The sequence below is a fragment of the Ruditapes philippinarum genome, unplaced genomic scaffold (assembly GCF_026571515.1).
Source record: "Ruditapes philippinarum isolate M1 unplaced genomic scaffold, ASM2657151v2 ctg105_1_1_1_1, whole genome shotgun sequence".
NCBI lineage: Eukaryota > Metazoa > Mollusca > Bivalvia > Venerida > Veneridae > Ruditapes > Ruditapes philippinarum.
Window position 1 is genome coordinate 296,370 of NW_026866838.1, and position 254,288 is coordinate 550,657.

General features: G+C 32.4%; 14 protein-coding genes and 34 non-coding genes across 49 annotated transcripts; 37 read left to right on the forward strand and 11 right to left on the reverse strand.

Annotated features, from left to right (window-relative positions):
• Positions 1-12,216: 12,216 nt before the first annotated feature.
• LOC132733892 (uncharacterized) lies at positions 12,217-13,387 on the reverse strand. The gene has a single exon (XM_060720621.1). It carries the CDS (start codon positions 13,251-13,253, stop codon positions 12,588-12,590), a length of 666 nt encoding a protein of 221 aa, XP_060576604.1. The 5' UTR covers positions 13,254-13,387; the 3' UTR covers positions 12,217-12,587.
• Positions 13,388-31,082: 17,695 nt separating this feature from the next.
• On the reverse strand, positions 31,083-31,155 carry Trnar-ccu (transfer RNA arginine (anticodon CCU)). Its single transcript has one exon. It is a non-coding gene; the product is annotated as a tRNA-Arg (tRNA).
• Positions 31,156-37,992: 6,837 nt separating this feature from the next.
• Trnar-ccu (transfer RNA arginine (anticodon CCU)) lies at positions 37,993-38,065 on the reverse strand. Its single transcript has one exon. It is a non-coding gene; the product is annotated as a tRNA-Arg (tRNA).
• Positions 38,066-40,351: 2,286 nt separating this feature from the next.
• LOC132733895 (uncharacterized) lies at positions 40,352-43,346 on the reverse strand. Its single transcript, XM_060720624.1, has 2 exons — positions 42,518-43,346; positions 40,352-41,865 (listed from the first exon to the last, which is right to left on the reverse strand). The coding sequence occupies exons 1-2, from the start codon at positions 43,344-43,346 to the stop codon at positions 41,744-41,746; spliced, it is 951 nt and encodes a 316-aa protein (XP_060576607.1). The 3' UTR covers positions 40,352-41,743.
• A 658-nt stretch (positions 43,347-44,004) lies between these two features.
• On the reverse strand, positions 44,005-49,209 carry LOC132733896 (uncharacterized). The gene is made up of 4 exons (XM_060720625.1): positions 48,854-49,209; positions 45,590-45,647; positions 44,692-44,837; positions 44,005-44,079 (listed from the first exon to the last, which is right to left on the reverse strand). The coding sequence occupies exons 1-4, from the start codon at positions 48,923-48,925 to the stop codon at positions 44,005-44,007; spliced, it is 351 nt and encodes a 116-aa protein (XP_060576608.1). The 5' UTR covers positions 48,926-49,209.
• A 2,996-nt stretch (positions 49,210-52,205) lies between these two features.
• Positions 52,206-52,278, forward strand: Trnav-aac (transfer RNA valine (anticodon AAC)). Its single transcript has one exon. It is a non-coding gene; the product is annotated as a tRNA-Val (tRNA).
• A 530-nt stretch (positions 52,279-52,808) lies between these two features.
• Positions 52,809-52,881, reverse strand: Trnar-ccu (transfer RNA arginine (anticodon CCU)). The gene has a single exon. It is a non-coding gene; the product is annotated as a tRNA-Arg (tRNA).
• Positions 52,882-54,943: 2,062 nt separating this feature from the next.
• On the forward strand, positions 54,944-55,016 carry Trnav-aac (transfer RNA valine (anticodon AAC)). Its single transcript has one exon. It is a non-coding gene; the product is annotated as a tRNA-Val (tRNA).
• Positions 55,017-58,220: 3,204 nt separating this feature from the next.
• On the forward strand, positions 58,221-58,293 carry Trnav-aac (transfer RNA valine (anticodon AAC)). The gene has a single exon. It is a non-coding gene; the product is annotated as a tRNA-Val (tRNA).
• A 693-nt stretch (positions 58,294-58,986) lies between these two features.
• On the forward strand, positions 58,987-59,059 carry Trnar-ccu (transfer RNA arginine (anticodon CCU)). Its single transcript has one exon. It is a non-coding gene; the product is annotated as a tRNA-Arg (tRNA).
• A 3,959-nt stretch (positions 59,060-63,018) lies between these two features.
• Positions 63,019-63,091, forward strand: Trnav-aac (transfer RNA valine (anticodon AAC)). The gene has a single exon. It is a non-coding gene; the product is annotated as a tRNA-Val (tRNA).
• Positions 63,092-63,279: 188 nt separating this feature from the next.
• On the forward strand, positions 63,280-63,468 carry Trnar-ccu (transfer RNA arginine (anticodon CCU)). Its single transcript has 2 exons — positions 63,280-63,316; positions 63,433-63,468. It is a non-coding gene; the product is annotated as a tRNA-Arg (tRNA).
• Positions 63,469-64,783: 1,315 nt separating this feature from the next.
• Trnav-aac (transfer RNA valine (anticodon AAC)) lies at positions 64,784-64,856 on the forward strand. The gene has a single exon. It is a non-coding gene; the product is annotated as a tRNA-Val (tRNA).
• Positions 64,857-66,658: 1,802 nt separating this feature from the next.
• Trnav-aac (transfer RNA valine (anticodon AAC)) lies at positions 66,659-66,731 on the forward strand. Its single transcript has one exon. It is a non-coding gene; the product is annotated as a tRNA-Val (tRNA).
• A 164-nt stretch (positions 66,732-66,895) lies between these two features.
• On the forward strand, positions 66,896-66,968 carry Trnar-ccu (transfer RNA arginine (anticodon CCU)). Its single transcript has one exon. It is a non-coding gene; the product is annotated as a tRNA-Arg (tRNA).
• A 1,119-nt stretch (positions 66,969-68,087) lies between these two features.
• Positions 68,088-68,160, forward strand: Trnav-aac (transfer RNA valine (anticodon AAC)). Its single transcript has one exon. It is a non-coding gene; the product is annotated as a tRNA-Val (tRNA).
• Positions 68,161-69,774: 1,614 nt separating this feature from the next.
• On the forward strand, positions 69,775-69,847 carry Trnar-ccu (transfer RNA arginine (anticodon CCU)). The gene has a single exon. It is a non-coding gene; the product is annotated as a tRNA-Arg (tRNA).
• Positions 69,848-70,207: 360 nt separating this feature from the next.
• On the forward strand, positions 70,208-70,280 carry Trnav-aac (transfer RNA valine (anticodon AAC)). Its single transcript has one exon. It is a non-coding gene; the product is annotated as a tRNA-Val (tRNA).
• A 201-nt stretch (positions 70,281-70,481) lies between these two features.
• Trnar-ccu (transfer RNA arginine (anticodon CCU)) lies at positions 70,482-70,554 on the forward strand. The gene has a single exon. It is a non-coding gene; the product is annotated as a tRNA-Arg (tRNA).
• Positions 70,555-71,675: 1,121 nt separating this feature from the next.
• Positions 71,676-71,748, forward strand: Trnav-aac (transfer RNA valine (anticodon AAC)). Its single transcript has one exon. It is a non-coding gene; the product is annotated as a tRNA-Val (tRNA).
• Positions 71,749-71,920: 172 nt separating this feature from the next.
• Positions 71,921-71,993, forward strand: Trnar-ccu (transfer RNA arginine (anticodon CCU)). The gene has a single exon. It is a non-coding gene; the product is annotated as a tRNA-Arg (tRNA).
• An 861-nt stretch (positions 71,994-72,854) lies between these two features.
• Trnav-aac (transfer RNA valine (anticodon AAC)) lies at positions 72,855-72,927 on the forward strand. The gene has a single exon. It is a non-coding gene; the product is annotated as a tRNA-Val (tRNA).
• Positions 72,928-74,883: 1,956 nt separating this feature from the next.
• On the forward strand, positions 74,884-74,956 carry Trnar-ccu (transfer RNA arginine (anticodon CCU)). The gene has a single exon. It is a non-coding gene; the product is annotated as a tRNA-Arg (tRNA).
• Positions 74,957-76,910: 1,954 nt separating this feature from the next.
• Trnav-aac (transfer RNA valine (anticodon AAC)) lies at positions 76,911-76,983 on the forward strand. Its single transcript has one exon. It is a non-coding gene; the product is annotated as a tRNA-Val (tRNA).
• Positions 76,984-77,169: 186 nt separating this feature from the next.
• Positions 77,170-77,241, forward strand: Trnar-ccu (transfer RNA arginine (anticodon CCU)). Its single transcript has one exon. It is a non-coding gene; the product is annotated as a tRNA-Arg (tRNA).
• A 1,690-nt stretch (positions 77,242-78,931) lies between these two features.
• Trnav-aac (transfer RNA valine (anticodon AAC)) lies at positions 78,932-79,004 on the forward strand. The gene has a single exon. It is a non-coding gene; the product is annotated as a tRNA-Val (tRNA).
• A 764-nt stretch (positions 79,005-79,768) lies between these two features.
• Trnav-aac (transfer RNA valine (anticodon AAC)) lies at positions 79,769-79,841 on the forward strand. The gene has a single exon. It is a non-coding gene; the product is annotated as a tRNA-Val (tRNA).
• Positions 79,842-79,999: 158 nt separating this feature from the next.
• On the forward strand, positions 80,000-80,072 carry Trnar-ccu (transfer RNA arginine (anticodon CCU)). Its single transcript has one exon. It is a non-coding gene; the product is annotated as a tRNA-Arg (tRNA).
• A 1,195-nt stretch (positions 80,073-81,267) lies between these two features.
• On the forward strand, positions 81,268-81,340 carry Trnav-aac (transfer RNA valine (anticodon AAC)). The gene has a single exon. It is a non-coding gene; the product is annotated as a tRNA-Val (tRNA).
• A 141-nt stretch (positions 81,341-81,481) lies between these two features.
• Trnar-ccu (transfer RNA arginine (anticodon CCU)) lies at positions 81,482-81,554 on the forward strand. The gene has a single exon. It is a non-coding gene; the product is annotated as a tRNA-Arg (tRNA).
• A 1,792-nt stretch (positions 81,555-83,346) lies between these two features.
• On the forward strand, positions 83,347-83,417 carry Trnar-ccu (transfer RNA arginine (anticodon CCU)). Its single transcript has one exon. It is a non-coding gene; the product is annotated as a tRNA-Arg (tRNA).
• A 1,709-nt stretch (positions 83,418-85,126) lies between these two features.
• On the forward strand, positions 85,127-85,199 carry Trnav-aac (transfer RNA valine (anticodon AAC)). The gene has a single exon. It is a non-coding gene; the product is annotated as a tRNA-Val (tRNA).
• A 781-nt stretch (positions 85,200-85,980) lies between these two features.
• On the forward strand, positions 85,981-86,053 carry Trnav-aac (transfer RNA valine (anticodon AAC)). Its single transcript has one exon. It is a non-coding gene; the product is annotated as a tRNA-Val (tRNA).
• A 160-nt stretch (positions 86,054-86,213) lies between these two features.
• On the forward strand, positions 86,214-86,286 carry Trnar-ccu (transfer RNA arginine (anticodon CCU)). The gene has a single exon. It is a non-coding gene; the product is annotated as a tRNA-Arg (tRNA).
• Positions 86,287-87,452: 1,166 nt separating this feature from the next.
• Trnav-aac (transfer RNA valine (anticodon AAC)) lies at positions 87,453-87,525 on the forward strand. Its single transcript has one exon. It is a non-coding gene; the product is annotated as a tRNA-Val (tRNA).
• A 135-nt stretch (positions 87,526-87,660) lies between these two features.
• On the forward strand, positions 87,661-87,733 carry Trnar-ccu (transfer RNA arginine (anticodon CCU)). The gene has a single exon. It is a non-coding gene; the product is annotated as a tRNA-Arg (tRNA).
• A 1,730-nt stretch (positions 87,734-89,463) lies between these two features.
• Positions 89,464-89,536, forward strand: Trnav-aac (transfer RNA valine (anticodon AAC)). Its single transcript has one exon. It is a non-coding gene; the product is annotated as a tRNA-Val (tRNA).
• A 2,866-nt stretch (positions 89,537-92,402) lies between these two features.
• Positions 92,403-123,369, reverse strand: LOC132733872 (MMS19 nucleotide excision repair protein homolog). Its single transcript, XM_060720597.1, has 26 exons — positions 123,153-123,369; positions 121,289-121,337; positions 120,027-120,130; positions 119,172-119,257; positions 118,210-118,354; positions 117,317-117,504; positions 116,367-116,528; positions 115,494-115,571; positions 114,857-114,946; positions 114,360-114,408; positions 113,721-113,875; positions 112,549-112,627; positions 111,652-111,862; positions 110,930-111,027; positions 109,667-109,798; positions 108,902-109,130; positions 107,194-107,326; positions 106,634-106,674; positions 106,527-106,548; positions 105,687-105,819; positions 104,965-105,128; positions 101,130-101,316; positions 100,544-100,626; positions 99,778-99,945; positions 97,275-97,435; positions 92,403-96,121 (listed from the first exon to the last, which is right to left on the reverse strand). The coding sequence occupies exons 1-26, from the start codon at positions 123,229-123,231 to the stop codon at positions 96,091-96,093; spliced, it is 3,057 nt and encodes a 1,018-aa protein (XP_060576580.1). The 5' UTR covers positions 123,232-123,369; the 3' UTR covers positions 92,403-96,090.
• A 14-nt stretch (positions 123,370-123,383) lies between these two features.
• Positions 123,384-127,363, forward strand: LOC132733874 (ubiquitin domain-containing protein 1-like). Its single transcript, XM_060720600.1, has 3 exons — positions 123,384-123,541; positions 124,881-125,117; positions 125,622-127,363. The coding sequence occupies exons 1-3, from the start codon at positions 123,472-123,474 to the stop codon at positions 126,011-126,013; spliced, it is 699 nt and encodes a 232-aa protein (XP_060576583.1). The 5' UTR covers positions 123,384-123,471; the 3' UTR covers positions 126,014-127,363.
• Positions 127,364-136,887: 9,524 nt separating this feature from the next.
• On the reverse strand, positions 136,888-141,373 carry LOC132733882 (U6 snRNA-associated Sm-like protein LSm1). Its single transcript, XM_060720609.1, has 4 exons — positions 141,194-141,373; positions 140,140-140,208; positions 139,445-139,560; positions 136,888-138,071 (listed from the first exon to the last, which is right to left on the reverse strand). Exons 1-4 carry the CDS (start codon positions 141,237-141,239, stop codon positions 137,901-137,903), a joined length of 402 nt encoding a protein of 133 aa, XP_060576592.1. The 5' UTR covers positions 141,240-141,373; the 3' UTR covers positions 136,888-137,900.
• Positions 141,374-145,805: 4,432 nt separating this feature from the next.
• LOC132733883 (uncharacterized) lies at positions 145,806-146,451 on the forward strand. Its single transcript, XM_060720610.1, has one exon. It carries the CDS (start codon positions 145,888-145,890, stop codon positions 146,449-146,451), a length of 564 nt encoding a protein of 187 aa, XP_060576593.1. The 5' UTR covers positions 145,806-145,887.
• Positions 146,452-146,804: 353 nt separating this feature from the next.
• LOC132733884 (uncharacterized) lies at positions 146,805-160,875 on the forward strand. The gene is made up of 2 exons (XM_060720611.1): positions 146,805-147,813; positions 159,506-160,875. Exon 1 carries the CDS (start codon positions 146,856-146,858, stop codon positions 147,807-147,809), a length of 954 nt encoding a protein of 317 aa, XP_060576594.1. The 5' UTR covers positions 146,805-146,855; the 3' UTR covers positions 147,810-147,813; positions 159,506-160,875.
• A 10,387-nt stretch (positions 160,876-171,262) lies between these two features.
• On the forward strand, positions 171,263-178,825 carry LOC132733898 (uncharacterized). The gene is made up of 4 exons (XM_060720626.1): positions 171,263-171,302; positions 171,674-171,862; positions 178,301-178,432; positions 178,647-178,825. Exons 1-4 carry the CDS (start codon positions 171,263-171,265, stop codon positions 178,823-178,825), a joined length of 540 nt encoding a protein of 179 aa, XP_060576609.1.
• Positions 178,826-179,727: 902 nt separating this feature from the next.
• Positions 179,728-185,806, forward strand: LOC132733893 (uncharacterized). The gene is made up of 5 exons (XM_060720622.1): positions 179,728-179,839; positions 180,433-180,540; positions 181,503-181,699; positions 183,325-183,589; positions 184,901-185,806. The coding sequence occupies exons 1-5, from the start codon at positions 179,788-179,790 to the stop codon at positions 184,966-184,968; spliced, it is 690 nt and encodes a 229-aa protein (XP_060576605.1). The 5' UTR covers positions 179,728-179,787; the 3' UTR covers positions 184,969-185,806.
• Positions 185,807-190,925: 5,119 nt separating this feature from the next.
• Positions 190,926-193,844, reverse strand: LOC132733875 (uncharacterized). Its single transcript, XM_060720601.1, has 3 exons — positions 193,829-193,844; positions 192,892-193,091; positions 190,926-191,962 (listed from the first exon to the last, which is right to left on the reverse strand). The coding sequence occupies exons 2-3, from the start codon at positions 193,049-193,051 to the stop codon at positions 191,796-191,798; spliced, it is 327 nt and encodes a 108-aa protein (XP_060576584.1). The 5' UTR covers positions 193,052-193,091; positions 193,829-193,844; the 3' UTR covers positions 190,926-191,795.
• A 702-nt stretch (positions 193,845-194,546) lies between these two features.
• Positions 194,547-233,658, reverse strand: LOC132733899 (uncharacterized). Its single transcript, XM_060720627.1, has 11 exons — positions 233,018-233,658; positions 212,006-213,246; positions 209,740-209,912; positions 207,595-207,633; positions 203,080-203,163; positions 199,079-199,165; positions 197,497-197,664; positions 196,770-196,924; positions 195,817-195,957; positions 195,066-195,180; positions 194,547-194,563 (listed from the first exon to the last, which is right to left on the reverse strand). The coding sequence occupies exons 2-11, from the start codon at positions 213,034-213,036 to the stop codon at positions 194,547-194,549; spliced, it is 2,010 nt and encodes a 669-aa protein (XP_060576610.1). The 5' UTR covers positions 213,037-213,246; positions 233,018-233,658.
• Positions 214,282-222,643, forward strand: LOC132733873 (uncharacterized). 2 transcript variants are annotated; one of them, XM_060720598.1, is made up of 2 exons: positions 214,282-214,421; positions 220,305-222,643. In XM_060720598.1, exon 2 carries the CDS (start codon positions 220,306-220,308, stop codon positions 222,397-222,399), a length of 2,094 nt encoding a protein of 697 aa, XP_060576581.1. In that variant the 5' UTR covers positions 214,282-214,421; position 220,305; the 3' UTR covers positions 222,400-222,643. The 2 variants fall into 2 exon arrangements, with proteins under 2 accessions (XP_060576581.1, XP_060576582.1); XM_060720599.1 differs by lacking the exon at positions 214,282-214,421 and adding an exon at positions 215,499-215,561.
• Positions 233,659-250,842: 17,184 nt separating the features above from the next.
• Positions 250,843-253,989, reverse strand: LOC132733886 (uncharacterized). Its single transcript, XM_060720613.1, has 2 exons — positions 253,780-253,989; positions 250,843-252,095 (listed from the first exon to the last, which is right to left on the reverse strand). The coding sequence occupies exons 1-2, from the start codon at positions 253,937-253,939 to the stop codon at positions 251,929-251,931; spliced, it is 327 nt and encodes a 108-aa protein (XP_060576596.1). The 5' UTR covers positions 253,940-253,989; the 3' UTR covers positions 250,843-251,928.
• Positions 253,990-254,288: the final 299 nt, after the last annotated feature.

Genomic DNA, 254,288 nt, shown 5'->3' on the forward strand with positions numbered 1-254,288 from the left:
ATCACCATATTTGTCCTTCTTTGGATGTTTCTAAATTCAAAATTTTACCAGTCCATGTCAAATGTTGAATTCTGATAAATCCGGTGCTAGGGGGCATGAACGGTACTACCGTTCATGAACTGCTCAATAAAACCTCCTCGATAAATTGCAGTATGAACACATCCGCGGATTCAAAATTTAAAAAAAATACCATTCATGTTCTGCTTAAGTCGCGTTCTTAAGGGGCTACGGTTTTTCTATTTGATTGAGTCTCTTTTTCACACCGGTACTACTGTGCTGATGTATTTTCTGTTATTTCAGAAGCATTGGTCCCAATATCGCAAAGCTATATTTCATAAAATTCTCTGCCAAGACCTAAACAGTTTTTCTTTTTTTATTTACTCTGCTTGTTCTTGTATAAAGTCATTATAACTTCCAAATAACGTATACATTATAATCGCTCAAACATTTTGGCAACGTGCCCGTTAATTTAAGACAAAAGTGTTTATTTTTGTCACGAACTAGTTTATCAGATTAACCCATGCGAGGGGAATAACTTTGTATCTATATCACAATTGTCTTAACCGATCTGTTGCGATTGTTTCCCAGCAGTGGTCCCGAAGATTTACATAAGATAGACCTCTACCTCTGATTTTATGTAACACTTTGTTGAAAATAAGAACGATTTGTAACGCGGTAACATTTACAGGAAAGAACAAAACAAGATGGAAAATATGAAATGAAATAAAATAGAAAAGCAAATATGTGTCTATTTTAGATGATTAAGCACTTACTAAACTATATATCACTGGGATGTCTGAAGTGTACAATCAAAATACTTGTTAAAAGATGACATTTATAATGACAGGTACTTGTGTGTTAAAGACAGATATTTAAATCAAACACACAGACAAAAAATGAAGATTTATCAATAAATAACAAAATATGCTGACATAGGAAAGCTACTGCACATTACTTTTGTCTATAAATCAACAAATGTTTTGTTGATAGTATTTCAACACATAGAATAAACACGCCTTTTCAGATGTTTATGATAAGGTATGTCGTTAAGATAAGTAATAAGGCACCATGCACGTTCGTGTATAGGTGTCAGCTACTAAAGTAGAGAAAAACAGAATCCCTTACGAAAGCCCAACGACTAACTTGAAACTATTGCAGTCTCGGTTTGATTGAGCCTGTTCAAAATTGCAGCAACCGTTTATCCCTGCGTGATCGTAAGAGGCGACTTATTGGGTTTAAGTGAATTTCGTCTCTGAATCTCTTAGCTCCAGCAGTAGGTGTAGTATTGACACCTGATGTTGCTTTATGTTTCTAACACATGAGGATACCCAGGTGTTCATATTACCTTAATTGTGTTGGTGTGCCGTAAAACCAAACAAATAAACAAACAAACAAAAGCTCTATGTGATCAGATGAAGGTCACGTTTAAATTAGTTAAAATGGAAAAAAGGTTTTCAAAAGAATATATAGGTTGCCAATCAGAAAACATGCCACTTAGCATCGGCTTACAATGAATACGGCAGTAAAAAATAAAATATGGTAAAATAATAAATTTGAATACATCCACATGTCTGTAATCGGAATAAAACATATTTTCTTTCTGAAGGGTTTTTGAAAGTAGTTTTTTTATTTTCAAATGTCAAACACTTACTTTGTACACTACAGCTACAGGCAGCAGACATTTAACTTAAGAAATTTAGATAACTGCCCGATTTTAACTGCTGAAACAAGCTAACACCGATGATGATGCATCGTCTTACATACAACTAAAAGCAATGCAGGGTTCACAATAAATAAATTAATGTTCCCCAAATGAAAGTGACTGATACAATAGGTCATAGAGCTTATGCCTACTGGAAAGCAAACAGTCAGAATTTGCTACTTCATTTTATTTAATATTAACAAACAATTTCAAAATTTGATTTTATTACAACCGTAATAAATGTTAGAAAAAAACCGGATCTTTTCTTCGAAATAAACTTTAAAATAAAATCGCTTTACATTGCTTCAAATATTAGTGTTTTTTTCTCGATTAGTTATTTAATCAAAACTGTATCCGGTTTCAAATTGAAACGTCTACTCAGGCGAAATGTAGAACGATTAGAATTGAAAGTTTTATTTCTGAACTGTTTAAAGGAACGATAAGAAAACTAAAATAGAACAATTTAAAGTTTAATATGTCTAGCAGTAAGCATGTTCTCTTAAATTATTTTGATAAAAACTCTGATTGTTTTTAAATAAGTTTCGAGCTAGAGAGAGCTTTAATGTTTGCAGGTAAAGTGTTTAATGATTTTTTATAGCTGGTAACAAATGTTTGTTCTAATTTCAATAACATAATAAAATATTTATTTCAACAAACATGAATCAAATAAAAACAAACAGTATATAACGTTTTTGTTTAATGTTTAATAGTGTGTTATTATTAAATAAAATATACTGCGAATCTTACAAATTTAAGGATTAGATTCAAAGATTAGCACAAGAACGTTAAGAATAGTTTCAAACTTATATCCTTTATGGAACAGAAAGAAAGGAAATCTCTATAGAACGCCTGCAACGGCAAAACTGAAAATAATTGAATGAGCCTTTCATTGTCGGTATTTGTGAGTGCAAGCTACCGTCCATCCCCAGCATTTGTTTAAGCCAAGATATATTCAACAATTATACATGACTATGGTGATATTTTGAATTTAAGAACGTCCGCATTTGTGTACAGATGTGAGACATTCCCTCATATTTCAACTCAAAATAGATTTACAAGATCATTTCTATGGTATTATCATAGCAAGATTTTAAACATTATATTTAATTGATCAAGAAGAAATGTTGAAGACAATTCATTGAGGGAAAATGGTGTTATACTACTTAGTGTAATTACATGTAGTTTAATCATTATACTTTTTTGTGTGTATTTTAGCGCAATTGTAAAGCTTAAAAATGATTTTGTGCCCCCCAGTATTGTTGTCTTATCAGGAAACGTGGTTGTGATCCGAGTAGAGCTGTGTTTAAACCACAATTCATGGACCTTAACACCTATGCCACGCGCTGCTACCCCATGGTGCAGCTGGAAATGAATGTAACAAATAAAGTAATGCATTCGCGTGTAAGACTTAAATAGAAAATATCTCCATTGACAGTATATACTTCTGCTTACGTGAAATGTAAGAAATTTAATAGATTGCTCATATATACGGAACACATGGCTGCCAGGGTGATAGTGGATATTGTCAACCAGAGAACCGATATCTTACCCGAAAAGCAAACAAGCATAATTTTACAAATTCCTCTTTCAAAGATCTTTACCAAGTGTATCCATTTTAAATATATTTCCTAAAGTCCCAAATGAATAATTTAGCTTATTGCAATATTAAAACATATAAAGCACGCTAAATAAGGTCTTAAGGGATTCTGTTTTTCTCCATTTCATGTTCATTAAAATGTTAATATTGTCATATTGTCATATTGTCATAACACAACTGTTTCAATGACTTATGTTATATTTAGTTTAACAAAGAAGACAGCAGACCAGGTCATTCTCATCATCATAATACAGCTAGAAGAAATGAGTTATTGTCAATTTACATTGAACAATAAACGCTCCGCAGACCTGGCATCCCAACTTTTAACAAAAGATAAAAGGGTAAACTCGTTGCCAAAAATTGGTTTATCAGATTGATATGAGTGTAACATTGTGTTCGTACATCGATTGTCTTCAATGACCTTTCCTCCATCAAAGATGATGCAGATTTGCTGCAGATATACCTGTAATTTTACCTGGAGGAACCATTAGTATGCAACATTTAGAATGGTGTCCTATATAACAAAGTTGTAACAAAAAAACACAAAATCTAAATTAATTCTAGTCTTAAAAAAATGAAAATATTGATATCTTGACATTGCAAAAATTTAAAATTGAAAGATAATGATTAAGTGTTTCTATACTTCCAGAGTATGTTAGGATGAATCTAATAATTTGAGGTTATGTACAAGTTTCTCTTTATATTGTTTTCTAATGCAATTGTTTATTTAAATCAAATTTGTGAAACTGAAGCTGCCGAGATGAACATGTACATATAACATGAAAACTGTATTTATTATGATCTCTTTTGGACCATCAATCATTGTTATTCTCGTTAATTATCTTTAATATTTCTCTGTTAGTTACTTCATTTATTTCCTATTATGTCTTATTTTCAATTCTTGTTAGACTCAAATTGTAGTAAATATGCCCCCTAGCAAAAGTAACCATCTGAGGAAGTTTCTACATTACAAGCAATTAACATTTTGCTCCAAGTGTCTCAGTTGATCTATGTTTGATATAAATTTTATGTTTTAGGAATTTGGAACTCTGCGGAAACTGTTTAAAAAAATAACTTTAGCGCTATATAAATGTGCTTCTCGTAAGAATTGTTATGAAACTTTTAAATTAAATCTATTTAGCAGCAACCACAACAGTATTGAACCATATTCGTATCTATATTATTCCGTATTAAGTCTAACATTAACACGTCCATTTCAAACCACGATGCGTATATACATATTTGCATTATGCATACCAAACATACGTCTTTCTTTGTTTTAATTTGGTGTTGTCTTACTTGAATAAAGATATTTATTTTCATATATTTCTATTCGTTGTTTATTTAAAAGAAATAGTTAAGATAAACATGTCCTAAATATAGATAAATTAGTAAATATTTGACATGCAAGCTGATTATTATGGTAATTGTGGTGATACAAATATTTCATATATTGTTCAACAAAGGTCAATTTCTATTTGTTTTCCCGCTCATAGTGTTATTCGGCATTCCTGCATGCTAATACTGCCAATTTACGTATGATAAATTACAGGATTTAATTAATATTGGGAAGTTTAAAAGTTCAAAGATAATACACGTAAACAAAATGATGTATACTGGTAAAGATCAAACTTTAACAATTATTTATATCTGTATTTCACATATCATATATTTATTCAACATTGTATGATGCTCTACGTTTGTTACATCGCTTTTCATTGGATAATCGAGGCGTTTATATAAACTATATACACGACCGCTGCAAATTAAAAAATTTGAAGTTATTTCATTTTTTTTTTCAAATTAAAATTGTATAGTCAGTTTTGTGATGAAAATTCGCGGCATGTTATATGGCTCGGTATATATATGAAAACAACCGTTTATATAGGACCATATAACCTGCAAAAAATCATCTTCACATATTAAATACCTTCTCGACTTAAAAAATGAGAAACACTTTCTGCAATCTTGTAGTTCCCTGCACTGTTATATTATAGTGCAAAAATGTAAATCAAACTAAATAAATAATGTATTGTCTTATTTATTACTAAATATATTTCAAAAAATGAAAAAAGGCAATTTTGATGTCATTCTAGTCAGCTTTAATTCTTCATTTTTTATTTTACTGTATTTCAGTTCTTAATAAATATGCAATAAAAGTTAATGGGTAGGTGTAAAAATGTGTTTATTAAGATTATGAAACAAAATTATTACGTTTTGTACAGTATAAAAAATTCCAATTTGTTTAAGTCTGTAAGAAAATTAAATTTTGTTTATTTTTTACATTTTATTAATTCCAATATAGTATTTTATAATTTAATATATTTGACGGAAATATATTACCAGATTAATAACTATAGTGTTTAAGTGTTTTTATTTATTTTCCAGGTAATATTAGATAGATAAGTACTACACTATTGATGTTGTTCCTAATTTTGCTTTCGTGTTCACACCAGCAGGCGGCAATTAAAATTAAAAAGGAACATTTAATGGGCTTAGCAGTTTAATGTCTTGCGTGATAGATAAAAGTTGATAACATACAACTAAACGATCAGTTTTATATAAAGGTGTTATATTATGTGTGTGCCTGGAAACTTGTTCTGTTAAAGAAATTTGATTAAACAGATGCTGCTTATAAAAGGTGTTACGTTAAGAACACAGATGCGGCTGTCGATGAAAAAATAAGTCTGTAAATCTGAGAGGAAGATTTAACTAGAAGAAAAATAATTTAATTACCATTGCTATGATGAAAACTTTAAATACCAATTTTACAAAACAATAAAAATATAATTGAATGACTTATTCAAAATGCAACCGCAAGCGGTCATAAAACATTTTAAATGTCTACTGTTTAAATCCAGTCATGATGTTTTGTTTTATATGCGGTTCTAAAATTGTTGTTTTGACAGTGTCTGAAGGTCACATTTTTTTTTTATTCAATTATTAAAGATATTGCAAGATATTTATAAAACACAATAAAATGTTTTATATAACATATATTTTTTTAACTTGGATAGATATTAATTGGAATTGAAATGTCAAAGTTTTTTTATGAAACCCATTTACTTTTATATCTTCCGAAAGGAAAATCATCTAAGCAATGCTACATATGTATTAATTGTCTTCTTTAATGGCTTGTTTAAGGTCGTTTGGGGGCTGCTGCGTTCATTGCGTTTCTTTGTTGATCTTGTTGATCATATTTGTCGGTTTTTTATGATTTAAATTATTTATAAACACGCCCCGTCCGTGCGTCGGTTTGTATTGATTTTTTTGGATAATGCACCGTTCGTACTTTGGTAACGTGCCTTCTCCAACTTTGGTTTGGTGTCATACTGTGATCCTTGTCGATGGTCCTTTGCTGCTGATATTTGTAAGGGAATGCGTTCATTGAATGTACCTCCTTTTAGTATCAGTTTTGTAAAAAGTTGTTTCTTAGGCATTTAATTTGCAAAAGAAAAGGTAACAGCTTTATATTTCTATTATAACAACAGTCTGCGTAAATATGAACCAAAAATGTTTGCTAATATTAAGGACTAGCTTAAAGAATCCGTGTTCTTATGAACCTTTCACCGTCTGTGTCCGGTTTCTGTTCTATGGTCTTGGATGTTATCGGAGGCTGTGTCACGTGAACGTGCTCTACCTTTGTTTTTGTATTTACATTTTGAAGTTATTTACTCCGATATTACGTTTAAAGATTATATGTATAAAGATTTTGCAGACATGAACTTTCTTTAGGGATTCTTATTTTCTTTATTGTATAAAGAATCCGGAGAAAGGTTGGTGAAATGGGTCTCACGTAAGCAATGAAAAAATAGTATGTGAAAATTGAAACTTTTATGTTTGTTCCTTATGCAAAGCAAAAATCAACCAATCACTTTCTGCTTGTATTCTTTAAAATGTGCACATGCTACATTTTGATTATCGTTTGAGTTTTTTCTGTCTTCTCCGAGTGATATGTTCAACCTGTTAGCAGTTGCAGTCACGTAAAGATCTATTTACGTTCAATTTGGCATACACCTCAAAGGACTGTCTTTTCAATTACAGACTGCTACCTTTATACATAGCCTTTACTTACCTGCTTTTGTGTTCACATCATTTTTACACTGCTAGAAATAGATACCCGATATATCAAGATTACCCTTATCAATTATTAGATAGATTTTAGGAGGAAATGTGTTCAGTACAATCCGGATAATTTCTACATATTTATCAGGGTTATAACTGCCAACAATAATTATACAGTATAATATAGCTAAGCAGCAGCCAGTTGAAAAGTTCAAAAGATTTATTGAGAATATAATCCATGTTATTGTTATTTGATAGTAAATAAATAAGATTTGAGAAGTCGGTAATTTCAGGAATCTTGTTAGCTAAATGATGGCCAATATTCCTGTTATCCCGATCATCCTAGGCATGCGCACTATAAAACCACCGTATGAACACATCTGCGGATGTTTCTAAATTCAAAATTTCACTATTTCCATGTTTAAATGTTAAATACTGCTTAAGCCTGAGCTAGGGGCATGGACGGTAACTTGCACTTTCCAGAAGCATTCATGCATAGGCTCAGTCAAACCTATCCTGAATCATTTTCAATTTTGTCGTAATGGGCGTTCTCTTCTTTATCTTTTTTGTCAAATATTTAAGTATAACTTGCAGACAAAAAACAAGAAACGTTGACAACCGTATTGCTTTGGGCAAACTTATAACATGCCGAAGTGAAACAAAAATAAGTGTCAAGGTAATAGGCAAGCTGAAAGTCTCCATTCTCTTACTGTGTAGCAATACCACGTGACCATGACGTCATTTTCGGCATCATTTCCAAATACAAATATTGCTCGATCCGAAAAAGAAAATAGCTGCAAGTATTGTATTTATGCACCAATATCTCTGGAATTTGTGCCATTTTACGGGGAAAAAGATAAGCTCGTCACAGAAGTGTTGATCTCCTTCAGTATATGAGCCGTTTTGTCAAACACTTTGTGAAACCAAAACAGATGACGTCATGGTCACGTCGTATTGCTACACTGTCTTAAGAACAATATAATTCCCTTTGTAGTTATTTACTATGGACAGGTATACTATTGTCAGTATTTGCAGTTAAGAAGGGGAGAATTTTAGAAAGCAATAAAAACAAAAATGAACAGAAAAAAATTGCAGAGTTTAATTGAGTGTGTATGTTTATGATAAATTATAAAAGTTGTAACATCTCTCACGCCCCAAGCACCGACTATAGCACTGAATGTAAAGAAATTAGTGATCAAGAAGAACGAGAAAAATATGTCAACAATAAAAATGAAGAACGGGGCACTGTTCTCGGTACTGGAATGTTATAGAGCTAGATGTCATGCCGCAACGTGTTAATATACATTCTATTGAGAGAGGGGGCATAGACGGTAGCTTGCAATTGCCACTACATGCTAAATTAAATCAATATTACAACATTTTGTTTTCAATTTTGCCGTTTTGGGTGTTCTAAAGGAATTTAATTTTTCCTATGTTATATCCTTTTGACCCTGCAATGAATTGTATCTTTTTATCTTCCCATATTAACAAACTCAAACAGTGTGTTTTTATTGATAACTATTAATTTTCATTTTTTAGCTCTCAATGGATCTACTCCGGTTTTATTAAGCTTATACCCAACGTTTGACCTAAAATCATTTAGTTTTCACCACCAAATTTATGTTTGAATTACGCATATGAATTAATATTATTTATTTTTAAGGAGAATATCATGTTTTCCTTTCATTTTCCTAGTAGTTTTAGGTCTGTAGTATATCAGGTAGTTAAGATTTAGATAATTTCCTTGGTGAAGAGCAACACCTTAGATATAATAGATATTCATTGACAGATGCAATCTATCTGTAATATATCAAACATAACTGTATGGTAAATACTTAAACACATCAGATACAAACATATGAAGTATTATTAGAAATAGTTCCACGAGCTAGAGAACCTCTCCACGTAAATATCATTAACATGATAAATGATTGATATATGTAATCAGTAATAGCCTCATTGTCGGGGAAATATCACAGCCGGTTGTTTTTATATAATCCAGGGGAAAAGTTAGGTGTAACATTATTTGACTGTATAAAAAAAAAAAACAAAAAAAAATTAAAAAAAACAAAAAAACAAACAAAAAAAAACAACGAACGAAAAAAAAAACAACAACAACAAACAAAACAACAAAAAGTAAAGACGTTTGTAGACTGTTAGCGAATTGAGAACAACTTTTGAAACAAACAAAAAAAGAAAGGAAAACGTTTGAAGTAGATGCCCAGATTGCGTTTATACATCATTATTATATATCAACAGTCATGTTATTGATAGTGTGTTTAATTTTGATCTCATCGTTGTAAGTGTGGGACTTAAATAACCTACCATGAATTAGATTTTAACTGAAACGTTGATAGCAGCTGATACTGACAAATATACTATAGACTACTCCCTATACATTGATTTGAAAGCTAATTTTGTCTTGTGATAAAATAGAGAAAATAATAATCCCTAAAGAAAGCCCAAAACGACAAATTTAAAAAGTGTTTGATTGAGCCTGTTCATGGACAGTAATGGAAAGTGCAAGTTACCGTGCACGCCCCCTAGCACCGGCTTAAGCAGAATTCAACATTTAAACATGAAATGGAAAAAAATGAATTAAGAAACATCCGTAGATGTGTTCATACGGTTGTTATTTTGAAATCTTCAATATGACACGTTAGTGCCATTCCATGAACAGCGGCGTATGGTCCCAATTAAAAAATGTGTGTGCCCTAAACGAAAAAACAATTGGCGGAACTAAATAGAATTGAAATTTTAAAGGGGATCAGAGGTTATGAAGCCTGCATATCACAGATAAGAAGTCAAAAGATATAGTTAAAAAGTATGCAATATATCCTTAGGGCGATTCAACATTATTCAAGAAGGAATACTAGATAATGCAAATTAATTAAAACTAAAAAGTACCACAAACACAACAAAAATGTCGGGCTGAACAATCTTTAGAGATTGAAAATATACCATCTCTGATTGAATGTACGGGGCAACTTTTTGCAACCTCTGTTATTTAAAACCATGTAGATTTATGATTGTGAGGAAAATTAATTAAAATTCAACATCTCAATCAAAGTCATATATGTAAACAGAAAGCTTTGTTGGGTCACTTATATGTATATATTATTCATATGTTATTTCATTTTAATAACAAAGTAAGACAACCATTTTCAATTGCTATAGATATCATACCTTGATTTATCTATGGCTGCTGCGTACAGGTGAAGCGCGCTAGGGGGATAATATTCTAAATTGAATTTAAGAGCAAATCTACATCCTTTCATTATCTGTTAGTGCGTTGTTAAGATTTTGTTTGAAGTGAACCGGCATTTACAGGTAATTCTACTGGAGATTTAAGATAAAGTAAAGATTGTCTAAGCAAATTGACTACGAATGTTTGCGAGCGTGTGCTGTTTTATATTTTATCTTGATAGTGTAAGAGTGAATTTAACTACATTTCCTGATTATTCCATCAACATAAGTTTTCTAATATCAGCAAATTATCTAACGAAAGCTGTTAGAGAGACATCAAAAATAACTGTAACTGGCGTGAATACTGATAAAATGAGTGTGTTATAAAACTATAATATCATCTGAGTGTTTAATATAGCTATAAAGATATGTCTTACATTTCAAGATTTTTATTTTTATTCCATTTTGAAACGTATTAAAAGGTTCAATTTAGGATATGCCTGTTCAGTTAATTAATTTCTTATATTGTGAGAAATATATCAAATAATTATATCTTGTATAACAAAAAGAGGAAATAATTTCGTTTACAAATGCTTATATTTCTATAATCGTATATAAATTTGCTTGACTTATTTCTATAAAATAGGAAGCAAAGTAAAAGTAATCCAAATTATAATATCAGTGGTGATGATAATGATAATAAATTAAATAAATAGAAAAAAACACACACACACGGTAAAGTTCATGCCTTACTGAATATGCCTTATTTGAGTAAGCAAATGCACACACTTTTTTGGGGGAGCTGCATTCGCTATAAATGGTAAAATTAATTTGGTCTTTTCTTAAAATAGTCTGCAGGTTTTTAAAATAAAAAAATGTATTCGGTCGGCTTTTACGAAAAGTATGTAGAATATCTTCCCTTTGTGTAGCCAAGAAAATGTTTATTTTACATTTAAAATTACCGTAGGGAAACAATAAGTAATTTGAGAATAATATATCTTTAAATTAAAAAAAAAAACTTGTTAGATAGATATATGACACCGGGGACTGCGTGTTTATAAAAATTCGGGTTTTATTATTCTAAGGAGAAATTGATTTTTTATGCACTGAAATTTACGTTAAAATGTAACTCATTTATTGCGCTTAAATACTCTATAACTGCTCTATGTAACTTCATGCCTTTGAATTCACGTAACATGCTTCATGGATAAAATCATCAAATGCACTTATAATTGCGTATAATTTCTCCACTGCTCGAGATGATGCTCTTATATTCGCATATAATTGTTTTACCAGTAAAATGATGAAATGCTTTCATAATAACGGGATCATATGTTGTGCTTGTAAGATTTAACAAATATTTTTGATAAGATTTTATCATAAGGAAAGGTTTCTCTTTCACTATGTATCTGTAAGTACAATCGGAGATATACTTTTTTCAACTTCTGAAACATCAATAATCGCGCAGACAAAGACATAATTTATTGATAAATTTCAGATTCATAGTTTTATTAGAAACTGAAATAATTTTCCGCGTTGCAGTTATATAATGATTGATATCCAAAGACACGTTTTGGCTTCTTATGAATACAGGTGTAAGAATTAGGGAAAACATATACATATTGAAATAGTTTTATAGCAACAAATAAACAAACAAACCTGTATATCCATTTTGAAAAATTTAATAAACGTAAGATCCAAAAAAATAATTTAATCGATTAAACTACGAAAGACGTTATTGCTACGAAATAAATAACACGAAAATTAAACACGCGCTGGACTTCCTTTTGAAAACGTCTGTACGTCCAAGCAAGCAGCAAAAATTAGTGTGTATAAATTTGATATACATAGTATAAAACAGAATTAATGCTATTCCTGGCTAGAAGGTAACGTTAGCGATTGCAGTTTTGCCTCAGTAATGTTTCACCTGAGTGTCAAGTTAATATGTCACTTGATAATGTTTATATAAGAGTTGATAGTCTTTGTGACATCTGTAAATGCGGGTACGAAATATTTTACTAGCTAAAGACAAGCATTTCAAAGTTTGTATTCTAGCATCGTGGCGTATTTTGACTCGTCTCCCCCGAGATTGGCGTTCACGGTGATTTTGGCATCCTTGTTTTTGAAGGGATCCAGGTTTGTGTTTCCTTCAAAATGATTACCTTTCTTCTCAAGGTGGAACCATTCTCCATCGGCAACGACAGCAACAGCCTTGGCACCCGAGATTATAACCTTCCAGAATACATTCTTCAGTGGTGCTTCCTTGTGGAGCACAAGAGGCTCGTGCAAGTAACAGCCGTCTTTCCACTGTGCGTACTGCTTCGGGAATGGGAATACCGGATGGAGCGCCCTTACGCAGTTAATAAGATAGTTATAGACGTTTGGAAGAGACGTGCAATCATCGTCTGCTGGAAGAGCGAAAATCTGGAATTTGAAGTATCCGGACTCTGGAAGATTGATGATGAAGGTGATGGTGCCGTGATAGGTTTGTGTGAACACAAACTGTGAGTGATCACTATTATCCCTCGTGTTAATTAATTGATGTGTAACTTTGAGCGGCTTATTTATTTTCAATTTAATTTCTAACTGGTTATCGTTGGTGCGGATTTCTGGTTCAATTTGACTTAGACATGACATACCTAAGTCACTAAATTTCGGCTGGGCACCGAGGTAGCCCACGGGTAAATCCGGTCGCTGTGCCATTCTCACAAAAGTCCACCAAAGTATTTGGCACAAACGTTTACTACAAAGTCCAAATTTTCAATTTCCTGGAAAATCGACTTCCGCGTACCGCGACTCTTCCAAAGCTGTACTGCGCACAGGTAATGTACTAACTTGGACGGGTAGACAACGATCTGCTATATGTTAATACACGTATACAACAGTTCACAATATCTGTTCCATTATAGTCTTTGCAGGAATCCAAGTAGTGTTTCATATTAAATATTGAAATGGAGAAAATTTATGATTATCCAGCCAATTTATAAATGCCTGTTGTGCAAAATTTAAATAATGTATGAAAGAATATTTCGCTTCATACATATCTGAATAAGACAAAAAGCTGTCTTAATCCAATTCTAAGACTGGCCGTTATTTTAACAATCCTGCACGGCAGTCACGTTAATATGTATTGAACATAATTTACGGGTTTGAAAAGGTGCATACTATCTGTAGATAAAAAGTAACTGCAAAATATTTTTTTAAACAATGTCTGTTTTATGTTTAGGTTAATCTTTGTTAGTAAGCCTTAATTAAATTAATTATATCAAACAAAGCGCAGCCGGGCGACAGATTGCTGACTTAACAAACAGTGCCTGATACAGAATATTCAAACAAACAATTTATCATTACAAACATTTTGAACAGACAATACAGCCCATCTCCGTAACACGAGAGTATACATATGTTTATAAAATCTGAGTTGAACAAACAAATGACCAAACAAGTATGTAAAAAAATCTAAATTGTTTGTTTTTTTCGTTCAATTTTTCAAAATTACAAAATATACGTTTATGTTTCCACATTTCTAATGGTGAAAGTAATATATTTCACTAAAGTTTTTGATCAGGTGTTATGAACTGACTCTAACTTTAACTCATAGCAGGTTATGAAAAGGTCGAGTTTTAAGGGCGTGTTAAAAGTATTGTTTAAATAAAAATCCTCTTGTTTGACGATAACAAATCGATGAAATTTTACGATGTCGACTAAGGTATAAACATTCTGACTTTCACGGTTTAAAGATGATAAATCAAAAACTGACAGAAAACCTGATGTTTCATAGGTCAAATAACATAAAAAATATTTCCCGTATTTTCTGTATTGTATATAACATTATTACAATCGTTAAATTTTATAATTATAACATTATTATCAATATAAAAATATCATACTTGCAATCATCATTATTATCATCGTTAATACCACCACCACGATTATCATGTTCATTTTTATTATCATTTTTATAATCGTGATGATTATGACGTTGACGATGATGATGATGATGACGACGACGACGATGATCATGATCATGATGACGAAGACAGCGACGCCAACGATTATGATGATGACGACCACGACAACGACGACAATGATTATGATGGTGATGATGACCATGACTGCGACGACGACGATTCATAATCTTAATGATGATTATGACGTTGACGATAATGATGATGATGACGATTACGACGACGACGACGACGATGATGATAATGATGACGAAGACGACGACGCCAACGATTATGATGATGACGACCAATACGATGATGATGATGAGGACGAAGACGACGACGTCAACGATTATGATGACGAGGACAACGATGATGACGATGATGATGATGATGATGATGATGACCACGACGACGATGATATTGCTTATAAATATCAACAAACATTAATAAAACAAGTAAACCAACTTCGCTCTAAACATTGTTTATCTCTTTGATGAGGTGAACTAGCTTTTCCTTTCCGATAATAATGTGTAACGTAAAAGATAACGCTGAAGTGGTGGGATTTCGAACAGTTCTCAAGTGGTAACAAACTTAGATCTGTTAGAAAATGCTAAATAAACAATGTTGTAAGATGTATATTTATCGCATACATGTGCCGCTTTTGCGACTCCGTAAAAGTTGTATTACACGGTCGTGCATATTTGTCGTTACGTCACTTGCGTTATTGAAATATAGTGTTAAATTATAGGCTCGTCAATGAGTAAATGATTGTTTTAACTGAAAAAAAAAGTTTTTAGGCATGTGATAATTATATTTTATTCGTGTAGGTTCATCACTAAATTTATTTATCTCGTTGAATAAAGTAATAATATGCTCGTCAGAGGCTCGTATTATATAATCAACTCGTTCAATAAATTCAGTATTGAACCTACACTCATTCGATATCCTATATTTAGTATACAACCTATATGAAAGCACATATGGCAAATAATTAAAAGGGGAAAAATGATAGAAATGTCTGAACATTTTTATATGAAATAGATCAATCATTTTGAGTTAGTAAACGGACTGCGTGGCATAGTACAGTCTGTACCTATATGGTTGTATTCTCGGGAAATGCATGTATATCTTTTTGAGAATAAATATGATTTAATATTTATAGATTAAAAATCCCTGGAAAATTTAAGATAAATAGCTCCTTCTTCGCTTTCCCTGCACGAATGTAACTGTAGCTTAGACATCGTTGAAAGCCTACGGGCTTATCAGTTAGTTGAAATCTATATGTTAGCATATTTGAGGAGTGATACAAGTTTTCGCGATTACGTGTTTCATATACCTGCGATTGTTCGAGAAATTCTCTCGCGGGACTAAAAATAGCAACGGATTTCAAGAATCTTAATTCTCTTTGAAAATATTAGCATTGCTTGCTTGGAGGATAGTGTTTACCTGGGAAGTTAAATAGGATTTTCCTCCTATGTGATATGATACCAAACTTCAGACGTTTTATTCTCGAATAGACGGAACTGAGATATTGTATCTGTGTAAACAATTTACCAGAATAATTAAATTAGAAGTAGGCAAAAGGAATTTATCTTTGTTTATAAACGTATGTTTGCGCTTGGAAAAAACGAATCAATATGCACATGCGGTCTTCCTTCAGCAGTAAATCTAAAGAGTCAAATCTACAAGGCCATAACGTTGATTACTAATACGTGAAAATATTGCAAAACTATCTAAGCAATTCTACCATTCGGAGAATGTTAGTTATATGCCATTAGAAAGATATAAAAGCTAGAATTATGTGATGATAGAGAGTGCTGAGTTAGAATTACACAATAATTCCGTTTATCAGCAGTTCGTAAATCGTATATACCATGATAGCAGAAATAAAGCGAAACAAATAAACAAACCCCTTAAAAGATAATGAAAAATACTATTAACACAGCAATAAAATATTTACAAAATCTTGTTAACTAAATGACATTCTAGGGAATGAACAAAATAACCCACTAACAAATCGATTCGTTTAAAACATATTCCGGTTCTGGTCAATTTGGTAAAGAAAAACATTCATTGTTAACGTATTTTTTAATGCAAATGTGTCTTTATTGTCAAATATTATTATATATGAGCCCATTATTACCACGCTAAATATTTCTAAACTTCTTCCCTTTGAGCTTTCATTTTTACGAATATGAAAATTTATTCAGCATTAAACATGTTAAAATAATGTTTATCACTGATACAAATCTAAAATACAATGTGAACAAAGAAAAAACATAGGAAAAACAATACAACAAAATGTAGTTTTTACTGTATAAATCGTACAGTTATCGGAAGAGATTGTTTCACGAAACGTAATTTTAGTTAATGGAAAATATCATAAGGGATGATGAAGGCACATACAGTAAATGTATAATTATGTATGTTATATAAATCTAATAAATTATCTTATTCTTATGTCAAATGATATAATTCTCATTATGTTTGCAAAGTAAACTAATTTAGTTTAGTTACATATATCTTTTGTAGAGTTTGTTGATACAAAAGCCCTAAATTTGACAGTCGGCAACTGGCATTAATAGCGTTAAAACATTTATTTCTAATTTTGCTCAGGATGCCAAGTACAGAAATATAAGTCGTCTCTACATCAAGCTTGCACCGGTCAGTAACCGAACATACTACAGATTACGGCCATTCTCAAATAAACTAGAAGGTTATGTTTTCTTTTTCATAGAATATTCTATTTCTTGATTATTTATCTACTTATAAATATTAATAAATATTTCTATCCAATTCCCGAACTAATTCTAAAGTTAATGATTGCAAGCAATACGTATGCCAACATAAACGATAGAAAATGGCGAGCAAAGACATACAAACCATCTTATTTCTATTAAAGCCTTTCACGTTCTTCGTTATTTCAAGGCTTGATTCCCGGCCGCCTATTACTAATCAGATTCTCAGTTGGCTTTCGTACCTTTTTGAAATTGTAAATGTTAAGACGCCGCCAGAATTAGTTATTTCGGACTCCCTCAGAAGTCTTGTGGTTATCCAGAATAGCGAGAATCAATGGCTAGTTCTTTCTGAAACATATAAAGTGTTAAGAACCAACAAACGGAAAAACGGTTAAAAGTTTAAACTAAATGAAAATATGAGTTGAAACTCCGATCGTCGATCTCCAGACCTTTTGTAATTGCAATCATTGGGAGCTACCACTGGCCTACACGCTAAGTCACAACAACATTTTGTATTATCCGGTGTCACCACTGTAAGAACACGCCAACTAATCAGAACGTGGTTATCACTTGTCAACACGTTATTTCATCAAATTCTTAGATTTGTGTTACTCAGATGGGAACACTGGCCAATACACCAACTCATCAAAATCAACATTTGTATTACTCGGTGTTACCATTGGCCAACACACAAAAATATCAGAACATTTATATTACACGGTGTTACCACTTGCGTATTACTCGGATGTTGCTACTGGCCAACACGCCAATTTATCCAAATCTAGCATTTGGTTTACTCGGATGTTATCGCTTGCCGACCCGAAGACTCATACAATTATGTCATTTGGAATACTCTGTTTTATCACTGGCCATCACGCCAACTTAATAAAAATCAAATATTTGTATTATTCGGGTGTCATTACTGGCCAACACGACAACTCAAGATTGTAAGTCAGTGATTGTTGCCACTTGGTTACAGCGGCCATTCGTCAGATGTATGCATATTGTTTATGACTCTTTAAACGACTGGTTATTGAAATAAGAATAATATTTTCATGTAAACTTGTTTTACAATCAACAGTTCCAATTCAGACGTTAGGTATTGCAAATGAAATGAAACGAAACAAAATGCCAACTATTATTAAAGCCAGTTTTAATTTTGAAATTCATTAAATGTTATAACAACATAAAAAAACACTGTTACAAAATAAGATATGTTATATATGATTCATAGATTTAACTAATTTACGAATACTTTTTTGCTGATAACTTTTAATATATTTGACAAAAATCGGATGCCTTTAAGCAATCCCTTTTCACTGAAAATAACTTCATTTTTTCTTATTCAGTGTAGAGAAATGAATTTCTTTATAACTCCTGCTATTGCAAGATTCAAAAAAACATTTATTGCATATAAGAAAAAAATATGTAGCTGAAAATAAAAAGCTTATAACGCAAGGTTTTCATTGCGATGTTTTAGATTTAGTTTATATGTAAGAAAAAAGATCGCAAATTAAAATTTAATGACATTGCGAAAAGTTCATATTAGCCAACAAAAGACTATATAAATCTTATGCATAAATGTTCTGAAGTCATTTTTATTTTAATTGCAAAGCCGTAAGGCCCTGTTTCTAATCATTTTAAAAACATTGGAACTTCTTTTTTGTGTTAATTTCTTACATTAGCGCCTTAATACAATCTGTGTAAATGGGTGTAATTAATATACTCGGAACATGTTATTATTAAACGAAAAAAAATAGGGTATGACTGTTTTTATAGATCTAATTTGGCATTGCCACTGATGTACGCTTTCATAACATTTTACAAAAAAATAAGAATATATTTGGTATTATAAAATACGAGCGTTAGTTATCTTAAACAGAGCTTTCAACAATCACTTATTCATCTTAAAAACCCAAGTTTTATTTTATATATTGTTGGCCTTTTTGCATTATAGATGAAATATTTTATTTTTTGTTTTCACAAATTCATATTGTAAACTTTTTTTTTCAAGAAAGAACGTTATATTAAAGAGAGGTAGTCATGATATGAATCTGAATTACAAAAATAATTCAGCGACATGTTGAAGCGTTAATGTGATTTATTTTATGAAAACTGTTAATCAAAGCATGCCACCTGCACTTCAACACCTACATTTATAGCCTTCATTTTACGCTTCAATCTGCCAATAATTTGAAAACATACTTGAGACTAGAGACTAGAAATTTGCTCATTTTGAACGTTTGGGACGTTTATATAACAGATACGCAGACTATTATAATACCTATTTGAGATATTACCGAAAACTGTAATTATTTTATGTAAACGTTATGATCGTCATTCGTCTAGTAGTTTAATAGACGCTTATTTTGTATGCGAAAGGTACAGAATTTCCACGATCTTATAATATAGATATACCTCATAAATGTATATTAGATAGGCTCAATGTTTACAAGATATAATGAGATATTTTGATTTTCTCTTTGTATGTCAAATCGTTAAATTCACTTTAAAAAGTAATTGATCGTTTCTTATCTTGGTTTTTCAGGTATCCACACAAATAGCAATCTACTATACCCAGCATACCTGCCTTAAATTGACCTAAAATACCTTAAAAATGTAACAGAGTCTAATCAACAGAAACAGCATCAAGAAGTACATAAATGAAGGAGTGGTCATAATTGTGTCAAAACGAGAAGACGGCAGTTTTATTGGATTTTTTTTTCTTGTGAATATCATTTTTTGTGGGTTTTTTTTTCATAGCAGAAAATGTTTCTTTTTAATACAAAAGCACAAAAAAACATCATTTTAACATGTCATTCTGCTCATTTTATTGGCACAACAAAGCACATAGAAAATGTCTAAGTATGTAACAGTAAGATATATTAGTGGGTTGTCTAGGTGTAACTTTTATAAATTAAAGGTCGGTGAATTTATAGTTTGATTTATCACTTTATGTAAGATGTATATGTTATTTAAGTGATATAATCAGCATTTTTACATTGTCAAGTTAGGCTGAATTGTCAATAAATGAAAAGATTCATTTTGAACAAAATAATAAAAAGAAGTTAATTTAATTTTAATTTTAGCTTAATAGGAATGAGCGATACAATTGTCCTTGGTAATACTGAATTAGAACAATATCGTTAAACCACCTAATTGAAAAAACACGAGTGTATCAAACACATGTGTTTTATTAAACAACAACATAATACTTTTTCCAAGTTTATGTATCAAAAATGCAATGCCGATATATGCAAATAGACAGCGAGCAAATTTTCATGACCATTCGTTTATGAACAAACAAATACTTAATACATTTTGAAGACTAAAACAAGTACTTGAAATACTTTATCTTATCTTTTATTTCGTTCATGAACATTAGGCTTATTGGATTTAAAGCTGTGTTCTTCCGAGGCGTGAAGAAAGTTTTTTTTTTCTTTTTCTAAATTTTGTATCAGAAAAAAAGCAATCACGAGTTTGTTAGAAATACAAATATTCACACATAACTAAAAGTTTTACACGCTGTATACAGAACAAAGTTCTATTCAATATTGTACATCACTTTGGGCAACTACTGGTTATTTTTGTATATTTTTACACTTTCTATTAAATTTATGTGGGTTTCTGCAGTTTTATACTAGATTTATATTATTCAATCAATATACAATATCTGGACTGTTTTAGAATCTTTCTGCGTTATTATATAAACGACATGCTGTTATAACCCTAAATTTTACTAACGTATGGAATGATAGTCTGATTCAATGCTGTATTTGTTACATAATATATAAATATTTTTTCAATTTCTTTCTAAGTTAACATATCAGAATCTTAATTTCTATTTCATGATCAGGCATTCATCAATTAGTTGTTTACTACTAAATGCGTTGTGCTACCTAAATGATATCGAGTCAAACAAATCATGTTAAGAGTAAGTCATTTCGGAGATGCTTAGTGTATTTGCTAAAAAAGGATACGATTTATGAAACAAAATTTAAAAAAAAAAAACAGTTTCATACCTTTTCACCTAAAAGTATTGTATTGTATTGTATTACGTTCAATGACCCGATTTTAACGTATTCACTTTAACAAATAACCTACACCTTGCGAAGCTCCTATTATTTGTTTCAGCAATATTATGAAGTGTTTAGATTGTAAATTTCCAAGAATATACAGTTGGCTCCTGTTTGCCAACATTATTCTTCATATCCATCATTTCTCATAGTTTTACAAGTTTTAAACTGACATGTTTTCATAACATATCATTGAAAGATGCCACGCCGCAATATAATCTCAAGTTTTGACGCTGAAATATTTCTGGAGTGATAAAATTCTGTGAATACAGTTATTAAACAGAACATATATATGCAGACCAAACCTCTCGATGTTGTTAATTGTGGGATCTAATATCCAGTGAAATAATAACGTTCAACATTTAGATTTAAGTTGTACATTTTATGATCACCGCGCTAGAACAAGTCTGCGAATGAATCAAACATTGAAATCACCATTTTCAATATTATGCTACACGGCGTTAACGTTAGCTTGCATATAACACTGCGTTCATGCACAGGAGCAATAAATCTGCACTTGCAACATTTTTTTTTATTATTTTGCAAGGTAATTTCAAGCTCACAAGTTTGATTTTTACGGAAAACAACTTTTAAGATGAATGGTTACCTTGGAAAATTCCTTTTTAAAAAGTCTTACATAATATTATATATCTGTTATTTTATACAGTATATGCATATTTATACTATGAAACATTTCAAAAATTTTGATGAATTCCGAATAAGATTGTATTTCATTTTAAGGTGAACATACCACACAAACGTGTATAAGACCAAGACCGAGACAAAGACAGTTTCCCCCACAATCGAGCTTAAATAATAATGATTAATTTTATATATTACTATCCCATATAAATACATGAAGATATATATACTTTACTCTATGCGCATATATACATGTCAAAACCAAATTGGCAATGATCTGGCTAGATACAGGATATAAATAAAAATGTATTACAGTATGCTAATTTATGTGCACTTTAGATATTTATGAGAAAAATATTCTAAGGTGTCAATTTTATCATTCAGACATTTATTAGATTAACATAGCTGGCTGAATATTGTGCCAGACAAATAACAATAAATGCCGAGCATACTTGTTTCATTTTCCTAGCATATTAGCACAACAAAAAATCTAATGAAACCTTAATAGTAGTTTTTTTCTTTCTTTCGATGTGTGTGTGTGCGTGAGTGTTTTGTTTGATTTTTTTTGTTTCCGTTTTTTCTAGCTCGACAGGATGAAGAAAACATCAGAAGTACCTTTGTTAATTATTCAAGACACGAATGAGCACCTGTGTAGAACCACCGACGTTATGTAAGCTGACTGGATAGGCCCATCAAATGAAAGGATCAAAGTACCTAGCGGGTTTCGGACCCACAGTCGTGAGGGACAAGGGATTCCAAGTACATCTATGTTAAGCAGTACTTTGTGCTTCGTACACATATTTCATAATGTATGAGGTACATTGAACGTAATAAATCAGTCAATTTGGTAAAGTCCCTACATTTGTGTTGCGTTTTTTGATATGCTACTGTGTATTCTTACGGTAAGTGAAGAAGATTGCCGACATTTCACCGGCCAATGATTTCTTATGTTTCTTTTACATTTCAAATAAATGAAAGAAGTCAAGTGAAAATAGTAAACTCAAGAAAGTGACAATATAACGATAAAAATGTTTCCAAATAATATTTTAATTCAGTTTAGATATTATAGTATTTAAAAAGCAATATGTTGCCTGTTATACCCAAGCAGTATGTACACTTTAAACACTTAATGTTTGTGTACTTTAATAAAAGACAACATATAAGACGTGTCACGATCAAATATAACAGATATTCAAACTGATAAAATAATATGGTACAACACGTCAAGTATTTGTATACTTGTAACAAAAGCTTGAAAAAATAGATAAGATCTGTTTTCAATGTTTGCATTTAAGACACGCCCCGTTTATATTTTTACAATTACAACTGTATTAACACTTAAAATTGTTCACAGTGCTACATGTATAAACATATCAAAACATTAAAAATCATTAAATCATCTAGGGCGAATATCTCAAAGAAATTTAATGTACTTGAAAGTGAGAGATTTACATAAGAAACATTTCAACATGCCCATTAAATATTTAGTATCCCAAATATAAACATCGGCGCCCTATTGATCCTAGTAAAACACTCTTAAGATGGTTAGAGTACAAACTTAAACACCCAGATGAGTGTACTTATCAGTTACGAGACAAGTTTTGGGGTATATTTATTGTATTTTTATGTTGTCTTAGTTTACTTTCATTACATATTAGTTTCATGGAGGACATAAAACGGTACAATATGAGATATAACAGATACATATAACAGATTTGTTTTAAACCACCAAATATTAATGTGAGTTAAGGTCGACTTAGATGTTTGGTGAAATCTAAAATTTATTTAAAAAAAGAAAAGAAAAATAGATCGTTATTGGAATCTAAGATGCTTTTCACAAAGCAATTATTACCTCCCTGGCCACCATTTCGTGGAAATATTCCCTACATATCATATGCTTAAAATAAGAATTTTGCATCATTGAAAACAGATACAAATGTTTTACATATTGGTGTTTTTGCATATGTATACATTAATCAGCTGTATATATTAATCTTTTTGTCATATTTTGTCAATTATATAAATGAAGATAGAATATTAACACCCTAATTAGCTGCCACTTTTGGCAAGGGAGGTGAATATTGTAACAATCTGGATTCTATTACTTTTAACACAACAACAGCATCGAGTACAGACAAACCTTAGTTGTTTTAGAAGCATATGGTACTGTTTTCCTTCAAAACTTCAAAATTATTTAAAATACTAGTCTAGTGAAGTAGTTCCCACAGGAGCTTTGAACTCGGATGGTGGGATAAATTGTATTTGTCTTTTTAAATGTTTACGCTAGTCAAATTCACGGGATCCTATTCTTATTATTTATTTATATCTAGTTTACTTGACGTATCTCTTTTACATAATTAAGCTGTTACCGATGGTTTACATAAATAACACAAAAAGTAAAGATTTGTTAGTAATTTACTTTAAATAATCATTGCCTCAAAACAATAAAGAATAGACGTAAAATAACTGAATAATGAACATAAAAACCATTGCCAATGAATTATAAATTGACACATAATGATAATGGAAAGGATTTTTTACTCAATGTCATCAGTATTTAATTAAAAGGGATGGGCATTTTTATTATGGTTTGATTATTAACAAAAAAAGGGGCACGAAATGAACAAAGTAGTAAGAAAATTGCAAGAATTAACACGTAGAAATATACTGATAGGAAATCACTTTCCTGGCTGGCACTCGAATCATCATTATTCGAAGTATGTACAGTAAAAATAATAAAATGTAATTATTTTGTTACTGAATAGTTAGAAATAATATTTTGATTATACAGAATACAGTAAACTCATTGCCAGGGTATTTATTATTCTAGCGCAAACAAACATCAAAATAATTGGTACTAAAAACTGGATTCGTTTCAAATTATAAATATGCTTATCTTGCTGTTTTACATTACAAAATATGGTTTGTGCTAATAATCATTTGTGTATGCATTATGTTATATGAGACAATTATTATATAAGTGGTGCAAGACAATAAGACAATTGTTATTTTCTTTATTTGAAAGATAAAATGATAGATTTGAGACGAAACTATTTTCCAAAACTTTCCTATTTGTCCGTGCTACCCCTTGCCCCTTGGTGTGAGCACAGAGAGAGGTAGCACGTTTCTTGATTTGAAACTCCGGGAAAGAGAGCGTAGAAAGTAGACACGTAAGATCATACATTTTTTTTGTTATGCAAGCTTATTGTCAGATTGCAAACTTATCGTATTACAACTCGATTTACAATTTAAGCTTGAATTTACATGTCAAAACACTATATAAAAACACTATGTTAACATTAGAACTCACGTCTTTAGTAATAATTGCTTCAAAGTTATTTAATCTCTTTGTTAATAAGATATTTTAAACAACTTAGATAGTGATAGCTTTAATTTGTTATTTCAGCTTCATTCATCTCAAAAAGCAGGACCCCACAATCAGACAATTTATTAATTACTTAAATATATTTGTTTTCTATGACATTTTTCATACTAACACCAATAGTTTACTAGGGCAACACTTTTTACATTCTTGAAAGCGTCTGAAATTACCAATATAAGTGGAAAGCGAATGTGTCACCTTAAATATAGTTTTTATGCTATTCTTAAATGTTTAGTGTCGGTAGCTACAAAAAATTAATTTCCAGGAAATTTGTCATACAGTTTTTTGGTAATATCTTTAAACTATTGCTGTTGATTTTTTGACAATTCTGACATTTTTATTTAGATCGTTTTTATTAATGTATTCTATATCTGCTGACTTATTTAAGACTAAATTCATCATAGACACTGATGATATAATGAACGTGTACTTTTATCAGGAATTACCATCCTTTTGCAAAAAAAGATATTTTTTGTACAATCTATTTCTATGTGATATACTGTGATTTTATAATTATCTAATAAATCAGCTGTAACAGACATTTTCAATAAATCTTTATATTTATTATTCTATTTATAACTATCGAGTAAAGGTTATACAAGAAATAAATAATGCACGTAAAAACTTAATCCACACATACATATTAGAATAGATAGAATAATGGAAAGTCACATTATATTATACAAGATTAAAGATTGGAACGATCTCTAAGTCGATCTAAGAAATTCACCATCCCTTGCAAATTAGGAAAAAAAAACTAAATGAAGATGTCCAGAAAGTGGTAGCTCACTATTATGTAGGTGACAGAAGATAGCAAATATTTAATAAACGACTAAGATCACATTGCAGCTCTCCGAGAAAGAACATCTGGTTTTTTATTTCTTTAAAAAGAAACATAATTGAAAGCCTTTTTTTGCATATGTGGTGCAGTTGAAAATACAGAACACTTATTGCCTCTACTGTACCAAGATGAACCAACTGTCCTAAAAACAATTTAGGTCAAATAACAACAATACAAATAATAACTTAAGTTACACAGATTTTACAAATCAAAGAATAACAAAAGAATGAAATCTATCTTAAAGAAATAATACTGTAAACATGACTGTGTACAAATGAATAATTAAGAATTAATTTAATAGTTCCTTTACAATTATACATCAGAACACGCTGACTTATATACCCTTTTCAATATTAGTTTGCTTGTGGTTGTTTTCTTTTCAATGCTGTACAAAACAAAGGTCTAAAAATGACGAATAAGGGAATTTAAATTTCCGTCCCGAAAGTCCGGAAAAGAAAACGAAGGGGCCAATTGTTTCCCTCAACTCATTTTATTTGAGTTTCTAAATATTCACAGTGTTCGGGGTTGAAATAAATTTTACTATTTTAAAACCGGGGGTTGGGGAAAGTTTTACCGGTTTTGATTGTTTCTTTTCCCACGCGTGATTCCCCCTTTTCCCGGTTTCAATTCTGGGAAAGGGAAGGTTAACCCTTTCGGGGGAGTTTGGGGGAGATTGCCAATAAACCATTAATTTGTCATTAAAAACTCAACTACGGCCCAAAATTGCTTAATTTTTTAATTTTTAAAACCCTTTAAACGACCTTTAAAGGGTTTCCCTTTTTTTTCTATTTTTGCAGGCACGGTTTTTTTAAAATAAATTTTTCGGGGTTTTATTTTTAAACTTTTAAAAAACATATATTTATTTTGAGATTTATAGTTTAAAAATCAAAAACTTTACGCCTACTAAACTATTTTATAAACGATTTATGAGTAACATGTAAATTCTTTCGCCAAATGAAATTTATCATATTTATGTGAAAGAAAAGTTATAAATATCATTTCAGTTTTTCATCAAAATATTTAAAAACAATAGTAAAACTTGAAATGTTTCACAACGTGCTTTCGTAGTGCAATTATGAAATGCACTTCCAGCAAAAGGAAAGTACATTATTGCCTTATCCAGTAAATGCAATTCCTGGAATATTATCAAACATGTTTGTTTATCTCTTATATACATAATGTAACGAATTGTGTAGTTATTTTTACTTTTATATCATTTATGAGGAATTTATTTTATTACAATGACAAAAATGCCACATATTGTCAGCGGAATTAAGTTGTTATATTACAAATACGATGTTCATACATACAAAATATAAGAAAATACATTATTGAAAAAATGTAAGTACTTAAACAGTTTATTGATGTACTATCCCTTTGCCTTTGGGTTATTTTACCGAAAAACACAAGTTCAGTTGTTTTGCGGTAGACCACACTGATATTGCTTATTTTCCTCATACGTCTGATAATTCTATGAATATTTACGAAATGTTGGGCTTTTTAATAGCTAATTAACTATTAATTAAGTATATAGAGTGACGTATATATTAGTCCGTTATGTCTGTCCGAATGATTACCGGAGTAAGATTCCTAGTCCATTTAAAAAAAGTTTTCTTATTTATATACAGCACGTTCCGTTCATTACAGTAATAATGGTCCATTAAAGAAACATAACATAAACCCAAACAAAAATATCATCTTTTATGAAACCTACAAAAGTACAAGCACATTGTTTCCTTCCGAAAAAAAATAGTTGTTAGAAATATTACAAGAATTATCTGATTGTGATCGTTCCAGAATTGTCAATATTCTAGCATGAATGTCTGTAACATTTATTACATTAGCTTTAAAGTGAATCCTTTGCATTTCTGAGATGATTTTGTTACGCTCGCAAACTCAATGGCCTGTAGACATAAGTATGAGTCAATTAGTGCACCCCGATAATAGAGTTATTTATCCATTAATTTCTAGTTATATAAACAAGTTTTACATTGAAATTGTATTCGATATTTCAACATTGAAAAACATTTATATTCTGACAATAATAGTTTAAGGTCACGAAGCTAAATATTACACCCTATATATTGTACTCTGTATATGAGTGTAATTTACTTCATATTAAAATGATTACATGGTTAATGAAAATTCCAGAAAACTTTGAATTTCATCTAGCAAAGCATTGCTTTAGATTGTTTTAAAGTTATAAAGTTTTATTCACAAAATTCGACTAAGGGGGTCATTGCCTTATTTGTCAGACTTGGGAGGGTCTTATACCTGTTTATTCTCTTTTATTGCATGCTATAATTACTATCATTTTTACACGGAGACATTAAAAATATATTTGAATTACAAAACCCGCATTTGGTTATAATATTCATGACAAAGGTTATAGGTAAATTTAATTGTCTTGCATTCATAATTGTGAACGTACAGCAAGTTACGTCTGAAGTCATATTAACGTAAGGGCCTCTGTGACCTAACGGATAAGGCATCGGCTTATTACTATCAATAAAATAATGTTTTAAAGGAAAAAGCAAGAAATATGTTTCTGCTGAGGATTGAAGACATTCCGAGTGATAAAGCAGATGTGATAACCACTACAGCACGGAAACAGTTCGACGTCATCTGTTACAAAGTTACACATTGCCAGTTTGCTATAATTAATTATCAGTATTCTAGGCTTAATAAAGGTCCATCCGCCTTTATCCATATCTATCGATATGTCAACATGAGATAGAGATAATGATTTATCAAGGAAAGTGTTGATCATAAGTTTGTTAAATACAGCTTTGTCCCAGTTTGCTTTCCATTCAAATGAAATTTTGTTTACTAATTGAGGGTTAAAATCACTATTTGGTTAAGATAAATCTACTGGGTTCTTTGGCCAACATATGATTTCATTTCATGATTTCATGTGAGTGTTATACTAAATCATTTATTTTTTACCACTTTTAACATTGATATTTTTTATTGGATGGCACAGTCAAGATGCTTTAATAGAGCAGCTCTCCTATTTAAATGTAACTTTGGATTTGGCTCTTATTGAAATTACTCAGGGTGTTAGGATGGTAAACCACACAAAGAATTAAACTCGAGTGTGGTCAATTAATCAAGTAATGAGCCAGGAGTTAAAAGAAATAATATGTGAAATGCCTTCATTTTTTTTTCTTCAATGAATGTTGTTTAATAAGTCAGACATTTGTTAATTATAATTGCGATTTATTTACAGTACGATTATCTATTATTTATTTATTGTTCTGGAATTATTTATGTTATCCGTATTGACAAAGAAAGACCCCAAGGCATTGATACCTAAATTACAATGCAAAATAGAAAAAAATCCACGGCAATATAATTCCTGAAGGAAGAAATATTCAGATGTAAATTTGCTGATTGTGCAGTCAAAGTCGCAAAGCAGAACTGCTCACATTTGTTTATCAACTGACAAGTCTAATGACTTCAGATATAGCTGTTTAGAATTCACTCACATACTCAGTAGTAATTCGCTGTTTGTACAATGTTATTATTTTAAGCCCAACGTCAAGATAACACATACTATGCTTATAAAAATGTAGTCACCTTTTCTTTTTGCAACATACGTTTATAAAGCATGGAATCTAATTACATGTACAAAACATCAACGTAAAAAGTATAGCACAATAAAAGAACTATTTGCATATCATATAATCTTTTCCCCACAAATGATTATTACAGATAATGTAGATATGACATAAGATATGTCTTACCACAGAAAATGTTTCTATAAATAACAACTATGTTTGTAGTACATTCGATGTCTTAGACATTGTTTTAGCCTACGCTGAGATTTTTATCACTCATGCAAACTTATAAATACACATACGTACTAATCAACATTGCTATTTACGGCTAGACTGTGAGTTTGACAACATATTTCACGAATTATTCAAGGAATATTTATGTCAAAGTTATATTGCAATCATTCCAACAGAAACACTTTTTCAATGACAATAGAAATCTAGGTTTTTAAGAGAATCGATCCTTCGCAATTCCGAAATACATTAAATGAATAATGAGGAAAGGGAGACATAAAGATAAGATACACTATAAGTTCAGAAAGTTTCAATATTATCTTTAATAATGCATATCCTGGCTTACGAAAGGAATAGACGTAACAATTGATCGGAATAAACTTAATACACTATGAAGTGTTAAATAAATAACATTTGTTGAGATGGAGTGTATATCTTATTAAACATATTTTAAGGCCACTGTATGAAAATAAATATCATTTGGTTGCAACATTCAATGATAAATGTCATTTCTAAGAATGTCATAACGTCAAAAATGTTACTAAATGTGACAGGCAAATATCTAAAGGACGAAATTTACAACAGAACGTAGGCATTGAAAATAGGGTTGAACTGCAAAACAAATAACCCTTTTGACAAAATTCCAAAACAATCTAATTGCTGAAGTTTAGGATTGCTGATGGTTTGTTAAGATAATTGCATTATAATATTGCATATACTTGAGGAGAGCGTGGCCAGGTTGTTTGATGACTGTCTGTCAGACCAGGGACAATAGTAGGATCAAGATCAAGTTTTTACATTTTTGAGAATCCGACGAGTTGTCTGATGAAAAGGGAATTGAAAGAATGAAAGAAAATTCCTGCCCATATTTAAAGCAATCTAATCATGCAATGCCATCAGATGTTTGAGAAACATCAAGTTCGAGTTGTCTTCGAAACAAATGCATATAAAATACCATTGTTATATATAATAATTTAACAATAAGAATATATCAAAAGTGTAATTTATATTTTAGGTATCGCCAATACTGTATGTAAGATACGGTTTTGCCATACCTTTTATACAGTGTAGGAAAAAGCGGAACTGATATTTGATAAAATAGAATAAAAGACAACCTCCGGCGGGACTCGAACCCGCAATCCCCGGCTTAGGAGGCCGATGCCTTATCCATTAGGCCACGGAGGCTATTACGTTCATATTTTTAACTGACGTAACTTGTTGTAACATAATTATCATCGACGTTCGCTCAAATCGAATCTGCATTTAACCTTTCTCATGAATAGTATTTGTTTCGCCATTGAATCATATAACAAATAATTTGGGTTTTGTTATTTTCACTATTTATGCATTTACTTGTCGTGTTTGAAAATACAATGTACTTTTTTATGCTTTTCAGTTTAACTCTCTGTGTAAAAATGATAATAAAAACAGTATATACATGTATAAATAAGACCTTGCCCCAGTCTGGTAGATAAGGCAATCCCCCTTTTAAATATGGTGAACAAGATCAACAAGGAAAGGCAGTGTTCACTAACCGCTACCCCAACACGACCCAGTAACAAACGGCACGGAGCTCAAGAGCACCCAAAACCAAAGTAGGGCAGGGCACAAGGCAGAGCACGGACAGAATAAAATTTTTAAGGATTTATCAAAATGCCAAGGCAATATAATTCCTGAAGGATGAAATATTTAGATGTAGGACTGCTGATTGTGCAGTCAAAGTCGCAAAGCAGAATTGCTCACATTTGTTTATCAACTGACAAGTCAAATGAGTCTAGATATAACAGGTTTTAATTCAGTCACAGATTTAGTAATTCGCTGTTTGTATAATGTTATCGCCAAGATGACACACACGTTTGCTCTAAAAAATTGTGGTTCGCTTTTATTTTTGTAACACATGTTTTGGGTTTTACTCTTGTCAAAAACATTGTTGTATTTTATGTATTCTATAATTAGCTTGTATTATAATTTAGTATTTATGTTTTTAGGCTTTTTATTTCTTCATATAGATTTCATTTAATTTGATGAACCTGTGCCAGGAGTTGGTTATTATTTTACCCTGTGACTTATGAAAGCTAGAGTAAGTCAAACGATATGTATTATTCATTTTATGTATTATGTAAATGAAAATATTACAAATATATTGTTTCAACTAAATTACATAAGTTATTTTAAGAAATCTAAATAATTCAAAATGAAAAAAGCATTGTTTTCTTATTTGAAACAATAACTTTAGAAAAAAAAGGAATAAACTGAATATGCTTCATTCTTTGTAACTTGTATAGTATAGTACATAAAGGGAAGGGGATAAAAAGTATCGAAAGAAATATAAATCATTTTACAAATTCTTCAGTCAATCCAGTTGACGCTACATTTTCATTTTTTCATCGATCTATAAGATTTCCTTTTTATCTATTTCTGCAGACACGTTTCTTAAATAAATTTACGGGTTCCTCAAAATCCTTTAAAATCACATTTTTATTTTGAGATTTATAGCTTAAAACATGCTATCAAACATTTTAAGCCTACTTTAATATTTAATACACGATTTAAGAATTTATTTTTATAAATTCTTTTACCAAATGTAATTTATTTAGAAGTTATTTTATTACAAATGCGATATTAATACATAAAAGATTAAAAAAAAGCATTCATGAAGAAATTTTAGTACTGTAAACAGTTCATCGCTGTACTATCCCTTTGCCTGTAGGTTCTTTTACTGAATGATAGAGATTCAGTTGTTTTTATGTAGACCACCCTTTTATTGCTTATTTTCCCCAAAGACATGAAACACAACATCTGATAATTCTTTGAATATTTTGCCGTTCCCTCCTCTTAAATAGCTACCAGTTATGTATGTATTGGCTGGTGTCTGCCAGTGCGTTAAATGGAGTGAAATGTAACACAATTCTACAATAATTTATTGCACATATTTTTTTGTTTTTCAATGATTTGATATCAAATACAATCAACGAAAGTAAAATGTGTATTACTAGAAATGTATGCATAAATAACCCTTAACTCCGTGTGCACTCATTGACGTATACATATGTCTACAGGGCATTGGGCTTTGGAGCGTTAGAGAATCATCTCAGAAATGCAAAGGATTTTCTTTAAAGCTAATGATAATACTGGAACGATTACAGTCAGATAATTTTTGTTATATTTGTAACAACTATTTTTGCGGAAGGAAACAATGTGCTTGTTACTTTATGAAGAATGTTTGTTTTGTAAGTTTCATGAGGGATGAAATTCATGTGCAGTCTTTAGATGTCATTATAACTTGTATATATGTACAACAAAAATGAGATCAGAAATCAACAAGGCAAAGGCAACATTTACAGGAGTCAGGCCCCTACACAATCAGCCAAAACAGCAGGGCATCATTCAGAAGGCACCGAATAAAAACCTGGAGAGGATACAAGGGTGGTTAAAGGAGGGTTAGGACAGATAATTATAAAAATGATAAGAACTAAAAGGGACCGATACGGGAATAAGAACATTACCGAGGACCCCCTCTAACAAGATGAAATATCACAAAACGTACAAATATTCAAACATGTAACAAAACATGTGAAGTTATAAAGAAGGGTATCGCTTTGGAACGGTCAGAAGTAATTAACATATATATCTTACTAAAATAGAAAGTAGACTTATCTTAGTGTTAAAGAATATAATAATTACAACATTAAAATTATTATATGTGTTTAGATAAACTTTGTTGAAATAATTTTACTACTACTCATATAATAAAAGTTACTTTCATGTTTAACATTCATTTAAAGCTACCTTTCCACACATTGTAGTTTGGGCGTTTTTGAAATAAAATGTCACCAAAAGATAAAATAAAAAGATACAGCCATGCCTCGAAATATTGAATAAAAATGTCAGTGTTTGCGACCAAGAGGAAGACATCTTTCATTATATTGAAAACTAGGACGATATTTCTTCTTCAGTTCTTTGTCTTCTTCAATTGTTAATTCGAGTATGTGTAATCATATTTATTTAGCTCGATTGAACAACTTTAAACCTCTTCCTTTAATCTTTCAGTACTGGTTTCATATTAGGTGAAAACATGGTCGTGTTCCTACAATTGTGCTTGGGCTGACAGTCACCATACGACCTGGCCACGCTTTCCGCAAATATAAGCAATATTTTATGCAATTATCTTAATAGACCATCAGCAATCCTAAACTTCAGCAATTAGATTGTTTTGGAATTTTGACAAAAGGATTATTTGCTTTGCAGTTCAGTCACTATTTTAAATGTTTACGGTCTGTTGTAAATTCCGTCATTTAGATATTTACCTGTCGCAAAAGTAACATTTATTACGTTATAACATTCTTAGAATGACATTTATCATTGAATGGTGCAACCAAATGGCAGTGACAATGTGATTTACACTCCATATCAGCAAATATAATTCATTTAACATCAAATAGTGAACTGTTGATCAAAGTTTATAACTTGAGAGAAAATAATTATTCTTACTTCGTATTCTGTCGTAAGACAGGATATGCGCTAATTAAATAATGTGGAAATATTCTGCACTAATAGTGTTTCGATTCTTTATGTCTTCCTGTCCTAATTATTTATAATGTATCTCAGACTTATGAAAGTTTCTCTTGAAAGACTTTGTCATTATTGAAAACATTCTTTAAGGAAGTGATTTTTAAGGTGACAACGGAGTCAATTATCACTGAAAATACCTAAAATGAGATTTTTTGCTTAGTAGATTTATCAACCTTTTCTGAACACATTCGTGATTTAATTTTGGAAGCAGTTAGTCCAAAAAATGTGTTTTTAAACGTTTTAAAACGGTACCTGTACCATTTTTATCTGCTATTCGCGTAACCTGTCAATTATCGATAACGCTCCGCCCCCTGTTGAGGCATCAATGAGGGAAATCGGTAGTTCCATATATCCGTGAATTACCGGTCCATACTGGTCCATACTACTCGTAATTCATGTATCGTACAAATACCGTACATCTTTAATGAATATCGTCTACCTTTTAGTTGGCATTTTTTATAAAATAAGAAATTGTCGGCCAATGTACGTAACATAATGTATGAAACATAAATAATCAAGCATAGCGGCAAATCGCACGACCACGGGGTTGATTAAAAATATAGTTACTAAAATATCCATAATGTGTGAAAATAATTTGTCTGTCCCGTTTATCTGATAGATATTACATTGAGTTTATGGACTTTTGTACGGATTCAACGGCTTGCTTTACATTCAACCTCGTTTTCCTAACAATGTCAAGTAAAACAACAACAAAAACAGACAACATTTTTTATGTGAACGCCTATATGACTTGTGGTAAGGTGTCCCTGACAAATGTCTAAACCATTTTAGATTGTTTAAGGATGATTATTTCTCTATGAATCAATAAAAAAGATATCAATATATATTATCAGTGAATGCTTTGAATAAATTGTTCGCCAGTAAATCGAACACAGTTCTAATAAACCTGGGACAAAGTATGGAATTTATTGTATATCCCAGTAGAAACTGGATATCTATACCGTGCATAGATGATTTTCATGATAATAGAAGTCAAGAAGGTCAGATCATAATGATCGAGTGATACTTTTTATTCCTATTAAAATATGGGAAGCATTTATATCAATTTGGAGGAAAAAATATATAATATCCCGTTCTCATTTGTACATCTACCATGGCCTTTCAAATACCGTCAGAAACTCCGTTTTTGTTATTTTAATTTATATTTTAACGGAATTTCATACACGAATACACAGACAGAGTGACACTGGTATAATATAATAATAATGCTGATGATAATAATAATAAACTTCAAAAGTGAAACAATTAAATACCCCGCTAGCGGTGCGCAAATACGTTCCATTTCCCCCCACCGAGTGCCTCAATTTTTACCGAAAGTCACGTGGCATGTGCGACCGATACAGTAAATCACGTTAAGATTTGAAGAAATTTCTGTTATAAACTGATATTAATCAGCAACTTTTTAATTGGTCAGGTGTCACTTGGTCATAAAATGTTGTTAGAGTATGTTACCGCAACCTGCATGTGACCCTCTCTGGTGCGATATTTGTGTATTATGCAATTATTTAGCGTGAAACGTAGGGGTCCGAGAGAGAACAGCCGATTTATGACACTTCGTTTGATGCGGGTCGGACTAACTTTGAATCGGCATAACTTTTTTAATAATAAAGCAATTAACATGCGGTTTAAAGCACATGAAAGGGAATTCATTTACGGAGGGAACCGTGTCAGGGATTTTTGTTTGCTCAATCAGCGACTTAATTATCTTTAATTACGTAATATGTATGGTGTAAAAAGTCGCATAAATTGTTTGACGTTACGTAATATTTTTTTGAGAAAAGATAGAAAAAAATTGAGACACGGTTCCCCAGATATTATAAGTATGTTTATTTTCCAAAAGCTTGATAACAAAAAAAAATAAAAAATGACTTTGATATGACGATTTAAAATTTAAGGATTTTTATTAAAAATCAATCATTTACAAAGGCATTTTTTTCAAATTTGTTATTTTTTATGATGATCAGCGACATTTAATGCACAAAGATTAAATAAATAACAATTATTACTAAAATAAGTTGGTTTAAATGACATTTATGTGAGTACCACGGAAAGTGTCTGTTGTCACCTTAAGCCATAATTTTATTATCCTTACAAACATTCTCTCGGGAAATGTTTCCTTAAGAATAATTGCAATTTATTTACGTTCGTTGAGTAATTTGATAAATCTGTTGTAAAGTTTACTGTCTGGCTGTAACGTTGATTAACGTACATGTACAGCCAGACAGTGCATAATGTTCGACCCGTTTACAGTCGGAAGCTACGCTTTCCCTGATGGACCAAGTGAGATATTTTATGATGGAAAATTCTTAAAGCCCTTTTGGGACTGAATAGTCTTATTGTTTGTCTTCTGTCTTGCTTCATCTGTCTTCTGTCTTGTAGGTGATTTTCTTGTTGCTTTGTTTTCCTTTAAGACATTGAGTACCTCTGTTATGGTCTTGGATTTACCTTTATATGTTTCTACATGATCATTTCTGTGTTTTACTTATTTCATCTTTTGTAACCATAGCAACTGTTAGAATTTCGCTTGGCGGGGATTCATTTTATTTAAAATGTCTCGTATTTAAAGGAACATGGTGGGGCTAAGAGTGAGGTTTGGTGCACTATTAACCGGTTTAAACTCCCCAGCACTGCTTATGCTGCTGCCCGTTCCAAGGCGGCGCCCCCTGTGTTCCTCAGATGTATGTTTTTGTTGTTTTATAATGTTCTGGTGACACTTTTGTGTGTATCCCTTGTTGTTTTCTCGTCTACGGTAGATATCTTCCCTTTTGCCCCTAGTTTTTTCTTAATTTGCCCCTCCCTTCCCGAAACTTCAGTCCCTTTTTCGTGTGCCCTTTTACTTTTGTGGGCTAATTATTTAATTACTTGTTTTCTTTAATTTCCTTGTCGGTTACTTTTGTTTCCTATAAGTATCATTTAGGTGATTATCCTGCCCGTTCTCTGCCTTGCGCCCTGTCCAATTTTTGTTTGGGGTCATTCTGGGCTCCTTGCCGCTGGTTCTTGTTGCTGTGTCGTGTTGGGGTTGCGTTCATTGAATGCCGCCTTTCCTTGTTGATCTTGTCTATCATAATTTCCCTTTATAACATTAATTTATTGATAGTAATGTCTCCGATAAGTTAACAGATGAAAATGGCATTGAAAGATGAAGGAAAATTCCTGCCAATATTCTAAACAGTCTTATAATTCAAGGTCATCGGATGTTTGAGAAACATTAAAATCGAGTTACAATTATCTTCGGGAAAACAAAACATATAAAATACCCTTATTCTATAAAAAATCAACAATAAATATTTATCAGAAGATGTTATGGAGATATTATGTTTGCATTAATTTATATTTCAGTTATCGCCAATATGCAAGATACCATCGTACAAAACCCTCTTTCTACAGTGTCGGAAAAGTGGAACGATATGTGTCAAAAAGATTAAAGAGAACCTCCGGCGGGACTCGAACCCGCAATCCCCGGCTTAGGAGGCCGATGCCTTATCCATTAGGCCACGGAGGCTCTTACTTTCTTATGTTACAACAGCCTAAACTTGTTGTAACATATGTATCATAAACATTCAAAAAATGAATGACAAAAATATCAACTTTGCCTTTAACCTTTGATATGAATATATTTTTTGTTTTAAAATTTCGGGTTTTGTCATTTTCATTATATAGACATTTTCTTGTTGCGTTTGATAATATTTTAATGTTATTTAGTTTAACTCTGTGTGTAAAAATGATAGTAGAAATGCGTATATATACAAGACCTTCCCCAGTCTGGAGGATAAGGCAACGACACCCTGAAAATGAAAAAAAAAACAATATCAACAAGGAAGGGCGCTGTTCAATGAACACAACCCTCGAATTTGGTGAATAAAACTTTATAACTTTAAACAATCTCAAGCAATGTTTTGTTGGATCAAATTTAAAATTGTCTTGGCGTTCTTCCTTTAACCCAGTAAGTTTCTAACATGGGGTAAGTTTTCACATATAAATTACCTAAGTATGTATACAGTAATAAATTAATGGTCAAGTATCGTCAATCTTAAGTATTATTGTCAGAATATAATTTTTAATGATTAAATATCGAATACAATTTCAATGTAAAACTTGTTTACAGAACTTGAATTTTATGGATGAATTATTCTTAAATCGGTGTGCACTAATTGACTCATACATATATCTACAGACAATTACGTCTGGGGTTGTTACGTAAGAGAATCATCTCAGAAATGTAAAGGATTCACTTTAAAGCTAATGTAATAAATATTACAGACATTCATGCTAGATAATGACAATTCTGGAACGATTACAATCAGATAATTCTTGGAATAATTTTTACAACTATTTTTTGGGGATGGAAACAATGTGCTTGTACTTTACGTGAATGTTTATTTATAAGTTTTGTGAGAGATAGACAATATACTTTTAGCCTTCATATATGTCATATATGTAAAACAGCCATATATCTTACTAAAAGAGACAAATCTTTGTGTCAAAACATATAAAATAATTACAACATTAAATAACCTGAATTGTGCGAAGGTGAAAAGTTACATATATATATATATAAATGAACTTTGTTGAATTAATCTTACATTTTGCTTTTAGTTATTTTATAAAAGTAACTTTAAGGTTAGTTTTAAATTTTAGAATTAGTACCTATGTGCGTTCTTGAGTTTTATTCAATCAACGTATGTAAAGATGTTTAATTTAGCTCGACTGGACAATTATAGTTCTCATTATGGGATCAATCAACACTGGTGTTATCAGAGCAAACTCTGGTCGTGATCTGATGGTCCTTGAGGTGACAGACAGACATCTAACAACATGGCCTACGCTCTCCTAAGGTGTCTGCAATATTGTAATGCAAATGACTAAATGCACGATCAGCAATCTTAAAGTTAAGATGTTAGTTTGTTTTTGGAATTTTGTCAGTAGTATTATTTGTTTTGCATTTAAGTCCCTATTTAAAAACATAAATCCTCTTGTAAGTTTTGTCTTTTAGAAATTTACCTGATGAATGAGTAAGATTTATGATGTTACAACATCCTTAGACAATGAAAGTGTCAAGAAAATGACAGTGATTTTCCTACAGTGGCCGTAAAAATGTTTAATATAATAACATTCAATCTCAACCAATGTTATTTATTTAACATTTCTTAGTGTACTGTATTGTCGATCAAAGTTTTAACTTGAGAGAAAAAAATTCATTTTTACTTCTACTCCTTTCGTAGGCCATTGAAATAATATGGAAACATTCTGCACTAATAGTGTTTCCATTCTATATGTCTTCCTTTTCTTATTATTTATAATGTATCTCATACGTTTCTCTTGAAAACCACGATTTTTATTATCATTGAAAACATTCTCGCAGTAAGTGATTCTTTTGGAATGATTGTAATCTATTTACGTTTGTTGAATAATTCGTCAACTATGTTGTCAAGCTCACCGTCCCACCCGTATTATCGGTTATCTCTTTAAAAACTTGACACTAATTAGGCGCCAATGTCATATTACATGGATAAATGAATCTCTTGTCTAAGCATCTTCCTGACTTGATAAAGATGACAACAAGCAAAAAAATCAACAGAACGTATAATTGACGTAACACAATAAAGACAAAACACATAAGGCTATAGCAACTCTACCTAATTGATGTGAGGTTAATAAAATATAATAAATCTTGATTCTATTTTAATTCGTACAAAGTCGACTACAGAGCAGAGAAAAAGGGAAATCCCTACAAAATTGTCCAGATCGGAGAAATGAAAATATTTCAAGCTCGATCTGATTGAAACGGTAGTGGAAAGTTCAAACAACCATTCACGCTCCCTAGCACCAGTAGAAATCAACATTTTATATGACATGGTACAATTTTGAATTTAGAAGCATGTGCAGACTCGCAAAAGCTGTCATTTAAAAGCATGCAAAGTTACAATTTCCCCTGCTTAATTTTTAATCGCCTTAAAAGGCATACCAATGAAAGCGTTGATACATGTATCAAATAAAAGGCCTACTATGTCCCAGAATTACTCTAATTTTAGTTTTATAGATTTAGCCTATTATATCGAAGTCAATGTAATAAAAATATGATAATAATAATAATTCTATATTCATCGCTACTTTCTTTAGGATATAGAAATCTAATATAAATATTTATAATATAAATGTTGTAAATACAATTATTATTCTTGTATGAAAACGTTATAAAACTCATGAGAAGAAAATATTTATTTGTTTGTGAAGCATAATGTGCCTTTAAGTATTTTATACGGTTCAAAAATAACATACATACACAAAAGTTTATATTCCTATTCCGTGCACAAACAGTTATGGAAAAGATTATTTCAAAATTATCCACTCAACAATATTAACTGACAAGAAGAAAGAAATCAATAATGAAACATTAGTCTTGATGCGCAATTACTTAGTTTATTTATTGATCATTAAAATTTTGAGTCTGTAAAACAAAGCAATATAAAATGAAAGTGAATAATGTTAAAGAATTAAAGAAATGCTGTGTAACGAACTATATATCAAAATCAGAATATAAATAAAATCAGAGAGTAATGATTACCTATAATCGCTCTCCTGAGGATATGTTTTATCTGGACATGATTTCATTATTATATGAGGCTACAACGTTTTATGAAAATATGCCAAGCGGCTATTAAAATATTAATTCTTTATTATATAACTGGTAGGCAGATACACGTTGAATAGAATATTATGACATTATACTTTTCGGTAAAGTACCTCCAAAAGATGATTCGCATTGATGCTTATAATCTGAAAAATGTTGGTATAGATTTACTAGACAATTCTACACATATACATCTAAAGTTTAGGTATTACAATATGAAAGCAACAGATTGTTTAAAGGTCTTTTTTCTATATATGAATGTAACAAGTGCAACTGTTCTATATGTTCTGGAATATGTTAGTTTTTATCCCAAAGTTAGTTTTTAATTAAACACATTTGGGAGACTCTGTGAAGTACAGTTATAGAATAGAAATTTTTTTAATGTTTGTTTTTTACACGAGTCTTTGTCATATCAAAAAATCCCCCTTGGCGGTCGTAAATTAATTCTATGGTTCATTGAATGTCATTTGCTGAATGTCGCCCTTTCTTGTTGAAGTCTTTTTTCCTATTGTATATTAGACATATCAACTCAGATACAATGTTATCATGTTATGTGTTATGATGAGACGTGTAACCTATCGATGCACCAGGAGCTTCCTTCAGACTTCTTCTTCCTGGGACTTCATCACATATATTCCTGTCATTATCTGGACAGTCAATTGAAGTTTTACCTGAAGGTTGAAGATATATATCATCAAACAATTTATGTATGTTAGAATCAGATCTTTGTACTATGAAAACAAGTAAATGGTTGAAATTGCTAAAATTGCTATTATGTTTATTTTTCATTTATTTCAATAATACTTATAGTTTCATTGCAGTCAGTTGTAATAGAGAGATTCTTAATCCTTTCACTGCCATAGTGACGGCTTATGCCGTTCCTGTTATTTTCGGCGTATTTGCCATATGAACGGCTTTTGCCGTTTCTATAATCATAATAACAATAATAAATCAATAATAATAATAATAATGATAAATATAAAGAAAATTATACCATCGGCAATAATTATTATTATACTTGCAGATTTGGAAACATATATAATTATTATAATATTAATCACAAATAATAATGATTATATTAATTAATAATATAGTAATTTCTTAAAAACGCTCTGGCAGATAGGTGATCAATAAAACAATAACCCTCTGGCAGCGAAAGGGTTAATCAGACCAGACATGTAAATTTTTAACTTGTTAACACACCTGAACTGTATATTTTAATTATTATCTATGAGTTATAACAACAGATTTCGGGGCTTGAATGTTTTTTAACCTGCATTTTTTATGCATTAATTACTTTTTTCTTGAAGAAATGTGTCTTACTCATCAGTTTAGCAAGATCGTCAGCGATTAGGTCTATTCCACATCGCTTTTCAATAATATCATACAGAATATCTTTGACTTCGGCCGGTTTTTGGAGAAGTAACTGCATTATTTGCTCTTTAATCTGGTTACTTTCACCTTGGTTGGACATTTGTAAAGGGCTTTTCTGAGGAATTTGGTGGTTCTGTTTTGATTCAAATTGTTCACGAGAAGAAGGTAGGCAAAGCTCAGCAGTTTCACGTGGCGAACTCCTATCCTTGTGGATGTCACGTCGTACTGACGGAAGTCCGAAGTCGTTAATGTTTTTAGGAGGTTTAAGATGTCCATGCTGAGCCTCCGTATCCGTGTTACAAGTAGGTTGTAGACAAGACTCCATTGTTCTAGGAAGTGGTGGGAGAACCAAATATCTACATCCAGCTTTGTTAATTTTACTTTGCTGTAGTGTAGAAGGTACAGCCTTATCTGTAGTATCAGTAGTGGAGGCATTGCTAGATGGTTGGGGTAGATCATTGCTAGATGGTTGGGGTAGATCATTGCTTGTAACTTCGGTAGAAGGTGGAGAGAGAGGTACGTCTTTATTAGGAGCTCGGTGTTTGGGTAGTCCAGCACTATTCATGTTACGTGCAGTGGAATGCATATCTTTCATAGAAGATGGCGGTGTCTTATCACATTTAATGGCACTAGGGGGTAGAGGGAGTCGCCAAGCATTTCCAATGCTAATAGGTCGAGAAGGCCAACCTGCATTTAATTTGCTATCTTGAGATAATTTTGTTGAAAGGGTTTTGCTTCGTCGAAATGGGGATGCTGAAGGCAGTACTTGTCCATTCATTTGTACCCTTGAAAAAAGAACAGAAACATATTTTGTCAAAACTTTTGTCAAAACTTAAAAGTACTATTTGATGATATTTTGTTTGAGCCCACAAATGTTAGCACAAAAGGTTAGGCACATTCCAAAAGTGGCGGACTGCTTTGGTATTTGGAAAGTATGTTCTCCAATCGAAACCGTATTATCAAAAATGCATTGCAAGATTTTAATTTTAGATTAAGTAATAAGATAGAAAAATCGGAATCAGTTGAGAAAGCCAACAACGGCAAAATAGATAATGTTGCAGGCTCTGTTTGATTGAGCCTGCTCATGGACGGTAGTGGTAAATGTGCAAAACCCATGCCACTGTCAAAGTTTAAGTCACCCTTAAAATGTCAAAACTCAAACATTTTGAATCTGTACCATAACGTCTTTAGTTTTCAAATGATTTTTTAAATTAAATGCAAAGTTTTCTTACATAAACAATGATTATTTTCACTACGTTATATCCTGTGTCGTCGATGTCAGGTGGGGTTTACATCACTTCTTTTGTCGGTCTATCCTTCTCAGGTTAATTAATTCAATCATTTAACACGAATAAGTAGGAATTGTTTAAGACGAGATTGTCAACGTGAATACCATTTTTGTGCTATAACCGTATATTTTCTATTCCTAAAAACATTTAATCACCATTGTTCGGCCTTTTCAAGACTTCCTTTCCGCCTTGATTTTTCATCTCTTCGGCTAAATTTTTAAACTGCAAATTAACAAGCTTTTATAATTAAAAATAATTTAGTCCTTTTACAAACGTTGATTTTTTTTCTGCATGTATGAAGTCTTATAAGACCAGGTTCCATCTTCCACAGAAAAAAACGCGTTTTTCAGAAATTATACAAATGATAAAATAATTTTCAGTGACATTGACCACTAATACCTGAAAATGAGTTTGACACGTAGAACTAGGTCAAGCATTTTGCTGGCATGGCCATTTGAATTGTATGTTGTTACAGATTCCAGTGACCTAGATCTTTTGACGAGAAAATTGATGTGGCATGTAAAATGTATCAAGGTGTTTTCACAAATAAAAGTTCATTAAAAAGGTGTTTCTTTAAGTATTCAAGTTTATGACCATGAAACAAAAATAACATTATTTATGAAATAAAATAACATATCTCTCTCATTCTTTCGTTTCTTTAGTGTTAAGATGCTGCTCAAAGAGAGGGAAATGTGATTTAAGGAGTTTCATATTTATAAAAAGTTATAATTTAGGAGGTGAGTATTGTTGAAGCCGAGCAAGCATTAGAGCATACAGTCTTTATTGATTTCTGACACTTAGCATTCAGTTCTGGTGACCTGTAAATAAACTTACATGCATTCTAGCCTCTTGTTTCAAGTCTACATGATGACCTTGTTTCAGTTCTGCAAGATCTGCAACATCTTCTTCTGTTTGTTTGTCTTTGCTTTTGTCTGAAGATGGTCTTGTCGACCAGCTGTTTTCACTTGTATGATGTGCTTCTGGTACGATACAAACAATATTCTATTTATTACATTTCGTATTTCTATTTTTTACAAATATAAGCAATTTTGATTAGTTCCATGTTACCGTGTTAAGTTACTTTAAAACTGGAAGAGGGAGCAAAATCACTTAACAAGAGGGTTATTAGAGCCCTTTTATCACCCACGTGACATTAGTGTCCGACTATCATCATTGAGAACTATAAGTAAAAAAAAAGAATGTTACAGTTCAAAATGCATGGCTACTGCTATTAAATTTCAAAAAGTGAATATGCAAAAAGTATCTAGTAGGGATGGAATATGAAGTATTGGTATAAAATATACTGACCGCTGTTGACAATTAATTTTTCACATCACTCGTTATAGAGCTACCTGCAGTAAACAGGCTGTAGTTCAATCATATTACATGTATGCTACTTTAATGTGTCAATTGCAGTCAATTATTATGGTTCCAATGAAATTATTCAATGACATTGCATTGAGCTAAAATTAAGTTTGTTTCTGTTTTTGTTCAGTCGTCATGGTAAAATAAGTATATACAATGTACTTTAAAGACTGAAAATGTTAATATACTTTTCAGCTCTTGAGACCCGGATATTTACTGAACCGGAACCATTTGAACAAATTTGAAGGGGGTGTCATTTGAATAAATTATGGACGACGAGCAGCAAAGATCATAAGGGCTTAAGCCGTCACTTGGTGATAGGTGAGCCAATGCTAACATTGTTGAATACCTTTATGTTGTGACTTACCCTTTAGTTTAAATTGCATCATCACCTTTTTGAAATTGTCATCTGCATCTTTGTAATCCTAAAATATAGAATACATGTTTGAGTAGTTCAGTATCAGGAGAACAAAAGCACATTACAGGATTTTTTTGTGAAATTGGCAATTGTATATGTATCATTTATAAAATACGAATAGTTATGGTCTTGTTAAAGAAACTAACTATCTAAACGTCCGAAAATTAATCAGTCTCATATGAATTTTGTCGAACAATATCATATGAATTTATGCCAAAAACATAAAAAAATAGAGAAAAACAGAATCCCTAAAAAAGGTCCAACACAACACAATTGAAAATGTTGCAGGCTCGGTCTGATTGAGCCTGTTCATGGACGGTATTGGAAAGTGCAAGTTACCGTCCACGCCCCCTAGCACCAGCTTAAGCAGAATTCAACATTTAACACGAGCATGGTGAAATTTTGAATTTAGAAACATCCGCAGATGTGTTCATACGGCGGTTATCATGGAACCTTCAATGTGACACAGTAGTGCCATTCCATGAAAAGCGGCGTATAGTCCCCAAGTAAAAGAATGCTTTTGCCCTAAACGAGAAAACAATGGGCGGAACTAAATAAAATGGAATTTTGAAAGGGGATCTGAGGTTATGAAGCCTGCATATCACAGATAAGACGTCAAAAGACAATTTTAAAAAAGCAGGCAACATATCCTAAGGGTGATTATACAGTATTCAAGCAGGAATACTGGAACCACCCAAGATGAAAATGTCCAAATAGATGAAACTAAAAGTACCACTTAACATGTAAACACAACAACAATGTCGTGTTGAACGATCTTCAAGGATCGAAAATATAACATCATTGATTAAATGTACGGGGAGACTTTTTACAGCCGCCACACGGCACAAATAACACGGATGTGACAATAAAATAGAGAAAAACATTTTCAGTTTTTATTCTTCATTTCAGTACCAAAGCACAATCGATATTTTACTGATTTTTATTTGACCATTAACAGAATCTGTTTTCAAGGGTTGATACGCGTGTGTAGTAATCCAGTGATGGCAGTTTTGACCCTTATTCTTTCAATACTAGACTGAAGACTGCTGCTAATTATATTGCTCTCTATTTTGATCTTCTAAGGCGAAGTTGCTCCGTGACAACTGATGTCGGACTTTGAGTCCAATTGTCACTTGTATCTCACCGCTGATTCAGAAATCAAGTGTTGTGAGTAATTAGTCACTGGTGGAGATATTGAAAGCTACTAGCAAGTTATTCAGGAAATCCAGTTAAGTCGATCAACCGCCGAGATGTGACAAAAATTATTAGAATCAGCGTGAAACCAAACAAAACAAGCCAATTCATAATCATTTATTGTTAAAATAATTGTGCATGCATATGTTTGTCACGAAGATGTGGAGTAGCTCCTTTAAAAACTGACACTGGTAGATAAAAAAATTGGTCAAAGACAGAAAAGGCCAGGTTGCATTCGTATACCAAATATCGTGATGTTACGATAAAGATTTTACCATTGACCATTACTGTTCAAAATTTTACTAAGTCGGTAGACAGGAAGTGGATGAGCCAGATAAGTTATTAGCAATGTATCTTAATGTTGATCTAACAATAAACAATCAAACATTTTTTACAATCAGTTGTTTATTGTACAATTCAAAATGTTTTCAGAGAAGTTATTAACAATAACAATAAACAATAAGACATTTTACAACCAATTGTTCATGATACAATAAAACAGTAGTTATGATAATTACATGTTTCAATGTTACCCGTTAAAGAGATCTTCAAGATAATGACGTTAATAATGTCGCTTGGTAATATATAATATTGTATTTTTATGAATTTAAATGATAACGTAAAATCCACAAACGAAAAGTGATTACTGTTTATGTTATTTCTCGAAAGTTTCACTGTGACCTTTGAATTTGACCTAATGACCAGGTCATTACTGACCACGAGCAATGCCCTTATTAAGGTAAACAAACATTGACTTTTAGATTTGTAATGGTAGAAGTTATTGGTAAGACAAAGATAGCAGGACTGACATGGGGGGAAGCTGATCGCAAATATTGTAAGGATTTTGGTCAATTCCTTCTGCTATTTATTATAATTTTGAAAACCTTTTCTTTTCGTGTAAATTAACACGCATATTATTTCAATAAAATATGATTAAACTATGGACGAACCAACCTTCACCTCCCCCAACTCCCACCCATCCCCGAATTTCCTATCCTCCTTCACTTGTGCTCTTTTGGTTAGTGGGCCTAACATGGGCCTATTAAGCAATCATTTATTTGTTCTTTTATTTTGATTTCCTTGTAAGTTACTATTATTTTATGTGATAAGCCTATCCGTGCTCGCCCTTGCGCCCTGTCCTGTTTTTGTTTAGGGTCCTCATGGACTCCTTGCTGCTGGTTCTTACTGCTGTGTCGTGTGGCGTTCTTTTGTTTTACTTGTTGATCTTGTTTATCATATATTATTTGGTACGAACGAACTGACCACACAATATACTTCACATTTTTTCAAGTGGTTATTATTCAGTTTTGTATAATGAACATTTTAATATACTTTTGCGGGTCACATGACTAAACGAAATACCAAAACACTGCCGAAAAACCGGAATACCCGATAACAGATATTTAAAAATATAATCTTGCGTTTTATTGTATTTTATAAAATAATAAGTTTCTTTCTTATACATTGTTATTTTTGAATTTTTAAGCTCAGATAATATCCAAAGAGTTATCATATACATATTTAATAAGCAACATGTATATGTATAAGAGATTCAATAGCAAGAGAATAATACTCGACAGGGCAGAACCGGAAAGCGATAATCGACCCTTTCAATGAATAATTGCCCCCATGGCTTCAGGCCAGGGGACATTGGAAGGATGGGAGATCTGTCACTTTCAAAGTTTTAGATAGATTCTATTTCTGATGTTAAAACCTAACATGGACCTTTTTATCTTTGTAGATCTGCCAAACGGTTGGTTTTCCGTTTGCCTTTCAGTAAATTTTATGTTATTGATCCATACATACTTCAAATGGTTCATATATCTTGACAGATAAACGCTTTCTATTATTGTTTCCTTGTTTTATTTAGAAGGTAATGTTAATGCATTCCCACACAAAAAGTGCTGCCATTATGTGAACAGTGTGCAAAAGATGAGTCAATTTCATCTTTTATTACATAAGTGCTTGAATATGATATGAATGATAATATCTGATCAAATATGATATAAATAATAATACCTGATTCCGACTCTTGTTTCCCAAGTTTTTGTTCAACTCATTCATTAATTGCCGAGATTTGATATTCGTCATTGTGAATATAGAAGAAAATCCCAGATATTGTTAATGTATCACTTTTGTCTTTTTTGTATTTTACACTTGTTGTACATGTACGCACCAAACTGGAAATATATCAATAATCAATATGTATATAACGAATGAATTGCGGTAAAAAGGAATAAGAAAATTCCAATACATTTGTATTTAGCTTGCTTTAAACTCCTCATCATGCAAAGACAGGACGTGAAGTGTCTGGTTGAGCTCTTGGTTCAAGCGAGCAGAATGATTGCAAACTTGACAAAATGGCGGTCGCGTCATAAAAGTTTTACACACATTTACAGATTTGAATAAATGAGTATGAAAAAAATGACTTGAATAGCCACTTTTCAAATGTCAAAAAATCTTCATTTCTTCGTAAAGTGAGAAACTTACATTGACATATACATTCTATTAATGCATGGATAAACTAAATAATACCAAAATAACATGTTGACCCATCTACCTATAGAAAATTCGCGGAGTTTTGTTTTTAACTTTTCACCATTTTGAAAAATTTGCAACTGTTGCGTTCGCTTAAAATTTGATAATAAGAAATGCAAAACAATTTCCAAGAATATTTTTACTTTCCCTTTAATCTTTAATGTAAGCAGATAAAAAAATAATCATTATTCTCAATTGAAAATGCGCAAGTTTACATCTATGACTAAGTGATCGTATTTTAATTAATTTAGAAAGAAAAACCCGACTTGACAAAAAACTGACACAAACGATTAAATGTCCTATTCAAAATTGATACAATAGCAACAAAACATTTACTATTTGTACCCTGTAAAAATCTATCACGTGACGTACAAAATTTGTTCATAAACTTTGATATTTATATCTCATTGGCGTAGCTGACAGTATTTTTCCACAAAAAACAAAACATTCCAAATATGCATTATACATATTTGAGGTTCATGAAGCGCAGATATATACAAGTTATGCATAACATTTCATTTGTTATATTTTAAGTTGAGGAGTTAAATCATTTACAAGGTGACATGTTATGTTATATTCCTTTTATGATTGTATCTCTTTCTTTTCAACAGATTCTAGATACTAATAAGAGAAAAGATGTATATCTCAGGATATCAGTACTGTCAACATGTCAACATGTACAACATGTCAACATGGACATTCTGAATAAATATACCTGAAAAGTAAGGCATCATTTTAACTTTGATCTGATTGTTTTATGTTGCATTGTAGCTCAGTTACTGAAAAAGCTATTTCACATGTATTTATTCTATGTTTAATGAGACTCCATCCGCATTTAGGCCCAAAGATCAGATTTAGCGGTTCATTTTGAAGCACCAAGTGTTGATAATTTACCTCCATGCAATTTGGACGGAGTATTAGCCAAAGATATTAACTTGAGCCAAAAGTAGGTCACTGTACGGCGGCCAATGAGATCATAAATGTCCAGTAACCTGAGACAATATAAAAAGGAGGTGGTAGCCATGAAGGGCTTTAATGCCAGCTAAGGGCCTGCTTTTCAAGTCTTCACTCTCTGTGCCACACTCATGCACCTTAGCACACTTTCCTAGTCGTCTTTGCCTACTTTGTAGGGCCACATTCTCCGTTGTTTTAGTCAGGACATTAGCAGCTGAGTCGTTGTTTGCGATAGAACATTAACTCCCCAATAAGGAATGGTGATTTGGTCTCTATGATCAGCCCTACATTTACAACAACAGCGCTCGGATTTTAACCGCTCAATATGTCCTGGATCTAAACCGCTCAACGTGTCCTTGGTGATGAATCAATCAAGCTCCAAATCTTCTGCCGATGCCCTGTGCCTTTCCTACGACGTGCACGTACCAAGCGGAAAAAAGACCATATAATACGTTTCATTGTTATTATACTGCTGCTTAAATTACTGGAACTTGCCTTTTTATTACAATTTATTTATTTATTTATTATCTTTTTATTTATTTATTTATTGTTATAAAAAATCAAAGCATAGTTATAAAACAAACCAGGCATCGAATATGAATGCGTTTCAAGACATTATTTTGGGGTTAAAGTTATTTTTACACGAGCCGTTTTTAACGGTTTTTTGTTGTTGTTGCTTTTTACTTTTAGTGTGTGTTTGGAGGGGGGTTAAAGTCGCACTAATAGATACATCAGTAGAGTGGTTTTTGTCATACCACTTTCTTGTAAAATAATTCATAAGGTCAAGAGAAAAAGATTTTATAAATAGATAGTATATAAGAAACAAATAAATCTATAAATACAGGATTTATTTTCCTCGACTGGTATGAAAAAATCCTGTCCCCCTCGTGGCTTCCGCCACACATGAAAAAAACATATTTTCATACCACTCGATAAAAATAATTTCTGTTTTTATAGAAACAAATGAATATCCTCTATACAGTATTTACAATTTAACTTCATTGTATCATTATGTTTCATGGTAAGGCCTTAAAAAATAAAAAGTATAACAAATAAGAAAACAATTTTTACAAGTTATCAAGTTAAGATTGTTTAGCCTTTATAAACAAATGAATGTAATATTTGACCTTGCTAAGATTACATGAGTTTCAAATTATGTTATGTAATTTTGAATTGTAAAGTATGTTTTACATCATATGTAATCAAATATAAAATAATTTTTATCTTAAACTATTTATAAATGAGTAATGAAAAGCGGGCAAAGTAAGTAAGTTTAAGCAGATAACATTCAACTGTTTACATTGTTTTGTGGTTATCATAAATTATCCGCCTAAAATACAGTAGGTCCTGAGGCCAATCTTCAGGGGACATAACTTTCTGTCATTCCTTGCATTATCCCGAGGCCAATAAAACATATTTTTCATCTGACAGAGTCATGAACCTAAAAGGTCAATATCCGGCACCAGAAATGTCTCCGATCTCCATCGGAATCTTTACAAACTAATTTTCTGTTTAATCAAATTCATTTTATTACATGATAATTGTAAACAGTATTGTAAATTATAGATTTGTGTAGAAGTTGCATGTGATGTTGATAATTCATTTATTCAACAACAATAAAGACTGCTGGATATTGAAGCAAACAAAGGTACTAAACATTCTTTCACAAAATAACCAAAGTGCTTTTTTTTATTTAATTAAATGTTCAGTGCATTTAATAAATAGTACGATAGAAACTCCATTAAAATCACATTTTAAGCCTTATATTCATTTACATAACGTTATCACGTGTAATCATATATTGTAGCAGATAACAAGTCAAATATGACAGGCGGGTCATCGAAATATTTATTATCGTTTGAACTATTAACAATCAACTGTTTTCGTGGTGTAGTGGTTATCACATCCGCTTAACACGCGGAAGGTCCTGAGTTCAATCCTCAGCGGAAACATATTTTTTAATGATTTACTTGATTTTTTTTTCATATACATGTATTTGTCTACTTTATAGTGTGATTATTATATAAAGTTTCATGTGTTTATTTTTTTTAAGAGCTTTTAATGTTCCGCTGGTAGATTGCTGTTTTGTTGTTGTTGTTTTTTATGAGTCACTTTCGTGAAAATCTTGCAGAAATCAAACAGCAAGATAGCTTGTGTATATGTTACACCTACATATCATACTCAATTTTTTCTCATGTTTGATTTACGCCCTTGTGGTAAATAAGATGTATAAAACCGCATGTTGCTGTTGTTTTTTATCTACTATATTTGAATACAAAAAACTTACTGCTCACTGTTATATCGACAGTTAAACAAGCGTATGTAATGTGTACCTTGAGCATGATTAGATATAGCGACTTTATTCAAATCACGGTCTTAAAATATTAGTCCAAAGATTTGTTTTATTTTATGTGAAATAAATGATATACCGGAAATGGAAAAATCTCTTTTCAGATTTCAAAATATATCATAAAATTATAAAAACCTCCGGCGGGACTCGAACCCGCAATCCCCGGCTTAGGAGGCCGATGCCTTATCCATTAGGCCACGGAGGCACTTATCCTCTCTTATAAAAAGGGCATCATGTGCTGTATTATTTATATCATATATTTTTAAACAATTAGATTGAGCTGAAGCTTTGTCATGAATATTATTTGTTTTGTCCTTAAATGCTCAAAGTGGTGGAAATAACATCATAATATTTAAACAATCTCCTGTTTTGTCCTTAAATGCTCAAAGTGGTGGAAATAACATCATAATATTTAAACAATCTCCTGTTTTGTCCTTAAACGCCCAAAGTGGTGGAAATAACATCATTATATTTGAACAATCTCCTGTTTTGTCCTTAAACGCCCAAAGTGGTGGAAATAACATTATAATATTTGAACAATCTCCTGTTTTGTCCTTAAACGCCCAAAGTGGTGGAAATAACATTATAATATTTGAACAATCTCCTGTTTTGTCCTTAAATGCTCAAAGTGGTGGAAATAACATCATAATATTTAAACAATCTCCTGTTTTGTCCTTAAACGCCCAAAGTGGTGGAAATAACATTATAATAATTTGAACAATCTCCTGTTTTGTCCTTAAATGCTCAAAGAGGTGGAAATAACATTATAATATTTGAACAATTTCCTGTTTTGTCCTTAAACGCCCAAAGTGGTGGAAAATAACATTATAATATTTGAACAATCTCCTGTTTTGTCCTTAAATGCTCAAAGAGGTGGAAATAACATTATAATATTTGAACAATCTCCTGTTTTGTCCTTAAACGCCCAAAAGTGGGTGGAAATAACATCATAATATTTGAACAATCTCCTGTTTTGTCCTTAAACGCCCAAAGTGGTGGAAATAACATCATAATATTTGAACAATCTCCTGTTTTGTCCTTAAACGCCAAAGTGGTGGAAATAACATCATAAATATTTGAACAATCTCCTGTTTTGTCCTTAAACGCCCAAAGTGGTGGAAATAACATCATAATATTTGAACAATCTCCTGTTTTGTCCTTAAACGCTCAAAGTGGTGGAAAATAACATCATAATATTTGAACAATCTCCTGTTTTGTCCTTAAATGCTCAAAGTGGTGGAAATAACATCATAATATTTGAACAATCTCCTGTTTTGTCCTTAAACGCTCAAAGTGGTGGAAATAACATCATAATATTTGAACAATCTCCTGTTTTGTCCTTAACGCTCAAAGTGGTGGAAATAACATTATAATATTTGAACAATCTCCTGTTTTTGTCCTTAAACGCTCAAAGTGGTGGAAATAACATCATAATATTTGAACAATCTCCTGTTTTGTCCCTTAAACGCTCAAAGTGGTGGAAATAACATCATAATATTTGAACAATCTCCTGTTTTGTCCTTAAACGCTCAAAGTGGTGGAAATAACATCATAATATTGAACAATCTCCTGTTTTGTCCTTAAACGCCCAAAGTGGTGGAAATAACATCATAATATTTGAACAATCTCCTGTTTTGTCCTTAAACGCCCAAAGTGGTGGAAATAACATCATAATATTTGAACAATCTCCTGTTTTGTCCTTAAACGCTCAAAGTGGTGGAAATAACATCATAATATTTGAACAATCTCCTGTTTTGTCCTTAAACGCTCAAAGTGGTGGAAATAACATCATAATATTTGAACAATCTCCTGTTTTGTCCTTAAATGCTCAAAGTGGTGGAAAATAACATCATAATATTTGAACAATCTCCAGCAGTGCCGTCGGATGTGTTTTGAGACACAGTTTCAAATTTGTTTTGTAGCCCAGTAAATCATGGATGAACTAACAATTAACTAACTTACCTATAGTATATATATGAGCGCATATAGGGATATGATATTCAAGTTCCATCACTTAATGACGTTATATAAAGGTGACAAACACGATCGGCAGTTGAATACTTTTACAACTGAAAATATAGAATAATGACATAATGTTTCACTAGTTTTCGTATTTTAACGCACTTTATAATCCATCTTATTACTTTCATATCACAATGTATATTTACATTTGTTATTTGAAAAAAAGCAAATTTGATAGGAGAAACTTGTATATACTCAAGCTCAAAATTGAATATATTCATTACAAATATTTGTTGTTGACAACTGTTTCCGTGGTGTAGTGGTTATCACATTCGCTTAACACGCAGAATGTCCTGATTTCAATCCTCAGCGGAAACATAACTTTGTGTGTGTGTTATTTTTTCTTGTTAAAACCAAAACAAAAAACAAAAACAAACAAAAAACACTATTATTTAGGGTAATTGTTGTGTTTTAAATTTCATACATTTTTGTGTTTCGATTTGGTTACGGTCAAAAATTACGTCAGTTACATGATTTTTTCAGAAGAGCCTTTGTGTTATATTTCAAGTGTGCTACAAAAAGAAAAAAAATGGTCTTATTGTAAAAGTAAATATAGCTTAATTCCGTTTGCACGTTCGACTAGATATTTATAATGTACCAATTGTGTAGTATGTTTTTCCAGCACCCGATAGTATAAGCTTTAATAATAAAAGTGTATTCCTTACATGCGCATTATTTAATTGAAATGCATGGGTAGCTATATTGGGAGAACTATTTTAAAATATTGTAATAATACTGATATTTAATGAATAAAAGGAATTTAGAATTCTGATATTAACATTGATTAATGTATTTATTAGATATATTAATGTCAAAACAGTTTCATTTTAATGTTTATACATAAAATTAATTTGATTATATGGTGAAGAATTATTTAAATGTGGTATCGTTATTAACTATACAAATTAAAACTCTGATTTGCGGTACATCAAAATAACTTAAAGGATAGAAAATTCAATAAGATCTTATAACAAAAATTAAATATTTAATATGAGAAAGCTATAATTTCCGGGCACCATATGATTTAAGGAAAAATGGTAAAAGATAAATTATTTAATGCAAAATTCTTTTCCGAACGCCCTTGTGTAAAACTGGCATGTTAAATAATAAAAGTGAAAACATGAAGTTATTACGTGTAATCATATATTGTAGCAGCTGACAAAATCAAATATAGCAATGACAGGCGGGTCATAAAAATATTTATCATGGTTTCAACTGTTAAGAATCAACTGTTTCCGTGGTTTACTGGTTATCACATCCGCTTAACACGCGGAAGGGCCTGAGTTCAATCCTCAGAGGAAACATAAATTTCAATGGTTTTCTTGAATTTTGTTTTATTACATATACATGTATTTGTCTACTTTTAAGTGTGTTTATAATGTGAAATTTCGTGTGTTTAATTTTTTAAGAGCTGATGTTTATTTGGCTAAAGAAAAGGATTACAAGACCTGTTCTAAAATTGCTGGTGTTTTGGTGTCAATCTCGTGAAAATCGTGCTGAAATCAAACAGCACGATAGCTTGTATGTATGTGTTACACCTACATATTATCGTTTTATCACTCAGTTTTTTTTTCTGATGTTTGATCAACCTGCTGTTGATGTTGCTGTTTTCTTCTTCTGATATTTGAATTCATCAAAACCAAACAAAAAATGTAAATTCTTATTCAAATCTCACATTTTTTATCTTACGTCGACAGGTTAAGAAGCCTTTATGAGTGTTAAATGTTTAGAAACAAAAGCTATATCATAAGTCTTATTTGTTTAGCCCTTTACTTCTGATGTTTATAATGGCGGATTGAACATCATAATACTTAAACAATCTTAAGCAATGCCGTCCGATGTGTCGTGAGACACAATTCCAAGCTTGCTCGTCGTATTTTTAACCCAATAAATCGAAAGATGAACGAGCAATCAAAACTTACCTATAGTATATATAAGAAAGGTGTAAAGGGATATGATATTCAAGTTCCACCATTTATTGTTGGAATATAAATGAGACAAAGATAATCGCAAGTTCAAAGACTTGTGAGACTCCGTGGCCTAATGGATAAGGCATCATCCTAAGCCGGGGATTGCGGGTTCGAGTCCCGCCAGAGGTTGTTCATGAATCATTTTGACATTTTGAAGCGCATCCTTTAGAAGGCATTTAACATATCATTTCCTTTAACTTTTCAGGCTCATTTCTTTATTAATTGAGCATACCACACTGGAGGAGTTTCATTGCTTTTTTACGGTATACCACGATTACCTCTAGGAAAACAATTTCAACCAAAGTTATATTAAGAATATTCTTAATAAGACAGATGTTCACTTCAAGCACCTGGTATTCATTTTACATATATGTTTGTGGTCTAATCAAAATTTATATCCAAGATAAGAGTGGTAGAAGATAAATGACTGATGTAATACATGTGTCATAATATTTAATATTTAAATCACGTGGCAAGTTGCAGCAATAATGGCGGAAACATTAATTATTTCCTCTTTGTATTAATACTTCTTCCACATTTCAAAATTGTGAAATCAGTAGTTCAGATATATTTCAAAGAACAAAACTAATGGTTCAGAATTTACAGCCTGCAGTCTAAAATGCTTTCTAGAATATTCTAAAACTGCGGTTGAACTCAAACAACTCACAATTTTGGGCTAAAGAATCTTACATATGCATACCCTTTGATCCATGGGTGACCATCTAATTTTTTTTTCAAATACTACATATAAATATATAAAACATATAATACATGAGTCACAAATTTCCCGGACAATTATAGTGACGCAAATATTATGCTAGCTTGAAGAGGGTTGATGCGCTTACAGGACAATTAAACGGATGTGATAACCCCAACTCTACAGAAATAGTTGCTCACTATTTCAAAACGTTAATTTTCAAAACTATCAAGCTATTAGTGTTTGCATCGTAAAATTCATATTCGTGGTAGTTAGGGCGACAGAAAGTTTTCATTAGGCCGATCAGTCAGCCCGAAAGCTATTTAAAGACGGAGGTCCATTCAATCTTTGGTGCGGACTTTGAGGTCTCTACTATGCTTTGAGGGCCAAAATGTTGCGAACTATTTTTTATAGTTTTATCACAGTTCTTTGAGTAAAGAACATTTTAAAAAAAATGTACTAAAAGCTTGGAGCAGTCAGCGCGTTTTGTTAAATATTCTGCGCGGTATAATAACGCCACTAAATTTTAATTGTCCGATAAAAAGAAATAACAATGCTCGCGTACAACTGACGCCATTCCTAAAGTATTAATGATAAATCATTTTAATAAAGTTGGTTGTTAAAAATAAAATACATGCGGTTTCGATCACAATTACATATAAGAAAGAAAATTTAATAAGATCCTAAAATAAAAGAGGTAGATCTGATGTGGGTAAAAAAACTATTTATTGCAAGACTTTTTTCGTTACGCACGTAATTAATCAAATGTTAACCTGCTGACATATATTGACAAATGAATTATGACAAGCGGGTCACGTGAATATCTAATATAGATTGAAGTATTTGTATACAACTGTTTCCGTGGTGTAGTGGTTATCACATCCGCTTAACACGCGGAAGGTCCTGAGTTCAATCCTCAGCGGAAACATTCTTTTTTTAATGTTACACTTTTGAAATGTATAACTATAGGGTAAAAGAGCTCGTTAACTCTCGTGTAAAGGTTTTATTTTTTTATTATATTATATTATAATAAATGTGTAAAATTACGTCTGATACAAATTGATGCTGAAGAGCCCCCGTGGCCTAATGGATAACCCATCGGCCTCCTAAGCCGGGGATTGCGGGTTCGAGTCCCGCCGGAGGTTGTTAATGAATAAGGTTTTTTATGAAGCCTTTTGACAAATTCTCGGGGTTTCCGGAAACAAATTATTAAATTGTATTGCACAAACATTATTTGTAATTTGAATATAATTTTATTACTATAAGAGTTATAAGTGTTAGGAAAGAAAATCAAAGTGCTGAAGGCACTGCAGTTGGGACGCACTTGAAGGATCAAAATTACCAAGTGGAAGTAAAACTCCAAATAAGCATTTTTAACTTAAGGGAGATAATAAAAACATTAAGCAAGGTAGAGTTATGTTTTTGAACACTGCTCTTCCTCTCTAAAGTCTCTATCACTTTGTGAAGTTTACATAAAATCCCTTCAATAGGTATCTAGTTATATTCATAGTATAGTTTATGTAAGAAAGGGGTTTAGGGATATGATATTCAAGTTCCACAATTTTATTGTTGGAATATAAATGAGACAAACATGATCGACAGTTTAAAGACTTCAGAGTGAGCCTCCGTGGCCTAATGGATAAGGCATCGGCCTCCTAAGCTGGGGATTGCGGGTTCGAGTCCCGCCGGAGGTTATTTATGAATCATTTTGACAAACTTCAAGCGCATCCTTTATAAGCCATTAAACATATCATTACTTTTACCTTTTCAGACTCATTTCTTTATTAATTGAGCATACCACACTTGAGTGTCATTGTTTTTTTTGCGGTATACCACGATTACCCCATGAAAACAATTCAAACCAAAGTTATATTCTTAATAAGACAGATGTTCACTTCAAGCACCTGGTATTTATTTTAAATTTTATATCTATAAGATCTAATAAAGTTAACAAATGACTGACGTAATGCTCTTTTCGTTACGCCCGGACATGCAGTCAAATTAAAATCACGTGGCAAGTATCACCAATAACAGTGAAAACATTGAACATTTCTTACTTGTTTTGATACACTTTTCAAAATTGTGAAAGCATTTTTTAGTCATATATACTCTAATCGTTCAGAATTCATTTTGCATTCCATGATGTTGTCCGGAACCTCGGTTGAAGTCAGACTCTCAATTTCAGGCATACCCATTGAGCCGTGGGCGACCATCTAAATATATTTGTTCAAATACTACATATTGATATATAAAACACACAATACAAATAAATCACAAATTTCCCGAACAGTTACTAAAGTGATGCAAGTATGATGCTTGCTTGAAGAGGGTTGATGCGCTTACAGGACAATTACACGGATGTGATAACCCCAACTCTACAGAAATAGTTGCTCACTATTTCAAAACGTTAATTTTCAAAACTATCAAGCTATTAGTGTTTGTGTCGTAAAATTCATATTTGTGGTAGTTAGGGCGACAGAAAGTTTTTCATTATGCTAGAATATTACGTTAGTTTGCCTCTTCTTATTGAGAGGAGTATAAAATGCAATGTTTCCGCTGAGAATTGAACTCAGAACTGTCCGTGTTTTGAGCGGATGTTAAAAACAATACCCCATGGACATAGCTGTGAAGTAAAGCCTGTGAAACAATAGTACACAACAGTGAGAGCCTCTTATCATCATAGTGACCGATCAGTCAGCCCGAAAGATATTCAAAGACGGAGGACCATTCAATTTTTGATGCTGACTGTGGGGTCTCTATTATGCTTTGAGGGCCAAAATGCTGCGAACTATTTATTTTCTATAGATTTATCACAGTTCTATGAGGAAAGAAGTAGATATTGAAACATTTTAAATAAAATGTACTAAAAGCTTTGAGCAATCAGCGCGTTTAGTTAAATATTCTGCGCGGTATAATAACGCCACTAAATGTTAACTGTCCGATAAAAAAAATAACAGTGCTCGCGTACAACTGACGTCATCCGTTAAGTATTAATAAAAAAATCATTTTAATTAAGTTGGTTGTTAAGAATAAAATACACGCGGTTTCGATCACAATTACATATAAGAAGATCCTAAAATAAAAGAGGTAGATCTAATGGTGGTAAAAAACAAACTATCTAATGCAAGTCTCAATTCGTTACGCCTGTATGTGCAATCAAATAATATTACATTGTTCGTCTTAATGTACGTTAATCTCCTGACATATTGACAAATGAATTATGACAAGCTGGTCACGTGAATATATAATATGGAGGGTGATTTATGCCAAAATTACATCTTGCTTTCTTACGTTACATCGTGCTTTCTAACTTGTACATCGTGCTTTCTAACTTGTACATTATGCATTCTGACATATACATCTTGCATTCTGACTTTTACATGTTGCTTTCTTACATGCACATTATGCTTTCTGCTGTGTGCGACTTGCTTAATTTTATGTTGATGTCGTTATTTAACGATCAATTATTATTCATTTGTTGATCTGGTATATTATTTCAATAAATTAACCTGCAACTGTTTGTATTTGGGTCTATTTACTCAGCTTGAATGACGAATGTCATAAGGTAGAATGCGCATAGCCGAAAGCCGAATGCAGCAAGCATAATACAACGCGACATCTGGTGTAATAATATGTGACACCCAAATTATGCTAACAGGTGGCGCTACAGTTATATTCTCGGTAAAGTCCGTATTGCGGTTCGGATTCAGTTTACCAAGTTACGTCCCTTTGTTTTAAAATTTCCATTTGCACTCATGGAGAAAATATACAAAACGATTTAACCATTTTTTATATTTATTACTGAAACTCTGTAGGTCAAATTATATTTCCAGCTGACAATGACAAGTTGCACATTTCCAAATCAATGGTTTTAGAATTTATTTTTTTTTCATCAACAAAATAATTATAAAATAGAACAGTTGTTCAACATTGTTCAAAGTGCTTTGGCCATAAAAAACTTCTTATTAAAATATTTCATACTCTTGAAAAGTTCTTAAATTTTGACATGGCTTATTTCCAATACCTGTGACCATCCACAACATTTTAATGTGATTTATTAATTAGGACATTTTCTTGCCTATTTTCAAACTAATTTTGTACACACGTTAGATTTTTTAAATTCAACTTGTCAAATTTAAAATCAGCTGATTCTGAGAAAGAAAAAAATGTCAAAACTGTCTAGTCTGTCAGACTAGACAGTTTTGCCTTTTTTTTCTTTTGCAGCGGCACGGGCTACCTCTCTTCATTTGAAATTTTATATCACAGGTACCCTCTCATTTTTTAACACATACGTACCCACAAGGCACGACATATGCTTTTATTTGCGTTAATCGTTAAGTATGTAATATTTACATAAAAGTAAGAAATATTACATACCTATTCAACGATTAACGCAAATGAAAGCATATGTTGTGCCATGAGGGTACGCTGCAAAACCGAAAGTAGGGTGTTTTTATGAATTTTACATTTATTTTTTGACAATATACTGGCATTTGTCCGAAGATGATATGTAAATGAACATATTAAATATGTATGATGCATATATAATCAAGCCCACGGTTCATTGCAGCTCGAAAAGTATGTCGAGGTGATGGGCGAGGCAAGACATGTCGATTTTTGTAGCTTATTGTGAAGTTGCAGTACATGAAAAAAGGGCACATGACAAATCAGCACATAAATAAAACATTTTAGTGTCCCGTGGCATATATCTTTTGTACGTGTCAAACCCCCTTTCCTTATTACATTGAAGTTTTACTGGATTGTTATCCATCGCTGGTTTGTTTTTAGCAGAGAATGACTTGTGCATGTGTAAAGAGTGTACCGTTTGAGCAGATTTCGCAAAGAGGGTACCGATATAGATATGTACCGTGGTGTAGCTTTAGGACGAATGATTTCATAATATTAATTGATGAGTACATAAAAAACAAAATGTACAAAAATGGTCCCAAGAAATGGTTATAAATGAATATTGCATGTTTGGCTGAAGATGCCTTTTTAGTAGTTTTCTTTAATTATAGCGTTCATGATATTGGAAATGTATAGCAGATCTTACTCATTTAAAACAAAAAAGTTTTATACCTTAAGGCAATAGTATTTGCAATACAAACACCACTGAGAATGTAGAAAAAAATGTTTATTAATATCTTCTATGACAAACAATTCATTTGATTTTATAACCATTTCTTGGGACATTTTTTGTACATTTTGTTTTTATGTACTCATCAATTAATATTATGAAATCATTCGTCCTAAAGCTAAACTCTCACAGATTGACAGACTAGACAGTTTTGCTTTTTTTTTTTTTTTTTCTCAGAATCAGCTGATTTTGGCAGCAGTTCCCAAATACAAACAGTTGCAGGTTAATTTATTGAATTAATATACCAGATCAACAAATGAATAATAATTGATCGTTAAATAACGACATCAACATAAAATTAAGCAAGTCGCACACAGCAGAAAGCATAATGTGCATGTAAGAAAGCAACATGTAAAAGTCAGAATGCAAGATGTATATGTCAGAATGCATAATGTACAAGTTAGAAAGCACGATGTACAAGTTAGAAAGCACGATGTAACGTAAGAAAGCAAGATGTAATTTTGGCATAAATCACCCTCCATAATGAAATATAGTTTGAATTGGCTATATACAACTGTTTCCGTGGTGTAGTGGTTATCACATCCGCTTAACACGCGGAAGGTCCTGCGTTCAATCCTCAGCGGAAACATTCTTTTTTAACACAGATTTTTATTGTTACATTTATCAAAGACATTACAGCAATATGTGTTTAGATATTCAATATTAAATTTAAAGTAAAACATTTTTAACTGTTAATATTTTAAATCATTTAACGTTCAAAGGATTGGCGACAAAAAGGTTTTTTTACATTTGGCATTACTTTTGTGTGACAACATTGCCTCCGTGGCCTAGTGGATAAGGCATCGGCCTCCTATGTATTATTTTAATTCTTTATTATATTTTTTTTCTAAAGTACTATATATTATTAGTCTGTTTTCAATTGTATGCAGAAGAGCCTCCGTGGCCTAATGGATAAGGCATCACCTCCTAAGCCGGGGATTGCGGGTTCGAGTCCCGCCGGAGGTTGTTTATGATCCCTTTTTGATTGTCGGAATTAAATTTTAGTTATAATCATTATAACAGTATTGCCTATATTAGAAGTAAATTGTATTTGAATAAAATATGTGAGGTTTCATAAGGTGTCTTTTGGGTTTTCTTATCTATTTTCATTTATTTATTTTTTGTCTCTTTTGTCTTTTTTTCTGTTACGAAGTCACTACTGTAGCCTCGCACGTTACATTAAACTACTGGATTACATGCAAAATTGAAATATTCAGCATGCTCTATTTACCCTTTAAATAACAACAACAATAAATTGAGTCTTTGAGTGTTGCATATATACTGAAAAAGAATGATTTTTACAACATGAACAGTTTGATATTGTTACAGGTGTACAACTCAATGTCAAGCACTTAAGGACACCTCAGCAATTTTACAGGTAAAGCACTAAGAGATTGCGAACGATTTGCTTTGAAGTCTCGTCATTTATCATTACAGACATTAACTCAGAAAATCTGACATTTTTTGGAACAAATGTAATGATGCGATGTTAAAACTACTGTTGTTGCATTCTTCACATATATTTCAAATATGTTGTCTTAGGTAAAACAATGTTAGTTATGAAATTCGTTTATTTATGAACCATTCTATGAGTGATAACCATCTAGGAGTAGGCGTTCAACATTGTATGCTTGACTTTATGCAAATGTCAGTCTTATATATAGAAACATACATGCATCAATAATATCTCATGCGTGATGTATGTTTGTTGGTGAATGATTCAAGCTAGATATAATCAAATATGTTGTCATTTGTAAACAGTTCAATATTTCATTTTCGTATACTTGCCTTTATGTCTTTTTTTCTCAAGACACGTAGAAAAGCATTCAATAGACCTGTCTTATAAGTAAACGCTGGTTAAATTACGGTTAAATGCCTGATAAGATTGCCTCCTTGGTCTAATGAATAAGGCATCTGCCTCCTAAGCCGGGGTTAGCGGGTTCGAGTTCCGCCGGAGGATTGTTTATATTATTTTAACAATTTCTGTTGTTCTATATTTAAATCAGTCCTGTCTGGTGTTCATTGAAATATTTATGCAATTCTCTTCATTTTGTAACCATGGCGATAAAAATCACTTTTCCTTAAATAATCTGGTTTATGTTGCCTTTAACTTTGCAAAATGCCGTTCTGTGGATACCATACTCATTCGGAACAACTAATTTGAACAATACTACAACAAACTGTATGACAACTGCTAATAAAATGTCGTCTGTGGATATCATACGTATTCGGAACGACTAATTTGAATGTGTACAATACTACAACAATTTGTATGACAACTGTTTCCGTGGTGTAGTGGTTATCACATCCGCTTAACACGCGGAAGGTCCTGAGTTCAATCCTCAGCGGAAACATTCTTTTTACCATGTTTAATGGTCAAACTTTTATATTTGCTTCATAGAAAAGTTTAAATTATGCTTTTATAGATCTTAAATTATTACAAAAAGCAAATGGTTTTCAGCAAAATGTGTTTGATTTTGTAGAGAAAAGTACATAATGCGAAAGTGTTTATCTTTAAGTATACTTTCTTTACAACGGAAACACTACTAAACATTCGTATCTTTTAACAATATTTTCTATTATTACCCCTCACTTTTTTCGTAATGCTAATTTCCCATAGGCCTCTGGGAGTTATACTTACTGTTAATGCAAGTGTACCACGTGACTACGAATTTTGTACTGTTACATAGGTAACAGTATTTTTAACAGTATAAAATCTGCTCACGTGGTCTATTTTCTAAATAAAATGAAATAAAATGGCCGCCATTTTTCTCTCGATTCATTCTTATTTTTGACCATAGGGCATCGCCGAAGTAACTATTACTCTGATAAAATTTAGTTCTTTGCAACCTAGAGTCCCTTTCGCGTATTAAATATCTTTTTGTTGAATAGTCAACAGGAAACATCCGTTTTCAACGGAAGTAATTGTAATGTAAATAATTTTGTGTCAAACTGGAACATGCAGACAATTAAAGCATGCAACAAAGGATAATTTAACAATTTTAACCAGTGAAACGTTACAGATAGAGTTTGTGGACATACATCTGTAGGATATCATCGTTATTTTCTAAATGCACTTTGTCAAAAAACCATGCAAAGAATATTCTGGATGCAGAAGGATCAGATTTCACAGATCATAACCTTATAAATGGGTTAGTGTTTTGCTTTCTGAATAAAACACAACTTATTTTATGTTTATGACTGGTAGATATCATCACTTGCTTAAAGAATAAAAGAAAAACAGCTTCTCAAGTAGGCCTACAGTGCACTTAAAACTTGCAAGGTAAGGACAGTTTAGTTATTGCTTCTCTTGGCTTATTTTTGTTACAGTTAGATTTAGTTGCCAAATTCAGATCATCACAGTATTTGTTCGGGGTAATAAAGTAAATAACACATGGGTTTGTGGGTAACAGTAAAAATATCATCCCTCGTAAAAATACTGTTACCCTCGGCTACGCCTCGGGTAACAGTATTTTCCTCGGGATGATATTTTTACTGTTACCCACAAACCCATGTGTTACTTATATATTGTTACATTTATCAAAGACATTTCAGCGATAGGTGTTTAAATATTCAATATAAATTTAAAGTAAAATATTTTTTACTGTTAATGTTTTTCATCATTTAACGTTCAAAGGATTGGCAACAAAAAGGGTTTTTTTTCATTTGATATTACTTTTGTTGAATAATGCAAAAGTATGTTCTTTTTTTTTAATTGAATGCACTTTCTTTACTAAGGAAACGCTAATGAATTTTCCTATTTTGTTTAAGTTTTAGAACAAGTGGTATATTTTCAAAGAATGATGAAAGTTTGGCCGTAAAATATATTCACAGGATTCCGTTTTCTTTATTCGATATCGTTGAAATTAAAAGAAAATATCTCATTATCATATAAGTTCTCATATTCTTCACACATAAATGTATTGCTATCAATCAAGTAACGTTACCGTAAAACGTTTTATTTTGTCGAAGTTATGTATTTAAATAGTTACATTTGCTTTTACAATTCTCAAACCATTCTTATACAATAATTATACAATTGCTAAGACTTTCAAATGTTTGTGTTGGCTTAAACTTTGTCGTTCTGTGTAAACCATACGGATTCGGAGCGACTAATTTGAGTGTGTACAATACTACAATGCAATGTATGACAACTGTTTCCGTGGTGTAGTGGTTATCACATCCGCTTAACACGCGGAAGGTCCTGAGTTCAATCCTCAGCGGAAACATTCTTTTTTAACAACATTTCGATTGTTACATTTATTAGCGATACGTTGTGTAAGAATATTAAATATAGAATTTAAAGTAAAAAACATTTTTTTTGAAGTTTTTCATCATTTAACGTTAAAATAAAATTGGCAACAAAAATGTTTAACCACTGCAAGACAACATCGCCTCCGTGGCCTAATGGATAAGGCATCGGCCTCCTAAGCCGGGGATTGCGGGTTCGAGTCCCGCCGGAGGTTTGTTTTATTATTTTAACATTTGCTAATTAATATCAATCCTGTCTGTTGAAACACCTGAAACAAATATTGGCAATTCATACTTTTTCTACCAAGACAATGATATCTCTTTTCAATAAATAATCTGGTTTATTTATAATAAAAAAGCCTACTTTTTACCCAAAGAAACCAAAGAATAAAGTTTTATCAAAACCAATTTTATAATGCATGTTATTGTATTGACTCTGATCTAATTTTAGTAAAACTTTTTATGAGGCGAATGTTTATATGTGCTCCATACAGAAGCTTAAAGTGACATTATGCCTATCTTAATGTAAATGGTCAGTGAACAGGTAAAACTCAAAATACGATGTTATTCTGTCATAATTGTACTAAAATTTCAATTTAACGAAGAAAAAAAAATCAATTAATCATGTGACCAACAGACGTTTCTATAAATATCGTTCTGAAAGTATCGGAAACGTTAAAGTTTTAAAAAGAGTGGGACAGTCTTTATAATTTAGGTTTTTATATTGTATCAATCACATCTTTTGTTACCAATTATTGGATAATCACCATTTTAATAGCCAATCTTTTGAAATATACTACTAATTCAACTCATCTTGGCAGCGAAAAGATGAAAAAAATGTCACTTTATGGAACTTTAAATATTTCAAAATACTAATCTTAACCAAAGCTTTGCTTTAACTTTGAGAGAAATGTATTATGCAAAGTATTTACTTTATATCAAATTTGAATGCATTTTCTTTACTAAGGAAACGTTAAAAAAATCCTTATTTTGCTTAGATTTAGAACGAATGATATATTTTAAACGAATGACGGAAAGTTGGCTATAAAATACTTTAACAGAATTCCGTGCTTATTTTATCTTAATATCTTTTTAATAAAGAGAGAGAAAATATTTCAATATGTTTTAAATGAATATAAATAAATAAGTTCTCATATTCTTCATACATTTTGTTTTGTCGAATTAATGTATTTAAATTTGCAATTCTCAAATCATTTTAATACATTAATTTAACAATTGCTTCGACCTTGAAATGTTTGTGTTGTCTTAAAATCATTCGGAGAGACTAAACTTGTACAATACTAGACTAAACTGTGTAACAGCTCAAAACAACTGTTTCCGTGGTGTAGTGGTTATCACATCCGCTTAACACGCGGAAGGTCCTGAGTTCAATCCTCAGCGGAAACATTCTTTTTTAACAACTTTTTACTATTGTTACATTTGTCAAAGACATTACAGCGATACGTGGTGTACGAATATTTAATATAGAATTAAAAGTAAAACAAAAAGTTTTAATATTTTTCATCATTTAATGTCCAACAAATTGGCAACAAAAATGTTTTACAACTGTAACACTGCCTCCGTGGCCTAATGGATAAGGCATCGGCCTCCTAAGCCGGGGATTTAGGGTTCGAGTCCCGCCGGGGGTTTGTTATATTAATTTAACATTTTCTTTTGATGCATATTCAGATCAATAATGTCCTGTCTGATTTTCGTTGAAAAAGTTAATGTAATTCACTTCATTTTTTTACCATGACAATATTATCCCTTTTCAAAAAATAATCTAGTTTATTTTCGAATAACTTACTTTCTTAATGTCAAATAACAGGGGGGGGGGGGGGGTCATGGAAGTCACTTCATTTTTTTAAACTATGTCAATTATATCTCTTTTCAAAAAATAATCTAGTTTATTTTTGAATAACTTACTTTCTTAATGTAAAATAACAGGGGGGGGGGGGGCATGGAAGTCACTTCATTTTTTTTTAAACTATGACAATAATATCTCTTTCAAAAAATCATCTGGTTTATTTTCGATAAATTTACTTTCTTAATTTTAAATAACAGACAAAAATTAATGAAAGTCATTTTTTCTTTTACCATGTCATTATTATTCGTTTTCAATACAGCATTTATTTATTTCCGAAAAAATTACTTTTTAAACATTATATAACATAAAGGTCTACACGAAAACAACGAATAAAGTTCAATCGGAACTTATGTTTGTACATGTATGTTACTGTTTTGATTCTGATCCAATTTTACGAAAAGCTTTTTATGAGTCAAACATTTATACATGTATTTGCTCCATACAGAATGTTATATAATTCCTTTAAATAACTTTAAATATTACAAAATACTTGTTTTCATTTAAGTGTTGTTTAAACTTTGAGTGAAATGTACATAATGCAAATGTTAAATTTGAATGCACTTTCTTCACTAAGAAAACTCTAATGAATTTTCCTAATTGTGTTAAGTTTTAGAACGAGTGATATATTTTCGAGAAAATATTTCATTTTCATAAAATTTCTCATATTCTTCACCCATAAATGCATTGCAATCAATCAAGTAACGTTACCGAAAAAACATTTTACTTTGTTAAATTAATGTATTTACATAGTTACATAACTTATATTTGCTTTTACCACAATTCTCAAATAATTTCAATACAATAATTATACGATTGCTTAGAGTTTAAAATGTGTTTGCTCTCTTAAAATGCCGTTCTGTGGATACCATACGCATTCGGAACGATACAATACTAAAATGAACTGAACAACTGTTTCCGTGGTGTAGTGGTTATCACATCCGCTTAACACGTGGAAGGTCCTGAGTTTAATTCTATGCGAGAGACAACATTTTTAACACAGATTTCTATTGTTTCATTTATCAAAGACATTACAGCTATAGATGTTTAAATATTCAATATAATATTTAAAGTAACAGTTAATGTTTTCATCATTAAACGTTCAAAGAATTGGCAATACAAAGGGGTTTTTACATTTAACATTATTTTACAACATTGCCCCCGTGGCCTAATGGATAAGGCATCGGCCTCCTCAGCCGGGGATTGCGGGTTCGAGTCCCGCCGGAGGTTTGTTATTTTATTTTAACATTTGCTTATTAAGATCAATTCTGTCTGTTTTCGCAGAAACAAATATTGGTAATTCATGCTTTTTCTACCAAGACAATATAATCCTTTTCAATAAATAATCAGGTTTATTTATAATTTTAAAAAACCTACAGTCTACCCAAAGCAACCCATGAATAAAGTTTTACCAAACTTAATTTTATAATGAATGTTATTGTATTGACTCTGATCTCAAATAATTTCAATACAATAATTAAACAATTGCTTAGAGTTTAAAATGTTTGTAGCCGTTCTGTGGATACCATATACGCATTCGGAACGACTAATTTGAAAGTGTACAATACTACAATGAACAGTATAAGAACTGTTTCCGTGGTGTAGTGGTTATCACATCCGCTTAACACGCGGAAGGTCCTGAGTTCAATCCTCAGCGGAAACATTCTTTTTAACAACTTAATTATTGTGATTATTGTTACATTTATCAAAGACATTACAGCGAAAGGTGTTTATATATTCAATATAAATTTTAAGTAAAACATTTTTAACTGTTTATGTTTTTCATCATTTAACGTTCAAAGAATTGGCAACAAAAAAAGAAGTTTTTTTTTTAGATTTGTCAGGATTTTCGTTAGACAACATTGCCTCCATGGCCTAATGGATAAGGCATCGGCCTCCTAAGCCGGGGATTGCGGGTTCGAGTCCCGCCGGAGGTTTGTTTTATTATTTTAACATTTGCTAATTAATATCAATCCTGTCTGTTTTCGCTGAAACAAATATCGGCAATTCATACTTTTTCTACCAAGACAATGATAACTCTTTTCAATAAAAAATCTGGTTTATTTATAATAAAAAAGCCTACTTTCTACCCAAAGAAACCAAAGAATAAAGTTTTATCAAAACTAATTTTATAATGCATGTTATTGTATTGACTCTGATCTATTTTTAGTAAAACTTTTTATGAGGCGAATGTTTATATGTGCTCCATACAGAAGCTTAAAGTGACATTATGCCTATCTTAATGTAAATGGTCAGTGAACAGGTAAAACTCAAAATACGATGTTATTCTGTCATAATTGTACTTAAATTTCAATTTAACGAAGAAAAAAATCAATTAACCATGTGACCAACAGACGTTTCTATAAATATCGTTCTGAAAGTATCGGAAACGTTAAATTTTTAAAAAGAGTGGGACAGTCTTTATAATTTAGGTTTTTATATTGTATCAATCACATCTTTTGTTACCAATTATTGGATAATCACCATTTTAATAGCCAATCTTTTGAAATATACTACTAATTCAACTCATCTTGGCAGCGAAAAGATGAAAAAATGTCACTTTATGGAACTTTAAATATTTCAAAATACTAATCTTCACCAAAGCTTTGCTTTAACTTTGAGAGAAATGTATATTATGCAAAGTATTTACTTTATATCAAATTTGAATGCATTTTCTTTACTAAGGAAACGTTAAAAAAATCCTTATTTTGCTTAGATTTAGAACGAATGATATATTTTAAACGAATGACGGAAAGGTGGCTATAAAATACTTTAACAGAATTCCGTGCTTATTTTATCTTAATATCTTTTTAATAAAGAGAGAGAAAATATTTCTATGTTTTAAATGAATATAAATAAATAAGTTCTCATATTCTTCATACATTTTGTTTTGTCGAATTAATGTATTTAAATTTGCAATTCTCAAATCATTTTAATACATTAATTTAACAATTGCTTCGACCTTGAAAGGTTTGTGTTGTCTTAAAATGTCGTTATCATTCGGAAAGACTAAACTTGTACAATACTACACTAAACTGTGTAACAGCTCAAAACAACTGTTTCCGTGGTGTAGTGGTTATCACATCCGCTTAACACGCGGAAGGTCCTGAGTTCAATCCTCAGCGGAAACATTCTTTTTTAACAAAAAAAGTTTTTTTATTGTTACATTTATCAAAGACATTACAGCGATACGTGGTGTACGAATATTCAATATAGAATTAAAAGTAAAAAAAAAGTTTTAATATTTTTCATCATTTAATGTCCAACAAATTGGCAACAAAAATGTTTTACCACTGTAAAACTGCCTGCGTGGCCTAATGGATAAGGCATCGGCCTCCTAAGCCGGGGATTGCGGGTTCGAGTCCCGCCGGAGGTTTGTTATATTAATTTTACATTTTCTTTTAATACATATTTAGATCAATAATGTCCTGTCTGATTTTCGTTGAAAAAGTTAATGTAATTCACTGCAATTTTTACCATGACAATGTTATCCCTTTTCAAAAAAATCATCAGTTTATTTCCGAATAACTTACTTTCTTGAAGTAAAATAACATGGGGGAAATGGAAGTCACTTCATTTTTTAAACTATGACAATAATATCTCTTTTCAAAAAGTTATCTGGTTTATTTCCGAAAAATTTACTTTCTTAATTTTAAATAACAGACAAAAATTAATGAAAGTCACCTCTTTTTTTACCATGTCATTATTATTCCTTTTCAATAAATCATTCAGTTTATTTCCGAAAAACTTACTTTCTAAACTTTATATAACATTTAGGTGGTTTTTATTGTATCAAGAACATTTTTTGTCAATCACTATTTTAATAGCCAATCTTTTAAAATGTACTACTGATTAACTCATCTTGACAGCGAAAAGATGTGAATAATGTCACTTAATGTAATTCCTTTAAAGAACTTTAAATACTTCAAAATACTAATTTTCAACAAAGCTTTGCTTTATATTTGAGAGAAATGTACATAATGCAAAAGTATGTACTATATTTTTAAATTCGAATGCACTTTCTTCACTAAAGAAATTTCTTATTTTGTTAAGTTTTAGAACGAGTGACTTACTTAGAACATAACTTAGATTTGCTTTTGCAATTCTAAAATCATTTTAATACAGTAACTATACAATTGCTAAGACTTTAACATGTTTGTGCTCTCTGTGGATACCATAAGCATTCGGAACGACTTGTTTGAATATAGACAATACCACAATGCATTGGGTAACAACTGTTTCCGTGGTGTAGTGGTTATGACATCCGCTTAACACGCGGAAGGTCCTGAGTTCAATCCTCAGCGGAAACAATATTTTTTAGGGTTTACTTTGAAATGTATAAATACATAGAATAAAAGAGTTCGTTGACTCTCATGTATATTTTAAATTCTTTTTTATTATTATTGGAGAGGTCATCAGACCTCTCCATAGTGGTCAGACTGATTGCTGGTGGCATCCATTTTTGAGTATCTGATTGTAGTGAATGAATCTCATTTTAAGCGTAAAATCATTAGGAGCAGTCTACAAAAATTGTTTTGCGCATGCCCCGTTTCAAAATACGGCTTAACTTAATCGAAAAATTAACAACGAAGTGAACAAATCGGTACATAGAAAAATCGAAAAATATCATTTACGTTACTAAGCACTACGTGGATGTTTCATTCCGTTTAATCTTTTAAACTACCGTATTGTTTTCTGAATAACGTTTTACTATTTCATGTTCCGATTAATAGTAACAGTGAACATTATAGCTACAGTATCACCATACACTATTATTCCCTGCGGTCTGGAGACCGCAGGGTATTGGTACGCGTTTAACTTTTGAGGCATGGAGGAGCACGTGACCTGTTTTCGGTACATGGAGGAGCATGTGATCTGTAAACCGTACACGATTGGTTAATTGACCTTTTCGAAAACCTGGCTAAATACCGTTTGTCGGTACGTTACGGAATTACCTCTAGGGAATTAGTCAGAATTACACCTAATTAATTACGTGATATTTCTAATTTCCTATACTTATTTTACCGTTTAAGGTGGAAAAACTTGAATGATGTACTTGAAAATTATCATTGTTTCTTTATTAATATATGTAATACAGTAAATCGTTTATACTGAAAATCTACAAAATTAAAATATTCGTAGTGGCATCTGCCATAATAAATAGATATATTTTCTGCGTAAACTTGTGTGTTTACTTTATTTATTTATTTTTTTGCTTGGAATTATTCATAAAATGGTAGGCCTATTTAATCATTTTCTTAAAAATAAATAATTGTTTTATGTTCGACCTTCTCCAGTCATCAACGGTCACCAGTTTCCAAAGACCTTCTTCTATATTGATCGATTATTGTCAACTATATTCCTGATACAAACGTTTTTTATTCCCCTCTCCCAAAAACAACGTTGAAAATAGTTAAATGAAATATCTTTATATCATTAAAATGTTCCCCGCAGGAAACTATTTTACTTGTATGACCGAGTGAACCGTGTATTGAACCGGTATGACTAAATAACGCAACGGAGATTTTTTGGCGCAAATGGCACAAATTTTACCTCAACTATGATTTTCTTCTAATATTGTGGTTGGAGGCATGCAGATTTATATACTGTTTATTCCAATAAACAGTATATAACAGTATAAACTGTTTATTCAAATAAAATGATATAAACATATTTTATGTAAACTCTGGACTTAAAATTGTTTGATAAACATACTTTATGCCCGTTTTGGAAAATGTAGAGGAAATGTCTCCTTATACTTAACAAAACAGTAACCGAAAATTTGCTTATTGAACTTTACAAGAAACTTTTATTTTGATACTACTTTTAATATATATATACTTTTTCTACAAAGGGAACTGAATTTAAAATACAAATGTAAATGATATACAATGTATATCATTTAATTTACATTTAGTAATTTTACAATTTTTTTTTGAGAAAAAGTATCCCTAATACGCCAAGAAAAAAGTCCATTTCTCTGGCATATAATATTTCTAAACATTAAAAAAGATGAAGTGTAAAACAAACTTTCATTGCAATATATATAATAAATTCTATTTTGTTAAATAATTGTAATTTATAACCGTTCATTGTGTCTTTTATGCCATATAATATCCCCAAATCTTTTCGAATTAAACAAATCCTCCACAGCAGCAAAAATACCTCTCGCATGCTTCTTTTTAAAGAACTTGTTGTTTTCTTTATTAATAATTATATATAATTAATGTCTAAAAATATGTCTTATTACAAGGACATGTAGAAGAGCCTCCGTGGCCTAATGGATAAGGCATCGGCCTCCTAAGCCGGGGATTGCGGGTTCGAGTCCCGCCGGAGGTTGAATACTTTGTGACATATCCTTGGGATGGTCGGAATTCAATTTTAGTTAAATCTTTATTACTGTATTGGCTATATCGGAAGTAAATTGTTTTTGAGAAAAAATGTAATTGAGGTTTCATTTGGTTACTTTTGGGTTTTCGTATTTATTTTTATTCATTTATTTATTGTCTCTTTTTTCTGTTACGAAGTCACTACTGTAGCCTCGCACGTTACATTAAACTACTGGATAACATGCGAAATTGAAATATTTAACATGCTCTTTTTATCCTTTAAATAACAACAATAATAAATGGAGTCTTTGTGTGCTTCATTTATACTGAGAAATGAAAAAGAATGTTTTTTACAACATGAACAGTTTGATATTGTTACAGGTGTACAACTTAATGTCAAGCACTTAAGGACACTTCAGCAATTTTAAACATAACGCACTAAATAATGTGACCGATTTGCTTTGAAGTCTCGTCATTTATCATTTTAGACATAAACTCAGAATATCTGACATTTTTTGGAACAAATGTAATGAAGCGATGTTAAAACTACAGTTGTTGCTAATTAATTCTTCAAATATATTTCAAATATGTTGTCTTAGGTAAAAACAATGTTAGTTATGAAATTCGTTTATTTATGAACCATTCTATGAGTGATAACCATCTAGGAGTAGGCGTTAAACATTGCATGCTTGACTTTTTGCAAATGTCAGTCTTATATATAGAAACATGCATGCATCAATAATATCTGATGTGTATTGTACGTTTGTTGGTAGATAAAATCAAATATGTTGTCATTTGTAAACAGTTCAATATTTCAAAGATTCTTTTTCTTCTTTCTTTTTCATGTACTTGCCTTTATGTATGGCATTTTCTTTCTTTTTTTCTGATATAGAAAAACATTCAATAGGGCTGTCTTATAAGTAAACGCTGGTTAAATTACGGTTACATGCCTGATAAGATTGCCTCCGTTGCCTAATGAATTAGGCACCTGCCTCTTAAACAGGGGTTAGCGGGTTCGAGTCCCGCCGGAGGATTGTTTATATTATTTTAACAATTTCTGTTGTTCTATATTTAAATCAGTCCTGTCTGATGTTCATTGAACTAAATTTTATGCAATTCTCTTCATTTTTCCCATGGCGATAAAAATCAGTTTTCCTTAAATAATCTGGTTTATGTTGGCTTTAACTTTGCAAAATGCCGTTCTGTGGATACCATACTCATTCGGAACAACGAATTTGAACAATACTACAACAATCTGTATGACAACTGTTATTAAAATGTCGTTCTGTGGATATCATACTAATTCGGAACGACTAATTTGAATGTGTACAATACTACAACAATCTGTATGACAACTGTTTCCGTGGTGTAGTGGTTATCACATCCGCTTAACACGCGGAAGGTCCTGAGTTCAATCCTCTTTTTCTTTTTCTTTCTCATATAGGAAAGCATTTAATAGGCCTGTCTTATAAGTAAACGCTGGTTAAATTACGGGTACATGCCTGATAAGTATACTTTCTTTACAACGGAAACTCTACTAAACATTCGTATTTAATTTTACTGCATTCTTATAAGATCAAGAGCGGATGATTTCTTTTAAATGATGAATGTTAACTATAAAACAATTTCAAAGAATTATTCGCAATATAAACATGTTTTCATCTTAATAATTCTTTAATAAACTATAAGAAAATGTTTTAATGCCATACAATTTCTCATACTGTTCATTTATAGATACATAACTCTCAAATAAGTACCATATCAACACCGATTGATATTAAACTGTTTTAACAGCCGATTTAACATAGTTAATTTAGGGTTTTAAATTCTTAAATCATTTTATCATCATACAATTTATAATCTTTTCAAATGTTTATGAAAGCTTTATTTTTAAAATGTGAAGTTCTGTCGATACCATATACATGTTTAAACTGAACAAAACTACAATGGGTTGTATGACAACTGTTTCCGTGGTGTAGTGGTTATCACATCCGCTTAACACGCGGAAGGTCCTGAGTTCAATCCTCAGCGGAAACATTCTTTTTTAACAACATTTTCTATTGTTACATTTATCAAAGACATTACAGCGATAGGTGTTTAAATATTCAATATAAATTTAAAGTAAAATATTTTTTACTGTTAATGTTTTTCATCATTTAACGTTCAAAGGATTGGCAACAAAAAGGTTTTTTTTCATTTGATATTACTTTTGTTGACAACATTGCCTCCGTGGCCTAGTGGATAAGGCATCGGCCTCCTAAGCCGGGGTTGTGGGTTCGAGTCCCGTCGGAGGTTTGTTATATTATTTTAACATTTGCTTATTTCAGATCAATCCTGTCTATTTTCGCTGAAACAAATAAAAAGCAATTCATGCTTTTTCTACCAAGACAAGGATATCTCTTTTCAATACATTATTTGGTTTATTCAAAAAAAAAATCCTACTGTCTACCCAAAGAAACCCATGAATAAAGTTTTACCAAAACTAATTTTATAATGAATGTAATTAAATATTACAAAATACTTGTTTCCGTCAAAGTGTTATTTGAACTTTGAGTGAAATGTACATGATGCAAAAGTATGTACTTTATATCAAATTAGAATGCACTTACTTTATTAAGGTAACCCTACTGAATTTTCTTAATTGTGTGAACATTAAGAACGACCGATAAATTTAAATGAATGACGAAAGTTAAGCAATAAAAGTTTTTATCAGAATTCCGTGCTTATTTGAATAAAGAAGGAGAGAAAATTCAATATCATATAATTTCTCATGTTCTTCAGCTATCAATCAAGTAGCGTTACTGTAAAACATTTTACTTTGTTGAATTTATGTATTTAAATAGTTACATAACTTACATTTGCTTTTTCAATTCTCAAGTCGTTCTTATACAATAATTATACAATTGCTTAGACGTTAAAATGTCTGATTTGTCTTAAAATGTCGTTCTGTGGATACCAAACTCCTTAGGAAGACTAATTTACTCATTTAAACGTGTACAGTACTACAATGTGAGTATGACAACTGTTTCCGTGGTATAGTCGTTATCACATCCGCTTAACACGCGGAAGGTCCTGAGTTCAATCATCAGCGTCTACATTCTTTTTTTAACGAAAAAAAGTTTTACAAACATTAACTCAGAATATCTCACATTTTTTTAATAAATGTAATGAAACAATGTTAAAACTACAATTGTTGCTAACTAATTCTTCAAATATATTTCAAATATGTTGTCTTAGTTAAAACAATGTAAGTTATGAAATTTGTTTATTTATGAAACACTCTATGAGTGATAACCATTTAGGAGTTGGCGTTTAACAATGTATGCATGATTTTATGAAAATGTCAGTCTTATATACATAAACATACATAAATCAATGGAATCTGATGTGTAATGTACGTTTGTTGGTGAATTATTCAAGCCAGAGAAAATCAAATATGTTGTCATTTGTAAACAGTTCAATATTTCATAGATTCTTTTTCTTTTTCATGTACTTGCCTTTATGTGTGCCCTTTCCTTCTTTTTTCTCATATAGAAAATACTCATTCGGAACAACTAATTTGAACAATACTACAACAACCTGTATGACAACTGTTATTAAAATGTCGTTCTGTGGATATCATAACGTATTCGGAACGACTAATTTGAATGTGTACAATACTACAACAATCTGTATGACAACTGTTTCCGTGGTGTAGTGGTTATCACACGCGGAAGGTCCTGAGTTCAATCCTCAGCGGAAACATTCTTTTTACCATGTTTAATGGTCAAACTTTTATATTTGCTTCATAGAAAAGTTTAAATTCTGCTTTTATAGATTTTAAATTATTACAAAAAGCAAATGGTTTTCAGCAAAATGTGTTTGATTTTGTAGAGAAAAGTACTTTCAAATGTTTATAAATGCTTTATCTTTAAAAAATGTCGTTCTGTGGGATATCATATTCATTTTTTAACTGTACAAAACCACAATGAACAGTATAAGAACTGTTTCCGTGGTGTAGTGGTTATCACATCCGCTTAACACGCGGAAGGTCCTGAGTTCAATCCTCAGCGGAAACATTCTTTTTTAACAACTTTTTTCTGTTGTTACATTTATCAAAGACATAACAGCGATACGTGTTTAATTATTCAATATAAAATTTAAAGTAAAAGAAAAAGCCGAGGATTGGAGGTTTGTTATATATATCTTTAACATTTTCTTTTGTTGCATATTTAGATCAATCCTGTTGTCTTTACAGCGAAAGGATGTGAATAATGTCACTTTATATAATTCCTTTAAAGAACTTTAAATATTATATACAAAGTATATGTTTTCATCAAAGTATTGTTTGAAACTTTGAGTGAAATGTACATAATGCAAAAGTATGTTCTTTTTTTTAATTGAATGCACTTTCTTTACTAAGGAAACGCTAATGAATTTTCCTATTTTATTTAAGTTTTAGAACAAGTGGTATATTTTCAAAGAATGATGAAAGTTTGGCCGTAAAATATATTCACAGGATTCCGTTTTTTTTTATTCGATATCGTTGAAATTAAAAGAAAATATCTCATTATCATATATAAGTTCTCATATTCTTCACACATAAATGTATTGCTATCAATCAAGTAACGTTACCGTAAAACGTTTTATTTTGTCGAAGTTATGTATTTAAATAGTTACATTTGCTTTTTCAATTCTCGGATCATTTAGTACAATAATTATACAATTGCTAAGACTTTCAAATGTTTGTGTTGGCTTAAACTTTGTCGGTCTGTGTAAACCTTACGGATTTGGAGCGACTAATTTGAGTGTGTACAATACTACAATGCAATGTCTGACAACTGTTTCCGTGGTGTAGTGGTTATCACATCCGCTTAACACGCGGAAGGTCCTGAGTTCAATCCTCAGCGGAAACATTCTTTTTTAACAACATTTCGATTGTTACATTTATTAGCGATACGTTGTGTAAGAATATTAAATATAGAATTTAAAGTAAAAAAGAGATTTAATGTTTTTCATCATTTAATGTTAAAAAAATGGCAACAAAAATGTTTTACCACTGCAAGACAACATTGCCTCCGTGGCCTAATGGATAAGGCATCGGCCTCCTAAGCCGGGGATTGCGGGTTCGAGTCCCGCCGGAGGTTTGTTATATATATCTTTAACATTTTCTTTTGTTGCATATTTAGATCAATCCTGTCCTGTTGATTTTCGTTAAAACAAAAGGTAATGCAATTCACTTAATATTTTATCATGACAATCTTATCCTATTTTCCAAAAATAATCAAGTTTATTTCCGAAAAACTCACTTTCTAAACGTTATTGAACAGAAAAAAATCACGAAAGTCACTTCATTTTTTACAATGACAAAATAAAATCCCTTTTCAATAAATCATCTGGTTAATTTCCAAAAAAATTATTTTCTAAACTTTATATAACATAAAGGTTTACACGAAGGAGGCAGAATAAAGTTTTGTCGGAACTTTTGTTTGTACATACATGTATATGTTACCGTTTTGACTCTGATCCGATTTTAAGAAAACTTTATGAGTCAAACATTTATATGTGCTCCATGCAGAAGCTTATATAATTCCTTTAAAGATATTTAGATATAACAAAATACTTGTTTTCACCAAAGTTTTGTTTGAACTTTGAGAGAAATGTTCATAATGCAAAAGTATGTTCTTATCAAATTTAAATGCAATTTCTTTATTAAGGAAACGCTTATGAATTTTCCTAATTTTATTTAATTTTAGAACGAGTGATATATACTGAACCAAAAAAGAAACTTTCGCAAAGTATGTGCCAGTTGTTCAAGGGTACCACTTAGATGTACACACTTATATACATGTAGTAGCTTGTAAAACTCGTTTGTTTGCAAAATCGATCAGCTTATCCCAGTATTAAAGCCTGATATGTTTATTCAACGTAAAAATCGAGTTTCAAAAGGATTGAAAAACTGTACTAACATATCTACATTCAAATTTGGAGAAAGTTTCTTTTTTGTTTTAGTATATTCAAAAGACTGGCGATAGTTTGGCTATAAAAACGTTATCAGGATTCAGTGTTTTATATCTTAATATCGTTTTAATAAAGAAAGAGAAAATATTTTAATATTATATAATTTCTCATATTCTTCACCAATCAATCAAGTACCGTAAAACGTTTTATTTTGTGTATTTAAATAGTTACATTTGCTTTTTAAATTCTCAAATTATTATACAATTACTAAGACTTTCAAATGTTTGTGTTGGCTTAAACTTTGTCGTTCTGTGTAAACCATACTGATTCGGAGCGACTAATTTGAGTCTGTACAATACTACAATGCATTGTATGACAACTGTTTCCGTGGTATAGTGGTTATCACATCCGCTTAACACGCGGAAGGTCCTGAGTTCAATCCTCAGCGGAAACATTCTTTTTTTAATTTAATTTAATTTTTAGTTTTCTATCTATTGTTTAAATTTATAGTAAAAATAAAAAAAAAACGTTTACGTGTTCATTAAATATTCAAATAATTGGCAACAAACATGTTTTTACAATGTACGATAACATCGCCTCCGTGGCCTAATGGATAAGGCATCGGCCTCCTAAGCCGGGGATTGCAGGTTCGAGTCCCGCCGGAGGTTTGTTACATTAATCAAACGTTTTCTTTTGTTGCATATTTAGATCAATCCCTCTCCAGCCTGATTGTCGTTGAAAACAATAATATTAAAAGTCACTTTTATTACCACAACAATACGATCCTTATCAAAAAATAATTTAGTTTATTTCCGAAAAACTTACTTTCTAAACTTTATATAACAGAAAAAAAAAACATTAACGCAAGTCACTTCATTTTTTTTACCATGACCAAAAAATCCTTTTCAATAAATCAACTGGTTTATTTCCGACAAACTTGCTTTCTAAACTATAAAGGTTTACACGAAGAAGGCCATGAATAAAGTTATATCGGAATTTATGTGGGTACATGTATGTTTATGTTACCGTATTGACACTAATCCGATTTTATGAAAACTATATATGAATCATGTGCACCATACAGAAGCTTATATATTTTTTTATATATGTATATAATTATTCTTCAAAAACAATTTTCAAACACCGAAGAATATGTAAAATATGTACTGCAAATATTTGTACATATTATATGTAATCATTAAAATATATGCATTCATTTCTTATTGAAAAAAATGACTTAGATTTTATAGAAAATCATTACCTCCCTTTATTTACATGAAAAGTTAAATTCAATAATATCTTTATAAATAATGCTTTTTGGAACTTACAAAATTGATAAATCTTAATTCGAGCATCATATTTATGATATAAACCCATAAAAAATTGTGTTACAGGATCTTTAATCAAGTACCGTAAAACGTTTAACTTTGACGAAATTATGTATTTAAATAGTTACATTTGCTTTTACAATTCTCAAATCATCTATACAATTGTTAAAATAGAGTGAAAAAAGAATCCCTAAAGAAAGCCCAACGCGGCAAAATTGAAAATGTTGCAGGCTCGGTTTGATTGAGCCTGTTCATGGACGGTACTGTCAAGTACAAACTACCGTCCACCGTCCTGAGTTCAATCCTCTTTTTCTTTTTCTTTCTCATATAGGAAAGCATTTAATAGGCCTGTCTTATAAGTAAACGCTGGTTAAATTACGGGTACATGCCTGATAAGTATACTTTCTTTACAACGGAAACTCTACTGAAACATTCGTATTTAATTTTACTGGCATTCTTATAAGATCAAGAGCGGAATGATTTCTTTAAATGATGAATGTTAACTTTTAAACAATTTCAAAAGAATAATTATTCGCAATATAAACATGTTTTTCATCTTAATAATTCTTTAATAAACTATAAGATAATGTTGTAATGCCATACAATTCTCATACTCTGTTCATGTGTAGATACATAACTCTCAAAATAAGTACCATATCAACACCGATTGATAATTAAACTGTTTTAACAGCCGATTTAACATAGTTAATTTAGGGTTTTAAATTCTTAAATCATTTTATCATCATACAATTTATAATCTTTTTTCAATGTTTATGAAAGCTTTATTTTTAAAATGTGAAGTTCTGTCGATACATATACATGTGTTTAAACTGAACAAAACTACAAATGGGTTGTATGACAACTGTTCCGTGGTGTAGTGGTTATCAACACATCCGCGTTAACACGCGGAAGGTCCTGAGTTCAATCGCTCAGCGGAAACATTCTTTTTTAACAATATTTTCTATTGTTACATTTTATCAAAGACAATACAGCGATAGGTGTTTAAATATTCAATATAAATTTAAAGTAAAATATTTTTATACTGTTAATGTTTTTCATCATTTAACGTTCAAAGGATTGGGGCAACAAAAAAGGTTTTTTTCATTTGATATTTACTTTTGTTGACAACATTGCCTCCGTGGCCTAGTGATAAGGCATCGGCCTCCTAAGCCGGGGTTGTGGGTTCGAGTCCCGTCGGAGGTTTGTTATAATTATTTTTAACATTTGCTTATTTCAGATCAATCCTGTCTATTTTCGCTGAAACAAATAAAAAGCAATTCATGCTTTTCTACCAAGACAAGGATATCTCTTTTCAATACATTATTTGGTTTATTCAAAAAAAAATCCTACTGTCTACCCAAAGAAACCATGAATAAAGTTTTACCAAAACTAATTTTATAATGAATGTAATTTAATATTACAAAATACTTTGTTTCCGTCAAAGTGTTATTTGAACTTTGAGTGAAATGTACATGATGCAAAAGTATGTACTTTATATCAAATTAGAATGCACTTACTTTATTAAGGTAACCCTACTGAATTTTCTTAATTGTGTGAACATTAAGAACGCCCGATAAATTTAAATGAATGACGAAAGTTAAGCAATAAAAGTTTTTATCAGAATTCCGTGCTTATTTGAATAAAGAAGGAGAGAAAAATTCAATATCATATAATTTCTCATGTTTTTTTCTTCAGCTATCAATCAAGTAGCGTTACTGTTAAAACATTTTACTTTGTTGAATTTATGTATTTAAATAGTTACATAACTTACATTTGCTTTTTCAATTCTCAAGTCGTTCTTAATACAATAATTATACAATTGCTTAGACGTTAAAATGTCTGATTTGTCTTAAAATGTCGTTCTGTGGATACCAAACTCCTTAGGAAGACTAATTTACTCATTTAAACGTGTACAGTACTACAATGTGAGTATGACAACTGTTTCCGTGGTATAGTCGTTATCACATCCGCTTAACACGCGGAAGGTCCTGAGTTCAATCATCAGCGTCTACATTCTTTTTTAACGAAAAAAAGTTTTTACAAACATTAACTCAGAATATCTCACATTTTTTTAATAAATGTAATGAAACAATGTTAAAACTACAATTGTTGCTAACTAATTCTTCAAATATATTTCAAATATATTTGTCTTAGTTAAAAACAATGTAAGTTATGAAATTTGTTTATTTATGAAACACTCTATGAGTGATAACCATTTAGGAGTTGGCGTTTAACAATGTATGCATGATTTTATGAAAATGTCAGTCTTATATACATAAACATACATAAATCAATGGAATCTGATGTGTAATGTACGTTTGTTTGGTGAATTATTCAAGCCAGAGAAAATCAAATATGTTGTCATTTGTAAAACAGTTCAATATTTCATAGATTCTTTTTCTTTTTCATGTACTTGCCTTTATGTGTGCCCTTTCCTTCTTTTTTCTCAATATAGAAAATACTCATTCGGAACAACTAATTTTGAACAATACTACAACAACCTGTATGACAACTGTTATTAAAATGTCGTCTTGGATATCATAACGTATTCGGAACGACTAATTTGAATGTGTACAATACTACAACAATCTGTATGACAACTGTTTCCGTGTGTAGTGGTTATCACACGCGGAAGTCCTGAGTTCAATCCATAAACTTCAGCGGAAACATTCTTTTTACCATGTTTAATGGTCAAACTTTTATATTTGCTTCATAGAAAAGTTTAAATTCTGCTTTTATAGATTTTAAATTATTACAAAAAGCAAATGGTTTTCAGCAAAATGTGTTTGATTTTGTAGAGAAAAGTACTTTCAAATGTTTATAAATGCTTTATCTTTAAAAAATGTCGTTCTGTGGGATATCATATTCACTTTTTTTAACTGTACAAAACCACAATGAACAGTATAAGAACTGTTTCCGTGGTGTAGTGGTTATCACATCCGCTTAACACGCGGAAGGTCCTGAGTTCAATCCTCAGCGGAAACATTCTTTTTTAACAACTTTTTTTTCTGTTGTTACATTTATCAAAGACATAACAGCGATACGTGTTTAATTATTCAATATAAAATTTAAAGTAAAAGAAAAAGCCGAGGATTGGAGGTTGTTATATATATCTTTAACATTTTCTTTTGTTGCATATTTAGATCAATCCTGTTGTCTTTACAGCGAAAGGAATGTGAATAATGTCACTTTAATAATAATTCCTTTAAAGAACTTTAAATATTATATACAAAAGTATATGTTTTCATCAAAGTATTGTTTGAAACTTTGAGTGAAATGTTTACATAATGCAAAAGTATGTTCTTTTTTTTAATTGAATGCACTTTCTTTACTAAGGAAACGCTAATGAATTTTCCTATTTTATTTAAGTTTTAGAACAAGTGGTATATTTTCAAAGAATGATGAAAGTTTGGCCGTAAAATATATTCACAGGATTCCGTTTTTTTTTATTCGATATCGTTGAAATTAAAAGAAAATAAAAATCTCATTATCATATATAAGTTCTCATATTCTTCACACATAAATGTATTGCCTATCAATCAAAGTAACGTTACCGTAAAACGTTTTTATTTTGTCGAAGTTATGTATTTAAATAGTTACATTTGCTTTTTCAATTCTCGGATCATTTAGTACAATAATTATACAATTGCTAAGACTCTTTCAAATGTTTGTGTTGGCTTTAAACTTTGTCGGTCTGTGTAAACCTTACGGATTTGGAGCGACTAATTTGAGTGTGTACAATACTACAATGCAATGTCTGACAACTGTTTCCGTGGTGTAGTGGTTATCACATCCGCTTAACACGCGGAAGGTCCTGAGTTCAATCCTCAGCGGAAACATTCTTTTTTTAACAACTTTTTCGATTGTTACATTTATTAGCGATAAGTGATATACGAATATTCAATATAGAATTAAAAGTAAAAAAGAGATTTAATGTTTTTCATCATTTAATGTTAAAAAAATGGCAACAAAAATGTTTACCACTGCAAGACAAGAATTGCCTCCGTGGCCTAATGGATAAGGCATCGGCCTCCTAAGCCGGGGATTGCGGGTTCGAGTCCCGCCGGAGGTTTGTTAGATATATCTTTAACATTTTCTTTTGTTGCATATTTAGATCAATCCTGTCCTGTTGATTTTCGTTAAAACAAAAGTTAATGCAATTCACTTAATATTTTACCATGACAATCTTAACCCATTTTCCAAAAACAATCAAGTTTATTTCCGAAAAACTCACTTTCTAAACGTTATTGAACAGAAAAAATTCATGAAAGTCACTTCATTTTTTACAATGACAAAAATATCCCTTTTCAATAAATCATCTGGTTAATTTCCAAAAAAACTTATTTTCTAAACTTTATATAACATAAAGGTTTACACGAAGAAGGCAGAATAAAGTTTTGTCGGAACTTATGTTTGTACATATATGTTACCGTATTGACTCTGATCCGATTTTACGAAAACTTTATATGAGTCAAACATTTATATGTGCTCCATACAATTGCTTATATAATTCATTTAAAAAAAACTTTAAATATTATAAAAAAGTAGTTTTCACCAAAGTTTTGTTTGAACTTTGAAAGAAATGTACATAATGTAAATCAAATTTAAAATTAAGGAAACGCTTATGAATTTTCCGAATTTTATTTAATTTTAGAACGAGTGATGATATACTGAACCAAAAAGAAACTTTCGCAAAGTATGTGCCAGTTTGTTCAAGGGTACCACTTAGATGTACACACTTATATACATGTAGTAGCTTGTTTAAACTCGTTTGTTTGCAAAATCGATCAGCTTATCCCAGTATTAAAGCCTGATTATTTATTCAACGTAAAATCGAGTTTCAAAAGGATTGAAAAACTGTACTAACATATCTACATTCAAATTTGGAGAAAGTTTCTTTTTTGTTTTAGTATATTCAAAAGACTGGCGATAGTTTGGCTATAAAAACGTTATCAGGATTCAGTGTTTTATATCTTAATATCGTTTTAATAAAGAAAGAGAAAATATTTTAATATTATATAATTTCTCATATTCTTTCACCAATCAATCAAGTACCGTAAAACGTTTTATTTTGTGTATTTAAAATAGTTAACATTTGCTTTTTAAATTCTCAAATTATTATACAATTACTAAGACTTCAAATGTTTGTTGGCTTAAACTTTGTCGTTCTGTGTAAACCATACTGATTCGGAACGACTTATTTGAATATGTACAATACTACAATAACATAAGACATCTGTTTCCGTGGTGTAGTGGTTATCACATCCGCTTAACACGCGGAAGGTCCTGAGTTCAATCCTCAGCGGAAACATTCTTTTTTTAACAAAGTTTTCTATCTATGTGTATTCAATTAAAATTTATAGTAAAATAAAAAACAACGTTTACTTGTTCATTAAATATTCAAATAATTGGCAACAAAAGTGTTTTTACAATGTACGATAACATCGCCTCCGTGGCCTAATGGATAAGGCATCGGCCTCCTAAGCCGGGGATTGCGTGTTCGAATCCCGCCGGAGGTTTGTTACATTAATCAAACGTTTTCTTTTGTTGCATATTTAAATCAATCCTCTCCAGCCTGATTGTCGTTGAAAACAAAATAATAAAAGTCACTTTTACTACCATGACAAGACGATCCTTATCCAAAAAATAATTTAGTTTATTTCCGAAAAACATACTTTCTAAACTTTATATTACAGAAAAAAAACATTAACGCAAGTCACTTCAATTTTTTACCATGACAAAAAATCCTTTTCAATAAATCAACTGGTTTATTTCCGACAAACTTGCTTTCTAAACTATAAAGGTTTACACGAAGAAGGCCGTGAAAAAAGTTATATCGGAATTTATGTGGGTACATGTATGTTTATGTTACCGTATTGACACTAATCCGATTTTATGAAAACTATATATGAATCATGTGCACCATACAGATGCTTATATATTTTTTTATATGTGTATATAATTATTCTTCTAAAACAATTTTCAAACACCGAAGAATATGTAGGGTAAAATACATATGTAAAATATGTACTGCAAATATTTGTACATATTATATGTAATCATTAAAATATATGCATTCATTTCTTATTGAAAAAATGACTTAGACTTTATAGAAAATAAATTTTTATTACCTTCATTTATTTAAATGAAATGTTAAATTCAATAATATCTTTATAAATAATGCTTTTTGGAACTTACAAAATTGATAAATCTTAATTTGAGCATCATATTTATGATATAAAACCATAAAAAATTTGTGTTACAGGATCTTAAATCAAGTACCGTAAAACGTTTTACTTTGTCGAAATTATGTATTTAAATAGTAACATTTGCTATTTCAATTCTCAAATCATCTATACAATTGTTAAAATAGAGTGAAAAAAGAATCCCTAAAGAAAGCCCAACGCGGCAAAATTGAAAATGTTGCAGGCTCGGTTTGATTGAGCCTGTTCATGGACGGTACTGTCAAGTACAAACTACCGTCCACGCCCCCTAGCACCGGCTTAAGCAGAATTCAACATTTAACATGAACTAGTAAAATTTAGAATTTTGAAACATCCGCAGATGTGTTCATATGGCGGTTATCATGGAACCTTCAATGTGACACGTTAGTGTCATTCCATGAAAAGCGGCGTATGGTCCCCAAGTAAAAAATGCGTGTGCCCTAAACGAGAAAACAATGGGCGGAACTAAATAAAATGGAATTTTGAAAGGGGATCCGAGGTTATGAAGCCTGCATATCACAGATAAAACGTCAAAAGACAAATTTAAAAAGCAGGCCTCATATCCTAAGGGTGATTCAACAGTATTCAAGTGAGGAATACTGGAACCACCCAACAAGAAAGATGCCGAATAGATAGAACTAAAATACCACAAGCACAACAATAATGTCGTGCTGAACGATCTTTCAGGATCGGAAATATAACATCCCTGATTGAATGTACGGGGCGTACTTTGTACTTTGTTTTACTGTATATATATCGCTATAAATAATAAAATCTCATAATGAATTGGAAAAAAGACAAGTTTAAGTAACAAGATATTTGGTGTTTTATTTGAGAAACTTCAAAATATACTTAACCATAATATTAGAAGTTACTGAGCATTTATTAAATACGACATATCTACAAGCGTGTAGGAGAAAATGCTGCTTGATATGTACCCTGTATGTACAAGACTTTAAACTGTTGATACCATACTCACAGCTTATTTGAATTCATACAAAACTACAATGAACTGTATGACAACTGTTTCCGTGGTGTAGTGGTTATCACATCCGCTTAACACGCGGAAGGTCCTGAGTTCAATCCTCAGCGGAAACACCATTTTTTTAACGAAAAAAAAAGAGTTTTTTTTATTGTTACATTTATCAAAGACATGACAGCGGTAAGTGGTGTATGAATAGGCAATATAAAATTTGAAAAAGTAGAAAACAACAAAACTTTTAACTGTCATATATTACAGTGATTCAACAGGTGACTGCTAACAGGGTACATGTCAAGCCGCATTTTCTCTTACACCCTTGTTGTTACTGCTAACAGGGTACATGTCAAGCCGCATTTTCTCTTACACCCTTGTTGTTACTGCTAACAGGGTACATGGCAAGCAGCATTTTCTCCTACACCCTTGTTGTGACTGCTAACAGGGTACATGGCAAGCAGCATTTTCTCCTACACCCTTGTTGTGACTGCTAACAGGGTACATGTCAAGCAGCATTTTCTCCTACACCCTTGTTGTGACTGCTAACAGGGTACATGTCAAGCAGCATTTTCTCCTACACCCTTGTTGTGACTGCTAACAGGGTACATGGCAAGCAGCATTTTCTCCTACACCCTTGTTGTGACTGCTAACAGGGTACATGTCAAGCAGCATTTTCTCCTACACCCTTGTTGTGACTGCTAACAGGGTACATGGCAAGCAGCATTTTCTCCTACACCCTTGTTGTGACTGCTAACAGGGTACATGTCAAGCCGCATTTTCTCCTACACCCTTGTTGTGACTGCTAACAGGGTACATGTCAAGCCGCATTTTCTCCTACACCCTTGTTGTAACTGCTAACAGGGTACATGCCAAGCAGCATTTTCTCCTACACCCTTGTTGTTACTGCTAACAGGGTACATGTCAAGCCGCATTTTCTCCTACACCCTTGTTGTGACTGCTAACAGGGTACATGTCAAGCCGCATTTTCTCCTACACCCTTGTTGTGACTGCTAACAGGGTACATTGTCAAGCCGCATTTTCTCCTACACCCTTGGTGACTGCTAACAGGGTACATGTCAAGCCGCATTTTCTCCTACACCCTTGGTGACTGCTAACAGGGTACATGTCAAGCCGCATTTTCTCCTACACCCTTGTTGTGACTGCTAACAGGGTACATGTCAAGCCGCATTTTCTCCTACACCCTTGTTGTGACTGCTAACAGGGTACATGTCAAGCCGCATTTTCTCCTACACCCTTGTTGTGACTGCTAACAGGGTACATGTCAAGCCGCATTTTCTCCTACACCCTTGTTGTTACTGCTAACAGGGTACATGTCAAGCAGCATTTTCTCCTACACCCTTGTTGACTGCTAACAGGGTACATGTCAAGCCGCATTTTCTCCTACACCCTTGTTGTTACTGCTAACAGGGTACATGTCAAGCCGCATTTTCTCCTACACCCTTGTTGTGACTGCTAACAGGGTACATGTCAAGCAGCATTTTCTCCTACACCCTTTGTTGACTGCTAACAGGGTACATGTCAAGCCGCATTTTCTCCTACACCCTTGTTGTTACTGCTAACAGGGTACATGTCAAGCAGCATTTTCTCCTTCACCCTTGGTGACTGCTAACAGGGTACATGTCAAGCCGCATTTTCTCCTACACCCTTGTTGTTACTGCTAACAGGGTACATGTCAAGCCGCATTTTCTCCTACACCCTTGTTGTGACTGCTAACAGGGTACATGTCAAGCCGCATTTTCTCCTACACCCTTGTTGTGACTGCTAACAGGGTACATGTCAAGCCGCATTTTCTCCTACACCCTTGTTGTGACTGCTAACAGGGTACATGTCAAGCCGCATTTTCTCCTACACCCTTGTTGTGACTGCTAACAGGGTACATGTCAAGCCGCATTTTCTCCTACACCCTTGTTGATATGTCGTATCTAATAAATGCTCAGTAACTTCTAATATTATGGTTAAGTATATTTTGAAGTTTCTCACATAAAACACCAAATAAATTTTAACCTGATTTCACCGTAACTTTTCAAAAATATCTTGCTACTTAAACTTGTCTTTTTTCCAATTCATTATGAGATTTTATATATTATTTATAGCAAGATATATACAGTAAAACAAAGTACAAAAATATCTTATCATTAATTCAGAAATTTGAAAAAAAAATACAATGTAGATCTATATAAAATAAATAATTCTGTCATTAGAGCTTAAAAACAACATATGTGATTCATCGAATTTTTCATAATTTTTGTGACCGATAAATCTATTGTCCATTGTTGAAGGAATAATAATCTATACAGAATTGTAGGTTTCGGCAGGTGTCTCTTTGACTAGAATATCATATTTATTTGTCGACATTTGAATTTTTTTAAAAGAAACATATTTTTTTCTCAATGTTTTACTTTATATCATTATTCCTACACGATGCAAAAATTATTAAAAAAAAAAGTTTCAAAGGCAGTAAGAATTTAGTATCAAATAACATACAAGTAATTGTATCTAAAAGGCTGGTGGTCTGACAAACGCAAATGTCGCTAATAAATAGGACAGCGTGCTCGACTAATCTCAGTGCTTGAATAGTAAGAAAAGGGGGCATAACTGTGTTAAAGGGTACAGTTATGACACGTGGATAACCCTGTAGAACAAGCGCGCGTAATTTTCAACCCATTCCTTCAGTTCTTTTGGAGATTACAAACTTGCATCAACAAACACTTTACTTATAATTTACGTGACGTCGCCGCCGACACTAAAGCCGGCGTGAGTACACATAGCTCTCCATATTTTGTTGATAAAACAATACTTGAACATTCAAAGTCACAAACAGATTAACACGCCGCGACTTTGTTCATAGCAACATATTCATAACGTCAAAGTGCAACAAAATTATATAACACATGGAAATATTTACACGATATACTTCATATTTTCAACCAGGGAGCAAGAGCAAGGAATGAAAAACAATAATAAAAGTTCAGTTTCACTTTTAATATACATGACAACTTTAAATTGATATAATATAGCAATGACAAACTAAAGAAAATGAATATTTTTGTCACACAGCAAAACATTCAATTCAATTTCTAGCTCGGTATAATACATGTATATAAGGATTGTATGTGACTTCTCTTACAAAAGATGTCCTAGTTTTATAGGTAAAATCTTAACAGTATCACATATACATATATATATAATTTTATGTTTGGTATACAGAAACTTACATTTAAAATATCTGACTAGCAAAGAGGGAAAATAAAAGAAGACAACACAATCAAATATAAGACAACTTAATATACAGCATGGCAGTGAATATTATGAATGTAAGCCGTGTTTACAGGGACGTATATATTACCATAAACTTACATATTGATATAGAATGTCTTAAGCATTCGGACCTTCAGATTAGTAAATCAATTTTCAAAACATGAAACATGATTCTGGAACAAATTGATATTTAACATGTTATATGATCAGCACTTTCCAGATCTTGTGCTTGTTCCACTTCTTGTGCATGTAAAACATCAAGCAATAATTCTATAGGCAAACCAAGGGTCATAATTTACTGACAATCAATGCTAGAGTTATGGGTATTGGCCTATTACCTACACTTATGATGACTTGTGTGAAGACTTAAAAGCAAATATTCAGAGATTGTTAAGATGGGGCATGCACGCAAAACTTAAGGATGAATTTAACTCTTTAAGTGTACAAAGGGGGGGGGGGGGTAATCCAATAGATATCCAAGCCTTGGCCAGTGATTGAAAAAAGAACGACATTTAAAGTGAATACCTTTCACCAGTGTTATTATAAGAAATGATGAGCTAAGGACATTTTATGCATGCAGAACCGAAACCAAGTGACTTTAACATGCTAAGTTGTAAATCTCCATTATTACTAAGAAAATAACCTGAACTGAGTGGCAAGATTATGCAATATTTTCAAACACCAACCTGAGTCAGACTGCAATAAAATGGTAAATCAACCTACACAACTTATTTCACAAACTTGCCTGCACAGGAATGTTATAGATCTGCACAATATTTTAACAGTTTTCTGCGAAATTTGCAGGAAATCCTGCCAGTGCTGGAGATTATATCAAATATACTACCCATCAAAAGTTTGTTCTACCACTTTCCACTGTAGTATCAACCACTTTAATTCACTATTTATAATTATGTAACTAACAAATTATAACAATCAAATCCACAAGCCGGTAAAAGATCCTTAAAAAAACTTTAACTAAGATATCCATAAAGAAAATTTACACAAACAAATACAGTGAATAAGTTCAAATATAGATATCAAGAAAAAGTATTGTATATATACGTGTATATATACTTTCAGATGTTAAAGTGTTTTTCCACAAACCAATGTTCATGTGGATCAATCAAAGTGGACTGGTCTAAATGGACACATTATCCAAAAGTACAAGTATTTCAAATATGGATAAAAACAACAGCAATGTATCATTTGGGTAATTTGCTTGAATGAAAAAAAATGATTAAAGTTTTTAAAGATTTACAATAAACATTTATCAGATAGATAATTATATTTTGTTCTAGAACATTTTATTATCTGCTATATATAAATATAATAGTATGTCAGACTTGCCAACAATATTCATTTATAATTTGTTCTTGATTTGTTGTTTAATATGTTTGATACTAAATTCTATCAACATTATTATTTATTGTATTACAGACCTTCCATTATGGACCAATCACTTTTAAGTGTACCAACACAATTTGTCATTCAACAAGAAATGTCTAATAAATGTGTCAAAGAAATATATTTTAATTTTACATTAAAAGCTAGTGTGACAGAAGTTTTTGTAGGGCAGTATATTTGAGCAGACATTACATAATAGTAAATAGGAAGTATCAGTAATCATTGCAGGAAATTATCAGCATGCTAAATACATTATTCATGTCAAAATATATCCTGGTGTGAAAACAATGTGGCAAAAAATGTCTAATGTAGATAAAAGAATTCGACATATAGTTGTTATAATTAGATAACCAGTCTGTTAATATCTGATATAACAGTAACTACATTACAAGTTCATCTTGATCAAATATTAATCTGTTCCTAATCTGTTTTAAATGAACAGGTAAGATGCAATCATAGACTACTTTTTTAAGATGAATCTTAATTGATTGCCAAATAATATATACATCAAAATATAATTCAAGATGAAAAATGCAAAAAAAACTGCATTAAGTACTTTTTGCATTTTGTTATCAGGGATTAAAAGAATAGCGCTACGCCTACAGTCACAATGGTACATAAATAACAAGTGTAAGGAAATGGAAAAAAAAACTGCTTTTGCTAACTGGCGAAAATGGAAAAATGTCTTTATCTCACTATCTTTGCTAACTTCTGGAAACAAAACAGAAAAATGCATTTAGCTACATATGTAACTAGTGGAAATGGACAAAAATTGCCATAAATTATTAGTAGAAATTATTAAATGACTTGAGCTCACCTTAAGCTTTATCTAAATGGTGGAAATTGAACAGGCTTTATGGAAAAGGAAAAATAACTTTTGCTAAAACATGGTCTCTGAAACAATGTTTTTTGCACTATACATTTTTAAATTTGAATAAAGATGACCTTCAAGAATAAGTATATAATATATAGACAACAATAGATAAATGAGGTCAATACATTCATTTGGTCAATGAACAGAAGTTATCCATATATATATACACATGGTAAATATCAAAGCAAAGAAGTCATCTCAGAATATTTACCCGACTGCAGCTAAAATGGTTGAGACTTTTTGTGTTCTTTTTTTTTATGAGTTGCACATCGTACCAACACAGTATGTATCATATAGCACCTTTGATGACAATCTGTAAGCTAGTTGAATAGCTTACCAACAGGAAAAAATCCAAAGTCCATTTTGGGATTCGAATCCACAGGGGTTGAGGGGCAAATGGTTTAAAGTCAATGACCTAAACCACTGGGCCGGAAAGACTTAATGCCCAGAAAGTACATACATTGTAAATCCACCCAAAAGCATATTCTGTATAACCATATTCCATCATATTATTTAGATATAAATTAATCAACATCACACACAGGGTTATAAATTAGCAGCTTTAAGGGGCAAGTAATTTATATTTGTAATTGTACACCTTCCTGCCTAGATAGCCCTCTCAAATGAAAAAAATTCCAAGTCTTCAAAGGGGATTCAAACCAACAACTTTACTTGGCAAGTAAATTGAAGTCAATAACCTTAACTACAAAAACCCCTTATGATTTTAAAGCTCTATCACATATGGTATATCTAAATTTCAATTTCTTATGTCAATGAAAATGGACAGCAGAGGTTGTGTGGTGTTAAAATTTAATTTTGCAATTTTTGCATGGTTTCCTATGTAATTCCCACAACACCATGTGTTTCATGTATTCAACAAGTAAATATCACCATATGATATAAACTATCAGGTCTCTAGCAAAACAATATTAAATTAATAATTGACTGACAAACATTTTTGTTATACAGCACCAATAGCAACAATTAATCTTCTCCTGGCTTCATATAAACCATCAGGTTTTTTTGCAAGTATTATTCGGTTATTTCACAATGTGCTATAAATTCCTGTAATTGCGTACACAGCTTTACAAATCTGCACACAAATGGTGAGGTTTTTATTCAAACATTTTCTTTCATATCCACCAAAATCCTGAAGAAAAAAAAATTATATAATGTTAAAAAAAAATCCCATTATACTAATATTTAAGTAGTTGACAAAAAACTAGATTTATTAAAAACTTTATAAATGGAATGATTTCTTACTTAGGACATAGCATTTTTGCACTCATGGCACATACAAAACGGACATTTACTTTTGAAATTACAATGTAGAATTTATGTATAAACTTTGTACACCTGACACTTGCTTTTAATATTAGGAATATTTATAAACTTTTATCTCGAATATTTATTCAAAAAGAAAAATCAACAACCTTTTTTAGGTGAATATGAAGTAATTTGATATACTTGAGTAAAGAAACAGATTTAAAGGCCCATTATGCCTATAAAAATGTGTTTGTTTTCATTTCTCATATTTTGGGTTTTTGAAAACATACTGATTGACCTAAAAGCTTAACCATCTTCAGCTTCTTTTACTTTTCGGTATTCAGTATAGTTTGTAAGTTTGTTTTTCTGTATTTTTTTATGTATAGATGCCAAAATCAACTTTGTTTACATTTTCTTACCTTTTAAGACAAGTTATTTCAAAGTCCTACTTGCTTCCAAGCATATATGCTTTAAATCAATTAACAAAATATTACTTAACACATTTTTGCCATTTCTAGAGAAACCAAAAACAAGAGTTGTCGGTAGGACAGCAACGCTTGACTATTCTTAGTGCTTGATAGTAAAAAAAAATGCTTGATACTGTTACCACCTCCTGTTTACAGGTTGGGGTCATGATGGTGAACAAGTGTGCAAAGTTTCAAAGCCATATGTCAATGGGCTTTGAAAATATTTGAATTATTACAAAAACTTTAATGTAAATTCTAAGTCGAAAAAGGGGCATAATTCTGTCAAAATGCTTGATAGAATTACCTCCTCCTGTCTACAGGTTGGGGTCATGATGGTGAACAAGTGTGCAAAGTTTCAAAGCCATATGTCAATGGACTTTGAAAATATTTGAACTATTACAAAAACTTAAACATAAGTGGTTACGCCGACGCAGACGCTGACGCCGACGCTCGGGTGACTACAATAGCTCTACTTATTCTTATCCAATAGTCGAGCTAAAAAATCATTTCCAAGGCATAATGTGCCTTTAAATAAAAAATTTCTATACAAGGTATAATATAGTACTTTACCACTGTTGTCTGGCAGTGACAGCTTCCATTCTAACTTTTCGTTTCTTATCATCTAAGACTGGTAACAGGGCACGCACAACTTTTTTACGGTACGGCAGAAGTACGGTCAGTCGTAAACTTGTCAATGATGATATACATTTTATAGCTGATATTCTCACTTTCTGAAATCAAATATCAAAAATATCAATATAGCAAAACATTGTAGGAGCTTCAACATATTCTTGACAGAAAGAAAAATTTGAATAAGTAAAATTCAGGTACTAGTTACGACATAACCTTTAGTTAGAAATAACATATTGATAGTTATTGAAATACATAATAATGTATAATTTTTAAATATTTTTCCTCACTGACCAGCAGGAGTTTCCTCATTTTGGACAAAACTGTTATCTTCCATCACTATGATTTCAAAGAATATTTAGAGATAATACTGTTTATGAAAATTTTTCGCCTAGATAGGTACAAACTTTTAAGTGTATACAGTCAGGGCAACAATACAAGCATATAAATGATGAACAACATCTGTATGGGAGTATGTCATGGTTCAAAACTGTTCACTACCAGGGGCGTAGCTAGAGCTTGAAGAATTATATGCAAAGCGAGGCACGAAGTGCTGAGAGGGGGAGCGTGCGGGAGGGGGTGTCCCCCTCCTGCTGGTGGGGGTACGGGGGGTCTCCCCCGGAAAATTTTGAAAAATTATATGTTAATTGGCGGGCTCTGGCATGTCTTGAAGCACCTTTTGCACGTAAAGCATGAAGCATTTTCAAGTCATTTTCCCCCATAAATTGATAAACATATAGCTGCTCGTTTTACTTTTTAACTTACTTCATTATAACTTCGAACAGATTTGTGAAGAAAAAAGGCAGTGTACGCCTTGTTGTTTTCTTATTTTATATGTGCATATAAAGCATACACAAACATTTTCCATGTGAAGTTTGATAAAGGATGCAAATCATGAAATTGGTTTATGTATGAATGCCCGTTCAATTTAAAAAAAACATTTAACCAGATTACAAGTTTCTTTAGCATTATTCATCAAATCAGTTTGGTAAGAACGACTTTTCTCTTAAGCCTTCAGTCTTATTTATTCAAGTGTTGTATTATTTCCAAATGCACAAGAAAAATATACTCTGAGAACACTTCTATTCCATCGTAAGAAAGTAGGGAAATTACCAGATACAACGAGATATTAAATGGTCTAATGATCATTGAAGCTGTTTCGACCACTCCATAAGTCTCCGCAGAAATAGTAACAATCTGACTCATAGATATATTTTGTTGCCCACAAAGAATTATGGCCTCAATGATGGCTGCTAACGCCCCCCTGTTCTTTTGTACTTTCTGTCCTTAGGCCGTTGATCCGAGCTCGACCACATTCTGCTCTACCTTCCAGATGCGCTCATGTGGAATTCATGTGTTCTTTCTAGTGTGTGCCCATCAACGACTTTTCTTAGGCTGCTCCAATCAATCAACGGACGAGCGACAAGCACATTTTCAGCCGCATTAAAGGCAAAACATGGAGCACAAAATACCCCATCAAATACAGGGATGTACTATAAGTATAGATTTGTGCTTCTGTTGCTCAAACACAAAGTTTGGCAATCGCCTAGCTACTTGTTGCCTGTTTTCGAGTTTCTTTGAGAGGTGCAACCCAACCTGCATATGGCTCGAACTGTTGGGTGAGAACAACATTTTTTTTAGAATCCGGCTTTCTTAGTCGGCTTCTGATATCAATACTTCCGATGTCCAGGAATCGTGCTCCCAGGGAACTTCTAGCGGTTCTCGAGGGGAGAAGTAGCAGGGGGAGACAAAGAGGAGGAGTTGGGCGGAGAAGAAGAAGGGGGAGAAGGAGGCACAATATTGGAGTCTGATTTGCTGATCACAGGAGGGTCACATGCCAGGTCTTGTGAATTCTGTTTTGTTTCTGCCTGATCAGATTCATTATCGACTTGAATGGGGTCTTATATATTACGATAATTAATAGAAACGGCATACGATAGAGTGACGCAATCATAGTTTACACTAGTAAACAGTATGACGCAACAGAATAGTTTGTAAACAGAAATGAAGATCTAAATCTACAGCGATAAAATTATTAAAACTTAGATTTTCTCGATTTTATTTTTTTACCTTCGGATTTTTTTTATACGCAATTGCGTATTGTGCGTAATGGGCGCTACGCCCTTGACTACTTAGGGGAGGAGGTGAGTAAGCAGCCAAATCAGTGGAGCCACGGACTAGTATTCTAAATGTCCCAGGTTGGAGTCCTAGTCTGGCAGCACATTTTCTCACCCTGTAATTGTATGGTGTTATAATCTTGGTTTTAAGTAGCACCAGCACCAACAGTGCAAAGGTCATATGGACACTTTCAAGCTTTGCTAGTGGAGGGGGACCTCAGCTACCTGGGACACTGAAGTAGACATAGTTCACCAAATTTGCAGGGGGAGATAATTTCATTAGAATATAAAACTTTCAGCTACTAATTAACTAATAACTAACATACCATGGAAGGTTTATATGTTGTCATTTTGAGGACCTGTGGCAGTAATGAGTCAATTTGTTTCTCTATGACATCAGGTGCACTGGAAATGAGGTCACTCAATGTTTCCATGGTTACCAATTGAAGGTCAAGGTCATCACAGTGCAGAGATTGTATCAACAAAGGATAAATCTGAAAACAATGCGGAATAAAGTCATGAGCTAGTTTACTGCCGTTATATAAACATCACATCCGAATTAGTGTGATCACTCTTGACTAGCTATGTCAATGAAAACACTAATTTGGTAATGTGTTCACTGTCTAGCTTTGAGTACTAATTTGGCAATGTGTTCACTGTCTAGCTTTGAGTGAGACCATAAAATTGTTGAAGCACCACACTAAATACCGTATTCAATTGAATATACTGGACAAGACTCTTGAAAGATTAAATGCATATATATCAACTTTTCATCCGCCAAAATCTACTCTAAGATGTCTAATTCATTTCTTCACACCGATTTGTATATACTATCATGAATTAAAAATGTAACAATCGGCTACTTTGTGATTATGGTTTCTGCAAAAGTCTAGAGGTACTGATCCAACACTGTAGTGTCTTAAATCCTCTAGCTTTACAGATGGATAAAAACCAGTGATTTAGTCCAATTCCCAACCAGGAAAATAATATCTTAATTTTTATTTCACGAAATTATTTTTATATGTAAAAGGGCTTATATAAAACAAACTAATTTCTATTTTAAGGTGACAGAAAATAAATCAAATATCCAACCTTTGTAATCTCAGGGAGAAGAACAGTTTTACTCAAATCTCTTATCATGTATGACACTGCTTTCAGGTAATTCGCCTTAGTTTCTGAAATAAAACAAAATTGTACAAGAATCTATGAATTGCCATTCAATGGTAAACCAAAATAAAATAATGACTTATAAATTCATAATGTTAAGATAAACAGTTCAGAGGCTTTTGTTGTGTGTTTTTTTCAAATATATAATAGAAAATCTATGCAATCAAACATCAATTAAAATACATAATGCACTTTGCAAAAAAAACAAAAACAAACAATGAAATATAAATATGTAAAATCACACAAATATTGAATAATGCTCTTTTATATAAAAATTTATAAAGTTTTTGAGATAATAAAAGTAATAGTAAATGAAAAGAATCAGTACAAATAATCGTAATTTAAGCAAGTATAAAGCACTGAACACTGAACACAACTTGGTTGTGTTCCAAGCAATAAACGATTAGCTTACAGGACCCTCAGTACCGGTAGCTTGATTTTTGTTGGTTTTTTAAGCTGGGCTTGTTGGTTCCCTGCAGGAAAATGGACAAATACCCAGTACTATACCCACCTGGCTGTGCTGACTGGTACCCCTCTAGAATACTGGGCAGGTGCTCAATGAAGAACCTTTGTCTGTACATTAACCTAATATTAGCATGCATGACCTTTGACATCACATCTGCATAATCTTGCATAATTACAGCAAAACCTTCTGCAGCTTTCTTTCCATATTTACTGTTGCCTAGCAACTGAATAAGCTGAAAATAATCAAAATATTCAACATTTATAGAAAAAATAAAATATCACACCACACAAAAAATGTCTGTAATTCTTTTCATAATTATTAACTTTACAGATAGTTGCTTACTGATCAATTTTGGTTAAATAATTTTTAAAAAAATCTAACTCAAATTATTAAAGTTGAACATGACCCAAATATCTGAAAATAAGTTACAAAAAAGTAATCTTGAACAGATCTGGAACAGTGGTGAGTGAAAAGCACAATTCATCTTCACACTCCCTTACTCTTTTTTTTAATTCAAATGAAATTACCAGCTTGACATCTTGAAACTTGAATAAAAAGTTAATTATTTACACCCAGCAAGCTTGTGAATCACTTATTATACATAAAAAAACAGGTGACCTCATTTATTGGTAATTTTAATGAATATGTCAAGTATTTAATAACAAGATTGCATTTGAGAAAAATGCTATGCCACCGCATTAATACAACACTAAATAGTAGTGTAGAAACAGATTTTTTTTTGTTTCTATACAATTTTGAAGATTGTCATAATGCATAGATCCCTGATCTATCTAATTCTTAATATCAGATTAGTGGTTAAATCTGTTGTTAACTCATTAAAAGATCAGAGTAGGAATATATCAATGCACTTGAGTCTAGTGAATTTGATGGTCATATTTCACACAGCTTTAATTTCATGACTTCATCAAAGGACAACACAGTAAGACACTTTGTCAAAATCTAGGTCAGCTGAAAACAAAGTTCACTTAACATCTTAATCTGTACACATGGTTCAAATTTTATAGCTGTACATAAAAGGACAAGAAAGTAGGTCACATCATCTAAATCTAGGTCACCTGATATCAAAGTTCAATTTTACAACTAAAACTGTGCACATGGTCAAAATTTCATTGCTGTACATCAAAGGACAAGAAAGTAGGTCACTGTCCCCTTGGGCAAGGCAAAATTTTGGACCCAAGGGTTTAATTCAAAACAATCTTGACACAGGTCCACCAAACAACATTTCAAGTCAAATATCTAAGCTGTAGCTTTCTCCCATTCAGAAAAGATTTGTTTTATTTTCTGTTTTTACCATGTGAACATAATGAGAATCACTGCCCCTGGGCAGGGCCAATTTTAACACTAGGGGCATAATTAAAACAACTTTAGTAGAGAACCCATAGATGATATTATATAGCAAACATCAAAGCTCTATACCTTGTACCTTCAGACAATTTTTTTTAAAATTTTTTTACTATATGTACATAGTGAAAATCAATGACTCCTGGGGGTGGGGCCAATTTTAACCCCAGGGCTATAATGTGTACAATCTTGCTAGAGGTTCACTACATAATGTTTCATGCAAAATATCTTAACTCTAGCCTTTGTAAATTTAGAGAAGATGATTTTTTAAGTTTTTACTATATACATATAAGGAAAACCTATGGCCCACGGGGCGGGGCTAATTTTGACACAAGAGGCAAAATCTGAACAACTTTGGTAGAGTACCTATAGATGATATCATTTAACAAATATTCAAGCTCTAAGCCTTGTACCTTCAGATAATAAGATTTTTTGATTTTTTACTATACATGTATATATATATTGAAAATCAATGACCCCCGGGGCAGGGGCAATTTTGACCCCAGGGCTATAATTTGAACAATCTTGCTAGAAGTTCACTTCACAATGTTTCATGCAAAATATCTAACCTCTAGCATTTGCCAATTGCTAGAAGAATTTTTTTTACTATAAAGTTTTTACTATATACATATAAGGAAAACCAATGACCCCCTGGGCAGGGCCGATTTTGACCCCAGGGCTATAATTTGAACAATCTGAATAGAGGTCTACCAGACAATGCCTTATGCAAAATATCTAAGCTCTAGGCCTTTTGGGTCTTTACAAGAAGGTATTTTAAGTTTTTACTATATGTATATATAGTGAAAATCAATGACCCCCGGGGCGGGGCCGATTTTGACCCCAGGGCTATAATTTGAACAATCTTGGTAATGGTCTATCAGACAATGCCTTATGTAAAATATCTAAGCTTTAGGCCTTTTGGGTCTTTACAAGAAGTTATTTTAAGTTTTTACTATATGTACATATAGTGAAAATCAATGACCCCCGGGGCGGGGCCGATTTTGACCCCAGGGTTATAATTTGAACAATCTTGGTAGAGGTCTACCAGACAATGCCTTATGCAAAATATCTAAGCTCTAGGCCTTTTGGGTCTTTACAAGAAGATTTTTTAAATTTATTCTTATAATTCATTTTGGTTGCCATGGCAACCAGATTTCTGCATGGAATGAAATTCTTTGAACAACTTTGGAAGCCCTTCACCCAAGGATCAATCCTGCCAAGTTTGGTTGAAATTGGACAAGTGGTTTTTCACAAGAAGATTTTTTAAGTTCACTATATAATCTATATAACACACACACACACAAACAAACACACACACAGGTGAATCGCTATATGCCACCGCATCGCAGATGCTGCGGTGGCATAAAAAATATTTTTTATGAAAACCAAAAACTGGAATAAGAATTGCCCACACACAAAAAATGTTCTAAAATCACTTAAATACATAAAACATTTCCAGTTTGACCCTTTAAAAAGATTAATGATCAAGAAAAAGTGCATTTAGACTACTTATTATTTAAATTTTTGTGACAGTTTCTTTGAAAATATCTTTTATTCTGCACATGGATAAAGGTGCAAAAAAAAATATGCTGACTCGGTGATAAAGTTACCTATTGCAATGTGACTTAATGACAATTTTCCATTACTTTACATTTTAATATGCACTTTTTATAACATGATTATAACTATAAATTTTCCTGCCATTGACATGAATACCTTAGAACAGTAAAATACATCAGGTCAACTAGCAAATGAAACTGGTAACTTTGGAAACTGTTATATATATTATTTTTTTTATTGAAGTAAATATGACATATACTTAATAAAAAATAATTGAGGAGAACTTCTTGTACTAACAAGTAATTTCTGTAAGCTGTTTATGACATGGCCAGCCTTGTGACAACAGAAGACATAAACTGTCTACATTTAATTATCCAGATCAAAGTGCACTTTCCTTTTTGAAGAAAATCTTTCTTTCATTTTTTTTTTAATAATTTCTCAATTTGTTTTTAACTTTTTTTTTGTATGTAAAAAATTTAATTTAATTAAATGTAATTTAATTTCTATTTATTTTTTTATTATTATAAAAAGCAGGGGTCCTCAAAATTGACCTTTAACCTTTTGTCTCAAGCCAGTAGTGTGATAAGATATTTCAAAAAAACATGAAAATATATAAAATTGGAACTAATAGGCTACCAAAAATGCCCTGCATATTACCTGAGAAAATATCAATCAATTTTTTATCATTAATAGACACAACCTGTCAGTAAAGCTCATAATAATTAATTATGGAAGATGAAGAAAAGTATCTGTTATATTTGCTTGTTTTCATATTTTCTTGAATAAAGTAATATATCAAAGGAATTCCTTTTGACTACGAAGAAAATCAACAACAACATTATTACAGATAACAATTTTTGGTTCTTGAATGGAAGAAAACAAGTCCATATAAAAGATCAAGCATCCTATATATATCATATCAGACATAAATAGTATGAAAAGAAATTTAAATACTTACTAAGTTTATAAACTGTTGAGCTAATTTGTGACCTCTCAATACTAAAGCTTTGGTAACCCATGACAACGCTGTTAGAGTATGACCTTCACCTTTATCATCACTAGAGGTCAGAGAGGTCAATAGTCGTTCATAAAGGGAAGTAACCCTTGCATCTAGAGATTCATCTACAGTGAGAAGAGAAAAATATTTTTCTTCATAAAAAACATCATACATGTAAGTTAGGAAGACTTTGGAAATCTTATACTGTATATTCATAAATATCGTTCAAGGAAAAAATTAGCTAAAATGATAAAATAAGTGATGGTATTTAACATGTAAAACTATTTTACACAAATATATTGCCAAGGGTATTCTTATGTATCTATCTTTACTCAAGATATGTTTCAATTGAAATGCAATTCAAACTCTCAAAAACCTATTATCAATTGCTTATCAAGGAAATTTCTATTGAAAGAAATACTTTATTTCATACAGATAATGTAAAAACCTAAAGTGATATAATACAGGCAAATTAATACCATTATTCAATGACTGAATGAAAATTTTAACTTGGAAATGTATCCATAGGACACAGATGCTCTCATATACTCCATTGTTTACACAGTCTACAGATGAACAGCAAGACAGTGGGAGAGGGATGTAAAATAGCCAATCTTTAAGTGCACTCCTATGTAGCGGGGGCAAAAAATCTGACACATAACCAGAAAACAATATGACCATACCTTGTTGCTGTTTGTTGAGTAACGCTGCTAGACATTTACACACATGTACATCATCCTGGGAGTGTGAAGGTTCAAGTACCATCTCCGTTAATCTGTCCTTAATTGTCTCAATACCAGGTATATCCTTCTGAAACTGTAAAACAAAAATATCTAGAAATGTGGCCATAGGTCATGGATGCCCCAACATTCCACTGTTTTGTCAGTGTACAGACAGGCAGCGTAACGGAAGGATGAGAAAATCTTTTTCCTCCTAATAAGTGGGGACATAAAAACTGCTTGGTGTGAAAGGGTCTTCACTCTTTCTTTATTTCATATAATTTACGACCCTTTATCACCAAACCCTCGATATGTTTCCACTTCTCTTTATTACTTAAGGTTGATTAGGAAATTTAAGGTTATATTACTTTCATTTTGCACTATTTAAGCATTTTAAATTGATATGTATTTTTGACTATATGAAAATGTATATTCTCCTATAAATGACCATTGTAATATGAAATTTTTGTCAATGCTATGACGTGGGTCAGGAATATAATATTTATAAACTGTTTAAGTTTCCTTTTCCTTGCAGAAACAAATTGTATTTCTGTCATTGCAAATATTATGATTAAAAACATAAGTATATAAATCCATTTGGTCAAAACAACTTCAGTTTCAATATGTGTCTAGAAAGGGTATAGGAGTTAGGAGTAAGATTGAGTTCAAGATAAAAAAATTAAACCTCCAGTGACTATAGCAAGTGAATTATAATGAATATACAAAACTGCTGTAAATGTAAGTTACTAACTTACTCATATATTTATATACAATTTTTCATAGTATAAGTTGTAATAAACATACCTTTCCTTGGCCTGATCCTATCACTGCAGTAAGTAAACATACAAACACACGTAGTCAGCGGCTGTTCCTATAATACATAGAAAGCAAGTTGGTATCGTACACTGTATACTGCAGTAAGTAAACATACAAACACACTATCACAGCTGGCCTATAATACAAGAAAGCAAGTGTATCATACATGTATACTGCAGTTAATAAACATACAAACACACTATCACAGCTGGCCTATAATATAAAAAAAAAACAAGTGTATTGTATATATACAATTACATGTTTGAGTCAAATATCATATAATGTATGTATAACAAATATGAAAGTTTAAGAATTGCACCATTGTAATATTTACTTGTTATTGTTTCTTTTCCTTTTTTTTCCTTTTTATATTTCTCATTTAACAAAATTAGAAGAATGAATTGCTGAAATAACAAACAATTTTTTTTTAGCTGAAAAGACTTCAGCATAATTAAATCAACTGAATTAATTTTAATGATATAAATACAAGGAAAATGGCATTCAAGATTACATCTATATTGAAGAAAATCATTGTATATTGTGTGAGGCCATATAAGTAGATAACAAAAGAATATTCTAAACCAGTCAAACTGTTGTTTTTTTTTATTACTCCATTATTTTTCATCAATATTATTGTTAGATATTAAATTCTTACATTAAAGGGAGAAAACTCTTGCATGTGAGATTTGAACATTCCCCTGTCTTGTTCAGTACAACACTGACATATACTGGTTTTACATCCATTCAGGAATGTTTCTGTGTATTTTCCTTGCAGAATAACAGCTATCCTGTAAGAATAATTATCTGAGATTAACTTAATGAATTAAACAACATAAATCAGGTGCAAATACCAGAGGTTTCAAAAAATTCAAAAATTTTGACATTTCACTTGTTTTCCAGAAGAGGGTTATGAGTCAAATTTGAGTGTGATTTTCATAAACATAACATAAAACATAAGTTTATATCCAAACTGTGATGTATTGTTATATATTACATTATTCATATATGAATAGTCTAAAACTTAAAGACTTCAAGTCATGGTATCTAAATTCCAGAAATTCTAAACAGAACCTTAACTTGAAATATTGGTAAACAGAAATATATTATATAGACAGCACCTAAGGAAATCCTTTAAACTTTGGATGGAAGACAGTTCCAAAATCAAAGCAAAGCAAATGTATTACAAACAAGAGCTGTCCGTAAGACAGCGCGCTCGACTTTTTTATTGCTTGCCAATAAAAAAAGTTTTTGCAGTAAAAGGCAATACAAGAATCTCTGTATTTTTAAAGTGAACAATGGCCATGAGCATTAAGATATTTAGTGAAGAATTATTTTACTGAATTGTGTGATACCCTTGAACACTGCAGCAAAGTTTGAAATGTTTAAGTCAAAAGAGGGCTGGTAAGAAAGAAAAAAAAACTAGTTGTTTGATACCCTTGAATATTACAGCAATGTTTATATGACATAATTTATGGTAAAGTGAACAAGTGGATAGGAATGAATTTTTTTTAGATTTTTTAAGTTTTTTTAGTGCTTGCCTATAATACAAAACATTGACAGTTAAGGGCCATAATTCAAATAAAATCTTTGACAGAATTACCTTCTCCTGGACATGTTTGGGAATCATGATTGTAAACAAGTATTCCAACTTTCAAATTAATATCTCAAACAGTTCAGTCAAAAAGTGGACTGGTACTAAAAAACTTAACCAAGATTCTAAGTCGATAAAAGGCCTTAAATTTTTAAAACAAATCCTTGACAGAGTTACCTTCTCTTGCGTACAGATGGGGGTAATGATGTGAAATAGCATTAAAAGTTTCAAAGCAATATCTCAAAGGGTTAAGGCAATAAGTGGATTTTACCCATATTCAATGTATTTTCTAAGTCAAAAAGGGCATAATTCTGTCAAAAAACCTTGACAGAGTTATGTCCTCTTGTCTGTTGATGAAGGTCGTGATGGTAAACAAGTATGGTCAGTTTCAAAGCAATACCTCCAATGGTTTTGAAATAAAGTGAGGTGGTACAAAAAACTTAACCAAGCTCAATACACTTTCTAAGTCAAAAAAGGGCCATAATTCTGTCAAAAACCTTGACAGAGTTATGTACTCTTGTCTGTAGATGGAGGTTATGATGGTGAACAAGTATGGTAAGTTTCAAAGCCATACTTGTAATACTTCTGAAATAAAGTGGGGTGGTACGAAAAACTTAACCAAGGTGTGACGCCAACGCCGACGCCGACGCCGGGGCGAGTAGGATAGCTCCCCTTTTCATAGAAAAGTCGAGCTAAAAATCAGAAGAGTAGTAAACCTATTTTAAGTTTATGTTTCTTATAAATTTTAAATCCCCACAAATTAAATACTTACGATGGATCTAAATGTGATATCACTATACGTAGAAATGCTGAGAGATGTTTCAATGTAGATTCTTCTGTTAATATACGGTACATCTTGGGACAGCGACACCTGGTGACAACAAGGGTATGTACCTGCTCTACACCTGATGATAAACTCTCTATGGCCCCTGTGTCACTCACATTATTGGCAGATATAGCAGATAGGCACTTAGACAGTGACTGATATAGGTCCAAATATTCTATAAAATAAACAATAAATTAAAAGATTTGGTGGGGGAAACAACACATCAAAATACCAGGTCAGTTATATATTTATTATAACTATGGTTTTGGGTAAGATATACCTTTCATAAGGTTATCCTATGAAATGTAAGATACAGTGTTTCTTGTAATAATCTCAGCTGTGCAAAAAAATAATCTAGGTTTTATGAGGATTTAGGTTATATATATTTATTTTAGTTAGATCGTGTTGTAAGCTATAAGCTTATTGAAACACTCTAAAATCCATTCCTGGAACCAACCAGTACCAAGCATAGAGTGTAAAGTTTTTTGCTCACAAAAAAAAGGCTTCCTCTGACAGGGTTTGAACCCACGCAGTCAGCAATCCTTAGAATACCAATCTGACACATTAACCAATTGGCAAAAGTGCCACTTAAAGACTTTATAAAGATTAATTTACCTAAAAAGCTAGCAGGTTGCCACATGATTTAAACTGTTTCACTGTGACTTGAGATCTTATTAAATACAAAATTTATATCAGTCTTAACTAACTTACCTGCATTCATTAACAACTTGTAGAGTACACCAGTGACCAGTTTTATACTTTCAGAACCACAAGTTATCTCGGAGATAACTTCTAATATCACTCTCCTATCTACACCACAGTTATCTCCTGTCTCCATTGCTTCTATAAATAAATGGAAAAGATACATTAATAATGCAAGGGAGACAATCTGAATCAAACAAGATAGTCTTCAGGAAAGCAATATCCCATGCTGCAAAGGACATACTGAATCTGGAGTTTTTAACCTTTGACAGACCTTGACCTTTGACCTTGTGGGGTGGGGGGTAATTAAACCTGAACTGATGCAATATGCACATTGGAAGCACATCATGTCCTAGAGGTGATCGTTTGGTCCAAGTACATTTTTTAAAGAGTCAAAGAGTTATGGATAGAAACATTTGACCACTACACTTGGCCTTGACCTTTCAGGTAGCAACCTGGATGTTACACTCATCACATTGTGTCATAGTGGCAGTTATCTGTATCAAGTAATTATAAAGCCTTCCCAACTGTCAATAATTTATGGAGCAGATTTATGCAAAGTTTCAATGCAATGTAAGAATATTTTAGAAAGTCATGAGCAAACAGACTTTTTGTTTTGCTTTAAAAGTTAACAAATAAGATTCAGACTAGAGGTTACCTTCACCAGTAAAACTAAAAATTACCTAAATAACCTTGGAAAAGTCAAGTGTGCTTAAAAAAGCCTAGCCAAAAAAAAGAAAAAAAAAGAAACAAAAGTTGTATGTAAGTAAGGCAACAAAAAAAGGCTGATGAAAATCACTTGTTTATCTTGTTGTAATCTGCCTACACCTGTCTAAACCTGTATACATCTGTCTACACTTAAGAAATAAGAATAATAAAGTCTGTGTGAGAGTTATATTTCTAAGTATCTTATTCTTATCAATATTTTAAGTGCTTATACAAAATTAATATATCTATATATCTATAAATGAATCATTAGATACATTAATTGCACTGAATTTGAGGTTATACCTTATTTACCCAGCTATAGGTCAGGCCACTTATAAGTCGGGGTCTACATTTTACCATAAATCTTATAATTTTTCCCATGGGCTTAAATAACCTGCTTATAAGGCCAGGTGTATGATATTATCCTCTTTAATTGACAGGAAGGAAAACTAATCTTAAATATAAGTAGATGGTAAATAAAGGAAAAAAACTGAGAATCTGATTTCCACATGCATTTATCTAAATTTATGTAACAGAGATATATATTTATGATGCAAAAATTACCGTTTTGTAATTTAGCGAACAGGAATGGGAAAACATCTTTCTGCACAACATCTGGATATGTAGTTAACAAATACAACAAAGTGGAATTACACTCGTGCCTGCAAAAGTTAAATTAGTTAATACTGTATCATACATGCATTTTATGGAAATATTTCTGATCTTTAGAATTTTATCTACACTTCATGTAACAGTAGGGTATTTCTATAGAACTATATTTAAACATCAGATTACAATAAATTAACAATAAATATTTAAAATAAATCTACATCATATCAATAACACATATTCAGTAAAATCAATAAATTGCAATTTTAATATTAATTTAACTACATGTATTAAGATGAAATTTCCATCAGTTATCTTTTTATAGAATAAAAAAATTTGCTGAATTTTTTGAAGGAACTGAAGAAAAAGTTTAACAATTTTTCTACAGAAATGACATAACATGGTAATAGGTATTTTCAAATCAAATCTCATATCAAATTAAAAGCAATATCAGTAGCTAAAGAGACCAATTAAATTTATTTCATCTTTCAATATGGAAAAAAAACATTGCCCATTTTTATGGACAATTTCAGGGACATTAAATAGTGCAGACCATGATAAAATGGAATGGACTGTACTGTATTTACAGTTAGTCAGACAGAGTTACCACTGATTGCTACAAACTTTACAATTCATATAAACGTAAATCTGTAATAAAATCTACATTGATAACTTACCTTACATGATCCTCAATATTTGTTTCTATGGCTTTGTTGACAAGTTTGGCTGTAATGAAAGACCTCTCTGTATCTAACAGACACCCTGTAGGCAGGGAGACCAGGGTATGTATACCTTTTATAGCTAGCAGCTGTACAGAGCTCACATTCTCTGATAGACACTGATTGTATATTGTTAATACAGAATCTTTATATGTGGCAAGGATAGGATCTGAAATATATGGTCATATATAATTAAACAAGTTTCAGGTAGTGGCACTTTGAATGCACAAAAATCAACAAAAATCCTCTATGGTGCAATTTTCTTTAACAAAATTCTTTTACAGAATTTTAAATGGTTAAATAGATATAAATTTAACACAGTGTAGCTTTATAAAATTTGATTGATTTTTAAGAAAGCTTCAGTTAATTTGATAAATCAAAGTGCCAGAGCACTTATCATATACCTGCTAAACTATAAGTGTTAGCAAAAGAAGATATACAAAAATACATGCATAATATATGCATAAATCAATGGTTATTTATTCCATCTAAAACTGACTTATTCATAATACATGTACTGTTTAAAACATAATGTCAAAAATATGAAGGCATTGCCCTATAAGCTTGTGTGCCTAGCTATAAACTTAGGGATGACTAATTAGAGCCCTACTTAATAGATGACAATGTTTCTGGATATAAACCTACATAATGTGCTGATAAATTTCAGAAAGCAAACTAAACTAAGATTAATTCCAGTATGCTAAATCAATCACTAAAAAGTATATTTAACCTTTTTATCATTTTCTAAATTCAGTAATGATATTATTAAATATTTCTTCATCTGCAAAAATGTAAGCAGACAAGAAATCTTCCAAAGAACTATATAAAAATATTTTTATAAAATGAAAAACTTACTATTATCACCAAACTTGAACTTGGTTGTACAATCTAGAAAATTATTTAACACAAGAATCACATTGTGTCTAGGTGTGGCCTGAAAAATATAATGTTATAACATTTATTATTTGAGACTAACAAGTTTAAGAAACAATCAAAACCTAAGTAACATTATGATTAACATTGATATAAGCTTGGGTACTATATTTTCTGCCAGGGTTTGTGTGGCCCAGTGGTTAAGACTGCTGACATTGAACCACTTTCTTCTCACTTGTGTAGATCCGATTCCCATCAAGGACTTTGAATTCTATCATGTGAGATAGCTAAAGTTGGTGGGTCTTATCACCAACTGGTCCTGGCCCCTGCATAACTACTCTCCCCATTTTGAGGTCAACGGAGAAGCATAAGTCATAAGTTGAAGTCTGGGTGTCATACTTGTGTGACATTTTGGCTAGCAATAACAAATAAAGCATAATTTGTCATCAATCAATCAATCAATCAGGAGAAGAATTTCATAAGACACTTTGTCTTTCATTCTAATCCTGTTTTTTGTTTGTTTTTTTTAAGTATATTTGAAATGCTTTGTGTATATTGTAAATTGTAAAATGTATATGATATTTTATCACATAAACCGCCGGGTAGAAGTGTAATAAAGCCATTTAATAAAAACTATATTACACCCGTGTAATAACACTTTGACGTGACGTCATTTGCACTATAAATAAACATAGCGTTAAAGCGCGCTTATGTTAGCGTTACACTATAGGCCCCGTCAATGAAAAATGACTCGTTTTAACTGCAAACCGTTCTCTTTTTGAATATGTGATAAATAGAATATTATATTCGTGTAGATACAATACTAAATTTATTGAACTCGTTGAATAAAACAATATTATGCTCGAAAAGAGGCTCGCATAATATGATTTTATTCAACTCGTTCAATAAATTTAGTATTTAAACTACACTCATTCAATATCCTCTAAATATTCTGAGAAATAAAGTATGTTTAAACTGATAAATCAATCAATCAAAACAAAATAAGCATTGAAACAATGCAACTGTCCCCTGATAAAATGATTATGCTACGTGATATATTGCTAACCTTATACTACATAATACAAACATACATTATATAATTTTTATAACATATAATAGCAATTTATCAGCAAAACAGTTGTATATAAAATTACCTGGCTTTGTTTATTGAATGACTCTATCAACAATGGTGTGGTAACTTTAACAATATGATCACAAGCTGGTTGAGATCCTAGAGCTGCGGCCTGTAGCAGACGTCCAGCAGATAACATTAACATCAATTCTGGCTGTAGTAGATGATTCTTACATTCTGTAAGGAATATGTTATAAATAATATAAGGAGAGTGTGACCATTTTTAAATCATTCATTCATTACAGATAGAAAATATATGAACAGAAAGGTAAAATCTATAATAACAATGAAATTGTATGATAAAATCGGGTAGCAATAAATATTGGATATATATTTTACATATTTTAACTATTTACAATAATGTCTAATTTTGACATGGTCCGAAATTGATCAACCATAATTTTATACTCATCCATAAGACTGGTAGCTCATAAGATAAAATTCTGTATCGAAATTTGCAGTTTTTTGTTTTGATCACATATAAAACAGTTTGCAAAATTTGTTATTTCCATATAAAAGGAACTAATCTTATTCTGTCAAACTCAAAAGTAAATATATTTATTTAGCCACAAAAGTTCAATAAGTTTTATATACCATTAAATTTTTTTTTGAACATTTTCTTTTATGTTATCTACTAATAAATGACAAAGTAGAACTATACCTGCAAGAATTTCATCTACGTATCCATCTAGACCTTTCTTTCTGTCACTCTGTAAAATATCATCATTATTTTAATGTAACAGTTATTATGCATACATTTCCTTTACATTTAACCTACTGAATTTGTATAATGGACTTGCCCTGCTTTGTATTTAGAACATACCATTGTTACTCTAAGGGGGTTTAGCTTAAACTGAGCATCTTACAGTATAGTCTGATCAGAGGCTGAATAATTACATGCAAGCTGGCTTGAATTTAACCTTGTGACACAGGCAAGTCGTCATTACTACCAGCATTCAGAAAATTACATTAAAACAATACCAGTCTTGTTCTGTTTTAGTCATGCAGTAGAAATATGGTGATACATACAGCAAAATCAGCCATTAACATGTAAATTATTACTTTAATCTTTTCACTTTTCTTAAAATCTTAATACATTTTTCTCAAGTCGAAATATTTTGGTTCATCTGGAGGCATGTAGCTTAAAAGGAAACCTACCTGTGTAACACCAGTAGAGATTGACTTCACAATGGCCTGTAGAGCTATGAGACCTGCATCTTCTACTGCAGAATCTCCTGACAGAAATACCTAAAATATAATGTATAATCTTTGATATAATATACTTTGTTAAAGTAGCTTTCTGATGCTGATACCCTTTCAAAATTCTATACTGTTTAGTTTCACCCATTGTTTTCTTGTATAGGGCACACACTGTCTTTTACTTAGGGACCATATGCTGCTTTTCATGGAATGGCATGAAAGTGTCACATTGGTAGTACCATGATCACATCTGAGGATGTTTCTAAATTAAATATTTCATCATTTTCATGTTTAAATGTTGGATTCTGCTTAAGCCATTGCTAGGGGGCATGGGTGGTAACTTGCACTTTCCAGTACCGTCCATGGACAGGCTTTTTTACCGAGCCTGCAATATTTTAAATTTTGTCTTTTTGAGCCTTCTTAAGGGATTCTTCTTTTTCTCAATTTGTATATTGGTACATGCTGCATGGGTATCTTATGATATATAGATTTTTTCTTTTTTGTAACAAGAAAATCAACTAGTACAAATATAAGATTCACAGAAAGAAAGAAATATACAGTTACCAAATATGATAAAACAGAAAAGTTATTTTACCTCTTTCTTTATACAGTTAAAGAATGAGCTCTGGAATTCATGCAACTTTTCAGCACCATATGTTTCTGCACACACAGCCTGTAAATGTATATATAACATACAATATTACCAAAGGCAACAGTCATTTTAAAGGTTAAAATCAAAGCTATATCTTATTAAATATTCTGACACAATTTATAAACCTCGAAAATATGCAGTTTCCATAACCTTATGATCAATTCTCAAATGTGTTGTAACATAGGATGTCTCTTTTATTGAATACACATGAATATTGTATGAAAACTGAATAAAAATATTCAGAACAAAATATTATGCAACTATTGTAAATTTGGATTTTAAAAGTTTATCAACAATTTTGTATGTGTGCCATTTGCTCTAAACAGTAAAGTAAATAATATTTAAGGAAATATACTAACGATTTTAGCTTAAACAGGCATTTAGAAATATACATGTATGTATTCATTTTCAAAACCAAAACAATAATTTTGTAAACCACAGGCAGCAGATATATGGCTTTATACACTTTATATTGCTGAAAAATGTTTTAAACTGACTCAAATTTAATGTACATGTATTTCTGTGACAGTTTTCCAAAAAGCTGAGCTTAACAAGGAAAGTTCATGATTGCAAACTGAGAGTTCTCAAAACTTGATTTTCACTGGGGACAAAAATCTGTGCTAAACAACTACTTCCAATAACAGACCATACATTAGAACTTGTCACTTTAACACAGGCATAATTTGAAACTCATATCAAAACTATGACCATGACAAAACATAGTTGTTTTTACAGATCATCTGTCAAGATAGAGAAAATGTTTGATTTGTATGTGATTGGTTTACTATAATATGTTGATAATCTGTTGTAATTTACCAATGTTTGTAGGGCATCAATTTTTGCACTCTTCAAATCAGAGGTAAGTTTCTCCATCAACAAAGGGAGACAATGCTCGGCAAATTTAGGCGTGGCAGCAAGACATCTACGTAAACCTAGAATCAAATCTTGCTGCGTTATACCACTAGGATCACTGGCTGGCTGAAATACAAAGACAAACTACTGCTTTATATTGTAAATAATGTAATAATCATTAAATGAGCCGTGTCACAACAAAACCAACATAATGGGTTTGCGACCAGCATAGATCCAGACCAGCTTGCGCACCCGTGCAGTCTGATCAGGATCCATGCTGTTCGCTATCAGTTTCTCTACTTGTAATAGGGTTTGTAAGCGAACGGCATGGATCCTGATCAGACAGCGCGGATGTGCAGGCTGGTCTGGATCCATGCTGGTCGCAAACCCATTATGTTGGTGTTGTTGTGACTTGGCTCAAATGAGTCTAAACTTATAAAATTACTGAAAACATTAATTTTGTTGCCAGCTATTTCGTATGTTTTGTTTTGGTTTGGTTTTACGGCATACCAACATAACTTTGGTTATATGGCACCTGAACTGGAAAGATGATTTTGGCAAACCTCAAGTGTTACAAACTTAAAGCAACATCAGAGGTCAAAACCACCTCACCTGCTAGAGCTTAGAGATGCATAGACTTCAATAATTCAAACCCATTTTGTTGCCTCTTACGCCATGCGCGGATAAATGATGGCTGAAATTCTGATGCCTCAACTCTTAAAGGCATCCTCTCAACCACAAGGGTAGCCAATCATTTATTAAAGACAAAAATATGACAATGACAATGCTGATCTAAGATGAACTGCAAAGTATAATTAATTCAGAAGTCAAGAACCTCTTTTACAGGTATCAACTGTATAACAATACAATTAAAAGAATAAGGAACTTTTTAAAGAAAACTTTCTGTTACTTACAGGAGTAAAGTCTATGGGAAAATAGCAAGAGATGACTTCAAACATTTCCTCTACAAACACCCCTAGAGGAAAGTTCTGTACAACAATAGTAGCACAGGTAAATGCCAAGATAAGATTTCTAGGGTCTTGCTCTGAGTCAATGGCTTGCATGTAACCATACACAAAGTCTGTCCCGAGCTTCTGTACATCTGATATTTATAAGCATATACATGTAATGTGAATATTTCTTAATAGTTACTAAATAATTATAATTTAAAGGAAAATTGAAATCAGAAGATTGTATGTTACCATATGACTATGTTAAAGTAAAATAAAGTTTTTTTAAATAAAAGTTTTTCAATCAAGTCAATAAAGAAAATTACATTTAAGGTAGCAGTCAAATTGCAACAAATTAGCTTTCCATTGATGAAAGAAGACCATTTAGACAAAAATGATTAATATGAATATATGTACTTCGTAAAAAATAAGATTTTGAAAAACTTGAAGGACAATTCAAAAGGAATGAAAATCTAAAAGGAGACCATATTTCCATTTTGCCTTATTTCTCTGAATTATAGTGATGATAATGAAATTTGTATGCCACTAGTATAGAAACAGACTAGACTGTATCACTTTAATGATTGACAGCTCACTGGAGGTCTTGCTCCACCAAATTCACCAATTAAGCCAGAAAATCATCATATGACATGTACAGTGTCTTATTGGCTATGAACCCAACAAATTTTATCAACTTTACTGTTAGTTGCACAACTATGGTACTTTAATTCTGATTCTAGAATCACTGTTACTTTAAATGGACTATTCCTAAATCAAAGCAGGACACATTCATTATATAAATATGGGTTAACAGGAGACTACAGAGAAATATAATACCATGATAATTGAGTACGTACCTTGTAGATGATGTGTAAGAAAGTGTAGGAGAATGTTGTATACAGACTTCCTGCCAGCTTGAGCCAGTGATTGGGTATGTACCTCCTTGAATATTGTACAACACACTGTTTCTATAATCTCACCTGATATCACTTCGGTCTTACTCTAAAAAATATAATCAAATTATCTTAAGTATTATATTCTAAATGATGAAGAAAATTTCAAAATTGAAAAAGTTATCTTAAATTATTAAGACGGCATGGCTTTAGATAAGGTAAACTATTTCTGAGAAATATGTAGTAGAACTGAATGTTAGGAAAGTAAAATTTGTTAAGATAAACGTAATAATTTCCATGTTATGTGCCATTAATGACCGATTTTGCAGAATTTTTTCACTGTATTTATACTGTGTTACTAGAGCAGTAAGGGCTATTTTTGCATAATTTGACCTTTTATTTAGTTATTTACATGGGCTGTAAGTGTCTTTTGCAATGTGTAAATTATTTTCTTTGTTCACAACATTTTCAAAAATAATGCTGGTTTAATCACCATATACTAAAGTTCTAACTACTTTATATTGCTTTGAACAAAATCAAAACTGTAAACTAAATCAAGATAACCCTTTTACACAGCAATTTTACTGACAAAATATTTTTACAATTTACATGTATATAAAATAAAACCATGATATAAATAACTACTTCGAATTGTTATCATGCCTTATATATCAAATGCCTATAAGCAATACACAACAAAAGGGGAGCGGTAGCCTAGTGGTTAAGGTGTCTGCCTCTCAACCCAGGGATCATGGGTTCAAGCCCTACTTGGGCCACAACCATGTTTCTTCATATGACACCAGTACTGGTTGGTTCCAGGAAGCAGACTCAAAAGAAATTTATGTAAATTGCAAGAACTTGTTTCACAGTCGAGCTAAAATAAATATGTTACTAAACACAGTAAAAGCCTTAAATATCATACTTACCAGGGCCTCTAGACCATACAAAGCCTGAGGCTGTAGGGAATGATGGTCTTTTAATTTCTCACAAAGAAATGTTGATAACAAGGTCACTGAAAACAATTTTCAAGAAATCATACCAATGGTCTAAACTCACAAAGTCTATACCTTATAATCAAACAAAAAAAAATCAAATTCAAAACAAAATTTACAAAATACATATACAGCAAGTACTTTATTGTTATCTAATTGATTACTTATATTAGTGTTAAGTATTATTAAGAAAATCAAGTGTCAATTATTGTAAGTGTCACTTTTTCTAGGCTAAAATTGCCTTTTGACTTTTGACATGAAAAGTCTGTTTTATGATTCACATAGCAAATAGATAATATAATATCATTGAAATTAACTTCTTCAAAAATATATATCATGAGCTCTATATTTCAATCTGCAAAACAATAGATAACCATGTATATATGTACAAGTACCTAAAAATCTGAGTCATACTTTCCGAACCATTTAAGCTTCTTAACAATGTATAGTTGTTAAGCTGGTTTCTGTACTTGTTTTTACAAAATATTGATCATAAACATGTATACTGGCAGGAAGTTTCTTGGACGGTGAACATGTACAAACCTTGTCTTTTTTTAGCCTTAAGTGCCTCTTGACTTCTCTGAATTAACTACATTGTATTTGAAACAACTGTGGAAGATAAATAGCATTATCTTATACATATATGTTAAAAATATATAGTTTTAGAAAAGATATGCCTTGTTAAGCACTTGTCACAAACTGCACTCTGCAGCCCTTATAGTCTTTATCTTCACAAAATGGCGGTCTAAAAGGTTTCCATAGTGAAATCAAAATTAAAAGAGACATTACCTTGTTTAAGATTGAGAAATTTAACAGGCAGTTCATGTAAAATGTCAGCGATCAACCTCGTTGCTCTTGCTCTGACTGTATGTTCTTTGTTGGTTAAATAATCTCTGAAATAAACATACCGGGAGCTTGGATGAAAAGTACACAAAAAAATTCAATAGATAAAATCTAATTCTAGCAATCAAATTCTAGAAATTTTTAAGTCCACTGTCAAAATTAACAAGTGTTTGGTAGGACAATGTGCTCCACTATTCTCAGTACTTGATAGTAAAACAAGAGCCTGGATAATGTAGAATTTTCTAAGTTCAAAAAGGGCCATAAGTCTGTCAAAAACCATGTTAGAGTTATGGGCCTTCTGAAAAAGAGCTCCTATTATGCTCTCAAATAAGTATGTGCAGTTTCAACCTATTTCCTTTGACAGTAATTTTGAGAAACCAACTTAACCAAATTGTGACGCCGATGCCATGTTACTATAATGACTGACTCTATTCTTTAAATAGCAGATTTCCCATAATATAACCATAATTTATAACAAGAGCTGTCGGTAGGACAACAACCCTCGACTATTCTTAGTGCTTGACAGTAAAAAAGCCTTTAAAAAAAATTAAATTAACAAAAGGGCAATTTTTTTTTTAAAACCATGTTACAGTTATAGGCCTTGAAGAGGGTCCTATTATGCTCTCAAAGAAGAGTATAAAATTTCAACTTGTTTCAAAGCCATATATATGTCAATAGAATATGAAAATATCTGAGGTGGTATGCAAACTTAAATGTAAATTCTAAGTCAAAAAAGGGGCATAATTCTGTCAAAATGCTTGATACAATTACCTCCTCCTGTCTGCAGGTTAGGGTCATGTTGGTGAACAAGTGTGCAAAGTTTCAAAGCCATATGTCAATGGACTTTGAAAATATTTGAGGTATTACAAAAACTTTAACGTTAATTCTAAGTCGATAAAGGGGCATAATTCTGTCAAAATGCTTGATACAGTTACCTCCTCCTGTCTACAGGTTGTATGTCAATGGACTTTGAAAATATTTGAGGTATTACAAAATTTTTAACATGAGTGGTTACGCCGACGCCGACGCTCGGGTGACTACAATAGCTCTACTTATTCTTATCGAATAGACAAGCTAAAAAAGGGTGTATCAGTCAGAAATTCAATAAACAACTAAACAATGTAAAATAAGTCATTCTTGAATATTTAAATTAAAACTCATATATCTGTTGCAGTAATTAATATACCAGTCAGAAATATAATTCTTACCCTAAATTCTCTATGATATCAGTTAATGTAACATTTCCTCCAACTAATTCTGAAAAAAAAGACCAAATTATTTATATACATATACATGTATTTAATTTCAAAGGGTATAAAGCTATAAGTTATGAAATTCTTTCATAAATTCAAAAATTGAGTAATGATAAAATTTATAGAAATTATAGGTTAAACTATACTCTTATTATATTATTGTTAATTCTAGAAAAAAAATGTAACATAGTATACATGTCTGTTATTTAACAAACAAGAAAATTAACTGTAAACAGAATAAAATGTTAGAACTGGAACAAAATATTAAGGGCCAGTTACACTGACGGTCGGTCCCCAATCGGTCATTAAATTTTAAATTTACTCGCTGTTATGATCGGTTGTCATGCATGATTTTATTTCTGTGTAAACGGCCATCGGTGAGAAAAGGCAAACTCAAACGGGGTTGGATCGGTGATAAAAATGCTGAAATACTTCGGTTTTTATCGTTTGTAAATCAGAGCTAAATCGGGCGTAGCGCTGATTAATCGGTGCTTGATACAAGGTAGCTAGTCATCAGTGGTTAAACACTTTCAGTCAGATATGGCCGGTGATTCAAATTTGGGTATCTTTGTGCAATCGTCGATATCGTTGATTAAAAGCTTGCATATCTCGTGATATAGGTTGCTGTCGGTTATTTGTAAAATATTTTCACCGATCGAGAATTTTAAACATTTTAAAAATCCCAATCGGTAAATTTTCACATTTTGGTGGAAATAATGAGAACAATGGTACCATCCTATTTGATAATAGAACACTGCTCAGGTTTTCACTTGGAACATTTGACAATTAAGATGAAAAGTTGCGATTGTTCCATTCCGGTATATTCCACCTATTATCATTGAGTTACATTGAAAATTGCGGTGCCCACTTAGTATTGACGCTGAAGATTTTGCTTCAATTAAATTGTTTTTTGGACCCCCTCCATGGTCAAGGGGTTAGAGTCAATGACTTCTAATCCAGTTATCTCTCTGGCGTCAGTTCTATCCCCGGAAGATGCTTTGGTAGTTTAGCCCGTAAAAAGGTAGTCTAGTACTGATGTAACTCTCCAGGAACGATGGTTAGGAAACTGCCCGCCTTTATGACTGAAATACTGTTCGGAAAAGGTGTAAAATGAAACAAACAAACAAAAAATTATAAATTTTTTATTTATACGGGGAAGTCAAAGGCCGGGTCCGCGAAGCGGGCTTGAGCTTTGGCTTGCCCGGCTATAGACTACATGTGTATATTTAAAAGAAAATCAAATAAAAAACAATTAAAAAATATATAGAATTCTATACCTATCAATAAAATTTTTAGTGTCAGTTCTAGTTAGGCGCCGCCATTTACAATGTAACTCAATGATAAAAGACGGTGTATTCCGATAACGGAACAAATCTCAACTTTTCGGACAAATAATAAACGTCGAGTATTCTGAGTGGAAACGGAAGTGGTGCATGAAATACCGAATGACGCCTTTAAGACAGAAAAATGAAAGGAATTTTTAACGACTTCCCTGTTTATAGGCTATGCCTAATTTCATATTATTTATTGTTTTTTTATTTGATTACCTTTTAAAATATACATATGTAGTCTTCACGGACTCGGCCTTTGACTTTCCTGTTTTATAAAGCTCCATGGAGATTACATAATTCACTATGAGATATTGTTCATATACCCATGAAAAACGTTTTTTACTTTTGGTACGACGCGATAGTGGTGCGAACACTATGCACACAAAAACTTAATCAATGACAACCACATTGTAAAGTCCTCTAACAAGACTTTCCCATCTTAAACATAAAGAGAGATCAAAAATGGAAAATAAACTTCAAAATCACACCTTTGCACAGTGCTTTGGGCGCAGAATTGTCAGAATCTTCAAAAAATCTTTCAATGCAACTTTTCATGGGCGCGTCCATGTTGAAGATACGCAGAAATAATATTTTTAATAGAGACAATCATATGCTTTATATACTATAAAATGTGAAAATTAAATCAGTGATTCTTTATTATGTTTTGATAAATTTATATTAAAAATATTCTTATTTCGTGACATTTTTATCTAAACACCTGCACAAATTTATTCACATCAGTGACGTCACTGGAAAAGCCCAGAGAAGGAACTGTCAATTTTTATCCCCTAAACCCCTCTTTACGATATGGGAGGGTGTTTAGGTAGTCATAGACACCGTGATCACTCATCCAGGGAGTCTTCAGATGTTGCTGGAAGTAAGATATTGTGTATTGAATTTCATTGACACTTTAAATGTTAATGCATGACCATTTTTTGACACTTCTTTGTTTTGTTTACATCACATGTTTGAGGTCCATGCAGATGATAATTGCAATAAATTAGATACAATGCCCTTCAGAAAACAAACATAGGCTTTCGTTTAATTTTCTTACTTAAGCATGCTTTTTATATAAGCTGATGACATTGAATAACTGAATGTTTATTCATTACCCAAATTATTTAAAATTATGATTAATTTTACCATGCAATACATGCCATGGGCAGACATTATTTTTATGCATAAACATTTGCACAGTTTGTTTCAAGTACCAGTGCATGTGCATAATGAAAAGCTCAATTTGTTTGTTGCGTTGGTTTGGTTTATATCTAGCACAAAATTTCCCTGTAAAATAAATTTATAAGGAATCATGGTGAAAATTACATTTTTTTGTGTGTCTCTTACAAAACTGCTTCAGCCTCAGCCCGCCTAACACAGGGGTAGTTTACATTAATAGTCATAATTTAGCATTACTCTGAGTAAATTCATGCAATTAATAAATAGTAGCCAATAACTGTAAAAGAGGAATATGGCCCAAATGATTTGAATAATTATATTTGAATGGTAAAATATTACAATTTAATTAAATTTTAATTTTTCATAAATATATTGGAATGTTGTTATGGGTCTACTGCTTTTGCAGGTATAAGCAGGTAAAGTTAATTTTTATTTGTTTATTATTTCTTGAGATTTTTTTTAAAAGGAGGAAAATATATTCCCCTTTTGATTGGGATTGTTGGGGCGGTGAAGGGGCTCTCTCATCTCTTGGTATGTGAATGTTGTGGAGACGAAAATCCTCTGCAACGTGTAAGATGGAAATTTTAGATATGTTCTAGATAGGCTTCAATCAGTATGTATGTAATTGTATGGTGTATGCTGCCGATGTCTGATTTAAGGCATGGGAATGAAGTGCTATACAGAGACCTATTCTCAGCTCAAAATTCATATCTTTGGCTAATACTTTGTAGAAATTGCATGGAGGTAAATTATCATCTAGTTTCGCTTCTAATATATTTAAGAGCATGACTGGTGAGATATCCGTGGTCTGTACTCAACAACAAAAGGTACTTTTGTGCCTTAACATGCAGATGGACTCTCAAAAAGCATAGTCTACATAATATGCAATGGTGCTAATTTGGGCACCAAATTCACAAAATGTTAATCTTACATTAGGAGGGCTATTTATCTGTCTCGATGAGTAAATTGTGTTTAAGCTTGTAAAACGAGGATAGAAAGTAATAATAATGTAGACTAACTACTCATTTTTTGCCATTCAGTCTCAATTGGTAGAAATCAACCTTTGCGGCCTGAGCGACCAAAGTGGAAGAGTGATGTGCCCTTGACAGAAGGTCAGTTAAGGAGCAAGCGGGATGAATTCTGGGACACAGCTCCTGCATTTGAAGGGCGTAAAGAGATCTGGGATGCTCTGAAGGCAGCAGCATATGCTTTGGAGACAGGGGACCATGCCTTAGCTCAGGCTATTATTGATGGTGCAAGTATAACACTGCCACATGGTGAGTTACTTCATAGTTGTTTTAAACTAGACTATTAAAAGTATTTATTTAATCATATTTTTATTGCTACAGTTTTTGAATTACTATAAAAAATATCAATCTGATTTCATCATAGATAATTATAAATGCATGACTAATTTGATATTTTATAAACACTTTAAGCTTTTTTGCTATGGAACATTACTATGATTAGTGGAGCACTCTTGTTGCTTTTATACTATTTTCTTTTTCATTTTTTATGTAATTCAATTTCATGCTATGCCCACAATGTATGTTTATAATTGCTGTAAGGATGACTTATAGATAATACATTAATTACTGGGCCTGTCTTTTGTTTATGACGTAGAATTAAACATTTTCTCTTTAATAAATGATTTGTTTACAAAATATTCAAGACATAATCATGATAACCTACTCAAACAATTAAGAATTTAGTAAATTTCCTTTATTATTTAGTATACACACAAATCAAGCATTTCATAAACAACCACTATGATTTTTCAGGAACATTAATGGACTGCTATGATGAACTAGGAAATCGTTACCAGTTACCAGTCTATGTGTTAGGATCACCAACTAACCTGATTGAGGACACAAGCGAAAGCGAGGCCGGCCAGGAAGCGGACAGTAACAACCTTCCTGGAATTGAAACTGTGATAAAATTCCGACTTTCGTCAACGAACAAAGACTTAAAATTGAAAGTTCGGACTACTGACACAATGCTTAAGATTAAGAAAAAGTTGTTCGAACTAGAAAAAGTTGAGCCATCAAAACAGCGATTTTTCTATTCAGGAAAAATGCTTAATGATAAACTCAAAATTGAAGATGTGAAAATTCCAAAAGGTTTTGTGATTCAGGTGATAGTTACACCATCGGAAACGGAGGAAGTTAGTTGAGGATTACGAGGGTTAGATGTTAAGGTTGTTTACAGCATACGGCTGTTGTTTTAATGCCTACGGTTACATTGTACATCTGTGGTACACGTCATGTACATCTATGGTACACATCATGTACATCTGTGGTACACATCATGTACATCTATGGTACACATCATGTACATCTGTGGTACACATGATGTACATCTGTGGTACACATCATGTACATCTATGGTACACATCATGTACATCTGTGGTACACATGATGTATATCTATGGTACACATCTGTCCAGTTATAATATGTACACACCGATCAATTGGTCCTAATTTTATTCAGAACAGTCATAGACATGTTTTCTTTATTTTTTGGGGGGTAGTACATGTAGATAAGATAATTTGTTTTAATTACATTTGTATCTTTTATTTTTAACAATGACCGAATATGTCTTAACTATTATTGTTAAGACTATTTGTCATTGATTGTTTCAACCAAGGAAATGTACTTTGAAGATTTAAGTGTACATTGTATGTACATGTACTTTGCAATTGAGACTAGTTTTCGGGTATCTGCCCAAAATGATGTCATTTAATGTAAACATTGTTACATGCTTTTAATTCCATTTTGTATTATTTTATAGGAAATTTCAAGCCCAATTTCACCTTTTGCACTGTTTTTTCTTTTCTTTTTTTTTTTAATTTTGCATTTTTCACAATAACTTTTATTCTATCACAATTTTTATTTTATAAAATTGTGCCCTCTAGAAAAGAAATTACTTAAAAACGGGTCTGACATTGAATTTTTAAAGTAAGAAATATCAATTCTCTATCATTATACATTTTAGTACAAATCAAAAAAGTAAAAGTCTTCAAAAAACATTAATTAGAATTGAAGCTTATAGCTTTAAATCTAATTACAATTTATGATGATATCATACTTAAAAACATAGTTTAAAAGACAACTTTATAAAATACACCAGTCTTTCAAAATACCTACATTATCTGCTTCAATATTATACAAACATGTGTGAGATAAACAATTTGTAAGCAGTGGGGATTTTTCGCCATTTTTTTATTGGCTAAATTAAGACATATTCCCCTTCTTTGATATATTACTACTTTCAGGGATTTCACTTCAAGCTACAATATAGGACAATATAGTACTTGGTAGCTAGGTGAAATACTGTGTTACATATTATAGGCCATCTGACAGCAACTTTCAGTTATTTCGTATTCATTCCTTTCTAACTTATACGGTACCCACCTTCTTAAAGAAGTGACCCAACTTTTTTCAAACAAAATGAAATGCCCTGATCTTTGATACATGTATATTGAAAAAGTACATAATGTAGGTGCAAAAACACTTGCCATCATTTAACAATATACTGTGTATTGACAACTTTTATTCTTGTTGATGATACACAATGAACATTATAAGCCTAAAGGGTACATATTGTGCAAAAATCAAGAGTTGTGGACAAAGAATTAATTTATAGTATTTATATAGCAAAAATTATATATTGATTGACTTAATGACGCCAGATAACATGTATATAGCTTTATTAGTGACCGTAAAATATGATTGACTACAACTTGTGTTTAAATAGTACTTGTTAACCTTTATGATGGAATACAACTTGTGTTTTAGTACTTGTTAACCTTTATGATTGAAAACTACTTGTGTTTTTAGTACTTGTTAACCTTTAGCTTGCTTAACTCTAAGTCTGTAATGGAATTGCACGGACATGTTAATCATTACTATGATATTACAACACTATTTGCAGCATGTGAATTCAAATATTCTTACTGAATTCTGTATGTTTTAATTTAAGATTCATTTGCTTCCAAACTGTTATATCAGTTTAAAGCACCCTCATTTTCAAGGCAGTCTAAGGATTTATTGTTGGCATTATATTTTGATATTATACTAAATCTGGAAGGAACGAAAATGCCTAAATCTGCTTTTAGAGTGTATAAAGGTATATACATGTGTCCGCAGTCTTTAGTTTACAAAAGAAGGCTCTCTGGCATTTCTTTAGAGAAAATTTATGGAAATGATGCGATTGTACTATTTATAATTTTATAGAAATACTTCATTAAACAAAGCTTTACTATATATCCTTTCATTAAGGTGATGTACTATATAGCATAATTTGTTAATTAGTGGTGCATAATTATATCATAAAATTTCTATTACAAAAATTTGTGTCCTGTTAACAACACTGTATATGTATATATACATGTATATAATAAATGTTTAGTTATCAAATTTCTCAATTACATTTAAAACAGTGGTGATACTTTAACAATATACATATATGCTGTTTAACTGAATTGCTTGAAGTGCAATTTTACACTCTTTAAGTTGATTTATTACGATATAATTAATTTATATATAGTAATACACTTCATACTTGTTTCCTTAAATAATACAAACTTGTATACAAGTACATGATAATTTCCTTGTGTAACGTGAGTTGCTATTCTGAGAATAATTATAATGTAGTATTTATATAGGAAATTAATCACTCTTGATCTGGTGAATTGTACGAGGTAATTTACAATATCAAGTGTGGAGGATAACATTATATGATAGCAAGTTTAAGTACAGGCTTGAATATATTAAGAGCTTATGATGTAAATAACAAGGATTTAGTTTCCCTACTTGTAACATCTAATTTGACTGATTCATTTCTTAAAGGCCCATTATGCTTTAGAAATCCACATTTTTGTAATTTTTAGCTCGACTTTTCTATGAAAAGGGGAGCTATCCTACTCGCCCCGGCGTCGGCGTTGGCGTCACACCTTGGTTAAGTTTTTCGTACCACCCCACTTTATTTCACAAGTATTACAAGTATGGCTTTGAAACTTACCATACTTGTTCACCATCATAACCTCCATCTACAGACAAGAGTACATAACTCTGTCAAGGTTTTTGACAGAATTATGGCCCTTTTTTGACTTAGAAAGTGTATTGAGCTTGGTTAAGTTTTTTGTACCACCTCACTTTATTTCAAAACCATTGGAGGTATTGCTTTGAAACTGACCATACTTGTTTACCATCACGACCTTCATCAACAGACAAGAGGACATAACTCTGTCAAGGGTTTTTGACAGAATTATGCCCCTTTTTGACTTAGAAAATACATTGAATATGGGTAAAATCCACTTATTGCCTTAACCCTTTGAGATATTGCTTTGAAAACTTTTAATGCTATTTCACATCATTACCCCCATCTGTACGCAAGAGAAGGTAACTCTGTCAAGGATTTGTTTTAAAAATTAAGGCCTTTTATCGACTTAGAATCTTGGTTAAGTTTTTAGTACCAGTCCACTTTTTGACTGAACTGTTTGAGATATTAATTTGAAAGTTGGAATACTTGTTTACAATCATGATTCCCAAACATGTCCAGGAGAAGGTAATTCTGTCAAAAGATTTTATTTGAATTATGGCCCTTAACTGTCAATGTTTTGTATTATAGGCAAGCACTAAAAAACTTAAAAAATCTAAAAAAATTCATTCCTATCCACTTGTTCACTTTTTACCATAAATTGATAAAATTTATCTATTACTTGTATTATAAGGTAACTATAATACTTTCACATACAAAGTCAAATCTATATATTATGCTGATTGTACAAAAATATACTGCTTCCTTGGCATAGATTTCTTGAAAAATTATGTTATTATGTCATTTACCAAGGTGTTCTGGCAAGCAATAAAAAAGTCGAGCGCGCTGTCTTACGGACAGCTCTTGTTTAGACATGCCGAACATGTGTTTGATAATGTTGTATTATTGAATTAAGAGCATTGAGAGCATGTAAGAAATGTTAGGTATTCAACAACTGAAAAAGTAGTGCAGAATATGCAGTGTTGTGTTGGAAAGGTAAGAAAATGTAAACAAAGTACAACGTAGTATTTTGACTTTCATTCATATACTTATTCACTAAATATACCATTTGTAAGCAGAGGGAAATAAGCAAATTTAAAGATATGTTATGTATTAGGCAAATGAGGTTTTTTTTTTAAACAGTGACTAGATTCCAAAGATAAAAAGTTTTTTAGAAATAAAATTTATAACAGTTTTCTAAGGCATAATGGGCCTTTAAGTATGATGTTCATTTATAAAGCTAAACAAGTGTGAGGAAAACATATATTTTGGTCATCTTATGATTATATATATTGTGTTCATTTCTCCAAAAACTGTAAACAAAGATTGCTCTGTTATAATACACACCTTAATATCATTCATAAGTAATTTGAATAAAATAAAAATGCATTTTTATGCTATTTTTCCACAGGTTGGCAGCAGCCATATTGATTTTGTCCTGTATCATGTCTAGTAGGTTTTTCTTTCTGTAGACAACTTTAACACAGGCTGTAAGATCTTCATTATATAGGTTACAGCTTTTATACTTGAACACATCATATCTCTTAGTAAGAGCTTCAATTAAACGCATTGAAATATGACCTTGAACCCAAAATGGCTTTGACTTAACCTTTAAGGGTAATTAGTCCACCACAACCTTCTTATCTGTGAACAGATAGGGCAAGTTGTGTATTAATATGACCTTGACCCTAATTTGACATTGACTTGACCTTTAAAGTTAATTATTCCACCACAACCACCTTATCTGTTCACAGATAGGGCCATTTGTCTTTTATGAACAATTTTTGTTCAAAAATGAATTTACGTAAATGAGGGTATAAACTATGACTAAGAACAACTTGTGTTTTAGTACTTGTTAACCTTTATGATTGGAAACAACTTGTATTTTAGTACTTGTGAACCTTTAACTTGCTGTATTTTTATAATGGAGTTGCCCAGCTTTGAATTTGGAACAGTCCATTTAACGTTCAAGGGATTTCAATATCAAAATACATAAATATTTAGCAACCAACAGTATAGAGCCGGGTCAAAGTGCACTTATGTGTAATCTGGCCGGGCTCAATACACTTGTGGTAAAAGCTGGTTTAAATTTTATAACCATTACTGTATAAAATTGTTACCATTATCATTGTCTATGTAACAAACCATTCATTAATTGGATATTATTTGTTGTTTATTATTATTACAATTTGCTTTTAACTTTTCTTTTTTTGCTTTAAAGACTTACTATATAATATATATATAATATATATACATGTTTTTGTTTTATACTAATGCCTACATATGTTGACATGTGTCTAGCATTTTTTTCGTCACTTGTTATTCGAGAGTTATGTAATTTATTGTCATTTTTTCCAAGACTAATTGAGGAATACATGAGAATCATTGATGTGGGAATAGCTGTCAGTTTAGTCAACAGACCTGAATAATTGTGTAATACTTTGAATTCTTATTTAATGTAATGTAATGTGAGAAGAAAAATTGATTTTTCTGCCCCTTGAAAATTAGTTAAATACTGGCATTTTATTCAATGAGATATACTTTATATTAGTTATTCTATGTCACTGATTTAAATATGTTACATAATTCACATTGATCAATTTATGATTAAAAAGACATAATATTTGGTTTTTGCACATGTGTAAAATTTCTTACTTTTTAATTGAAACGTTTTCATATTTAATTGGTATGGCCCTCTGTACTGGAGGGTATATTGTATATATATTAAAATTCTTCTTTTAATAGTGTGATATAATGGAACATAGTTTGACTTACAAAGTAGTGCATGCGATGCCTAATCTAAAATATGTTTATCATTGAAAATCTAACTTACATGTTAGTCTCATTAGCCATGATTTCGAGAATTTTCTCAAGCGAGAGGAAATTTCTAGGTGACAATTGATTTTGAACATTCAGTCTAATAGTCATTTGTCTCTGGAGCTTGTTCAGAATTCGGATTGGATTATTAGTTTCCTATACATGATCAAAAATTATGTTAAAGTCGGCATAAAAATCAAACAGACAAACATTTGGCATAGAGTACAAATTATAAACAGTTTCCGTACACTCTTATAATGTATAAGTCAGATGGAAAATCATAAATGTTATAGAATTTTTACTTCTAGCTGTGTTAAAATATCACACTTCTTTCACATAATACTTGTCAGGGCATAAGTCTATTATTGTCATCATTATTTCTCATAGCTGGCCTATATTTACTGTTGAAATCATTTTTTCACGAGAAACTTGAAAGGAAAATCATTTATTGTAGTCGAGTTGAGAGTATATGGGATTAACAACAAAACTTGTTCTTATGTAGCATATAGAAGAATTTTTAAAGCAAATACATCTGGGTCCTACAAACTTACTTGTCATAATTATTTATGTAATTGCATATAGTTTATTTTATAAAAAGGTACAATAGATATTTGGGTATTACACTGTTAATGCAGTCATTGAGTAAGCATTTATCTAGACTGTGTCATGCTTCTGTTTGGGAAAATATTTAGCCAGACTGTGTCCTGCTATTGTTTTATGTAAATTTTGAGCTTGACTGTGTTCTGCTGTGTTTTATATATAAATGTTGAATTAGACTGTGTCCAGCAATCATTTGTGTAATTGTACAGGCAGACTGTGCCAAACCATCATTTTTGTGTAAATGTTTAGGAAGACTGTGTCTGTGTAAATGTTGAAATAGACTGTGTCCTGAAATCATTTGTGTATATGTGTTGGTATACTGTGACCAGCCATTTGTGTAAATGTTTAGTTTTAAGATGATGTGAATCACACAGTGCAATATGTGTTTTCATACAAAGATATCAAATAAAGCAGTTCTGCATTCCAGTTTTAGTTTGTCATTTTTCTGTCACCTCTTTGGAGTGGTGGCGACATATAGGGATCACTTCTCTGTCATCTGTCTGTCTGACTGCCTTCTGTCACAAAACATGTCCGGACTACTCCTCAAAAACTACTTGTGCTATTTCATCCAAACTTAACAGGAATAATCAGTACCAAGTCTAGTTATGCATATCATTTGCATTTTCAGGTTTGAATGATTTTTGTCAGAGTTATGGCCCTTTAATGATTTTTATTTTTTAAGTTTTTCCGCGCTTCTACTTTTTAAGCACTTTTTACAGGGTAGTGATCTCTACTTGCACATATAACACAGGTTTTCCAGTTGAATGATTTTTGGTGGAGTTATTGCCCTTGAATAAAAAAAGGTGTTATTTTTTTGCATTGCCAGCTAACAGAATCTTGTCTGGACTACATAAAAACCACTGGTGCAATTTCATCCGAACTTTACAGGAATGGTCAGTACCAAGTCTTGTTGTGCATATCATCAGCTTTTTTTGTTTCATTGATTTTTGTCAGAGCTATGGCCCTTTAATTAATTTTATTTTAAAGTTTGTCTACCCCTCTTATACTAATAAGGCAATTTCAATGACATTTTACAGGATTAATTGATTGCTCAGGTACTTGTGCATATTACATGGGTTTTCCGCTTGAATGATTTTTGGCAGAGTTGTGGCCCTTCAATTAACAAGAACTGTCGGAGGACAGTAAGGCTTGACTATTTGAAAAAGTTGTCACAAAGGTGTTTTATTGAGTATAATAATGCTTACCTATGAATACATAAATTGACCGAAAAGGTACAAAGGCTTGTTATATAGATGTTTTATCAAGTAAATCACTGCCTTATTATTATGAATGCATAGAATTGTCCCAAAAAAGGCACAAACCCTTCAGTAGTTATGAAGATAACGGCTAACAAGTAAAACTTTACCATGAATTTCTAAGTTGAAAAAGGGGAGATAAGTCGGCCTAAATGCAAGATAGAATTATGGATCTTGGTCAGTGACCTACAATTATGACATTAAATGCATGTGAAGTTTTAAATAAATATCTTTAATAGTTATTATACCCCCGCACAACGAAGTTGTAAGGGGGATATACTGGAATCAGCTTGTCCGTCCGGATGTCCGTCCGTCTGTTTTTCCTTGGCTGCCCAATAACTTGAGATTCCTTTTGGCACACAGTCTTCATATTTGGCATGGAGGTTAGTCATGATTAGTAGATGACCCCTATTGATTTTGAGGTCACTGGGTCAAAGGTCAAGGTCACAGGGGCCTTGACTGAAAAAACCTTGTCCGCCCAATAACTTGAGATTACTTTGACCCACAGTCTTCATATTTGGCATGGAGGTTAGTCCTGATTATTAGATGACCCCTATTGATTTTAGGTCACTGGGTCAAAGGTCAAGGTCACAGGGGCCTTGACTAAAAAAACATTGTCTGCCCAATTACTTGAGATTCCTTTGACCGACAGTCTTCATATTTGGCATGGAGGTTAGTCATGATAAGTAGATGCTATTGATTTTGGGGTCACTGGGTCAAAGGCCAAGTCAACAGGGGCCTTGACTTTAAAAAGCTTTTCCACCAAATAACTTGAGATTCCTTTGACCCACAGTCTTCATATTTGGCCTGGAGGTTAGTTATGATTAGTAAATGATTCCTATTGATTTTGAGGTCACTGGGTCAAAGGTCAAGGTCACAGGGTCCTTGACTAAAAAAAAGCTTGTCCGCCCAATAACTTGAGATTCCTTTGACCCACAGTCTTCATATTTGGCATGGAGGTTAGTAGATGACCCCTATGGATTTTGAGGTCACTGGGTCAAAGTTCAAGGTCACAGGGGCCTTGACTTAAAAAAAGCTTCTGACAAAGTGGTATGCGGGGGTATTCACGCCATGACAGTGGCAGTTCTAGTTGAGATAAGTTAAACTTGCATGTAAACATTAACCAAGAGACTAAGTAGAAAAGGGAAGATAAATCAGCCTAAATGCAAGATAGAGTTATGGAACTTGGTCAGTGACATACAATTATGACACTTCATGCATATGTGAAGTTTCAAATCAAAATCTCTGATAGTTATTGAGATATGTAAAACTTACATGTAAACATTTACCAAGAGTCTAAGTAAAAAAGGGGGAGATAAATCAGTTTAATACATGACACAGATATGAGTGCTGTTCAGTGATCATTATTTATGACCACAAATATACATTTGAAGTTTCAAGTTTGTATCTTTAATAGTTTCAGAGATATGTAAAACTTGCATGTAAAACTTAACCAAGAAAAGGAGATTTTTTTAGTACAAAAGGGAGCATAATTCAGTCAAAATACATGGCAGAGTAATGGATCTAGAGATGTGACCTTCACTTATGACCCTAAGTAAATGTGTAAAGTTTCAAGTAAATATCTTTGATAGTTCTTAAGACCTTGAACCAAAATTTCTAAGCTTTAAGTTTCAAAAGGGCAAATAATTCTGCAAATATAAGTATTAATTTATAAGTCTTCGCCCTGTAAATGATTTTTGTATTGAAGCTTTGCTGTAGGTATTGCAGGTACAACATACTTGAAACACCAAAACTTAAAATAAAGTTAAATTTTCAGTGAATCCGTCATTTGTGTGAACTTGTACATTTTTAGCTAATCTTAGCACATTGTGTTTAGAGTTAACATTTCTGGATGCATGTGCATCATCACCTGATATTCTCCACGCTTTCTTTAAACTTTTTATAAAACCAATGATAGCCTCTCCATGCAGTAGCAATATCTATGTGCCCCTTTGATTGGGCAATTCCGAAAGGAAGTTTACAGAGTTATCACCCTTTTTTAACAACGATTGAACTAGCTGTACATGCCAGTTAATGTTCAACCCAAATCTATTTTGATGGAAAATATAGAGTTTTGAATAACAAGAAGTAATCTCAATTTTTATTTCAAATATTTTTTTTTCTCAACATATCAAAATTGTAGCACTTTTAAGTTATAATTACATCACTTGTGTCATGATGTAAAATTCAAGGTACATACCTTTGTATACAATGTATTACTCGTCAGGAAAAAAAACAAACAAACAAAAACTTTAAATAAAAAATCCAGACACTTAAAAACTTTAAGTATTATTAACTTTTGGATATTTTATGGTCAATACAGAAGGCAGTGAACGATTCAACATAAAGCACAAACGTTTTTATTCCACCCTGGTATTTTGATTGAAATAAAAATGTACATATCATATATCAAAATTTCTTTCTCAGGTTTCAAAATGTTTTTTAATAAATGTTTTTAACTTTGCCGAAATACACACACTTATTTATGATGTCATATGTTTGATGTAATAACCAATATGCAGGTAGGCAAATCATCATTTCAATAATCACTGCTTATATTGAACTTTCTCTTGCACTTGAAAATATCTGCTAGATGACAGAAATTTAAACTTGCAAAAACCAATATTAACTTGTATTTTATTTTTGAACCATGTAAAGGTTTGCAAATGAAAACAAAAAAAACATGGCAGTTTTCATTTTTTAAACAGAATTTTGCGAGCATTAAATTGGAGCCATAGTGTTCAGCACCAGAAATTCAAATTACTACTTCATACAATTTTCTGGAAAGTTCTAACTAAACATTTACAAAATTGTGAGATTTTGAGAGTCACAAAGTCATAATGACAGGATAACAAAAATGAAACTGTTACAAACTTTGATACCCTCCAAAATATATCAATTACTTTTTGCAAGTGATATAACAAAGAAAGGGTATTCGAAAAAAGCAACTGACACAAAAGTTTATGCATAAAAAAATCATCCATAATACGCATCAATTTTGCCTATTTTACAATAAGATTATAATGTTTGTTTTCGTCAATATCTACTTAACACAGTTACATGACAATGGCTGTAATATTGGATAAATACATAAAAGTATCTACATTTATAATACAACTTTATGAAATTACTCATCATTGTTAAATATACCTTCTTTTTTTTAAAAAGCCATCTTTCATAGGGCAGATGAAAAATCATTCTATTGCACTTAGTCAGGGATGTATATTATAAATGTTTCTGATTTAATGAACTAAAATTTGCAAATGTACTGTTTAGCTTATATGTAATTATATTATACAATAAAATATCTAAAGCAAAAAAGTATCTTTATAAAAAAATGCCCAGCAATAAATTATGAATGCAGTCATGTAAATTCACTAAAACTCTGTTAAGTGACATGATAAACACAATATATTTATGACATATCTCACAAGGGAAAACGGACAAAAGCCCTCGCGTCCAAAAATGAAAAAGCAGACAAAAGCCCTCAGGGCGGACAAAAGCCCTCACTCAAAAATGACTGGGCGGACAAAAGACGGGAGGGCTTTTGTCCTGGAGGGGTTTTGACCTACACTCTCTCACAAGATAAAGAACAGTTCAGTTTAACATACAGTGATAGATTATTTCCAGTTAAACACATTACAAACCATGTCTGTATTAATCACATAACTATAAGTTTGTCACATGTATAAACCATTTTCTTGTTCATCACATTAAATACCTATATTCTAGTTGAAAAAAAAATCTAAATCATAGTTTATAAGAAGAAATTTCAAGACAACTCCTTAACCCTCACACTGCTAACAGCAACTTATTTTACAAAGCAACAGGTCATTTTCTGCAGCTGTCACTATTTAGTTAATAAATATACATTTGTATTGAAATTTTCCCAAAATATGGTGTCTTGTTAAGAATGAAGAATGGACCAATCCATTTCAGATATAAAAGGTGGTAATAGTGAAATGATTAACCAATGCATAGTTTGCCACAAAACAAGATATTTTTACAGTTTATCACATGGCAAACCCATCTAGATAAACATATGATAAACATTTCAAAAGATCAACATAAAAATAACAATTTCCTTTTTTTCCAACATGATACACAATTTCTTAGTTTGTCAGATCATATTCATAAATGGCATATCAAAAAATGTTCCAAAATCAACAAATGATAAACATATTCTAAGTTTATCACATAATTAACTCAATCAGCAACATAGCAGTCGCTAAACTTACTCAAAATCTATTCATTCATTTGCAACACAATGACACTAACCATTATCCAATCTTAACACATTAGGTGGTTTTTAACATAATTGTTACACTAAGTCCTTGTTGTGTTGTTTAATATAAATCATCTGTGTATTCACTAACTGGGTTCATTCCTCGATCTATCAATGCCTTCCTCTTTCTTTCCTCCTCTAACTGTTTCTGTATCTGTTCTTCCCTCTGCATTTCTAAAATCTCATCTATTGGTACTTCATCTAAAGGTAAACTATTTTCATTCTCAACATCCTGTGAAAAAAATGCATTATGTAAAATCATATTTCAATTTAAATTCTAGAGGAAATAAATTAATCAATGACTTATCAATGTAATTCTTAATCATAACATCATTAAAACAATTTGTAAATGATTCAAAAACAAAACCTATTGGTCTATCAGCTTTTAACTGGATGCCAACATAAGACCACTCAAATCTTGTCGGAAGTTGCTTGTTCCATTATATATTATGTCTCAGATGATATTGATACCAAATATGAGGGGACAAATCTTTTAATACCATAGGATTCCTATAATCTGTCACTCTACAAACAACACTTCATAAGCCATTCTTATCCATAAAATATTTGAAACTTTACAATATCGTTGCTTTTTGATCAAATGGACACAAATTTAAGGGCCTGTGGAATGAAATTTTGAGGAATATTCAAACAAGAGCCTGGTTTGAGCAGGGTGATGCTCCCAGAATAGGTTTTGGACACAGGAAAGTACACCTCTTGTAGTTTCAGAGTTATGTCCCTGGAAAAAGTTCAAAGTGCAATAGTTCCAAAATTAGGCAAGGCAGAGTTACTGTTCCTTGCACTACACTTCTAATCAATGTGATCTATCAACCTACAAAGTTTCTTGTTGATATCTCTTATCGTTTCCGAGTTATGTCCAGGACAACTTCAAAAAGTAAAAATAAACAAAGGGCAATAACTCCAGAATTAGGCAAGGCAGAGTTATGATTCTTGTACACTGCACATCTACCAATGAGATATATCTACCTACAAAGTTTCATGTTGATATCTCTTATAGTTTTACAGCTATGTCCTGGACAAGATTTTTCTAAAAGGGGGGATAATTCAAAAATGAGGCTTAACTGAGTTATGGTTCTTTTGCACTGCACTTTAACTCAATGAGATCTACCTACCTACAATGTTTCATCTTGATATCTCTTATAGTTTTAGAGATATGTCCCGGACAAAGTTCAAAGTGTTAAAATTAACAAAGGGCAATAACTCCAAAATTAGGACAAAAAGAGTTATTGTTCTTATGCACTGCACATCTACCCATTGAGATCTATTCACGTACAAAGTTTCAAGTTGATATCTCTTATAGTTTTAGAGTTATGTCCCGGACAAGATTTTTCTATAAGGGGAGATAATTCAAAAACCGGACAAAAAAGAGATATGGTTCTTTGACACTGCACTCCCCCTCAATGCCCTCTACCACTGTATGAAGTTTGAACAAATTATCTTCAAGGGTTTTCAAGTTATGCTCCGGACAAGACAACGGACAGACAGACGGACGGACAAGGCGCCGACTATATGCTCCCCCAAAATTTTTCGGGGACCATAAAAAATTAAGGAAAATAAACAGTTTTCATTATAAGCCAATCTTACCACTTCTCCCAGTAGTACAACATTCTCTCCTCTAACAATGAAGATTCCTCTAGGTATATCTCCATATTTCCTGCCGACATGTATTCTTTCTATTGTTCTATGAAGTACTAAATTTGCTGAAATATAACATAACTCACATCTTATATTTACTCTGTATATTTGTAATTAACCCCAGTCCTAGGCAAAATCAAATATTAAAATAGCTCAATTGTTTTTGTTTTTTTCTCAAATCAAACAACTTTAATAAAGAAAAAAACAGAGTTTAAGTTTGTATAACAATTTTCTAAATCCTGAATAGATTTTCTTCAGGTTTACACAAAGTATAAAGTAAGTAAACAAGAACGGGATGTAGAACAACACATGCATAAAGTTAAGTATAGCAGTATCACTGATGTTTGATAATGATCACAAAAAATCAAAATATGAAAACATAATTGAGCCGCGTCACGACAGAACCAACATAGTGGGTTAGCGACCAGCCTGGATCCAGACCAGCCTGAGCATCCGCACAGTCTGATCAGGATCCATGCTGTTTGCTGTCAGTTTCTCCTCTTGTAATAGAGTCGGTAAGTGAACAGCATGGATCCTGATCAGACTGCGTGGATGCGCAGGCTGGTCTGGATTCATGCTGGTCGCAAACGCACTATGTTGGTTTTGTCGTGACGCGGCTCATTTGTTGATTACTTTCTACATACCAAACTGATCTATGCTGCGTAAAATTCCAATCAAAGTTCTTCCATCTCTTAACACAACTAACAATTTCTCTACAATAAAAAACAGAACAAAATAAATGAATCAATCATATCAAACCATTATTATTCCTTATTTTATTGTTTGCAATTTACAAGGTTAAGATTGTTACATTTAAACAATTAAGAGCCTGCTAAACCTGGCACAGGAAGTTGAAATTTAATCAATACATCACAAAACATACGTATATTAGTGATATAACCCTTATCTGTTTTTTATATAGAGATAAGGGCTATATCACTAATATACGTATATTTTGTGATGTATTGATTAAATTTCAAATTCCTGTGAACCGGGTGATGCTCCCCGAAAAGGTTTTGGACACAGGAAGGTATACCTCTTGTAGTGTCAGAGTTATGTCACAGACAAAGTTCAAAGTGTAAAAACAACCCAAAGCTGTGCGCGACATGTCGTCTCAATATGGTGATCATATCTGTGAAATAATTGTAAAATCCGACTTCAAATAACGAAGTTATGGGCTGGACACGAATTCGGGACGAATGTCTGTACGTACGTACGGACTGACAGACTGATTGACAGACAACATGGCGACTATATGCTCCCCCGAAATTTTTCGGGAAGCTTTAAAAGATCAAAAGGAGTTAAGATGATAACTGATGAAATAATATAACCTCGAAATCATGTTGTTATTGGCAAAAACATTTTTTCATAAAGGACAATTCCTGCACTGCAGATATTGTCATTAATGTTCCATTAATTTTGAATCACCTTCAAATGACCTGATTGCGACACAAGATTTTGCCTAATGCTAGCATGTTGTTACAAAAATTATGACTTTGTAAAACTGCAGTAAAACATGCTTCTGTTGCTCAGTTGATTCAGATTGCCAATAATTTTAAGAGATAGGAGACATGCTTTAAAATCGTTAACGACCACAAGTCTGTAGCCAAGATAAATAAGTTAATCCAAGTCAATTTAAAATACTAGTGTCCAAATTATTTGTTGTCCGAATACTACTACAGTGATGTCACAACTTACTATCAATTTCTTCAATTAAACTTGCAGTTCCAGGTAAGTAATTCATTTTAATACAGCAGAGACATGTATTCCTTATTAAAATATAATCTTGACATTTATTTTAATTCGGAAAGAAACTGAAATGAGCTGAATTTGTAAAATTCATATAAATATGAAAGCTTCCAGTGATACTGATTTAAGAGTAGAAGGACCCAAAGAGGAAAATTGAAAAAGTTCAAAGTAGATAAAAGTATATATTTTGTGACCACGAGATAGGTCGACCAGACACAATACCATAACTATAACTTGCATATCCGATCAATTAACACAGTTACGTTATATAGACTTAACACACTTTTTTTTCTCTTTTTTTTTCTATATATCGCTTAACTGCATGATCCCGATTTTTGATTCCCTATGGCTGTACGTGTTACTTGGTCCAAAATTGAGTTACGAAAAGCTTAAAGCCTTAAAAACGCAAGAATGTTTTAAAGAAAACTAATTCGCTTGAAATTCTGGATAGCTTTTCTCCATCAAGATGAAATTTCTTTTTCTGTGATTATGGTGTACATATATTTTGCGCTGAATAAAGTACCGACAGAATATATAATTATATTATGTTTCTGATTTAACTCCGTTTAACATACTAAGATAAAAACAGAAAATAGGCATTGTGCATTTATATGTTAACGATCAAAACGAATAATTTGAAACGGACGATTTTTTTTTACTCTAGTATGGAATTATGGAACAATTAATATTCCTTCACAATAAGAAATTTTACAAGTCTTACATATTGTTTAAGTTACATTTTGAACAATTATTATTGACAAGAGATAATTTATAAACAATATATACATGTACCTGGTATCCAAATATGATATAGTTGTCTCTTGTATTGCATGGATAAGATGAAGATGTACCAAATGTAATGATTTCTTTTGTTACTTTTGATATGTCTATTTTCTCATGTTGCAAATTCTTTGAAGCCCTTGCTAAAAGTAACATTTTGAATTATTTTTTCTTTAAATAAAGAATTTGTTATATTTATAACAATTGTAAGTTTTATTGTTATCAGTCAAGAGAGCTGCTTTGCAAACATATCCCCTTTACATACATATGGGACTATATTCTATTGTAACCGCTCATCTCAGTAAGTCTACCTTGTTATCCTATAAAGAAAAAAAAATTACCTGCAAACCAGAGATTTGGGTATATTTTGAACATGAAAATGGTCAAAAAAATGAAAACCTTACATAACGTCTAAAACGAAAAATTGGTGTAATGTTGCAGCCTCGGTTCGATGGAAAGTGCTCAGCGGAAAATGCAGCACTGCCTTTTCTTTATTGTTTATTTTGAACTAAAATGGTTAAATGAAATTGACCATTATTACCCTAGCCTTTTCATCTATAGTTTACGTAGACAATAAACAACTGTCTATTGCTCGCATATATCATTGGCGGTAAATGTCCCTTTTCTTCTCTAAATTTATAGTTCATTCTGTATTTGGTTGACAATTAGAACGCATGTTGAAAATACTAATTTACATCAATCTTCACAATTAACGTGTTGCATATATATTTAATCATACAATAAAGTATTCACATAGGTTACATTAATTTAATGTTTACCGCCCTCAGTGTGAATATTTGCTTGATGATGAATATTACGACTGTAATGATTATTGTGGATACACAAAACTATTTTGATTGAGTTTGCTCATGATACAAATTGTCATATATTTATATGATAGAGTAATGTGTTTATATGAATGTGATACATGCGAACTCTAGTACACCTAAATACATGTATACTGTGCTCCTCTTAGTTCACGGTACTTAACGCTTTGAAACAAGACTCCAAACCGGTAAAAATAAAAACGCTTACAATCTCTAAAATTCAGACGATGGATCCTGTATGTTGTAATTAAGGATGTAACAACACTTAAGTGAAATTTTATATTCTTCTAAAACAACTTCTTAACATCAAAGAATATGTTCAATATGTACTGCAAACGTTAACGCAAAAAAATGATAGTATTTCTGAGACATAATGGGCCTTTAAGCATTGACTTCATCATCATCATTACATCATAACAACCACCACCACCATCATCATCATCATCATCATCAACCGTCATTGCATTTGAACATTGACTGATTTACCGCGACAGGCTCGACTTTAGCGGCGATGGATCAACTGACAGACTGGCACTGTTTGAATTAATAGAATAACAACAAATATTCTATGAAATGTTTGAACAAATGTTATAAGACACCATAATGACATTGAGCTAAATATTAACCCCATGCTTGAAATAAAATAAACATTTAGATTTTAAAGAAAACGTAAGGAGAAAGAATAAAAGATCGCAATGGATTGACAGTCCTTCTCGGACTTATTTTTACATATCTTTTTAATATACACTTTAGCTAAAAGAAATTTTCTGTATGGACTCCGGGTACGAATTTGATTAAATCGTTAATCTTTTAAACATCAAAGTGGTTCTGTTTGGATTGTAATTACAACATTACTTTTACAATATTAGTAAAACCAAAAGGTTAAGTGTAATATATAATCCTGGTAAAGGTAAAAGAGATTTCACTTCAAAACACTCGTCAGTACTTACACAACTCAATAAAATAGATTATGAGGCACACTTCATTGATTTACCTACCTTTCCAATATTTCACAAGTATCGACAGGTCCCATATAGGAATGGTAAAGTCTCGCTGAACTATTTGTATAAATCACTTGTCCGATAACCCAATACATGTCGATTGTCACGTGGCACTTTCAATAGTTTAAAACATTAAACCTGATATTTACTTCATTATTTCTTTACAAGTGATAATTGATCGAAACTCTTTGGTTAGTATTTATCTACATTTTCTAAATCATAATGTAAATAAAATAAATATGTCCGCCAAAATGTTGTCCATGTACACATTTCAGTTATAATGCTTTTTCTCCCGGTTAATAAAAGGGTGTCTGAACGCAATTAACCTGTTAATTTTATATTGGATTGTTTATTGTAATATAGTATTTTGTATTGTACTGTACTGTATTGCGTACTGTACTGTACGGACTTATCCGTTCTTTTCCGAAGTTTGGCGGAAAGAGCCTAGAAGATGCTTTGCGAACACAATAGTAAGAATACACAGAACATAAGAAACTGAATTCAACATGCACACAAAAAGTAACTTAATGCTAGGAGTTGATTAAATTCATAAAAGTTAACCTGAATTAAGTACATTTGTAGAGATAAAAGTAAACAGAATACTATTTTTATAAATTGTTATGCTTGTAAAAACACACGAAAGTACAAGAAGTCTAACTGTTGAAATTAATTCGGACATGGTTATAATTATATTATTATTATAATAAGTGGGCATTTTAAAATTTAATATGATTGTCAGACATTTTTTCAGTCATAATTTGACTGAAATATACTTTCTTTTTCTTTGGATGTCAAACATTATAGATTTGATATACATTATCAAAGATTACACCCTCTGTTAATTGTTTACATCTGACACCACGTGACAGAACTACTCCAAGAAGTTATTATGAATAATAGCCGAAGTGTACCGATTGGATTTAAAGGTAACCACCGGCTATATGTAGGAAAATAACGAACACCATTCTTTGAAATTTGGTATGACCTTAATGAATTATCAAAAAAATTGTGTTAATTATAAAACAATTAAACAACTGCTTTAATACCTAATTAAGACGTATATAACAACGCTATTTGTTTCAGGACAGTCCCCAAACTAATGGTACCATATTCAGTGTTCAATAGTTCAGTGATACCGCGGGTATGCAATATCTATACTTATTGATCGGTAAAGTAAACGATTGGAACGAAATGTATTGAATAAAATTGTTCTGAAATGTCAGCAAATTATGTCAAGTCTAATTGAGGGGAATTTTATATCAATAGACTATAAATCGGATATAGTTCCCACATAACGAATTATAGGTTTTATATGATTATAACAAGAACGTGGGAAATGTTTAAACACGAAGAAGTATGTAATATTTAATTAATGAAGACTTAAAATTTTAAAATCAGTTAAAACTTAAGAGGAAAAATGACGACGTCAGTTTCCACAGTGAGTTCAGTGGTAAATACGACGGCAAAAGAAATATCCGACGACGACGATTCGGAAGAATGGATAGAATCACCGACTCCAAGAATAGTGTTTCTTTCGGTTTTCATTTCGTTTGGATTTTTGGGAAATTTGTTTCTAATCATAACTGTTTGTCAATCAAGGAAGTTCCGCTCAATAGCATTCTTTATTTTTGTGATCCATTTAGCCGTAATAAATATCTGCGAGTGTGTATTAAACATGTCAGTTCTATTGGCATCAAGTATTATAAACAAGTGGCAATTTGGCGATTTAGCCTGTCGACTTAGTTCATTTTGTTTGAACTTGATTTCTATACAGACGATTCTAAGTTTGACGATCGGGCCCGCAGATCTTTATACCCTGCGTAAAAGGGGAAGCTACGAGCAGGGGGGGTATAAACCAAGAATTGGGTAATTTTTTTCACGGGGGTGCAGTCTTTTTTTCGTTCGCGTTCCCCATTGCCATAGGAGTTTTTCCAACAATTGAAAACTTACATTGTTTTTTTTGCCATATTAAGACACATCCGTGGTATATACAACTTTTAGTGCTGTACTTTGCTTTATCGTGCCTTTTGTTTTAATGGTAGTCTTTTTCGTGAAAATTATAAGAACGGGTTACACCGACAGAATTGTCAACCGGAACATAATTGCACAACGGAATTACAATGATAAATCTGCAGAAGAGCCACGGATTATGCAAGACTTCCGGCATGCTAATTTGACTGGTACAATTTGTATTGCCTGGCTTCTTCTTGAAGCGCCTCATGTTCTGACGTCATACTTCAAACAACTTCAGAATAGTTCAGAACTTGATAGCTTAAAGAGGGAGGATTTGAGATACGTTTGGTACGTCGATCTTGTGTTACTATGGTTACGGTTTTGCTATGCTATGGCTCTTCCAGTTGCCTCTTTCACATGGAGTAAAGACCTTTGGAACAGTTTTAAGGATATCATTCTATGCCGTAAAAATAATTCAATAGGTGATGAATCTTTAAAGAAAAACGAAAATGAAAAGATAAGATTAGAAAAGAAAATAAGAGAAGAAAAACTAAAAGAAAAAGAAGCCAATATAACAGCAAGAGAACAGAGGGTTTTCCACGTACCAGAATTGTTCGCAACGTCAAAAGGCGTGAATCCGGACTGAAATAGGACACGGGGAAAAGGGAAACCAAACAGAAAAGCAATAACAGAGAAACTGGGAAAGAAAAAAGTGACGTCATAGGTTTTACTACAACATTAACAACAAGAAAAATACACCATGATTATGATTCCGGAAACGACTTTATTTTCTCTTTTCACACCCAAAATTTAGTGAGAAAAAAATGAGGAAAAAACTAACGGGCCGAAAAATTTTTTCCCAACCAGAGGGCGGGACAAGGTACAGAATTTTGAAAAGCAACGTTTGCACGTTGGGTTTTTACGTCAGAGGGGGATTCGGGGCAATTTAAGTCATTTAAATAATGCAAAACAGGAAAAAAAAAATCGATTTCAGTACCCAGTGAGAAATTAATTTTGCACAATACACATGACAAGCTTCAAACTGAGATTATGGATGGGGCAGATCTATTTGTGTCACAAACCCCTAAAACTATAGTAGAGAACGATGAGCCTGATATATATGCTGATTTTCCAATTCAAGACAATGCAGTGAAGGGGGATATAGATCCTGAAAGTAAAGAAATTAAAACTTGCTTTGTAGACGAAAATGTGGAATGTACAGAAAATATAACAAAGTCCCCTAAAAAGTCTGCAGGTAAGATATTGAACACTGTTGTTGAATCGCCTTTGCCCAGACGAAAGAAAAAACGACGCAAAGAGAAAAATATAGACACTCAAAGTATTACATCAGTGACCTCAATAGTGGGTGTTCCTCCTCGGCCACCACCTAGGCTGGCACCTATTGCGGCCATTAAATCTTTAGTTTCTGGACCCGTTCGGCCGGGTTCAAGTTGTTCAAGCCAGGTATCTTTCACGGACAGCAATATTGATGGAAGACAAAGTGTGCTAAGCTGCGACAGCTGTGGTGACATTACAAAATCAGATGCAATGTCGTTTGACAATCTTTCAGTTTCTTCATTATCCACTCGGAAAAACAAAAAGAGCGGGAAATTTAAACAAAACCTGCTCCACGAAAATTTCAGCAATAATTTATTGACTGACAAAGATTTGCTAAGTTTGGATTGTAAACGAGAAATCAAAAGTGTTCCTGAAGAAGTGCTCACACCTTCAGACTGCAAGTTTGAAGACAGGGTATCAGATATTCACAAACTTTATCCGGTGGAAAGTGGAATTCAAACGACTCAGACGGGAATAGTTAATACCGGATATGAACAGTGCTCGGATGATGACGTCACAAAAGTGATGCAAGACGAGGTTCGGGTAAGAAACAACGAAGCACGGAGGAAGAGACGAGAGAAACAACAGTTTACGGAGAAATTATCCCCCACGGCATTGCTCAATGAAGGGAATGGATATCAACGACTTGTTCCAGATACCCCATAGATAGGTAATTATAAAATGAAATATATCTATACAATTATATATAATAGGACAAACTTACACTTTAAAATAAGTGTCTAACACCTGCGACTGTAGAGCTAATTAACATGTAATCAACTTTAATACAACAAATTATAAATAGTTAGTTTCATTTTCCATGCCAACACACTGGAAAGGAATTGATATAAGTATTATCACGCCCGTTTAACTCACAACGAGTGAAAAATGTCCATCGGTTAAAATGTTGTGAGCAACTTCCGTTCCTCGTTGTGAGCACCCGTCTAGGACGTTTGACACGATAAACAAGGTGAGTTTTTCATATTTTTTAAAGATTACGGACATTTATGTAAAAATATCGGAATGCAGTTAGCTAGCGATGTGTTTTCCGAGTATGCACATGTAAAGATATTGCCTATTGGTCGACAATTTGATGGAAATACCGTGCGACGCAGTCACTCGGGGTAGCTGGAAAACTGGAGACAACTTCTCTCCGGACCAAATTTAACATTGAAAACGTCGATTTTGGTGAAGTTTTGTGCAATCTAACCTTAAACAGATGCCCGCAAGTCTTCAGCGTAAATTATTACATGAAAGTCTTCATAGAAACGAAGATATACCCTTATTTGCTTTAATCCTCGTTGTGAGCACCATAACCTCGTTGTGAGCAAGACAAGCGCAGTGCGTGTCTGGTTTAAATATGTTATTCAGATGGTGAAAAAGGGGGCGTCCGTAGCTGAGTGGTTAAGGTCGTTGACTTCAAACCACTTGCCCCTCACCTCTTTGGGTTCAAATCCCGACAGGGACTTTGGATTCTTTCATGTGAGGAACCTATCCAGCTAGCTTACGGGACGTCGGTGGTTCTACTAATGAGAAATAATGCACGGAAGGGCACCTGAGGTCTTCCTTCACCAGTAAAGCTGGAACGTCGCCATATGACCTATACTGTGTCGATGTGACGTAAAACCCAAAACAAAAGATGGTGAAAATATAATTTTCAATCTACCAAAGCAATTAAAACGTTTTTGCACAGCAGCATTTCTTTGCAAGACGTTGTGCATATCCCGAAGGGAGGCATATTAGTTTTGAACTGTCCGTCCGTCAATCCGTCCGAAAACTTTAACATTGGCCATAACTTCCTCATTAGTAAACGGATTTGATTCATATTTGAACACAACATCCCTTAGCACAAGACCTTCCTACGGGCCTGTATTTTTTTCCTTGACCCCTGAATGGCCTTTACCTTGAAGGTAAAATTGTCCAAAAACATTTAAGATTGGCCATAATGTCCTTATTAGTAAATCAATTTAATTCATAATTAGGCACAACACCTCTTTGGACAAGGCCTTCCAACTGCAGTACTATTTTTTTTTCAGTGATTGGACATGGGGTCGTTCAAGGAGAGACCGAAGTGAGGCATCAAGTATGTACTTGCCCTGGTCTGAAAAAGATTAGAACTACTAGAAAAACTGTCAGTGATGCATAAAAATCAAAAGAAAAGTTTTGGTCATGTCTCTTGCAAAAACATTATTTTCAGTTAAACACACTGTAAAATTAGCTAACCCAAAATTCTACCAGTGGTGAAACACCTAAGAAGTCAAGAAGATTTCTTAAAATGCCACTATTTCATGATGAAAATGCTATTTAAATGTCAAACACAGACTGTCATGAGCTTTCTAGGAAAGACAGTGCTATTAAAATCATGAAAAATGCTCGTGTACAGAGCAAACAAACGCTGAGAACTATTTGAATCTGTTATTGTGCGACTATCGTTTTTCGAGGAGGATTACTTATTTTGTGTATTGTAACTTTTAACACTTCACTAGTATATTCTTAGCTTAATAGATAATGGTAAACAAAAAAACTGCTTATACCTACAATTTTGCAGATGTTTTGCTGTTTGTGCAAATGGTGGTGAACTAATAAGGGGAGGTTAATTATGTATTTAATTGCATATACTTCGTATTGCCAGAGTTTGGGCAGTCTGTGTGATATAAACATGCATGTATTTATCCTGATTTTTATTCATGTTAGACTGGCCAAGTTATGTAGACAAAGAAGAACTATTGCAAAGAGAAACTATTGTGCAAAAACGTTTTGATTGCTTTTGGTAGATTGAAAATTGTATTCTCCCCACTTGAATTACATATAAAAACCAGACACGCACTGCGCTTGTCTTGCTCACAACGAGGTTATGGTGCTCACAACGAGGATTAAAGCAAAAAAGGGTATATCTTCCTTTATATGAAGACTTTCATGTAATAATTTACGCTGAAGTCTTGTGGGCATCTGTTTTAGGTTAGAATGCACAAAACGTCACCAGAATCGACGTTTTTCAATGTTAAATTTGGTCCGGAGAGAAGTTGTCTCCAGTTTTCCAGCTACCCCAAGTGACTGCGTCGCACGGTATTTCCATCAAATTGTCGACCAACAGGCAATATCTTTACATGCGCATACTCGGAAAACACATCGCTAGCTAACTGCATTCCGATATTTTTACATAAATGTCTGTAATCTTCAAAAATTATGAAAAACTCACCTTGTTTATCGTGTCACACGTCCTAGATGGGTGCTCACAACGAGGAACGGAAGTTGCTCACAACATTTTTACCGATGGACATTTTTCACTCGTTGTGAGTTAAACGGGCGTGATTATGTTACTTGTCTGAATTACATTGTTGTGCAATGTTTGTAAATGTCATTTATGTACAATTTATTGAATAAATAAAGTTTAAACTAATGCCAAACACATATTTTACCAAAAAAATAGTCATGAAAATACAAAGATAGATCTAAACAGAAGTGTTCGATTTAAATGAAGATTTTGTTTTAAGTTATAGATTTCTAAGTCCATTATATTCCTTCCAACATGTGAAAAGTAGAAATCTAGTTTATATCTAGATTTAGGTATATTTAAATTTCACTGTACAGTATATATTATAATAATTTAACATGTTCTCAAGCTTGGTTTTGGATTGACCTTTTATTTATTGTATGTACAACATGTGTATATATGTATTACGAAATAAGTCGCTGGGCTTACAAATATACTGTACAAAGCGCTGCATAGTTTATGGTCATTAAAATGTCATTAATAGTTCAACTGTATATTTCATCAATATACCATAACTATCAACACTTATGATTAATAAGTAATATGTAAGGATATATGTTATTTTTATAGATTAAAAGACAACAACAAAAAAAACCCTCTCTTTATAGTTTTTGGGTAGGGAGGTGTGTGGTACATTTTTCGATACAGTTTTACTGTTAAAATAGTACAAGGTGTTATGCACTTAATTATAGCAATTAAGATAAAAGAATGTTATACGATACACTATGTACAGTCTGTGCAAATGAATGGCATAATTGACACGGCTATATCAAATGACGTTTTAATTATAGTGTCAGATATGTGGTAAACTGTACGGTAAAACATATTTTAACGATCAAAATTGTACTGATTTTTAACTGTTACCAAGCTAAATATCTGAAAATGGACTTGTCAGTCTTTCATATATAGACAAAACCTTTTATTATTTCTAAGGAAAAATTTAAAATAAATACTGACTGAAGAAGGAACAGTTCAGATAATGATTAGACCGTACGGGGTTGTCTTGGTCTGTACTGGTCTCATGGGTAGAAACTATTGCCAAAAATTATACAATGATTGTGGGTTAAGCTGTATAATGACGGTCAATAATTATACCAAAACAGAACAATTAGTCTTGTTTTCCTTGATCATCATCACATATATAGATTATAACTAAAAATATGCATACTAAAATAACAGTATAAAGGTTAAAGATTCACAGTCATTTTTTTCTTTTGCAATTTTTAAAAATCAGTTGACGTTTGTTAACAAACATTTAGAGAATAAAAAATACACTGAGAATAAGTTCAAAAGCTGTTCACAGATAAAGTATCCGTCTTTTTCAAACACTCTAAAGATCCACAATGCTTAAAAAAATACCAACAAAATTTTACGATTGAAATATTAATGTTTTTACTTAATAGCTTCAGTAATCGGCCTCACAATCTCTGGCCTGTTGTTTGAAATTAAAAACAAAATAACATGCTGGAATATCAATGTATATTCATATATTTTTTTGCTTTTATAACAAAATACTACGTTATTGGCGCTGTACAACTAAATTGTTCACTAAGTATATGTTAGTGTTCATCCGTGCTGTTCTACAGAAATTAGAAACTTCGACGGGAGCGATAGCGACAGGAGAATGTTTCTAATTTCTGTAGAACAGCTATGGATGAACACTAACATATTTAGTGTCAAGCTTTATTTGGCCCTTGATTACGTCACTACGCGCTACTATGAAGCACTATGAAAAATAGAAGGCGACTATGAACGGATTTCAATATAGTATCGACTTTCTTTCTTCCATGAAAATTAACACACATAATTTTTAAGAAATACAGCGTTATCATTGGATGACAAATAAAGCTGGACACTAATAAGTTATACTCTACAAATGTACTCCTTGCCGAAAAACTTATTTTATAAATAATTATTAAACCCGGCATTGAAATTAATTTCCGAAACGAGCATTTATTTACTATTTGTTTGATCACCTTTATGACTTTTATTTATTAAGCACAAGTAAACGGTCCACTTTTTAATTACCGAAATGATTTGAAATAGACGAAAAATCAATACGAATATAAAAAAAGTAATTCAAGATAAGAAGTTGTGTGACGAGTGTATATGTGAATGGTAATAAACCATTTTGAATTTTGCTTTCTCATCTCAGGCCCTTGAACGCATTTTGTAAAGTAAATAAAAGTGAGCAAACCATGTAATAATAACCGATGAATGCCGAATTTAATTTTAATGGGAATTCTTTAATCGATCTGTGCATAGCAACACTATACTGCTATACCACACATATATTTGGCTTCTAAACAGTAAAATTATGTTCCACAGGCGTGATTGTGACCAATGTGAAAATGATTGTTCCAAAGTGAAAACAAAACACCCCAGCAGTCAAACAGTTATATTATCAGTAATACAGATTTTGACAGGTTATATGACCCTTGTCTTGAAATATAACCAAAGGCGCAAGGCATTTTTTAGAGGAAATAGTGAGATTTCTTCATATTTTTATTAACAGCAGTCGTGTATATTATTAGTTATTAAATATTTTTGACAGGTTATATAGCCCTATATAAACGGCTGTTAGGAAATATAACCCGAGCCGCTAGGCGAGGGATATATTGCAAACAACTTTTTATATACGGTCATATAAGCTGTCAGGAATATTTATAACGAATTTACAGCAAACTTCTTTTTTGTACAGTATCATTATACAAGACATATCAGATAAAATGAAATACACCTTACTGTACTGTACATTTTCAATATGTGCACAGATACAATTCCTTTGGCATCAAAACAATCACAAACCATGCAGGGTTCGAGCCGATGATTCTTGTAATCAGAAGCAAGTACCTGAATCACTAGACTATCCCCCATCGCCAAGCTTCCGGCGAATAATGCTTAATTAACCGAGCAGCACCTATACCTTCCATAAATTATTCTAGTCGAACTATTGACAGCATAAATAATTTAGATAAATCAATTACACAGGAATATTTGCACGTACATATTGTTAAAATTACTCGTTCGCAATTTATGCGAATATCTTAACATTTACACGTAAACTTGTCATTCAGTTGGTTTAAACAATATGTATTTCTTCATCAATATTTACAGTCAAAATTATAATAAATAAATTACATTCAGGAATGGATGGAGAAAAAAGCTTAAAGCTTATATGAAACTCTCTCCTGTAAAAACATAGGTGTATGATAAGGTGATCAGGAAATAATTCGCCATGAAGTCGTGAATTTTTCGGCAAGTTTCGTCACATTTGTATGTCTTATGCATGTCAAAGAAGAGATCAAGAATATTCTTGTCATCTAGACGCTGGCGAAATTTAGTTGAAATTTAATGAGCTATATTACTTGATAATTTAAACATATTTCATTGCTCTTTTATTGTAATGTTATATAATATGTATAAATTAACTGTAAATTATCAACAACAAAAATGTGATTCCGGCCTGTTTTTGGGGGGCTTCCAATTTACATATACAAGTATCATGTTTAAATTCCCACCATATAGCACAACAAGCAATTTTACTTGTATCTTCTTCGTCTAGCACTGAATTATTAATCAGTGTTTCCTTCTCTTGATCGATCAACATTCCTGTCTATCCTAAACCCTTGCTACGATAATTGATTGATTGATTGATTGATATTTTACATATTAATTAAACATGTTCAAGTGCTCAGAGACACCTCGAAATCTCCTCGATTCTTATCCGGGCGATTAGAATATAATACTTTATCAGTTATTTATGTTATCTTCGAGTATGCATATTTTGCGTACCCAATGGACTATTTGGAAGGAGACCTACATGACCGTAATGGATTCCCCATAGCCATTATCCGGAGTTTGACGGAAATGACCGAACAGTTATCGAAGTAGGCATGTTTGATGAGATATACATAATGCATTGTTAATTATAATATATCCTTGTACAATACATTTATAAATACAGAATGTGATACTGAGATACCTTGCCTAATATACTCTTTCAATGCTCATAGATAGTTTCAATAGAAATTAATATCATTTCAAAAATCTGGAGAAAGATATCCTTCAGTAGAACAAATCACAACAAAAATACATAAAAATTACAGACTCGGTTTAACCTGAATCTGTACATGAGGGATAATGAAAAAGTGCAACATCCCTCATGCTCTCTAGCACCGGCTTGAGCGGAACTGAATTCACAACACTTAAAAGTGCTGGAATCAATGATCCCAAAGTAACAACATGTCCTTCTATCTACTGAACAAAAAGCACATTTTAAACATTGACCGATATTTAAGTTTATATAATAATTATGTAAATCCTAAATAAGATTAAGGGATTAAAAGGTGAAATGGATTATAAAACGTTTGTTCTTTTTTTCTTCAGAGAAATAAATATATATGCCAGTTCTATATTGTTTACCAGATTTCTATGTAAAATAAATTTGGCTTAGCTCTCTAAGAGTTTTTTTTAACTGTTTGAAATAGAATGTATGACGCCTGTTTTATCTTGTCAAAGATCACTGCATGTAATTTATGTCACTGTATGAAAATAATTTATAGTGATTTTTTTTAAAAGAAATTTTAAGTGAAAAACAATTATTTAGATTTGTACATAATGATAATAATAAGGTTGAGGTTTGAAAAAGAATAAGACCCCCCCCCCCCAATAAAAATAATAATAATAATGATAAATAAATAAATAAAATAACACTAAAAAAATGATAAAAGAAAATAAAAAATAAAACTAAATAAACAAAAAAATGAACAACAAAAAAAGAAGAAAAACAAACAAAACAAAAACAACAGCAACTAATCCAAATCATTTTAAATTCAGATGGCGCATCTTAATGTATTCAGTTATTTTATTGAATTTATGTGGGAGGTGCATATTTTAATTCAAAGCTAATCAGATATGTTTATTATGTCAAAGTATTTTACCAATAAAACATACATGCGCTTTCAGATCGTAAAATATTCGTACTAGTCATAATTTTTAAAGGGCCTAACTGACAAAGATTTTTCCTCAAGCTAATGTAAAGTTAAAGTTGTTATTCTTATTCTTTTGGATGTTAGTTAACATAATAATGAAACAAAATAGGTCAAATTCTTGCAGGAATATAGAATAAATGATATTATCATAAAGACAACTTGCAATACTGCCAAATAAACATAATAATGACTTTAAACTATTGTAATATGAATGACGGTTCCTGACGTTTAAAAGTTAGATCTTTCAAATTTTATTTAACATTTTGAATTTGAATCATCAAAACAGACCTTGAATTTGAACACAAAATATAAAGATAATGACCATGAAAAAGGTAGATTATTGTTATAATGTTTTGAAAACGCAGAGAATGCAAAAAAAATATGTAGTGCACATGGGTTGGCCAATAATAAACCTCAATAAATTAAAAGATTCCAATGAAATAAGAGTTTTCATTATTGACAAATAATGTTTACAATTTTATTCAAATACATGTGTATATGCCAATTTTTTTCTCAGATTTTTGGTTCTAAAGTAAAAAAAAGTTGGGTCCGTTCTTTACAATATATTCTTTTTTAAAGAGAATATATTTGCGGAATTACAAAACACCGATCACACGTAAAAATAAATAATCATCATACTCAGATTAAAGATTAGAATTTTTTCTTCCAGACGTTGTAGAATTTAATATTTATCTGCTATATTTAAGTTTAAAATGTATGACAAAGGAATGTTGTAATGAATCATGTGTACATGTATATAACAAAACGTATATTTAACTAAACCGTCATATTATACATGGTCATATTTGTATATTATAATGTTATCACATTGTTGAGTACAATACTAAGTGATATTGGACGAGTAAGCAGCTGTCAAATCTGTATAGGCCGAGACGCTAGCCGAGGCTGATATAGGTTTTGCAACCGTGTATAGTTCAAAAGAACACAGTGTTGTTCTCAACAATATATAATGAACTCTTTGTTTCACATAACCACCATTTTTAACATTTTGACAGACCTTTGTTGCGTCAAGTGTAATAAGTATTTGATATGAACTTTTGGTATCTAAAACGAAAATGAAGCTAGATGGAGTACAATATGCATTTGCTATAGCTATTTTGGGCTCTGAAAATGATAACGAGGTATACATTTGATATTAATATTCTGGTATATTTTACAAACAATGTCTCAAAATTTAAATTACTGAAAAATTTAAATTACTGAAGACAGTATCATCTGCACGATTCCAGTGTAGTATTGCACGTGTAGTATTGCACGTGTAAATGGTGATCAAATATTTTTAGAGGTTCGGTCGTAAAAACGACATAAGTAAATTTAATTGAGTAAGATTACTTTTTTATGAAGAAATTAATCTTGTTTATACAAACCCATTGAAACGTCAACAGATTTATGTATAATTTAACCATATATTTTTCTACGCCAAAAGAACATATTTCAATCTTTCCGTCTTTACAAAAAGTTCTAGTAAATAAGATTTTTTTTAAAACAGCTTTGAAATGACAAAACATAAGTAAGGCTTTTCTTTTTAAGACAATCACGATACACAACAGGTATACATGTTTACTTTAAAAAGTTTTTTATTAACTAGAGTGAACTTTTAAAGTGTATGTTAATGATAAAGGTTACGTGTATTGCATTTTTTTTAGCTTTATAGGGGACAGATTTATAGATATGAAAGGGAAGGTTGAAGTGGATCGTTCAGTTATTGATTAAACTTTCTTTACTAGATATTTCTATTTACAGCCGGAAATTGAAAGTACATTAATACGTGATAATATTGGCAAACAACTGAATATCTGACCTTGGAACTACTTTAGTGTCAATTAAGTGCGTCTTTTTCTCTCTCTGTTATACAATTTATCAAACGTCTAATTCATTATTTAAGTAAATTCATGTTCAATTATGAAGTGAATAGAATTATTAGATATATATGTGTTATAAACTGTACGTTACCAGTCCAATGCTAAAAGAAAGAAAGAAAGAAAGAAAGAAAAAAAGAAAGAAAAAAAGAAAGAAAGAAAAAAAGAAAAAAAGAAAGAAAGAAAGAAAGAAAGAAATATACGTTTGTTTTGTATAGCCGAACACCTGTCAAGGAAGGTCATTAATTTGTTGAAAGAAAATGTAGTTTCTTAACAACATGGTCATGTAGGTCAAATTATTCTGTAAAAAGTTTAAAATAGAATTTCAAAATCAAGTGACAGGATTTCTTAAGATAGTCTTAATTAAGAAGTGGCCTTTGGCTGGGGGTTTAATTGTTTATATGAAGGGAACTATTAAGGATGATGCCCGTGAAATTGTCTGTTTTTATATTTAAGCAACATGTAGAATCAAATAAATACATCATACGACGACCGTTGACATAATTCGACTCAATTGGCCTATGTATAAATTGTCTTAAAAAGTAAAGCTATTACTTTCATCTATTCTTATATTGTACATGTAATATTATAAATATGTATCTATTATATCTAATGCAATGAATGAATGGAATTAAATATTTAAGTTGTATTTTGCACGTTATTAAAGTTCATAAACTGGTGTTTGGCACGCTAATTAAAAAATCATATTTTATAAAGTATCGTGTTAACCTACAGGTCTTTTGATATTATCAGTATTAAAGGTGTAGGATCTATGGTATATCTTTTTAAATATAAACCGATGATATATGATATCTTAAAGTCTTAATAATCACGTGTAAATGTACTTCTGTGCCTGATTGATTGAAAGTTTTAATTATTTATTCTTGATGATAAAAAATACCGGGTCAATGTCCGAAAAATGATGGGTATATTCAGTAAAAATCGTCTATATACGTTGAACCATAAAACAAGCTTATCTTTTCTTTCATTCATGAATTATGAAAATATATACTTAAAAGTTTAAGAAAAAACTCTACAGAAATATGACATTGAACATGAATATTAAAGTGTGTAAATAGAATATTAAATTATTTATAGAGAAGATCAATATACTGACTTTAATTTTTCTTTCATGTAAGGGTTAAAAAAGTAGGAGAAATTACTCGTAAGTATGAAATACATTGACAAGGTTTTTTTAAAAAAGCGTCTTTAATATTCAATACCGCCCCCCACTCTCACCACCCCACCATTCTTCAAACCTTGACTAAATCGTGTATTTATTAGCATCGTTTTTATCAAAGTCAAAATCATCAATAAAATTCAATGACCTCTTCATAAAATAAATATCTGGGTCAAACAAATATTATATTTATATCAATATTCTGTCCAAGGTACAACACTTTTGTTTTCACTGTGACATACTTTTTTAAAAAAAAATGTGAACTCTGCCAATAAGATCGATTTCTGAAAGCTAATATTAGTTTGTAAAGAATGATCATTATAAGTATTTACAGAGATTTTGACCTTCTCAGCTAGCTAAGTGTATGTGATACTCGATATTAAGACAAAGTTGTCATATTTACTTTAAATACTTTAATAATTCGTATACGCTTTGCAAAGACATGGACAGGATAGCCCATCTGTTGATTAATTGTATGGAACGCCTTTTCAGTAAATATAACGTCCACTTTTTGAAAGCGATATTAACAGACTCACACATAGTCAGTTTACCCAGGATTATATTATTTTGATAGTAATTCATAATGTAAGCACAGTCCGTTTAAAGGCAACCTGTTCTTTATAAGCAACCATTTCGTGACATTAAATGATTATTTGCATGTTACAGAGTTATGGGCCTTGTTTTGCTTTATTTCTCGTCTGCTGCAGTAAAATAGCAGACAGAAAATACTGAATCTGTAATGCTTAATTATATTTTTTCATTGTTTTATGAAAGACTTTTCCTTTTTTGCGTTTTATCTTATAACATGTTATGTATTGTTAACGTGACAATATAAAAAGCATTTTTTTCAATAGAGGAAGTATTTGATATGGTACGATTGGTGATTAACATGTTTAAATACCGTGTTACCTTTCATAGAAAAAAGATCAGGATGAGCTGTGCGCATGCGTGCAAAAATGTGAAGCCTACATCCGATGGTTTTGTATGTATTTAATGAAACATTATAATTATTTAGTCACTATTTCTATTTTCAGATGAAAGACGAAAGAATCAAAAACTGTTAAATCAGGGAAACTTTAAACCTCACAGAATAATTCCAGAGATTATGCTATTTATAGAACAGTCCACGGTGATAACTTCAAAGTGATTACAGTCTATTTATATATTATCATTTATTGTGTAAACTAAAAAGTTTGTAAATTATTTCATCAATTCAAATTGGTCGACACTTGAATATGACAAGTGCATACTTCACAGTGACTACTTGGATGTAATTTCCTGCACGGTTTTCACGTTTCACGGATAATGTCACGTCACGGTTGTGTATAAGTGTTAAATGGACATTTATGGCGATGTCAGCTTCTCTACTATTGCATACATTTGTCTTTCAAAACAACAGTAACATGTTATTATTTTTTATGATTTATTTGATATATTTATACATATTATAGTATATAGAATGAGATGAAGCATATTTCCACATCACATCTTATTGTCGTCTGGTATTTAAGTTACATGGCGTTGCTCGAAGCAAATATGAAAACCGAGACAGACAATATGTATTATTTACACCGAAATAGTACGGATTATTTTTTCTCTTTTTGAAAACAACAGGCAGTATAAAATACAGTGCAGCCCGGTTATTATACTCCCCAATATACATATTCTATTGTCCTCGTTTAAAATCTTTTTAAAAAATGTTAATTTAGTTAATTTAGAATGTTTGTTAGATCTTAAGAATATTATATGCAGTATATATCTTTTAGTGCAATTGATAATATCTATACTCGTAAAAGCATCAACAGTGCCGTACAAAAGTTTGCAAACATTTTAAGTTTAATTTCAGTGCGTTATGTTTTTTTCCCCGTGCGTTAACTAGTTTTTTCGAGCAATGTAAATGTTATGTAAATATTCTGTTTCTTGTTCTACATAGCTAATTTATTTATAAAATGAAGAAAAAATATCGAAGCAATACCAAGAAACACTGTTTACTTTATTCTAAAAAAATATGTTTATAATTTGTTTTGAGTAAAACTCTTGTAATGTTAATCCATTTACCTAAGGTATTTGGTTAAATACTCTTTCTTTATACATGTATATTTTTACACCTGAACATTATGTGTCTCCACTTTTGTAAAAAGTACAGAATCTAAAGTCATTTGTGTTTCACATTTGTTTTTGTTTTGTTTTGTTTTTTGATATTTTGTTACAAGATGAAATAAAAAACATAGAAAAAAATGATAGCTTGTTTGATACTAATGCGTATTCACACCTATACGTTCCAAAATGGAATCATACGACAGCTATTGTATATGCCATTCTTTTATTATTTTTTTAAACAAAGTATAATTTCTTCCTTCTAAAAATGGAGAGATTATATATGAATCAATTTCCAATTTGTTTGGCCAGCTGGAAGAACTATTGTTTCACAATCTTTTGCAATTTTGCTTTCAACTGGCAGCTTTGATAATATTTTTTCTCTCGAGTTTATATTCCGCAATACCAGATCGATGAAACACTTAATATAGTTGTATCGTTAATCGAAGAAAAACATTAACCGACATTTTAACAATCAAACGGACCTGTGCAGTTTTATTTCAAGACTGTCTCAAGTTATTTTTATTTATATGGGGGAGTCAAAGACTGGGTCTGCGAACCCATGGATTGTCTCACTATAGACTACACGTGTGATTTTAAAAGGTATATTATTCAAATAAAACTATCTAAAATATATATGTCCGTCATTTTTCTGTTTGACTTGCCGCCACCCGCTTTATAAGGCACATAAGCGCCGCCTCTGTAAAATCTCGGACACAAAGCCTTATGATATTCTTTAACGTTTCTTTAAATTCTAGCGGTTATAGTAAAGCAGGTATTTTGTATTTAAGTTATTTTCTACACACGCGCCGTGATCACAATGTATCTGATTTCAAAATTTCGCCATTGTTAATCTTATAGATATAATATTAGACTTAAAAGTGGTATTAAATTAGTACAAGTTCATGAAATGTAAGTCAAATATCGTATTTATTTTACAAAATGTGTGTGTCGGTAATTTTTATACAAATATTGATTTTAATCATATAAATCTTATTTTATTCAATTATTATTGTAGTGTGTATTGATATTCTTAAATCTTATCCGAAAATAAGGTTGCTTCAATTTTTTGCTTAGCATGATTATGAAGCTGTGCTGATATTTTCTTTGAACGTGGCCCAGTACCGAGACTGTCATCAGAATCAGTGCGCGCGAGTTCGATTTTGAACTATCGTCACATTTATGTTGTGCAGTACTTACAGAAAATGATGAATTAAAATGGTCCGTGTAAGACACTTTGGATTCTTTCACGTGAATAAGCTATCCAGTTAGGTTACAGAATGTCTGCGTTTTACTCAGGTGCCCGTTCATGTCTGAATTAATGGAGTTTTTCGTCCACCAGTAAAGCTGTAATGACACCATATGACCTCTGTTGGTGCGACATAAAACGCGACCCCAAAAAATGACAGCGTTAATGTTGTGTTTATGACCTTACGTCTTGTGAATACCAAAGCTTAAAGAAAACGACTTATCTGTAACGAATCTACAAAAAAGGACTGGTACTTTCGTCTTCCATTGAATTTTGCCGTTTTGTCGCCTATCAACACGTAAAATATAAATTTATATTAATCAATGCCTAAAGAAGCAGCTATCAAATCTCCAATTAGAGACAAAACAATTTTATTAACTGACAATTCTTAAATAATATTTAGCTTACTACGCACAGTTCCCATTTTAATAACTATCATTTCTGGCAACGGTATAGGGTCTGGATAGGCTGTACGGATATGGAGGCTAGACTGGTTTCTTCTTGCGACAAAGGCTAATCACTTTTCGGTACAAGACTCGTAATGATATGATGGTTGACTGTGTCCCATTTTCCTTTCAATGTTGTTGGAAGAATTGCGCATTCCATAAGTTAAGGAAACATGTCGTCCATTGCAATGGAAACGTGAAAAATGATATACGGAATTTTGGAAGTCCAACCACAGCTAAATAAATAATGTTAACTATATCAGTACGACACATATAAACCGTTTAGAATAAATCAATATTTACAAAACGTTCTGAATTTCGTCTGCTTTGGCATTAAAGGTTTTCTTGGGCTTACAAACGTCGTAGAGTGTATACCCCACACGTTCGTTGACATCATTTATATTTGCGTACCGACTCAAAATCGTAACTGTGAAGTACCTCTTCTATTCCCCGGTGCCAAAATGTAAACAAACTTACACATATCATTAACAGTCACATTTGAAGATGTTTGTCAATTTCTTAAGTAAACATTATATAATTGAGAAATGAAAATGAAAACTGAATACATTTAGAATAACATGAAAACATGCCATAGAAATGCACTGTATATTTCTTATTCTATACAGGAGGGAAATGAGTCGGAACAAAATTAAATATTGACTTATCGAAAACATGGAAACGCTTTAAAATATCTAAAGCGTCCAGTTTGTTTGTTGTTTTTTCTTTGAGCTATTTATGTGATTTTAAATCTCAGTCTATCAAACATCATATGTATAACCATCAATTTTAACTTATGATAAATCATTCCCTTGCTTATTATCTTAATTGATAAAAATTATTTTATATCAACCCCTAAATGTTTATAAAACGTTACCATAATTTGGCGGGAAAAGAGAGGAATCTTCTAAAATAATCGTTGGTTCTTCGTATTCGTATGTTTAGTTAGCAAGTTAGCAAATGAGATATATTGCAATGCTTTTGTTGTGGCCGAACGATAATAATTCGTGTAATCTAAGGTTATATGTATACCAGTCATACAGGAAATGAATTTAACATCCGCCGGAAATAGAAAAACTGTGGGTACCCTTCCGAATACCTAAATTTTAATGAAATGGTAGATAGAATGTCCATGTAATTACAGCGTGCACATTTTAAAATTTACATAAATACACTCATTTGCATACTGAAATGAAACTATATCTAGGAAATAGTAATTTAATAAAAGGCACTTATACAATAAAATAACGATAAACTTTGTCATAATTCATGAAAAATTCTGAATTAATTAAAGCACATTTTGTGATGATTTGTCAATCAACATGTTGATTATAATTTAGTTTATTCATTTCTAGACCTGCTAATGCTTTTTTAACTTCTTGTTCTGTTTGTTTGTCTTTCTTGGCACTATTATCTACCAGCGTTCCATTGTACATAGTGTCGTCTGCTGCCAAGTTTGGCGCGTTTTTCTTCTTGCCTCTATCCTGCGGTTTATAAATGTTAGTTTCGTGCTTAACCGCGATCCTGTAATTACTTCCGGGTCACACTATCCCCTCTCTTTCCGATTGTTCTTCTGGTTTCTTTTCCTTCACGGAAGGATCAAGGTCCGGATCTATGAGTCTACCATGTTTGCTCTCCATGTTTGATTCTGCCGACTCGGCATGAATATTTGGTAAGACTGTCTTGCCGTAAATACTATCAAAAATAAACACGATCAAAAATGTAAGTACTTCAAATCTTAAAGTTAATAATATATCTAAAATTCTATATTAGAAACAAAATCTAAAATATAAAAATACGTCTAATCAATACATAAAAATAAATCATCTTTATAATCAGGCGTCGGACTAGTAATTTAAGGATCGTCTGTCGAGTGGGTTCAAATCTTGCCATGGACAAGCTGTTGTTTCCTTGGACAAGAAAACTTTACACCCATTGCTCAGTACTGGTTGGTTCGAGACCGTGTTTATAAGCTTAAAAAATTAGCTTCCTATGCAATCGAGCTGAAATAAATTCTGAGAAAATAAAATGAGACATTGTCATTGTAAACATAATCTACCTCAAGCTACATATAAGAGCCAAGGCTCACACTTCCTGCTGAACATATTCATAAATATATTTCTTTTTATTTCTAGTTCCTAAACAAAATAAAAGACACTTTGTATGTTCATAATCCCTTTCACACTTAATTGAATTTAATTTGTGTTGTTGGGGTTGAAGTGATCCTGATCCACCTGTAACCGCTACTCAGTTTTGAACCGTGAACATCTAAAAGAGCGTTTAAGTATTTGTTATCACGCTGATGAAAACATACATACATGAATATAAGCTAATAGTCTTGGTTTCTACTTACATACAGGTCTGATTCAATGAAAATAAGAATAAAAAACAAAAAGGAAATGCCCGAATGATGATAATAACTTTAAGATAATAACAGCTGTTCAATCTTAGTACTTCAAATTGACATCTCATATACATGTCACTCGTAATAAGAAATGGAAACTGTATGAAATTTCAGATTAAAACTGCAAGCCTTCAGACTCTTTATTATTATATTTATGTAATGTTGGTACTTTGAAAAGTTGGTTACTCATCTGGTGGAATGCACATCTGAAGATAAATTATCCTCAAAAGATGCTCCATGAAGTAGGCCCAGTTTATCTTAAAGAAAGATCAGTCCATAAAACAAACATTTCCGTAAAGGAGACTAAGTCAATTATACAAATTGTTTCGTAAATGAAGATAAGTCCACTTCACAAATTGGTCCGTAAAGGAAGAAAAGTCCATTAAACAAACTGTTCCATAAAGTTAGGTCCATTAAAAAAATTGTTCCATAAAGAAAGACAAGTTCATTTAACAAATTGTACCTTAAAGGAATATACGTCCATTTAACAAATTGTTGCATAAAGGAAGATAGGTCCATTAAAAAAATTGTTCCATAAAGAAAGATAAGTCCATCAAACAAATTGTCCAATTCGGGAAGACAAGTCAATTAAACACATCGTTCCGCGAAATAGGCTAAGCCATTATCCATCAAACTGCTAGTTAAAGAAGTTACAAAGACAGAAGAAAAAACAAAAAAGGATGATAAGTTCATTCCACAAATGGTATTTTTCATCATCCTATCCAGACGTAATGGATTGAGTTCTCTTTGTTTCCGTATTCATACAGAATTCATTACTTCTGACCACCTAAGGGAGACAAATGTGATGCGTGCGCTTCAGTATTGCCTGAAAGGTAGCTAGAGTTGTCGTACTGAAATAAATCGAAAAGTTTGTGGAAGGAGATTGGTATATTGTATTGTGCATTTGTCTGACTTTTTGCTTGTAATTACCTTTAAACGCAAATAAAACTTACGTGTACACCAAACATACTTTAAGCTTCGGGCAATACAATTATTATTTCGAAAACTTTTAAAAAAATAGTGTTTGTCTCCTAAGCAAAACTTTTCGTTTAATGTCATTATATTTTCTTGCTCCATCCATCTTATCCATTATTCTTTGACACATTGCATATTGCGACTTATTTTAAAGTTTTTAATTTCTAGCCTTTAACCTTGATGCGCCAGCATTTAACATTCTAGTATTATCTGTTTGCATAATTAATATCAATGGATTAACATGTCTGTACAAATACCAAATCTAACTTTTGATGACAAATAATAAACAAGAAAAGCATTGATGCAAAGCATCAAAGGGCGACGCCAAAAGAATTTGATCCAGGTTTGCACCTAAATACTTAACAAAAGATGTGTACTTTATAGCAGTACCATTTCATCTGACCTGGAGGATAGGCCCAGTTTTAGTTGAAACTTAAACCAAAAAGAAAAGACTCTGTCTTGCCAAGATGCAAAGACAATTTATAGTCAATTAACTAATCTTACTATTTATTTTACCAAATACAAGGATACCTGAGTCATCATCATATAATCACAGGCACGAGTATCGGACCTGGGAAGAAAAAGTATGACCAGATTGATAAAAAACTGTGTTCATCTTAAAAGTGTCAAAAACCAAAAAAAAAAAAAAAATGTAAATAATGACCCCCTTTAAAAATATACTATTAACTTAAAGTATATTTTTAAAGGGGGTCATTATTTACATTTTTTTGGTTTGTGACAATTTTAAGATGAACACAAGTTTTTTTATCAATCTGGTCATATTTTTTCTTCCCAGGTCTGATACTTGTGCCTGTGCATATAATAAAAGCTTATTGCTTAGGTTGCAGACATGTCATTGACATATATTAGACATAAAAGAGGACCTAAAATGAACATCAGGGGGACAACATAGGTAGAGCAGTAGTAGAAGGAGTACCAGCCACATCAACCAGCTGCTATCAGAGATAAGACTTGAACCATGTAAGAATGTCATTATATATGGCAGATGCTTGAAGTTTCATGAAGAAGAAGAAAAATAACTTCTTCATATGCAGTATAGTGTGATCAACTGTATCAAATGCTTTTTGTAGATCTAAAAGTATCATGCAATACTGCCTTTGTCCATTTCAAATAAAATACAATCTATTAACCCATTACTTCATGAGCATTTTGTGAAAAATGGCTGTTTTCATTGAAAAGTCTCCCGTTACAAGTTCAAATTGCTATAATACTATAAAAACTGCTTCAACACTAATCAAACTTGGCACAAATGTTGACTGGACAATTGCACTTGCAACAACATGCTCAGGCTTAAATTTTCTGTTACCATGGCAACGAGGGGACATCTCAAAATTGCCAAAAATCACTATTTTGCGTTGATTTTTTCCATCAAAATTGATTTCAAAGTGCTGCACTTTCTCAATGGATTGAGATAGAGTCAAATGCTTTTCAGTGTTGATTACACGTTACCTTATGATCAATCTGGGGTCATTTACAGCCTCTCACAAGTCCAAAATTTTTCTTGGCGATGAGGGGGACTCCGCCCCTCTTCAAACCCCCCAAACAGAAGGGGGCACATCCCCCTTCTGGCAACCCCCTGATGTATCTTTTGGTTGGGGGGCCGCGCCGAAAAAGAGGTCACTTTTTTAACAACATTTCTCAAACAAAAACAAGTGTTTGGGGCCTAAATAAGGCATTTTTTCATCATTTGAGACAACAAAAAGGGGGGGGGGGGGTGAAAAAGGCGTTAAAAGGCGTGTATATGAAGTAATGGGTTAAATGAGTCAAACATGTGTCAGTTGAAAAACCACTTCTAAACCCTGACTTAAACTGCCTGACCATGACTCGAACCCATGACTTTCAGAAGACCAACTGAGCTATCCGGCCGGCTACACATTTTCTCTTTAATAATGAAATAGTTCTAAACCACAACATATTTCCCCACTCTATTGGTTTATGTCCTTGAATTTCTGATGTTTACAGAGCATAGTGAATTAAACTCATGGTTATATGCAGTCACTGGATGAGAAATCTTTCAGCTTGAACAGAACTCAAACCTGTGACCCACAGAATAATGTACCGCGGCTATAAGCGATTGAACTATCTGGCCGCTTACACATTTTCTGGCCTAAATAGTGAACAGTTCTAAACCGTGACAGATATTTAGATTTTTAAATTAACAGATAATTAATTCTTAATTAATAAATAAGAAATAAAAACCTTACATACTCATAGTCTAAATTAAAATAACAATTTATATATTATGTATAATTATTTTTACTAAAAAGGGCTTAGACAATAAACTATTGGTTGTGCCATTATTTATAACGGGTCAATTTGAAAGTGAACATAACTGTGCTAATACATGTACAATATCTATTTTTTGTACGGATAAAAAACTAACCCTTTTTCTATGGTAAGAAATTTTATGAAGGCTGATTTGTATTTTGCATCAAAGGCACTGGGCGAAAACATGAAAATGCAACAAACACACCACTTTGTGTCTGGCGCCCGGTTACTTTTTTGTACTTTGTTGGTTTTCATGTGGCAAAAATCACCTGCTGTAAAATTTAGTGTACAAATTTATTCAAGGGCAAGTAACAATCTACTCTATGAAAAGTCTGTTGTCGGGTTGACTCAGGAGACCTAAGCTTGGAAATTGAGACCGGTGTCCCTCCATTACAAATAGATAAGACAGAAGCTGTCCTTTTCAATCTATGCACATGTTAGAAAAAAATTAGAATAACCATTCAAAATATGATTTTTTGAGACTTTATCAATTATATTGCTTGATCCAAGTTTCAGGACATTTTCAATCAATACATGTATTATCATTTATAACTTTAAATGAAAGTCTCATCCCTTTAATAATAATGACATAACTGTAACTCTTTAAATTCAGAAATATTATAAGTCTCATCATATCAATATACTAAGATATACATGTATGCACATAACATTAATAATTCCCAGTTTCTATTAAATAAATATGAAATCCTAACATTAACATTGGTACTAATGGATGAAATTCAAAATCTAGTAGAATATATAAACTCTGTTTTAGATACTATTATTAGCCAGCTAACACTGGGTATAAACAACTATAACCTGTAGACTGATCAATACAAGTATTATAATGTAATCAAGTGTTTAAAATGAGCACCTATATGTATAGCTTAAATATTCTACCTTTCATTTTTACCAAAGGTTATTTTAGTAACAATTCATATACAAACACATAGAAAATAATAATTTCACATAGTGATTAGAAGATGCCTCTAGCAGAATACCTATAGGTATGTACCAACTGAACAAACTAGAAAAATCTGGTCTAGGGTATATCAAGCCAGTAAAAATATATATCAATATTCACTCACCAGGGCCTCTCTGCTTTTGATGACCTTACAACTGGTAAATTTTATAAAAAACAAAAAATAGTAAGTAATACTAAAGATAGAGTAGACAGAGTAGACAGAAAAGAACAAATAATTTAGTAAACATGAGTTACTTCCCCTTAAAAGAGAGAAAACCTGAAACCCAAAAGAACACCCTAAACATTAAAATTACGAAATGTTGCAGGCTCAGTCAGTTTTATTAAGCCATGCAAATTAATGGTAAAGTATTCATAAAAAATAGATGACCATGTGACAGCAGTTATTGCAGAAAATCGGATAGCTTTCAACATCCGGATACTGGTACACTTTGTAAAAACAACCATTCTGTGCAACAGATCAACGTAATATGGATAAAATCAATAGGATAATCGTTAACAACAGTCCATTACCTATCCTTATACTCATTTGCAGGTGAACTTTCTTCTTGTAAGAAAATTTTGAAAATATATAAATGAATGAACGAAATGGATACGGCATCAATGTAGACCACAACGATATTCGAAATCCGGGTTTTAGTATTGTCAATAAAACTAAGGGACAAGCTGTTAAACTGAGCCTGCAATTTCGTGAAAATAATATCACAATGCACATGCTTTTTATATAAAGTTATTAAATACAAATATAATAACATATTTGTTTACTTGATTTTTACGAATCAAAATAAATCTAATTAACTCAACATGAAATTAACTGCTAATAATAACAGCTCCTTCCATAGGCAAAAATAAAAAGTATTCCATATAAGACGACGCCGCTCACCGGCGTCGCCAACAAAACATTTCTTGTTTTTTTTTAAAAAGTTTTTTTGCTAAGCATGCACTTCCCTAATCTAAGAGTATAGTGAAAATAACCACGAGATGAAATTTTGATTGGTTCAAGACAAAACAGGAACATAACATATAAAATTTAATTGGTTTATCAGAATAATGTTGTTTTAAGTAATCCATAGCCTATCAAACCAAAGCCTGTGTGTACGTCCAGGGCCAGTCATTGACTTCCTGTTATTAAAGGTTTGACACGTTTGTTTTTTATTTACAAAAGTCAGAAATAATTTAATGAAACTTGCTTTTGGAGGAAGTTATGCCGTTTTACCAATTGACTGACCTAGCTAATGCACATGTAAACACATTGCTATGACCACAGAATTATCCGAAATAATGAAAAATGTCCGGAAATTTGCGAAAGCTTTTAACCCATTACGGAGTTTTAATTATGCTCAGTCGCCTATCGTTTCATAATCACTACTACTTACTGAATTCAAATTTAAAATGTCAACAAAGTAATACCTTTCACAACTTCATAAGCACAATAATCATTTTTGACACAGGTGTTTTGACCGTTTACGGCCGTGATAAAAGTGTATTTTAATAGATTCTATATATATTCATAATAAACTTAATAAAAAAAACAGGCTTGAAAAAGTATGTTAATGGACATTTAGAAAAATAATACAAGATATTAGCGTAAAACATTAATCAAAATAATGATATTGGTCCTCAAATTAATCCGTATTTTGATCCAATTATTTTAATATTTTAATAATTGTACTGATATTATTCATTGATTTTATGCATAAATAGGGTTGTTTCCTTGCAAATAAACATTCATTTACATTTTTCAAAATTCTCTTTTATTTTAGTTGGGTTCAATCATTCTTAGTGTCGTTAAACGATAGCCCTGATGCAGATCCAGATTTTTTCGATCAACTCGGAGTCAGGGGATGTCTCAAACAGGGTTCTGATAGACTTGCAATGGTCTTGTTTTGGTCTTGCATTATTCATGTATTTGCCTTGTATTTGACTTGAACTGGTCCTTCATTGGACTTTTTGTGTCTGTACCAGAGGTTCGACTGTATCGTCATAATAACATTTTAAATAGCTCTGACCTCAGTCCGTTTTCCTTTATCTCTAAATATGACCAATATTTTCACTCCGTTTAGGTTTATATGTATCTGGGTGAATATAATTCAAATAAAATATTAGTCATTGAGGAAACAACGTTCCATGAAATACGACTTTGTTTAAGTTAATATTGTACATGACGTAAAATCAGCTTCCGGTAATAAATATTTTTAAAGGAAATGATTAGTTCAATGTTTGAACTCCTAAATCTTATTGTCAACACGTAGTTTGTCATACTTTTTCCCTTCCTCCTATTATGAGATTAAACTTATTTTGGTGACAATTATGATTATTTGTGAGAGAGGTATGAAAATCTGAGGGCTGAACATGTTTGCCGGATGGACAGTTACGTGGATTATTACCATTGGTAAGATTTAGTCTATTTGTTTTTTAGTCATCTTGAAATATATTGGTTTTTTTTATTATTGAATTTAGGTCGGTCGTAAATCTTATTTTTAAGCCAAATCATGAAGTGCCCCTAACATAGAATAAGCATGGGGAAGTTTTGAAAATGGAAATCTCTCGAAAGCGAGATAGAAGCGAAACTAAAATATAAAAGAAAATTGCAAACTTATTGGTTATTTACAGGAAAGAAATTTAAAATGAAAACTGGTCACGTCTCATAGCACCGACTTTACGAGAACGTGTATTTATCCCTCAACACTAGTATCAATTATACCAAAGGAAAAAAGATCATTTGCTCAGGTCTACATATCTTATTTATCTTTTTGTATATAGGTGTGGCCAAAGCATATCAATTTCCTATACCGGACTTTGAAAGTCCATGGCTGTACCTTCAAGCTCAAGCTGGGACAAGTAAAGCAATGGAGACGGTGATGCATGGTCTAAACGAAGTCCCTATATTTGTGGATGTTCAAGTGAAATCATTAGATTCCCCCAACAAGGGCTATATATTTCAGGCAATAGGTAAATTTAAAAGTCATTTTTATCTTTTTATTACTATGATTTCACCACGAACGCTGTTTTTTATATCTAAGGTGGACATCTCGTCCTCTTTCCGTGCCCTGCTATTAATTTGTGAACTACATTGTGGCGCCGTTATATGTCGCAACGCCGCTTAATGTCGCACTTGCCGCTAAATGTCGCACCATTGACGCTAAATGTCGCAACCGCCGCTAAATGTCGCAAACACATTTGACGTTAAATGTCGCAATGTTAACGTTAAATGTCGCACGAATTTCCCTTATACCCCGGTCACATATTCACGGAAAACGCCTACGGAAGAGCCACGGATTAATTCCGGCATCGTCCGTAGTTACCCGTACTGGTCTGTAGCTCTCCGTATTGTAACCGTGATCAATCGTAGTAGTCCTTGTATATCCGTAGCGATCCTTGACAATTTTTGAACATGCACAAAAATTTGCTACGGAAAAACCAACCGTAGCGTATCCCTATTAGTCCGTATTAAACCGTACTGATACGTACTTGTCCGTACGTAAACCGTTCTAGTCCGTACTGATTCGTAGGCCCCAACTTGTCCACGGTTTGGTACGGAGAACTACGTATGTGTACGGTCACCCTACGTATAAGCTACGGTTTTAATACGGATTAATACGGCATTATCACGGAAAGGCACGATCGTAATACGCTGTACTACGGAGAGGCAAGGATTAGCACGGTCTTTTACGGTTTATTGCGTTGCATCACGAAACGGTACGGAATGGTACGGTCCACCACTGTTTAGTACGGATAAATTAAGTATCATGTACTTTTTCAAAGGTACAAATACCGCCTGCATGTTCAAAACAGATATTTGTGTGAACATTCAATAAATGATAATTGCCATTAACTGGCTGCAACTGTATATTGATATGGCTCAGAATACGGAGGCAGTGGTCGAGCTGCTTCATGACATGCATAGAGGTAAAAAAAAATATGTTAATATCGTACAACAATGCATAAGTATATTTTACAAACCATTGAATTGTGAAATTGGAGTAAATATGTACATAAAACGAAGTGTCTCATAAGCCTCGGACGCTGGCCCTTGAGTGATACTAAGATTAATTAACAAGCATTTTACATATTCTTAAAACATAAACATTCACGATAATTAATGTAATTGTAAATGAACAGCACATTTTAAAATCAAAAGAGAAGCAGTATTGATCAACATTTTTCATTAATGATTACTGGTCCATATCTCATCAGGTAAGAGAAGACAGAGGTGATGGTTGACTAGAGATGGGCTTTTACGAAGACCCCTTCATGTTTAGTATGAGGCTCTCATGGCTGAACTTGTTGAGGATCCGGCGTCCTTCAAGAAATTCACTATAATCAGACCTGATATGTCTCGGGGGTCGGACGCGATGAGGCCGAATCATTTCCGCCAAAATCATTGAACTCTGCTATTCGTTTTCCAGGTGTTCTTTTCTTGTGAGACATTGAGCATGCAAGAGGTTGTGGACGGATATAATAGGTCCGTATAGATCCGTGGCAATTCGTTCTTCTCCGTATCAATTCGTCCTTCTCCGTATCAGACCGTACTTATTCGTACTAACCCGTGCTTATACCGTAGCAGACCGTAGTGTATCCGTAGTACGTCCGTCCTGATTCGTGTCGCTCCGTATCAAACCGTGTCGGTCCGTAACAATCCGTGTCTCTCCCGGGGCTTTTGGTTGTAAATCCGTCGAACTCCGTACTCATACCGTTGTGTGTCCGTACTGGAACCGTAGCGGACTACGGAATTTCACATTTCCGTAGTAATCCGTGAACAATTGGACCGTAGCTCTTCCGTGGCATTATCCGTGAATATGTGACCGGGGCATTACCGTTAAATGTCGCAACACTACCGTTTAATGTCGCAAGATGTAAATTCATGTTAAAATTATGTTTAAATAGAGGATATTTGTTTAGTTCAGTGTAAGATCGGAATATATTTCACTGAGTGAGCACCAAAAGGTATATATCACGAGTGGTGCAGCCACGAGTGAAATATGAACAAATTTTCTTTTTATTTTATGCAAAGAAACGTTTTAAAAAGACGTTTTAAACCTAAAGCGCGCCAAATAGTGATACAACGTGATGTCATTTTCGACGTCATGTCATTAAGTTGATACCCAGTACTGTGCACGCTGGTATTTCACTGAAACAACGTAAGGGGCTTAAATTCAAAACAGTGAAATTATCAAAGTGGTAATTTCACTGTTTCAAACAGTGAAATTACAAGTTTTAAATCACTGATATATTTCTATAAACCAGCGGAAAGCATGTAATAAAGTAGAATATTATTACTTTTTAACATCTTTGTCTTACTTGGCTTCTTTAATGAACCTAAATATCGAGGTTTTGAGCTGATATATAATGTCATCTTTAGGCTAGAAAGGATAATTGATACTAAATTCTCAATAGATAAGTATTTTTCTTTTGTTTAACATTTTCATTTGACATTTGAATATTGCTCCACCGTCTGGAACCCTTATACCAAGGACCTTACACGCAAGCTCGAGATGGTCCAGAGGAGAGCTGCAAGATATGTGACGAACCGTTTCCACAACACAAGCAGCGTATCCTCAATGATCCAACACTTGGAGTGGGAGACATTAGAGTCACGACGGACCAAAGCCCAGCTGACCATGATGTTCAAGATCACCAATGACCTTGTGGACATACCAGTCAGTGATTATCTCACCCCTGCCCCGAGCCGCACTAGAAGTGACCACTCCAAGAGTTCCATCTACCATCAACATCGTACTACAAGAACTCCTTCTTCCCTCGTACAGCCACAACATGGGACAGCTTACCTGCCTCCGTTGCAGAGGCCCATGACTTGGTATCCTTCAAGCAGGGGCTATCAGCCCTCACATTCTAAGTCGCCTTATGGGCCCAGCTACAAGTACCCATTAGTGATATCCAAGGCTGTGGCGGCAGCGGCCACCGTAACCGGAGAGGTGTGGGTTGAAGAGGCGAAATATAGCTGGCCATACTTTTTGTCTATATCTCTACCTTTGTACTATCCAACCTCTTCTAACTTTCTATCATTTCTTGTATACATGTATTTCTTTTTCTTGACCTAGCACCACCCGTCGCGTCATAATCAAGTGTGATTGCGCCGACGTACAATGTAGATGTAGATTTGTAAACCTGATTGACAACAAATTAAAGGTAGTATGGTATTGTCACTCTTAGAATTTGGTTTAAGTAATTTCATTTATTTTCTCAGAAACTTCCGAATTTACAAATAACGTGGTTTAAAGTGAACGTTTTACCCGTGTATGGGTGCTAAAGAAGGGGAAGCTTCTGGAATCGGGGCATCTTTCTATATCTATAATTGCACTATCCTCCAAAGTCTAAAATGACTTGTACTCTTCTGTAGGACTCGCCCATATGGGCAACCGGTGGCTAGTATAATTAAACGCAAATTCACACACAGTAAGCAGATGTCAAAGTTAAAATTTGACACAAGATTTAGTACATTTTACGATTTGTCAAACACTATTTACGCTTTGACATTGTGGCAAGTGATATTTTACTCGCCAAGTCGCTTAATACTATGAAAGATTCTCAGTAACTATCATATAAAAAAATACAAATAATTGATTTAGCTCATATTGGCCTTGCTGTTTGGCTGGAGACAGCTAGCCGTTTTGGCCAGAGAATTTAGGCTTTTTATATCATTGCTTTGCTGTAATGAAAATCTTAATCTGTAACGCTTCGTTATAAATATTTCAATGAAATTAAATCCGACATTTTTCGAAAAACACAAGACATGAATTATACTCGTACATATGTAACGACGATATTGGTTAGATATCTGTAACCACTTTTATGTTCGTCCTAAAATGCGCATGTCGAGTACGTCATAGTGAAGTTCAAATGACCATAAATAAAAACATACGCACAATAGTGCATCTATTTTAAGATAATTTTAAGAGCTTTATTTTTCAAATCAAAAAAATGGAACAGATGTGTAAAGGAAACATCTTTTTAATTTATTGCAACAATAATATGAATGATCACTGCCTTTCTGGCGTTAAAATGGAAATAAAAACACGCATACGACTAGCAAATTTGATAAAAGCATAAACTGTTTGTGTAAACTTCATCCTGCAAATTAAAATCTATTTTAGCATTTGTGACCATGACCCTCAATGTAAAGGAAGAATACTATGCAAGTTATCTACCTTCCAAATATGAAATTCATTTGTCAATAAATAAAGGCTGTAAAAGTGTAGAAATCTATATTAGAACTGGTGACCTTGACCCGACTGAACCATAACTCCATCCAAAGGAGAAGACCTCAATTCCATGTTCCTACCAAATATTAAAGACATCTTTCAAAAGAATAATGTTAAAACACCTGTAAAATGTTAAAATCTATTTTTTGCGTTGGTGACTTTGCCCTTAACCCACAGGACCCCCAACTAAACCAAAAGGAAGAGGACCTCCCTTGGCATGTTTGTATTAAACATGAAATACATGATCTTAACAATAAAGGCTTAATGAGCAAAAATGTTATAAAAAATTCACACCAGTGACCTTGACACTAGAGACCCCTTACTCCATAAAAATGCACGGCCATTAATGGTATCCACCTACAAGATATGGAAGATATCATTAAATAAATTTTTAAGATAAATCCAACTTACCGGAATAGGTTAACCATACAAGGTCCTATTTTCAAAGTGAAAAAAAAAGGATTATAACTTGTGAAAATGATTGGCAATATCATGAACTTTTTCTAAATAAGTAAGTGTGGAAATTATGAAGCAATAAGTATAGACAGTACTTAAATAAATCCAACTTGCCGGTTTAGGTTAACGATATTCATTCTCAAACTGCTGAAAATGGCAATAACTTGATTAAAGTTTATGCAATAATTATGTTACTTGCCATGATCAAGTTTATTGTACTGATTAATAAATGTGTAAATTATGAAGCCCATTGTACTAGTAGATTTTAGAAAAAATCCAACTTGCCGTTTTATTATTTTGATCGTTCCATTTTTTATAACATGACACCAATTTTAGGCTGCCAGGCTCCTAGACTGCCAGCTTTAGGCTATTAGACTACAAAGTTAAGTGCCCTAAAGGTAAAGGCGTTTTTTTAACCATAATCATGCATGTGTATGTGCTTTTGCATGACCTTTCATAGTGATTTTACTGTATTTTAAATTGTTTCCATATTTATAATATAAGTCACTAACTTTAAGCTACTAGGCTGCCGACTCTAAGCTGTTAGGTTGCCAACTTCAGGTTGCAAAGCTGAAATCGATAGGCTGTTATGATGTTAGGTGGCCTCCTCAGGATACTAGGCTACCAACGTTAGGCTTACAGGGCGTTAGACAAACTCTTAAGGTCCAGGTCATCAGCAATTTAGGCTTCCTCTTCCGACAGCGAGACAATTTGCCTCCTCAGTCAACTAGGCCATCAGACTGCCACCTCAGGCAGCCCGTCTCTTCTGCCATTTTACAGACACAATTGTACTAAACTATAAACAATGCCAATTTTGCAGTTTCATACAAATAGTAGACAATTGTATAATTATCAATATGTACTCGCATAAGATCAGCAAAAAATCAAACGCAAAACAATATACATTTATTTACAAGATGAGTATTATCGCCGCCTAAATTGTAGCGCAGTTCCATATATAATAAATTCTTTCGCTTTCAAATTGAGTAGGCATATTTAATTAATATGATACAACAATAAAACTTGAGTTCAACATAAAATTACATCTTGGGACATTTAACGGTAGTGTTGCGACATTTAACGGTAAGGGAAATTCGTGCGACATTTAACGTTAACATTGCGACATTTAACGTCAAATGTTTTTGCGACATTTAGCGGCGGTTGCGACATTTAGCGTCAATGGTGCGACATTTAGCGGCAAGTGCGACATTTAGCGGCGTTGCGACATATAACGGCGCCACATACATTTTATACTGAATATTTGTAATTTATTGACACATGCGGAAAGTGACGATTAAAGCAGCACGCCTCCAGATTTATGCTAATTTTCATGAAAGTTTTGAAAATGTACTTGAATGTGTAATATTGTGAAATAACCAAAAGGAAGCAATTTAAACATTATCAATGGCACTTACAAACACGTAAATTACAAAAAAGTGGTCAAAATATGCATAAATAGTCTTTACTGCGTAAGTAACGCAGTAAAAATATAGTTGTAAATACTGAAAATTCAGACATTTTCCGCACATAATATGTAAAATATTTCTTGAATCTTGAAACTTTTTACTTTTCCTTACATCATAGTACATTTTTCTCAAGTTTGATTTTATTGAAATATTTCGACTCATCTGGAGGCATGTAGCTTTAAGTGAAACTTTGTCTAGTCTCATAACAGATGACATGCCTTTATATGAAAACGACATCATTTCAGGGGCTTTACCTCGTGACGATGATGCTGCTGAACCTTTTGGCGGGGTGACCTATATTTATGACAGCACTCAAATAATAGTGTGCGCTCCTCAACATGCCAATGGTGGTAATACATCATACGCTATTTATACAGGTAATTGATTGGAAAGGCGAATCTGTGTTGAAAAACTTAATACGTCATGTTGATAACTTATTTCTTAAGATCATTGTTCTTTAGGTTCATCTAACAAAAGAAAAAGAAAAATCTAAACTTGATAGTCCTGTGATAAATTGCAAAAGAGATTGTCTGAAAAATTAATTGACACAAAATGTGTTCAGTAATCGACTTAATTAACAATATTTCCCAGAGAATGGAGCTTTTTACGCCGGTGTGAACAACCAAAGTAGCTACAACGTAGAGGTACGAATCAGAGCTTGGAAAAAATCGTCACTACCACCGGCAGACTTTGAAAGGACGGGCATTCATATGACAGCAGGGAATACATCTAATGGTAAACTCCCTTTTTATCCTGAATGTCTAAGCTGAACTTATACTGCTTCCTGACTTAATTTATCCATAATCAATATTTGGGATATCAAGGTGAATCCTTCATTGTATAGAACCTAGTCAACATAAAGGGAAAGACCAATCACTGAATTGCATCCGAGTGAATACATTTATATTTTCTTAAAATCTAGCTGAGTCAACAACAACAACAACAACAACAACAACATAATGTATATATATCATTAAAACATAACATTTTTTAACCAAAGTTAACGATTAACTTTACGCAAAATATGTCATTAAACGGAATTATTAATAGATTTGCCAAGAGAAGCTAAAACTGTACGTTATTTATAAAAGTGAATTTAACTAGAATCAAGCTAACATATATTCCAATTTAAACCACAATAAATTACTAAAACTACTTCTTCAGACATTTGAAAAAGAATATTTTGGATGAATTTAACTGTAGCTGTTTTCATTCATTATCTGTACATAGACATCAGTCTGTCTAACTATTTAAAAGCCGGCCTCCTTTAAAATCCATTATTACTGAAGCTATCTGATATTTGATATTTTTTGGGATTTATGTACTATTTCAAGTAGATATAGATCATATTTTCAGATCATTTCCTCATCCACTTTTTGAATATAAAGTTTTATGCTTTTATAAAATTTATACTTATATACTTTTATATAATTTAACGCGTCGGACTAGTAATCTAAGGATTGCCAACCGCGCGGGTTCAAACCCTGTCAGGGGCAAGCCGTTGTTTCCTTGAGCAAGAAACTTTACATTCATTGCTTAGTACTGGTTAGTTCCAAGAACGGATTCGAGAGTGTTTCAATAAGCTTATAGCTTCCAACACAATCGAACTAAAATAAATTTGTTTAAACCAATGCTTTCATATTCTAAATAAAACGTATATATTTCAGTGTCAGATGTATATGTTGATGTGCAGCATGGGCTTAACGAGTATCCAGCGTTCATAATTGTAAGAATGAATCTTACTGACACCAGAGGGAAGTTGACCGCAATGTCGGACGCTGTTGGTAAGAACTAAATAGAATACTTACATTTATATATCGTTGTCGGACTTTCGTCTTGTCGTCCTGTCACTAGCGACAACACGCCAAAGCGCCAAACGGCGCGTTGTCGCTCTAACGCGGCACGCCAAACGGCGCGTTGTCGCGATGTCGCCCGGTCGCTTGGCTTATAAGCGCATCCTTCAATTTGGACAGAGCGACAATGTTACATCGCGACAACACGCCGTTTGCCATGCCGCGCTAGAGACAAGACGACAAGACGACAGCGCGACAACGCGCTGTTTATCCAGAAAGTGCCTTACGTTAATGTTAAAGCGATATAGAAGAACGAGAATATAAGGTGTAGGGAACACCCATCGATAGTTCCCAATGTTTTTACGAATATAAGAGACTCAGACTAGGGTAGTTTCGTTTTGAAAGAACAACATTTTAGAATACTTGTATCAAACCTTTTTAAGTTGTTAAGGAGAACAATAGGTCCGATCAAATTTCATTTAAGTATTGAATGTGTATTTATATTATCTTGTTTGCAAACATATCGCGTTATAGTGATGTTCATAATATGTAACTGTTACGCAATACTTTATTAATTGCAACAGGGGCGAACTTTGTAGTGTATACAGCTGGACTTTACCGGCAAAATTATCATATAGTACATGGCGTTAGCAAAGAAAGAATACGGGTTTGGATAGACTCACAGAATTGGGGTAAGAAATACTGTATTGAATGTTTTAAGAGTCGGATTGTCTCACATATTACGGTTAATAATATTGAACAGGTGTTTCTTATTGGTTGGGTTTGTTTACAGCATGTTGGTTAAAATAGTCATATTGTATTTATGGTTTGGTCGGGATTTGCTCAATTATTCACGATTCAGAATCAAGTCTTGGACACCATTGTACACATTATTTTGTTGATATTTATCGTTAATTTTAGTCTCATCAGCTTACATTTTACGTGTATTACACAAATACAGTATTCATGATACATTGGTCATTATCATCGTAAGGTAGAATCATAATAGACCACAATCTTCTAAGTACTATGTCAAGACTTTAAAAGTATTAACTAAAACTAAATATTCCATGGTTACCCTGTCAGACACTTAACATGACATTACGATGGGTAACATATACGCATTTTTTTCATATATTTTGGTCAAATTTCGGAAGTTGATCCATCTAACAAGCTTTCCTGGTAAATTAATCAGTAATTACCAATTTAATCGCAAGTGACCGACTTCTCATCTCGAATGATTTCTGAATCAACAATGAGAGACAGATGACCTTGAAACTTATGGAAAATTATGCCTCTCCGAGAATCGAACCAGCGGCCTCTTGATTACTTATCTGATGATCTCTCTTACTGACTCGCAATGTACAAAATGATACAATATACAATATTAAATATGGCTCCAGCGATGAAATTATATGTTAACAGGTAAGAATGGAAGTTTTCCTCGAAGGGTTTGCAATCGAAATTGCTAATAGTTTTTGAATGTAAGAAAACTTGTGAATGTGAAAAATATACAATAAGAAAATGTAAAATCATCCTTTAATTTTTAGCGTTCTTACATTTCAGTGTAATACTTTACTCACATTCACAATATACGAACGCTTTGCATGTTCCTCATTTATTTGTTATTTGATGGTTTGGTTTTGCTTTAAAGCGTACATATATGCGGGAGGTGATGGGTACGCTGTTAACTTCGCAGCCAAAGAAGGAGATTTAGAGATGTACGCCTGGAAATCTACATCAATGAATGAGCAAGAATATTCACAAACCTCACTTTGTCCAGACGATCCTAGCGAAACATTTGAGGTTCCTTACAGAAACATTGTTCAAAATCCATTAACACGTGCATGGGTAAAAAATGTAACATATTTATTAAACAAACAAATTCTTATTCATTCTGGAAAATTGCTGATTATATTAAAAAAGAGAGTTCCTTAACGTTACGAGGGCTGTTCGAAAAGAATTGCTTATTGTCCTCTATCTCGTGATTCATGTGGGACACGATAAAAACCAATACATACCTGTCTAGGGTAATTCAATACCTACAAAACGGTATATAAATGTACATGTTAGACTAAGTGTAAGACATACAATTTGTCATTTAAATACACGCAGTCATAGTAAAAATGGTTGGTAGAAGCGTCGACAATAAAGATGAAATACGGGGCTATCATGAAAGCTCGCTCAAAACTGGGTTGCTCTTCGAAGCAGTTGATGACTGAACTCTCTCCTGCTTATGGGCCTTCTTGTGTGTCTTATGACACAGTTAGGCCATGGAAAAGGAAATTTGAGTCTGGTGTAGAGTGCATCAAAAATGCACCAAAATCAGGTAGGCCAAAATCTGCATCTTGTAACGAAATTATTTCCAAAATAAAGGATATCATTGAAGGAGATGCCAGATTTACAGTTCGTGATATTGCACGAAAGGTAGGCATATCACTATCAACGGTTGACTTTATTTTGCAGAAGCATTTGAAAGTCAGAACGGTTTCTGCAAGATGGGTGCCACATCTGTTGACCGATGAGCAAAAGAGGCAACGGGTTAAGGTGGCCATAAAGCTGATTTAAATGTTTCCAAAATATGACAAAAAACAGTTTGCCAATATCGTCACAGGTGATGAAGCTTGGGTCCATTATTTTGAGCCCGTCAGAAAAGATTGCAACACAATTTGGGCCACAAAACACAACAAACGCCAAACGATCTTTGAGTGTAAAGAAGGTTTTGTATGCAATTTTCTTCTCTGGTGAAGGAGTTGCAAAAAAAACCCGGTGAAAAAGGGCAAAATATCACTGGGAAGTACTACAAAGATGTAGTACTTAAGAAACTGAAAAAGTATTATAAGTAACGACGCCCTGTCACCGGTTTTAAGCATATCCTTCTTTACACGACAATTCCCCAGCTCATACCTCCGCAATAGTTTTGGCGTTTTGAAAAAAGAAAAAGTAACTGTTTTGCCTCACCCCCCCCCCCCCCCCGTATTCTCCAGACCTTGCCTCATGTGATTTCTTTTTGTTTCCGAAATTGAAAAATCCTACCTTGCTGGGCGGAAATACAAGTCCCGACAGGCACTTGGATCTGCTATTCATCAGTACCTTATTACTGTGCCGAAATCAATATACCGTGACGCCTTCAAAAAGTGGATACATCGACTGAAACTTTACATTTCTAGCCACGGGGAGTACTTCGAGGGCATGAAATGAACACTTTTAAGACAACTTGAAATTTGAAGTCTCCAGATAGAAATAAGCAATACATTTCGAACATCCCTCGTACATAGTAATAACGTGTCTTTAGCAGAGGCAGAAATGTTATAAAGAATGGCCTGATTTATTGCAATGCAAATATGCATGTTACTTTTCTTATATTGTTTAGTCGGCTAGATGTGTTTAAGACGGAAGAAAAAAAGCTAAATAGAGGAAAAAATATACAATATCCAAAACGCAGATATTCATATACTCCAAACTAAATGTTTCAGGCGCGAAGTAACACGGGTCCAAACGCTGGTTTCCTATTTCCAGGAAGTGGTGCAATGGCCTTCGGGAGGACTATTTCCGACAGTATCTGTAGTTATGGGGGTCTTGTATATGCTTACAATTTTGTAAACATGCGTTTCTGGAGACCTACAAATGCGACAAATGGAGGGTTGATCTGCGTGTCAAATTTCTTTGGTAACGGAACGAATTCTCAGCGGTCAGTCGATGCAGAAATCATAATGCGTTCCTGGGGAGTTAAATCCAAGAGTAAGTGGATTCTTATATTATTTGATATCACGATTATTTTTCTATTTTGTTTTTTGTTTGTTGTTGTTTTTGTTGCTGGTTTTTGTTGTTGTTTTTTTTTGTTTGTTTTTTTTGTTCTTTTTTTTTTTTTGGGGGGGGGGGGGGGGGGGTGGTGTTAATTTTATGACCTATTCGACATAATGTTGTGACATACTAGTACCACGACTTTACGCCATACTTAAATCTCTATAAAATTTCAAAATGATGTCTGAAACTGTTTTATGAAAATTTGTTAAATAATTAAACTTCTTATCAAAATATTTTCAATCGGATTATGTTTGGCAATAACATGCATTTCTTTTATAATATACCTGTACACATTTTGAAATTCTAGAAAATAAAATACAATATAAAGAAAACGGAATGGCATAGGTGACTAAATACTATTGCAATACTGTTAAAAACATTATATTGTATTAAAACAAATACGAGGTGATATGTAATAAGAGGACCATTGTAACAGTGTTTTGATGTAGACGTTATTCAGCACCACGCATGCAGGGACGACTAGGAAATTGTGCTTGGGTGCCTGAGCCCCTTGCACAGAGTGACGGCTTGAAATGCAGGGCTTTTGCTTGGCACCAACAGCCCTTTTCAGGGTTACCTCTTTTTCATATTGATTCATGAAACTGTACATCCAGGCTCTCATTGGCCGCCATACAGTGACCTTCTTTTGGGTTAAAATCCATATATTTGCCTAATAATCCTTGGAAAATTGTATGGAGGTAAATTATTACCACTTACAATTAACCCTTTAAGGGCATGACTAGTGAGTGACACGTACTCGACAGCGAAAGCTTGGGTTTTTTTTTTTAGATTATCTGATGGATCCTCATTAAACCATAGTATATGTACTTTAGATCACATAGTTTTTACTAGGAAGGATCGGATCGCACTTAGCTCTTTTACGGAATTTCATTGTAGCAAAATCGGGTAAAGTATAAGTATCCACTTATATCCTTGGTTCGGAGGTAAAATAAAACCTTAAAAACTTGACTTTAAATACTTCATTTTAGTATCATATTTGAACAGATAAAGCGAAGTGTACATTATTATTGTAAATAAAGTATGTGTACTTATTTTGGTATATGGTTTAATACGTGAAAACACGAAGTTGTTCAAAGTTATACGGCCAATTGTTAGCTGGAATACCTTTACTACCTTACATGAATAAATTAATCTATTTTCTAAGCGGTTTTTGTAATTTCTATTTTAAACATTGATATTACATAGTAGTTCTTTTAAAATTGCTCATATATAGATTCTTTTCAGGAAATAGCCACAGGTGGACAGTAGAAGTACCACAAGACAAGTGTATCCGAACCAAACCAAAGAATTGAAGACATACATGAGCTGTTGAATATTTATCACCTCACAAGTCATAGCAATGACTTGGCAACTTATATATTTCATAATTACAAAAATGCCATGACTCTGTTAACCTAGAAAACTTGTGTTTACAATTTTTTGGCAATGTTTCTGTCCATAACTGAGTAAATGGGTAAATAATGCTACTGACAAGAATCGGAGCCGGGGGCATTTGTGTTTTCAAACACGTTCTTGTTTATTGTGTATTAGATTAAGATGTCTTTTTTAAACATTTCTTTTCATATAAAACAAATAAATATTGCTTAGTTTAGTGTTAGATCGATATTTATTTCTCTTAGTGAACACCAAAAGTTCATATTGCACTCGTGGCTGCGCCACTCATGAAACATACCTTTTGGTGCTCACCTGGTGAAATCAAGTCCGATCTTACACTGATTAACAAATATCCCCTTTATTATAATATTTTTTAACTGTCCACGCCATTTGGCTATATTGTAGTTGATAAGTGTATTGTTTAACAAAAATGTACTGGGTGTCTTTTAAATCCTGTAAATTGTAGTCGGAATATTAATTAGATTTAGCCTGTTTAAAAGTTTGAATTCTATTCATTAGATTAACCAATACAGTTTGTTTTGTTAAGTTTTTACAAAACAAGTAAAAAAAACGACAGGGCAGTAAGAATTTTTCTTTGGCAAATATCTACTTGGTGATCCGAAACATTTAGGATATTTTTTATCATATCGTATCATATATTAGATTACTTATTATGTGATTTTGTTTTGTTTAAATCATAATTATTTGTTTTATTTTCTTGTTTGTTTTTACATGTAAATGTTTTCATCAATTAAAGGTGCTAAAAAAGAAAACATGCTTTTTAATCTTCTCTTACGTACATGTAATACATAGTATGCTTGTGTCTGGTCATATCGGGTAAACGCTTGGATGTGAAAGTAACTCTGGAATTGTACGAAAAGTAATGGAAATCTTTTTGCATCTTTACAAAGTTGCAAAAGTGTTTTATTTAAATGCTACTATATTTATTTATTTTTGTTTGTTTTTCTGGATTTTAAACGATTTCAAAAAATATTTAGTCCACCTTATCATTTTTCCTGTAAATACTAACCAGTAATTATAATAATTTCTCCAGAAATGGCCGACTGATACATATCTAAATAGGCAGTGAGAGACAAACACTATTAGACTCGATGTCCGAGATCAATTGCGACGAAAAAATTTTCACTTCACATCTAATAACAAGCCAAAAAATCTTACAACAATCAACAACCCCTGCATTACGAATCCTTAATCTTAGCTGGTGGAAACATGTAGAAAAGTGGTCAAGGTTGTTCACTTTATCTCAAATGATTGTTGAGATTAGAATAACGCCTCCCCTTCGCATAGTCAAGCTTATGAAAGTGTACAACTTTGTGATTATTATAATAGATTTTACACTGTTTTGAACTTGTTGTTACTATGTTTTATATATATGTGAAAGTGATATGACATAAGAAATGGATAGACTCAAGGGTTTCAAATATTGCTATCTTATTCGGAAGACCCAAGTTGTCCTCCGAGGACCATTCAAAGAGAAAGAGCAGCTTGGTAGAACCACTGGTCTTCTGTAAGCCAGCTTCCAGAAGGAAGCTCAACCAATTATCAATGAAAGGCAAACCATCTTAACCACTCAGTCAGACGCTCTGATTATTTTAACCATAGATACTCAAATCTGGTGCCATTTGTAATCTTACTTTTTTATCCCAGCAGTTACTTCCCTTTGACAATTTTGTGCCATTTGTAATGTTACTTTTGTCTTCAGCTGTTACTTCCCTTCGACAATCTGGTGCCATTTGTAATCTTACTTTTATCCCCGCAGTTAGCTCCCTTTGACAATCTTGTGCCATTTGTAATCTTACCTTAATCCCCAGCAGGTTCTTCCCTTTGACAATCTTGTGCCATTTGTAATCTTACTTTTATCCCCAGCATTTACTTCCCTTTGACAGCCTGGTGCCGTTAGTAATCTTACTTTAATTCTCCTTTGACAATATTGTGCAATTTGTTATCTTACTTCTATCCTTAGCTGTTACTCCCCTTTGACAATCTTGTGCCATTTGTAATCTTACTTTTATCCCCAGCATTTACTTCCCTTTGACAGCCTGGTGCCGTTGGTAATCTTAATTTAACCCCCGCAGTTTCTTCCCTTTGACAATATTGTGCCATTTTTAATCTTACTTTTATCTCCAGCAGTTACTTTCCTTTGATAATTTTGTACCATTTGTAATCTTACTTTTATCCTCAGCTGTTGCTTCCCTTTGACTATCTGATGCCATTTGTAATCTTACTTTTATGCCCCACAGTTACTTCCCTTTGACAATCTGGTGCCATTTGTAATCTTACTTTAAACCCTTTCAGTTTCTTCCCTTTGACAATCTTGTGCCATTTGTAATCTTACTTAAATCCCTTGCAGTTTCTTCCCTTTGACAATCCTGTGCCATTTGTAATCTTACTTTATCTCAAGCAGTTACTTCCCTTTGACAGTCTGGTGCCATTTGTAATCTTACTTTATCTCCAGCAGTTACTTCCCTTTGACAATCTGGTGCCATTTGTAATCGTAAGAGTTGTTAATTCCTCAAAAATGTGACTTCCTTTTCAAATATAGACTTTAATATTTAGTAAACATAACACAAACACTATATATAAAGATGGATCATTTTATTTATCAACAAAAGGGGCTGATCAGCAATATAACAATGCCATTAATGACTAAAACCTTTGGTCAATGTGACCCATTTCATCAAGTGTTTTGATGGTATTAAATAAGGCTATGCAAGTGATTTCAAATATTTCCAATTATAGTAATTTTCTGAAGTTGAAGCATTTGCACTTATATTTCTTCCAGTCAGTTTTGTGAGTTTTATAAAAAATATATGATACCAGATTTTAGCAAGAACCATATACATGTATGGTTATTGATATTTAAAAAAATGCAAATAAACTAAAGAGAAACTTCATTTAAGTTGATTTAAAATCACTTTTGTTTAGCCCCTTTTAAACTACAGTATGAAATATACATTCATATTTTTATCAAAACAATTTATCGACTAACAACATTTTCAAATATGATCACAGGCTTGGCAAAATAAATAAATAAATAATAAAACTTTAACTAATGTTGAATGTGGTCCATTCACTCACTCACTCATACACCCACAAATATGCCTAGATCAAAGCTTGGAAAGGATGAAAAGGGGTTGGGGCAAACTAAAATACAGTTTGAAAGAACATGTCTCTCAGTTAAAAAGGGAGACAACAATGTACATGAATTAATACTGAGAATTTTTTAACCTAAAAAATTAAGTGAATTTTTTAAACCTAAAAATCAAGTTTAAAACATGTAACAACAAACTGTTAGAGTGCCAATTTATCACACTGACAAATTTTCAGGACATTTTCTAAGTTTCCAAGTAAGAAGAACATACTAATGGAAAATGCAATTCAAGAATTGTAATATCTTGGCCTCTTGAATACTTTTATTTAAAATTTTAAATTAATATCTACACTAAATTTAAAGACAAAGAAATACTATCGCAATTGGACGTAACAAAGTGATTCCAAGACAGCCTTCCCTAACACTGAATGGTGAAGGTATAAAAATTCATGCTAAAAGCTACAAAATACAACAATAATAAGTTAATCATAGGGCTATGTACAAATAAATTAAGAAAACAAAATTAGCCTAAAGTTTTTATACAACCTATTGTTTAAAAGTATCAACATAATGTAGCAATATAACGTGTCCCCCTCGTGCAGTTACAGGTTAACTCCTTATATAATTTAATAGGTGTTAACCAGTTACTGCACTAAGGTGACAAAGTATCTGACATGAATTGGAGTGGAAATTTCTGACAACATTAAATACATTTCAATTAACCAGATAGAAATTGAACATTTTAAAAAGACATTTTGCCATGTTTTCTCGTTAATTTGATTCTATATTTCAAAAATCTATTAAAACCTTACTTTAATCTTGTAATTTATAATTAATGATTTAAATTTACCATGTATTTTAGTCACTGAAAAACAAAGTAAATATATCAAACATTTGGTTACTTACAACTACCATTTCTTATTTCAGATTTTTTAGGTAAAAATGTTTTAAGATTTCTGTGTAAATCATGTGGTGCCAAACTGACATAACAGAATAATGACATTCTATATTTAATGAAGACATCTGGCAAATCATGTGAAATTATCGTATAGTTATTACTTTGAAAATGTACCTGTACTGGTGAATAAATAACAGAGCATAATAAACATTTTTTGGCATTAAATAATCATGACATATTTATGGCCAAAGAAGCTATGAATTATAAAAAAGTAGAAATAAAACATGAAATAAAAATACCAAATATATTTCATCACAAGATATATAAATAATTTGGCAGCAGCTTGTCAAACACTGGTATTCTCAACCCGAAATCAGAATATCTCTGTAGGCGAAAGTAAGAATGCAACATTCAATCTTGAAGATCAACAATATGTCACACTCATTCCAAAATTATATTCATTTTATTAAACTGAGAAGAGTTTAAAATTAAGTTTCTCTTTTAACATGTCACTACTGTATGTGCAAAAGGGGAGCTAAATCATTGAATGATTTCACTTAAGTATCGTAGCAGTTATATGCCCTTAAATTAACTGAATGACATTCATACTAACAGCATGGTTAAATGACCTTGGAATTACATATCCAAATAAGTCTAGGATAGGGAAATGTTTCATGCAAGCTTCATAATAACCAGTGTTGCATCTGGAATTTAAAATTATTGGGGATTGTCCCCCACTCAACTGAAAAATGTGGGGGATTTGGAAAATGTGTCAGGCATACATTTACCTTACAATATGACGTACCGATTTATTTAACTTTAAGGCATTTTTGACAGCTATCGTGCGCTCAAAAACGGAAGTAGAAAAAAATAAAATATTGACAAATACTACAAAACACACGCGACATGACCCAGTCTGCTGCTACACGCGATTTAGTACATATTTTAGTCATAACCCGGAGTGAAAACAAACATGGCTGAAGCATTCAATATACGATGAAGATAAACTGAATTAAGTTGAAAAGATCGTCATATGCACGATTGGCCCGCATTGACTTCATTAAAATGCGCGATCTGCATAAAAAATGCTCAAATCGCGTGGCCTAGATGCAACACCGAATCACAGTATCTAGTTGGTGTTTATGAAATGATAATAGATGAAAAACAATATCATTGTTATATAATATTCATTCAAATAGACATTATCCTTACTCGGGAAATGTGGGTTTTCCCCACATGATCCGTAGATACAAACAGACTTTTACCGCTATAGCTTCATGGTGCACTACCCGTCACAAGAGAATTGTGAACCTTTACCTTATTTTCCAAGCTGTAACTGTAAAAGTTTGTTTATAACTACAGATTAACCTAACAAAAACCCCAAATAGTCTTAATTCTGGAGATAGTCTATTAATTTGAAAGTCAGTCCTACATAATCGGCTATATATTGACAATTATTCATACATTTTCTAAAATTGACATTCAAGTCTCTGCCCATTTCTACAGTTTTAGTTACGATATGATTTTATTAAGTGAGTTATAGCACTTATTAACTGTTGCACATATATGTCATGTGATAGTTATGGCACATTTCCTGCAATAAATTTTTTTTCACATTTGTTACGTGTGATTTTGATAGAGCAAAAAAAATTTAAAATTAATGAAAATATTTCTATCTATCCATCTAGCAATAACAGCAGTGAGCAATAGGCTTACAACAGTAAAATGTTACTATTAAGAAGTCTATTCATCATGTACATGTATGGTGATATCAACTGTATAAAAAATATCTTTCATACATAAAATACATGAAATGACAAAATAATAATTTGTAAACAAAAAATGAAGACCAAAGATAAGCCACAAGCAAAAACTAAAAAAGCAAAAGCTCTACTTTCCTTTTATTAAACTACATTGTGTAGATTTGAAATTCTATAAAGATTGCCAAAGTTAGGAAATTTTTTAGAAATAAATAAAAAATTTAAATATAAAATTTACAAGGTACTGGCATAATGTGATAAATCTCAGCTTTGTGACATATAGATTGTTTTTCTGAGCAATATAATGTGTTCCTCTCTTCTTCTGCTGCAGCATCAAATATGCTGACATCACTTCCTCTTTGATTTGATTGGTTCCCAGTAATATCAAAGCCAGCCAATCAATATCAAGTATTCAAACTGAGGCTAAGGCAGGTACACCTGGTTCCCTAAAATCTAATTCCTCCATTGTTATGGATCTAAACACAATCATGTATGAACATTTCACTTCCATGTATAAATCTAAACAGTGCTTGCAAAAACTGGCAAGGTTCTTCATGTCTTAAATCTGTTAAAATTCTACTAATCTATAAATAAATTTCAAGATGGGCATGGATGTAAAGATTCCCTTCCTTGCAAGCATTAATTCCCAGTATACCAAAAAAAAACCTATTCCGGAATATCTAAATTTAGACATGATGTAATTCATATCTAGCTGCCACTGATTCAATATAACTTAAAAAAAATCATCCACCAGCACTAACAATATTAACTATGACTAAGAGAGGCATTTCTTTCCTTAAAAAATTAATTCCTTGTACAAAAAAAAAACTTCTTTGCAGATGTTGCTATGGCAAGTTGAAACTCCATTCCTGCTGCCATGGTTTCCATTTGTTCTAGAAATTGACCAATCATTACTGAGATGAAATTCAATTCCGGTTTCCATTGGTTCCCTTTGTTGTACCAATTGACCAATCATTATTGAGGATCTGGATTTAAACATGATGAAATCCCTCTCCAGCTTCGGCTGGTTCCCTGAACTCTGAGTGCCAGCCATTCGTTTGGATTGGATACATGGCTAATTTTGTCCTCACTTTCATACACTGATCTCTCACCTTGAATATAATCCATTGAATTGTATTCACCTGTAAAGTAAAATGTAATATTATAAGAATCTTACACCGGCTGCCGGTACAGACCGGAATATCTAGCTCGAGGGTAACTGTTTACAGCGGTAACGAGGCTCTGCCGAGTTTCCGCTAAACAGTTACCCGAGCGCTAGATATTCCCGTCTGTACCAACAGCCGGTGTTTGTTTCTTTTTCTTGCATATTAAATGTCAATTATTTTCTGAACAGAAATTATGAAAACTGATAGTCTCATTACGCACTTTTTTCTTATAGAAGCGTATGAACATTCAACTTCATTCATAAATGACGTCATCCTAAGAACGCGATTCATTCATAAAAGGCGCGCGTCAATGACGTCATTTGAAGCTCGCAACTTGTCTTACATGGGGGGTGTAAGACAGAGTTTTCTAGCACCAATGTAAACGGTAGATAATCCTGTCTGAGATGCAAGAAAAAAATAAATATAATATTGTAGGTTACCAAATAAAATCTATCTGGGTTGTAAACTTCCAATTATCATTATTTATATATGTATTTTGACAGTAAAATGCCATAAAAGTTTTTCTAAAATCGGCAAATAATTAATATTTAAATGCAAATATAGCTAAAATGGTTGAGATATTTACATTTTGTAAAAAAAAAGGTACTATCAATTAAGATTAAGAATATTTTGGAAAAACTGCTCTTTTCTTGTTCACAGCAAAAAAGTGTGAAATTTCAAGTCAATATCTTCATTGGTTACTTTCACAAAATGTTTTTGCAAGAGCTATTGGTTTTGGACAGCAACCTATCATTTCTGACCATATGTTTAGTTTTGAGTCAATACTTTCAGCAGTAAATGAGCCTCCTCACCAAGTGTCACTCGGTTACTGACACCAGGGCTAATACAGAAGCCACACTACTCCTTTATTTATTAACATAATCCAATTAAAAAATAAATCTTACTATTTTCAGACGCAGATCCTCTGAACTTGCTGGAAGATCGCTTGAATGGCTGCTTCATTAGGATAAGCACAACACCACTGAGTGTTTTAAGTACTGGCAGATCTAGAATGCTTTGTTGTACCGTTTCCATGACAATACTCTGATGTAACCATGACTTCATGTACTTTACATCACAACCTAGTTGACATGCCCCTGTGTAACTGTGGTAATGAGAGCATAACAAAAATTATGAAATATTTTCAGCATCCATGATTATTCAAACTGCCAAGAAAAGTTCAAGATTTTTTTTATATGAAATTTCTGTTTATGAGCCCTGTCTATCCATCATTCCTAGTTTATCACCAGTATAACTTCCACCATGCTGTTACAATACTTGCCATGTCTTGATCTAAATTTCAAATTGATCATTCTTAGGAAAATTTTTAAACTAAAATTCTTGGGCGATTTCAATACTAAAATTCTTTTCAGTGCTAAAATTTTCAATTCTTAGCCATATTCAATACTAAAATTGTCCGTCATTTGCCAATTGCGATACTAAAATAATAAGTAAAATTGTCCATTCTTAGCCATATTCAATACTAAAATTGTCCATTATTTGCCAATTTGGATACTTAAATTGTCCATTCTTAGCCAATTTCAATACAAAAATTATCCATTCTTAGCCAATTTCAATGTAAAATTGTCCATTCTTAGCCAATATCAATACAGAAATTTACCTTTCTTAGCTAATTTTAATACTAAAATTGTCCATTCTTAATCCAATTTCAATACTAAAATTTCCACTATTGCAAATTTCAATACAGTAATTAGCAAACTCTTATCATCACTTATTCCATCTGACAAAAAACAAAACAAAACATTACTAGACATTTTTCATACCAATATATGAAAATAACAAAATTGGATTAATCTTAATAAAAATTTCAAAAATACAGACCTAAATTTGATTTTTTTCCTGATATAAATACATCCATGCCTACCAGTCCTCAGTTGAATGGAATAACACTGTTGTACCGCTCTTTAACTTGCTAAACCCCCTAAAATAGGTCTTTAAAAAGGTCTTAAGGCATGTTCATTATATTTTTTCCCATATTTTTGAAAATAAAAAATTTTATATTTTATTACCTTTGTACTGGGGGATTGAATGGTTAAATTCAATACTAAAATTTTTTAAATGGGGGGTAAAATTTTTTTAACAATGGGTTTAAAAAATTTGTATGAACCTTAAACTTTTAAATTTTCTTTATCCCTTACCCAAAAAAATTTTTAAATTTAAAAAAAAAATTTTTCAAAAGGGCCACCCTAGTAAAGTAAAAATTAAACCTCTTTTACCTAAAGGGCACAACGCCACACACACACATAATTCTTGGTCCCAAAACCCTTTTTTATCAAAAAAACCCCAATTTTTGGGTTTTTTTCCACATTTATTGAATGGCCTTTTTATTTTTTTAAAATTTTCAATATCTTATCATTTGGATTTTATATTTCTAAATACATTGCTGATTCTAAATAGATTTACATATGATACAAACATTACAGATTAAAAATAATTTCAGCTTTTGAGCTAAGTCATTTAACTCATAGCCTGCTTGCATCAACGCATTTTCCTTATGCTGTCTCATTATGGTCTGCTCTGATTGCTATTAAGTCAATGCTTACTTTGAAAATTTCCCTAAAAATAATAAATGGTTTAATCCATACTCAAAGATGGACAAGTCCAGTAAAAATATTTAGCAGGGTAGGTGTTAACCATGTTCTGCATGTACAGATATATTCAACAAAGGCAGTAACTATTTAATACACTACATGTGGTGAAGTTTTCAAAAAATGACATCAAAGATTTGCCATAATCACTTTCTAAATTTTTTAAAAAAGTCCCTGGTTTACTAATAAAAAAGTTTATTTGCCAACTTACTCTTTACTAGAAACCAGAAAGGGTTTCCTAAATATCTGATATAGAGAAAATAACAACCCAACAAAAGTTTGTTTTGTTTTCGTAAAAAGAGTTCAAATTTTGAATATTACATAAGATTGCAATCCTTGGCACTTCAAATCAAAACATGATTAAGTGATAATCTGCAACTTCAATTTTCAATTACGTTTTAGATATTTTTTTGATATTATTTCAAGAAATTTTATGTAAATACAATTGATATGAATCCTGGCATAGTTACCTGCTTCTGGTTTTTTCCTCCACACTTTTCCAACTGGCATATTGCCTTTGAAATATTCCATCGCAGAACTCGTACAATTTCTTGAGAATTGTTTCATACTAAGGCTAGACAGTCCCTGAAAACATACAGAAACAATGTTGTGTTAATTTGGAAGGCACAGATAGATGAACAGTGAGATTTTAATAAGCCACCCTTTTGGGGGCATAACAAAGTATCTTTATGACATTGAAAAAAATATCTTTCTGTATTCGATTTAACGACCTTTTTATCTTTCTGGTTATATAGAAAATAAAAGTTTGTTATATTGAACACTATCATGCTTAATACTTTAATTGGATTGATGATACTAATACTCTCAGTCTGATTGTTTGACCTGGTTTCTAGGCCAATGCTGAAACGTTTTTTGGTCAATATATCTGCGGCTCATCCAGCTAACCAGCTTTCCTGGCTAACTAACCAGTAATTATCAATACCTCAACAAGTGACCCTCTACTAAAACCACATGATTTCTTAATCAACGACAAGAGAGACCAACTATCATAAGTCTGAGACTCCGAATGTCAGAGATCAATTGTCGCAAAGAAATTATGCCTCTCCCGAGGATCAATCCAGTTTCCCCGGGATTACAAACTGGTAGCTCTCTCTATTTAGCTTAGTGGGCAGACTGTAACAATCGACTAAAGCTTACTTTCAACTATCAGTGCTTTAAAATACTAAAGAAGTAACTGCTCAAGAAGAGGATAATAATTACCTGTAGACTGTCCATTATTGTACTGAGCTGGTTTGCGATCTGACCTAATCCTATGACCGAATCGTGACCTACTTTTGATGACAGGGACTTGGAGACCATCTGAGTTTGGTATAGAGCAGATCGGGACTCGTCAATCAAAATCTGAAAAATTTTTTTTTTATAAAATTTACAAAAAATATATATCATATCCCAAAATTTTAAGGGAGAACTTAATGGTCTTCCTGCTGATTAATTTTTTTTATCTAAGAACAATTAATTCTTTATTGTAAAGCTTCTGTTCAATCTTAAAATAAATCTTAATAGATGGTTTAAAGGGTATAAAGCTATATCTGACGAAATATTTTTATAAAATTTATAAATGGTAAAATTATGTTGTTTTGAACACTTTATGATCATTTCTCAAAGGATAACATAGAATTTTTCGGTAATCTAACACACATAAAGCTGTATGTAAAATGGATAAAATGTTCCGGAACAAAATATTATGGTGTTATCTAAAACAACTTTTTAAACCATTACGCAATGATTTTATGCATGCGCGATTACCTCAAAAGGAAATAAACGAACATATTTCTTTCATACGAAATTAGAATTATTCTTTTTCAAAATTCAAACAAAAAATTTGAAAACTAAAGGCAGCAGAGATATAGATTTATACACTTTAACACTCATCAGATAAACAAATAAGGACAAAGGAAAGGCTACTTCAGTAACATAGAAGACAACGCAATTTCTAAATACCTCTCGACTTTACAAGGATTGATAATAATTCATATTTGGAATATCTATTGGTGAGCCAAGTTAGTCAGTGACTGACCCACTCAGTCGGTCAAATTTTTATAATACCTCAATTCATGAATGTAATTTAATGTAAAGTCCTACCTACATTTTTTTTTAAATCTGAAGCACAAGAACAATTAATTTTTCATTTTTAGTAAAAACGATTAAATTACCTTTAAGTCAGTTTGCGAAATGAGCAGGAAGTTGCCAATGGCCATTGATGCCAGATATTGATGTGTTTTATTACGACACCATAGCAACGAAACACTAGATGTCGCCACCAGTCTTGATGCCACGGCAACCATCTCATTTACAGATGCTGGTAAACCTGAAATACAAGAAAAATTGCCAATTTATACATACAAACGACACTTTAAAAACATCATCTTTCGAGGTTAAGGTCATTTTTCTTTAGATTGGAATAAAGCAGACTGTCGGGTCAAGGCAAAGGCAAAACTACCATAATCTAATTAACTTAAAGATGAAATATAAAATAATATTGCTATCATGACCTAATGAACTATTGCAATAAAACTTTGTATTGTATTGGAATCAATTCTTTACCCTCTTCAAATTGCTTCAGTGAAAACAACACATCATATTTCATGTAAACATTGTGACATACATACATCGGTAAATCAAATGATACAACATTCTGCTTGTAGAGATAGCATGAAATCAGTATGTAATAAACCATCCATCCTTTGCCAAATTTCATTGTTTTGCTTAGTTTTAATGTTCTTTTATGTAATACAAACATTATGATAGTCTTATGGCAACTTTCAAGCTATACTGGTGGAAAAAAAGTCCAGGCACCCCTCCGCATTTTTCAGGGCACAAAAAGGCCAACTCTATTGAAAACTGAAATTCAAAGATCCCACAAGAGTCTCAAACACTCACCCCCTGGGGCCGGATCGGTGTTTTCACCAAGGTTTTCTCTGAGCAGGTTGAGCACCGGTTGGAAAGTATCTCGTAATAGCATTCCGGTTCTCGTACTGTAATCTCCGTCCACTAGAGGGCAGGGGTAACATTTGTCACGTCGATTAGAGGCTAGTGCTTCACACATCACTGAAAAAATCATTCATATTTTTATATAAAATCAAAATAGATTAAAACTTTTCAAAAGACAATCTGGTCACTAAGGCTAAGCCACAATGCAAAGTACAGTTTTCGTTCATTTGAATTGTTTTACAGGCTTCTACACCAATTTATAATTAACATAGCCTATGCTAGGGGGCATGAGGGATGTTGCACTTATTCATAATCCCTCATGTACAGACTCAATCAAACAGAGCCTGCAATCATAATGTAATTTTGTTGTGATTAATGCTTCCGAGGGATCACTTTGTTTCCAGATTTTTTTGGTCATATCTCGGCAATTGATTGCCTTATAATTATGCTCTCCTGGATAATTAACTAGTGATACCCACTATCTCCCCAAGTTACAGATTCCCAATCTTACATGATTTCTGAATCAGCAGTGAACAAATATAACCATTTAAGACTTTATGTCTGAGATCAACATTCAGGAAGAAATTTCTCCTTGGCCAAGGAAAAAACACCTACAAAAAACATTTTCAAAGATACTAGTGAAGTATAGAACAAAGTATAGATTTTTTTAACTTGGAAACTTGCCTCCCAACTTGAAAGGAGCATAAAGTAAAATAATGACACTATTTTAGCTTTAATATTGCACTTATAGAACTAGGATTCCACATGCACATTTAATTTTCTTGTACATAGAGGATATTGAATGAGTGTAGGTTTAATACTAAATTTATTGAACGAGTTGAATAAAATCATAGTATGCGAGCCTCTGGCGAGCATAATATTGTTTTATTCAACGAGTTCAATAAATTTAGTATTGAATCTACACGAATATAATATTCTATTTATCACATATATAAAATAAGAACGGTAAACTGTTTAACAAGAGTCATAAATTTTTCTTTGACGCACCCTATAGTTGTTAACGGCTTAACTAGCGCCGCTTAACATGCTATGTTAAATAGTTGCAAATGACGGGACGTCAAAGTGTTATTACACTAGTGTAATTTCGTCTAGTGTAATATTGTTTTATTAAATGGCTTTATTACACTCCTGCGCCGCGGTTTATGTGATAAATGTAAATATATATAAAATCAAAAACACTAATTTAAATTTGCTGTAGCATTTGTCCTTGCAGCTTTCTTCAGCAGCATTTATTATACATACAAGGAGGCCGTAAGGTCAAAAGCTACAGCAAAGTTAAATTGACGTTTTTTTATTATATTTGGCAACTTAGAGATTTTATATAATTTGTATAGTTAAATTAGTACTTTTTATTATATACAGCAAGTTAGAGATTTTATATATTATATATGTGATTGCAGAGATTTCAAAACCTAATATTATTGGTCAGGCAACAGTGTAAAGAATGGTTGCATAGATCTACCAACATTAAAACTCCTACCTCATTTCTTGAAGGATTTAACAAACTTACTTGTATCCCAGGCTCCAAAGGCTGAAGTATGGAGACATTTTCTAGCTGCATTTAACATTGGTACGACACTACCAGGTGGGAACAAATCTGTAAAATATAAAAATTATCTCTACATTTACATTGGTAAAAGATTTGAACAAGTACCTTATTTAACTGCCCATAAGACAAGTTATATAAAACAAGACTTTATAATAGCCAGTCTGTCTTGTTGATGAATGAATTATGGCCCTTGCTAGAACAATTAACACTCCATTTTGGGGAATGTCTAATTATTCTTATATTAAGTTAAAATTCTTAAAATTTTGAAACATTTATGTTGAAAATTATCTTCAATATATTACAGAAGCCTGAATTCATATATTGAGAGTAAATAATAAACAGTCTTATTTTATATATTGTAGTAAATAAAAATTCTCAACAAAAATTTAAAGTGTGTACAATTTAAATTGTCTGCTTCTATTGATTTTTTGTTGTTGTCCCCCCCTCACACAACTTCAAGGCCCTAAGCCTCTTCACAGTGTTATCAAAAACATCTCCTTAAACACTTTAATGTAATTTAATTAAAAAGAAGCATAGAAAGAGCTGAAGAGCTGTTGGAATAAAAATGATAACAGAACCCGATTAACCCTTAGCCATCAGGTGGCGGCGTAATCTACTCATGTGACCAGTGCAAACCAAGATCAGCCCGGTATATCCAGTAGGTATATCTGAGCCGTCTCATAATGGACTACTTTGTTCGCTTATTCTTTTTTTCATAATTTAGCCACTTAAATCTTTTTTTTTTGTGGAAGAGAATAACAATTATTCTACAAGTCTGAAAGGAATATTTATTCCAGGGATGTGTTCATTAATATGTTCACATTATACACAGCGGGGAGTTACTTGTACAAGCAATTAGTGATAATTTTCTGTCTACTGTAAAGAGCTATACAGACTGCGGCCTTTTATGAATGTCAGACGTTTCCTCAAGAAAGTCTTATAATCGTACAATAATTATAAATAATAGATAACTACATTTCCATCAATGCAGCCCTGTTTATTATACAGTATATTTCCCTGACGGCATTAGAATGAGACCGTATAAGAGAGAAATGTAAGTTTTACTTGAGCCTAAATCCTTAGTACTCTCGCTGGGAGCTGAAATAATTTGTCTGTGACAATTTAATTTGTACAAGAAACAGAAGCATCATTAACTATATACTAGCATTTACCATGCTTAATCTAAATTTTATCCTGCCCACTCTAAATATCTTAAATGGACTTGTCCATCTTTCAATCTGGACAAAAACATTCATTAATTTGGGGGATTTTTTTTAATTGGTACTGACTGAGTAGCAATCATGGTTGTGATCTATGAGGGGCTCAAACTAAATTATATATGGACTAAGCTGTAAACACCACTATATGCTAGAGGTTACTTTTGAAATTGTATCTTATTGTGATTTAAATTTGTTATACTTATTTTTCAATTGTCATACTTATTATTTTTCCATATTTATATATTCTTTCAACTCAAATTATCAAATTACTATACATATAATAATATGTCCAATTTATTTCTTTATCTTTTATTATAATAATAAATATATGTATATCATAAGTAAGTTCTGTGTTCTTAAAGTTGCACATATCATAATACAAACAACACCTGTCACCATGCAAAAAAACATGCACACCATAATTTGTGATTACATACACAAACCCATTCATATAACGCACTCTAGCAATGCAAACAACCCCAAAAGAGAAGCACAAACAACATGCAACACAAGAAAATAATGAATATCAATTTTGCAAATTTCTAATTGATTATGTAACAAACCAAAGACGCATACAACTGATAACCCTAAAGCTGTTGAATTTCTTATACTTGTACTTATATTTTGCCTTCCATTTTTGAAACTGTTTATTATCAATATAGGATATAGAAGATGACAATTTCGAAAATAAGTCACCCAACAGTATAGAGTCTGGTCAGACCCCATAAATGTGCAGACAGGCCTGGCTCTACACTGGTGGTAAAGGCTTATTTAATCTTCCTTATTTGGCTTCAAGCAGGATATGCTGGTAAAATATCTTTAAATATAGCACTACTATACATGTACTAGTATATATATCCACAGGAGCTTGACATTCTATCAATAATAGAAAAATATAAGCAAATAATTAAGAAATAACGCCAAATATACCCCTCTATACTATAAATATTATAGAGCTGGGGGCGTTTCAATAATAATGAGTCATGACAAAACCAACATAATGGGTTTGCGACCAGCATGGATCCAGACCAGCCTGCGCCTCTGCGCAGTCTGATAAGTATCCATACTGTTCGCTTACAAACCCTATTACAAGTAGAGCAACTGATAACGAACAGCAGGGATCCTGGTCAGACTGCGTGGATGTGCGCAGGCTGGTCTGGATCCATACTGGTCACAAACCCACTATGTTGGTTTTGTCATGACGCGGCTCATTATATCGAATTAATAATATTTCTTGTTTATTTGAATATTTTTCAATTATTAATAGAATGTCAAGCTCCTGTGATATATCATAACCATCACTCAAGCACTACAATTCACTTGAAAAGTTTAGCAATAAATACATGAAATAAATAGTATAAAGCTTGACCTATAGTATTACAGTTTACAGTACAATGTAAAGACTATATACACAGCAAAGCTTGTCCCAAAAGACCAAAGCACTTCACTTTCAAAGCACACCAAATGCAAGTATTTTTTATTACAAGACCTGTCATTAGGACAACATGCCCGCCTATTGTAATTGCTCGATAGTACAACGGAGTCTGGACAATGTAGAATTTTGTAAGTTCAAAAAGGAGCATAATTCTGTCAAATCCATGTTATGGGCTTTGAACAGTGACCTATTACATTCTCAAATAATGCTTGAAGTTTCAACTCATTCCTTTCAGATTGGAGGTACCATCCTTAAACTCACTGCAATGCAGTTACCGCAGCTGTCCCTATTTTTTGAATAGTTAATTGAGCTAAAAATCATAGTTCTCCATTTATAAAAGTAAGTTTCAAGGCCAATCAATCAGCCAGTTTACTTTGAAGCTAATTAACTTTTGGCAAAAACACTTAGCAATAAATCAAATAACTACAAAAAGTAAGTTGTCCATTTTATGCTCTGGCTCAGGACTCTCCTATGACCATGTTTTCCTGGTAGGTAAATATGCGCTATATATAGAGCTAGCAATATGTTACCATGCTTTGAGCGTTTAAGTTAAAAGAAATATGGTTAACATGTAAAAGGCATTTAAACTTCACAGCAAAGTTTGGCATCAGTAACTTACAGAATCAGAAAAAAATACAAAACAATATTTGACCTGTAGCTTGTTACCAAGACTCAGTACAATGTTTGGCCTTAAAAGGTACCAAGACTGCAATTGGTACTGTAACATACAGATAAAGTTTAGGCCAAGCATAACTGCATAATCATTATTGTTTTTCTTGGTGTAAAAAAAAAAGTTTTTAAATCAAATTATTAAGATCTTTAAATAATAATTAGAATTTAATCAGATGCAGCAAAGCTTGACCTTATAAGTAGCAAGAATAATCAACTTGGTTTCTTCAGTTTAATTAAAAGAAAATCTTTTAAGAAAGCTTCAACATTATTCCCAATTATTTCTTGGTTTCAGTTAAATATTTATTATGATCAATTTAATACAACAAAGGTTACAATAAGCAGTTTATATCACATCAATTCACAGCAAATCTTGGACAGTTAACTTTATATAATGGACTTGCCCATTAACTCAGTGGACCTGTCCATTATTGTTTTAAGGACTTTCAATATCAAAAATGTCCAAAGTGAGCTATACACAGTATAGAATCTAGCCGGCCGGTAGAGATGTGCAGGCTGGCATGATTCTATACTTGTAGCATTTAGGCAAGTCCTTATAAATTCAAAAAAGCATGCAAAGAAATTAGCATTCACTAAATGCCAATTAAAGGTCTAGCATTCACACAGTTTTTACAAACCTGGGAAAGGATCAGGTAGGATTATTGGAACACCTATGTCGGGATACTTTGGGTCAATGGGGTGACGCAACATATTTGGGGGTCCTAAAACAACATAATGGTGTTTATTCACACACGCACACACAGAGTTCATGCAAGACAAACAACAATATGGTTAAAATGTTACAATGGTCATTAATATGAAAATATATTATGTGGTATCATAAGTTATCTAATTTAACCTTTAACTTGCTGGATTTCATGAATTGGCTCATCTAGCTTTTTAGTTTTGGAACTTTCCATTAACAATATTTGGGGATTACAAAATAAAAATTTGAAATAAGTCACCAATAATATAGCCTGGTCAGACTAGACGGATGTGCAGGCTGGCCTGGCTCTAGCTATCTTTCCATAAACAATGTTTGGGAATATCAAAGTGAAAATATAAAAAAGTATGACCTTCAGAATTTGGGGCGTCTCCATTGAAAAAAAATGGGTTTAAGCACTATAATTTTCCTGTTTTGCCCCCATACAATTAAAATAAAACCTACTTAAAAGGCCCAAAAAAATTAAAAAAGTAATTCTTCATTTTTGAAAAAAAATAAAGTTCTAATGGATTTAGTATGAACATTTATATAAATAATAATAATATTTTGTTCCAGAACAATTTATATCATCTGCTATATAAATATTTGTAATAATTCAGATCAGTTGTATCTCATACTTGCCAACAGTAATATATATATATTTCTTTTGTGACTTCTTGTTATGTCTGATACTTAACACTATTAATGTATTTATTGTTTAACACACTTTCCATCATAGACCAATTCACTTTAATTATTTATAATTCCATTCAAAAAGTGGAATTGTGCAGTATTATTAATTTGTGCAAAGACTTTCAGCATGTTATAATTATGGCCAAATATAAATGCCAGTATGCTATATAACCCTAATACCTAGCAGCTGAGGTAATATAAGCTCACATATGCCGGTCAATACTGTTTATAACCAATACCCTGTCATAAAACTTTATAACTAATAATTTATTCATAAAGCAGAATTTCAGGTTAAAGCCCCATATTTACAATTGGGCCAATTAAAGATATGCTAGCAAACAACTGAAACTAAGGGTTGCATATAATCAACATTAAGTTTGTTTTAATGTAGATAAATCTATTAAAGTAGTCACTACTGACTCAGTTTCAAAAACCTTGACCTTCAATTTTACAAAATCACAAAATAATTCTGATGATTTAAAAGATTAATGCCTGTACAATTATATCTGCAGAATAATTTACCTATCTCTTTAAGTAATGAATTCCAAAATGCACTTTTACAATATGCTACATCAATTAACAACTATGCTCTTTGAATCACATGTTTTCTGAATTGTTTTCTTCTAGGAAATTTGCCATATTCTAAGATACATTATAGATTCTACTTTACTTTATCAGATCATTAAAATTTATCAAGTGCCAATTTCAAGTTCACAGTTGGTGTAGATGTAAAATTATAGCAGAAACATGCTCGTAAACTTTAAAAAAGTAGCCGATGCCTCAAGTATTGGGCCTTACGGGTTTGTAAACTGTAAAAGTAGACAATTTTGCAAGGGCTCAAATTTCTTTAATTTCTTAAATTGAAGATTTTATGGCCCCTGAAAAAGAGAAATATTTGCTAAGTATCTAAATATCATATAAATTCAACAGAACTGAAGGTAGAAATCAGAGAAAATTTCAACTTGTCAGAAATGTTAGTTTTGTAGCCTCACAAAAACTACTGATTTTACAGTATTTCTGCAGCCTAAGCTGATAGCTGAACATCTCAATTTAAGTTTTTTAATACTGAAATCACATAAACAAAATTAAATTTGGACAATTCCAAGTTAATGCCCTTGACTTGCAAGTCACACAGGCAACTCTGTAACACCACTTGCTTTTTGGAGAAATCTAACACTGTTAATTTCTTTGATACTCATAACTGCCGAGGACTTCTATTTTATAGACAAGTTGTTCTTTGAAAAAAAATATGAAACTAGAGGATGCTTTTGTAAAAAAGCGCATGTCTCCCCCACTGCTGAGAATAACTGTGAATGGAAACAGGAATGGAAATGGAGATAAGATAATGTAAATACCCGGTAGTCACTTCAATGAAGGCTGTCTATGGATGGTTTCTATTGTTAAGGTTGTATGAGAAGATGCTTCCTAAACTGTTTGTTTTTAACCAGGTATTCAATTTTGAAAATCCTGGTTATTCAATCAGCGTATGGCAGGCGGGCGTCAAACGAAATTGCACTTGATGGTCATATCATATATAGTTTCACAAATGAAATTAAATGAAATTGTGTCTGCTCCATAATTCTTCAAACCTTTAAAGGATTTTGATGATACTTGAAACAAACGTTCATATTGTCAGATTTTTTTACACTATTGAAAGACAACTCAAATTACAATGTATGTAAAATCATGATAACTGTAGTGTGTTGGGATGACTCCACTCGTTTTCACAATGAAGCCTCTCTGGTAGATACTTGAAACAAAAATTCACCACATCCAGAGAACGTGTAGAGTACATGTTTCGTATGGCTGGTTCCAAGGTCAAGGTCTACTTGACACTTGAATGTCATATCATATATAGTTTCACAAACTAAATTAAAGGAAATTGTGTCTGCTCCATAACTCTTCAACCCTTTGAAGGATTTTGATGATACTTGAAAGTTGTAACGCAATACCAATAAATATGTACATAGTCTGAATGGTGCCATGCATGTATGTATACTATTAGTAATAGTTAACAAGAATAGAAAGTGATATACTATATACTTACATATTGCATGAAAACTCACTCGCTAGTAGGAATTTGTAGTTATCATCAGCAAACAAAACAATGCGTGTAATACACCTTGCTGTGACCATGTAGCATTGAACGCGCAGCGGGGAAGAAATGACCGCTTAAGGGTGGAAAGATCAAAAAAGAACAGAGTATATAAAACCAGACAACTGATATATCACTGATATATCAATAATAGTTAAATGTCCTCACTGATAAGAACTCTAGTTATCATCCGGAAATGAGAAAATGACCAATGGTCACTGTGACCTTAACCTTTGACCTACTGACCCCATAAACAAGAGGGATCATCTGCTCAATAAGACCAATCATCCTATGAAGTTTGAGGGTTGTAGGTCTAAAGGAACTCTAGTTATCATCCGGAAAGGAGAAATTAACCAACGGTCGCTGTGACCTTGACCTTTGACCTACTGACCATTAAAACAATAGGGATCATCTGATTAATAAGACCAATCATCCTATGAAGTTTGAGGGTTGTAGGTCAAAAGGAACTCTAGTTATCATCCGGAAATGAGAAATTGACCAACGGTCACTGTGACCTTGACCTTTGACCTACTGACCCCAAAAACAATAGGGATCATCATCTCTATAAGACCAATCATCCTATGAAGTTTGAGGGCTGTAGGTCAAAAGGAACTCTAGTTATCATCCGGAAACGAGAAATTGACCAACGGTCACTGTGACCTTGACCTTTGAACTACTGACCCCAAAAACAATAGGGATCATCTGCTCAATAAGACCATTCATCCTATGAAGTTTGAGAGCTGTAGGTCAAAAGGAACTCTAGTTATCGTCCGGAAACGAAGAATGGACGGACGGACTGACGGACGGACGGACTGACGGACGGACAGGGCAAAAACAATATGTCTCCCCCCGAGGTGGGGGAGACATAATAATTATGAAATTCATAATGTACTGTTTTCATATATTTTCTAATTTCTAAATCTCAACACATGCTTTCAAAAGAACTGAAATGAAATTCATAAACATTTAACAATAGAACATGCAGAACATTGAAATAACATTTAAATTCAAAACATCTATAAGATACAATTGAAACATTTCAGTTGCATTTATTTAACATTTTCAATGACAACTAAATACAGAACTGGAAATATTTTAGAAATTATTTTACAAATATTCTGTAGATACTTTCATACTAAAAGAACTGCACCAGTTGACTGTAACCATGGTTTCTGACAAAAATATTCGAGACTTTGGGATTTTCAAACTCTTGAAACAAGCCCTGCCCAGCTTATAGAGTCAGATGCTTAAACTGCTAAAACCCCAGCACTGTAATTTTTGTACATATTCCTGGCGATTTTGGTGCCAATCAAAACCCCTTATCATATTTACCAACCTTATAAGCCACATTGCCTATAAGACAGGCATCTAGATTAAGCCTTGAAATCATAAGTCTTTTGGAAAAATTACAAGTCAGTTTATTTGAAGTAAAATATATTAAGAAATCAATGTTTACCGTCAGTTTTCAAGCATACATTTTTGTATCAACTGAAATATTTCAAATATACGTAAAAACAATTGTTTATTAAAAAAAATAGGAATTACTAAGTGAAATCTAACAAGCACTCTGATAGGATAACAATAGTAACAAGTGGGAAATGTAACATGCACTTTGATTGGATAACAATAACAACACACAGTGATGAAAATGTAAAAGGCTACCTGATTGGCTAGTTGAATCCTTGTCTAAAGGTGGTGATACTGATCATGCAAGAACAGAAATAGTAATACAATAAAGTGATCAATCTACATGGGAAAACTACATGGAACTGATAAGTTGTAAAAATATATAAAACAAAGTTATCCAGTATTGAAAGGCAAAAGTCTTTTCATATATCATTTAGAAAGTCTATTGTTTAAATATATTCTTCAATTTCTGGCTCTTTTTAAAGTAAGAAGTGTTATCCAACTAATGATTGGCTACTTCTGCTTGAACAAAGAATATATTTTTTTTATAAAAATTGTTGATATAAATGTCTCACCTTTTATAAAATTAATGTATAAATTTATTTTACTTCACAATACACAAGTCAAGTTTTGAGGAATTGACATAAGTATAAACTTACAAGTTGACTTTTTCAAGAAAATTGTCATAAAACCTTGGTTAAGCCAGGTTGATTTTTCAAACATATTGCACAATAGCAATAATTGATAATAATGCATATGTACAAGTACCTATAACTTCTAAATAAATGTAAAGTAAATGTACAAAATGAATATGGAAAAAAGTATGTAGTTTCTTTAAAAAATTATATCTATTATATGTATTAACAAAATGTTGCTGAAGAAATTCCTAGAAAGTCTCTAACCATATAAACATGATTGCTAGAAAGGACGTGCCTCAGTTCCGTGCCGTGTAATACTACATAATAATACTAGCTAAAAGGTCACTATAAGTACCGAAATATAAACATCTAACTAACTACAATAGTGATTTATAATACGTCTCAAAGATTCCTTACAACACTGATATAACTTGATCTTAAAATTAACAGAAAAAATAGATATATTTATCAATGATATGTAAAAGATGAATTGAGTTTATATGATCAGAAAATGAATCCACCTTTATATAAAACAAAAATATACATTTTTCTCATCTGACTGACTAGGCCATTATCATAATTACTGATAAAACAGATCAGGTAATACCGGTAGTCATCCATCACTTTGATTCTAGAAACAATATCTTACCATAGATATTCTAAAGGTGATAACATGGGAGTAAAATGGATAAGATTCCTTGTTCAATTATGATAATGCCAATCAGACATCACTGTTCAGTCTATGTGATGTCATGATCTTTTACCAATCATGCATACAGAAATTAATGAGTAAATTTACTTGGGAGTAAATTGTAACAGCTATGTTTTATTTTATGATGTAAATAAGACATCACTGTTCACTCAATGTAATGCCATGATCTTTTGCTAATCAAACATACAAAAATAATGAGTAAATTGTAACAGCTTGGGAGTAAATTATAACAGCTATATATGTTTTATTTCAGGATATTGTAAAGGTTGGTTAATCATTATCATATTTCTATGGGAAATTTTCTGCATAGCATTAGAATATAAGTCTATAAGGTTAATTCAGTGTTATAATAAATCTCTATTTATCTGTGTGACAATTTGTTAAAAATAAAATGTTTATTTTAACATTAACAAGATATTTCTTTTATTTCTCAAGATATACTATGCTAAAATTTGATATTTAAAAATACTGATAACTGGTATACAGTCTCTCTTTAAAAGTAAAATAAACACTTTTAGAGTACACAGAGAGAAGATAATGTGAACTACATTTTAACACAGTATGAATACAAAGTGTCATTAAAAGAACTGGCAGTTTTTTTTAAGAAAGAACAAAATAATCTTGATCAGTAATAGGGAAAGCAGCTTTCAAAACATAGTTTTGTACTTTCTCACTCAGTAAGAATTTTCTAGATTTCATTAAATTTCTGATATAAAAGTATTTTACCAGAAGATGAGCATAGTATATCTTTAAATGGCATTGTTTACACTAAAGAAAACTAATAATCTATACTAACAATAAAAAAATATTCATTTTTAAGAAACAAAAATATTTGAAATTGATACACTATAAATTGTACCTAATGCAAAGCATGATGTCTTAATTACAATTCGCATATTAAAAGCTATGTGCAATCTAAAGAAATGAGAAAAAAATCGTTCAATATAAAAAAAATTTCCTTGACTATTTCACTGTGAGCTTTGGTGAATAAACATCTACCATCCTGTTACATCTATTAAATGTTTTGATAAATAAAAACCTATACCATACCTTTGAGGCAGACATGTTGAATCATATGTTTGACAAGGGCTATCACTGTGGTATTGAGCATTAAAACACTACCAATCTCGGAGAAATACAGCGACTTCTGCCGTACCCAACATGGTTCATAAAACATCATGTATAAACTGGTTCCAAAATGGTTCCAATATGAATCCATGTACCTAGAAATAAATAAACACTTAACAGTGTTGTGTACATGTGTTTCCCTTTTTTAAACATGTCCCTTAAAGAGATTCCTTCACTATGGCAGAAAATGTCTATACTGATATTTTTTTCGAAAATAGGGTCTAAAATTCCCAAATACTATAAATATTCATAATTTGACAATAGTTCTGGGTTTTGTTTTTCCCAATTTCCCTTATACTAATTTCACAACTTGAATGGAAAGATTTTCACATTGAGCAGACTCAGATTCATTTTAAAAGTATGAAAGATGAAATATTAATTCTGATAAGACATAATTATATGTATGATGAAAATTACATATACTGTGAGATTTTTTAAAAATGTCTTTTTTCCAACACCGACTCCTTTCATTTTTTTCCTAATAAAACCTTGTGTGCTCTTAATAATAATAATAATAATATAATAATAATAATAAAGACTTTATTTAAAAAGGCAACACAGTTAGGCAAGCCCATTCTTCCCTATATGTGTGTATATAACCAAAAGCCCAAAGCTAACTAACTTGTTCTCAAATAAGTTGAAAAACCCAAAAAATATCGTCATCTTTGTGCAGTAACAGGTTAATTCCTATTAAATTATATGTTAAATTATATGAAGAATTAAACTAATTACTGCACTAAAGTGACAATATGTAGTATTTCTACCAGCATTATTCTACCAACACAGAAGTATTTATGCACAAAATACTATCACCATTATTAAGCCTGTTTGATTGGAAATAGAACCTCTTGTCATGTGCATGGATTAAAATAGCAGCACACATCAGTCATTCTGACAGTAAATAATATAGCCATGTCATGCCTGTGTCATTAGATACTCAGGTTACAATGTACAAGAAACTTGACTGCATGGACACAAATATCATCAAGAATAGATGAGCAGCACTGTTCAATAATGCTATGAACTTAAAACCACAACTGTGCTTCTATGAAAAAAATCTCCAGAACGTGTAAACCATACGGTAAACTTTGTTTAAATTTTGCATACAGGTGTCCTTTAAGGTATATGTTGTCAATTTTATGGTTCCTTATAGTGCACATTAGAGGGCTCATACCTTAATACATGTAGATCTGCTTGTGAAGTCTGACTAGGATTCTTAGGCTCTAAACAGTAGACTGCTCAAAGTCAGCACTCAGAACTATAGATTGCTTGCAGTGGCAAGGTAAAGTTTTTGCAATCCGAACTATATAGGTCCCTTAAAGTAGCAAACTCTAAAACTTGTTTAATTCAAAGTCAGACAAACAATTTGATAAAATCTCAAAGAATAGAATGATGTTATCCGGAACTATACAGATATTCAGCAGGTACAAACTTTACCATTTATATATATAATTGCTCCACCGTGCACTACCTGTCACAATAGATTGGTCAACCTGTTCCGAAGCTGTAAAAGTAAAAGTTTGTTTGTACCTACAGATAAGCTCGGCAAACCCGAATATTCTGAATTCTGGATTTAGTCTATCGTTTCTAAATTCAAAGATGGACGAGTCAATTTTGTACAAAATGGCTTCAGTAAGTCTGATGATTATAAGCTTTATTGTCAGTGACAGTCTAAGGAATGATTCTACAGGTCCCACTCTCCCCACCAAGAGAGGACTTCAAAATGCTTTATATATATTAATCTGAAGTAATAACTTTGCTAATCTTCCAAAACTTTGAATTCCAAGGTGCTCAAGTTCAAAGTCATGCTGACAATTTTTCAAAAAAAAAGTTTCATGGCTCTAGTAGTTATAATTTTGGGGTTACACATGACACATGACATAAGTCTTAAAATGCTGTTACTTATAATCAAGGGAAAAGTTCAGATGATGATCTCAAATTAGTTTGCATAATTATAGCCTCAAGTTCACATGTTGACAAATCTTTTAAGAAAGTTTTATGACTCAAGCTTGGCTACACAAACCAGTCTACTAACGGACAACAGGACAGTCAGTGTGAAAGCAGGACAGACAGACAAGAGCAAAGCTTTATGTCCAGTCACAAAGTGCTGCAGGCATATATGTACCTTGGCTGGATTAATAAATTAGATTTACAAGCAATAACGACAAAACTTGACAAATTTTCTCACCTTGACGTCAGCTGCGACTTTATTGAGCTGTCCGCAGAATCACCCCAGGAGACTGATTTCCTCAAAGAATCACTTCTAGAAAGCACTGGTGTATCACCACGCGGAGGTTTACCCGAATTCATCATGCTCTGACTGTACTTGACAGCTCGCCTCGATTTCTGATGGTCATTTCTCCGCAAAAGGTTCGTCGAATTGCACACAATTAGAAGAAAGTTTTCAGCAAAGGAGTGTTCTCGTCGAGCTAGTTCCACTAAAGGAGATTCTGAGTCGGACAAATCAGGTGCGCGTAAACTGCCGACCTTTAGTATAGCTGCACTAAGAGATGTCATGCTACCGGTGGCAGTATGATAATCTGAGGTGTCTTTATCAGCTCGTTCATTAACGTGACTAGATTCCTCTGTCCATACAAAGTTTGGTAATTTTCCTGAATAAAGAAGTTTCACAAATTCGTGATTTGTCGTAAAAAATCGGTGTGTTTCCAGAGCTGCATATCTTGACCTCTCATTGGCAATTATACTTAGCACCCTCGAAAACGGAATAGCTTTAACGTGTTCTCCGATATTCGCTACAGAGTTTGTAGAATCTGGACTTAAAGCACTTATATGTTGAGTACAAAAAGATTTTAGGCCTATTTTAGAGGTAGATGAATGATTGTCATGTTGTAATCCATTTATAATTCGGTTCAGATCTTCAAGACCACGTGTTATATTCCATATCATTTCATGCGTTAAGGCGTCCACATTTCCGTGAGCAAAAACTTGTAAACCTATCTGAACAAACTTTTCGAGCCACCATATAGCTTTGTTTTGTAAATGTATCAATGATAATTTTATACGGTCGAGCTGAAAATGTAATGAACCGAGAACCGGTTGCAGCCACCGATTTGTGTGCAGTTTTTGTTTTATACATTTCCAATGACCTATTAAAGTTCGTAAATCTTCACATAAAGCATTAAGGCAGAAAATTTTACTAACGGGAAATTCATCGACACAATCATGCGTAATTTTATATAAAATTTTATGCTCCTCCATAACTTATTGCTGTAAATCACGCACAAATGTGATTGATAATTTTAGCCGATACAAACAGTCTCTCATGAGTTCCACGCGAGCTCGTTCCTCTAATGTCTGACGTAGGTTAACATATCGCCGTCCAATCTGGGTCGAGTGCCGACAGTGAGTGAAGCTAGAACCTCCATGATCCGGTCCTCTTCTTGCTATGTGATATCCTGGTTCCAATACCTTTAAGATAAACAGATTGCATTTCTTCAGTGATTTTAATCATAACCTCAGCATTAAACTTTTTCAAATCATTCAATATATAAAAAAAATTAGACTATTGAACATAACTACAACAATACTTGTATTTATTTTACCACATGACCACTGGTCACTTTTCTTACATTGCAATCACTATTTAGCTGAAATGGTGTGCCATTTGATCAGTTAGGATGATTATGTTAATGTTTGTTTGGTTGGTAAGATTTTATGCAGTTAATAATTTAACACATATTTTGGTTATCATTTTTTATATTATTTTAATTAATATCTGATTAAAAGATTGAACAATAATGAATGATTAATGATTTCTCTTTGACAGCCTTTATATGAATATTAAGCTAGTCTTTATATGTGTATTAAGCTAGTCATGTGTGGTCAATTTTTCACTTGCAATAACACAACAAGAAGACAATTAATTTAACAACCTATAAATAATTCTTCAACCACTGGGCCAAAGCTAAAATTACATCACTGGTAGATATTTTACTATTGCCCTACAGTCTCACTTACATCCTGGCAGAGCCCCGGTAGACGTCCGGGGTGATCAGGGAACGACCGGGGTACGACCGGGAACAACCAGAGTACATCCGCAACTCTGTCAGCAACGTCCGGGATGATTTGGGCACATCCCACTTTCGACCCCGGATGGAATAAAATATTTAATATCACCGGGGTTTTTCAGGATGATCTGGGAAGTATAGCTAATTGCCGGCTTCATCCTTAGCTCTGCTGGGAACAACCGGGTAACACAGGGGAAGCACCGTAGCTCTGCCCGCACAAACCGAGAATGATCCGGGGTATGATATAGCTGGTAGAGCTAACCTAATCAATGAGATCTTATAATCTACCTACAAAGTTTCATGTTGAGACCTCTTATAGTTAAAGAGTTATGTCCCAGACAAAGTTCAAAGTGTAAAAATTAACAAACTTATCAAAGGGAGATAAAAATGTCAGAAATAAACTAACTGCACAATAGAGTTATCTTCATAAGAGGAAGTTAAAAATAAATCCAGAGAAACCTAATACTCTAATTGTTGTTAGCAACTGGGAAATTCCTGAAGTGTTTTGTTTTGTTTTTAAATATTGAAAATCTAATGACTTCATGTCTTTAATCTTCTGCAGATATAAACAAACAGGTAATAATTTAATGATTATTGTATACTACTGACAAGTTTCATTAAAATTTATTTCAAAAAGAGGTAAAAGTTTTGTATTTGATTAAAGATTATATGCTATGCTCAATTTTGAATTTGTGACCATACTTGAACTGCATCTACAAGGAACAATACCAACGGAAGGATAATAATCAGCACTCAAAAAATATTTACAGCGGTTAAAAAGTTATGGAACGGACACAAAATGTAGACTTTTTATTATGAAATGAAGATTTTTTAACATTTGACCTTTAAGTGTGACTTTGACCTTGGGGTAGCAACCCAATTTTTGCGCTCTGCACATCATCTCATTATGGTGATCAATTTTGGCAAGTTATTTTAAAAAAATTCAGCTGTGTTAAAGTTGTGGGAGGGGATTAATCAGATTAAAAGTTTTAAAAGGGAATATAAAAAAACGGGAAATTTTTTCCTTTAATTAAAACCCTTAAAATACACTTCTTTTTTTTTGGGAAAAAATAAGGGTGTTGTTTCAATATTTTAAACAGGGTGTCACCTTGTTTTAAAATTGTTGTTTTTTATTGTTTTTTTTATTTATTAAATTTTTAAGTTTGTAAAGTTTTAGTATGAATAAATAAATTTCCCCTTTAAAAAGAAAATGTTTTTCAAATTTGAATTTTTTCTTAAAAATATTTTACACTTTTGTATTAACATACAAAAACATGAATCTGAAAGGGTGTTGAATAATTTTTTTTTAACCCCAGAAATGAAAAGCCCAAAATATTTTTAGGTATGTATACCCTAATCTTTTCCCAGTTTTACAGCTAAAGAAAATTAAAAGGGTTTGGGTTAATTTAAAAAAGGCAGATCATAATTTAATTGTGAAGAATAATACAAATTATCTTGTATAAATATCTTGTGTCAATCAGTTTTCATCATCAAAGGGAGGTGTTAAAATCAATGTAATTAAAAATACAAATAAAAAAAAAACATTTTGACTTCGTTTTAAAATCAATTTTAATCAACACTTAAGTCAGGAGTATTAAGTCTGTATTCATTAAAAGGTTTACAAAGTTTTACTTTTTTTGTTTATATCTGCAGAAGATTAAAGATCATGAGGTCACTATTTTAAAGCGAAACAAAATTTTGAGAATTTTTTCAAATGTTTATATCTATAGGATCTTTGGTTTTCTGAAATAATTTTACTTTCTCTTTTAATTATAAGAAGATAACACTGTTCTACAATCACTTGATCAACAAAAATCATGTTAAAAAAAACAATTTTGTTAAACATATTATTATACACTGCTTATAAAACAACAAAACGTAATAGATAAATATTTTTATCAAAAAATTCTATGAAGGAAAATTTATCCATTTCGATGGCTGAACGCAACACTGGTCTAACTTGATTTTTTTTCAAAAATGACTTTTTTGCATTTTTTAGTCTAATTGCATGAAATACATCAGTAAATAAAATATTAAAAATATTTGTGAAATTTTATGGGTTTTATTTACCACTTGGCATTTTGCTCTATCTCAAATGTGATTATAACTTAAATGCAACAGAGAGCTAACTCAAGTTAGAACTGTGTTGCATTTATCAAAATTTACTTATTGGATGATAACACTGTACTAACTCTAGTTAGCAGAGTGTTGCTGTTTAATTTCAATACAATAAAAATTAGTATTGTTATATTTGCAGATATTAAGTTAGGTCTGGCATATTCATAAATACTTATTTCTACATTTTACCCATTTTTTTTGCCCAAATTGCAGAATTGTAAAATCCAAGGCTCTTAATTAATTCTATTTTGTGTTTAATAAGTTTAAAATTGCTATATTATCTCTACATAGTCATAATTATAAGATTGAAATAAAAAATAATAGTAAATTAACCTTTCAAAAAGATTCATTATAATATTCAAATCATATAATTCACTGTTGATGAAAATTATTTACAAGACAATTTGTGTTGTTTTTTGTTGTTGTTTTTAATCATAGTGATCTATTAATTTTTTTAAGATTTTATTATTATTTAATACAATTTACTCCTAATTCTTAAAGGGACTCCAATTTTGGCATCATGGGACTTGAAATATATTTTCGAGATTTATGTACAATTTGATGACGGTCTGGACAAATAAACTTGTGGTGTTAAAACTTTCAGATTATTATTTATTAAGTTTTTTCCAGAGCAGTTATGTGAACTATAAAAAATGACCCGAATATTGAAAAGCATATGAGTACAGCTTTAAACTCAAATTTAGATACTAATAGAACCATGATAAAATTTTCAATTTCATGTTAAGAATAATTTCTTTATATCTCTTGTGTATTTTTGTTTATGTGGCCCGAGTTGATTCATTTCAGAAATTCAAATCTTAAGTTTTTACGCTTTTGGACCTCAGTGAAGTTTCTTTAAGTATCTGTATGTACAAGGCTTGTAATCATTTAAATAAAACTTTTGGTTGGTTGGTTTTACAGCACCAACACAATTGAGGTCCTATGTATCAGATAGGATTATCTAATCTGTTAATTCCGGTGCTAGTAAAACATGTTCTTACATCCCCATGTAAAACAAGTCAAATGCTTATTAAAGAAGTCATTCCCAAGCGCCTTTTTATGAATGAATTGCTTTTCTACGTCATATGCTACTATAAGGGAAAAGTGCTAAATGAAAGTATTAGTAATCATCATTTTCTTTACGAAATATCACTAATATGTAATATGCGAGAAAAAAATCAAACACAAGCTGTTGTCAAGACAGGGAATATCTAGTCTTGGGTAACTGTGTAGCGGAAACTCTGCAGTCTCTTTACCACCATAAAAATTACCCTCAAGTTAAGATATTTCCAGTCTGTACTGGCAGCCCGGTGTAAATTCCTTATAGGCCAACCTCGGACGTTAACAAACATGAAAGCAGCAGAACTTGAGTACTTGAGGTCTTCCTCCACTGGAAAGCTGGAGTTTTGCCATATGACCTCTACTGTGTAAGTGCAACATAAAACCCAACAAGAAAAGAAATGTTTAAGAAAAAAGTGAGGATAATGCTGGTGATATATTATATTTAGTGGGGCCAATGCTGATAAAGGGGATAATGCTGGTGATATGAGGGCTAGTTGGGACAATCCTGGTGATATGATAGTAAAATGGGGACAATGCTGGTGATATGAGGGTTAGTTGGGACAATGCTGGTGATATCATAGCAATTGGGGACAATGCTGATGATATGAGGGTTAGTTGGGACAATGCTGGTGATATCATAGTAAATGGGGACAATGCTGATGATATGAGGGTTAGTTGGGACAATGCTGATATCATAGTAAATGGGGACAATGCTGATGATATGAGGGTTAGTTGGGACAATGCTGGTGATATCATAGTTAATGGGGACAATGCTGATGATATGAGGGTTAGTTGGGACAATGCTGGTGATATCATAGTAAATGGGGACAATGCTGGAGATATGAGAGTTAGTTTGGACAATGCTGGTGATATCATAGTAAATGGTGACAATGTTGGTGATATCATAGTAAATGGTGACAATGCTGGTGATATCATAGTAAATGGGGACAATGCTGGAGATATGAGAGTTAGTTTGGACAATGCTGGTGATATCATAGTAAATGGGGACAGTGCTGGTGATATCATAGTAAATGGGGACAGTGCTGATGATATCATAGTAAATGGGGATAATACCGATATGAGGGCTAGTTGGAACAATGCTGGTGATATCATAGTAAATGGGGACAATGCTGATGATATCATAGTAAATGGGGATAATACTGATGATATGAGGGCTAGTTGGGACAATGCTGGTGATATCATAGTAAATGGGGACAATGCTGGTGATATCATAGTTAATGGGGACAATGATGGAGATATCATAGTAAATGGGGATACTGCTGGTGATATGAGGGCTAGTTGGGACAATGCTGGAGATATGAGGGTTAGTTTGGACAATGCTGGTGATATCATAGTAAATGGAGACAATGCTGGTGATATCATAGTAAATGGGGACAATGCTGGTGATATCATAGTAAATGGGGACAATGCTGGTGATATCATAGTAAATGGGGACAATGCTGGTGATATGAGGGTTAGTTGGGATCATATTGATGATGGGACAATGCTGATGATAATATAGTTAGTGGGGACAATTCTAGTAATATTATAACTAGTGGGGACAATGCTGGTGATATTATAGTTAGTTGGGACAATGCTGGTATTATAAAGATTAGAGGGGACAATTCTGTGATTATTATAGTTAGTTGGGGCAATGCTGGTATTATAAGGGTTAGTGGGGACATTACTGGTGATATTATAGTTAATAGTGAGGGCAATGTTGGTATTATAAGGGTAGTGGGGACAATATTGGTGATATAATTATAGTTAGAGGGGAATATGCTGAGGATGACAATGCTGATGATAAAAGTGTGATTGATGACAATACTGATGTAATGAGGTCTAATTTGGTGGCAATGCTGCTTATATGATGGTGAGGAAGATAGTGGGGGTGAGATGAGTATTCAGAATAGTAATGTTTGGTTAATAAGGGCTAGTGGAGACAATGCTGTTTATATAAGAGCTGAGGATGGTGATTATGTAATAAAAAATGCTGTCAATCATTTTGAAGGTGAAATTAGGGTTTTTGATATCATTATGCTGGTGATCGTCAGTGCTGGCAAGTGGAGAATGGTTAAAATGATAGTTTATGTAATATAGAAAATAGTTATTAAATGGGGAAAAATATGTTTATGTAATATAGAAAAAAGTTATTAAATGGGGAAAATATTAGATAAAAAAGTAAGAATGATGATGGATAAAAGAGAAATGCAATGAATTACTGTAATAGGAATATGGGAAAAAATTATGTTTAAAAATCTGACAAAAAATTGAATATAACAGATAATGAGAAAGGAAGGTGGACAAAACTATAGATACAAATGCCATGCCGATAACTTTAGTTTATGCAAAATGTTCCTAAAGTTAACATTTTTCTTGAAATTCTGACGACATAAATAAACTTGAAAATATAAATGAAGATCGAATAGGCAAAAATTAGTTTCATTTTGAATAATATTGCCTGTGTTTTTAGAATTACAAGTTTTATATACATGCTTCTATTTTTCAGTTATGAGTATGTGCTTCAATTTTAATGTTACATTGAATTATGATTAATGTAAAAATCTTATCTTGTCTACAAAACATTCATTCCGAAACTGAAACTTTATAATTAGATTTTTTTCTAAAATATTTTTTATGTGATAAAACAACTGACTTTTAAGATTGTCTGATTTCTAGTAATGTTTTGCAAAAGATGTCAATTTTGTATAAATTAACATGTCGGTTTCCATAGAAAGTTGTTTTCTTTTAAAATAATACTAAAATATGGTTATAGTTACAGCTTTTTTCTATTATATCATCCTATTTTTTCAAACATAGCACTTATTTATTATTCTTTTGGCCTTATTGAACTCATTTTGTAAATGCAACATAGGGCTATGTCAAGTTAGACCAGTTTTGCTGAAAATTTATCATTGAAATTTGGTGATTTATAAATGGAAAACTGATCTAACTCATATCTTTTCAAATATCTTTTTTATTTAACAATATTAATTTATGAAACTCCTTTTAACTAAAATTTTAACTTATATGGATATAAAAATCAAAAAATAGTAACAAAAATTTTCAATTTATAGAATTAATTAAATTTTTATAGCCTCCTTGAAATTTTGTAATAATCAAGTTAGACCAGTGTTGCGTTCAGCAATCGATTTAACAATAAAAAAGTCTGATTGTGGTGATCTTAAATAGAAATTCAGCAAAGAAGTAAAGAAATTACATATGTCAGAAACTTAATAATATTTTAAAACATTAATGACATCAATATAATATTTTCAGAATGTATCAAGTACCAGATTACAACCAGACTGTGTCAATGAAGCTATCAGAGGTTCTGGCTGATATAGGTGTTGATGAGAGAATAGTGATGAAAACGAGAAGATCATGGCTTCTGATAGAATCAATAACAAATATAACTTACCAACTACGTGATGGAAATTGTTTAACATACTTTTTTGGGAGTCAATCAGAAGGTACAACTACAAAAGGAATGCAATCAGACCTAGATCAACTATATTGCAATAAAGCACTCCCTATGATACAAGACTGGAGTGACTGGATACCTGGTTTATATAATCTATTGATGATTCAAGATAATTCTGTATCTCCTGGATATTGTTTACTTCAAGTGCTGAGACCTGATGCTCCTCTTCCTTTTGATGGTGAATCTGATCAATTCTTATTCAAAGACAGAACAGGAAAATTATTTTTAAAGAATTATATAGTACATGTAACTTTGTTAAATATAAAACGTGAAATACATGGGCCAGCAGGTGTACTACAAAGACATCCAGGCTACTTTGATAATGATTTTGTGTTAGCTCTACATTGTACAACATGGCCACAACAAGCTAGACAATGGTTGGATCAGCAAGGTGAAGGTCAATGGCCATCTGCTGAAATGAAACAATATTGCAGCAGAACTGGATGCTTTGTTGTTGGTGTTGGATGTAGTGGCAGTGAACATGAGCAACTTGAATGGAGAATATCAACATCTTTAGCAGAAAGGTGTTTAATGTTCAACCTGAATATTACACAGATTCGCTGTTATGTCTTGATGAAAATTATTTTAAAAACATTTATAAATCCATTGTTTAAAGATGTTATTTCAAGTTTTATGTGTAAAACTGTACTCTTCCATTGTATTTCCAATACACATTCTAACATCTGGAGAGAAAATAACTTACTTTCTTGTCTATCACTGTGTTTATATCTCCTGTACAACAATATCATTAATGAAAATTGTCCACATTTTATCATACCTGGGAACAATTTAATGAGGGGGAAAATTTCACCTGCAGTCAAACCATATATCCTGGAAATATTAAGCAATATCATCAACAGTGAAGGAGTGGCACTACTTGGGATTAAATGTGATGATCTTGGTTCCAGGCTTCATCTTAAGTTTAATAACTTATGTACAATCAAGACAAGTGACATTATTTCAGGAACACTATTATTTAATCTAGCTAAACATATATATATGACACTGAAAGAAATTAATTATCATCTTAAGGACAGTAGTCCTAATGAAGCTGTAGAAATATTAAAGAACTATGTATCGAAGACAATCAACGGTCAATATGAAGGATTGGATAAGACAGCCAGTAATCTCATAGCTCCAATTTATTGTACAACACTTGGATCTGTCCTGGCTTCACTAAACATCTATCATTACAACACTGTATCAGCAGATGCCCTCAAACTCATCTCACTTGGTCTGAATACAGATGTTGCATCAAGTAAACTGAAACTAGCTTCAATCTTATACTGTGTTCAAGAAATACAAAAAGCTGACTCAGTACTCAGTGAGATTGAAAGAAGATATGATCTACAAATTGTTGAGCCTGTCTGTAGTTGTCATGATTTTGAGAAAAAAACACCAAGACAAGGATTCTTTAAATTATGTGACATTCATAATGAAGAAATCTTACAGTATACAACAGCATCATGTGTTATATTTCTGCAATGTGAAATTCACTGTGTACCAAATGAACTCAGATATGAAATGTTTAGATCTACACAAGAGGACAGAATGTTTCGTACAGAAGAAGACAACAAATGGATGGATTGTGCTGTGGTGGATTCCCTCCCTTACCTCTACTTTCTACAATACAAAGTTTACAGCCATCTTGGAAGACATGACCAGAAACAAGCTGCTCTCTTCAAACTTATCAGAACCATAAAAGAGGAACCAAACCTTGGACATCGGGAAACAGCTCTAAATATTCTCGGAAAATGCATGGAACAAGAAGGTAGAGCAGGAGACGCTTTTCAGTGTTATTCAATGTCACTTAATATAAGGGGGAGAAACAATGCTGCAAAGATTCATATCGCCACACTCTTATCTGTACTGATAAATGCAAGGAGATAAAAGGTATGCAAAATATGTGGAAATGACTAAAGCAAGACAGTGAGACAAATGAGTGGTAGCTACAAGCTAGATTGTGACAGCAACATTCGTGCTCAACATCATTTTTTATTTTTCAAATAGCAAATTTATTGTCATAAGAAACACTTTTTGATACATATGTGTATGTCATCCATAAGTCCATATATGAAAGAGATAAAGCAAACTGTCATATAGTCTGGTTTTCATGTCTGATTGTTGATATTTCAAAGTTGATATTTCAAAGTAAGATAATAACTTCACTTTTGTATTGATATGTCTGATTCTCATCATTTTGGTACTATTCATTATCTTCACATGAAATAATCAGTAATTGCTCATTTATCATCATCTATTGAACTCATTTTTACAAATATCTTTATTCCTTAAATTTTCCTAAAATGTTTTTCGAAGCTGCCATGTTATAGGTTAGTACATAATAATATCCATATTTTCGTACTTTAAATAATTGAAGCATATTTAGCTTTACTGCATAATATGTATTTGTAATTTGTATCAACAATTGTTGAAGAAATTAACTTTTATGGTTTAGTTTTGTAAAAGAAGATGGTACTATTTCTTCGTTAATTTATGTAGTTGACTTGAGTACCTGTAAATAAATCCTGTCAATTTACCATAATTGTTTCTATTCATTTTAATTTGTTACCATTAGTGTTAATTTTCAACAAATTGATTAAATCAAATTTTGTATGTTCACTTTGTACTCATTTAAGGATCATTGGGATTCCTGACCAATTTTGATTGGCTTAAATCTAAGTGAAATCTGATTACTCGAGAATCCTATCCTAATTTTCTAAATCGCTCAAAGGTTATAAATACATTTTATGTAGAGCGTCACTTCCCAATTGGTCAGGAAACAGCAAATGATGTTGAAAGACGCCTTTATTGTCAGGGAACAGCAAATGATGTTGAAAGACGCCATTATTGTCAGGGAACAGCAAATGATGTTGAAAGACCCCATAATATTTAAATTCTATCAGATAGTCAATACAAGATCTTAATAAGTTACAATTTCCTAAATGTCAGTTCAGTAATTATGATTAAACAATAGCCATGAATCCTGAGGGTCATTTTGACTAAGTTTTACCCACTTCAAAGTCAAATCCCTGTGATTTTAACAAAACTTGTCCTGGCCCCATGTTCACAAAGATTTAAGGATCAGGATCAAGATCAGGATCAAATCTAACAAGGGTGCCATAGTCACAAAATACGCCCGTTTACGAAAGCTTTAGATGGAGATGGGGGCATTATGGATAAGTGTTATCTAGCAAGCAAGTTTTTATTCTTGGCACTGGGTTGTTAAATGAACCTTAAAACAAATCAGTAGGGAAGATATGCACAGAATGTGTGACCTTGACCTTGGTCGCAGGGACCTGAATTTTATGCACGGCACTCAGCCTCACAATGATGAACATTTGTACCAAATTATATTGAAATCCCTCTATGCATGTAGAAGTTTTGCTCCAGACAAGCGTTTTTCTATGAGCTCTAACTGTGACCTACACCTTTGACCGAGAGACTTGGTTCATGTGCAGGGCACTACGTCTCATGGTGGTGAACAATTCTATAAAGTAACATTAAAATTCCTCCATGCATGTAGAAAATATGCTCCGGACAACATCTGGATATTTAATCATCTCCAGTGACCTTGACCTTGCAAATATTAACCTAAATTAAATGTGTCACACCTGTAGTCATGATAATAACCATTTGTGCTACAATCCATCAATAAATGATGACTAAATGGTCCCTATACACATCTTTAAATTTTTATCTGAACTTTGACCTCTATGTGTAACCTTGACTTTGGCCGCAGGGATCTGAATTTTGCGTGCGACACTCAGCCTCACAATGGTGAACATTTGTGCCAAGTTATATTGAAATCCCCCTATGAATGTAGAAGTTTTGCTCCGGACAAGCGTTTTTCAATGAGCTCTAAGTGTGACCTTGACCTTTGACCTGGAGACCTGGATCATGCATGGAGCAATACATATCATGGTGGTGAACATTTCCATAAAGTATTATAAGAATTCTTCCATACATGTAGGAGATATGCTCCAGACAAAATCTGGATATTTCACCATCTTTAGTGACCTTGACCTTGCATATATTGACCTAAAGTACATGTGTCACAGCCATAGTTATGATAATGACCATTTGTGTTACAATCCCTCAATAAATGATGATTAAATCATCCCTACACACATCTTCATATTTTTATTTAAACTTTGACCTCTATGTGTGAGTACCGCTCAAGCCGGTGCTAGGGGGCGTGAGGGATGTTGCACTTATTCATTATCCCTCATGTACAGACTCAATCAAACCGAGTCTGCAATTCTTATGTTATTTTGTTGTGATTAATGCTTCCGAGGGATCACTTTGTTTCCAGAATTTTGTACTTCACAACAGCAGGTGTCAAGTGCCGTGTGGCAGCCGTAAAAAGTTGCCCCGTACTTCACTTCAGTGTGTTGTTATATTTTCTGGTCCTTCGGGATCATTGATGCAACACTATAAAGTGTGTTGAGAATTGAGTACCGCTCAAGCCGGTGCTAGGGGGCGTGAGGGGATGTTGCACTTATTCATTATCCTCATGTACAGACTCAATCAAACCGAGTCTGCAATTCTTATGTTATTTTGTTGTGATTAATGCTTCCGAGGGATCACTTTGTTTCCAGAATTTTGTACTTCACAACAGCAGGTGTCAAGTGCCGTGTGGCAGCCGTAAAAAGTTGCCCCGTACTTCACTTCAGTGTTGTTATATTTTCTGGTCCTTCGGGATCATTGATGCCAACACTATAAAGTGTTGAGAATTGAGTACCGCTCAAGCCGGTGCTAGGGGGCGTGAGGGATGTTGCACTTATTCATTATCCCTCATGTACAGACTCAATCAAACCGAGTCTGCAATTCTTATGTTATTTTGTTGTGATTAATGCTTCCGAGGGATCACTTTGTTTCCAGAATTTTGATCTTGGCTGCAGGGACCTGAATTTTGTGCGCGACACTCCGCCTCACAATGGTGAACATTTGTGCCAAGTTATATTGAAATCCCTCTATGCATGTGGAAGTTTTGCTCCGGACAAGCGTTTTTCAATGAGCTCTAAGTGTGACCTTGACCTTTGACCTAGAGACCTAGTTCATGTGCATGACATGGCTTCTCATAATGGTGAACATTTCTATGAAATTTCATTAAAATCCCTCCATGCGTGTAGGAGATATGCTCCGGACAAAATCTGGATATTTCATCATCTTTAGTGACCTTGACCTTGTATATATTGACCTGAATTATATGTATCACAGCCATAGTCTTGATAATGACCATTTGTGTTACAATCCCTCAATAAATGATGACTAAATGGTCCATATACACATCTTCATATTTTTATCTGAACTTTGACCTCTATGTGTGACCTTGACCTTGGCCGCAAGGACCTGAATCTTGCGCGCGACACTCCGCCTCACAATGGTGAACATTTGTGCCAAGTTATATTGAAATCCCTCTATACATGTGGAAGTTTTGCTCCGGACAAGCATTTTTCAATGAGCTCTAAGTGTGACCTTGACCTTTGACCTAGAGACCTGGTTCATGTGCGCGACACTGCTCCTCATAGTGGTGAACATTTCTATGAAGTTTCATTAAAATCCCTCCATACATGTAGGAGATATGCTCCGGACAAAATTGGACGCCGCCCGCCCGCCCGCCAGGGGCGTTCCCATAATACGTCCCGTTTTTCAAATGGGCGTATAAAAACTCAAATATTCTCCATTGTTAATCCTCATAGAATAATATTCAATATTAACATGAAAAAACTGGACTTGAAATAGCATGTTTATTAAATTTTAGAATAAATTTATTGTTATTTTGCAAGATATGGGCATTTACAGGTGATCCAAATATTTATCTTGATCCTTAAATTGATTTTTATTTTGATCTGATTATTTTTGTATTTGTTTTGTTATTCATCAATTTTATCCCAAAATAGGTTTGTTTCTTTGCAAAACAGCAATTGTTTACATTTTGAATATATACCATTTAATTCTTGCAAATAACCATCAAAGTTAATGGTCAATGTTTGTGACAAATAAACATATGAAGACTTCTTAACATATAGACAAAAGGAATTATGCTCTCCAAAAATATTTCCTGTATTTGAATACTATGAAGTATACAAAATAAAGTACACAAAATGTATTAAAGAAAATGTAAGTTATTTATTTGAACTTTAACCTGTAAGAGCTGAAAGTAATCAGCCTTTGCCATCTTTATTGAGCCAGGGAAGAACAAGCAATCAAAGAAGAAAGAGAGGAAAGAGTTTGCCCCTATACCAACCTAGAATATGGTCTGCACATGAATTTAAACATAAAGCGACGCCCCTGAAAATAATTGTTTGATGGGCTACAAAACCTTAATTCTCTAAAATGCTTTGGTATTGTCATTTATATAATATGGCCACAGGATAAAACGTTGTAGATACCAGTGATTTTTTTCACTGTATTTTACAGGCAAATAAAGGCTGTTTCCCCTAGCCAAAAATAGGTATATTTTCCCCTAAAAATGCTAATATTTTCCCCTAAAATGCCTCATGCTCTTCCTTACCAGAACCATGACTTAACAGCATCTGACTTAATCAGCTAGAAGACAGAAATATGTCCCTACAGATAGCCTCTGCTATGTACCATGCATGTTAAATTGAATTGAAATTAATTTTTTTCACAAGAACCGGTTGAACCGGGTGATGCTCCCCGAGAAGGTTTTGGACACAGGAAAGTATAAAAAAAATGAACAAAGGGCAAAAAATCCAAAGTTAGGCAAGGCAGAGTTATGTTTTTTTTGCACTGCACTTTATATTCAATAAGATCTATCTATCTATAAAGTTTCGTGATGATATCTCTTATAGTTTCAGAGTTATGTCCCGGGTAAAATTCAAAGTGTAAAAATGAACAAAGTGCAATAACTTCAAAATAAGACAAGGCTGCATTTCTAAAGGTTCTTTAACAATGCACTTCTACTCAATGAGATCTATCTACCTACAGAGTTTCATGTTGATATCTGTTACGTCCCGGACAAAGTTCAAAATGTAAAAATAAACAAAGGGCAATTATTACAAGAAAAGCTGATAGACAGGTGAAAGGATGGACTGACATAGCAGCGACTATATGCTCATCCTTCGGGGGGCATAACGAAAATTATGTATATGTATACTGTAACCCAATTTATATTCGCGAATACAAATTTTCGCGTTTTGCCGAGGTCGGACATATTCGCGAATATTAATTTCCGCGTTTTCTTGATTTCCGAAAAAAAAATATTCGCGGATTGGAAAGTCCGATGGGGCCGTAAAATCCATTAGCCGACTATTAATCTTCAATAACTGAGGTCATTATTGGTGTCTTAAATAGGATTAACAATACGCTAACCTTATATTATATTGGTAAGTGAACTGTGATCACAATTCAGCAAAACATTTTCTCTATATATGTACATGTACGCATCGTTCGTCTTCATTTCTAAACATGCCGTTAAAAGGGTGGTTGATAAAAAATAAACCCTCAGAAAAAATACCTTCTCCAATCAGGGATCGAACCCACGCCGAGAAAATTATGTTATACGAGTCCGCAATCTAACCAACTGAGCTAGACAGGCTGTTAAATTTGACTGGTAAAAATCGATACTAGTATGAAACCATCTTGTATTTCACTGTTTGTAATTATGTACACCCAATACCCTTTTGTGATGCTCGATAGGTTTATACCACCTTTGTCTAACAATTATTTTATAGGATCCAAAAAACAATAGCCTTTTGTGATGCTCAATAGTTTTCCCACTTTTGTCAAACGATTTATTCAAACAAAAATTTTATAGGGTCCAAACAAGTAGCTTTGCATGAACAACGTCTAAAATAAAAATTTCTCTCCAATTTATTCGCGAAATCGTGCGGACTTATTCGCGCAAACAAATATTCGCGCTTCGTGGCCATCCGCGAATAAAGCGAATATTAATTGGTCGCGAATATTCGTTGGGTTACAGTATGTAATAATTTTCCTGTGTTTTTAATCCACCGGAATTCTACCAAGGCTCTGCCTGGATCGACCGTGGCTCTGCCTGGGTAAACCTGGTCTCTGCCGGCGTAATCCGGGAACCACACTGGGGAAGCGCCGGCATGAACCGTATCTTCACCTGGGCTCTGCCTGGATGGTCCGTATCACTTCCTTGGTGGTTAGTTGGGAATTACCGTAGTAACTAGTGGTAAGTGTGACTGCAACAATAATTTCACCCAGGATCATCCCCGATCATCTCAATAATTTACCGGGGTGGTCCTGGGCTCAGCTGGGAGTAAGTGAGACTGCAGCATAAGAATCAAAGTATATATTGGGGAGGGACAGAGACTCTCTCAAAATTAGGCTACCAAATTAATGAAATTAATTTTTCTAATATTACTCTCAATGCTCTCAAATAATATTTGATGTTTCCTTACTGTCAATAAACCATCACACAGTCCACTGAACAGATTAACTTATATTAAATTATTCATCAGCAACTCAATAAAACATGAAATTATTTCCCTATGGATGGCAATTAAAATCATTAATATTGCTATTTTGTATCATATTTTGTACTCATATTTTGTACCATTTTCATCAAATATATATCTAAAACACTATTAGTGCATCACTTTTACCATTGGGGTTTAAACTATATTTTGTCAAACGAAATGCTTCCATTTTTCAAATTTGTTGAATCTAGTTTGATACATTTCATCAGGACCAACTATCTTTTAAAACAGTGTATCCATCGGACATGTACTGCCAAGGGTGTAAAGATTCAAAATACATTGTATAATTTTAATTTAGTGCAATTTAAGTCCTAATTATAATTTAGTGCTTTTTAAGTCTGCATTAATTCCCTTAAATTTATTGCTAAACAGTGCATGTTAAGAAAGGACCAACTTTACTTGTCCCCTAATAGGGAACACAGCTTCCCATACATAGTTTATTTATTCTTTTACTTAAATTAGACATATTCAGTAAGAATTTAATATATTTCAATAAATTTCTGTGATTAAGTGTTTTACTCAAGAATGAGCACAGTATTTCTTTAAAGAAGAAAGGTTTTACATATAGAATAAAGAAAAGAATCTCTATGCATGTTTTATAAATCTAAGTGGACACTTTAAGGAATCTCAACTGTTTCTACATTATATCAAAGTCTAGACAAATTAAGATTTTTTTTTTTATTGAATTGATTCCAATATTCAAAATAACGTTTTTTTTCTAAAACAGAAATCAAGCACAGTGATAACCCATTTCCTAATTCAGTCAAAAATGAAAACACAATTGCCAAATAAAATAATTCAATTTACAATATATAATGAGGATGCAATCCATCATATTAATGTTCTCAAATATTTATTTCATTCCATAACAATCAAGATTATTCCAGACGAAAAAAAGTAAGAAAAAAAATAAGAACAATATTCTGGGAAAAACCTATTTATTGGTAAATAAACCCACCCAGTAATTGTCTGTGTATGAGCGACAATGCTACATTCTGTTTCCATGGTAACCAGAAATCAAATTGCATCAATCATACTGTTTCATAACATTATATAGAACAACAGTGTTATCAAAGTGTTGAGATACAAAATAATTTATGTATGCTGGAAATTTTCAATCTAATCTTAAAACAAGGCCATGAAATTATTCAATCAAGTCTTTTCCAGCCAAACAAACAAGCCAAAAAATTTTTGGAAATATTTAATCTAATCTAATAAATGGCCAAAAAACATGTTTCTGTTAAAAACCATAAATAAATTTTACAACACCTACAATAAATAGATTTTTAAATATCTAAAACTAGAAATGTGCCCATCAGGCACAGATCCCCCCCCCCCCCCACTCCCATTTTCCACTGTTTTGTCATTCTACAGACGGACAAGTGCAAATCTAAATGATGCATAGATAGCTAGCAATATCAGGTCATTAACATAAAGGCCCATCTGCTTATTTATCTGATTATATTCTCTAACTGCTTCAAAAATAAACTGTCAATGAATTCAAATTTACATGACCTTGGCATATAATTACTACATAGACCTTTTCAAGTAATTTCACAAGTCCTTTTGATTTTTCTATATAGAATATTTTTTCTTTATTTTATAGAAGGTTACTTACTCTGGTTCAGAATCACCATAAACTTACATTATTTGTTTTGGCCTTTATTTAGATAATACTTATAACCGATTTTCTTAGAATTTAGAAACTGATGTAATAGAAACAAGAAACATGGCAATGCCATGAAACCAGGTTTTCAATTATCACCATTGTAGATAAATATGTTGTATTTGAAATACAAATACAAGCAACAAACAATGTAACTATGTGCAATGTAAAACATGAATAATGTAGGAGGAATTGCCACTGAAGAAGTGTTCCACTATAATATTATGTATAAGGAAAAAAACAAAGGGCCATAATTAGGTCAAAAACTATCCAATCACAAAACCCCCAATATGTGCCAGGGTGCTTGATGACAAAGCTTCTGTGAAAGTTTGAACAAAATCCGTTGAGAAATGTAGGGACGAGTTCAGCACAGAAGAATTTGTTCACTATAATTATATTGATAATTCTGTATAATGAAAAACAAGTTACAAAGTAGACATGAAATAATATATCATATCTTTTTTAAATTACCTCCAAAGATGATATGACCTTTGACTGCCAAATCAAGTTAAAATCATGTAAACAGGATTTTCAATGTTAATGTCACTGTGACCTTGACCTTGGAGCAGCCATGCGGAACATGCGTTCTGCACGTCATCTTTGATGTGGTAAACATTTGTCTGAAGTTTCATCAAAATTCTTCAAAGGGTTGAAGAGTTACAGAGCGGACAGGATTTTCAATGTTAATATCACTGTGACCTTGACCTTGAGCCAGCCATGCGGGAACATGCCGTTCTGCACGTCATCTTGATGTGGGTAAACATTTGTCTGGGAAGTTTCATCAAAATTCTTCAAAGGGTTGAAGAGTTACAGAGCGGACAGGATTTTCAATGTTAATGTCACTGTGACCTTGACCTTGGAGCCAGCCATGCGGAACATGCGTTCTGCACGTCATCTTGATGTGGTAAAACATTTGTCTGAAGTTTCATCAAAATTCTTCAAAGGGTTGAAGAGTTACAGAGCGGACACAATTTCGTTTGACGCCCCCGCCCGCCCGCCCATCCGCCCAGGCCGCCAATCCGCCCGCCATACCCCAATCTAATAACCAGGATTTTCAAAATTGAAAACCTGGAAACAAGGGTGGTCCTACATTTTCCTTGGATCTTATACATTTTTGACATAAAACAGGTGTTTATTAAGTCTGGAACAGTACAAGCTGCTGTGGAGTTTGCATTTATGTTTACGACTTTGGATGGTGCGAATATAAAATTTTAGATCAAAAATTTCTGAAACGAAGTTTGCAGCAATAAATTCTGATTGTCTACTTAACAACAATTGCATCTACAAATGTACCTTTGTAGATAACAGGGCTCCAGATAATTTTTTAGGGCAATGAGTATTTACTCATTGATTTTGTTGTGAATGAGTAAAACTTGAAATCTGAAATTTGGCAGGAGTATTTTTACTCCTTAAAATGTATGTAAAAGAGTAAAACATTTATTATGCTTCCATGTTTATTGCATTATCATACTTGTAATACAAGATATGTCAAAGTCATTTCTTTTGCTTTTTGGACTTCCTTGGTTTACAATCTTGCATTTCCAAACGGCATACGTTTTATCTGAACCTGAGGCATGTTTCTGTTGCTCATACGTGGCAGCGCTAATTATTTCATTAATTATAACCTTAACCGATTTTTTTCGGCATAAAATACGAGTCAATCGTTTTAACTTTTGACAGCGACATTGTACCGGATGTTTATGAAATTGTGTTAATTCCACCACCTTACTATACATACGATACCATCCGATGATAGTCGGAACTACAGGAAGTTTCCGTTAGACCTTGCAAAGCATTCATACGAAGTTAATTCCACCACCATACTATACATACGATAACAACCGATGATGGTCGGAACTACAGGAAGTTACCGGTAGACGCTTGCAAAGCGTTCAGACGAAATTAAAAATAAGATAATCACCGAGTTTACTTTCGGTTACGTTTACGCGAAAGAAATGTTGCTAATGCGTAACCTGAATTTTGTGTGCGTTTTCATACGCTTAAATTTTGTTTTGAATGCGTAAACGTGTTATTTCCATGCGTAATTTACGCGTATACGCATCTTATCTGGAGCCCTGAGATAATATTGAACATTCATTCAAACACCACTGAAGTTTCAGGAAGAAATTTTATTAATTCCCAAGTCTAAATCTCAATGTAAAGTATATCTTGGCATGTAATTTGCAGAATTTCTGAATAGTCCCGCTTATATTTATGGAACTATTTACAATCAATTTTTGGCGCATCAAGATTAAAATTTCAAGTTTAGTTAGCCAACAGTATATAGCCTGTTCAGGCAGCAACTGGAATGGTAAAAATTATCTGCTGGCCAAAAAGCCGCTACAAACATATAAACTTTGTGTACCTGAAAGCATCTCCGCAGGCATTTAACAGCTTCTTCCCCATCATTCTCATTGAATGATTTAACCTGGCACGGATCATCATCCTGGTGATTGTCCCTGTCGTAAAGATACCCAGATATTCCTGCACCGATGTCATGGAATTCCACAGAACTCCGAGCATTCGCAATTTGCCCTTGGAGTGGAGGAAGGTTGGATAAGTCCATTTCTTTATAGCTCACCAAATGCTTTTCAAATCAGATTCCTTCAATAACATCATTGCATACTTGAATGTTCTACCATCTTCTTTTAAGCCCTGGCTGAAAAATATAGAGAAAATTAATTGTACATCAATTTATAAGAGCTCTGCATGTTAAAGCATTATAGAATCTACTACTAATTTATGCTGTCATAAGATTTTTTGTATTTCGCACCAACACAGTAAAGGTCATATGGCGACTTTCATACTTTACTGGTGAAGACAGACCTTAGGCACAAACAGGCACCTGATTAGAACTACCAACGTTCTGTAAGCCAGCTGAATACTTTCCTCACAAGAAAGAATCTAAAGTCCCTGTCGATTATGTTGACTCGGACCAACATTTTACAAACCTATGTCTAGCTCTTGACAAAGATTTTACACTTAGTGTTACAATGACCTTGACCTTTGACCTTTGATCTAACAATATATTGAGGTCACCAACAGTCTATGGACAATGTTACAAACAAGTTTCACAAACTTTCACTAATTCTTTCTCAGATAATTGATTATTAGAAAGGGTTATGAACTATTTCAAGTGCCAATGTGACCTTGACCTATGACCTAATGACTTGATAATCAATTACATGTAGGACCGTCTACTGGCCATGAGCAATGCCAAGATAAAGTTTCACTATGACCATGACCTTTGACCTATTAAAATTGGATCATCTACTGGCCATGATTATCCTAAAATATAAATTCCTACATTGTATGAAGACAGGAGACTCAAGTTATTAAATGGACAAAGATGTGGCTAATGGATCGATGGATAGACAGACAAGCACATAACACGAATATTACCAAGTGATATACAAAATAATCACTACAAATGTATATTGGTGTCACCATCAAATTCATACCATGCAATAGATACATCCTATTTTCTTCCTATTTTCTATAAATAAATGAACAAAAACACAATGACATTTAATAATAAGAATTTATTTTTCAGAGACCAACTTTCATCTAACTGTATATTGTATTTGAAATAAAAAATAATTGATTTTAAAAGCTAATCAACCAAAAAAAAACTCATTAAACTTGTATCTATAAACTGTAACCTACATGCCATAAAGAATTAAGCTAAAGCTATGGATGAAAAAGTTAACTTTATTGCAGTAGAAAAATAGACTTACTTTGAAGTACCAGTAATTACTATTACTGCATGCAACCCCAGCTCATTATCACCATATAAAATATAGATGGCAGAAATGTTTTCCCTGACATGTCAAAGTCAGAGTTTATTGATTGGAAGAACATTATTATTACCAGTAACCTCCACTACATAACGTTTCCATTAAAAGTGACATAATTTGTTCCATTAAATGTAACATTATCATTTAGCAGACTTTTGTACATGTACTTGTACTTTGATCATACCATTAAAAAAAACCCTCCTTGTCTCATGTAAGAATATTTTATTTCTTCTTTTCTTTCTTTCTTTCTTTCTTTCTTTTTTTTTTTGAATTTTAAGCCCTAAAAGTGGGTTGCCTTATCCCTCAATTTAGAGCCAAGGTCAGATTGCAGTGGGGATTTTTTTTCTGGCCCATTTTAATGACTGATAATTACTTCATGATCCCAATGCCAAAAAGTCAAATTACTACTTTGTTTACATTTTTCTACTTTTATGACAAGCAAATTCATATTCAACACTACTTTTTTCTGTCTGTTGGTAAGCATCTTACAATGCTGTAAAAACCTTTATTTAAACACCATAAATCACATGTTTGACCTAGTTTCTAAAGAATGAAAACATTTTTTATAGTCTCCAAGGCATAATGTGCCTTTAAATCATTTTTTTTTTTTACTTAAAATACTTCAAATCAAATATGGACAATGCAAAATTCAACACAAAATATGTCCCTTATTCAAAGAGTCAGTTAAGTAATAGAAAGAGCACCGAAACACGAGGTTATCTGATTTGTACGAGGGGGCGTAGCCCCCGAGTATTAATCAGATTACCAAGTGTTTTGGTGTTCTTTCTCTTTTGTATCATAGTCAAACATAAAAACACGTTCCCTGTTGTCACAAAATGAAACCCCGGCAAAAATGAACCAATGAACAAATATCTGAATATGATATATCTGTCGCTTTCCCTTTCTCTGCCGTCACAATATGTAAACCCCGGCAAAAATGAGCCAATCAATGGGCATGCTCTGGAGTGCAGGTAACTAATATCCGCACTCCAGTTAACGCACTGTGCATGAATATGTATACGATTTAACCCTGAAACATTTTCAACAGAAAGGTCTCCAAACTATGATACAATAAAGGGTTAAATAACTACCGGTATTTATTGACCATATTAATTAATATACGCTGTACATTGTACTGATAAACTACCGTACCTTTAATTGAGATAAAGAACGTCAATTCTTTCTTGATGAAAACAATTGATTTAACATCGCTATTCTCATTGTCGATAACAAAAAACCTTTAAATTGCCGGTAGAAATTGTATTGATTTAGAACTCTGTAGACAGAACTAGTCAATTGTAAAATAGTATTACTTACGCATAACTGCCTTTAGTTAGCTTATTAAAGTATAATGAGTTATTTAAATACAATGTGGTTACTTCAAAACATGAAGCAAAAACATTGAATGATAGAGTTATTTACAATCATATAGAAAAAAAGCTTGCAAATAGTTTTTTATATCTTTTAAGCCATAACAAATTTTAAAATAAATATTTTTATTGGGTAAAATGGGTTTTAACAGTTTAGCAGTGATTAATGGTACATTATACTGATTGCGAAATTTACAAAAATGTATTTCCCATGCAGGTGATTTCTTTAAGTTCTATTTTAAAATTTAAACAATGTGCAATTCTGACCTCATGTTCAATTGTTGATTGAAAAGCGTTTCGACGCATTTCATTTTGGTTATTTTCACAATTAGAATAATTTTCCTTGAACTGAAAATTTGCACACATAAAAGTTACTGATCTCTACCTTCATCAAATAGAACATTAATCATGAAAAATTATTTCCAGTCCTGCCTTGTCAAAAAACCTCAGTGGTGTCCCTTTTAGTTAATAAATCTGTTTAAACTAATAATTGAGTAAGGGTCCTAACTAAATCAATAACCAGTCACTACAAAATATACATTAAAAAAATTCTACATATATACTACAAATTTCAATCATTCTACCACCTTTACAAATTCAAATAGTTTTATACATTAAACATTTTGTATCCATACAAAACAAATCTTAATGCCTCATTTCTATTTATAAGATCTCCATCCATCACTACATAAAAACGTTATCAATAAAATTTCAATTGAAAATTTGTACTAAAATTAAAGCACAATTTTGCTCATTTTTTTCATATTCAAATAATTTAATCCATTAAACAAAACTCAGCTGCAAAAATACACACCTCAGTAAAAACAGACCTTGAAAGGTTTAATTTAAATATTTTTCTTTTACAGGATTAAATTGACCCAATTAAACAAAAGTACATGAAATATTCAAAGCATTACAAATGAGACCAAAGAACTTGCTCTCACAGAATATTTTAAAAACCTATATTGGCCTTGAAAGTTTAAATAACCTATCCCAGCGTGGTTAAACATTAGCCCCGTAAGAAATTAAATATTGTAAGAAGTTAAATATTGGGCAATATTTTATTAAGGTTAAAGAGATCATACCTTAAAATATGAATTACCAATTTCCAAAAATGAAATTTCATGCTCGATATTTGCTTATCCAAAATTTTAAGCCTTTATACAAAGCAAAAGAAACTGTTAGAGCTTGTAAATTAAGTATGTAGGTAAACAAATATGTGATTGTGAAAATTTTCAAGGTGAAAACTGAACAAGTGTTTGTGTTTAAACAATAAACAATCAATCTTTGAGTGTGTAAACTTAAAATGCTGTTAAATAAATTTATAGAAGGTAACTTTATATCATTTATAAACATGTCAATTAACAAGAGCTGTCGGTAGGACAGCACGCTCGACTATTCTATGTGCTTGATAGTATGACCCTCCAATTATGACCCTAAGTGCATGTGTAAAGTTTCAAGTAAATATCTTTGAAGACCTTTAACCTTTAGCAATTCTAAGTTTCAAAGGGGCAAATAATTCTGCAAATATTGCAGGCAGAGTTGTGCAATTTTGCAAACTGATGTACATTGTTACTATAAAAAAGTATTTTAAATTTCAACTGAATATCTCAAGCAATAATTGAGATATTTGAATTTACAAAAAAACTTTAACCAAAATTTTTAAGTTCCAAGGGGGCATAATTCTGTCAGTATTGAAGGCAGAGTTATCCAACTTGTCAATCTGATGTACCTTGTTACTATAAATAAGTATTGTAAGTTTCAATTGAATATCTCAAACAATAATTGAGATATTTGACTTTACAAAAACTTTAACCAAAAGTTCTAAGTTAAAAAGGGGCATAATTCTGTAAATATTGCAGGCAGAGTTATCCAACTTGTCAATCTGATGTACCTTGTTACTATAAACATGTATTGTAAGTTTCAATTGAATATCTCAAGCAATAATTGAGATATTTGACTTTACAAAAAACTTTAACCAAAATTTCTAAGTTAAAAAGGGGCATAATTCTGTCAATATTGTAGGCAGAGTTATCCAACTTGTCCATCTGATGTACTTTGTTACTATAAATAAGTATTGTAAGTTTCAATTGAATATCTCAAGTAATAATTGAGATATTTGACTTTACAAAAAACTTTAACCAACGCAGACGCGGACGCGGACGCGGACGCCGACGCCGGGGCGACTACAATAGCTCTCATATTCTTCGAATAGTCGAGCTAAAAACAAAGAAGGCTATAAACAAAATACCTAAATATCTCTTATCTTAGCATGAAATTATATTAAAGGCCCATTACGCCTCAAAGCCTTTATTCATTTTCTTGGTTGTGTAATATGTCACACCAACACAATAGCTTTAATGAAGGATACCTCAGTTGCTCCTGTGTGCATTATTTCAGGCTCAATCCAGCACCTGAGTACAACCTCCAACGTTCCTTACGCTAGCTGGATTATTTCTATTAGCTTCCTCACATGAAATTATTTGAGCTGCGTCACGACAAAACCAACATAGTGCGTTTGCGACCAGCATGGATCCAGACCAGTCTGATCAGGATCCATGCTGTTCGCTATCAGTTTCTCTACTTGTTATAGATTTTGGTAAGCGAACAGCATGGATCCTGATCAGACTGCGCTGATGCGCAGGCTGGTCTGGATCCATGCTGGTCCCAAACACACTATGTTGGTTTTGTAGTGACGCAGCTCATTTAAACATTATGAAACTCATGTTTGCCCTTTCTAGAGAAGGGAAAATCTATTTATTTCTGAGTCATACTGTGCCAAAGATTCCATTTTAAAGATCATTAGCAAATATATCATGTACTCGTAAAGTGAAGTATATTATGTAATATATCTGATTAGTATACAATACATATACAAAGAGGTCATTCTGACATGTAATATTGTAGCTTATCAGAATAAGTGCACTGCAGTTCTTGAGGGGAGGGGGCGGGGTGGTTATTGGTCCAAAACAAGCAAAATTCAAATATCACATTTTCTGGCATAGTTTGATTTAAGGTGGCAGAAAGGTTAAAGATTCACCTCTTAAAGTGCAGTCAAAAGAAGGAAGCAAACATGTCAACATCAGAAAGTTTTAAGAAATTAAAATTAATAATTTAATCTTAAATTCCAGTTTTGAAGGGTTGCATGCAGTTCTTTGTTGTAAAATGCAAATTAATTTCACAACACAAAATTCGTCACCTTCGTGCACCGACTGGTTAACTCCTTTAAGATTTAGAAGGACTTAACCCATTACTGCACTAACGTGACAAAATCAAAATCTACATAACTGAATTTACAATTTCAACAATACATCATCTATTGGACAGAGTTATCTCCCCTATTCTTACATTTCTGATAGTCAAATTTCAAAACAGTTATTGAAAAGATCTCAATCTAAATTACAGTTGTCAAACATCCAATTATATACCTGTGTATAATGACAAGATAAATTAATTAACGACAGACTTTTGTCAAAATTATTGTTCAAAATTATATAAGATGACTGTTTAAGATAATAAAAATTATGCATAAAAATATCACAATTTTCATCAAATCAACATGTTCTATCTTTAGATAAACCACACAGCTTTGTTTAGTTTTAAAATGTATGTCACTCTGGCACAACTAACTTAATCAGGTCACAATAATGTGATGATCTAATTTTAAGTTGGAGGTCTGCCTTATTTATATGGCATTGGCAATCTTGGCAAAGTTATAGTACTAAACAGATTTTTTAAGAAGGTAATTTAACTTTTTTCTGACTGCAAACTGTAATACCTACTTAATACTTCTAAGTCAGTCAGTGAAAAAAATCCATGCTAGAGTAAATCAATGATTTTCAAAGTAGCTAAGTTTCAAAATGAATACTTTCAGTACTATAGTTGTTTAGGCAGACCTTAAATGCAAAACTGTGACCAAGTATTTTCTAAGTATATAAAGGGGAATAATTCAGCAAAAAATTATAAAGAGGAACCATTCAGTAAAAATTCATGCCAGAGTAGTGGGTCTTGGCAAAAAATTTAAAATTGATTGCAAAAATTGATTTTTCAAAAATAAATACAGTCATGCACTTTCTCATCGTCGGATACCCACAGCCGAACCATTAACATTTATCTACCGTGGGATTTTTTGCCGATATTCAGTCGATTAGGGGTGTGTCAAAGGCAGCTATTTCATTGGCTGCCTCACGATTTCATGAGGCGATTAAAACCAATCAAAACGCTCGTTCTGTACGACGTTCGGTATTACAAACAATATTGCGACAACCATAGACGACGTGAAAAGTTCAACATCGAAAAATTAAACGATTTCAGCAAGAAAGTATAGATAATTTACTTTTACAGCGTGATGTTTTCCTTTCTGATTGATATCTGCTTGCAGAAGAACTGATTTGGCGATAGTTTTTGACATTGATTTTAGCAAAACACGTGCAACAGTATTTTACCGTGGGCGCTGCGGTAAAATTAGGGTATGACTAAATACCGAATATAAATTCATATTCGCGAATATAAAGAGAGTACCGAATATGAATATTACTTTCATAAAATTTTGGCATAGGGTCAAATATTATATTTTATAAGCGTTGTTTTATATGCATGTATATAGAGTGGGTGGACCAACGCTCGGCGTTAAAATACTATATTTGATATGGCAAATTCAAATCAACGTCAACAAACCTCAATGTTTTATGTCCATTTTCAAGACCCATGATATTGTTTTAAATAGCCATTGTGTAAAATTCGCTAATCACATAATGATGTACATGGCTTGAGCTATAGATAGTCCGGATAAACAAGAGTGGTTTGCGTGAAATTGTACCATAGCTCGGCGGACAAATCTACATGATGCAGGATTGTTTTTCGAATAAAATCTCATTTTTATCTTACGAAGAAAACATATTGAATAAATTGTAACAACCAAATTAATTAGGTTCATACATTTACAAGTACCCAACTTTTAGTTGAAATTTTACAACCCAAGAACTCTAGTGTTAAAAAAAACTAATAATTTATATGTTGGGGATTACATACGGTTGTTCGTCTGCTATTAGCATTGTCACATGACTTTACCAGCAGTGAACTACACCAGGATAAAATGGTGAAAGATGTAAACAAAAGCACCAGTGACCTCGAAGATAACTCAAGACATTTTCAAATATTCTAAAAAAAAAAATTTTATGCCGAGCATTGGTCCAACCACTCTAGTATCAAATTAATGTTCATATTTTGTATTCATGTCATTCTGGTCTATTTCTGGTCACAATAATTTGCAAACAATGCATTTAAATTCATTTAATTTCATTCAATGACATGATGCAAGTATATAATATTAGTCTTTGTTTACGAAACAATTTCAGACAAAGTTAATTTATATCTATTTAATACGGCCCGGGCTTTGGCTTGCCCGACTATAGACTACACGTGTTTCATAATATGAAATAAGGCAAAGCCTATAAACGGGGAAGTCGTCAAAAAATCCTTTCATTCTTTCCGTTTTAAAGGTGTCATTCGGTATTACATGCACCGCTTCCGTTTTCACTCGAACATTATTGTTGATCCGAAAAGTTAAGATTTGTTCCGTTATCGGAATACCCCGCCTATTATCATTGAGTTTCATTGTAAATGGCGGCGCCCGACTAGAACTGACACAGAAAATTTCATCGATAGGTATAGAATTCTATATATATAATATTTTTTAATTGTTTTTATTTGATTTTCATTTAAATATACACGTGTAGTCTATAGCCGGGCTTCGCGGGCCCGGTCTTTGACTTCCCCGTATTATTCATATTCGGTATCCTCGTTCTTACCGGTAAAATTATGGAGCTTTGCCTTTGGTAGGGAAAAGAGTCAACTCGGCCCTATACCAACTCGGCCCACTTTACAAAAATATATATAACATATTAACTTTGCTTTGCATGTTGTTAAAGTAAATGAATAATAAGAAATATCTTATTACTATATAATTATACATTGTACTTCTTCTGAAATAAAGTATAATCTATATTTAGAAAAAAAAAGTTATTTATCTGTCTTGCAGATTCGATAAAATTAATATAGATCTAGATTCTAATAAAATGTGTTTGCAGGGTTGTCATTAAGAGGCGGCAGGAGGCCAAAATGCCTGTCTCAAATGCATTATGGGCCGCCTCAAAATTAAGCAAACACTCTTTGTTTAGTTTGTTATGCATGATAAAGACAGACATGAACGCCTCAAGTTCAAAACAAACCTTTTGCAAAAAATGTTAATGACAACCCTGGTTTGTAAAGTAATATCTTAAAAAAAAATGAAACAAAAACGAGTTTACTTAATATCATAAGCTTCTAATTAAATATTCCGTATAAGCGCATTGATTGTTGCCGAAATTCATTTGCACGTGTCATACGTTTTTTTTTCTTCTATCAAATAGAAAGACCTTGTCTATGCATTATCTAGTTAAAGTAATAAAGAACAGAACAGAAGTTAAATATGTAGAAATACAGTGAGATACGCAATCGTTTATCTTTACTCGCAATTCTACTGATAAGAAAAGCTTGTCTGCTGCTAGTTCGAAACTGTCAATCCGTGTAATATAAATAATTACAATAATTACAATAACTGATAAATAGTGTTAACACAAACCTAAATATTAATAATTGAAAAGTGGGCCGAGTTGACCCGTGCCGAGTTGGAATAGGGCCAAGCTGACTCGGGGGGCCGAGTACATTTTAGGGCCGAGCTGACCCGGGTTCCTTTGGTAGCGTCTGTCAAGCTAGTCAAAATATTTTAACCTACGGGATTTTTAGATAATTTTTGACATGGTCAAAATCCCAAAGGCGTAGCTCTGATCGCGTTGATATTTCGACTACTGTCAAGCGTAACAGACTAGTTCCGATTTTCAGTCAACTCTATCTATCTATCTATCTTCCATATAGTCAAACCCCTGCTGGGGACCTAGACTTGACGCGCGTCAACTGACAAGAATGTTAGTAAAAGAACTGAAATAAAAGAATATAAAAGTAATGGAAATGAGTAAATTGTTAAAAACAGGTTAAAAATAGAGAAGGTATTTTAGGGAGACGTATGTTCAATCCGGCTAACAGCCAGACTGAACTCGGGGCCAGACAAGTTCATGATATCAGGTGGTAAAGCATTCCAGTGGACTATTGTTCTTGGGAAAAATGAATATTTATAGTAATCAGTTTTAGTTTGGACTTGTTGGAATGCATGGGGATGGGATGTTCTTGATGATCTTGTAAGAGGGACGATATAATTTGGGAAAGGGATAGCCACCTGGTCATGCAAGATGTTGTGAAACATGACCAGGCGTTGGTCAATACGCCGAAGGTCAAGGCGCCTCCATTGAAGGGAAGTCATCATGTCAGTGACACTCGACATACGGCCAAAGTCATGTTTGACCCACCTAGCAGCTCTTCTCTGGACAGACTCTATCTGGTCAATGAGAGTTCCTGTGTAGGGGGACCAGACCGTGGAGCTATACTCGAGCTGGGGCCTAACAAGTGTCTTGTATGCAGTTGACTTTAACCTTTCTGAGTGAACCTTGATATTTCGGCGTAGAAAACCAAGTGTTTGATTTGCCTTTGTTGTGATGTTGTTTATGTGTTTGTTCCATGTTAGATCATTTGATATTGTAATGCCAAGGTATTTTGCAGATGAGACTGTTACTCTCGTAACCAGTACCATACGGTACTAAAAAACTCTAAAGTTTGTGCATCACGATGTGAATGATTTGTTTATTTCAGTAATACAAACTGTGCAAGTCATTTTAATAACCAAAAATTCCTTACGTAGTTACGAAAAATCGCTTCGTATAGCATTATCATTTTGCTTGGATTTCTCAGTTGTTCCAGCATTCGCCGATTGATTTGATTGGGAAACCTCATTTGGTATAGGCGCAGAATTGTTTACGGTAAATTCTGTCGCTCCATCAACGTTAACATTGTCTTTATTGAAGAATGAAGTCAATCTTGGCTGCTTTTTTTTGAAGCAGACATTTGTGAATTTACCCGGATAATGACGTCACAATCTGAAGCGCCTGAGCGCTTTTAACGTGTAATAATCACTAAAGCGTCTAAGATAAATCATGTGACCGATCAGCTGATGAAATTCATGCTATTTATAGAAAAAAATATATACTACGACGCTGGCAAAAATATGCGTCACGGAAAACACACGGCATCAAATGTCAAAAACGCTCTCTAGAAAAAACACTGCATGAAGTGATGTAATTAAGTGAATATGAATGAAATTGATACTAAGTTTTTATATATCTTGTATAATGTGCTTAAGTTATTTCATACCCAGCAAACAAAAGACGTTGTACCAACGTTGTACTGACGTTAGACCCTGACGTTGGGTAAACGTTGGCAGAAGGTTGGATTTGAAAGTTTTTTAGACGTCAGAATCGGACGTCTATACAACGTCATAAAATGACCCTTATCCAACCATAATCCAACCTTTTCTGACCATTATTTGGACATAATCCAACCTTTTCTGACCATTATCTGACCATAATCCAACCTTTTCTGACCATTATCTTATAAGAGGTCATGACCTCAAATAATTTCATCAGCAAACAGCAGGTTATTCACATGTATGAAAGAAATTCCAGCATGAGTACATTAAACTATAATTTGAAGAAATGCCATGGTTTGGGGTATCTTAGCTTTAGCAGTCCCTAAAAGGGGCCAATCAAATAAATATGAGCATGTTTTATAAGAGATTACTATGATCACCAAACTTTGTCTGTAGCATTCTTGGGTAGTCTTTTACTAAGTTTGCTCATATTGATTTGATTAGTCCCATTTAGGGACGCTAAAATTAAAAATAGAAATACGTTTAAACATCTTCTCCTACAGAACTAATTAACGGATGATCACCAAACTCTGTAGCATTTTTGGGTAATCTTTTATCAAGTTTGCTCATATTAATTTGATTGGCCCCTTTTAGGGGCCACTAAAGCTAAAATTGAAAAACCTTTAAACATCTTCTACTTCAGAACCAATTGATGGATGATCACCAAACTTTGTCTGTAGCATTCTTGGGGACTCTTTTATCAAGTTTGCTTATATTAATTTGATTAGCCCCTTTTAGGGGCCACTAAAGCTAAAAATTGAACATCATTTCCTACTGAAATAATTGATAGATGATCACCAAACTTTGTTGCATTCTTAGGTAGTCTCTTATTAAGTTTGCTCATATTAATTTGATAAGCCCCGTTAAAGCTAAAGCTTAAATACCTCAGGTCATGGCATTTCCTCAAATTATTGTTTAAACATATTTTATAGAATATATTGACATACCAACACTGAAAAGCAGTTGTTTCTGGTGAGCGACTCAGGGCCATCATGGCCCTCTTGTTTCTTGTTTGTTGTTTTCATGTAAATGACCATAAATTATGTATTACAAGAAAGTTTATGTTTTCATCAATAAAAGGTGCATACTTTTAAATCTTCCCTTATTTAACACGTAGAATGCTTGTGTCTGGTCATATCCGGTAAACTCTGGGATGTGAAAGTATCTCTGGAATTGTGTAAAAAGTGTTTTATTGAAATGCTACTATATTTATATATTTTTGTTTGTTTTTCAAGATTTTACACATATTTCAAAAAATGTTTAGTCCACCTAATCATCTTTTATGGCCGACTGCTAACCACACATGATTTCAGAATAGGCAGTAGAGACTCAATGTCCGTGATCAGTTGCCACGAAGAAATTTCACCAACAAGCCCAAGAATTAAACCAACAGCCTGCTGCATTACAAATTTTTGATCTTTGCTGGTCGAAACATGTGGAAAAGTGGTCAAGGTTGTTCACTTTATCTCAAATGATTGTTGAGATTAGAATAACGCCTCCTCTTCGTATATTCAAGCTTATGAAAGTGTATATTTTCGTAATTATTATAATAGATTTTACACTGTTTTGAAACTGGTTGTTTTTATGTATTATATACGTGTGTATATAAATTAAAGTGATACAACATTACAAATGGATAGACTCAAGGGTTTCAAATATTGGTATTTTATTCGGAAGACGCAAGATGACCTCTGGGGCGAGAGCAGCTTGTTGAACCACCGGCCTTCTGCTCTTCATTACTGGAGGAAATGAAAGAATCTATTTCATGCTTTCCAGTGTTTTATTGTAATATATCAGATGATTATATTCTGATAAACCACTAGTGAAATTTATAAAATATAATTTTCACTGTAGCCGGACTATATCTGAATGCGGATGAAAAGAAAATCATAACTAAATGGAATAACAGGCAGAAATAAATGCCGTCATACGTAAATTTTGCTTCTTTAGGAAAATAAAGTCGATGTCACTATAAATCATGGTTAAAATGTAACAAAATTAGAGAAATCTAACAGAACTATATTTCAAAATTGATGATGTGACGTCATGGTGTGATGACGTCACAACGGAGAATGCGCGACGTTACGCGGCATAATCAGTAAAAAATACTTAAAATCACTTAAAAAGCATGAAATAAAAAGAAAATTTATTTGTTTTACATATAAGATTGAAATATATTGCATTCGTGAACACCAGTTATTATATTTTCACTCGTGGCTACGCCACTCGTGAAAATATTGCATCTGGTGTTCACTCAGTGAAATTATATTTCAATCTTACATGCAAAACAAACAAATATCCTCTATCTATATATCTAGCTACCTGAAAGAAGCTCGAACAATCATCAATTAAAGGCAAATCATCTTAACCACTCGGCCAGGAGCTCTGATTATTTATAACGGTTCATTCTTAAACATAACTATACATGTATCTGTATCAGAAATTTTTAAAGGTATAAAGCTATAATTATCTTCTGAACTCTTTGGTTTTTTTGTTGTTGTTTTGGGGGGTTTTTTGGACAGTAAATCTATATTGTTTCAATAATCTTATGGTTGATTCTTGAAAGATTGGAACATAGAATGTTTCTGTTATTTAACACACATGAATATTGTACCTTAATATTGTACAAACAAAATATTACTTTGCTATTTTAAGTGGTTTATCTTTTAAGCGATGATTTTGTGTGTGCGCCATCCGCTTTTTAGGTAATTTTTTACCATATATACCCACCACACTTGCTTTACTCTGTTCCCAATAACTGACATCATTTGAAATTAACATAGCAGATCACTCACATATAATTATATACCCCAAGTGTAAATTTCCTTTGAACCACTGACACCATTTTTAATATTCAAGGGAGGCCACTATTGTACACTTTTTTCTCAAAAGTAATTTCCCTTTGAATCACTGACACCATTTGTTATCGTCTGGAAGGCGACTCATCATACTTACTTTTATCCCCAGCAGCTGCTTACCTTTTACAATCTGGTGCCATTTGTCATCTTACTTTTATCCCCTTCAGTTTCTTCCCTTTGACAATATTGTGCCATTTGTAATCTTCCTTTTATCCCCAGCAGTTTCTTCCCTTTGACAATATGGTGCCATTTGTAATCTTCCTTTATCCCCAGCTGTTACTTCCCTTTGACAATCTGGTGTCATTTGTAATCTTACTTTTATCCCCAGCTGTTACTTCCCTTTGACAATCTGGTGCCATTTGTAATCTTACTTTTATCCAAAGCAGTTACTTCCCTTTGACAATCTGGTGCCATTTGTAATCTTACTTTTATCCCAAGCTGTTACTTCCCTTTGACAATCTGGTGCCATTTGTAATCTTTTATCCCAAGCAGTTACTTCCCTTTGACAATCAGGTGCCATTTGTAAACTTTTATCCCAAGCAGTTACTTCCCTTTGACTATCTGGTGCCATTTGTAATCATAAGAGTTAGACTTTCATATTTTGTCAAACACAAGTAAACATAACCCAAACACTGTATATAAAGATGGATCATTTTATTAATCAACAAAAGGGGCTGATCAGCAATATAACAATGCCATTAATGACTAAATACTTTGGTCAATGTGACCCATTTCGATGAGTGTTTTGATAGTATTAAATAAGGCTATGCAAGTGATTTCAAATATTTCCAATAATAATTTTCTGAAGTTGAAGCATTTGCACTTCCAGTCTGTTTTGTGAGTTTTATAAAAAAAATTATGATACCAGATTTTAGCAGGAACCATATATGGTAATGGATATTTAAACAAGAGCTGTCAGAAGGACAGCGCGCTCGACTTTTTTAGTGCTTGCCATAAAACAAAACTTTGACAGTTAAGGGCACACAAGACTTTAACTAGGAATTTCTAAGTACAAATCAAGAAACATTTTCACAGAGTTATCTTCTCTTGCTTACAGATAGGTCTCATGATGGCACATAAGAACTCCAACTTCCAAAGTAATATCTCAAATGGTTAAGTCAACAAGTGGACAAGAATGAAAATTTTAACTGAGTTTCTAAGTCAAAAAGGGCCATAATTCAAATAAAATCCTTAACAGAATTACCTTCTCCTGCCCATGTTTTGGGACCATGATGGTAAACAAGTATACCAACTTTCAATTTAATATCTCAACCAGTTCAGTCAAAAAGTTGACTGGTACAAAAAAGTTAACCAAGATTCTAAGTCGATAAAAGGCCTTAATTTTTAAAACAAATCCCTGACAGAGTTACCTTCTCTTGCGTACAGATGGGGTAATGATGTGAAATAGCATTAAAAGTTTCAAAGCAATATCTCAAAGGGTTAAGGCAATAAGTGGATTTTACCCATATTCAATGTATTTTCTAAGTCAAAAAGGGGCATAATTCTGTCAAAAACCTTGACAGAGTTATGTCCTCTTGTCTGTTGATGAAGGTCGTGATGGTAAACAAGTATGGTCAGTTTCAAAGCAATACCTCCAATGGTTTTGAAATAAAGTGAGGTGGTACAAAAAACTTAACCAAGCTCAATACACTTTCTAAGTCAAAAAGGGCCATAATTCTGTCAAAAAACCTTGACAGAGTTATGTACTCCTGTCTGTAGATGGAGGTTATGATGGTGAACAAGTATGGTAAGTTTCAAAGCCATACTTGTAATACTTCTGAAATAAAGTGGGGTGGTACGAAAAACTTAACCAAGGTGTGACGCCAACGCCGACGCTAACGCCGACGCTAACGCCGACGCCGACGCCGGGGCGAGTAGGATAGCTCCCCTTTTCATAGAAAAGTCGAGCTAAAAAAGTGCGAATAAATTAAAACGAAAATCCATTTAAGTTGATTTAAAATCACTTTTGTTAAGCCCCCTTTTAACTACAGTATGAAATACACATTCATATTTTATTAAAACAATTTATTGACTAACAACATTTTCAAATATGATCACAGGCTTGGCAAAATAAATAAATAAATAAATAACAAAATTATAACTAATGTTGAATGTGGTCCATGCACTCACACAAATGTGCTTAGATCAAATATTGGAAAGGATAAAAAGGATTGGGGCAAACTAAATTACAGTTTGAAAGAACTTGTCTCTCAGTTAAAAAGGGAGACAACAATGTACATGAATTAATTTTGAGATTTTTTAAAGCTTATAGTGACATTATACTTGTCTGAGGATATATATTGAGTGAACAGATGAAAGTCAAATTATAAAAGTCAATCGACGATTCAGCTCAACTTGACAACAACAAAAATAAACATAATGTCACTTTAATAATTGAGATTAAAACTGGTTACATACAAATAACTGTTAGTGTGCCAATTTATCACATTGACAAAATTTCAGGACATTTTCTAAGTTTCCAAGTAAAAAAGAACATAATTATGTCAAAATGCAATCCAAGAGTTGTGAAAACTTGGCCTTCTGAGTACTTTTATTTAAACTTTTAAATTGAGGTGTGTCATGACAAAACCAACATAATGGGTTTGCGACCAGCATGGATACAGACCAGCCTGTGCATCTGCGCAGTCTGATCAGGATCCATGCTGTTTGCTATCATTTGAAGTTATAGGGCTTGTATATTTTAATCGAACTGCATCATCCTGATCGGATGCGCAGGATGGTCTGGATCCATGTTGGTCGCAAACGCATTATGTTGGTTTTGTCATGGTGCAGCTCAATTAATATCTACACTAAATTTAAAGATAAAGAAATACTATCACAATGGGACGTAACAAAGTGATTCCTACTCGGCCTTCCCTAACACTGTATGGTGAAGGTATAAAAATTTAATATGCAAAAAGCTACAAAATACAACAATAATAAGTTAATCATAGGGCTATGTACAAATAAATTAAGAAAACAAAATGAGCCTAAAGTTTTTATACAACCTATTGTTTAAAAGTATCAACATTATGTTACAATATAATGTGTCCCCATCGTGCAGTAACAGGTTTACTCCTTATATAATTTAATAGGTGTTAACCTGTTACTGCACTAAAGTGACAAAGTATCAGAAATGACCTGAATCGGAGTTGAAATACTGACAACATTAAATACATTTCAATTAACCAGATAGATATTAAACATTTTAAAAAAGACATTTTGCCAAGTGATCTCATTAATTTGATTTTATATTTCAAAATCTATTTAAACCTTACTTCAATTTTGTTATTTAGGAATAGTGATTTAAATTTACCATATTTTAGTCACTCAAAAACAAGGTAAATATATCAAACATTTGGTTACTTACAACTACCATTTCTTATTTCAGATTTTTTAGGTAAAAATGTTTTTAAGATTTCTGTGAAAATCATGTGGTGCCAAACTGACATAACAGAATAATGACATTCTATATTTAATGACATCTGGCAAATCATGTGAAATTATTGTATAATTATTACTTTGAAAATGTACCTGTACTTATTTTCAAAGCTGTAACTGTAAAAGTTTGTTTGTAACTACGGATGACCTGAGAAAACCTCAAATATTCTTAATTCCGAGGTTTTTTTTAAATTTGAGTCAGTTCTACATAATAGACTACACATTGACAATTATTCATTCATAATTTTCAAAACTGACATTCAAGTCTCTATTTCCGCAGAATCTATAGTTTTAGTTACGATATCATTTATATGAAATGAGTTATAGCACTTATTAACTGTTGCACATATATGTCATGTGATAGTTGATTATATGATCTAAAATAGGTTAAAATAGGAAAATATTCCTATCTATCCATCTAGCAATAACAGCAGTGAGCAATAGGCTTACAACAGTAAAATGTTAATATTAAGGATTCTATTCATAATGTACATGTATTGTCATATCAACTGTATAAAAAATAACTTTCATACATAAAGTACATGTAAAGACAAAATAATCATTTTTAAACAAAAAATAAAGACAAAGATCTATGGAAAGCCACAAGCAAAAACTTAAAAGCAAAAGCTCTACGTTCCTTCAATTTAACTACATTGTGTAGATTTTTAAATTCTATAAAGATTGCCAAAGTATGGAAATTTTTTAGAAATAAATAAAAAATTAAATATAAAATTTACAAGATACTGGCACAATGTGATAAATCTCAGCTTTGTGACATATAAATTGTTTTTCTGAGCAATATAATGTGTTCCTCTCTTCTTCTGCTGCAGCATCAAATATGCTGACATCACTTCCTCTTTGATTTGATTGGTTCCCAGTAATATCAAAGCTAGCCAATCAATATCAAGTATTCAAACTGAGGCTAAGGAAGGTTTCCTAAAATCTAATTCCTCCAAACACAATCATGTATGAACATTTCATTTACATGTATATATCTAAACAGTGCTTGCAAAAACTGGCAAGGTTTTTCATGTCTTAAATCTGTTAAAATTCTACTAATCTACCAATAAATTTCAACATGGGCATGGATGTAAAGTTTCTCCTCTTTGCAAGCATTAATTTCCAGTATACAAAAAAAAACTTTTCCGGAATATCTAAATTAAGACATGATGAAATTCATATCTAGCTGCCATTGATTCAATAGACCTTTAAAATCATCCACACATTAAGAATATAAATTACAACCAGGACTTTAAAAACTGATTCCTTGTAAACAAAAAGAAAAACAATAAAATCTTTTTTGTAGATGTTGCTATGGCAAGTTGAAACTCAATTCCTGCTCCCATGGTTTGGTTTCCATTGGTTTCCAATTCTAGAAATTGACCAATCATTACTGAGATGAAACTCAATTCCAGTTTCCATTGGTTCCCTTTGTTGTACCAATTGACCAATCATTATTGAGGATCTGGATTTAAACATGATGAAATCCCTCGCCAGCTTCGGCCGGTTCCCTGAACTCTGAGTGCCAGCCATTCGTTTGGATTGGACACATGGCTAATTTTGTCCTCACTTTCATACACTGACCTCTCCCCTTGAATATAATCCATTGAATTGTCTTCACCTGAAAAGGAAAATGTAGTGAGAAATAAATATCATATTGTAGATTACCAAATAAAATCCACCTGGATTTTAAACTTTCATTTATCATTATTTATATATGTATTTTGACAGTAAAATGCCAAAAAAAGTTTTTGTCCAATCAGCTAATAATTAATATTTAAATGCAAATCCAGCTAAACAGACAGAAATGTTCACAATTTTGTAAAAGGAAAACACTATCAATTAAGATTGAGAATATTTTGGAAAAAAATGCTCTTTTCTTGTTCACAGCAGAATGGTGTGAAATTTCAAGTCAATATCTTTATAGGTTGCTATCACAAAATGTTTGAGCAAGAGCTATTGGTTTTGGACAGCAATCTATCATTCTGACCATATGTTTAGTCTTGAGTCAATACTTTCAGCAGTGATTGTGTCTCTTTAGTCACTGAGGCCAGGGCTAGGACAGAAGCCACACTTCTCCTCTATTTAACATACTGTAACCCAATTTATATTCGCGAATACAAATTTTCGCGTTTTGCCGAGGTCGGACATATTCGCGAATATTAATTTCCGCGTTTTCTTGATTTCCGAAAAAAAAATATTCGCGGATTGGAAAGTCCGATGGGGCAGAAAAATCCATTAGCCGACTATTATTCTTCAATAGTTGAGGTCATTATTGGTGTCTTAAATGGGATAAACAATACGCTAGCCTTATATTGTATTGGTAAGTGAATTGTGATCACAATCAGCAAAACATTTTCTCTATATATGTACATGTACGCATCCTTCGTCTTCATTTTATCTAGAAAAGTCTTTAAGAAATTCAATTTAAGCGTTTCATAAAAAATACCTTCTCCAATAAGGAACTGAACCCACGCCGAGAAAATTATGTTAGATGAGTCCGCAATCTAACCAATTGAGCTATACAGGCTGTTAAGTTTGACGGGTAAAAATCAATACTAGTATGAAACCATCTTGTATTTCACTGTTTGTAATTATGTACACCAAATACCCTTTTGTGATGCTCGATAGGTTTACTTAACAATTCACTCAAACAATAATTTTATAGGATCCAAAAACAATAGCCTTTTGTGATGCTCGATAGTTTTCCCACTTTTGTCAAACGATTTATTCAAACATTTATTTGAGTACTTTGTATGCATAAACTTAGTATAGAAGTGTAAATATGAAGAAACTTAAAACTGACACATGCTCCGTATAGTACCTTATACGGAACGTGATTGACAATAGGCCTACTAGTATTTCATAAACTGTATTAAAATGTGGATGTTTATTTTGATTGCTATATTTACATAGAGTTCTTTTGATATTTATAAAATAGAAGTAGTTAACTTAGTTTGTGTTTTTATTGCTTTATGACAATATTCATAACAATTCATTACTTCCTAACAGGTGCCCGTAAAGTTCGAATATATCCGGTCAAGTAGCTTTGCATAACCACGTCTAAAACTCAAATTTATTCGCGAAATCGTGCGGACTTATTCGCGCAAACAAATATTCGCGCTTCGTGGCCACCCGCGAATAAAGCGAATATTAATTGGTCGCGAATATTCGTTGGGTTACAGTAATCCAATTAAAAAATATATCTTCACCAAGTGCCATTCAGTAACTGACACAAGAGCTAATACAAAAGCTACACTACTCCTTTATTTATTAACATAATCCAATTAAAAAATATATCTTACTATTTTCAGACGCAGATCCTCTGAACTTGCTGGAAGATCGCTTGAATGGCTGCTTCATTAGGATAAGCACAACACCACTGAGTGTTTTTAGTACTGGCAGATCTAGAATGCTTTGTTGTACCGTTTCCATGACGATACTCTGATGTAACCATGACTTCATGTACTTTACATCAAAACCTAGTTGACATGCCCCTGTGTAACTGTGGTAATGAGAGCATCAAAAATAAAAATTATGAAATATTTTCAGCATCCATGATTTTTCAAACTGCTTAGAAAATGACAAGATTTTTTTATAACAAATTTCTATTTATGAGCTGTGTCTATCCATCATTCCTAGTTTACAACCAGTATTACTATCATCTTGCTGTTACAATACTTGCCATGTATTGATATAAATTTCAAATTGATCATTCTTAGGAAATTTTAAATAATAAAATTCATAGCCAATTTTAGTGCTAAAATTTTCCATTCTTAGCCATATTCAATATTAAAATTGTCCATCATTTGCC

Bases quoted from the DNA above. Each gene is read 5' to 3' on its own strand.
- LOC132733892 (XM_060720621.1), bottom strand. From the start codon at position 13,253: ATGGCACAGCGACCGGATTTACCCGTGGGCTACCTCGGTGCCCAGCCG.
- LOC132733895 (XM_060720624.1), bottom strand. From the start codon at position 43,346: ATGAATGGACAAGTACTGCCTTCAGCATCCCCATTTCGACGAAGCAAA. The intron at 41,866-42,517 runs GTAAGACACATT...TTCAACCTTCAG, and splicing joins CGATCTTGCTAAACTGATGA to GTAAAACTTCAATTGACTGT.
- LOC132733896 (XM_060720625.1), bottom strand. From the start codon at position 48,925: ATGACGAATATCAAATCTCGGCAATTAATGAATGAGTTGAACAAAAAC. The intron at 44,838-45,589 runs GTAAGTCACAAC...GTATCGTACCAG, and splicing joins GATGCAATTTAAACTAAAGG to AAGCACATCATACAAGTGAA. The intron at 44,080-44,691 runs GTAAGTTTATTT...GTTAATTTGCAG, and splicing joins AACAAGAGGCTAGAATGCAT to TTTAAAAATTTAGCCGAAGA.
- LOC132733872 (XM_060720597.1), bottom strand. From the start codon at position 123,231: ATGGACGCGCCCATGAAAAGTTGCATTGAAAGATTTTTTGAAGATTCT. The intron at 109,799-110,929 runs GTAATTTTTGCA...ATTTATTTATAG, and splicing joins GTTCGCTAAATTACAAAACG to AAGCAATGGAGACAGGAGAT. The intron at 99,946-100,543 runs GTTGGATATTTG...CATTGTTTTCAG, and splicing joins TTCTCCCTGAGATTACAAAG to ATTTATCCTTTGTTGATACA.
- LOC132733874 (XM_060720600.1), top strand. From the start codon at position 123,472: ATGGGAGGGTGTTTAGGTAGTCATAGACACCGTGATCACTCATCCAGG. The intron at 123,542-124,880 runs GTAAGATATTGT...TTTGCCATTCAG, and splicing joins GTCTTCAGATGTTGCTGGAA to TCTCAATTGGTAGAAATCAA. The intron at 125,118-125,621 runs GTGAGTTACTTC...ATGATTTTTCAG, and splicing joins AAGTATAACACTGCCACATG to GAACATTAATGGACTGCTAT.
- LOC132733882 (XM_060720609.1), bottom strand. From the start codon at position 141,239: ATGAATTACTTACCTGGAACTGCAAGTTTAATTGAAGAAATTGATA. The intron at 140,209-141,193 runs GTAAGTTGTGAC...TTTTTATTGTAG, and splicing joins TTTAATTGAAGAAATTGATA to AGAAATTGTTAGTTGTGTTA. The intron at 138,072-139,444 runs GTAAGATTGGCT...TTTTTTTCACAG, and splicing joins TTGTACTACTGGGAGAAGTG to GATGTTGAGAATGAAAATAG.
- LOC132733883 (XM_060720610.1), top strand. From the start codon at position 145,888: ATGGTAGTCTTTTTCGTGAAAATTATAAGAACGGGTTACACCGACAGA.
- LOC132733884 (XM_060720611.1), top strand. From the start codon at position 146,856: ATGGATGGGGCAGATCTATTTGTGTCACAAACCCCTAAAACTATAGTA.
- LOC132733898 (XM_060720626.1), top strand. From the start codon at position 171,263: ATGTTTGCCGGATGGACAGTTACGTGGATTATTACCATTG. The intron at 171,303-171,673 runs GTAAGATTTAGT...TTTTGTATATAG, and splicing joins TACGTGGATTATTACCATTG to GTGTGGCCAAAGCATATCAA. The intron at 171,863-178,300 runs GTAAATTTAAAA...ACATCATTTCAG, and splicing joins CTATATATTTCAGGCAATAG to GGGCTTTACCTCGTGACGAT.
- LOC132733893 (XM_060720622.1), top strand. From the start codon at position 179,788: ATGAATCTTACTGACACCAGAGGGAAGTTGACCGCAATGTCGGACGCT. The intron at 179,840-180,432 runs GTAAGAACTAAA...TAATTGCAACAG, and splicing joins CGCAATGTCGGACGCTGTTG to GGGCGAACTTTGTAGTGTAT. The intron at 180,541-181,502 runs GTAAGAAATACT...TTTGCTTTAAAG, and splicing joins GATAGACTCACAGAATTGGG to CGTACATATATGCGGGAGGT.
- LOC132733875 (XM_060720601.1), bottom strand. From the start codon at position 193,051: ATGAAGTCATGGTTACATCAGAGTATTGTCATGGAAACGGTACAACAA. The intron at 191,963-192,891 runs GTAAGATTTATT...TTTACTTTACAG, and splicing joins AGGATCTGCGTCTGAAAATA to GTGAATACAATTCAATGGAT.
- LOC132733899 (XM_060720627.1), bottom strand. From the start codon at position 213,036: ATGGAGGAGCATAAAATTTTATATAAAATTACGCATGATTGTGTCGAT. The intron at 199,166-203,079 runs GTTTGTAAAAAC...TATATTTTACAG, and splicing joins CCTACCTGATCCTTTCCCAG to ATTTGTTCCCACCTGGTAGT. The intron at 196,925-197,496 runs GTGAGTGTTTGA...CTTGTATTTCAG, and splicing joins CACCGATCCGGCCCCAGGGG to GTTTACCAGCATCTGTAAAT.
- LOC132733873 (XM_060720598.1), top strand. From the start codon at position 220,306: ATGTATCAAGTACCAGATTACAACCAGACTGTGTCAATGAAGCTATCA.
- LOC132733886 (XM_060720613.1), bottom strand. From the start codon at position 253,939: ATGAAGTCATGGTTACATCAGAGTATCGTCATGGAAACGGTACAACAA. The intron at 252,096-253,779 runs GTAAGATATATT...TTTCCTTTTCAG, and splicing joins AGGATCTGCGTCTGAAAATA to GTGAAGACAATTCAATGGAT.